The sequence below is a fragment of the Antechinus flavipes genome, chromosome 3 (genome assembly GCF_016432865.1).
Source record: "Antechinus flavipes isolate AdamAnt ecotype Samford, QLD, Australia chromosome 3, AdamAnt_v2, whole genome shotgun sequence".
In the NCBI taxonomy this organism is placed as follows: Eukaryota; Metazoa; Chordata; class Mammalia; order Dasyuromorphia; family Dasyuridae; genus Antechinus; species Antechinus flavipes.
In genome coordinates this window covers 323,510,057-323,798,414 of record NC_067400.1, presented here as the reverse complement: position 1 = coordinate 323,798,414, position 288,358 = coordinate 323,510,057, and the positions used below count along the sequence as shown (strand labels likewise).

At 36.3% G+C, this 288,358-nt stretch overlaps 3 protein-coding genes across 8 annotated transcripts; 1 reads left to right on the top strand and 2 right to left on the bottom strand.

Annotated features, from left to right (window-relative positions):
- Positions 1-94,550: 94,550 nt before the first annotated feature.
- On the bottom strand, positions 94,551-223,976 carry PAK2 (p21 (RAC1) activated kinase 2). Of its 4 annotated transcripts, none has more exons than XM_051985542.1 (17): positions 223,882-223,976; positions 162,451-162,661; positions 147,825-147,925; positions 147,262-147,409; positions 144,779-144,810; positions 143,234-143,341; positions 141,628-141,760; positions 139,167-139,230; positions 137,751-137,799; positions 133,450-133,562; positions 131,263-131,380; positions 127,628-127,727; positions 126,517-126,713; positions 125,427-125,564; positions 100,615-100,658; positions 97,466-97,582; positions 94,551-95,249 (listed from the first exon to the last, which is right to left on the bottom strand). In XM_051985542.1, the coding sequence occupies exons 2-17, from the start codon at positions 162,635-162,637 to the stop codon at positions 94,976-94,978; spliced, it is 1,923 nt and encodes a 640-aa protein (XP_051841502.1). In that variant the 5' UTR covers positions 162,638-162,661; positions 223,882-223,976; the 3' UTR covers positions 94,551-94,975. The 4 variants fall into 4 exon arrangements, with proteins under 4 accessions (XP_051841502.1, XP_051841501.1, XP_051841504.1 ...); XM_051985541.1 differs by lacking the exon at positions 223,882-223,976 and adding an exon at positions 214,437-214,717; XM_051985544.1 differs by lacking the exons at positions 94,551-95,249; positions 223,882-223,976 and adding an exon at positions 214,437-214,742 and having other exon boundaries at positions 97,490-99,876.
- PIGX (phosphatidylinositol glycan anchor biosynthesis class X) lies at positions 220,375-240,386 on the bottom strand. The gene is made up of 8 exons (XM_051990617.1): positions 240,158-240,386; positions 239,570-239,622; positions 239,221-239,428; positions 237,136-237,199; positions 235,340-235,481; positions 225,879-226,092; positions 223,882-223,982; positions 220,375-220,857 (listed from the first exon to the last, which is right to left on the bottom strand). Exons 1-8 carry the CDS (start codon positions 240,384-240,386, stop codon positions 220,714-220,716), a joined length of 1,155 nt encoding a protein of 384 aa, XP_051846577.1. The 3' UTR covers positions 220,375-220,713.
- Positions 239,275-245,699, top strand: CEP19 (centrosomal protein 19). 3 transcript variants are annotated; one of them, XM_051985548.1, is made up of 3 exons: positions 239,275-239,347; positions 241,048-241,249; positions 242,464-245,699. In XM_051985548.1, the coding sequence occupies exons 2-3, from the start codon at positions 241,120-241,122 to the stop codon at positions 242,823-242,825; spliced, it is 492 nt and encodes a 163-aa protein (XP_051841508.1). In that variant the 5' UTR covers positions 239,275-239,347; positions 241,048-241,119; the 3' UTR covers positions 242,826-245,699. The 3 variants fall into 3 exon arrangements, with proteins under 3 accessions (XP_051841508.1, XP_051841507.1, XP_051841506.1); XM_051985547.1 differs by lacking the exon at positions 239,275-239,347 and adding an exon at positions 239,792-240,172; XM_051985546.1 differs by lacking the exon at positions 239,275-239,347 and adding an exon at positions 239,792-240,418.
- Positions 245,700-288,358: the final 42,659 nt, after the last annotated feature.

The window sequence follows — 288,358 nt, the reverse complement described above, 5'->3', positions numbered from 1 at the left end:
TGGAAAATCCCAGAGAAAGCATTTTATTTTCCTTTTGCTGTTTTTCTGCTCAGATTCAGGCACTCAGAAGGCTTTTATTCATGTAAATCAGACCTATTTTTAAAAACTAACTCAATTAGCTCATAAATACAGTGCCAAGAAACTTAATGATTATGTTGAGGAGTGAGAAATGAGAGTTGAGAGATCCCCTGACAGTAATGGGGTCCCCTGGTCGATTCGCAGGCTTTGCAAAAGAATTCGCAAACCTGAATGAATACAGGCACAAAGTTTGTGGCCAAAATTGGATTTATTACCCCGAGAAGAGAAAATATCTTCATCAGAGGGCAAAATCCTGTTAGGATTATTTATTTAATTTATTATATTTATTTATTATTTAGGATTATTATTAAGGTCTGGGCACACAGCATTTGATTTTATTGGGTTTTTTGCTGCCCCAAGCTAGGGTCCTTTCAATAGAGGGTGGTGATTATGTCTCAGACCAAGATCTCTAATTGAATCATAGGAGGAGATACTTATCTAGGAGTTTCTCCTATAAAAAGGAGGATGGGGCCCCTTCTAAAGGTCAGGAGCCTTTTGATTCAGGGCCTTTCCAACCCTTCCCCCAAAAAATCAGGGGGATGGTTTACATCATTCCCCCCTCAAGCAGTCAATCCAAATTCATTTGGGGCAAAGAGAAGAAGGTCTCATCTTCTGTAGCTGCTTCAAGCTGACAAGGGTCGTAGAATTGTCCCTATGTTCAATGGGGGCTCAGGTCAGGAGGGAAAGTGAGATCTGAAGGTGGCAGCAACAGCTAGATGTGGAATGTCCAAGTCAGTTGTCCCATGATCTTCAGACTGAACAAATATTTGGAAGATCATAGCTTTGAGCCTGGAGAAAACAAATCTCACAAGCAGGTTAAAAGTGGTTTGACATCTAAGATGGAGATGGTGACATTTGGGAATAGGGCCTTTGCAAATAATGTATCAGGTCCCACCTGTGGGCTGCCTTGAGGATGCTGATGACCCACCCAACAATCCTGAATACCCTCGCTGCCCACAGAGCTCCCTAGCTGAAAGGCTAAGAAGGAGTTAACTACTGGCAGGGGCCATAAAATGCTAGCAAGAAAGCTGGAGAGAAAATGCTAGGAGTGAGAATTAGGAAGAAGATTAGAGTGAAAGAAAGAAGGACACAGACAATTTCACCCTTCTTTCTCCAGAGTGTTCACAGGGGTCCTGCGGAAGGATCTGAAATATCTGAGAAGTAAAAGCTAGACTATTGTCCCTCCACAAGGAGCTAACCAGGTTTAGGCTAGGTATGATCTCTTTTAGCAAGCCCCTTGATGCCTCCTGAGCCTTCTCAGTCCTATAGGGAGAAGCTTCTACCTAATTAGTAAAGGTCTATTTGGAGTCAGTATAGATGTTCACTCTCATTCCTTTTCCCAGTTCCAAAGCTCTGGTTAGGACAATGAGTTCAGCTTTCTGGGCAGTCCCAGGGGTCAGGGGCTTAGCATCAGATTGGGGGTGTTTAGTAGGAGAGCGTGATATAGTAAGCCTCCCACTAGTAAGCTTTGGCTTCTAAAATGCTCTGGTGCCTTTGGGTGAGTTTTGAGGCTTCTTCGATTAAAAGGGCTGTAGCAGCCATTGCTCTAAGGCAGGAAAGCCATTCTAGGGAAACTGAGTCCAGTTCCTTTGAAAGGCAGGCAATCGGTATGGCATCAGATCAAAAGCAAAGAGAAATTATGCGTCTTTATGCAAAGGTATACAAAAGAAAGCATCTTTAAGATGTAGGGTGGATAACCATTTTGTGTTTCCTGGGATCTGAGTAAGAATAATGTACGGATTAGGCAAGATGGGGGTAAATCAAAATAACTACTTCATTAATTGCCTTGAGGTACTGAACCATATGAAATTCCCCACATCTGGGTGTTGGGCTGTCATGGTGGAGTGAGGGGGAGTTTGACCAACCTCCAAAATCCTGCCAAAGGGCAGTGCATTGGGGGGGGGCAGCTTGTCCCCTATAGGCAGTTTCTTCTTCAATGCCCCTCCAGGTTACATTCAAGGAAAGAACTGGGGAGTTTCCTCAGCGGACAGTTTTGGGTTCGATGGCCCTGTCCATGACACCTATGTTTCCTGGAAATAGTAGCTAAAATATGGGACTGTTCTCCATTTCTCACTTAAAGTCCATAGAGTCTTTGATGCAATTTGCTCCCTATTATTAAAAACTCCAACAGTTGTTTCTAACAGCTAAGTGGCAGAAGCTTGAAAGCCCAAAGCTGGCTTCTGTATATCTGGGGCAGATTGTTTAATATTAATATCTCCCCAGGAAAGATCAACTTGGAGGACATTGGCTTTGGACCCCTCAAAAAGCTGTGTGGAGTCCTCAGAGTAATGGCCAGGTTTTTCTTCAGTATGGAAGAGATTTGAAAATGAAAGAGGCACTTTTGCTCTGAGTATCTCTCCTTCAGAGTGTTGCTTCTCCCAGGGGGTTAGAAGCCTGAGGAGGAGACAAAGGGGTCCCACTCCTTGTATCAGAGGGATTGAGGAGTGGGGAATGGAAGTCTCAGGATCTGGCGCAGGAAGTGAGGGGGATAGAGTTAAAGAAATATTGTCGATCATAAGGTCCTGTCTTTGATAAGAAGGTGGTTCTGAAAGGGATTCAAAGGAATCTATGTGGAAGAGTGGAAAGGGGGGAGTTATTTAAAAGGTTAATATCTAATTTCAATTTCCCTCCAGCAAATATAAGCAGCATCCTGCAGTGCTGTTTTAATTTAAGCTTTTTAGTTTTGAGATCTATTAAACTGAATTTGTCTCTGTTTAAGAAACAGCCTAAGGGAGAATCATTAGAAATACAGAGGTATATTGTCCCATTTTGCCACAAGTCTTAGATTTTTCTAGATTCTATAGCACCTCATCATCCCAGGCATCCCTGGGGAGGAAGAGAGAGGTGACAGTAGTTCCCTGATTAAGGGATCTTCTATAAAAGACAGGAATTCCCAGTCTGGGCATCCCCAGTCAGAGAATTCTGCTCTCCCCCCACCAGTTTCTTGCCCTATCTGGGTTGTGCACAACTAATCTGATTTCAAACTTTTCTTACCTGGTTTATCTTTTGAGCCAGATATCTTTGCTAGCCCACTTCTATTTTGTTTTCTATGAGTGTCTCTTTTGGGGAATTTATCCAATTGGGAGCAGGAGTAATCAAGCTGAGTCCAAGGACCACAACACTCCAGAGTGCCTGCCCAAGAATTCAGTATGGGAGAGATCCCTCATGAACAGGAATTATCCTGAACGAGTCCCCAAAACTGTGTGGTACAGCAACTCTTCTTCAAATTAAAACCAGAGTCAAGGTAAAAAACAAAAAAGGATTTATTACAATCTCATGAGAAAAGGCAACTCCCAACAGATGTCAGTAGAGTAGTGCAAAGTGTAAACTAGAAAACACAAAATTATATAGACCCTAACCAGAAACTCCCAATCCTCCCCTTCTGAGTTTTTCTCCCATTGGCTGAGGAGTTCTACTTTTCAGAGCCCAGGGAAAAAAAAAAACACTAGTCAACAACAACACACTCTTTATGTATTAGGCACTTGAATAATGAAAAGTGGGGAAGGAAATGTTTAAGATAATCAAGCACATGCAGTTTTTAGCTATAACTCAACTTGCTTCGACAAATTCTCAAGTCGCAATTAGGGCATAGATCAAGACCGCATTCTTATGAAAGATCTTTGCTCAATTTATTCCATTTACAAGTACAGCATAATTCTCTCCTTAGCTGGTCCACAGGTGGCCCACAGTCATCGGAATACAATAAGTGCTTGAGTCCTCAGTATACCTAGTACAGGTGGTTGAGGTGAAATTAAGACACTTGTGAACAGTAGCTCTACCAGTGTTTTGTGTTAAGATCATGGCTCCACGTCTGAGATGTAAACAAGGCCATCATAGTTCCCACTGACAGTTTCTGTAATAGAGTTGCTGAGATATGTGAGGGAGAGATCTTTTATGGCAAGGAACAAGGAGTTAGAATCTAGTTGTTGGCAAGAGGGTGGCTAATACAAATGGGGAGGCATCTAGGGTGGAGACCGTGACCCTTTGCAAAGGTGCATCAGATCACATGATGTAGTCTGAGGATGCCCACAGCACACATCAAAATCTTGGATACTCCTGCTGCCTATGGAGGTTCCTAACCTAACCAAGAAGTTACCCCCACACTGGAGGGAGCCTCCAAAGTGGGGCAAAAACACCTGGAGAAAGTGCACTAGTTGTGGGGCCCTTACTCTTTGGATGTGTTGTTCAAAGGCACTGAAAAATGGTCAAGTAGTTTGAAAGCAATTCACTTAGAAAAAATGGAAAGTAATGGGAGAAATTCAAAGAGATAAAAAAAGGACACAGACAAGTCCCCCTTTCTCCAAGGATAACCTTTCCAGTGCTCCAGAGGTTCTGGAGAATAGCAGTTTCAGGTCTCCTCTGAGTCAGGAAGCTCTGGAGAAGCAGAGGTAACAAGAGCAGCAGGTTGGAGTCTGGAAATGTGAGTCCCGCTGGAAAGCCTCTGAGGTTAACAGCAGGGGATGGCTAAAATGACCTCATATGGCCCTTTCCATTTGGTGCCCAGTGGGTAAGCCAAGATTCCAAGTATCCTTGATCCCCTGCATTTACTGGAGTGACAGTCTGGGGATGAACACCTGCTGGTTTGGGGAGATGTTCACATATTCAGAAAGGGCCTTCAGGGCTCTGCCAAGCTGTGGGACAAAGTGAGTGACCAGATGCTGTTCTGAATCTACAGAATGTCAGAGAGGAAGCATGGCCGCTCATGAGAAAGGTCAAAAGGGGCTGAGCTCAAGTGTTCTCCCCAGGGGCACTGCAGACAGTTTTATTTTACCCCCCTTTCCCATGTCTGCAGGCACAGCTTAGGGAGGACTCCCTGGAGAAGAGGATTCATTTTCTGACCCTTTCCCCCAAGACTGAGGATGCCAGATAATTACTCTAAGGTGGCTCAGTCAGAGTTTGGATTATCTGTGAAGGGAAGGCTGGACTAGTGTCACTGTGCAAAGAGTTAGATGGCCACAGTAAGGTAAAATCTCTTTTAGTGATATCTTTGTTACCTCCTGGACTTGTTCAGTCAATTGGAACAGGTTTCAACAAAATCCAAAAGTCGTTTTAACGCCCTGCAATGGGACCTATGAGTGAAGACTCCCTGCCAGGGAAGTAAGCTTCCCCTGAGCAGGTCCTCCCAGAAGGGACACATATAGGAAAGCTTGACAAGCCTCATTATTGCTAGTTTGTGTCCAGAGTAGAGGTCTAACATAAGAGAAGGGACCTGTCTTTCCCAAGTGAATAGCTTGGTGTAGCCAAAGACAATGGAACCCTCAGGATTGGAAACTGGCCAGAGGGGGTTGAAATCAGAGAAGAATATATGCCCTTTATCATGGGTCTGTTCCTGGGAACGATAAGGTGTTCAAGAGTGGGGGAACGGGGAAGCAGACTGTTAAAGAGCCATTGTGCAGCCGCTCAGGTAACCAATTCTGCAAGCTTGTTAGCTCTGGCATATAAGTGCCCGTTCTGATGTCCTTCCCAAACATTAAAGCTCTGGGTTCAGGAACAGTTTGCAGGCAATGGAGAATTTTCCATGCATACTTCGTGGAGGATGTTTTGTCAGAGTGTCATGAACATGTCAAACATGAAAGACATATTTGTCAGTATCGAAGTTCCCTCTTAATTCCTCCATTTAAAAGCTTTGATGAAGGCAGAGTTTGGCCAGATGAGCAGAGGTCCCAGAGAGAAGCAGTTTAGTCTCCAAAAAAAAATGTGTCATTTACCTTTCTGTCCCAAATTTTAAAAAACTGAACCCATCAGTAAACCACCATTCCCCATCTGGGTTTTGGAGAGGAGCATCTCTCAGGGCAGGTCAACTAGAGTGGACTGAATCTAGTTTCCTCACAACTATGAATAATGTCACTGGACTAAGTAGTGCCAGGAAACAAGATGGCAGAGTGGAAAGAACACACCCAGAGAGTTAAATTGGGAGGATCTAACAAGAGGGCCTGATATTTAGTTAGCCTTCTGCTAGCCAGCAACAGAGGGCCTTTAGCTTCTAGAATGCGCTGGATCCAGTGGGAAGCTGTTTAAACGGGTTTTTAATTATTGGTGAAAATGCTTTTAACTATTGTCCAAAATTCCCAAAGTTTTCTCCAACAGTTGAGTCTGGGGAATTTATGGCCCTATAGCTGACTTCCACAGGAACTTCTGAAAGTCTGGGAAAAGCCTAACTAATAAAATGCATGTTGAAGACAATGGCCCCTTCAGAAGAAGTGGGATCCAGATTAGTTTATAAACTTTACTTTCAAATTAAAAAAAAAAAATTAGAAAACTAAAAATGTTGTCCCATCCTATCAGATCAGAGAGATTAAAAATATGTAACAAATTTCCTTTTCAAGAAAGTATATCTAATAATAGAAGACCTTGTATTCATAACTGTCTTTTTGCTTTCTTTTAGGATTTCTTTTGTACTCTTCTTTGCATTTTTTACTTCCTTTTTTTCCCATTTCCTCCCCACTATATAGCCAATGCACATTTCAGTTTAGCACAGATGTATTGATGTATATATATATGCATATATATACATCTGGACACACATATGCTTACCCAAACATGGATATATACATAAAATGCATATATATATATTACACACACATAGAAACAAATGTTTTTTCATAGACAATTTTATATGGCTGAGATATTATGTAGATTTCTTTCGACTGAATCTTTTGTAAATTTGACATTGAGAAAAATTGAGTAATCAATAAATACTTCTGATCCTCATTGTGTATATATCTTCATTTCCTATTTGTGGGACAGCAACAATTCTTATCCAAATTGAAATCAGACTCGAGGTAAAAAAGCAAAAAGGATTTATTAGAATCTTACTAGAAAGGGCAACTCCCAACAAAGTGTCATCAGCAAAGCACAAGCTGCAAAACACAGGATTAAATAGACCCTAACACAGAAAGCCCTCTCCCCCCAACCCTTTCCTGGCCCTTCTTCCCAAAGACTGGGAGTCCAGGCTCCCATTCTAAACACGTAAATCTACCCTAGAAACAAAATATATTATCCAAGGACACACTTATTTACCATATAACAATGCTAATGTGACAAAATAAAATAGATGGTGGGGAACAAAAGGAGAATGTATGTTTCTGAGATAAGTGAACAGCTGCAGCCTTTGGGTATAGCACAACTTGTTGTTGCAAAGTTTCGAGATATAATTAAGAGTATAGGTCAGGGGTACATCCTTATGAGAGGTCTTCAACCTATCCCATTCAGTCCTTCCTTTTATTAACCTTTGAAGGCCTGTCACACCATTCTTGATACTTTTGCTCAACCACCTCGTACTCTGTCTCCAATCCCCCTGGTTCTAGTCTGCTAACCAATCCAGTGATTTATTCTGATCATCACCTGGACCTAATGAGTTTTTTCAGCATATAAATTGGAATACTGTATCCCCAACTCCCATCGGGGTGCACCTATCACCCAACCATTTGCATCCACAGTCACTGGAAGAGGTAATCCTTCACAAATCAACATGCCTATCACACAAGTCAACAATAGAAATGCTAAAAGAAACAGACAGATGTATTCATCTGACAACAGATGGATGACTAGGCCAAATACTCATTTACCTACTTATTGAGGATATAATGGCCACATATGAAAACTGCAACTTCTTACATCTAGTGATTATTTGCTCCCATTAAAGAAATTTGCACTGAGAGGAAAAAGCAAGGACATGATTACAATAGCATCAGCACTGACCCTACAGGCTGCAACTTGAGAGCTACATACACAACAGGAAAAACCATCCCTGCCTCAGTTTGACTTTAAGCAATTGTCAGTTTTTTACCTTATAGCCAGATTCAGGAGTAATCAGGTGGGTTCTTATTTAAAGAATCACCATTGGGAAACTGAGTCAGAAGGATCCCACCTTAAGCAGAGGCCAAGGTTGTCCTCCCAGCTCTTGCCCAGATATTAACCTCCACCTGTAACAATTCAGGACCACATTCCTCTGAGTAGCTTGTGGCATATTCCCTTTTAGATGGTGGGTTACTGATTTAAAGATCCATCAGACAATATATACCTGAATTCAGAACTCCAAATAATAACAGCTACAGCCCCAAGAGATTTTCTCTCAAATAGCAAGGCTCTTTTATCAAAGCTTCAAGTGAATTTAACTCTCAAGGATCACATATCCTAACTGTAATCCATTCAACATGTAAAGGACTGCTTGCCATCTGGGGGAAGGGGTGGAGGGAGGGAGGGGAAAAATCGCAACAGAAGTGAATGCAAGGGATAATGCTATAAAAAAATTACCCTGGCATGCGTTCTATCAATAAAAAGTTATTTAAAAAAAAAAAAAAAAAAAGGATCACATATCCTAAATAAGTGTTGTCTATAATCTTATATTGATAAAAGAGATTCATCCTAGAAATTTCACGGCTTATCTTCATATCTAAGTAGATGGGTTTTAAATTCAACATTACACAAATCATTTTACTTTAAAATGCTCAATAATCAATCTATATCAAAACATGCTCAGGTATTAACCATGTTCAAAAAGATAAAGATCACTGTTCAGAATCTTCCTAAACAATGGGAGCAGCTTTAAGATGACTCAGTACAAGCAATTAAAACTCACATAGGATATAAAATATACTGTCCTAATTTTACATTAAAGAACCCTATCAGAATTAACAATAATTTCTTCATCCAAAAATGTTAATTCAACTTCCTCCAATTGAGGAGTCCCCATAAACTGTTCTGAAAATATAACATCAATATTGTTAAAATTTCCCTCCTATCAAAACATTCCTAATTGCATTGGTGCAAAGTCAATTTTATAAGTTTATTTTTTATTTTTTTAGAGGTTATATATTGTCCTTAACAGTCCATTCTTGATATTTCTCCACAGGTTCTTTAACCCTAGTGTAATGAATTCATCGCTTCTCAGTCTTTAGATATCAGTCTTGATCCTGGAACTACAAACTCCACAGGTGTAGTCTGGGAGCCCTTGCTTCTTAAGGGCTGAAAAGGATAAGGGCATTGCCAGTATATAATTCCTTAAAAACTTATCCTTTATTTCAAAAGAGTATATCCCTTTTCCATCCCAAATAAAGTATAAACCAAGCAGCATCTCATATAGAGAAATCCCAGATCACTTCGGGGGGGGGGGGGGGGGGGTAATTCTTTAAGAAAGCAATAGGCCAACATGTAGTCCAAGGCAATTTAGTCTCTAATATAATAATTCATTTAAGAATATGATTCATTCTTTCCACTTTCCCTGTTGATGGTAGAAGCCCAATTGTATGGAGTTGCCACTCAAGTTTGCAACTCTTCCCCATTTTTTGAAAATACAATCTTAGAAGTAATGTTACATTATCATAATACAACAGTCTTTACCAATTCAAACTTAGATACAATTTATTCCAATGTTATTCCACTAATACTTCTTAAGGCAAATTGAGCTCAGGGAAAAGCTTCCATTCAATCTTATTAAATGGTCCACTATAACCAGTAAATATCTCAGCTTTCCTACTAGTTTTTTTTTTAATTACTCTTTTAAAGATTTTTTTAATTTTATAATTTTTTTTATTTTAATTTTATTTTAATAAAATCTAATGCGCATATTCTGGAGTCAGGTTGCCTGCCTTTAGAGGGACACCACAATATCCTCTTTAGACATATTACACACACAGCTTTCAGATATTTATTTTGCAATTACACATATCCCTATAGGTCAGGTTTTCTTGCTCTGATGACACTGGGCCAGGCCTGGGACCAAGCTCCACTGGCGGGAACTGCAGGTTGGATTCCCATCCCTGTATGAAAAACCTTTTCTGCTGACCTTCCAGTTGACTTCAGCTAGAAAATGTTCTATTCAGCTTTTTGAGTATTCTGATGCTCTAAAATCTGTTCAGAGTCATCACCCAAAGAAATTTGGAGTGGCCTAGGAGAGAGGTCGGGCCAGTTCCAGTTTTTACTCCCTCATCTTGGTTCAGCATTTCAAATTTTCTTTGCGTGAGCAACCCCAATTAGTTTCCTAATAAAAAAAGATACCATATGTCCTAGTCATGGTTTTATTTAACATTCTCTTCTCATCAGGTAATTACCAATATCCTTCAGAGTTTTTTTAATTTTTCAAATATTTCCTAATCCTTTTCTTTCTTTTCTGAACCAGGAAAGGATTTAAGTACCTGCAAAAGTAGGCTGTTTGCTGCTAGAGTTTTTAAAGTAATAGCATCCTTCTTACTATTTCCCTCAAAGGCCCAAAACTCTTACATGCTTCATTCACATTGTTCCCTTTTTATTTTTTTCTTATTATGATCTAATACTTTCCTGCTTTAGTCTACTTATTTTTTAAACCATTATGATAGATATATTTTCTTTTCTTCTCTATCCTATTCATACCTGCAACAAAAAGTGTGGGGCTTAGTTAAGAGATTCAAAATCTTCAATCTTTTAAAATTGCTTTCCCAACTAATCTTTCTTGCTTTCTTGTTTTTAAGCCATCTTTTAAGGGAGAAAGCAAGATAAAACTTAAGATTCAGAATATAGGTAATATCTAAATAACATTGGACCTAATTTCACAAAATTTATATCACATGTCCAATAAAATGTTAACACATGGATTATATACCATTTTTACAAATTGCCCAATATGCAATTTATTTTTGCTGAGGCAATTCAGGTTAAGTGACTTGCCCAAGATCCCATAGCTAGGAATTGTCAAATGTCTGAGACCAGATTTGAACTCAGGTCCTTCTGACTTCAGGACTGGTGCTCTTTCCACTGCACCACCTAGCTGCTCTGCAATGTGATTTCATTAAGTTACCAGAGAACTTTTGTTTTAATACCCAATTTTTTACTTAAAATAAACTCAAATGCAATTCAAATTTCTAGTAATACTTCAATATCAATGTACACATATTTCTAAAATCTTATTCCCAAATGCATCAATTGAAAGTAATTCTAATCATATAATATCTAAATTTAAAAACAAATTCAGGTCACATTTTTGGGAAAAAAACTTCCCCCTCAAAAGTTTCATCATCTTGAGATTCCCATTTTTTTAAATTTTGATGTCCAGGGAGAGTAATCAGAACCAAGGGGGAAAACTATGGGAGAGAACAAAAAAGACGTGAACATAACTTTGTTGATTTACTTCAATCTCCAAAATTCTTTTTCTGAATGCAGATGGCATTTGCTGTCCAAAGGTTATTGGGATTGCCTTGAATAACTGAGATGATATAGTTGATTATAGCACATTCTTGCTGTGATTGTGTATAGTAGATTCCTGGTTCAGTTTGTTTTGTTGAGCATCAGTTCATATAAATCTTTTCTGGTCTTTCTAAAATCCACTTATTTTTTATTACCTTCACATACCACAGCTTATTCAGCCATTGATGAACATCTATTTTCCAATTCTTTACCACAAAAAGAGCTGCTCCAAATATGTAGGTCCTTTTCCCTCTTTTATGATTTCCCTGAGATACAGAGCCAGTAGTAGTACTACAGGGTGAATGAATATGAGTTTGATAGTCCTTTGGGCATAGTTCCAGATTGCTCTCCAGAATGGTTGGATCATTTCACAATTCCAACAATACATTAGTATCCCAGTCTTTCCACATCCTCTCCAACATTTTTCTTTTCTTGTCATCTTAGCCAATGTGAGTGGTGTGAGGTGATATCTCAAGAGTTGTTTTAATGTAATCAAAGTTGTCCATTTTGCCTTTCATAATGTTCTCTAGTTCTTTAGTCATAAATTCCTGCCTTCTGCAAAGATTTGATAGGTAAATTAAACTTGCTCTCATTTATAGTATCCTTTATCCCCAAATCATATATTCATTTTGACCTTATTTTATTCAGTATGGGGTGTGATTTGTAAGTCTATGCTGAGTTTCTGACATATTTGCAGTTTTCCCAACAATTTTTGTCAAATACTGAGTTCTTATTTCAAAAGATGGAGTTTGGAGGTTAATCAAATATTAAATTAAGTAGGCCCTGGTTATTGTGTCATATGTATCTGATCTACTCCACTGATCCACCCCTTTTCTTCTTAGCCAATATCAAATGGTTTTGATAACTGCTGCCTTATATTAGATTTAGTACTGCTAAGCCACCATCCTTGGTATTTTTTTTCATTAATGTCCTTGATATTCTTGCCCTTTTGTTCTTCCAGATGAATTTTGTTATTTTTCTAGTTCTTTAAACAAATTTTTGACAGTTTGATTGGTATGGCACTGAACAAGAAGATTTGTCATTTTTATTGTATTAGATCAGCCTATCCATGAGCAGTTGATATTTTGTGTTTTGTAATTGTCTTCATATAATTCTTGTGTTTCTCTTGGCAGGGAGACACCCAAATATTATTTTTATATTATATTTTTATTCAATCTGCTATTTGCTTCTATTTTATAGGAGAGTTCATCCCATTTACATTGTTATTGTTGAGTCTGTATTTCCCTCCATCCTATTTTCTCCCCTGTATTTTTTTGTTCTCTTTTCTCACCCTGGCCTTAGTACTGGGGCTTTTTTTTTTTTTTACCCACCCTACTCCCTACCTTATCTCCTTATCATCCCTCACCCTTCTCTTAATAGCAGTTTTTTAACCTCCACTTCTCTCTTCTTCCAGTACAGACCTTTTTCCATTTCTTAATGTCTTTTTCTTTGATATTACATCAGAGTCCATTCACAACCACACACTCTGTGATGCCTCCCTGTGTCTGCCCATATTGGCATATTCCAGGCTCTTCTATCACTTCTTATAAAAGCTGCCAGATCCTGGGTCTGTTGTTCCTTGACATTTGCATTGTTTTCATGTTCCAGCTTACAGTATTTTTTCCTTGAGTAGTTTTGGAGTTTTGCAACAATGTACCTTGGGGATTTCCTTGTGGGATTTCTTTCTGAAGGGGATCAATGAATTCTTTCAATAAGTATTTCCCCCACTGTTTCTAGATTATTGGAGTAGTTTTCCTTAATGATCTCTTGAAAAATATTGTCCAGATTTTTTTTGATCATGACCTTGAGGTAGACCAATAATTTTTAAATCATCTCTTCTGGATCTATTTTCCATGTTGGCTATTTTTCAAATGAGGTATTTCACATTTTCTTCCATTTTCAACTGATTCTTCATGCCTTAAGTCATTAGCATCTATTTGCCCTATTTAGTTTTTGATGTATGATTTTTCTTCAGTTGTCTTTTGAATCTCATTTTTCAAGTGGTTAATTCTACTTTTGAAGGTATTTTTAAGGTTTTGAAGATTTTCAGTAGATTCTTGTTCTGCATTTGGTCAATTGTATTTTTAAGGAATTGCCTTCCTTTTGAGTCTTTCTTGCATATCTCTTATTTTTTCTTCTATTTGCCTTTTTAAAATTTTTATAAACACTTCCAAGAAGCCTTTTTGGACTTGAGAACAATTCTTATCTGTTGGAATCATTACTAACTGCTAGAGAACTTCTAAATTTAGTTCTCTATACCATTAATTTTTTAATCTTTGATAAAGATGCACTGGCTCCAGCAGACAGGTTTTATAACCCACCAGAAGAGCAGTGTCCAGTGTGAGCAGCTCCACTATCTTTAGATAATCGCCAGGTGATGTGGAGAGATCCAGAAAGTGGTGAATGGAAGGGACCAGATAGGCTAACTGCTTGGGGGAGAGGATTTGCTTGCATTTCTACATGTGGAGAAGGAATCAGATGGGTGCCGACAAGCCGCATTTGCCTTGTCCATCACAGAGAGATGGAGCAGACCCTTGAAACAAAGGAGAAGACTCAAGAAATATCGGGTGGTTCTGTTGCTGATTGTGCTCACCATTGAAAGAGCATAGCTGACAAGGAGACTGTTAAAAAGACTTTTAAAATCTTCAGGAATCATTGGATTTCCTAACACAAGATGAAACTGTTTTAGTTCTTGAAAAACCAGCGAGAATCATTGGATTCCTTAAGATGAAAAATTGTTGATGAGACTTTTGCAGTACTTCAGGGCTTACAGGAACTATTGGATTCCTGGCACATGAACTAATGGACAATGGATTCCTTATGGACTATTTCTAGGACTTATGGACATGTGTAAATTTTCAGGTTGATTCATGTTGTTACATTACTACTAGCCTGTGATATATTGCTATGTGCTTATGTAAATTATGTATAATGCCTCCCATATTGATGGATTTATGTATACCTCTTCAGAAACCCACTAATCTGATTAGATTTCCTATTTCCTTTGGTGGTTTCATCTAACAAAAGAAAGGGAGAGATGTTGGAATCCTTACTGCTAACTAATTAGAGTTGATCTAATCTTACAAGATGATTTTGGCCAGAACCTGAAACAAGGTACTAAGTAGAACTAATTAATACAAGGCTTGTGTTCACACCTTTACTCATTGGAGTTCACAAGTATGCCAGCTTCACAAAGTAAACTTTCTAACTTCAAGGGAGTTCACACCTCCCTTAAAGCTCTTTGGGCCAGAGAGCACTATGGGAGAAAACCCATAATCCCATTCTCTCAGAAGATTCACATATAAGGCGAGAGAGCCATTCCAGAATACATTTTTTCCTCTTGGCTGGCTGGTCGCAGAGGAGAGTTCAGCTGGACTCGAGAGGAGCGACTCTGGTACAGAGAGTACTTTGACGGATTTCAGCGGAATTATGCCAGAAGCCCTCTTTCCGAGGCAAAGCAGAATATATTCCACTTGGCTGGCTGGTGGCAGACGAAGAGTTTTCAGAGGATAAAGCTATGAGTGGAGAGTTCAGTGGACAACCAGATTCATCTTCATCTCACACCATTGTAGCTGGTGGCTGGGCTCCTGCACGCCCCCCACTGAGACCAAGCTGGTCTGAAAGACTCTCCAGAAAGCTAGCCGAGCCCCAAGTGAAGGAGACAAGAGATTCATTCCATCTCTGTGTTGGTTGGAGGCTGAAGAAAGCAGAAGCAGAGGCTGAAGGGCAAAACCTTTGGATTTGGAGATATCCGGAGGGCTCTAAGCTAAACCGGCTGTGTTTTGAGGAGAACAAGAACTCCAACATTTGAACTCATAACACTTATCACTCTTTGAGATTACCTCTGTGGATATTTTGTCCTCATTTGAGTTGGTGTTTGGGTCTTCCCTGTCACCATAGTAGTTTTCTATGGTCAAAGTTCTTTTCTGTCCCTTTAGTTTCTTTCCTTTTCTTTTTGTATTTCCTCTTTTTTTTTACTTTTATGTACAAATTCTGCTCTTGTTAAGGAGGCAAAGGGGACAGTGTCCCAAATTTCAAGTGCAGCTCTGAACCTTGACTTTGAGCACAGGGGCTCTTGTGTTTGCAGAGGTGGCTTTGCCTGCTCTTTTCAGGAAACACCTTGGTTTCTCAGAATTTGCCTTCTGAGCTGGGACTGGAAACTGCCCCACCGATCTGCTTCTCCACTGACCAAGGACTGATAATCTGCTGTGATTATGACCTTCTCACTGCTTTCCCAGAGTCTGTCTGAATGGGACTGAATATCCCTTTCACCCCAGTGAGACTAACTTTTCTTGAAGTTTTTCCCATTTATCTCAAGCTGGAAAGTGTCATTCTGTCAGACTCTGTTCAAAGGCTTGGTTTCATGTGGATTTTGAGGGAAACTGGGAGAGTCCAAGGAGCTTCCTGGTTTCACTCTGACATCTTGGTTGCACCCCCAGAAGTCAATTCCCAAAATCTTTACAATAGCTCTGATCGCCTGGCCAAAACGTGTACTCTTCCTTAAACCTTTGTGATAGGGAAGGAGGAAAGGTTTTATTTCCCTACACTTCCCAAGTCACATAGAGATAAGGCCACACTTTTTCAAGGCAAATACTTTTAAATCTTAAATAGCCAGATCTTTTGTAATTCAGCTGAGACATAGAAGGCAAATCAGAGGCTCTCTTTCTCTTTCGATCACACACACACACACACACACACACACATACACACAATGCTTTTAAATAGTTGTTGTTCAATTTTCCTCCAAAGAAGGTCATGAGGAGAGGAAATAGATGGCAGTTCTAAATCAATCAAGCTCCTGTTCTCAGCTCCAGCTTGGGGCGGAGTCAAGTAGGGGAGTTCTCCAAGGAAAAGTACTCTATGGACTCAAACTGCTTAGAGTTTCCTCCACCACCACCAGTTTTTCATTTGCCTGGATGGTGTGCACAATTGCACAATTTATCTCAAACTTTTCCCCACAGGCTTATCTCCTGAGCCAAATTAATCTTATATTTTTGCTGTCCCCTTTAAGAGTTTTGCTTACTTTCATTTTTACTTTTTCCAAGTGTGTGGAAAGGTGAAGAACTTACAGATTAAGCACATAATTATCAGAGACTGTTAACTAAAGTAGATCAGGCCTATAGGCCCTAGTCACATGATTTTTTAGATAAGCCCTGGACTGCATTTCATTGTCCAAAGAGGGGCTTATGTGGCGGAAGCTGTATATCACCTTGTCTACTGCATTCCACTGACCAAATAAGGGGATAAAGTTTTATGTGACCAATCACAACATATAGAGGGTGGGATTTTGGAAGTTCTTTGTCTGAAATGTAAAAAAGCTGTGAACATTTTCAAGGCTCTCGCTCTCTCCTGCTTGAATTTGACTCATAGACCAGGATTGGGTCTCGAGATTCTAAAAATTAATTCTGCTTTCTATGAGTGATCTCTGTAGTAGTCACTTTGGGTAGGTCTTTTTGTCCCAAACAAAAGTGTCTCTCAGTAACTGATCCAACTGGGAGTTCCCAAACTGCATCCAAAAACTACCATAGAACTCTCCAGAAAGTGCCTACTCAATGATTTGGTATGGGAGAGAATACTCACGAACAGGAAATATCCAGGAATGAGATCCCAAAGTTGTGTAAGATAGCACCGTTTACTCAAAGTAAAATCAGAGACTCTTAAAGTAAAAAGCAAAAAAGTATTTATTATTATCTCTCAAGAAAGGGCAGCTACCAATGACAGCAATGTTGCTATAAGAGTACAAAACACAATATGCAAACATAGGATTATAAAGACCATAATTTAGAAACCCTTATCCCCTTCTGATCTTTTCTCCCATTGACTGAGGGAGTCCAGACTTACATCCTTATAGGAAAATCTACCCAGACACTAACATCTACCCAAAGGCAAAGAATACTAGGCAATGAAACACACTTTACCATATTAGCTACTTAATGCTAATTGTGAGGAAAGGGATAGGGGTAATAAGAAGGAAATGTAAGCAAACACCTATGGCTTTTGGCTGTAGCACAAAATATATAATTAGGGTATAGAAGGAGGAAATATTCTTAGGAAAGGTCTTAATTTATACCATATGATCTTTCTTATTTATCAACCTACAAAGACTTCTCACACCATTCTTGATACATTTCCTCAACCATCTTGTCCTTAGTCACCAATCCCTCTGGGCCTAGGAGATGGAAACAATGCTTCTTCCTCTGTCTTCAATGGGGGAACAGCTAAAATACCATTTACATCTTGAGAGAAATAAACCTTCTCCTCTAGACACTGGGGAGATGACACAAACCACCTGAGACTTAGTACATACAAAACAGATTTCCATTCTTATTCCTAATAAGCTCCTATTCTCTTAAGTAAACAGCCTGTAAGGTCTTAAAGAGAACTGGGCCTGGGAGTCAGGATGACCAGAGTTTAAATTCAGTCTCAGACATAGCTTAGGGACCCTGAGGCAAAGTCATTTAACCTGTTTGCCTCAGTTTCCTGACAGGATTATTGTAAGGATTAAATGACATAGTATGTTATAAAGGGCATTTAGCACAGTGCAGAGAAACAGAAGAGGCATTTCCTCTTATTTTCTCCCTTCCTTGTTTGAATCGAGACTACCTCTAGATCCTAATTGCTTAGAGCTTCCAAGCAATCCCACTCCCATCCCCAGTTTGTGGATAAAGCTGAATCATGGGAGAATTGTGCATCTCCATGGCCTGAGAGGAAATGGAGCAGATTGGCATCAAAATTCTTTTCCTTTTTCTGACAATTGACCTTCTAGTGGAGCTTATCTGGCCTTTCTTCAAACCACATTTTAAATTGATAAAATTCTCTGCAATCTCACATATGTGTATATATATAGCTTTTTTTTTAATTGGAGATGGTGGGCACAGTTGTTCATTCTACCTGTAGATATGAAATGTAGGTATGGAAAATCTATTACAGCAATTGGGTAGCCAATATATCATTTTTTTTCTTAAGAGAGCTGGTTTGCTTCAAGGCACTGAAAGGATTAAGAAGTCTTACCCAGAGAAGAACTATAGATTAGGACTTTCAAGTCCCTCATGCTGGACCTTCCAGCCCACACTTTTAGTCACTTCTTTGATCTTGTCCCTTGTGGATTTGAGAATACAAATAGCAGAGAACTTTTAGCAGAAAGAAGTAGCAGGGATGGAAGCCAATGAACTAATGAGACTGACAGGTCCATAGGATGTTGTGAAATCAAAGAATACTGGAACTACACTAAAATTTTGTGATTTGGGCAGTCTGAAGAAGGTAGCTTCTTCATTAAGAAAAGGCCATTTGAAACCACAGCCAATGAATGAACTTTCCCTTTTGAGATTCATCCTTTTACTTACACTTTGCTATAATGTTTCTTCCCTCCATTTCTTCTGTTCTTATACAATAGAGTTTCTCAGTTGCTCTCTTCCATTACTTTTAATGATGAGGAGAGAGGCAAAATGGGATAGAGAAAGGAGGAAATAGGAAAAGTGACCTGAAATCGTTGATCAATTTAATCAATTATGTTGAGGCTGGCTGTACTGGAAAAACATACTATACATTGAAAAGCAATGACCAGACTATGCCAAATTAGCTATTAGGACCTTTGGGGGTCCTTTAGTTTGGAGGATGGGTTAGTTATAGTAATAAGAGTTCTTAGTAATTATTTGTTGAGATCCTTTACCTCCAGGAAATCTTCAACTTTCTACATGGTGAAAAGTAATAGGATATTTCCGAAGGGTGTGAATCAATCAACAAATATTTAGTATACTTGCTTTTGTATCAGTTACTGTACTAAATGATGAAGATACAAAAAATTCATTCTAACAGGGAGGACACAAATACAAAACTAGAACAAACCAGATAAATGCAGAGTTTATAAAAATAAGATCAGAAGGCTTAATCCTAATGGAACAATGTGGCTATCAGAATAGCTTAGGAGAGAGGTGTAAAGGGGCTCGAGGTTGTTAGCTATGGGAGTGAAGTGAAGACAACCTCTGGCAGAGCAGAGTTATAGAAGAATTAAAATATGCATATATCTAAAGGGATGAAATGTAGGCTAAGTAAGAGAGAAGAGTTGTGGACGACTGAGACTGCAAAGCTGAGCGAATGGAATAGGGAATTTCAGACAAGGAAAGAGTTTGGGGGACAAGGAACAAATTGTGTTTGGGATACAGAGCTTCAGTTGAAAATTGGGCATCTGGGTCAAAATGTCCAACAGACATTATGTGGGAATTAGGACATAGAGTTCAAGAGAGATTAAGGCAGAATCAATACACCTGAGAGTGGTTTGCATAGAGATGACAATAGGATGTCAGGGAAATTGATGAGATCACTAAGTAGGAACATATAGATTCTTGAGGGGGCCACCAACTGGATCCATGACATGAATAACCATCCAGCCAACGAAACTAAATGGCAATCAAGTCACATAAGTCATTAAAGAATCTAGGGAGAGAAAAATCATGAAAATTCTGAAAGAGAAGAAAAGGTAGTTAGTTACTTCCCAAAAATGCTTCCAGAGAGATCCTGAATAATTAGGATTTTTTAAAAATGATATATTCCAGTTTTATACTTTAGATGTTATTAATCATATTTCATTTCAATTAGTAAAACTCATCTAAATGATAAGGCAGAAACCAGATTGCAGAGAGTTTAGAAGAAAGAGTAAGTGGAGGTCAGCCAGTCAATAAACATTTATTCTCTACAGTGGATCAAGCTCTGGAATAAGCACTGGGGGACACAAACAAAGGCCCAAATCAGGACATGACCTAGAGGAGTTCTCAGGCTAAGGGGGTGACTCCAGGCAAACAACTCTGTACAAATAAATGGTTTACAAGAAAAATTGGAAGTAACAAAGTTGTCTGTTGGGCTTCCTATAAATTGAAATGAGGGATAACCATATGTAAAAGTAAGTTTAAAAGGGTCCCAAGGGTCCAAGGTCTACTGCAAAGGCGACTCTGAGCAGATCTCTGCTCTCTGTTCTGCTGCTGACTTTCTCACCCACATCTTATTCCTGATTCCTTCCCCTTGGCTCATATGTTCCCTTCTTCATCCACAGACTTGGTCCCATTGACTCAAAAAAAGGCCAAGTAAGTACTGTTCCCAAGTCCCTCTCACCGGATTTCACCATGGTGGGAAAAAGACCCCCTGAATATTACTGAGCAGGAAAAAGACCCCCTCAATACTCAACTGTCAGGCTTTATTTATTTCCTGGTCACTGCCTCAAAGGAAGGAACTTGTGCCCTCCTTATGGCGCAAACACCTGGCCTTGCCTGTGCAGCCCCTAACGCTGGATGTGGCCAGAATCTTGGCTGAGCCATTACCTCCCCTTCAACCCAACGACTATCAGGAAACTACGCCAGCCTTCTCAACCGAATACTTTCTGGCAAAGAAAGGGCCTGGGCACCTTCCTGAGATTGTTCCGGCACTCCACTCAAAGGCATCAGACAGAAACTGGTGACCACCAGGCTCCATTTAGAGATTTCTTTAAGTGGTGAGAAAATTTAGAAGATGCATATGCTCTACCAGGCTGAGAAAGAACTCCATTTACAAATAGAAAGCCAGGTTCCACCAAGCTTTGGTCCCTGGGTCCCTGGTTCATTTAATCCACAATGCAAAAGACATTGGGCATCCTTTTTGGATACCATTTTGAAAATTAAAAATTGATCATGATTTTCAAAGATTTGTGCTTGTAACTTCAAAATCATGTGTCTCATTTCAAATGCTATTTTTTAAATTTTATGTAGAGAAAGAGGAATATAGAAAAGTCTGGATTTATTTTTCCTTTGTAAATATATTTTAATTGGGATTTACTTTTTTCAATCAACTAGATTGATTCCAGTGCTACTAGGAGCAATCACTGTTTTGAAGGTGAGCCTGGAATATTAGATTTTTAACAGAGTTGGCAAGCTGCCCATCCTTGGGTCCCTGATATTTCCACATCAACGGATAGATAACTGACTGAACATTTAGCCTAGGCCCCCATCGGTCTGGAGATTTAGCCTCAAACCCAGACCTCTCCAACTGTCACAGAGCAACTATGGGGGCAACAAAGCCTAGAAGCTGGCCTAAATACCAGAATATGTAAGACCTACAAAATCATTTATTAAGGCAACCACAGGCTTAGCTGAAAGTTAAGTATGTGTGGGATAGCCACCTTTACCTAAATTAAAATCACAGACTCTCAAGGTAAAAAGCATAAAGGATTTACTATGATCTCGGAGAAAGGGCAGCTTCCAACATCAGCAGTGGCAGTACAGGAGTACAAAGAACAAGCTGCAAAACCAGGATTATAAACCCCTACCCCTTTGGACCTTTTTTTCCCATTGGCTAGAAGTCCATGCTTATATAAAATATACTCAAATACTAGCCAATGACAAATCTCTTACTATAATGCTAATTGTGGTGAAAAAAGGAGCAGAGCTTAATGGGAGGGAAATGTCTGTGAACACCTGCAGTGTGTGACCATAGCATTATTAACAAATTATCATTAGGGTATAGGTCAGGCTACATTCTTAGGAGAGGTCCTCCCTCAGTTTATCCCATTCATGTCTCCTCTTATTAACTTTTGAAGACTTCTCCCACCATTCTTGAAATATTTCCTCAACCATCTCATCCTCAGTCCCCAATCTCTCTGGGCCTGGTTTGTCCTTTTTCTCTACTGGGGTCCATCCTCCAAGTCACATGGGGGGGGAGGGGGGCAAACAGGGAGTAGTATGACTCTACTTAAAAGTTATCAGCAGGACCCAAGGAACCTGTTTCCACAGCTGCCTCCAGACCAAGAGCACACCTGCACTGGCTACATTCTTTGCCTTTCCTTTTCATGACTTCTTGATAAAATAATTCAACTTTAAACAATCCCTTTCTGTCAGGTCCCTTTTCCCTTAATATTACCACCTTTTTCAAGTCTTATTCTGGGATAATTCCGACTATCTGCTGCCTTCATTCCATTCATGCTGCTGAAAAGCTGGAGAAAAATCATGAAACCGTGCTCACTGGTCTACTACAAGCTGATCTCATATAATTTCACCCTGGCAAGGCAGACTTTTGATCCCTCCTACATGAACTCATTACCCTATTCCCCATGGCAGTTTTTCTAAGCTTTTGCTTCTTTCTTCAAACTTGCCTCCTATTTTTCTGAGCAGCAGGAGGCCAGTCATTAAGAGCTTTCCTTTCTCTACCTCTCCTCACATCACAAGGATGCTTTCTGCCACTCTCATGTCTTTCATATCCCTCACATAAAGAACTTCACATGGTTCCCTTCTCCTGCCAAACAAACCTTTCTCTGTACACAAAGATCCCATCCTAACCCATCTCCTCCAGAATGTTACTTTCTCTACATTCATACTCTCTCTCTTTACTGACAAACATAGCCATGTCTCCCCATCCTTAATTGGAAGCCCTTGTTCCATCCTTCCCTGATAGCTATCATCTCTCCAGATCTTTCTCCTAAAGAAAGCCAACTAGAATCAATGCTTCCATTTCCTTGTCAGACCCAAAGGCCATTTCTCAGTCATTAAACTTCTTGAACTCTCTGCAAGTTCTAACACAGTCAAATACCCTCTTCTACATACTCTCTTCTAGGTACCTCTCTATGGCACTATAGAATACCATAAGTAGAATATCCATTCTAGTCTCCCTCTTTATTGGATCTGTGCCCAAGACATGCTCACTAAACATTTGTGTGTTCCCTGGGACTTTATTCTGGGGCCTCTTCTCTTCTGCCTTGGTATATCTTTTCACTTGGTGATCTCATCAACTCCAGTCAATTGAATGATCATCTCTAAACTGATGATTCTCAGATCTACTCATCCATCTCAACCCTCTCTCCTAACTCTCAGATCTCTGTTCCCAACTACCACCTCCCATCTCAAATGGGACTTACAATATATCATTGTAACATTTCTATCATATACACCCTTCTGGCATCTGGTATTATTACTAACCTGGAGAAAATACTCATCATGCCATGTAGCATTAATCTAGTGATCCAAGTTTCTTCTCTCTCCAGTCCTCTTTCCAGTGAGCTATCCAGTTAATCTTTCCAAAGCATATATATGTCACTTCCCCAACCCCCAACTCAATAAACTTCAGTGACTCCCTATCCCCTCTATTATCAAATATAAAATTTTGTGTAGCATTTAAAGCTCTTCACAAACTGCCCCCTCTCCTTTTCAACCTCCTTAACGCTTATTCCTTCCACTAATTATAGTATCTAGTAAAAGAGAACTTCCTGCTTTACAGTACTTCCCAAGGGCATAGGTCTAGGAAGTGACAGATATAGGACTATAGAATCTGTCAGATCACATTGCCCTTACAACCCTCAAGCCCACCAACCCAAGCCCCTCCTCACCAGATTCCTCTTTCTAGTTTTCTTTCCCCTTCCATTGGAAATCAACATACTTCTATGATTTAAAGACACTAGCCTTTTTGCTGCTTTTCAGATGAGATTCCTTCTCCTGTCTCTTGTGTATAAGGCACTGGCTGTGCCTCATGTTTGTAATTCTCTCCTTCCTTATTTCTGCCTCCTAACTTCCTTGACTTCCTTCAAATTCCAGCTGAAGTCTTTTATCAGAAGCCTTGACCTGTTACCACTTCATTTGAGTGCCCTTTTGCATGGATTATCTGCAATTGATCCTATAAACTAGAGGAAGAAAGGACCCAGGGAAATCATGGATGACAGACTTGAGTGGAAGGTCAAAGGGAATCTATTGTCACAATGAATATGACTATCCCTTTAAGAGGCTCATAAAGATGAAAAAGACAAGTATAGGAGTACCCCTGCCAAAAAGCTTGCTTTTCTCCTTCCACATTCAACATGAGATTTGTGAATGAACTCTCCTTCTATTGGGAGGGTTTCAGTATATAGTAAACTGCTGATTGGGTACTGAAAGAAGGTAAGAGAGGAAAAGAATAAACCTTTAATAATCACTTCCTCTGTACCATGCATGGCTCTAATTGCTTTACAAAGATTCCTCATTTGTTTCTCCCAACTGTAGTTCATTTTGAATTTGAGGAAGTGGAAGCAAATTGAGATTATATGAATTTATCAAGGCTCACACAGCTAGTCAAATCTGAGCATGGACTTGATCTGAGGTAATCCTGATTCCAAGCCCTGTACTCTATGCATTGTATGACTTCACCATTTTGAATAATACTCAGGTTCAAAGGTGTGAACGAAGAAAAAGGAAAGAGTGTTAGGGAAGACAGAGAAGAGGAGGAGGATGACGGTGGTGATTTTGTTGCCCTATCAAAAAAGAAAGCCACATATCTGTTTTGGACACATAGCAGAGAGAAATTAAAAAAAAAGCTGAATCAAAAAGTTTTAGAGCAAAGCCTTTCAAATTTCCCTTATCGGTTGATACTGGACACAAATTTTTTTTTTCCTTACTAATGGACAGTGACCAGAATTACTGTTAATCTTCACTAAAAAAATAAATTGTGGGTAAAAGAATGATAAAACTATTTAGTGAGAATCAGTGGGAAATATAGTTTTGTACCCCATTAAGGCAGAGTGGCTTGTATTCAGGATACTAAGTATCTTACAAGCTTCCTGTCTCTGAACAAATAACACTATCCTGCAATGACAGAAGTGAAATGAGGGAGATTAGTAGTATAAAGGAAAATTAGTGCCTTGTTATGTCAGGTCTACCTCCAATACCCTAAATAGGATAAAAGGGATTTGGTATCTACAGAGAACACGACTAAAGCTAGAACTTGACCCAGCTAGTTTGCTTCAAGGCACTAAAAGAGTTAAGAAAGTCCAGGATAGAACTAACTATAAGTTATTACTTTCAAGTCTCTCATGCTGGCCCTTCTGGTCAATACTAGAGTCACTTTTTTAACCTTTTCTCTTGTGGATTTGAGAATATAAATAACAGAGAACTCTTGGTGTAAAGAAGCAGAGATGGGAACCAATGGACCAATGGTCCTGACAGGTCCATAGGATGTTATAAAATCAAAGAATACTGGAACTACTATCAAATTTTGTGATTTGGGCAGTCTGGGGAAAGCTGACCATTGTGCATTAAGAAAAGACTTGAAACCACAAGCAGTAAATGAACTTTCCCTTTAGAGATTCATTCTTTTTGCTTACAGACTTATGTTTCACCCCCCATTTCTTTTGTTATGCAAGAGAGTTTCTCAGTTGCTTCCTTCCATTACTTTTAATGATGAGGAGAGAGGCAAAATGGGATGGAGTAATATAGAAATAGGGAAAGGGACCTGAAGCAATTGATCACTTTAATCAATTGTGTTGAAACAAGCTCTATTGCAAAAACATACAACACATTGAAAAGCAATGGCTTGACTGTGCCAAATTAGCTATTAGTGCATTCTTGGGCTGCTACTCCTTTAGTTGGGATGATAGGTTAGTTATTGTAGTAAGAGTTCTTGGTCCTTATTGACATGCTTTTTCTCTAAGAAAATCCTTCAAATTCAGAATGGGGAAAAGAAATAGTTTATTTCCCAAGGCTGAGAATGAATTAAATAATAAACTAGTTCTTCTATCAGTCACTGTACAAAATGATGAAGATACCAAAATATTTCATTCTAACAGTAAGGAAAACAAATACATAAACTAGATTACACCATATACATACAGAGTATATGCAAAGTAATACTAGAAGGCATAATCCTAATAGAAAACTAGGCTATTAGAATAGTTTAGGAGAGAGGTATATAGGGTCCTGAGGTTGATAGCTATGTGAGTGAAGAAATGCAAACTACTGGTGGAGGAGTGTTGTAAAGAAAAAAAATTAAAATATGCCTAACTAAATGGATGTTTAGAGGAATTATGGATGACTGAGCCTGCAAAGCTGGGTGACTGAATAGGGAATTTCAGAAGAGGGGAGAATTTGGGGGACAAAAAAAATTGTGTTTTGGACATGTTGAGATTCAGTTGCAAATTGGGCATCTGGTTCAAAATGACCAACATATATTATATGAGAATTGTGGAGGACAACTCAGAGGAGGGATTAGGGCAGGATCAATATATCTAGGAGTGGTTTGCATAGAGATGACAATTGGATGTCAGGGAAATTGATGAGGTCCCCAAGTAGTAGCATGCAGAGAAAAAAAAATGACCAGTGACAAAGGCATAAAAAATGTCACTCCCTGGATCCATGACATGAATATAAAGATCTAGTCAAAGAGACTAAATGGCAAGCAGATCACACCCGTCAGTAAAGAACTTAGAGAAAACAGAATCATGAAAACTCTGAAAAGAGAGTATCCCGAAGAAGAAGAAAAGGCAGTCATTACCAAAAATGCTGCCAAAGAGATCCTGAAGGATCAGAATTTTTAAAAAAGATGTCTTCCAGTTTTATACTTTAGAAGTTATTAGTCACTTTTCATTTCAATTAGTAAAACTCATCTGAATGATAAGGGAGAAGCCAGAATGCAGAGAGTTTAGAAAAAGAGGAAGTGGAGGTATCAGCCAGTCAATAAGCATTTATTGTCTACTCTGGGTCAAGCTCCAGACTAAGCACTGGGGGGATACAAAGAAAGGCACAAGCCAGAACCCAGCCTGTAGGAGCTCCCAGGTTAAGGGGGTGACTCCACGCAAATAACTCTGTACACATCAGTGGTTTACAAGAAAAATGGGAAGTAATGAAGTTGTCCCTTGGGCTCCTGTAAGTGTGAAATGAGTGATAACACATGTAAGTGAAAAGGGTCCAGCTTTACTCCAAAGGCCACTTTGAGCAGATCTCTGCTCCCTGATCTGCTGCCGACTTTCTCACCCACACATTGTGTTTCCTGATTCCTTCCGCTTTGCTCATATGTTCCCTTCTTCATCCTCAGACTTAGTTCCATAGCCCCGAAAAAGCCTCTGCCAGCAGGCCAAGTTCATCCTGTTCCCAGGTCCCCCTCACTGGATTTCACCATGGTGGGGAATAAGCTCCATGAACACCACTGAGCAGGTGCCACATCTCAACTGCCAGGCTGAATTTGTGCCCCCTCAGGGCTCCAACACCTGGCTTTGCCTTGCAACCCCTAATGAGAGATGTGGCCAGTCTTGGCTAAGCCATTACCTCCCATTCAATGCCTGTACAATCAGGAAGTCACCCCAGCCTCCTCAACCACCTGTTTTCTAGGTCCTGAGCACCTCCTTGAGATTGTTCCCAAGCATGTCACTCAAAGGCCGCAGGCAGGCTCACTAGGCTCCATTTAGGGATTTAAGGTGGTGAGGAGAAAATTTAGAAGGCTCATCCACTCTGCCTATCAGGCTGAGAAAGAACTCCAAATAGAAAGCCAAGTTCCACCCAGATTTGATCCCTGGGTCCCTGGTTCATTTGATCCAAAAAAGTGGGGAAAACATTGGGTATCCTTTTGGATACTCTATTAAAAATCAAAAATTTGATTTTCAAAGGAATTTGTGTTTGAGACTTCAAAATTATGTCTCATTTCACATGCTATTTTTAATTATATAAAGAGAAAGAATATAGGTAAAAAGTATGGATTTATTCTTCCTTTTTAAATAGATTTTAATTGGGATTTTCTTTTTGAAATTGATTTATTCCAATAGTCCTAGGAGTAGTCACTACCCTGAGGATGAGCCTAGAATATTAGACTGCTAACAAAGTTGGCAAGCTACCCACTCTTATATCCCTGAAATCTCCACACCATGTGTCAGGCAACTTGACCAAATATTTAGCCTGGGCCCTTCATCACTCTGGAGATTTTAGGCTCAACTCCACACCTTTCCAAAGGCCACTGGGCTATTGTTGGACCAACACAGCCTTAGGGCTGATCTAATCCCCAGCAAGTAAAAGGCCTACAAAATCATTTGCTAAAGCAACCAACCACAGGCTAAACTGAAAGTTAGGCATGTGTAGGGCACCAAACATTCCCAAAATAAAATCAGAGACTCTCAAGGTAAAAAGCAAAAAGTATTTACTATGCTATCAGGAGAAAGGATAGCTCCCAACATCAGCAGTGGCAGTATAGGAATGCAAAACACAAGCTGCAAAACACAGAATTATATAGACCCTAACAGGGAAACCCCCACTCTTTCTGACCCTTTCACCCAGTGGCTGGAAGTCCAGGCTTATATAAAATATACTCAGAGACAAAGAATACTAGCCAATGACAAAGTCCTTACCATGATGTTAATTGTGGTGGAAAAGGGCAGAACTTAACAGGAGGAAAATGTAAGTTTATCTAAGATAAGCTTTTAGCTATAGTATGACTTGCTATTGCAAAACTTCTAGTTATTATTAGGGTATAGGTTAAGCCACATTCTTATGAGAAGTCTTCAGTCAATTCATCCCATTAACCATAGCTGCTACTTTATTTTGTCCTTTAACATGTCTTGCTATTATTTAATTTCTCCCATCCATGGACTTCTCCCTTACCTTCTCCCCCCACATTTTCCTTGCCTCTTTATCTCATTCCCATTAGTCTCCACTCCTCATCCCACTCTGATTAATAAACACCCTTCTGAATCCCCACCTTGTTCTAGGCCATCCTTTCAACTCCTCTTTACATTTTTCCCATTAATCTAAACACTTTGTCCCATACCCTTAATTCTATACACCCTTTCGTATCGGGGGGAGTGATGCAGAAGTGTTGTGGGTGAGTGTGCTGAGATAATTTTGGAACAAGTACTGCACAATTCTCTCCTTAGCTGGTCCATACTCACAGGTACAGTGAGTGCTCAAGCCCTCAGTTTAGCAAGTACAGGTGGCTAAGGTGAAACTAAGGTAGATGTGAGATGGTTACATCCACTTTCTCCACCAGTGTTTGTGGGTTGAAATAATGCCACCACAGCTTCCACTGACAGTTTCTGTATATGCAAATGAGATTTTCTGGCAGGAAAACAAGAAGTAGTTAGGGTCAAGTTGGTGGCAAGGAGGCGGCTAGTACAAATGGGGAAACATCCAGAGTAGACACAGTGACTTACAGAAATGTGGCCTTTGCCACGAGTCCATCAGGATGTCAACTGCCTTGAGGATGCCCACAGCACACACCACAATCCTGAGGCTTCGGCTGCCTATGGAGTTTCCTAACCTAACCAAGGAGTTATCCCCCCCCCCCACCTCTCCCTCCTTGCCCTTCCCGGGAGAAATCCCCAAAGTGGGGCAAAGGGACCTGGAGAAAAGGCACTTGGAGTAGGGCCTGTGTTCTTGGAATGAATGGTTCAAAGGGCACTGAAAAGCTTCAAATAGTTTGAGAGGAAACAGTTAACTTGGAGAAGAGAGTGGAAAGTTAACAAAGAGAAGTGCAAAGGGGTAAAATAAGGGAAGAAACCAAGTTCTCCTTCTCCATACAATACCTTTCCAGTGCTTCAGGGGTTCTGGGGAACAGCCGTTTCAGATCTTCTCTGGGTTCTCTTGAGGAGTCAGGAAGGTCTGGAGAAGCAGAGGTAACAGGAGCAGCAGGTTGGAGTCTGGAAATGTGAGTCTGACTGGGAAGGCCTCTGAGGTTAATAGCAGGGGGATGGTTAAAATGACCTCATGAGGTCCTTTCCAATTGCCCAGAGGGTCAGGACTTTGGGCCATCCAAGATTTCAAGTTTCCTAGGTCCCCCGCATTTACTAGGGTGACAGTCTGGGGATGAACACCCGCTGGTTTGGGGAGATGTTCACATATTCAGAAAGGGCCTTTGGGGCTCTGCCAAGCTGTGGGACAAACTGGGTGACCAGATGCTGTTCTGAATCTATAGAATGTCAGAGGGGAAGCATGGCCGCTCATGAGAAAGGTCAAAAGGGGCTGAGCTCAGTCTTCTCCCCAGGGGCACTGCAGACTCTCAGTAGTCTTATCAGGAGACTATTTACCCCCTCTTCCAACATCTGCAGGCACAGCTTAGGGAGGACTCCCTGAGGGGAGGATTCATTTTCTGCACCTTTCCCCAAGACTGAGGATGCCAGACAGAGAGGAGATAATTACTTTAAGGTGGCTCAGCCACAGTTTGGATTATCTGTGAAGTGGGTTACCTGTGACTGGACTACTATCACTGTGGAAAGAGTTGGGTGGCCACAGTAAGGTAAAATCTCTTTTAGTAAAATGTTATATATCTTCTGGCTTTTTCAGTCGTGCAAAGGAAGGCTTTCATTCAATTGGAACAGGTTTCAACAAAAACCAAAAGTAGTTTTGAAATGGACAAATGTTTGCTCAGCTAGATTAAAGGAGGTGTTTTGCACTTCAAAGTGCCTGCTCAACAATGCTCTGAGGAGTATCTATCTATTCCATAGGGTTGGTTGCCTACCAATGTTCGATAACCCTGGTCTATAATCTGTGTCAAACATCAGTCATTGTGCATTCTCCTTACATCCTGTAAACCCCCTAATTTTCCCCCCTGTAAGCGGAAAGTCCAGTCAGTGTTTAATGTCAAATGTAACCACAAGGCTGAACAAGAATGCTTATAAGGCTGTCTCTACTTCTGTTCAAGATGGAACCCTATGGAGAGATCCATCCTGGCCAGCCCAGTGGGTAAATAAACAGTCTCTAAATTACAAACACCTTGGCTGTCTTGAATTTTATTGCCTGGGCTATCTCACTAGGAGGTCCCAGCGAGATAAGCCTTTGGCTCAGTATGACCACCAGTCCCTCTCCCTGGAGGGGGAAGGAGGTTACAGATCCTAGGGGGTGATCACCAAGAGACCTTCCTTGGTCCCTAGAATCCAGTAATCTGTTTCTGCGGACCAGGAGAGTGCGTCCCAAATTTTGAATTCAGTCCAAAATTGGCACAGTGCATCCTAAAAGCCAGTTCTGGTTAACAAGATTTTGAGGAGCCCCTGCAGCTGCCTAATTATCCTGCAGCCGCCCGTCTGGTCTGGTGAATACTCCTGTATCTATAACAAGTGTCTAAGCCAGACGCAGCGCTGAATGCCCTTTGCTGACTTCCACAGGACACTGTTGTGACGGTCCTGGGTGTCTTAAGACACATCTGGTCCTGGGTGCCATTCAGCATAACTCTGGGTGTCCTAGATAATAAATCTGGACACATCTGGTATGTGTTCTGTGTTCTGTGTGATTTGTCTGTCTGTTTTGTTGGTTGAAGAGCTCTGTTAAAAAATTTAAGAACAGCGTTGCAACTGTGCTTAGTATAAAATTGTGATTTCTAACTTTTAATCTGTCGCACTAATTTGTAAGGAAAAGCAACGGGACTTTTAAAAAATGCAAAAGGTGAAAATAGAGCTCTGTGTGTGTCTGCATGTGTACGTTTGTTTGCTTTGTATTTGTTTTGCTTTGCATGTGTTAAAAATTAGCAAGCTTGTAAGAGATAAAAATTTAGCCTCTGTGTTGCAGACTTAGAATCAGGCTGAATTGTTTGAAATAGAATTCATTCAGAGTAGTAATTTTTTCAAGAGTGGCTCAGGTAAGGAAAGAAGTTTGAAAAATCTCTCTCTCTCTCTCTCTCTCTCTCTTTCTCTCTCTCTCGCTGATTGCAGCTATCTTGTGGGGAAAAGGGAGAAAAGGGAGAGAAGGAAAGAAATAAAAACATAGATTGAAAGGGATTTGAAAGTTTGAAAAGTTAAAAATATATAGAGAGAAGAGCAGTGTGCTAACATTTAAAGAAAAGAAGTTTGGATGGAATATCTAGGCATTTTCTGTGAAGGCAGAGAAATGCACTAAATGGGCTTGGAAGTTTAGAGATGCTCTGTTTGGATTCTGGAAGGAAAGAATAAGAATGTTCAAGGTGAAATAAACTTCTCTCAGGGAGTAGGGATCCTGGGGAAAAAAAGCCTCTAATCTGTTTTTGCTGATTTAAAAGCTTTGTTAAGTTTTAATCAGGATGATTAAGAAATTTGGGGATTGGTTATTTGAAAATTTGCTTGTGATTTTAAACTTTTTAACCTGTTGTACTAATTTGTAAGTAAATGGAACTTGGCTATTTTAAATTGACAGGAAAGTTTTCCCTTAAAGCAGTTTTCAAAGCCTGCTAGAGTAAAAGACAATAAAACCTTATCTTATCGAAATTCAGATAGGAAGAAATTTGGTTTGGAACTTTGGGATGATTCAGAAAATTATGGGAAATAATTTTGCTATTGCCTTTGCATGCTAGATTTGTTTATTCTGAATATAAGATGTTGGAATTTGTTTGAATATTGATACCTTTATTACTAAAGAGAAGGGGAAAGAACATAAAATTCAAACTTAGCCTGGGCTAGACCACAAAAGCTGCCTGGACAGATAAGAGAGAGATGCTAATTGCTGTCAGACAACACTCAGGCAGAAAAAAAAAATTGTAAAAAATTTGGTTTGATTCAGTTTATGTGCTAACATAAGTTATACAGAGCTCTGTTGGACATATGTGGGTTTTGTGGAGTTTTGAGCTATTCACTATATACTGTGAATCTTACAGGTTTTGAAGGAAAAAGGAAAGAGAAATGAAGATGATTTAGGAAGGATTGATTTGTAGGAGCAATTAAAGGTTTGCATAGTTTTAGGAAGTAAGAGAAAGGTTTTTGGCAGTAGAAAGAAGGGGTGAGGGAGGGAGAAATGGGAAAGATCCTTTGTCTTCAGAGGTAAAGATTCAACTCACCCACCCTCCACTGCCTTCTGCTACTTTGGAAATGGAGCATCTAGTTAGGAAAGTTGTTGGAGATTGTTGGGAAACTGGTGGACTTGGGAGGAAATTTGATATTGGGAGAAAGTAAATAACTGATGGGCTAAATCTTGAGAAGGATTTGTGTGTAAAAATTGGGTGGGGGAACCTGAGGGAAATTTTTGTCCAGGGATGCAGGAGTGGGGGAAGGGTGGTCACAATGGAATCCTCTCCTCCCCTTACCCTACTAAGTGTGTTCCAGCCTGTTTTCTTATCAAGTTACTGCCAGTGTAGCAAACTGTGATTTAAAGGGACAGGCTTAATTTTAGGTTAATTGACTGAATATTTATTTCTTGATACATAATGGTTTTCTTGTTTGAAGAATATGGTCATAAATGTGATCCATTCTTTGGTAGGATTATTCCTGAAAGTTTAATTGCTATTTTTAAGAATCTTTCGGACTCCCTTATGTGGTATGGGGACATTCTGTATAAGTTTTAACTGATTTTATTGGATCATCCTGAGGTTATTTAAAGGGTCCTTGAAAATAATAAGTTTTTTTTTTCTTTGTCCTTTTAAAAATCTTTCTGTAATGGACAATATGCAATTTGGGATATTTTTCTATGTATTGGGTATTTTAAAAGCAAAATGATTTGTATGTATAATGTTCACTTATATAACATCTACTTAGCTATAATAATTGTTCTAAGTTGTGAACTTATTGGGACTAATTTCTCACTGTCATTCCTATAAGGTTATGGTAAATCTGTTTAGGATTTATCAGAAATTTGATTAATGGAATCTGTTATTCCATTTCTTGGGCTTAATTATGGTTAATTAGTTAATGCTATTTGGGAGTTTTAAAGTAATTTAAACAGTTTAAATTAACTGTCCCTCTGACAATTAGTGGGACAATTGAAATGAAACAGGGTTAAAGCTATTTTGTCCTGTATGTGCTGACAGTTGAGTTTTAACTGCTTATGTTGTTATAGTTATGTCCCTGCAATTTTTTTTTCCTCCTGTACCTGATCTCTATGATCAGAGCAATAGTCAATGGAAATTGTTAATGCAATTCAATTATGTCATACCTTGGTATTTTCAGTCTGATTATATGTAATCATTGTATCCTAAATGCTTGGGCAAATAAGTATTTAGCTTGGTCATCTGTCTGTTACTAGGCATTTGTGGATTTTTTTTTTTTTTAGGTTTCTAAATGATAAGAGGACAATTAACAGAAGTCCGTAAGACCTAACTAATGTTGAGACTTGAGACTACAGTGTGTTCTGTAAAGCAAACTCATCTCTTCACATAGGAAGCTGCTGGCCAATCTATTTTGGCCTCCTCATATTTTGCAGCAGTCTGGTGAAGCAGTCTTTCTGTCTGAGACTGATCTTATCTTTATTTGTTAGATTTGTGTTTTTTTTGTTCTAGATTTTGGTCAAATTACAGATGTTGACCTGCTTCTGGGACCTAGATCAGCTTTGATTAACTCTGATTGTGAGTGTGGCACATTCACCCCCATTTCTCAGCCTGCAGCAGTTTTAAAATGAGACCATGGACTGGACCCTGCTTCTAGTGTACTTTGGACTGATATGAGGGACTTTGGGAATGGTTGATGACTGACAGTTAAACCTTGTCTGTGTCATCTATTACTGTGTGTTTAAGATTTGGGATGGGATTTATTAAACCTGTGTAACTATCACTGTTATGTTTGAGGAATTTTTAGGAAATCCTACTAGTCTGTTTTGTATAGGGATTTTAATTCACTTTGGGGATTTATATGTGGAATGATCATTTGATAATGCCTTCCCATGAGAAAAAAAAAAAAAAAACACGGGAGGAAGATATAGAACATTGGGGAAACTGGTATATTTTTCTCAAAAAACCTGAAAGAATAGGAACCTCTAAGCTCCTATACTTTGCCTTAGGCACTTCTGCCTCACCTCCTATCTCACTAGTTCAGATTGATTTTGGATTATACTTTATTCTGTTGGAATTGCACTGGCAGACTCAATTTTGGGGATTATTTTTTTAAGAAACAACCAGAAATCAGACACCTGTCCTGGGACTGGCAGTCTCTCTGATTTGTTTTCTCCTGTAACCCCAGTTCCTTAATTAGCATTCTCAAAGGACCTTGGCATCTAAAAATTTAGGGTTGCCTGCCTTGCTGGTCTACCTGTGCATAATCTGCTCTGCAATCTGATCCTTTCTGCAGTCCTCTGGGCGGGGACAGGTGAAGCTACTTCAAGCCTCACTCTTCTCCCCTGGAGCGGTTTGCCCCTCTCAATGGGCTGTGAGCCCTGCTGCTCTGTAAGCAGAGACTTGAGTTAAGTACACATATGACTGCAGACCTAACTCACAGTGAATTGTCCATCTCAAACTGGATTCTCTGGCTGAGATGGTGCCCCAATTGCAGAGGGCCTGACATGCTTGCAACAGGGAGCCTTTGTACTGCTGTTAACTCTGGGGTTATCAGAGAGAGACTTGTCCTTGCATTTTTCTAGTTTTATTTAATGTTGGGCCACAGTTCTCTTTAATTGTCCTGACTCAGTTTCCCTAATTGGTTCTGCTTCAGTTTCCCTAAATTGTTCTGCCTCAGTTTCCTTAACTGTTCTGCCTCAATCCCCTTAGTTGCAACCCCCCCCCACCTTGGTTCATTGAAGACTGAGGGCCACTTGCTCTAAGGTTATAAATTGTTAATGTGAGACTCAAGATAAGGGGAAGTCCAGACTTCCTGGCTCCTACCAGAATGTCCAGTGTCTCCCACCACGCTGTCAGAACCAGATCCATAGTCTGTTCCCATTCTCTATGTTCTGCCCCTGCCCCTGCCTTGGTTTACCCCTGTAGTTGTGCCATGTGTGTGTATATGTCATTGAGAACTCACATTCACCACTGGATACTTTGAGAATAGACTCCTGTCCAGTCAATCAAACTTTCCCATTGATAGAATGTTGGGAGCTCTCTGATTTCTGTCTTGCCTCAGTCTCTCCGGCCTTACATTTGCCTTGTTAGCGCTCAGGTCGATGCAGACATTAGGATCCGAGAGGGTCTCATTACTCATCTGGGAAAGTCAGTGGGCTCCCTAGCAGAACTGCCGTGGGTTAGATCCGCTGTTCATGCACTGGGAGATGAATATAAACTGCTTGCATTTTTGTTTTTCTTCCTGGATTATTTATACCTTCTGAATTCAATTCTCCCTGTGCAACAAGAAAACTGTTCGGTTCTGCACACGTATATTGTATCCAGGATATACTGTAACCTATTCAACATGTAAAGGACTGCTTGCCATCTGGGGGAGGGGGTGGAGGGAGGAAGGGGAAAAATCGGACAGAAGTGAGTGCAAGGGATAATGCTGTAAAAAATTACCCTGGCCTGGGTTCTGTCAATATGAAGTTATTTAAAAAAAAAAAAAAAGATCCGCTGTTCATGAAACAAGAGGGATTGTGTATGACACTGGGAGAATCTTGTTGCTTCTATGCAAATCCTTCAGGGGTCATTAGGGAATCACTCGCCTCCTTGCATAAGCATTTGAATGACCACTCTATGACTGGTCTCCTTGGCTAACCATCCTCCTCTCAAGAGTTACAGGCCCAGTCCTCTTGTCCCTTCTCCTCCTCCTCATAGCTCCCTGAATAAGAAAGTGCCTCATCTTTTATGATCAGGATCGCATACAGACCCTGGAACTTTTCACTCTCAAGATGACTCATTCCCCGTTGGCCTCAGATGAGTCACAACTATGAACATAAAAAGGGGGGAGTGAAATGGACAAAGGACTGGCCTCCCTTCCCCTCCTCCACAAGGGCCTCGGCTCCTGGAGAAATGTTTGCTCAGTTAGATTAAAGGAGGTGTTTTGCACTTCAAAGTGCCTGCTCAACAACGCTCCCGTGGAGTATCTATTACATAAGGTTGGTTGCCCAACAATGTTCAATAACCCTGATCTGTAATCTATGTCAAACATCTGTCATTATGCATTCTCTTTACATCCTGTAAATCCCCTATTTTTCCCCCTGTAAACGAAAAGTCGAGTCAGTGTTTAAAGTCAAATGTAATCACAAGGCTGAACAAGAATAAGCTTTTTGCTTATAAGACTGTTTCTACTTCTGTTCGATAAGGAACCCTATGGAGAGGTCCATCTCAGCCATCCCAGTGGGTAAATAAACAGTCTCTAAATACAAACACCTTGGCTGTCTCGAATTTTATTGCTTGGGCTATCTCAGTTTAACGCCCCACAACGGGACCTATGAGTGAAGTCTCCCTGCCAGGGGAGGTAAGCTTTCTCTGAACAGGTCTTCAAAGAGAGGGATGTGGGGGAGGGCTGGTTAACAGCCCTATCAGGATTTACTTGGGCACCTATTGACCAGGCTTGATCTGCTGGCTTGTGTCCAGAGAAAAGAGGCTTGACACAGGGAATGGAAGCTGTCTTTCCCAAGTGAGTGTGGGCCAAAGAGAATTTTCCACTGACTTGCCTCTGGGATTATCAGCTGGTCACAGGGAGTTGGAACCAGCCAGAGGGGGAAAGACTAAACCCCTTTCTTTAGCATGGGCCTGTTTCTGGGAACTACAATAAGATGATTAAGATTCAGGGATCCTGGGGAGCAGGGCTGTCCTGGTTAAGGGACATTGTGCAGCACCTGGAGTAGCTGATTCTGCAAGCTTGTTACCCTCTGACCTGAATGAATCCCCCTTCTGATGTCCTTTACCAAATATTACAGAAAACTCTCTGGGTTCAGGGACAGCCTGCAATCAAAATAGAAGTTCCTCTGTATACATCATGGGGAAACTTTTGGCTGTCAGTAAGCCCCTCTCTTTCTAGAGAGCCCCATGAGCCTGTCAATCGTGAAAGGCACATTTGGAGTCAATATAGAAGTTCCCTCTCAATCCTTTCCCAAATTTTAAAGCTTTGGTGAGGGCAATGAGTTTGACCTTCTGAGCAGAGGCCCAAGGGGAAGTAATTTAGCCTCCAAAGTATTCTTGAAAGTCACCATGGAGTCACCTACCTTTCTGTCCCCATCTTCAAAAAAAACTGGACCTATAAGTAAACCATTCACCATCAATGTTCTGGAGAGGAACATCTCTCAATCAGGTGCATTAGAGTAGATTGAATCTAAAGTATTCTCACAACTATGAATAACATCACTGGACTGTATAGCAAGTGTGACACACCCAGAATTAAATTGGAAGTGTCTAGTAGGAGGGCCTGATTTTGGTTAGCCTTCTGCTAACCAGCAATAGAGGGCCTTTAGCTTCTAGAATGCTCTGTACATAGTGGGAGCTGTTTAAAACGGTTTTTAACTGTTAGTAAAAACTGCTTTTAACTGTCGTTCAAAACTCCCAAAGCTTTCTCCAATAGCTAGGTCTGGGGAATTCATGACTCTATGGCTAACTTCTGCAACTCCTTCTGAATGTCCAGGGCAGCCTAACTAATAACATTCATGTTGAAGACAGTGACCCCTTCAGGAGAAGTGGGGTCCAGGTTGGGGTTTTTTCAGTTTTTTTTTTTTTTTTTTACTTCCAAATTGAAAAAAATAGGAACAGAAAAAAGGGAGAAATAAAAAATTTAAAATATTGCCCCATTCTAGCAGAAAATTAGAGAGGATTCAAAATATGAAACAATAAATTTACTTTTCAAGAAAGCATATACAATAACAGAAAGAATTATATTCATAATGACCCCTTTCTTCTTTGCTTCCTTTTAGGATTTTTATTTTCTTCAGTGCACTTTTGATTATCTTTTTTTTCCCTTTTCTCCCTACCACATCTTCCATGCAGACTTTAGTTATCCGGAAATGCACACATCAACAAACACAGCATGTATACATAAAATACTCATATATATGTAGCTCTATACATACATACATGCAAACATATATACATATATGTCTTTACATAGACATACATACCCATAACATCTAAAACAATTTTGATATGGCTGAGGAATAATAGAGATTTCTCTCTTGATTGAATCTTTTGTAAGCATGACATTATCTGAGATTGATGATTATTATGCCTAATTTTTTTCTCATAAATTCTACTCTTGATCTTGCTGTAGTGTTGATATATATGTTTTATTTACTCCTGTATGGGGCAATGATGGCTCCTACCCAAATTGAAATCAGAGACTCTCAAGGTAGAAAAGCAAAAATGAGTTATTATGATCTAACTAGAAAGGGCCCAACAGATAAGGTGTCATTAGTACAGAAATGCAAAGCACAAGCTGCAAAAAACAGGATTATATAGACCCTAACAAACAAAAACAACAGAACTGGGACTGGCATCAAAGACAGGCTATCTGGGGCCTACTTCCTGCTCCAAGACTTATTAGCTGACTTATGAGCTGAGGAGTCATTGAAACTTTCTGGGGGCAGTTTTCTTCTGGGTGCAATGAAGACATCAGAGCTTTACACTCAAGAGAGTCTTGTAAGCTATGATAATTAAATATGAATTCCAAAGATGGAACCAAAAGGGATCTCAGAGCTTATCTAGTCCATTCCCCCCGCTCCCTAATTTCTATTTGTTATATGACCCAAAGTCACACAAGTAACATCTGAACTTAAGTTCCCTGATTCCACAGCTAAGGTTCCTTACTCTATACTACGGCTAGTCAAAAGTACTATAAATAGTATTAAAAACCAGGATTTAAGTTATAAAATGTAAATTGTTAATCATTTCATCTGTTATGTCTTGCTTATCATAAAATAAACCTATTACGTAGAGTTCTCTGGTTTGGTTTTCTTGGGGGTTTCTGAGAGCAGCCTTCCTTTCAGTTCAGTAGCCAGGTGTTAAAGTCCAAATCCTTTATTATCTCTTTCAAAGTCTTGTCTCCTTGCCTGGGGCTTCAGCTAGCTTACTTGGAGGCCTTCTGGAGTCTTGGTTTCAGTGGAGAAGCAAAGGAGAAGAGCCTGCCACCACAGTGGTATGAGATGAAGTGAATGAATCTCATCCAGTCTTTGCTGGCTGTGACATACTCCATTATCATAAGTGTAAATCTTGTGGAACTATATTAAGTACTAAGTATATGTACTGAACTAGAGAATTATTAAGCACCATGCTAAACTAGATAACCACTGTATTTATCAATTCCACTGAGTTAGCACCTTGTAAGAATCCTTGTTTCAAGTTCAGAGTTCTCGCCCAAAACATCTCCCACTTTCTTTTGTTTTAGAACATAAGTGGTCATGTCCTCCCTGGCTTCTCAGGGAAGTGAGAACCCCAAAAAAGAGGTGATCACACCCTCCCTGAAGTCTCAGGAAGGGAGATGAAAACCAAAGAAAAATAGGGAATCAAACCAGATTAGTGGATTTCTGAAGGGTCTCACTTGAAACAGGTATACATAAATCCATCAACATGGGAGGTATTACAAACAAACAACATGAATCAACATGAGAAATTATACATGTCCATAAGTCCTAGAAATAGTCCAAAATCAATCTTATTCTAATACTTATATAATTTCTTAAAGCCGGTTATATTAAATTATATGTATAAAATGTTTCTTTGGAAATTGAGTCAAGTCCATTATCATTGTAGTGTTCACATAGTTGCTTTCCTACTAATTTCCACTCATCTGGATCTAATTCTTTTTCCTTAGAGAACCAAGGAGATGTGTACTGTACTGTTCCTAAAAGTTCAATGATCTGCTCCCAAGTTACAATCAAACCTTGGTTTCTTATGAGTTTAACCAAGCTTTCAACACATTTTCCTTGAATTGGAAAAGAAGGCTATTTTCTAAACATCTGTCCCATTTCAGCTGAAGCACTAGTTTAGCCCTTAACAAAGTTTCCTTGTCTATTTTTGTACTTACCCTAATTTCTAGGTCACAGAGACTTTTCCACTGAAATCAGGATTATGGTCAGCCCCACATTTGGACACCAAAATGTAGAGTTCTCTGGTTCAGTTTCCTGGGAGTCTCTGAGAGCAGCCTTTCTTTCAGTTCAGTTAATCACCACAAGAGTAGCCAGGGGTTAAAATCCAAATCCTTTATTATCTCTTTCAAAGTCTTGTCTCCTTGCCTGGGGCTTTGGCTAGCTTTCTTGGAGGCCTTCCAGAGTCTTGGTTAAGTTCTCTTATCCAATTTAATAGTCAACCAACAATCCTTTGACTTTGCTAGTTTTGACCAGTGCCTATTATGTACCAAGTTTTGAGCTAGGCTTTGAAGATACAAAGTCAAAAGTGAAACAGTCCCTGTCTGCAATGAACTCATGTATTAAGCTTTTATTGAGCACCAACTATATACAAAGCAAAGTCATATACATTAAATTATTTTGATAAACTTTTAAGTTCCTGTTTGTATGAAGTAAATGGAAAAGAAGGAAAGCTAGGAGCAGGGGACAGAATTGGAAACTATGACACATAAGCAATTATGAATATATTTAGGCAAGGTTAGCTGGTAAAAGGAAGACTTAGAAACTTACTTCTAATTAGTAAATTATTCATCTTGGACAAGCAATGGGGTAGTATTTATCCAGGGTACAACCTAGTGCAGAGAAAGCATAGCTTAGAATTCTATCCCACTGATAACATGACATTAACAGGGAAACCCAGGCAACAATAGATGAGATAGGTTTCATGGAAGGGAACAACAGCATGAAAAGTTTTTTCGTACTCTCTAAACTGTGTGCATATGACAAATTTCTGAGGGGGAAAAAAACCTGGAAAGACTTGCATGAACTGATGAAAAACAGAGAGAACATTGTACACAGAAGCAGCATTGTGTGAAGATAACTATGATAGACTTAGCTATTCTTAGCAATACATGAAGCAAGACAGTTCCAAAGGACTCATGATGGAAAATGCTATTCACATGCAGAAAAAGAACTATTTGAGTCTGAATGCAGATTGAAGCATGCCATTTTCACTTTAATTATTTAATGTGTTTTTTCCTTTTCTTCTATTCCTTCTTTCATGACATGATAATACAGAAATGTTTTACATGATTACACATATATAAGGTTATATCAAAATATTTACCATTTTAGGGATAGGTAATAGGGAGGAATAAGAAAATTTGATACTCAAAATTTTATAAAAGATGAATGTTTAAAAAATGTCTTCACATGTCATTGGAAAAAAAAAATACTATTTAAAAATTGTCTACATTAGGACAAACTGCCCTATCCTACTTATATTGTTGCCTATAAGGACAGGGCAAGTAACTCTCTTCAAGTATTTGAAGAATTTTAGAATAGAATCTTGGAGGAATTAGTTTTATTCTGTATGACTCCAAGAGCAGAAATAAAAGTCATCAGTAAAGGTGTCAGCGAGGCAGATTGTGACTCTATAAAAGATAAAATCTGGAGTTGTTAGATAGTGCCTTGTTAGATAGTGAGCTTCTCATCATAAGAAGACTTCAAGCAGAGGATAAATAACTATCCCCTTAAGATTGATGAAGGCAGAATTCCTGCAATGAGTGCAAGGTAGGACTTGTTGAGCCTTAAAGCAATGTGCAGTAGTGAATGTCTTTGAAGCCAGAATTCAAATCCTGCCTTGGATACTATGATCTTATGAATATGATCATGGCAAAGTTGGGTTCTTCTATAAAACTTAATTATATTTTTACTACCTATCTTACAAGATTGTTGCAAATAAAGTGTCTTGCAAATCCTAAAGAGCTATGCAATTCATATAAATGTAGGGTAGCTCAAAACTTTGAAAATCATGAGCCTCCAGGTTAAACTATATTTCCTTCCTCAAAAATTTCCTGAAAATTTTTCACTTACTGCTATCAAATTCCATTTTGTCATTCCTATTTATGTATATTTCAAGCACCTCCTTTTCATGGACAAATTCTTTAAAAGTTGGGACTATACGTTTTTTCATCTTTGGGAAAAGAACAGGAGTCTGCTGATGATAAAGGGGCATGATGAAGGCTGAAATAATAATAAACACATATGTAGCATTTATGAAGAGCTAAGCATTTTAGAATTATTCTAATTTGAAAATAATTTACTTCTTTCAACTAAGTATTATAGAGCTTAGAGGGCTTCCTGTTAGGGTTTAAATGGGGTATAGACAGAATTTTTCTGATAAATATTTAAGAACTGGTTCTCCCAAAAATGTACAAACTACATTATTAACATTTTCTCCATGTCTTAAAATCAACAAAGCAGTAAGTCAAGCCCTGATTTGTAGCATTTGTCCATTTTCCAAGGTGTGTACATGCTCACACTAAAAATTTTACAATTATAACCTAGTACAAGTTGGTTTTACAGTAAAGGGAGTTAGTGGGAATCATGGGAAGATCTTTTTGCATGCAAGCTGAATATGGCACAATTGACTTGTGGTGCCTATGAATGAAAATTCAGTATTTAGTCACAAGGATGATGATTGGACATTCTCATAAGAATATCATGAGACTTAAAAAAGAAAAATAAACCAGCAACTGGTGACAGTATTATCAGATGATAGCAACAGTTTGGTTAAAAAATAATAATAGCTGCAGAGGCAGAGCAGGACTACAGTGAGTATGGCCAATTGGTGGAACAGGTGCCAAATTGTAACCCTTTGGGTTGGAGAAGAATTTACTTGTTGCATTTACTTTTATATTCTTTCTACTTAAAAATTTTCCTATATGATTGGTATAGTGGTGGAGAATGTACAGAATGGAAACTTGAGCCACATTTGCTTAACTCTGATTATACAATACACCTCCCACCAACCTTGAGTCTAGAAAGAAACAAAGAACTAATTAATGAAACATCTGGTCTACAGAAGTAAAGAAATTAGGAAAGAATAAGATTTTATGTATTTGGAAACTCATAATTAACTGATAAAAAAACTGTAAAATCTTTCTAACTTACCTTTTAGATTCTTTACTATAATCATCATGGCAATTGTAATTCCAGTGACAAAATAAAAATCAGGAAAGCAATAGCATTCTTGGTTCCTGAGTTCTCAACCAACTAGATATGGACTCTTTGGGAAAATATATATAGAACAACAGATGGGGGGATTCCCAGGCCATGAGTAGAGCTGCAGGTTGGGGATGCTTGTAACTTCTAAGGGGAGCATCTGAGTCTTAAGTGCCTAAACTGTGTCTAAGAACATTTGAGTTTGGCATATGCCCCATGAACTGGTTGCACTGCCTAAAACTTCAAGAAGCCTTGGGGACACAACCACTTGGCATTTGATTAATATGGTGTTTTCTATTTTTCTGTGATAGCTAAGTACTACACTCATGAGCAAAAAACTTCTGGGGTTCATTACATTATACTAGGTTCATGTGCCATGAAAATCAAATATAAAGGGAGAAGATTAAAGGTTTCTTATGACTTTTAGGTTTAATTAGATACATCCACACAGACCCCACTCAGGGACCAAAGAGATGAAGACTGCTGTCCACAAAAGGACAGAGCCAAGGAATGAAGGTTACTCACTGTCTGAGAGGTTGCCATCCATCCTTTCCCCCTTTCCCTCAGGGTTTGGGTAGTAGGTGTAACTACACAGGTGAGACTGGAAATATCCATTACCTATTCTTTATCTGAAAATATGATCATGCTAATAGTTAACAGTACCCCCATAGTGGAGCTAAAATTAGTATTAAATAACCACAAAGAAATCACTTCATGATTCTTAAGGCTCTAAAAAATTAAAAATGTGGCTTGTTTGCCAGGGGCCCATATGGCTCAGAAATGAATACTCCTTTCCCCAAAGCAACAGTCAACTCCTGGCTCTTTCCCCATCTCACAAATTTCCTCATGCCTGGGCTTCCTTTCATACTAGCTAAACTTTGAGAGAAAAGTTTACCTACCATAGCTCTTCTATCCAAATTCCCTATTCTCTATTACAGCTCAGTTATTTGGTAGAGCATGTGACTAGAGAAGAAAAACATTCCAATCCACCAATTTCTTTCCTTTTTCTTCATTTTTTCTGTAGAGTATAATCCTATAATTTATAGTTTTAAATTATTGAAATGACAATAATATAGGATTCAGAGATGTATAGGAACATGCCTGAGTGTGATAGGAACAATATCCTAATTCCTCTCACTATGCAAATTGAGCCACTTTTTCTTTAAAACTACTAAGACCATTCTGTACAATTCCTTGACTAAGGTTCAAGCTGCTAACATCAATTTTCTGGTTAACTGAATTATAACAGAGGTATAAGGAAACTCAACCCTCCCTGATGCTTGGCTAGTGAAGAATGATGATTAATTCAGGAATAGAGCTTTGCTCAGCCAAATCAATTTAGTTTCCTCAAGCCCTCTCCTTGTTGAATATCTTGCTCCTTCAAGGTTCACTAAATCTCTTTTTGGTAATTATCTAAAGAACTATGAGGATCTCATTTTTTCCAATTCCAACCTACACTATCTGGGAACTTGGCCCTGGGTCAGACCAAGCCCAGAACACTGGGATAAAGGAAAACTAGCATCTTAAATTATGGATTTCTTTAATTGATTTTTAATCCTCTCTACCTATCAGGCAATGATGAGCTAAGCTGAAGAATGACAGAATGAGAGCTGGAAGAGATTTGGGTGATCAAAAGACAGTTCAACTGCCTTATTATTAATTTTTTTACAGATGAAGAAACTAAAGTTCTCTGTTTTACCTAATATCATATCATCATATTTGAGGTTCACAAAGTGTTTTACACTATGTTAAGTCATTTGATATTAATTTAATGATCTTATTAATATTAATGATTTTATTTATTATTAATAATTACTCATTACAATTAGCATTTATTTAGCACTTTAAGATTGAAAAGTGCTTTTTAATGTTATGTGATATTAATTCAATGATCATATTAACAATATTAATGTATTTATTAATATTAATTATTATTCATAACAACTAGCATTTATTTAGCACTTTAAGGTTCACAAAGTGCTTTATTCATGTTAAGTCATTTGATATTCATTTAATGATTATATTAACAATATTGATATTAATTTTGATTAATATTAATAATTATTCATAATAAGTAATACTTATTTAGCACTTTCAAGTTTCACAAACTACTTTACCTATGATAAGCCATTGATCAACAATGAGAGACAGATGCTATTTTATTATTAGGGAAACTGAGGCTGGAGGAGATTATGGGACTTACCAATGGTCACATAGCTAGTAAGTATCTGAGGCTGAATTCCAAGTCAGTCCAGCAGTTTCAACCATTATACCATCCAACCTGGCAGAAGTGATATTCACACTCAATAATCCAGAATCCAAATTCATAGCTCTGTCCATTATTCCTCTTTCCTTTGCTTTTTAAACTTCTGGGGAGTCTGGACATATTCCTTAACTAGTCCCTCTTTGGAAGTATCAGAGTACAACATAAAAAGTAAAGAGATTTGGGATCAGTAAGGTAGTGCAGTGGATAGAATATTGTCCCTGGAGCCAGAAGGAGTTCAAATCCAGCCTAAGACACTTCTAGCTTCCTGGTTGTATGAGCAACCCTGAGCAAGTCCCTTACTTCAATTCCCTTACTTTTATTTTTATTTTTTTTTAAGACTGGGATATGTAGTCAAGAGGATCTTAGTTCCAATCCAACTTTGCCACCTAAAATCTTGGACCAGTCAATCTCTCTGGGCCTGTGTTTACTCATCTGTAAAATGATGGGGTTGGGGTAAATGGCCTCCAATGATAAGTCTACCATCCTATGATGTTCTTGCTAGCCAGGGCCTGACCTTGGACCTGTTAGAACTTGAACCCTTTGGCCACTCACAGCCCCAAGCATCAGCCTTGCCTATCGAACTAACCCAGGACAATGCTGTTTGAACAGGCCCAGCGTACACATGCACAGGAGCAGCAGACCATAGCACCTTTGGGCACAAGTAGATGTCCTCATCACCACCTTCTTTATTGGGATCCCTACTTCCACCAACCAAGTGGAGTATGGTTCCCCTGAATGCAAATCTATTCCCAGAAACACTTGGAAGGTTACACAACTGAGGATGTTCTTGCTCTCTTCTCCTGCCCTTCTATAAGCCACCTGCCTGTTAGCTTTACCCCCCAGTAAATCATCAACCAGAGAAAAATCATTAAGGGAAACAGAGAAGGCACCAATGCAATGCAAACAGTAGATTGAATGATCAGGAGGCACAGGGTTTTCCAATTTGAAGCAACCATCTAATCCTACTGATTCCCACTGTGTGGTCTTCATCTCTGCTTGAAGATTTCCGCTGAGGAAGAAATCCACTGTCACTAAGGCAGAACATTCTACTTCTGAATGGTTAGGAAGGATATCCAGCCTGAAGGGGTCTTTTGGCAAATTTCACCCAATGCTGCTGCTTATGCCCTTGGGGCTCCAGAACGACAAATTTAATCTCTCTTTCACTTGGCAATGCTTCAAAAGCTTGAAAACTCTTATCCTTTCTCCCCTGAGTATTCTCTAAATCCCAGGGGACCAGATACTCCCAATAATAAATTTCCCTAGTGATGCTATGCCCTGAATTATTAAAATTATTATCGTCGCGCTCCTTTTTCCTTGCCATTAGGACTGGGAGAAATTGAGTCACAAAAAATCTCAAAGCTTTTGCCACTTTACAATCCATTGTGCCATAAAACTCCAGGTGCCTTATTTAAATCTTTGCTGGGATAATTCCCTCTCCATTTGAGTATTGCCTCTCACCTGGCTATCTCCTGCCCTGACATTCTTATCTTGACCCTTATCCTGTCAGGACTAAGTCATGATCCTTCCCTGGAATTATGGCTTTTTTGCTTATCCAGTGTTCCTGCACCCCTTATCTGTTTTTTTCCCCCTATAGCTAAAACCCTATAAAAGTTTTCTGACTTAGTTGCTCACTGATGAATGCTTTAGACAAGAATCCCATACAGCCAGCTAGTCTAAACTCTCCACAATTAAAATATTAAAAACTAATCTCTGTCGTGCCTCAATTTCTCTAGAAGTACAGTGAGACAAATACAAGCACTTCTATCCAGCTGTCTAAACTAAAACGTTCAGTCTCTTGTAAGAAAAGCAAATATTCCACATGTTCCATTTTGTTGGAAAAGAAGGCAGAAGGAGAAGAAAGCTTCCTTACCCTTATATTTAAATACTTTGAATTTTTAATCTTTCTGTATATTCACATTTGAACTTTTTGTCCCCTTTCATTAGAAAGCAACCCCCCCCCCCAAATATACACAAAAAGACAATAACAATGATCAAGAGTAGAATTCTTAAGAGAAAAAAAAAGTTAGGCTAATAATCATTAATTTCAAAGTCAAACTTTAAAAAGATTTAGTCAAGAATGAGTTCTACATTATATATCAGTCATATTAATATTGTTTTAGATACATGTGTTTATGTGTATATGTAGATGTATGTATGCATATATATGTACAAATATATATATATATGTATATATATTTGTGTATGTGAAAGTGTATATAAATATATCCTTAATTGTAGCTTGCTGGAGGGAGATAAGGACAAAAAAAAAGGAGTTAAAAAAAGAATAAAGTAAAAAGTACAGCAGAGAATAAAAGAAAACCTATAAGGAAGCAAAGAAAAATTAGAGTTTATGAATACAATATCTTCTATTATATATGCTTTTTTGAAGTGGAAATTAAGTGTTACATATTTGGAATCCTCCCTGGTGTGTTGGACATGTGACAATCTTTGTTTATCTTTTTCTTTATTTTTTTTTTAAGTTTTAAATAAACATTTTTTAAATGGGGGGGTAGGGGGGAAGGGAGAGTAAGATCCCAAAAGTAGAGATTGTTTTCATTTATTGTATTCCTACCTCAATAAGTAGCATAGTACCTTGACACATAAGAAGTGTTTAACAAAGAGTTGACATCAGCCTCTTAAATTACTCATATGTAGAACTTCCAGACTGCATCACTTCTATTCCTTATGCTTTAGGACTTAACTGTTTTCTAAGAGGTTTCTCTAGTATCCCTTCTGCTCCTTCGGATGCTCCTTCTGGAGGATGAGAGATGATAGACCCTGATAATCCAAGAGCTGTTTTTTGTTTTTTTTGTTTTGGTTTGGGTTTTTTTTTTTGTGGGGGGAGGGAGTGGCTTGTTTGCTCAGGTTTTTTAACCCAATGCAATCTTAAGGAGGGAAGGAAAAGGAAGAAAAAAGGCCAAGTTTAAATATCCTAGAATCCTGGCGCTAAAAGAACTTATCTAGAACAAAGCTGCTTAAACTGTGAATCTAGATCCCATATGGGGTCCTATAACTGAATGGGGGGTGGGGCTTGTGAACAATTTGGCAATGGTAAAAGGTGTCAAATATTCTGCCAAGATTTAATTTTTATGTAAAAATAAACAAATACAGGCATTTCATTAGTAGCCCCAACCTTTCAGGAAAACTAGATTTGAGAACTTAAAATGACCCAGAAATCTCAAAGCCCCTTTTGCACACCTTAAAAGATTCCTCTCCTTCTCTCCTGCATAACATTAACAGCAGAAATCTTATGCCTTTGTCTTTGATATATCCCCTTAATAAACAGTTGCAAATATATCACATAAGGAAGCAGGCTAATGTATTTGCTGGTTTCTTTCGACCCTATATAAGGCCCTCTGTCCTTTTGTTCAGGGCCACATGATTTGGATATTGATCCCACATGGCCAAAGTCGACTTTAATAAATTCTCCAATTAACTCATCTCTATATCTTGGCACAATAGTATATTAATTTCTTTTTTCATCATCAAAATTATATGTATATTAAAGAATTGTTTTAGAAAATATCTTTACAAATTATCAGTAAATGTTTGATTTGTATACCTATTTTATTTACATATCTATACCTAGGATCACGTAAAAATTTCTCCAGTGAAAAAGGGCCAAGAATGGGAAAAGTTGAAGAAGCCCTGCTCTAGAGCATACACAGTTCTGTATTCTTGTGCCATCTCAGCTGTTGGGCATACAAAATCATCCTGAACTTGGTAAGTTTTGTTGTCCCTTTTATTATCCTGCCTCAGTTTCCCTAAACTGTTCTGCCTCAGTTCCTTTTATTATTCTGCCTAAATCCTCCTGGTTGCAACACCTGCCCCTCCCGCTTATCAGGACTGAGATAATTAGGGCTGTGGCCACTCTGGCATTCCAAAAGATAAAACTCCAGATGTCCTAACTCAAATACTTAATTGGCATTGTCTACCTTTATCTCTTCAGACTTCCTGGTCTTAGTTTGACTATCTCCTTTATTCCCAATTTGTAAGAATTTATGGTCCTCTCCCCGGACTCTGTCAGAACCAGATTGATGGTCCATATCCCAATTGCTTAGAACCGTGTGTGTGTGTGTGTGTGTGTGTGTGTGTGTGTGTGTGCGTGTGTATTTATTTATTTATTTATTTGTTTATTTATTTATTTATTTATTTATTTATTTATTTGTTTCATGGGAACCTCCCATTCCCTGTTGGATGCTTTAAGACATAAGCCTGGGGGCAACATGCCCCCAGCACAATCCCTCCATCTCAAATAAAATATTACAAACTCTTTAATCTCTATCTTGCCTCAGTTTCTCCAGCATTACAGAGTCAAATCTACAACCTTTATTCACCCCTCCTCTCCTCACATATAGGAAGGTAGACAGTAAAACTTGTTCCCTCTGATTGCCCCTGCAGCCAATTTCTCCCAGGGTGGTTGGTCTTGGGGGGTGACAGCTTCTCCTCTTTATATGCTTTCTTCTTACCCAAGAAGCTCAACTGCTTCCCAGGTAGCGCATCTGATGCCAAGGACAAACAATAAGTCTAGAACTCCATCTGGTGGTTTAGTTGATTTAAAAATATATATATATTTTTATCTTTTATCAATTATTAAGTATTCCTTTCTTCTTTCTCCAACATCCCCTCATCCACTGGAAAAGAAAAGAATATGTAAACAAAGAAACATAAAACTCCTGTTTTATCCCAAGTACAATCAAGCAAGACAAATTTCCAGATTGGTCACATCCAAAAATGCTCCTATTTGTATTACTACATATTAATCTAACATTGTCATCTCATTTCTTCTTTATCAGGCCTCGTGAATCATGCATTAAGTTAATAAAGTTAATAAAAAAACTGTTGGGTTTTAAAATAATGATTTTAAAATATAAATTGTTTTTCTGTTTTTGCTCATCTCATAATGATTCAATTCAAACAAGACTTTCCATGTTTCTTTGAAACCTATTTCTAATTTCTTCCAGAAAAATAATAATCCATCATATTCATATGCCATATTTTGTTCAACCATTCCCCTAATTAATGGATACTCCTTTAGTCAACACTTTTTTGCCATCACAAAAACGTTATAAATATATTTGCATATGTGGCATCTTGCCTTTCAAAGATTTCTTTGGGCCATGCTGGACAGCTGGGTCAAAGGGTTTTCACCCAATTTTATTCTGCGTTGTTGTATTTTTAGAGAAAAAAAGAAAAGAAAAAAGTTCAAGTTCTGTCAAGGTCTAGTCCATCTGACCTGCAGTTTAAGCCTTGGTAGTCTGTCAAACCCCACTAGCTGCCAATGCTTCCTTCCCTTCTCCTCTTTTTTTCAGACACTGGCCTCTTCCCATTACTACTCCTAATAGAAAGAATCCAAAAGTTTTTCTCTCCCCTTGCCTTAGGCCCTCATTCCTTTCCTTCCCGATTGTAGTGGACAGCTCCATGGAGCAGAATTTCCATGCATTCTAAGAACTCCTAAACTTTGCCCAATGTCCTATAGCTATCAGGCCTTTCCAACTGTCCTACTGACGAACTCATCTACTTTGGTTATCTGCCTCCAAAGAGTATGGGCTCCTTGAGAAGAGAGACCCATCTTCTGTTGCTATTGGTAAGCATGGCATTCAGCACAGTGCTTTGCATATATAAGCATTTAACAAAAAGTTTTGTCATTCATTCATGAACTCAACTCCAAGACATAACCCCAAGGAATAATCTTTTTTATTTGATCTTCCCACTTGTTATTGAAAGGGAACATCTACATGAACAAAGATCAAAGGATTATAAACTGCTTGCTACAGGACACTTAAATTCTTTTATAAGTTCTATCAAAATGACTATGACTTTCAAGAAGAAATATGGAAGGGCAGCTCTCTAGGTCTTCTTTGCATCAGTATACAACACTGAACATAATGTCAGACTTTTTCGATATGTTAATTTTATTTGAACTTTTTGCCCCATTTTTTATTTATAAGGATTGGCTCTTTGACAGAGAATGGAGGAAAGACAGATTGGGAAATAGCAGTTCTACAAGAGCAAAATACAATCAATAAACATTTATTTTTTTAAAGACCTATTCTATTATAAATTGAACCACTTTGTTTCTTGGAACAAAAAAAAAAACTGATAAATGGGAATCAATGTAGTCCTGAAATAGGTCTAGAGACCCTGGGTTCAAACACTAAATCTCCTATGACCTTAGACAATTCTTTATGATCTTGATAAATCCTGTAGCTCCTTCTCTGCAACCCTGTTTTTTCTCTTGTAATATAGAGAGACTTGGAGTGTGTAATGGGCTGAGGCTTGAGTTGATGCACTGAGGTCCCAAGCACATGAGGCTAAATAGTAATTGGACCATCCTCTATTAATATATAAGCTTGGAGAAAGAATGGCCCCGCCCACTCTTTGTGCAAGTCCTGATGTGTTGTATAGGAAATGACGATTTTGGAGGGTGGAGGCAGGGGAGTGGAAAAGGAAGGGGAGGAGATGGCTCAGTGGATAGAGCACCAACCTTGAAGTCAAGAGGACCTGAGTTCAAATCCAGCCTCAGACACTTAACAAACAGAAAAAGTTGTCGAAAGCAGCAAAAGCAAAAAGAAGAAGAGAAACAAATCAGCTAACAGAGAGAGATGTGAGCCGAGCCAACCGTGGAGCCAACCGTGGAGCCAACCGTGGAGCCAACCGTGGAGCCAACCGTGGAGCCAACCGTGGAGCCAACCGTGGAGCCAACCGTGGAGCCAACCGTGGAGCCAACCGTGGAGCCAACCGTGGAGCCAACCGTGGAGCCAACCGTGGAGCCAACCGTGGAGCCAACCGTGGAGCCAACCGAGGCAATGGCAGTCCCAGAAGTCTCTCCTTCCCCTTCCTTTTCCACTCCCTTGGCTCCACCCACCAAAATCGTCATTTCCTATACAACACATCAGGACTTGCACAAAGAGTGGGCGGGGCCATTCTTTCTCCAAGCTTATCTATTAATAGAGTATGGTCCAGTTACTATTTAGCCTCATGTGCTTGGGACCTCAGTGCATCAACTCAAGCCTCAGCCCATTACAGGAGTGGATTAACTCTTAAGTGCCCTCCAGTTCTAAATGGATATTGTTTTGTTCCATCTAGTTTTCCCCATCAAATCCACTTCTTCTTCCCCATCAAATATTTTGTTCATGATTCTTTAGTTGTTAAATTAGTTCGCCTATTTGGGGTATTTCAGGAGCTCTACAATGATCCGATGAAACAAGTTAGCTAGGTGCTCATGTAGAGTAGTCCCTGATGGAGGCTTTCTAAGAGCGACACCTTGTGGCACCAGTATTCTGTTCACTCTTAGCCAGGAAGGGACAAGCTAACCCTTACCTTGTTGGTGATAGACCGTTGGTTTACAGCTGCACAGGACGTCAGAGTCCTCATTGTTCAACCCCTTTATTTTATAATTAAGGGAGGCAAAGCAATTGCCCACGTTTGCGCCCAAAGTAAGTTAAGCATCAGAGTCAAGAATTGAACCCAGAGTTTCGAATGTGATATGCCATCAGGCAACAGAATTAGTATAATAACCAAGCATCATCTCCCCAGCAAAATTCAATATAATCTTTAAGGTGGGGATGGATATTTAAGGAGAGGACATTCAAGTATTCCTAATTAAAAGAACGGAGCTGGATAAAAAATTTGATCTCCAAACACAAGACTCAAGGGAAATATAGTTTAAAAAAAAAAAAAAAAAAGAAACAGAAAATATAAGAAATTCCATAACATTAAACAGTTTATATTTCTATATGGCAAGATAATAGTTGTAACATTAATCATTTTATTGCTATATGAACAATTAGAAGGAATATGTGTAGACAGAGGACATGGATTGTAAGGGTCCGGAGAGGAAGTAAAAAGGCTTTGATGCCTGAGGCACCCGGATGTGATCTCTGCAGCTAGCAGGACCGCCTTGTGAATGGGAACTCTAGTTGCATCCAGAACACATCATCAATGGGAGCCGTCTCCTTCTCTTATTGATTATGCGTGTGACCTCATAGACCCTAAGTAGCCAGGACCAGGCAGTAGGAGGAGTACAGGATGTAAGGGCATGAAATAAAGACGAGCTCTCAAGCCGCTGTGTCCGGGTACTCTGCCGAGCAAGAACCAGAGACGTTTGAAGACCTGGGATTGAGTAGACCGGCAATTCATAACCTCTGAGGGGGAGGTTACAAGTGGCAGCCCAACGTGGGGGCAGCGCTTTCGGGATTGCCAGGCTCAACAGGCTGTGGAAGAGACGAGAAGGCAGGGACGCATAATGAGTCAGGGTGATGACACAGTCGTGCGGGCAGCTCAAGTAATATAAGTGAGAAAGTCAGACTGGTGAGTCTTTTTCAAAAAAACACTCTGATGAGGAGCAAGGAGTTCTCTCCAGAACGCCAAGGCGTTTATACCCTTCTTTATCATCTCTATCAGGTTATGCGTCCTTTTCTGACCAAGACAGCACAGGTGATAATGCATTAAGAATTAACAGGAAAATTGGCTTCCACCCCCACTGAATACAGCTCTGCAAGTAAAAACTCAGGAGGTGGGCGAGGCAATTAAGCAGTTAGAACAAGAAGTGTGAGAGCTCCCCCTACAGGCTGATTTAGAGAAGAAACATCACTTTACAACAGAACAAGAAGTGCGAGAGCTCCCCCTACAGCTTGAGTTAGAGAAGAAACAAATCACTTTACAGCAGTTAGAACAAGAAGTGCGAGAGCTCCCCCTACAGGCTGAGTTAGAGAAGAAATAAATCACTTTACAGCAGTTAGAACAAGAAGTGCGAGAGCTCCCCCTACAGGCTGAGTTAGAAAAGAAACAAATCACTTTACAGCAGTTAGAACAAGAAGTGCGAGAGCTCCCCCTACAGGCTGAGTTAGAGAAGAAACAAATCACTTTACAGCAGTTAGAACAAGAAGTGGGAGAGCCCCCTACAGGCTGAGTTAGAGAAGAAATAAATCACTTTACAGCAGTTAGAACAAGAAGTGCGAGAGCTCCCCCTACAGGCTGAGTTAGAGAAGAAACAAATCACTTTACAGCAGTTAGAACAAGAAGTGCGAGAGCTCCCCCTACAGGCTGAGTTAGAGAAGAAACAAATCACTTTACAGCAGTTAGAACAAGAAGTGCGAGAGCTCCCCCTACAGGCTGAGTTAGAGAAGAAACAAATCACTTTACAGCACTTAGAACAAGAAGTGCGAGAGCTCCCCCTACAGGCTGAGTTAGAGAAGAAACAAATCACTTTACAGCACTTAGAACAAGAAGTGCGAGAGCTCCCTCTACAGGCTGAGTTAGAGAAGAAACAAATCACTTTATAGCAGTTAGAACAAGAAGTGCGAGAGCTCCCCCTACAGGCTGAGTTAGAGAAGAAATAAATCACTTTACAGCAGTTAGAACAAGAAGTGCGAAAGCTCCCCCTACAACGTGCTGTTTCCAAGGAACACATTTGGAGCAGAGAAATAAGCATAGGCTAAAAGTAAGGGGCTGGAACAGAATCTATTATGCTTCAGCTGAAGCAAAGAAAATAGGGATAACAATAAGTCTCAAGTAAAGCAAAAGCCAAAATAGATCTAATTAAAAGAGATAAGGAAATTATACCTTGCTTAAAAGTGCCATAGACAATGAAGTCATATCAATATAAGCATATATGCACCAGATAGTATAGTATCTAAATCTTGGAAGAAGAAATTGATTGTGTTACGAGAGGAAATAGATAATAAAATGGAAACGTATGTCTCTGATTGCTTACATGAATAAAAACAAAACAAGCAAATCAATGAATTGGGCATATAACTAAAAAGTTGCTAGAAAAAGAAATCCCAAATTAAATACCAAATTGGAAGTCCTGAAAAACAAAGGAGAGATTAATAAAGATGAAACTAAGGAAACTATTGAATTAATAAATAAAACTAGAAGTTTGTTTTATAAGAAAAATATAGACTATTGGTTAATTTGGGTTTTTTAAAAGGAAAGAAAAAGTCAGATGGCTAATATCAAAAATGAAAGAGGTGAATTCACCACCAATGCAGAGGAAATTAATTGTTAAGAGGTATTATGCCCAATTATATGCCAATAAGTTTGACAATATAAATGAAATAGATTACTTATAAAAATATAAATTACTCAGATTAACAGAAGATATGATTAACCCAATCATAGAAAAAGAAATTGAATAAACCATAAATTAACTTTCTAAGAAAAAAAGCCCCAAAATTCAGATGGATTCACTACTGAATTTTACCAAATATTTAAAGAACAATTAATCCCAATGAAACTATTCGAGGAAAAAAAAATAGGTGAAGAAGGAGTGTGGTAAAATTATTTTTATAATATAAATATGGTGCCGACACCTAAACCTGGGAGATCCACAACAGAGAAAGAAATTATACACCAATTTCCCAAATGCATATTGTTGCAAAAATTTTAAATAAAATATGAGCAAAGAGATTACAGCAATATATCACAAGAATCATACTCTATGGCCAGATAGAATTTATACCAGGAGTACAGGGCTGGTTCAATATTAGAAAAACCTTCAGCAAAATAGACCATATTCATAACAAAACAAGCTGAAATCATATGGCTATCTCAATACATACAGAAAAAGCCTTTGACAAAATACAGCACTCATTCCTATTTAAAAAAAAAAAAACTATAGAGCATAGAAATAAATGGAGCTTACCATAAAATGATGAGTAATACTTACATAAAAGAATCACCAAGCATTATAAGGATAAGCTAGAAACCCTCCTAATACAATGTAGGAGTAAAGCAAGGCTGCCCATTATAACCTCTGTTATTTAATATTGTATTAGAACTGTAAGCTATAACAATAAGAGAAGAAAAAGAAATTAAAGGGAATGAAATATGTAATGAGAAAAGTAAACTATCACTTTTTGCAGATAATATTATTTAATACTTGGAGAATTCTGGAGAATCAAATAAACTAGCTAAAACAATTTAAAAGTTTAGGGAAATTGCAGGCTACAAAATATACCCACAAAAATCAGCAGTCTTTCCATATATTACCAACAAAGTCCAGCAGCAAGAGACAGAAAGACAAGTTGCATTTTAAAATAACTTTAGACAATATAAAATATTTGGGAGTTTGCCTGGCAAGACAAACCCAGTATCAATATGAACACAACTATAAAACACTTTTCACATAAAATCAGTTCTAAACAATTGGAAAAATGTATCAATTGGCCAAGCCAATATACTAAAAATGACAATTCTACTTAAATTAATCTAGTCAGTGCCATACCAACCAAACTATTCTGTTATACTGTTTTCCAGTTTTGTCAACAGTTTTTGTCAAATAATAAGACTTTGTTCCAAAAGCTTAGATATTTGGGTATACCATTTACTAGATTATTATGAACATTTATTATAACATTATTTGTACCTAATCTATTCCACTGATAAATCACTCTATTTCTTAGCTAGTAGTAGATTGTTTGATAATTACCACTTTCTAATATAGTTTGAAATCTGCAAGCTGACATGTGGAGGATCCAGTGCCTCAATCCAATTACATAAATAGAAAACTTAAAAAAAAAACAAATAAAACATTGTTATACCATGCAAATATTTAAATCTATGCATAAAATCAAGCCAGTAAACCAAAATGTTTTCTGTATCCTCCTCTGAATCTTTAGAAGCCAGGTTTCACTCTATTTATCTGTATGTACATACACATGTGTAGTCAATACAGATATTTTTCCCATGTAAGTGTGTGTGTGTGTTCATGCGCACATATGTGTGTTGTCCATGTGGATTGTGTGTACCCATTTGAGTTTCTCTAAATGTGGGTTATAGAGAGACATGAATCTATCTATCTGTCTATCTATTCATCTATCTAATCTCTTTCTCCAAGGGAGACTTTGGTTCTTTCCAGGAGGAAAGCAGGAGACTGGGGCCATGAAACTGAGTGTTCCACTCTCCTTAAAAAGATAATAACAGCCTAAAATTATATTGCTAGATATAGCAATCCACTCAATTGCTAATCTATGGAGAATAGTAATTTGGTTCAAGTTTTGGTTCAGGTCCAAATTCATTGACTAGAGGAAAAAGAACGTCAATTCATATATACAAAAGCTTGATTTTCTTCACCCTAAATTCAATTTCACAAAGACCATCAAATATAATGAATAGTAAATAAACCCATCTATCCAGGTTGATACTAAATAGAAATAAGAGAAGTTATACAGATGAAAATATACCAATAATACACAGAGTGAATGAACTTTCTCATTGGCAATGAGATATTTCAGCTCCATCAGAAGAGAGAGGGAGAGAGTTTGATCTTACTGAGTGGGAAATTCCTCATTAGTCCTAGTATGGTAAACTGGGATTATGCATAGATTAATATTTGCATGGTATAACAATGTTTTATTTGTTTTTTTTAAGTTTTCTATTTATGTAATTGGGATTCAAATTTGGAAGTTTATATTGAAGATGTAACCCATGTTTAGTCTGATTACTGTTTCACTGGCCTTTTTGTAAATATTGAGTTTATGATATTAATAATGAATTTAATTTTTTAATTTATTTTAAAATTTTATTAGATTTTAAAAAGAAATTTGGAATGGAAGTCAAGAAATCAGGGTTCTAATTTCGCCTCTATAGGTAGCTGGATTTGTAACTTGGAACAAGTTACATAACTTATTTAAGTTCCTATTTCTTCTTTAACTCCTTTCCACATAAAAAGTTTTTATATTTTGAAGAATTTTTCCAAGCCTAAAGGGAAAATCTACAACTCAGAAAAATGAAAAAAAAAATCCCCACTAGAGGGAAGTGTTGCTTCATTAATGATTGTTGTAAGCAATGGGAAAAAAATAACATTTTCAAGGGATAAAGGATAATATTCAAAGACAAGTTAATCATATTATTGTTGCCAATAGAACATATTCTTCCTTTCTATCGATAGATTTGGACTTTTATTCATCAAAGCCAAAGAGATTTAGAAAGAGAAGGGACTTTGAATATGATGGAGGATACAGCTCCCTGCTATGAAAGCTACTAGGAAACAGCAAAAAGAGGCAAAAGGTGTCCTTCCCTCAAGAAGCTCACAATTGAATAAGAGAAAAAACAAACAAACAAATATGAACAGATAAGCTTTATATAAGATAAATAGAAAAGAAGAGACAGAAAGCAATAGAATTAAGAAGCGTCCAAAGGAAAATAGGCTTTTAACTAGGACCTAAAGAAATCAAGGAAAGCAGTACACAGAGATGAGGAGGGAAAACATAGTATGAGGAACAGCCAGAAAAAATGCTTAGGTTCAAGAGACGGTCTGTTATTTGTGGAACAGCCAGAAGGCCAGTGACATTGGATAGAAGATTATCTGTCAGGAAATAAGGTTTGAGAAAATGGGAAAGATAGGAAGAAGCTAGGTCTTCTGAAGGGCAATAGATGCCAGAGTATTTTTATTTGATCTTAAAGGCAATTGGGAGCTAATGAAGTTTATTGAGAGGGTGCTAATGATTAGTCTTGCCTTTTAGGAAAATCACTTTGATTTCTAAAAAGAGCATGGAATGGAGATTATGTCAGGCTGCTCCATCAGCAGGTATGAGATGATGAGGGCCTGCACTAGAGTGTGACAGTGTCAGAACATTCAAAAGATGTCAAGAGGAAATAAGCAGAAATTGGCAAGAGATTGGTTGGGAGCAGGAGACTGGGAAGGGGAAGTGAAAGATGGTAAGGGGTCAAGCAGGACACCTAGGCTGCCTCCCTAAGGAGCTGAGAAGATAGTGATTCCCTAGATCCAGCATTGATGGAGCCAGGTTAACCAAAGACAAGGACCCGATCCTGGAAAGAGGAGCCAAACAGGCTGTGGTGTTCTCAACAAATCCTCCTTCACCACTGCTGAAGTCAGTGACGATGGCCTCAGTTAATCACTCTTTAGCCCCACTTCCCACTGAGGAGAGGGATTGAATGCCATCAGGCTCCTCTTGCTTGAGTGGCAAAGCACCTGATGCTGATTGTAATCCAGTTGAGATCTACAAGGCAGGGAAGTTGCAGTCATACAAAGCTGACTGAATCTTCCAGCTGTATGACAAGGGAGCATTTTCCTCCAGGAGATTAAGGATGCCTCCTTTGTCCATTTAGAAAGTTTTAAAGGAAAGTGTGGGAGAGGAAAAGTATTAGGCTACATCTCAAACTGAAGGTTTACAGAGCCATTCTGCTGACCTCACTATTGAATGCCTATGAAATGTGGACAGTCTATTGGTGCCGTCCCAAAAAATTGAACCATTTCCACTTGAATAACCTTAGGAAAATCCTGGAGATTACCTGGAAAGATACTGGACACTGAGACTCTCTCTTAAACTGAAGTGCTAAGCATTCAAACTCTTCTGCACAGAGTGCAAATCCAAAGAGCTGGCCATATAGCCTGAATGCCAAACACACGCTCACTTAACAGACTTTCACGGAGAACTTATACATGGCAAATATTGTGCTCAGAAGAAGCAGTGCAAGAACATTCTCAAGATTTCTCTGAAGTCTCTCTCATGAGTCATGGGAGATGCACCACCCCACAATAGCTTTCTTGTCTCACAGAAGCACTGTACTCCAAGAGCAAAGCAGAATCACAAAGGAAACATAAGCTGCACAAATCAAGAGACATCTCCATCCCAAATGACTTAGAAGTCTATATGTTCCAAGCCCATAGAAGTCCTTCCAAACTCATATTACACTGATTAGCCACAGCCAAACATACTGTATCCTGACCCCAACATCATGATGTTGGTCCTCTCTAAAAATGAAAGGACAACAATGATAGGAAAATTGATGGAGGTAGGAGAAGGTTAAGGGGAAAGATAATGAGTTCACTTTTGGATGTACTGTATTTAAGATACAGACTGAAATGTCTAAAAGATGATTGAAATTGCAAAACTAGAAGTCAGCAGAGAGATTGGATCAGCAAAGAAAGATTTGAGAATTGTCAGGATGGTAATTAAATATATGGAAGTTGATAAAATCATCAAGAGAAGTAGTTTAGAAGACCTTGGATAGAATCCTGAAGGACATCTATGGTTGGAGAACATGAAGTGAATGAGGATCCTACAAAGGAGGAGAACCAGAAGAGAGTAGTGTCCCCAAAATATGGAGACAACAAATTATCAGGGAGACAGTGATACAAATGAATTCTACACAACATTTAAAGAACAATTCCAATACTATATAAACTATTTGGGACAAAGAAGGAATTCTACCAGATTTCTTTAATGATATAAATATGGTACTGATAACTAAACCAGGAAAAGCAAGAGCAGAGAAAAAAAAACTATTGGCCAATTTCCCTAATGAATAATATTGCAAAAACTTTAAATAAAATACTAGCAAAAAGATTATAACAATATTTCACAAAGATCATATACTAAGACAAAAGAGGCTTTATATATGTAATGCAGAGCTGGTCCAATCTTAGGAAAACTATTGATTTAACTGATCATATAAATAATCATATGATTATATTAATAGATGCAAAATAGACTTCTGACAAAATACAGCACATTCATATTAAAATACTAGAAAGCATAAGGATATATGAAGTTTTCATTGAAACAAGTAATATCTATCTGAAACCATTATCTGTAATAGGGATAAAGATGGGGCTAAAGCAAGGGTGTCCATTATCACCACTATTATTTAATAATGCACCAGAAAAACTACTTATAGCTTTAAGACAAGAAAAAAGAAATTAGAGGAATTAAAATAGGGAAAGAGGAAAGAAAACTAGCACTTTTTTCAAATATGATGGCATACTTAGAAAATCGTAGAGGATCAACAACAAGGGAAAAAAAACTAATTGAAGCAATTAACAACTTTGGTAAAGTTGCAGGATAGAAAATAAACCTACATAAATGATCGGCATTTCTAATATGTAACCAACAAAGTTCAGGAGGAAGAAAGAGAAATGTCATTTAAAATAACTACAGAGAAATGAAATTCATAGGAGTGGACCAGTTAAGACAAACCCAGCACTATCTGAATACAAATACAAAACACAACACTTTTCACACAAACACATCTAAACATTAATGGCTTATGGGTAAGCCAACTCCATATAATAAAATGACAATTTTACCTAAATTAATTTACTTATTCAGTGCCATACCAATCAAACTACCAAAAAAAATTTATAGAGCTAAAAAAAAAATCATAACAAAATTCAGTTGGAAGAACAAAAGGTCAAGAATATCAAAGAAAACAATGGAAAAAATATGAAGACTAGCATTATCAGATTTCCAACTTAGAAAGCAGTAATCATCAAAACAATCTGATACTAGTTATGAAATAGAATGGTGGATCAGTGAAATAGATTAGTTATATAATACACAGTAGGAAATTACCATAATAATCTAGTTTTTGACAAATGGAAAGATCCAAGTTTTGGGGAAAAAACTCACAATTTAACAAGAATTGCTGGGTAAACTGGAAAGAAGTTTGGCAGAAACTAAGTATAGATGCAATGACTCACACCATATACTAAGAAAAGATCAAAATGGGTACCTGATTTAGACACAAAGGTGATATCATAAGTAAGTTAAGGACTGTGGAAAATTTTATATGTCAAACCTATGGGTAACAAAAGAAATTATGACCAAATAAAAGATGAGAAAGGATTGTGGGAAGTAAAACGGATAATTTTTGTTACATTAAATTTTAAAAGGTTTACACAAACATAACCAATATAGCCAAGATTAGAAGGAATGCTGGAAACCGCAGGAAAAATTTTACATCACCTTTCTCTGATCAAGGCTTCATCTCTCAACTATATGTATACATATATATAAAAGGGTCAAATTTATAAAATATGAGTCATACTAGTACATTGTTGGAGTTGTAAACTGATCCAACCATTCTGGAGAGCAATTTGGAACTATGCTCAAAAAGTTATCACACTGTGACAATCCTTTGTTCTAGCAGTGTTTCTACTGAGGCTGTATCCCAAAGAGGTCATCAAAAAGAGAAAAGGATCCACATGTGCCAAAATATTTATAGCAGCCCTTTTTTGTAGTGGCAAGAGTGTAATGGACTATTATTGTTCTATAGGAAATGATCAGCAGAATCATTTCAGAAAGGCCTGGAGAGACTTACATGAACTGATGCTAAGAGAAGTGAAGAACCAAGAGAACGTTGTACACAAAAACAATAAGATTATGCAATGATCAATTCTATGGACAAGTTTCTTTTCCAATGGTCTTGTGATGGAGAGAGCCATCTGCACCCAGAGAAAGGTCTGTGGGGACTGAATCTGGATCACATCATAGTATTTTTACTTTTTTGTTGTTCGCTTGTTTTTTGTTTTCTTTTTTTTTTCCTTTTTTGTAAAGGTCTGCAACTCTGAGTTGATGCACTGGGATCAGACAACTGAGCACTTAAGGCTAATTACCAATTGGACAATACTCTATTGGCATATGCTTGGAAAATGGCCCTTCCCACTATTCTGTGTTGGTTCAATCTTTTGGTGTATACAGAGAATTGTGGGAGGGATTAGGGGGTGGAGTAAGACAAGCCATAATCACTTTGGTGGTAGATGAGGAGAAGGAAGGTCGTGGAGATTCCCTTCATTTTTACCCCTAAAGACCAAGAATAAAGACCAAGGACTTTTGCTTATCCTGACTCTGGCTGATTCTAAGGTATCCAGAGTGCTAACTTGGTCTTCACACTTTTTGATCTTATTTTTCTTGTGCAGCATAATAATTTTAGAAATGTTTAACATATATTGGATTACTTGCTGTCTAAAGGAGAAAAAAATTTGGTTTTTCAAGGATGAATGTTGAAAACTACCTATTAATATATTTTGAAAATAAAAAGCTAAAAAATAATAATCTCTCGAAAAATAAAATAAAATATGATTCATTCTCCAGTTAATAAGTGGGAGCCAGGCTAGATCTGAAGAAGAATAAAAAGGTTTGGAAGAGCCAATATGGAGAATGGGATAATAAGTTGATAATTCAGGTAAAGTAGGATTAATTGCCTTGTAGTAGTGAGAGACCAGTTCAATTTGTACAACACATCTGTAATGGACTCAGAATGGTTGCATGATTTTTTTTTCCTTCTTCACTCAGCAGCACCTGTGTTCAAAAGTGAAGGTAGCAGGTGATGGGAGTCATCTAAGGCTAAGGCTTGGCAGGTATGATCAAAAAAATAATAAGGAAGGTAAGAGCTCAAAAGAAGATAATATAGAGATGAATTAGTTCACCAAGAGCTCAAGATAGAGAAAAGAAGAAAGAATGGCTGTGGCCTGGAAGAGAATTGAGGTGTCAAGGGACTGGAAGTCATGGTGTGAATGAAAAGTATATTTTAGTAAAGAAAGGCAAAGGGAGGGGTAAAAAGCTAACAGATTATGGTCAAATAAGACTACTTCAACATGGAGGGGTTATATTTGTGGGTGATGACAACATCAAGGGTATAACCACAGGATGGAAGGAAGGAAGGAGGGAAAGAGGGAAAAAAGGAGGAAGAGAAGGAAGGGAAAGAGGGAGGAAAAGAGGGAAGGAGGAAGATAAGGAGAATGAGGGAAGGGAGGGAAGTTCAGCAGTGTGATTCACCACTCTCAAAATTAACTATCATTTCTAACTCCATTTCACTCTTTGGATGGATCTCATTGATCCATGGATATTCTTTCCACTGATGCAGGTAGCAGCCCATCTATGCTTTCTCATCCTACCCATGACCTTCCAAAAATCCTCTGTAGAAGATCTACCTTCCACATTGGGAGTCATAGTCAAAATCTTTTAATATTTCATGGATTCTAATGCAATAAACAAGTTATCTGCCTATTATATCTTCTTGTTTTTTTTTTAACAAGACTAACCCACCTTCTTTTAAGTTCATACATGCCCTTGATAACTTCTTTTTATATCAGTTCTGCATAAATCTTCATTTGTTATGTGCCGCTGGCTCACATCCACCATACATCCAACTTATATATTTACATCCAACCTAAATTGCTTGGAGAGTTGTTCTTTTAAAAAAAATTGGGGAGTAAAAGAGATTAGGAAGACGATTCCCAATATTTGTATTTATTGAACCATTTCCAGGATGTCATGAACACCTGTTCTATTCATCACGGTATCTTTGCACCAAAATCAATCACTCTGACAAGTATGTAGCAAATTAAGGTAGACCAACACTCCTATATCAAGATGTCAAGTGCAAACTAACTATACCCAGTTTCTGATTTCTTGCCCAAATCAGGAATGTAAAAATTCTTGTCTTGGTCACCTTCATATCAAAGTATCTTTGTTACTGAAACCTTGTGTTTGCTGCCAGTTATTTACCTAGAACCTAATCCTTCTGCTGTCTGAATGTTTTTTTCCTACAATCCCTACCCTGTTCCCTATTTTTTGTTTCTATGAATTTCATGACCTCTGAAGAACTAACCAAATTTTCACAAACCGTTTTATTTTGTCAATAGATGCTTGAGAACTCTTACTCGGTATAATCATAGGCTTAAAACTAAAAACCAATGAGGCCATTTAAGCTAAGACCCAGGAACTTGGCTAAGTTTACATGGAAATTACTCAGCTGGGTGAAGTTTGAGCCCAGACTTCTAATTCCAGAATTCTTTCAACATGCCATTTTACATTCTTAGTTCTTGCCTATTTTGTTCTACCAACAGTGGGCTTCTAGAAACCCAATAACAACTTATATGGTTGGAACCCACTACCTTAATCTGCCACAAATTGTTTTGGGTCATTATTAGCTCTTATTTAGATGAGGTTTTTTAATGTTTTTAATGACACATATGACTACCCATGGCATATTGGAAAGCTATCAATATAATGGAAGTCACCTTAAAGTAAAACAAGAATCATATCTATGTAGAATTGTTTGGTTGAAGGCTCTAATGGTTCTCAGATCATCCTTACTTAAAATTCCTATGTGTCAGTTTCATTTTTGTCTTTGCATTTTTAATGTTTTGCTCTCTAGCAATGGTTACTGGAATGGTCCCTCCCTTTTAATCGAAACAGAAGAAATGATGAGATAAAATGAAGACTCTGTACAATGTGAAGTTAATTTTGTGTGAGCATAAAAAGCACCAATCAGATTCTATCTCATGAACATGGACTCTGTCTTGTGCTGCCAAATGTATTCTCCATTCTATTGTTTTTTTTCCTGTTATTCATCCATGAGAAACTAGATTATGTAATCTATCTATTGGTTCACATATGCAGGTAGATGTAATTAGTCAACATCTTTTCATTTTATTCATAGAAAGCCCAGAACCTCACTCCTTCCCTCTCCCAAGGAGGAGAAAGCCTCTACTTTCTTTCAGTTAGAAATTTAGGTACCTAATTTTATATTCTGGTTAGCTGCAGTTATTCACTTTAATTTAAATTACTGATTTGTTTTTATTGCATAAAAATCTGCTTAATTCTATACTCATGTCTTTGAACTAAGGAATCCAGCAATCCATTTATTCTAACTGCCTAATCGATTACTTTTGCTTGGATTGTTTCCTCAGTTATTACTAATTACTTACTACAATTCTGAATTCAGTTGAATAGCCACCCCATTCTCCAGTTCACTTGTCTCTGCAGACACAGTCAGTTTTGGCTTCCTCTTTATACTAAATGGCTTCAATAGGTCTTTGAGGAGCTAAGTTCTTGGAGTCCCTGGAAACATCAGTTGGATTTTTCAATATTGCATTCCACCCATTAATTGACCCAGTTCTTGCTACACTTATGACACATTCTTCATGAGGACAATGTGAATTGCTGGTAGTAGGCCCATTCCAATAATGCATGAATAGTATTCTTCTATTGTCCAAACCGAATCCTAGAAAATTACAACAAAAGTAATTGCAGAATTTATAAGCACTGAATAGATTTGTAACCCTATTTTGTTCCTTTACCTAGTATTGTTTTTATTTTCATTATTTGTCCATTATTTTTGAAGAGAGCCTGTAAAGGGCTGAAACTATTGGGATGCACTGAGGTCGGGACTGCTGAGCGCTTGAGGCTAACTACTGATTGGACAATACTCTATTAGCTTATGCTTGGAAATGGTCCTTTCCACTATCCGTGCTGGCTCAATGATTGGTGTATAGAGGATTGTAGGAGGGATTAGGGGGTGGGGTAAAGCTAGCCAGGGACACATTCTAGCGGTAGACCAGGGAGAAGGCGGACGCAGAGATTCTGCTTCCATCCTGTTCAATCCTGTGTAAGGGGACCGAGAATAAAGATTGAGGACTTTTGCTTATCCTGACTCCGGCTGATTCTGGGTGTCCTGGGTGTGAGCGAGGTTGTTACAAGAGCCAATTACATCTGGGTGATGTTATGAGTCATGGGTGAATTGGATTTAAGTGAGGCAGAGTTGCATAAAGTCCTCAGCCTCACTCTCTCTTCCACAACCATCAAGTCCAATGGCAAGACAAAAGTCAAAATGACTGTCAGTGGCCTGGGATGCAGTGGATGACCTTGGTGTCTTCAGTATCTGACCAAGCTCTAAGCACTCCCCAGCATCTTCTTTCATTGCCTTCATGGACACCGGAACAAATTATCCCCATCCTCCTGCTCCCCTGGGAGAAGTCCTCACATGCTTGGAGTCAGCATTCCCCTGACCCATTGATGGGTCTGAATTTCCCTAGTTATCCTTAACCTAGTTTAGCCTGTTCTGCTTAGAAGGCTTACCAGGGTGTGACTGCTGTGCACACTGCAGTCTCTTGTAGTCACAGATGGAAACTGAGTACCAGGCAAACCAAAAAAGTGGATTAACAGCCCCGAAGAGAGCTTGGCAAATCATCCCAACAGAGGTCTTGCTTGAACACCCCATAGACCCCACACATGCATGAAGTCTATTCACCTGGATCCAAATCCCTACTCTACCCCAAATGCCAGTTAGGTACTTCTCAGGCCACACTCCCATTGCCAAAACTGACTCTCCTAATCCAGGCCTGGCTCCCTGCCCTTTCTTTCCAAAACACCACGATCTCATGGCCCCAAAGATTATATATAGCAATGCATTAAGCTAAGGATTAAAATTGTCCCATTTGCCCTTTATGGCATGCATGTGAAGTAGGAGCAAGCTTTACCCTTCCCTACTAAACACAAAGCAAAATGCACATTTTAAAAGTCCAACTCCCTAACAAGTCCCCAGGCTACAATTGGTCATTTCTCTAAGCTTTGAAGAGATATAGTATTGATTTAGTCAAGCTTACTTGGTGTATGTGCGTGTGTGTTCCTTCCATGATATTTGTTTCTTTCCAAGTGAGATTAACTAGGAGGAGTTATTTGAACAATTAATCTCTCTAAGGAAAGGAATGGTCTTGTACTTTATTTAAATGTGTATAGATTCATGTTGGAACAGACTAACCTAGGAGTGTTGGAGAAAGGTACACCTTCTGAGAAGAAAACAACATGTATGTATTAAAGTAAGTAGATGAGGGTCTAAAATTTTATTTCCATCTGAAATCGATCCACTCACAGCACTGTTTCTAAGGTAAGGAATAAGAACAAGAGTTAAAGCATAATTGAGAAAAGAGGGTGAGGAGGAAAAGAGAAAAGCAGAGTGGATAAAACAGAAAGAGATGGTAGGATGAAGAAAAGAGAGAAAGAAATTGTTTCATGCCTTTCAGTCATATTGTACAAGACTTGTTTCTTAACCTTTTCTTTCTGAGGAATTATCAGTTTGGGTCCCATTTTGTATCACCTGGAAATATGATAGCAGAGAAAGAGTATTGAGATCCTGGCTCACCAAGGCAGTTTTGAATTAATTTATAAGGAAATCAGAAATAATTCCTATATATATATGTGTGTGTGTGTGTATATATATATATATATATACACACACATATACGTATATAAATATATATCTATCTGTCTCCACCTTTTACAGAGAGAAACTTGTTGGAGTCTTCACAGTTTTTTGTCCAAATTGTTTTATGGCAAAGATCTTGCATTAGACCTTCTCTGATTCAAAATTGTACTTACTTCTTAACTTTGCATTAAGAAATAAAAGGTTTTAAGGAAAATTATGTTTTTTAAAAGTTGAGGATGGATGGTTAACTTTAAGGGAAATTTCTTTTTGGCATTGATTTGTATACTTTTAATGATTCTATTTGTAAAAGCAGGTCTAAAATGGTCTCTGATTGATGAATGTTAGAATAAGCTGTCTATGTAAATTATAAATATATATAGTTTATTTATGTTAAAATGTTTGTTGAATGAATAATAAAACTGAATCATTCCTTTAGAAATATCCTATAGGTCAGATTTCACTATTTCAGATAAACCTTTCCTTTATTATGAAACTTCATTATATATAATCCTAAAAAAGCAGCAGATATTTAAGATCATAGGGATAAGCACTTATTATTTCCTTCTTATCAGAAATCCCAAGTTAAGAACTTGCCCTAGAAATGCAGTTCAGCATCTTCTCTGAAACTTATGGACTAAGTTGTCCAAAATACTCAGAAGTTGAATGACTTTTACAGAGATTCACAGAGCCAGTAAATATCAGAGCTGGGGATTTCAATCCAAATCTTCCTGGTTCCTACATTAGCTCTCTATCCACAAAGACATGCTGGCCCTACATTATAAAATCAAAGATTTGGAACTTTGAGGAGGGACTTCAGAGGACATTGAGTCCAACACCTTCATTTTAGAGGTATAATAAAAGCATCATTCCTTTCTCAGTTACCTACCATATGAAACCTGAAAAAAAAAACAATTCCTGGAGTCTAACTGAGGTTGTCTAAGAAGAAAGAAAATACTTCAATTTATTAAAATTTTTCTATATTAACTCATCATAAATAGTAGTGCCCAAAAGTTAGTTCAGGGGTCCATTAGACTTTCCATATTAAAGGTTCAGGTCCCATTTTGTATTTCCTGGAAATATGGTGGCAGATCCTGACTCATCTAGGAAGTCTTGAATTAATTTATAAGGAAACCAGGAATAATTCCAGGTTTATATCTGTTTTCATCATTTTAGAGAGAAACTTGCTGGAGTCATCTCAGTTTTTCCAAATTCTTTTATGATAAAGGTGTTGCATTAAACCTTATCTGATTGGGGGTGGGGGGTAAGGGAGTTGTGACTCAACTTCCTTACTCTTTCCACAAGATATCACCACTCCTCCAGTCCCTACTCTGCTTCTAATTCCAAGATCTTTTTACTTTCATATGAGAAAAGGAGAAACTCTGCCTTTTTCTCCATCATACTAATGTAAGAAAGCTCTGGAAAATCAGACAAAGTCCACATTCTGTCCCAAGGAAAAGAATGGTGTATATCTAAATTCTTTCACAAAATGTCAAGGTGTTTAATAGGATGCCCATGATTCTCTTTCCTGAGGACCCTGAGATAAGTTAATTTTGAGGCTAAGGGAAAAAAGTGTACATCCATAGATATTTATTCAGCACAAGGTTAACTTTTCTTGATGTCTTATTGACTTTTTCCTTATTGAAACTTGAATTAATGACAGCAAATTAGAAACATATGGTAGGAAATTTTTTAAATTGACATTCTTATCTGATAAAGACAATACACAGTAATAGAAACGTTCTAGAGTTAGAAGACCTGAATTTTTGAGTAAACTGGTATGTATGTGGTATGATTTTAGGGGGACCAGGCAGACCCCAAAAATGTCTTCTCTATTGATCTGCAATAGTTCCTGAACTCTTATATGAATATTAATTTCTATGATTAAAATGTATTTCCATGAACCTTATGTTTATAGAGGTTAAGTGGTATAGTGGATAAGAGGCTGGACTAGTGTCAGGAAAACTTGAGTTCAAATCTGGCCACACAGATGCTTACTATTTGTGTGAACCTGGGCAAGTCACTTCTCTCTAACTCAGTTTCCTCATCTGTAAAATGGGGATAATAACAGCACCTATCTCCTAAGGTTATTGGGAGGATCTAAGGAAATAATTTTTGTGTGTTTTTTAAAATTTTGGTTTTAGGTCCACATTCTTTCCCTCTCACCTTCCCAATTACCCATTGAAAAGGGAAGAAAACAAAACTCATTGCAAACACATGCAATCAAGCAAAACAAATCCCCACATATAAACACATAAACACACATATATGTTCATATGCACATATAAGCATGTGTATATATAGTGTGTATATATGCACAAATATTCTCTCTATATATAGAAATAAAGATATAGGTTTAGATATATCAATTTACCTATTTATATTTATAGGGATATAGTTATAGTTATATAGACATATGCCTAGATCTGTACTTTGAGTCCATTTTCTCTCTCTCTCTGGAGGTAAGCTAATCTTTTGGAATTGTGATTAGAAATTGTCTTAATCAGAGTGCCTAATTCTTCCAAAGTTGTTTGTCTTTCAACCTCAATTATCTTTAAATCGTTTTAAAATGTATAACTTGTTCTCCTGAAGCTGCTCATTTTCCCCAGCCTTCTTTGAAACTATTCCATCTATCATTTCTTACAGCACAATAGTATTCTATAACATTTATATACTATAACTTATTTAGCCATTCCCCATTTGATGGACATCCCCATAGTTTTCATTCTTTGTCATCACAAAAATAAGAGTTATACATTTTTGTACATATAGGACCTTTTTCTCTTTTTTTGACACCTTTGGGGCATGGAAATATTAGTATTATCACTGAGTCAAAGGGTATATACAATTTAATAGCTTTTTTGGCATAGTTCTAAATGGCTTTCCAGAATAGTTGGACAACATTATAGTTCCACCACAATGTATTAATGTAACTATTTTTCTACAGCCCTTCCAGAAATTGCTGTTTTCTTTTAATAGGTACAAAGTAAAAGCTCAAGTTGCCTTAGTTTGCATTTCTCTAATAACAATTTAGAATATTTTTCATATACTAGTAATACTTAGTGCTATACCAATCAGACTTCCAAGAAAATATTTTAATGATTTAGAAAAAATAACAACAAAATTCATATGGAACAATAAAAAGTCGAGAATCTCAAGGGAATTAATGAAAAAAAAATCAAATGAAGGTGGCCTAGCTGTACCTGATCTAAAATTATATTATAAAGCAGCAGTCACCAAAACCATTTGGTATTGGCTAAGAAATAGATTAGTGGATCAGTGGGAAAGGTTAGGTTCACAAGACAGAATAGTCAACTATAGCAATCTAGTGTTTGACAAACCGAAAGCCCCTAACTTCTGGGAAAAGAATTCATTATTTGATAAAAACTGCTGGGATAACTGGAAATTAGTATGGCAGAAATTAGGCATGGACCCACACTTAACACCATATACCAAGATAAGATCAAAATGGTCCATGACCTAGGCATAAAGAACGAGATTATAAATAAATTAGAGGAACATAGAATAGTTTATCTCTCAGACTTGTGGAGGAGAAAGAAATTTGTGACCAAAGATGAACTAGAGACCATTACTGATCACAAAATAGAAAATTTTGATTACATCAAATTAAAAAGCCTTTGTACAAATAAAACTAATGCAAACAAGATTAGAAGGGAAGCAACAAACTGGGAAAACATCTTCACAGTTAAAGGTTCTGATAAAGGCCTCATTTCTAAAATATATAGAGAACTGACTCAAATTTATAAGAAATCAAGCCATTCTCCAATTGATAAATGGTCAAAGGATATGAAGAGACAATTTTCAGAAGATGAAATTGAAACTATTATCACTCATATGAAAGAGTGCTCCAAATCATTATTGATCAGAGAAATGCAAATTAAGACAACTCTGAGATACCACTACACACCTGTCAGATTGGCTAAGATGACAGGAAAAAATAATGATGAATGTTGGAGGGGATGCGGGAAAACGGGGACACTGATGCATTGTTGGTGGAGTTGTGAACGAATCCAACCATTCTGGAGAGCAATCTGGAATTATGCCCAAAAAATTATCAAATCCAGCAGTGTTTCTATTGGGCTTATATCCCAAAGAAATACTAAAGAAGAGAAAGGGACCTGTATGTGCCAAAATGTTTGAAGCAGCCCTGTTTGTAGTGGCTAGAAACTGGAAAATGAATAGATGCCCATCAATTGGAGAATGGCTGGGTAAATTGTGGTATATGATTGTTATGGAATATTATTGTTCTGTAAGAAATGACCAGCAGGATGAATACAGAGAGGACTGGCAAGACTTACATGAACTGATGCTAAGTGAAATGAGCAGAACCAGGAGATCATTATACACTTTGACAACGATATTGTATGAGGATGTATTCTGATGGAAGTGGATTTCTTTGACAAAGAGACCTGAGTTTCAATTGATAAATGACGGACAAAAGCAGCTACACCCAAAGAAAGAACACTGGGAAACGAATGTGAACTATCTGCATTTTTGTTTTTCTTCCCGGGTTATTTATACCTTCTGAATCCAATTCTCCCTATGCATCAAGAGAACTGTTCGGTTCTGCAAACATATATTGTATCTAGGATATACTGCAACATATCCAACATATAAAGGACTGCTTGCCATCTAGGGGAGAGGGTGGAGGGAGGGAGGGGAAAAAAATCGGAAAAGAAACGAGTGCAAGGGATAATGTTGTCAATATAAAGTAATCATTAAATAAAAATTAAAAATATATATATACTAGTAATACTTTAGATTTCTTCCTCTGGAAACCACTGATTTATAACTTTTGAACATTTGTTAATGGGACAATGGCTCTCAATGGATATTCCATTGTTTGAGGGCCTTATAAAATGAGTCAAAATTTTAAAATGAGTTCTTATTCTAGAAGCCGGAGTTTAAGGGGCTTATCAAATACTAGATTATTATTGGCGTTGGTTATTGTGTCATGTGTATCTAATCTATTCCACTGATCCACTACTCTTATTTCTTAGCCAGTACCAAATGGTTTTGATGACTACTGCTTTATAATATAGTTTTAAGTTTGGTGCTGCTAAACCACCATCCTTGGTTTGTTTGTTTGTTTTCCATTAATTCCCTTGATATCAAGGGATAGAATCAAGGGAAGAATCTGTTCTTCCAGATGAATTTTGTTATTTTTTCTGTTCTACAAAATAATTTTTTGGCATTTTGATTGGTAGGCACTTAAACAAGTAGACCAATTTAGCAGAATTGTCATTTTTATTATATTGGTTCGGCGTACCCATGAGCAATTGATATTTTTCCAATTGCTTACATCTGATTTACAAGTGTTTTATAATTGTGTTCATATAGTTTTTGGGTTTGTCTGGACAGGTAGACACCCAATATCTTATTTTGTCTACAGTATTTAAATGAAATTTCTCTATTTTTTCCTTCTTAATTTAGTGGCATCCAAAAATGCGGATAACTCATGTTTTATTATATATTCTGCAATTTTATTGAAGGTGTAAATTTCTTCAATTAGTTTTTTTACTGGACATTCAGGTGGCATAATAGATAAGAGTGTTGGGCCTAGAGTCAGGAAGATTCATGTTGATGAGGATAAATCTGATCTCAGACACTTATTATCTGTGTGATAAAGGGCTTTTGAAGAAAACCATCATATCATTTGAAAAGAAAGTTACAATTTTGTTTCTCTTTGCCTTTGCATATTCTTTCAGGTTTTCTCATATCGTTTCTATAGTTATCACTTCTAGTACTATATTAAATAGTAATGGTGATATTGGACATCCTTGCATTATTCCTGATCTTATTTTAAAGGTCTCCATTTTATCTCAAATACAAATGCTAGCTCGGTTTTAGATAGCTATTACCCATCATGTTAATGAAATATCTGTTCATTCTTATGCTATCTAGAACTTTCAGTAGAAATGATGTATCTTGTCAAATGCTTTTTCTATATCCTTTGATATAATCATATAATTTTTTGTTAATAATTTTGTCAATTGTGTTTTTAATTTACCAAATGTCATGCCAGCTTTGCATTTGTGGTAAGTCCAGCCTGAGTATAATGTGAGTATCTTTTTTTGTTTTGTTTTGTTTTCCTTAAAGCTTTTTAATTTTCAAAACATATGCATGGATAATTTTTCAATATTAACCTTTGCAAAACCTTGTGTTCCAATTATTCCCCCTTTCCACCCACTCTCTCTCTAGATGGCAAGTAATCCAATATATGTCAAACATGGTAAAAAAAAAATATGTTAAATCTAATATACACATACATATTTATACAATTATCTTGCTGCACAAGAAAAATCAAATCAAAAAGGAAAAAAATGAGAAAGTAATTAAAATTCAAGTAAATAACAACATAAAGAATGAAAATGCTATGTTGTAATCAACACTCAGTTCCCACTATCCTCTCTCTAGGTATAGATAGGATCTTTATGTTAGTTGCTAAACAGTCTCCTTGCTAGTATTTTATTTAAATTTTTTGCATCAATATCTATTAGAAAAACTGGTATATAGTGTTCTTTCTTTCTTTCGATTCTTCCCAATTTAAATGCCACAAACAGATCTGTGTCAGAGAAGGAATTTGGTAGGACCATTTCTTTTCTTATTATTCTTCCAGTTTTTGTAGTGTAGGAATTAACTGTCCTTTAAATATTCAATAGCATTCACTTATAAATTTATCTAGTTGTAGTCTTTATCTTTCCTTTGAAAGTTCATGTATGTCCCGGGTTATTTATATTCCCGGGTTATTTATACCTTCTGAATTCAATTCTCCCTGTGCAACAAGAAAACTTTTCAGTTCTGCACACATATATTGTATCTAGGAAATACTGTAACCTATTCAAGATGTAAAGGACTGCTTGCCACCTGGGGGAGGGGGTGGAGGGAGGGAGGGGAAAAATAGGAACAGAAGTGAATGCAAGGGATAATGCTGTAAAAAATTACCCTGGCATGGGTTCTGTCAATAAAAAGTTATTTAAAAAAAAAAAGAAAGAAAGTTCATGTATGGCTTGTTCAATTTATTTTTCTTTCTCATTGTTTTATCCATTGTCTGGGGAAATGGCCTCACTGTGGTCCCTCCTTGGTTTTCCCTATCTCCTTCAACATTGAGTGCTCTTCCTTAGTCTGGGTTGGCATTGTTGTGAGAGATGGGCTGTACTACTCCTTCATATTCTGCCATCTTTGCTGATCCTTCATCCTTTCATGTTCTAGATAGGGAAACTCCCATCTAGAGTACTATTAGTATGAATTGATTTGGGATTTTTAGAAGAAAGATGCTAGATAAATCTGAAAGATTATGATTATTAATAAATCCATTGTTAAATGATGGAGAAGAATGAGCTCTATGAATGTACTCTAATTGTGTAACTTCCTCAGAAAGGGGGAAAAATCTGAAAAGCCTATAAATGGGATCATAGAATTTAGTACAAGAAAGGAAACTTCATTTCAAGGTACCACTTGCTCTTGATCATAAAGGATGTAAGTAGTCAAGGTAAGAAACAAACCAATTCTGCTGACTTCACTAGCACAATTTATGTTAGACACAAAGGAAAGAAAGTACATTTTCTTCATTTTACTCTGAGAACGTCTCTTGGGAGGCAACTAAATGGCACAGTAGATAGAGTGCCAGGCCTGTAGTCAGCAGTATTCATCTTCCTGAGTTCCAATCAGACTTCAGATACTTACTAGCTGTGTGATCCTGGGCAAATCACTTTACCCTGTTTGCTCAGTTTCCTCATCTGTAAAATGAGCTGGAGAAGGAAATGCAAACTATTTCTGTATCTTTGCCAAGTAAATCTCAAAAGGGTCACAAAGAGTTGGACATGACTAAAATGGCTGAATAATAATATCACTTCTTGGCAATAGCAGAAGGAAAATAGCAAAGATGCCCAAGTCTTGATAGACTCATGGCATGTTATTGTGTAGTTGACCTAGCTGCAAGACATACCTGAACAATTTTCCTGATCATAATATACAGGTTCTCCTATTACTTGGCCAGAGTCTGACCTTCTTGCTTCTAGAGCATCTTATTTCTAAACTGGCATTTTATAAAGATTTCCAAGTGGGACAACTTTGTGGTACTCCAAAGTCTCAAAATTAGCCTAGAATGAAGAGAGGACATATTGCTATAGAGATATCCCAACAATAGGTATGCTAGGCCTCAGGTAACTTGGTCTAATAATACACGTTATTTCCCTAGCATGGATCCAACAACAACAAACACACATACCCTCACACATGCACTCACCAGATACGTTTTAAAACCCTTTCAATCCATCCTCTGCCATATATGCTAATCATGTGAGGATCAAGTGAGATAATATTTGTAAAGTTCTTAGTACACTGTGTGGCACATAGCCTGCTATATAAATGCTAGTTATTATTATTGCTATTGTTATAGGTGACTTTATATAGAATAACAAAGTAAATACAAGACAGGGAGGGAAGGAGAATTTCATGTAAAAGATAGTTCGTAAGTTGCACCTTGAAAAAAGAGAGAGACTCAGTAAGGGTTGGACTTACTGGAATGGACAGCTCTTGAATTCAACCTCCAAAAGTCCATCACAGTAGGTCAATATTCCTCTCTAGTTTTCTGAACAAACAGTACATTGAATGAATGGGAAATATACCAGGAAGTGCTACATCTACTGACCAAGTCATTTCTAGAAACCTTGTGAGAGGGGCAGGAGTGAATATGAAAAGTAGATCTGGTTCGTGTTGTGTTAGAGGCAAACCTACAGATGAGTAGTCTTTGTCTCTATAAAGTGATGAGGACCACTCAAGATCAAGTGGGTGATGGGCCAGCTCGTGCCTGGAAAATGGGATGACACTAATACTGATACAGAATGGTCAAACTGCTTATGAAAGGCTAAGTTCACAGAGCAGGGCCCAGGAAATATATATATTGAGGCCCAGATATTGCTCAGTATATCAAATATAAACCCTGATAGGATATAGCCAAATGCATCAGTTACTCCCAGCCAATGGGATGGACCTCCAGGATTAATTATTGGACTTTGTTGAAATATTGACAGATCCTTACCAAGTGACATATGAAGAGGACTCTTACTGAGTCCTCAATAATAAACATAATTGGTTTATGGGAAAAATCTATCTTAAGGCCTCTACAACATGTAACAAGTCAAAATAAGACATTAAATGTAATTTCCCCTCATTTAGAATGGCAGAAACTTAAAAACCAAGAAATCTTGTTGACTATAGAAGAATAAAAAAACACTGAAAAATAAGGAAGATAGTTTTCCTGCCAAAGGGGAGTTTAGGGAGTTCCCACTTCACTGACCAGGATATCCCTAATATCCCTTCCTGGTCAGGACTCTTGACTTAGAACCTTCCCTCCCTCCCTTTGAAATAGAAGTGAGAGCCACATGGCCATCATAGGCACAGAACAACAACAATCATAATAGTAAAAGTAAAAATAATAGTCAAAGTCATTGTATTCTGTATTTCCACATAAAGATAAGGTGAGGTGGTTAAAAAAAAATGAGAGGAGTGTCCCAAAGAAACTAAGTGCTGCTATATCCTTATTATATATCCTGGCTGGGTAAAGATAAAGTCAACCTCCTTTAGTTAACTGTTTAATAATTTATTAGTGTTTCATCTCTCCAGGCCCAAGTTCTCCAAGTTTCAATGTGATCTAATAAGGTATCAGAGTCAGGCTTACCTCTATCAGATAGAAACTGATTCATGCAAACATCTTTTTCCAGGTACTATTGTGATTAAGGGGAAAAAATTAGCAGAATGCTGATCAGGATTAATGGAAACTAACTGGCTCACATATAGCAACCCCTAGGTCTATATCAGGTAGGCACTGATTCATATATACCTCCTTTTCCAAATATTGTTGTGAGTAAGGGAAAAAAATTGGCAGAATGCTGATCAGGATTAGGGGTGCATTCTGTTACTATGGAAACTAACTGGATTACATATAGGACCACATAAACCACATATCACAGATCCTCCACTTGTTAAATGTACCCCCAATGAATGTCTATTGAATTGAATCATGCTGATACACCAGATCCTGTTGACCAGAATTATAGCAAGGTATGTTAATGTAACAGGTTCAGAGCAGCCCCCAAAACAGATGATTCATTCAGTGGAGAAATGCAATGATCAGTCAGTCATCAGGCTTTAAGGGTTTATTTGGAACATAGGGGCTGTTTGAGAAGACTAGCACCTCTGGGGGGAAGAGCCCTTTTCAAGGCTGCTCAGCCACTTTAGGTGTCTACCTGGCACTCAATTCTCCCGGATGGTTCCAACAAGTTGTTGGGATGCTCAGCTTGGCAGACGGGCTAAATCAGGTGGAAGGTAGACAAGCCCATTGGTGAACTGGAGAGAGGTTGGGAGGTGAGAGAGGGGTGGTTCTGAACGTGTGAAGACCTCCTCCAGCAGAATGGGTAGCTGAGAACAGTCGGTCCAATGGCCCGAAGGTGGCTGAAGGGGCACTGTGGTCAGAGAGCAAAGACACTAAGGTCATCTGGCGCAGGTCATCATCAATTGTCTTGGCTCCAATGGCTGTGGAAGAGAAAATGAGGCTGAACTCTTTGTGCGACTCTGCCTCATTTAAATCTGCTTGGGTACAGGCTGAGATATCACGCCACAATATCATCGGAGGCTTCAGAAATGGACAAACAAGAGCTTGTGGGCCAGGCAGCGATGTCCAGAGTGCTGGACTGGAGTCATGAAGGCCCGAATCCGAATCCAGCCAGGGACACTCCACTCTGTGACCCTGGAGGAATTACTGAAGAGGGAAATGGTAAACCATGCCAGTGTCTGCCCAAGAAAATCCAAGGGCCCACGGAGCCACAAAGAGTCGGACCCAAACAACAAATATGCTCGGCATGGTGCTGAGGAATACAATATACAATACAAAGACGAGCAAAAAGGAAGATGAAGGATCACAAAGAAAAGGAATTACAAACCATAGACTGGGATGATGAGAGTTAGCAGCATGGTAGAAAAGCCTGAGGAGAAATGAAGACATAGATGGATGCCCTGGAGAATTTGGGAGGAGCCGGCCCATCAGAGGGAGAGGTTGCAGTCTCAAAGAATATTTCCAAGGGGTGAATACCAAGGCTTCCTAAGTCTTCCTGGACAAGGAGTTTCTGGAGGGTGGAGCAGAAAAGTTCAGGGTATGTAGCCTAATGACAAAAGAAGGAAGAGAATTCACTTCCTGAGACTACAACCCTTAACATTCTTATTCAATGATTAGCAAAAAGACTCCAGAAAATCATCCCCAGGATAATATACCATGATCAAGTAGGATTTATACCAGGAATGCAGGGCTGGTTCAATATTAGGAAAATTATCATTATAATTGGCCATATTAATAATCAAATTAACAAAAACCATATGATCATCTCAATAGATGCAGAAAAAGCATCTGATAAAATCCAACATCCATTCCTATTAAAAACTCTTGAAAGTATAGGAATAAATGGACTTTTCCTTAAAATAATCAGGAGCATCTATTTAAAACCAGCAGTAAGCATCATATGTAACGGGGACAAACTGCAACCATTCCCAATAAGATCAGGAGTGAAACAAGGTTGCCCACTATCACCGTTATTATTTAGTATTGTATTAGAAATGCTAGCTTTGGCAATAAGAGTTGAGAAAGAGATTAAAGGAATAAGAATAGGCAATGAGGAAACCAAATTATCTCTCTTTGCTGATGATATGATGGTATATTTAGAGAACCCCAGAGACTCTACTAAAAAGTTATTAGAAACAGTCCACACCTTTAGCAAAGTTGCAGGATACAAAATAAAAAAAAAATTTTAAAAAAAAAACATTCTTATTCAATGGCCACATACTCAGAGGTGTTCCTTTAGCACATGCTTTACCTTAAAGCTACAAAGTCACTTCACTGTGGGATGCAGACATCCAAAGTAAGTATAAGCTATGTTAAGTTACAGGTTTGTATTCTCATTTTTTGGTTCAATTTACCCTATCCTAACTCAAAAAGGGCAATTCAAAAAGAGCAAACAGAGTCATTGATTAAGGGCCAGAGATTTTCGAAATGATAGAGGACTTGTGTGAACTGAATTAAATAAGCAGACTCAGGAAAACAATTTTTACAATAATAACATAATAATGCAAACAAGTGTGAAAGCTGTAAGAACAAGGGTCAGTACTGTGACCACTCTGGAAGACCGAAGACGTCATGCAGAGCATGACAGAAAGGTAAGGGATCTGTGATGCAAAATGAGACTTGCATATTTTCATATACAGTTAATGAAGGAGTTTGTTTTAACTATGCATATTTGTTACAATGATTTTTTTTTCCAGTGGGATAGAAGGTAGGAAGGAAAGAAAATAGATTTATATTATTTTTTAAAAAACAGAAAAGGGTACAATAGGTGTAGAATATTACATGTACTTTGAGGTCACTGTATTATGTTTTATTCAATTGTTTTACTCTGTTACAAGAGCTCTCAAGAACTGGGAGTGTTTATGATGTATAAACAAAACACATCAATAAAACTTTAAAAACCATTAAGACTAGACTTTTCATTCTACAGATGAGGAGGACAGAAGCTGAGAGTGGTTAAATGACTTGCCCAGAGTCACACAACTGGTAAACGCCTAAAGCAAGATTTGAACACAAAAATTCCTGACTCCAAGCCCAGCACATCATCTCAAAAGCATGCCAAGTTTGCCAAGAATAACCCAAACCAGATTTAAATGTAGTTGGGAAATAATTAACAAAATAAATGAAAACACAATAAAACATAGATAATGTTAATATGCAGCTTTCTAAGTCAATGTGATCCTTATATACAATTTAGTAGCCCTGTTTCTATTTGACTTTGACACCATTGCCAGTCATCTCATGGTTGTTACTATCTAGGGCCTTCCAATTCATGTTGTATGAGAATCGAATGCAGGAATTTAGAGAAGAGAAGACTGGAGAAGACTGGGAGTGAGGGGACCAGCCAAAATAACTATCTTCAGTTTTTTTAAAACCTACTAGCTATGTAATCCTAGGCAAATCCATTAGCCAATTGCCTCAGTTTCTTCATCTATAAAATAAGCCATAGAAGGAAAACCATTCCAGGATTTTTGCCCAAAAAAATCCCAAATAGTGCCATGGAGAGTCACTAAAAAATTAAATTAAATTAAATTATTAAATTAAAGAAATTACTTTTATTCTGTCTGGCTTTGGTGGCCAGAATTAGGAGTGACAACAGGTCAAAGATATAGTAGGCTTGTTATCAGGAGCAATTACCTAATAGTTAGAACTAATCAAATCAATGCAGCCCAATTGAAGTCCCACATGCTCTATGAAGCTTCCCCTAACTAACAATTCTGTTCTACCTCCATATAAGGGGTAAGCAATACGGGAAGATTTAAAGCCATATCATCTCACCCCAAAGCCAGTGCTCAGTCCACTGTATCACCACTCAAAAGGATATGGCCACTGAGTTTTTAGAATCAAACATTTCCAAGAACAGAATATTCATTGTAAGGATTCCTTGGTGTCCTAGTAAGACACATCGCAGGTCCACATACCCTGAAAGCACATTTTAAAGAGGTAGACGAAACAGCAAAGACTCTCAAGAGATGGATGAACATAGAATCCCAAAGTTGGAAGGCATGGGACAAACCATTTGAGGCTCCAAGGGGCCTCAAAGCAGGGCCATTTATTTGTATGTGGCTCTTTGGAAAGGTTTCCATTTCAGTTACTTTTCCCCAGCTAACTCCAGGCCAAAACAAACCTTTTAGGCAATGAAAAGTTCTTTCTTGAGTTCCCCCTCCGCCCCTTCCCCCCAATGGCTTTATCTTCTTCAAATAGAGATTTGCCTTGGAAAGCACATTTCCTGGCATTTAGAAAAAGGCCATGGTGGCATTGAGGAAAGCAGGTGAGGAGGTGGAGTCACTGACATTAATAAATCATTGGCTGTGGATATTGGTGTGTAATCCAGGTGCATTTGATTATGTAAAACTCCATATAGATAAGAGCCTTGTGTTGAGCCTTCTCTTCTTATCTACTGTATTACTGACACTTAAACTGAGACCTTTTAGAAACTTCCATTATCTTGAAAAACAAATTAATAGACCAATATCTAAAAGTGAACAAGAAATTCCTAGTAAGTTATTTTTTAATTTGATTTATTTTAATAAACAAAAATTTATGGGAGAGAAAGCATATATATTTACAAGGATGAACAAAATAAATGTCAGATAACTTCAGGGGGAATGGAACCACTATTATATCTGGCAAACGAGAACATGTTAAAGAGGGAATCTACTAAGCTGTACTTGTGAATTATTGCTTTTTAAAAAAATTCAATCCTGAATTTTTGTTTGTTTGTTTGCTTGTTTTTCCACAGAAAGGCCCAGCTGGTGCCCAAAACCCAGCTTGGGAAATTCTGGATTCTCATCACTTTCATCAGCATTCTCTGTATTTCTCTCCAGATGCTGGGAAACCTCCAACAGATAAGGTAGTGTGAGAATGGGATTCCATGGATAGGGAGCAGGATAGAAATCCTTAGCTCAGTCTGAGTTAACAGTACAAAGGCCATACTGTTTTCTAGGTTAAAAGATGTCTCACACGCGCACACACACACACACACACACACACACACACACACACACACACACACAAAAACACACACCCTTTAGCACTGTAATCCCATTTTAAAGAGAAAACACCAAAGAAACTCAAGAGAAGAATAACCACAGAATCCCAAGATTGGAAGGCATGAGACAAACCATTTGGAGAAAAAAACACATGGCAAAATGACCTAATGGATAGAATTCTGGGCTTGGAATTAGGAAAGGATAGGTCACATTTCCCCTGTAACTTAACAGCTATGTGACCTTGGACAAGACACTGAGCCTCTCTGTGTCCATTTGTCCAATCTTAAAATGGAGACTCATATAGAAAAACACTTATATCTCAAAGATATTTTGAAGATCAAGTGATCAATGATACTGAGTCTCAAATGTTGAAAAAAGCTTTGCCCATAAAAATGAAAGTTGTTGTCATTATTAGGTTTATTCATAACATTGATCTTCTTACTTTCTAACTGCAGTTGCAAACAGGAAATCAAACATCTCATCCTTCAGCAAAATATCAACCTCCCACAGACTTCACAGGTTCAGAAGAACTGCAATTGCACATTGTCCCCTCACCCCTTGAACAGGGTTCCCATCAGTCACACTGAAACAATCCCAACTCAAGTCTCCCTCCAGAGAATGAAGCAGAACAAAGCACTCAATTCCACTTTGCAAATGCAGAATGACCTGGGTTACTCAGAGAATGCCTTAGTTGATTTATGGTGGCTTTCTTATTCCTCCAAGCATCCAAAACCTTCATTGTTGGGTTCTAAAAAAGTAGCCACAGATAAAGATTGGAGTCTTCCTCAGATCAAGACCTCTAAGCCCCCTCCCAAGGCTGCACAGATGATGAATAAAAAGAGAGACTTGGGGAAGAAAATGGAGATGGTTGTGAGTTCTGCAAGCAGATACTTTGACTCAGTAGGTGGGTCACAACAGAATCACCCTCAGAGGACAATCCCAAAATACGGTAGGGCCCAGTCTCAAGGAAAAATCATGAAAGATTCCCCATTCAGACAAAAAATATCACTTAAAGATCCGATTACAAGATCCAGGACTCCACTTTCACCTTTTCTGGCCCCTGGTTTGCCAGATGGCCTTTTCTCTTCCCATGAGGCAGCCTGCACAAGCAAGACCCACATCTTTTTCCTGAAGGTCCACAAGAGTGCCAGCAGCACCATCATGAACATCCTCTTCCGTTTTGGAGAGCAACGAAATCTCACCTTTGCTCTTCCAATCAACCAGAACAGTCAGCTCTTCTACCCTTCCTATTTTGTGGCTGAGGTGGTGGAGGGGTTCACAGGTGGCACAAGCCCTTCATTTGACATCATGTGCCACCACTTGAGGTTCTTGCAAACGGAGGTAAGTTCCAGCACTTCGGTGAGGGAAGGAGAGAAGAAAACAATACTGACTTTCCCTCTTGATTTCATATCCACAACTCAATGAGAAATCACAATGAAGAGAGCATTGGCTTTGGAGTCAGTGGGCTTTAGTTTAAAACTTCCTCCACTGACATTTACTACCTATGTGACCTTGCTCACAAGTTACTTAACTTCTCTGGTACTCAGGTTTCCTCATCTGGCAAAAAGAAGAGGATGAACTTAGAAAGTTATGGGGAGGGGCAACTAGGTGGTCCAGTAGATAGAGCACCAGCCCTGACATCAGGAGGACCTGAGTTCAAATCTGGCCTCAGACACATAATACATCCTAGCTGTGTGACCCTGGGCTAGTCACTTAACCCCAATTGCCTCAGCAGAAAAAAAAAAGTTACTGGGGTCCCTTCCAAGATTTTGATCCATGATCATATGATCCATATTGTTCACCAAAAAAAGATATCCAAATGACTTGTATTTGATAAAACAGCAAGGGAACAACTTTTTGTATTCAAACCACTGTATTTTTCGATATCAACAAGTCAATGATAGAAGCCAAAAAAAGTACATATGTATGTATGCTAACCAAATACTACTCTGAAAGGTTTGGATTCTTAGAATAAAAAATACATTTTAAATAATTTAGACAACTGTACTTGTCTCTAAGACTTGTTAATAGTTTAACCACTTGCATAAACTAATAATATCATCTTATATTTCAACAAACATTCAAGAAGCATTTACTAATAAACTAGTTTGGGAAGAAACAAACAGCAAGGTGATTAACAGGTAGAGCATTGACTTCAGAGTCAGTTGGGTTGACCTGGGTTCAATTCCCAACTCTCTAATACTCTAAAGTTGCAAGAGAGTTGTCCCTCTGCATTGATAGACATTATAGCACAGTGCCTGGCATATAGTAGGTGCTTAATAAATATTTACTATTGATTTCTTCATGGGAAATTCCCTATACCAATGAAATTAAACACACAAATATATATGCACATAGTGTATAGCTTTATACTGACTGGCATTAACCTACAGGGGAAAAATGAAAAGGTATGAAATAATAATTACTTTCAAGGAGCTTATAGTCTACCAAAAACCAAGTTTAAGAAATTGCTTATTGATCTCCAGGACATGTATACAAAGCTAATGGTTATATTCTATTTTAAGATGTTTTATAATGTAGCAATGTTTTCACATGGTATCTTCATATATGGTCTTTAGAGATAGAGATTCCCATTTCACAGATTGGAAAAAGGAGGATCTAAAAAGTTGCAATTTGTCAACCTGACAGCCAGTAAGTGATGTTATTCCAGGTATTTGGGCTTCCAAACAAAGCTAAGGCTGCTCTCACCATGTCATACATTACACAAATGATATCATCATGAATTTTACCACTATAGGGGGTCTCCAATGCTTAGGATTGTTTTCAAATAAATGAAGACAATTCTACTTTTAAAGTCCTTCTAGGAAATAGCTCATTGCATCAAACAGTGCTTAGCCAGGAAGTTTTTTCAGCTTTTTAAGCTAAATCTCAAGCCCATCCACACCCATTTCTGAGTCAATTTCTTCGCTTTGACTTTTTTTTCCAGGTCCAGAGGGTCATGCCAAATGACACCTTCTACTTCTCCATCATGCGAAATCCTATTCACCTCATGGAGTCATCTTTCTCGTACTTCAAAGGCAGCTCTTCCTTTTTCAACGCCAAAAGCCTGGATGACTTCTTAAACAACACGAGCAAATTCTATGATCCCCTGAAAACTGACAGCCATTACAGCAGAAATCTCATGGCCTTTGACTTTGGTTTCAACCACAACGGCAAGGCCTCGGCCCAGCACACTCGGCTGCTTGCGCGAGTCATTGAAAGCCAGTTTGATCTTATCTTGATTGCAGAGTATTTCGACGAATCCATGGTACTACTAAAAGACGCCCTGTGCTGGAGCCTAGATGATGTTGTGTCATTCCCCATCAATCAGCAAGACGCCTCTTACCGTTCTTCACTGTCCCCTAGCACTATTCAGAAGATCAAGAGCTGGAACAAGCTGGACTGGGAGCTCTACCTTCATTTCAATCAGACCTTCTGGGAAAGAATTAACCAAAGTATGAGCAGGGAGTACCTGCAGCAAGAGGTGGCTGCCCTGAGGAAGCGAAGGAAACAACTGGCAAAGATCTGCCTCCAGAGGGAACAAAGCGTCCATTCCCAGGACATCGAGGACAAATTGCTAAAACCATTCCAGTACGGGAAATCCAGAATTCTTGGCTACAACTTAAGGCATGGGTTGGACGAGGCAACAAAGCAGGCCTGCCGGAGCTTTGTCATGCCTGAACTCCAGTACAGTAAAAGACTATACGAGAGACAATTTCCCCAAAAAGCCTTCTGGCTCAGCCAACATTCCAAAGCCCACAGCAAAAAGAAAGAGAGACCTCCCAGAAGCCATTCCTAAACATCTGAAGCACCTTTTTTCTGACGCAGGATTTGACTGATTCAGAACCAGGAGGGGATACTGATGTGGGCTCCTGTGGCCCATCAGCATTCAGTGGTCATGCTCAAAAGGCCCACGTTCTGGACCTTCTGCTGAGTACTGAACAACATTAATTGAAAATTTTACAATCTGGGGGCTGGATACATGAAATAGTGAACTAAACACATATAGGATTCTTTAGAAGTTAAATAGCAGTATGAAAGCTCTCAGACAAATAGAAACTTGGATTTTCTCCATTTTCTCCCCTGAAGAGAGTCCTAAACAAATAGACGTCATACTCCTCAAAATACCTTGAATATTTGAGATCAAATACCAAATGTTTTATCCCTAGCATTAGACTAACGGACATATGCACCCTTCTCCCTGGCACAGGTTTATTCAAAGACTAGCACTGAGCTTTGGCTAAAATAAGAACATGATCTTCAAGTAATCCCATAACATAGTTGGTGACCTGGTATGGAAAATTGTCATGACAATTTAAACAATGAGCAGTTTATTAGGGGAGGTGATTGGGGGAAGCAGAGGAGTCTAAAAGTAGAAGGACCCAACATCTGATGTCTGAAAATTGGTTGGAAAAGTCCACTGTTGACCAGGAGACAAAAAAAAAAAAAAAATACTGGCTGCCTATTAAGGACTTTTATCTTAACATCTTCTTAGCATCATCTTTGGGAATTTTATAACAACTGATGAAGATGTAAATTGTCATAAAAAGAGTGGATGGACCTTTACAACAGTTCCCAAGCCAAGAAATAATTTCTCTTTTGCCTAATAGGATCAGTGTCTCTGCTATCCACACTCTATTAGACTGTTTGCTCAGCAAATCAGGAAAGAAATCAGACAAATATGATTCCCCCATTGTTTGTCCCAGCTTGCAAATCTGTTTTCAAATGTCTGCCAGCATTTATCATGGCCCTGTGAAATTGGCAACTCCCTTTCTTCAAAAAAAAAACTGAGGCTCAAAAAAATGAAATGCATGGCATGGTCATATGCCTAAATTGATCTTGCAAGAAAGAGTGTCCTGCCATCATTCAACTGGCACTGAGTACCTCTGGGCCAGTGCTAGACTAAGCTGTGTGTGTATATATATATATATATATATATATATATATATATATATATATATAATATATATATATATATATATGTACACACACACACACACACACATTTTAGACCAGACCTGTGATTTTTTTTTCTTTTTAAATAGCATTTTATTTACAAGTTATATGTAATTTTACAGCATTGACAATTGCCAAACCTTTTGTTTCAATTTTTCCCCTCCTTCTCCCCACCCCCTCCCCTAGATGGCAGGATGACCAATAGATGTTAAATATATTAAAGTATAAATTAGATACACAATAAGTATACATGACCAAACTGTTATTTTGCTGTACAAAAAGAATCAGACTCTGAAATATTGTACAATTAACCTATGAAGGAAATCCAAAATGCAGGCAGGCAAAAATATAGGGATTGGGAATTCAATGTAATGGTTCTTAGTCATCTCCCAGAGTTCTTTCACTGGGCGTAGCTGGTTCAGTTCATTACGGCTCTATTGAAACTGATTTGGTTCATCTCATTGCTGAGGATGGCCAGGTCCATCAGAATTGATCCTCATATAGTATTGTTGTTGCCATGTATAATGATCTCCTGGTCCTGCTCATTTCACTCAGTATCAGTTCATGTAAGTCTCTCCAGGCCTTTCTGAAATCCTCCTGCTGGTCATTCCTTACAGAACAATAATATTCCATAACATTCATATACCACAATTTACCCAGCCATTCTCCAATTGATGGGCATCCATTTATTTTCCAGCTTCTAGCCACTATAAACAGGGCTGCCACAAACATTTTGGCACATACAGGTCCCTTTCCCTTCTTTAGTATCTCTTTGGGGTATAAGCCCAGTAGAAACACTGCTGGATCAAAGGGTATGCACAGTTTGATAACTTTTTGAGCATAGTTCCAAATTGCTCTCCAGAATGGCTGGATGTGTTCACAATTCCACCAACAATGCATCAGTGTCCCTGTTTTCCCACATCCCCTCCAACATTCCGCATTATCTTTCCCTGTCACTCTAGCCAATCTGACAGGTGTGTAGTGGTATCTCAGAGTTGTCTTAATTTGCATTCCTCTGATTGATAATGACTTGGAGCATTTTTTCAAATGTCTAGAAGTAGTTTCAATTTCTTCGTCTAAGAATTTTCTGTTCATATCCTTTGACCATTTATCAACTGGAGAATGGCTTCATTTCTTATAAATTAGAGTTAATTCTCTATATATTTTGGAAATGAGGCCTTTATCAGAACCTTTGACTAAAAATATTTTCCCAGTTTATTGTTTCCCTTCTGATCTTCAGACCTGTGATTTTTCAATATGGGATATTCCCAGTATGGAAATTTCCCCAGTTACTGAGACTGGCAAATTGCCTATAACTTAAAATTGTTGTTTGGGGGTCAGAGACATTAATTGTATTGCCCATGTCACAGCTAGTATATTTTAGAGGCAGGACTTTTTAGAAGACTTGAGTCCAGGTTTTCCTGTTCCAAAGCCAGCCCTTTTATTTACTAAATCATGGTGACTCTACTAAATATTATAAGAGATACAAAAGAACACATATTTTTGAAGAGTCTAGTTAGGGAGACTTGGGCATTCATGAAATAAGATAATAAAATTACTAGCTATTACTGCCATCCACATAACCAATTCTGCCCCTATTGTCATTCTCACTTGCTAAATGCAATCTTAGAGTTCTAATTTTTCTCTCCCACCCAATTGTTTCCAAATCCAATCCTCCCATCCCAATCTTAATCTTCCCATAATGCAAACAATGCCCTTTTCCACAACTATTTAATGAGCTCCCTATATACAAAGATCTAAAACTTATAGCTTTCTTCTTTTGTTACTTCTTCAGTCCCTTTGCAGGATACTCCCACTTTAAAATTCCCTATTTCCATGATTGTAATCTAGTTGGTTCTATCATCTTTCTCAGTTCCTTCCATTTATTTCGCATTGTATTTTCAGGTATAACTTTCTCATTCCTACATTAACTAACTTTCCTCCTCTACCAATCCCATTCCATTGCCCTTGTTCATATTTCTTAGTTTTCCTCCTCCTTCCCCATCTGTTGACCCAGTTTCTTCTTATTTCCTCCAGCATCCACATTTCTAAAAAATATTGGAGATAAGGCCCCTTTCTACCTTCTCAGCTTCAGGCACTTCCTAATGAGATATTCTGAAGACCCACATCATTGGTAGCAAACTTTGCTTTAGTCAGGCTTCATACATAATGCTTTATAGCCTTCTAGTTGATAATGCTTCCCCCCCAACTTGGACATAATTTTATATTTACTGCGTATGTGTTTTATGTTTATTTACCTGTGCACATTTTTTCCTCTTAGTAGAAAGTAAATTCCTTGAGACCAGGGACTTATGAATTTTTTTGAGAAGTAAATTCAGTTTAGTAAAGGAAGATGACAAGTACAAACTTTAAGGTAAGATACCCAAATGAAAATACCCTAGTATGTAGGGCTAGAGATATATAGATTTAGGAATCTGGTAATGTTAGAAACTATAGGAAGGGATGATTTAATTTGGGAATGGGAAGGGGTCAATAGAAGCAAAAGTGAAAAGAGAACTGAGTCAAAAAGAATTTAGCAGTTTGAAGATGGTAAGAAGAGGAACAAGATCAAAAGACAGATGATTAGAGCAATAGGAGAAAAGAATAAGGAACCAAAAAAGGAGGAGATATATATACACACATGTCAAATGGTTAGGATGGCAAAGAAACAATCATTGTATCAGGTCAAAAAAAGTTCACAGATGAACTTAAGAGTACAATTTTGTATCATAATGGGATGGAAGTAGGGAATGTAGAGAAAAAATGGGTAGTAAGGAGCTTGAACAATTTGAGAAATTTAGCTATCAATGGGATAATATTAGACTATAGTTAGCAGGGGTTGTAAGGCCAGTAAAAGATTAAAACATTGGACAATAGAAGGTGAAATGTGTCTACTGAAGGGAACAAAAAAGAAATTAGCAAAGATACTGATGATATAGGGGTAGGTATAGGAGCTGGGTCTTTCTGGTGGCGAGGGGTAACTAAAAAAAGGAGTTTTAGAGAGAAGGAAAGAAAAGACATTTCCCCCTTTGAAAATAAAGGGAAAGCTGAGGAAATGCAAAGAAAAGACATAACTGGGTATTATTTGATGGAAAGCAAACTTTCCTCTCTGGAGCCTTTTACTCAAATGGAGAGTTATCTCTCTTTTGTGAGACAACTTATTCATAGAATTATTTCAGCTTTTTTGTTAGACATAAAACAGAACATAATCAGCACATAAAAGATCCCTTCAAGTCTTTCTTTTTTACTAGTTAAGGAAAATTAAATTCCCTCTATACTTGCTTGATAGTTAAATTAAAGAAGAGTAAATTTCTCTCAATTCCCATCATACTCTAATAGCTGGTGCTAGAGCCACACATTTTACCCTGGAGATTCACTTAGCAACACTAAAAGGATGGTATGGAATTGAAAACTTCTGGCCTTTTACATTTCTATATCTGTACCCATGTTACTATCCTTCTTAGAGGTAAGGAAAGAATTCCTTAGAAAGTGTGCAAGATATAGCCTCATTCTTATTAAGGATATAAGAAGTGAAATAATCAGCTGTAAATGAAATTAGGAGAAAAGATTGAAGACGTAAGGAGAATGGAGGTTGAAATACATTTTGTGAGGATTTTCAAGGTATTTATAAAAGATGGAGATCAGGATTGCCAGTGAGTAGACAAAGCCAACTTATAAAAGAAAAGCATAATTTGTAATTCTCTGAAGGCATTCTGCAACATGAGAAAGTAATGGATCAAGTAGATGGCAAGTATGAGTATTGAAAATTGACACAAACAAACAGAAATTGAAGGGGAAAAAAGAACACGGTATGCCAAAAACGGCCAACACCGAGTACTGATCATGGAGTCCACCATGGAAAATAAATCTGCACTATGATTGGAAAGGCATTAACAAATGAAACGAAAGAATGGGGTTGATTATTAAAGGTCCAAGAGAGGGTAGATATTGAGCCCAGCGTGAGAAGCAGCACTGCACAATGGATAAAATGCTAGGCTTGGAATAAGGACAAATCAAGTTCAAATCCTGTTACCTGATGCTTACTTGCTGTGTGAGTAGGCTAGTCCCCAAATGGAGCCTCTGTGTCCTCATCTGTAAAGCGAGGAAAATAACACCATTCACACCCATCATTCAACCCATAGGATTATTATGCATATCAAATGAATAATGTATATCAAGTGCCTTGTTAACCTTACGCTTATATAAAGATGAATGAATAAGCATGTAAATGTTTACTGTGTACCAAACTTGATAAACATCAGTTATTTTTTCTTCCATTCTTAATTTTTTAAATTCCAATTCAGGTAAAAGGAGATTTTAAATTTGTTGGTATAATCTATATTTCCAGGACATGCAAGTCAGTATTGTAGGTACAAACAGACATGGCTTGGTCCCACCCTTATGGAATAGTCCCCAGGATTTCCCATTCAAAGAATAACAGGATATCTAGTCAGAAAAAGACATCAAGAGACCATCCAAGAGACAATTTTGTACCACAGAAGAACATTCTTAACCCATTTCAAACAGAGAGAGACAGAGACAAAGAGACATGCACAGAGACATAGGCACACGTCAGAGACAGACAGACAGAGACAGAGAGAGACAGAGAGAGACAGAGAGAGAGAGAGAGAGAGAGATACACAGAGAGAGACTGACTCTTCCAGGAAATATGCCTTAAACAAAGGCGCAGGGGGTTTCCATAATGTAATAGAAAATATCAACAAGCCTTTTAATCAGGAAATGGCTGTAATTTCTAGTTTAAATTCTTTTGTTCCCCGATACAAAACTCTATATATGTTTTATCAATAAGTATATTCAACATCCACTAAGTCTATTGGGCCTAGCATCCTAATCCATTCAAGAAGTAAGTCAGGGTCCCAACAGGAAGCTAAGATTAACTACATTTATTCTTTCCATGGTGACTTTACTTATGTATTATGTATAAGACCCTGCAAGCTCTTGATAGGATTATAAATTTAGAGCTGAAAGATTCCTTTAAAAATAATTCAGTTCAATCCTCTTGTTTCATAATTGAGAAAACTGAAATAAAGATATGATCAAAGGTAAGTGCCTAAGGTCACCCAGATTTTAAGTGACAGAGTTAGAATTTAAATTAAAATCCCCTGGCTTCAAATCCAGGTTTCTGAAGTCCTACCAATTTTAAAAGTCTAACTCCATAAAGTTTTCCCATACCATCCTAGCTCACGACAACAAATTTAAGGAGAATATTAGGAATCAGAGGACCTGAGTCTGAATGAATGCTATGGTAAGAATCTCTTTGAGGAAGATTAGCACAAATTAGCTAACATATAGTAAGTGCATAGTGCTATGATTGTATTGGTTCTGACAGGAAAGGTCTAGATTGGCTCTTGCCTTTCCAAAAGCTATTTTCAGACTTTAAGACTTCCAAAAAAAAAACCACAAATTAACTTGAGGATGAGAAGATTAAGATATCAATAAGATTATAGCATAGAAGTTGGCAGTCATATATTAATCATCATAATCAAAGACAAATATGAGACATAGTAAGTGCCATTGATATAAAGAAATAAACACTGTGGTCCCTTCTTTAAGGAAGCATAAAAGTGAGAGAGACATGATACATATGTATAAAACTAAACACTCAATGAGAAATGCAGGAATTTAGAGAAAGAAGCATAGAACTCATTTCAAATTCAGAGCCAGAAGGTGATCTTGACTACTCCTTGTAAGTCTACAACATACCTACTATGTGCTAATCTTCCCCAAAGAGGTTTTTACCGTAGCATTCATGGACCCCAGGTCCCTCTCAGGTACCACATCCCATTCAGGACTCACTCATCCCAACTGAGTGAGTTCTTTTCTCCAGAACTTATCAATCACAACCTAGAATAAAGGGGACACTTGTTCTTTAAGGACAACTATCCCACATTCAAGGCCTATAAGCTAGTAAATGTTTAACAACTGGCTTTCCTCAACACCCAGGACATACTTTAAAATTTAATCTACATTGCTAACATTTTCTCTAACACAAATTTCTTAAGTCTAGACCAAAACAATAAATCGAGCCTTAATTCGTGGTGTGCCATTTTCCAAGGTATAACCTAACTGGCACTGGACCTACAGCCCAGGCCTCTCAGAGTTAATATCCCAACCATGTCTGATAAGCCTCTCCACATGCAGACTTGAAGAATTGATAGTAAACTGAAACAATAATTATAGGGGTTTACGGAAGACTGAGGAAACTCCCTTCTTTGATAAGCCCAACCATATTACCATTTTATTTTGGACTTCATACACCTTTACCAAACCTCTGGGTCCAGAGAAAACAAACAGGTCCAGTCAGTATTTTAATAATTTTTCCCCACCTGCAACTTCAGTAAGAGCAGCTCTTTTGTAAGAAAAGAAGAGATTCAACCTAAGTTTTATGTACTTATTTTATTTTACATGTTGATAACTGTTTTTCAACATAATCAGTATCCTTTGTAATCCTATTTTTGTGCATTTAAAAACATCATTTGGAGGAGGAGAGTCCATTGGTTCCACCTATTCTCAAAGGGAACCTTGACCCAGGAAAGGTAAAGACCCTTTGCTCTAGGATACTTGATTGTGTTCACGGTTGCTACCTGAGAGCATTCTCAACTAATTCAATTGCTTTGGAAATATAAAGCCATCCAGGGCTCCCTTGGTTCTTGTCTCTTTTGCAGATCCATTCACCCCCAAAACTGATAAGCCAAGGAAATGGACACACTTGTCACAATCTAGTAGGATCACAGAAGCACAGATCCAGAGCTGTAAGGGACTTCCCTCATTTCACAAATAAGGAAATTGAGATCCGGGGAATTTAAGTGATTTGTCCAAAGTCACCCAGGCAGTAGTAAGTGACAGAGCTAGGATTCATACTCAGGTCCTGTGACTCCAAAACTGCTGTCACTCCATTTTCTGACTGAGTTCTGTTTTCCCCTTCTTGGTACTTTTCTCCTGTTTCTGAGTCCCATTGGGCGTGGAGGCTGGCTTCCCCTTGGGCACACGATACTTGTTCTTTTGATAGTAAAACAGGTTCCTCTGGAAAAACCGGGGAATGTTGCCCTGATATAGTAGGACTGCCACAATCATCCCTGAAGAAAAAAAAAAAAAGATATTATGTGTAGTCTAAGAAAGTCTGTGAACTTAAAATCCAGCTTGACTTAAAAGGACTGCAGCCCTGCAGTACAAGTTTCCCCACTCCAGGGTTTCCTCCAGTCTCATGGGTGATTTGGGATTCTCAAAGGCTAACTGAGCTAAGAGACCACAAGCCCTGGGTTGTGTAACAGACTCAGCAGGTTCCAACAATAGGCTGGATTGCTCATTATTTGAGGATCAGCCTAGTTCACTTTGGAGAGGCTTTCCTCCAGAAGATGAATATTTTTGGTCAAACAGATCATGAAAGCCAAAGGCACAGAGTTTACCATTGCCATGTGCAGAGATAGGGAGGGTACCCACATAAGGTGTTTATCACAGGTCCTGTCTGAAAATATGGAGGTAAACACGTATAAAGAATAACCATTATAGAATTACTGATCAGGAGCTGAAAGGAACCTTAGAAGCTCTCTAACCCAATTGCCCCATTTTATAGATGAGGATCATGGGGCTTAAAGGTGATTAAGTGGCTTGCTCATAGTCAGGTAATTAGCATGACATCAGGCCTTCAGGAGTATCCCAAGGTTTCAGCATATCCTACAAGGCTTTGCTTTCCCATGAGTTAGGTGAGAAGTGGGGAACCACCAGCCAGTAGATGGTATAAGGCCCTCTGAAATCATTTGCTAAGGTAACTGCAGTTAAGGATGAGCTAAAAGCTAAGTACCACAGCCTTGCACTGTTTCAATTCTGCTGACAATTTTGTATGGCCCAATGAATGATATTATAAATATCCAAATGGCCCTTGGCGAAAAAAAGTTCTCCAGTCCCAAGTTCACTCTATATTTTAATACTTCAAACTACATATGGCAGTTTGTGGTCATTAAGGTCTATATTTCCCATTTTGTCTATATAGGTTTTGACTATTTCATTGCTTTTTGAGACCCACACCAAAGGGTGGTCAGAGGATATAAAAAATAATGTTTGAGCCATTCCATTTTGTTCCTTATTCATTTACCAAATAGTTAAATAAAGGTAGTAAAATTACTTTAAACAAGGTGCTAATCATCCATATGCCTTCAGCATCCAAAAATAAAATTTATTGAACTTAAAATATATACATATACATACATATATACACACATATTGTTTTTATATATACTTATGTCATATTCACCACATATATTGATGTGAACTTATATATTTATGTAGCTGTATAGAGTCATGTATATACTTATATGAATGCATATATTTACATATAATTTATAAATTTACATAGTCATTATGTATGAGTGTATATTTACATATTTATCTGTATATTCACATATATTTACAGTTATCATCTATATATAAACTTACATGTATATTTACATATATGCATGTGTTTGTTTACATGGGATATATATTGTTACACATTTATAATTTACTTTTATCATCATTGTATAAACATGCATATTAATTTGTACATATAGATTTACATAAAATCATCATATATACTTATGTATAAACCTATATATAACTTATATGTAGTTAGTCATAGTGACTATGACAATTAAATGAACTTGTATGTTTCATACTGCTATATGTTCTTTTATATATACATGTAAGAAGTTATATATGCATATATATAGTCATCTTAAATATCCTCTGCCCTAAAATTTCTCTTACTATAAGATCATAGAATCATTCTATTACTATGCTGGATTGGAACCAGAGGATTGGGGTTCAAATTTTGCTCCATCACTTACTACCTGAGTGACCTTGGGCAAATGACTTCATCTCTCTGTACCTCAGTTCCCTCATTTGTAATTAATAATATCAACAATAGTAATAACTAACATTTATATGGCTCTTTAAAGCTTATATAACTTACATAGTACTTTAATGAGATATATAAATATCATCTCATTGTAGTCACAGTGACTTCGGGAAATAGATGATTATTATTTCTATTGTATTGCTAGGGATACTGAAGCAGAGGAACTTGTCTAGGGCCACGTAGTCTGTAAATGTCTGAGGTTGGATTTGAACCCTGATATTCCTGACTCCAGGTCTAGCACTCTGTCCATTATACCACTTAGAAGCCTCCAATTAGGGGGCTAGACTAGCTGGCTTCTAAAGTTGCTGCTAGTTCTAAACTTGAAATCCTCACACTGTCAACTTTGTCCTAAACAAAATGTGTGAAATGAATCCTTGAAGCCCCTTACGGTTTTCTTACCTGTGAGAGGACCCAAGCAGTAGACCTGCATATAATCCAGTAAAGTATTTCCAGAGCAATGAAAAGTCACAGAGGATGCTAGGGCAGGGTTGAAGAAGGCTGAAGTAAATGGACCAGCTGTGGAAAAAATAATCCGGAGTGATGGGATTCTATTGGTTTTAAGTGACCTCTCCATGAATATCTCAAAGAATCCTCAGACTGAAAGGGACCTTGGAAAAGTGCCCCTCCTGGCTGCTTGAAAAATAGCCATTCTAACCAAGTTGCAAACATCATTTCAGAAAATGCACTCCATTTTGCTTTTGATTCTTCCAGGGATGCTGACATTTAAGTAACAAAAAGATGGTTCCTAATGAACTTTATCCACCTTCCATAGTCCTGGGCTGGTAAGTTACCATGATAAAGAGAAACATGGCACTTTGTAGAATACCATCCTGGGACACATCAATCAATAGAACAAATTTGGTTTTAAAGTACCTTGGTCTACTAAGCAGTTTGAGAAATCTTATTTCCTTTCTCATTTAATCTCTCTCCCTTTTTTCTCCAATACAAGAAACTAGAGAGGAAAATGTTTGATTGCACAATGTTAAAATCAGCAGCCTATCTCAGTACATATATCTAAACCTTCAGTCTAAAAGGAAATTAATTTCCCATTCTTCGAAGACTATTCTCTGACTTTTGCCTGAAAAGTTCTTAGAGAAATAGAGTTATGAACTCCAACCCTTCTTTCCCACATAAAACTGTCGTAAGCTTTGAGGGGCAGCCTGACAGCTATACATGAACTAAGAGCTAGTGCTAAATTTAAAATCTGGAAATCTGGGTTAAAATGTTATGGCAGACATTTGCTAGCTGTGGAAGCAAGTCACACTCTCAAAGATTCAATTTCATCATCTGTAAAATTGGGAGAGAGAAGAGCTTACATTTACATTAGCAATTACAAAAGAATTTTACAAATACTAACAGAACTATTTGCATTATCCTCTCTGGGATCACACATTAGCAAGAAATCAACCAAAAGATCTGGTCTAGGTTTGTTTTCACCAAGGTTGACATTTGTTCAGGATAGAGGTTCCCAGGAGCATGCATGTCCTTTGAATTTTTCAGTGAGGGCTGGTGGACTTGGCCTTATCCTTCTTTTTTCTGTCATATTTTATAGTATTATGGATGACCTTAAAGGAAAGAGGCTAATTAATCTAAGGCTCTAACTTTGAGGAAAGTTGCTTTCCTACTTCATAGAGATCAAATGGTCTTAAAAGAACACTGGATATAGAGTCAGAAGGGACCCAGACACCCTGCTTACTAGCATGTGTCCTTGGATAAAGCATTTTTTTATGAATTTCAATTTCCTTTCCTGTGAGACAGGGATAATTTTTATACATTACATACTATTTTACAAGGTTATTACAGGAAAGGCACTCTGTATACCATAAAATGTTATTAAAAAAAACAACTATTCATTTTATAAGGACTCTCCCCTCTAACAAAGTTAGCTGGTAGCACAATCAATAATGTGCTGGACCCGAAGTCACAAAGTCCTAAGTTAAAATGTGACCTATGGCCAGCTGGGAGACCCTGGGTAAATCATTTAACCTTTGCCTCAGTTGATTCATCTCTAAAATGGGGATAATAGCACCAACTTCCCTAAGTTGTTGCAAGGATCTGGTAAAGCAGTTTTCAAATCTGAAAGCACTTGTATAAATGTTAGCTATAATAATGATGATAATAATTGACTATATTATAATAATAGTGGTTAACATAATAGTGCTTAATATGTCAGGCATTGCTAAGTGCTTGGCAATTATTATCTTATTCAATCCTCACAACCACCCTTGGGGTTGGGAGCAGAGAGGAGGTAGTTGCTATTATTATCCTTATTCTACAGATGAGGAAACCGAAGCAAACATAAGTTTAGTGCCTAGCATCAGATGGGTAGTGTCTGAGGCTAGACTTGAACTCAATACTTCCTGATTCCAGGCCCAGTGTACTATCCACTGGACCACTTAAAAAGTTAAGAATTGTGAGCTGGCTCTCTTTTGTTCTCTACATCTACATTTCTATCTATAAATATAGATATGATACAGATATATGTGTGTATATCTATATGATATGTGTCTACATTAAATCTACCCCCAAGGTCCTTCAAATAGATTTCCTACTGAATTTTTTTTTTTTTAACAGATTTAGAAGAGAAATTTAAGGCTACATTAGGATCTACTATCTATAGAAAATCAATTAGAAGTGAGGTGAATTCACTTGCCATATCACAGCATAAGCCAACAGGTTCACAGATGATCATAGCTTTAGAGCTGGAAGAGATCTTTGGATACTGTCTAGTCTGACCTCCTCACTTTACACATGGGGAAACTGAGGCCCAGAGAAATAAAGGGACTTGTCCAAATTCATCCAGGTGTAAGCTGCAGAAATGAGATTCAAATCCAGGTTTTTTACCGTATTCCCTCTCTGCTTCTTACTATTAACAAAGTAGTAAATAATTTTGAAGACTTATTTTTTTATTCCCTAAACCAGCTAACTACTTTAGCTTCCACTGTTTCCCCCTATCCCTTAGTGATCCCCACATTCTTCCTATTTGTTCTGACACTGTAATCTTACTATCTGATTTCCTTTTCCCTTACTTCCTCATCACCACCAAACGCCCTTCCCCATGTATGGTCTGACTTTTCAATTAAATTGAATAAAAAATTTATTTGGTTTGTAGAATTTTATGACATCCCTTGAGGTAACTGAATCATTCTGAGATATTTTTAAACAGGACTGGGAATGACTTCACCAAAAGCTAAATGGATGTTAGAATTGATTCTTAGCCTCTTGTCCCAAATAGTAAAAGTCTGACACTTTCAAAGATTCCCTGACCTTTTTCAGATTCTCCCCATTCCACCCTACTATAAACACCTGCCATTTCTAATTCTCTTAGTCCCCAGCACTAAATCCAAGAAAACAACATAAAGCAAATGACAACCAAAAAACAACTGAAATTCTTATTAAGACACACTTTCATTGGATTAGTTGTCTGGTCTCAATTAAATACTGGCTATTCAAATGAGTGTTTCTTTTCAGCATGTAACCTTGCTTCAAGGGATAATCCTTCTCCCTCTGTCACCCACCCTGGAGTCTCAAGGTGAAAATTCTCTCACCTGTATAAGCCAAGATGGTAACAATGAGAGCCACAGCAGTCACCCTGTAGATAAAAAGACTGTGCTGAAATAGGAGGAGAGTTAAATGGAAGAAGAAGAACAGGTGGCTTCCACCAAAGTGCCTTGGCTCACTGATGTCCGGAGGGAAGAGCTGCAATCTCTGGCAATCAGATTCTGGATTAGATGGAAATCTGTCAACTCCCAGGACCAATAAAGATTGGTCAAAACGCAGCTGGCCTTCATTCCCACAAAATGAGCCAACAATTTGACAAGTGTGGTCAGCAAGGAGGACTCTACCATCAGGAACTCCTGGATGGACACGGCGGGGTTGGCAGATGCACCATCAAAAGACATCCCATGGACCACAAAGAGCAGGAAAAGAAGGGTCAGGATTACATCTGGGCCAAAGCCACCTCCCCAGGGCCCGATCTCCACTAACATTCTAAGTTCTAGGCAACATGCGCATAACTGGAAGGCACTTGCCAGCTCCCCAGCAAAGCTGCTATAGATTTTCTGAGGGAGAAACCTCTTGGAAATTCTTCTGGCCCCTTCACATAGGATAATAATAATAAAGAAGAACGAAAGGGAGACATTCAAACCAGCCATGCAGGAAGCTTCAGTAGTCAGGAGAAGCAAGGGAGTGTCTAGGCTGTATTACACAGGAAATCAGGTCAGAAAACCCCGCCTCTTTTTAACACAGGTGGACATTAAGCTAACGTGGCAAAAACATTCAGGTCCTTAGGGTCAAGGAAGCTGGAGAGAAAATTCACATAAGGCAGGAGATAGGCAGAATATTTTTCCCTTATCTAGAATCCCATCAGCCATTTGACCTTCAAAAACTTCTCTTGCCTTTAATTAAAAATGTTCCACCTGCACCTAAGAGGTATAGAAAGGCACAGGTTACCCAGAGAAGTGTTGAATCACACCATAGAAACTGTCTTTCTCTTGTATTGACCTGGGAAGATCAGAGGTAGCTTATTCAAAGTATCATACATTCATGACAAATACTCATGGTGATTTCATTCATTTTTGACTGCTAGACAGGGACTCACCTGATGCTTCCTGAAATGCTGAGTGTATGTTTTTGACACAAATAATGATATGAGTGAATATTAGCTTTATGGAAAGGAGTGTATAAACTCTCATAACTTGGTTTTGGGAGACAAAATAGGCTCCTGTTAATTCTATTCTAAAAAACCACAATAAAACTAATTTAAAAAAAAAAAAAGCTACTTATATTCAGACAGTGCTTTGTAGTCTATAATGCACTTTTTCTTATAACCTACTGAGGTCCATAGTTTAGGTCTTTTCACTCTCAATATATAGATAATAAAATTCAGGTTGAGCAACAAGCCCACAATTCTTGAAAATATATAAACTAGTTACATTTCTAGACTATTAATTACTAGATTTCTAACTACTCACAGTACATTCAATATAAAAATGATTGGTATCATAGCAAGCAAAAAAAAAAAAGTCTTTGGGAAAGCAAAAAAATCCTTAAATTGTTTTTAATCAATCTGCTTTTATTTCTCTTCTTAGAAATTTATTTTATGTATAACTTATTTCCAAAAAGTTGTAATACATAATTAGAATTTATGTAACATTTTAAGGATTTTAAAGTACTTTACTTATCTCGCTTAATCTTCATGACAGCCTTTTGAAGTACGTATCATTATTATCCCCATTTTATAATTGATAAAAGCAAGACTAAACAATATATCCATGGTCCTTTTTACATTTCTAGAGAAACTACCTGAAGAATATCCAAGTTAATCTAGCAATGGCACGAGTCCGCTGCTGTGGGCAGTGGATAGTGCAATGCTCTGATAAGAGTATCAAGCCTGAATTTTGGAAGTCTCATCTTTCTAAGTCCAAATTTGGCCTAAGACACTGACCCTGTGCAAGTCACTGTACCCTGTTTACCTCAGTTTCCTTAGCTATAAAATAAGCTAGAGAAGGAAGTAACATCTCCTCCAACATCTCCAAAACTCCAAATGGAAACATGGAGAATTGGACATGATAGGGACAACTGAATGACACGTGTGCTTAAGCAAAAAGTAGTCTTTGGGAGAGTAGGAAAATGCTTACATTATTTTTAATCAATCTGCTTTTATTTTTCTCCCTGAATGTTTTATTTCATGTATTTCAAAAAAAAAAAAAAAAAAAAAGTTGATCTGGAATAATAATAATGACAATTAACATTCATGTAACATCTTAAGATTTTCAATGTACTTCTCAAGTCATCTGATCTTCCTAACAATCCTGTAAGGTGGATACTGTTATTATCCTTATTTTACTGTTGAGGAAATGATTTGTTCAGGAACATTCAACTAATGCCTGAGTCTGGATTTGAACTCAGGTCTTTCTGACTCTTGGCCCAGTGCATCATTATTATTACCAATATTTACACAGTACTTACTATATATCAAGCACTCTGCTAAACTTTGCAATTACTCATTTGATTTTCACAATAATCTTAGAAGATTCCAATTATCCCCATTTTCAAGATGAAAAAACTGAAATAGAGGTGATATGACTTGCCCAGAACCACATAACCAGTATATATTTGAAACTGATTTTTCTGTAAGTCTGTTGACAAGCGTCCTTCCTCCAAGGGCATGGTTTGCCCCCTCACCCCTAAATCCTACATGGAGGGCCCAGCCAACATGCTGAAGAGGCCTTCCTCTGGATCTCTTGATAGTACACAGATATCAGTGGAGTACACAAGATGCTGCCCAAACTAGGTAAATTATCTCCATTCTCACCAAGATCTGGGCCAGTCTAGTTTTCTAATCACACACCTCTTTGATGATATCTTTTATGCTATCTCATCTTCCTTGACTCCATATCATGGCCTATTCACACATATCACAAGCATCTGTCTTAGGTAAAATGTGGCTGGCATCCTTTAGAAGTTATGGTATTCTGTAACTGGTAGAAATACATGGTTATCATCAAAGAAATACTGGGCTTTAAAGATAAGCTCTAATTTTAAATAGATGGGGAATATTGAAAATACTGCACTATTTTTCATGTTTAATCTGAAAATTAGGTAGCTATCCATTGATTAGAAAATGGCAAAAAAAATGGCAAAAAAAGTTTGTGGTGCATGAATATTATCGATATGAAATACAGGAAGACTAAAAGGAAGACTATAGGAAGCCTTTCCCAATCACTCAATCTAGGGCATTCTATCTGATGATTATTCTTTATCATATATGTTGCTTATTTATATGTCGGTATTTGCATGTTGTCTTATTACTATTAGCTCCATAAGGACAGGGACTATCTTTTGACTTTTTTTATACCCCAAATCTGGCACATAATAGGAGCTGAATAAAAGTTTACTGATGGATGGCAAATGAAGTAAATAGAATCATGAAAACAAGATGCAAATTATAACAATTGAAATGGAAAAAAGAAAACATCAAAAGTGAACTCTTTGCAATTATAATGACCAAGGCTGATCCTGGAGAAGAACTGAGAAAAGGCACCTTTTTCCTTTTCACACTGAAGGGATAAAGGGCCATGGATATGTAATATGGCAGATCCTATTCAGACATGTTAGCTTTGCTGATCTCATTCCCCTTTTCAAAAAAGTTTTGTTACAAGGAATGACAGAGTAGAGGGAAAGAATATATTCAGTAATTGATGCAATACAAAAATAAGACTGATCTAAAGAAGAAAATGAAATTCAACTTAAAAAATGTAAACCACTACACAAAGGCATTTTAAAAATTTTCCTTCTCCTAATAAATTCTGGCCCAGGTTGTTGTTAATTGGCATTATTTCTCTAAAATGTACATACTGATCAATCATGCTGTTTGAATTGTCATTCCTGCTACAAATCAGTTTATACAACAGAAATTTTTCACCCAATTTTTTTCCATGTGGAAACTGGAATTTGCTGAAGGCTGAACATGCAACTGACACAATGTCATCAAAAAACAGGAACATTTAGATGACTGGAGAATTTTGCTTTTCTGTTTGGATTCCACAGTTCTCCTTCAAAATAGTGAAGTACCTTTGGAGTACATTTGAAGTCTTGATTGATAGGAATAATTTATAATGTTGAACAATGTCTCCTCTGCTGTTAAATCTTTCAAGCTTTTGACATATGCAAAGGAGATAGAAAGCAAACTTTAAATATAACAGTTCCAGAATCAAATACATTTTTGATAGTAACAAATAAACAAAAAACCCCACAAAAAAAAGTGGGATCTTGTATTCTCTGGTCCTTTCAATCAAATTGAAGAATCACATTTATGAAAACTTCCCTCTTCCTTTACCATATGTGGACTGAGAATACCTCATATGTCTAGGGATTACTATTATAAAAGTGAGAGTAGAAGCATATGGGTTGATGATATTTCCTTGAGCTTTTTTTTTTTTTTTTCAGTAAAAAGGTTCATGATTTTTTCCCCCAAAAAAGTTTAGTGTCCTCTTCTCTTTCAAGTCTGTTGAAAACCAGGATTTAACACATTTGAAATTGTGTTGATTTCCTTGCCTTTATTTTCTTTAGTATAATTTCTACTTCTTCCTAAAGCATAACAGGATTATGGTATTAATGGCCAAATATGTATAGTAGAAAGAACATGGCAAGGTGAAATGATGAAGTTGGAATAAGGAAAACTTGAATTCAGATTACATACCCAGTGTCCACCTTAAAGGTTTTTAAAGGTTTAAATGAGATAGTTTGTGTAAACTTTTAGCCAGAATACAAATGCTAGTTATTTTTGTTATCCAGTATATAAATGAGTTATTTTTATCATCATTATTATGTTATAAAGATCTTTACAGATCATCTCATTTTTGCTTATCTGTTATCTTTCTTATCTTTCTCCCAGTTTTATCTTTAAATAGCTCCAGAACAATCTAGCCTAATTGTCTCTTTTGTTTATATTCTAAACTTTTTATTGCTTCTTGGACCAAATTTAAACTGGAATGATAGATTGGGACAAAGAAGGTATTGCTCTTAACTGCCCTATCTCTTTGCTTGTCAAGATCAGATATTGATGATATCTAGGTTTTCTTTATCTTCCCACTGTGACAACTCATTTATATTGGTTAAATATCACTATTAAACATTTTAAACTTGAATTCTCATGTTAAACTCAGTATATTCAAAACAGAATTAACTCATCTTAAGAATTTTGAATCTATTACTATCAAAAGTACTACTATCCATCCAGTCATCAAGGTTCACAACTTCTGTCATTTTCAACATCTCACTCTTACTAACCCCACACATTCAATAAATGGCAAAATCTTATCATTTCCATCTCCACAACATCTCTCCTTTATGTTTCCTTTTTGCCACTTACATGGCCATCATCCTAGTTCTGCCAATTATCTCCCAGTTATTCTTACTGGTTTATTTCTCTCTAGTCCAATCCATTTTCCATATACCTGTCAAAGTGATATTTCTTAAGCATGAATTTTACCATGTAACCCCACTAACCAATAAATTTCTGTCTTCCTCTTACCTATGAGATCAAATAGAAACATCTTTTTTGGCACTAAAAGATCAAAAAATTTGACCCTCATTTTTCTAGTCTTTGTACACATAATGAACTCATTTTGCATTCATTTGCACTGTCCATCTTGCTATATAGCAAATAGACTGAATCCTATCTCCATATTCCTTGCAATGCATGTCAATCAACAGGCATTTTATTTAGCAATTACTATGGCCAGACTATATTAAGGACAAATATAAAGAATTAAACAAACACTCCTATCAATGAGCTTATATTCTAATAGAGGTGACAAGTATATGCATGTGTATACACACACATACTCACTTTAGAAAAACTGTTTAGCTGGATTGCAGTATTGGAGTTACCATAATGTACTAGGATGCACTAGCATGATAGGTTGGGACAAGGATGTGAAGGGTTTAAAAAAGTTTAAATTTGGTCCAAGCAATAGGAAGCCACTGGGGTCAAATAGGGAAGTAACACAATCACACATATGCTTAAAGAACATCACTTTGGCAACCATGTGAAGGATGGACTGGAGTGGGGAGAGATAGATACAAGGCAGCAAGACCAATTAGGAGGCCATTGTGGACATCAGGTGAAAGGTAACAAGATCTTGATTTAAGGTAGTGGCTCTTAAGTTGAGAAAAGAGGTAGAATGTAGTATAAATAGCAAGATTTGGCAAGGCATTGGTTGTGTAGGATGAGAGAAGGTAAGGAGTTAAGGATAATAGGGAGGCTACAAACCTGGGAGATTGAAAGAATGGTGGTACCTTTGACCAAAATAGAGTACTGTTTTCTAGCCATGCTTTGTTCAGATTATTCTCATAAAATTAATTTTTAAAAACCAAATGTTGAATTTTCTGCATTTGATTTCATTAGATGTAGCCTAATGTTCCATTCTGCCAAAATCCTAACTCTATTATAATCATACATGTTTATCCAACTTTTCCAATTTTATCTTCAAATTTGATGGTAATGTCACCTACATCTTCATCCAAGTCTTTGATAAAAACGTTAAATGGTTCAAGGTCAAAGAGAGATCTCTGGAGCTTCCCATTAGAGACCACCCTCCAAAATACTAACTTTCATGGCTATAGCTTGGGGAGTTAATTATCCAAAGATTGTCCTTGGCTAAAGTCAGCCAGGAAGAACAACATATGAGGCACAAAATTAAAGCTACTTATGACAAAGGAATCCTTACTTGTAAAAGTCACTTAAATAAACCATTTCCCTTATTCTGAGATAAGGGTTTCAAACTAGTTATTAGACTATTTCAAGTTGCCCATGTTAGGCAAATTTCGAATAGCTAAAAAAAAAAAACTCTCTAAAAACTATTTCTTGTCATATCACAACATAGAACAGGTTATACAGGGGTGGTAGAAGACCTGGAGTTAAATGTCCCAAGTTCAAATATGGTCTCACACACTTATTGGCAAGTCACTTAACCTCTATTTGTCCCAGTTTCCTCATCTGTAAAATGGGGATAATAGCGTCTATCTCCTAGTCATGAGGATCAAAATGATGTAGTATTTGTAAAGTGCTTAAGCATAGTACTTGGCATATAGTAAGCACCAGATATGTTATTTTTCCTATTATATTTATCAGTTCGGCTTTTCTCTGTGTTTCCTTTTTCACCCACCCCATAGCAAAAAGATTGCATCTAAATAATCTACTCTAATATATCGTTTTTACTATCCTGGAACGGCCAACTACCTTGTTTTTTGTTAACTTTCAATAATCCATGCTATGATATTGAGCAAATACATAGAAAGGATCCTAAACAGGTACACCAAGATTTTTCAACACATTCCCCCAGCAATAAGAGTTAAGGCAACCTTATGTAAACAATCACAATGTTTACATTTCAAATTATATGGGAGAAAAAAGTTAGATGCCCTGATTTAAACAATTTATTTCTACCTTTTTTTCCCCCATTGACTTACTGGAGTTGCAAACAAGAAGCAAAACAATTAGCTTTTGAGGGTTTCTGTGCACTTCTTTGACTCTATACTTCCATTTGGTCACAATGAAATGGACCTACGGTAAAGGGAAAGACAACTAAATATTTTTCCCACATGAGTACAAGCCCCTCTTGTACTACAAAGTAATCGCAGTATTATGTGTGATTCATTAAAACTTTTAGAAGTATCAACACATTGACTAAGAAAAAGGATTGCCAATGATGCATTATAAAAATCCAAATTGAGACACTCCCAAAGCACCATAAAACTTAGATTCAACTTGTAGAGGTGCTTAAATGTTTTATATGTAAGGTGGAGTAAAGTCAAAGAAAATCCAATGAAATGATCTTTTCATCCTAAAGCAGAATTTCATTTAACACAAAAGAAGGGACACTATTTTCTAGTGCTAGATTTAGAATCATTAACCCAGAATCAAAACTCTTGATGTGACCTTGGTTCTCTTCACCTCTGTAGACTTCAGTTTACTCACCTACATTTATGAAGTGAGGTCTATTTTACTTTAAGTTAAATCTACAATTTTTCCTTACAGGTCAAATCTAATCTATTTTATTTTAGAAAAAATATTGAAGCCCAGAGTTGCAGTAAGTGTCAAAACTTGGATTCAAACCTAAGATCCAGTGTTCTTTCCATTATACCCATGTTTCTTCTCCACAGAATAAGAGTAGGAAAGAATTGCTGGCAAGACAGTCCAGGCCCTAAACCAAAAGCCTTTGAAATAGCATTCTTCTTACCCAGTGCCAATAGCTGTCATCTTGAGAAGCAACTCTTTATGAAGATGCAGCCTAGCAACTGATCCAGGTGCTGTAGCTACAGCTACTGAAGCCTCAGAAAAGAAAATTACTGCCAACAAAGTCCTTGGCACTGTGTCAAGTAATTCAACATCAGTAACAGGTATTAGCTTAACAGAAGAAATTCTATTAAATGAGGCATTTGTATATTCTTTGCTGCTGCCTTCTAAGATCCACAGGACTTCTCTCTGATTTGCTACTAAAATCTTCACTATGTACTATCACCCCTATTAGAATGTGAATTTCTTGGGAGGTAACACACAATGCTTTGCACAAAATAACTGCTTAAAAATGGTTCCCCCCTTCAAACATGCTTTCTCTCACTTTCCTTCAAACCAAGTTCCTTCTAAATAATTTTACTTTTATTTTTAGTTATCACTGCACTCACTACATGAAACTGACTCAATAGCAGGATGTAAGAGTTGTTCCATTTCTGATACTTTAATCAAAAGGAGCCTATGCTCAAGAGAAATATCCCGTAAGGAAAACTTAATTATAAGTAAGATTCTACAATATGCCTCACCTAAGTATAAGATGTTCTCAGTTCCTGAATATTATAGTTAGTATTTTCTATAATTTTTCCCCCTTTGGGTCATCTCAACTCCAAATCTTTTATCAATCCCTTATCAATTCTCTTCCTTATTTTCCCTCCCATAATGCAGTTTCCCTTAAGCCATTAAAACTATAAAACATACTACTCATAAAAGTGTGTAGTTTATCTGTATGGCACAATTAAGTATAAAGCAAGTTCAAAATTCTCTATACAATTATTGGATTAATATTGTTGAGTGGTTTTAGTTATGTAAATCAATATGTGTATACATTGTGTGTGTGTATATATATTCTATAGTATATGGAGTGACTGTCTTTAAACTAGCCATCATTTTGATATAAAATGAGCAGTCACGTTCATTCTTCCTGTTTTGCTCTTAATATATCTGTTCTACTAGCCACAGAACAAAATATCTTTTTCTAGTTATCTCCAAGACCAACAGACAAGCCTCTACCCACTTTAAGACTCAAATGTCTTAAACTTTTTGCTTCCTTATACACATATACATGTATGTTTCTCATTTTTCAAATTCATATCTCATGGAGACTGAATTTAAAATGCAAATACAACATTGGGAGAACTCCAATTGGTACTATCAACTATAAGCAACAATTGAAAACTAGCTTGATGTGAAACTTTCCTCAGTGCGTCTACTTGTGACCCATGAAGAAGTTTGAAAATTGAATTGAAAAAAATTGGGGTAAAGCAAGCAAGTCTCCTTAAAGACGCATAAAAATGTGTTTATTCCATGGTCCATGAGGAGCCGCAAAGAATTGATTTCATGTGTGCTTTTTATAAATGGAGTCAAGGAAATGTATTCATTTCCAATCTGTGAAAACTTATGACTTCTTTCTCATGCAATTTATCTTAAGTATTACTTGTAAATCCTATGAATATGTTTATAAAAATAATCCTATAACCTTGAGAAGCAGATTGTTACTGTCACTACTTATAAGAAAAAAAGGACTATCCTGAGAAACACTGAACAACCTTAATATTTTTTTGCAGTAAGTGAATTGAGACTGAGTTTCTGTGCTGTCACATGAATTTTTTGGTTTCCCAGTGGATATGTTATATTTACACTATACTGTAAATCTATTAAGTGTACAATAGTATTATGTCTTTAAAAAAGTGTACATACCTTAATTAAAAACTTTATTGCAAAAAAATAAAAAATGATGCTGACCATCATCCGAGTCTTCAGCAAGATGTAATCTTTTTGCTGGTAGAAGGTCCTGCCCCAATGATGGTGTCTGCCGACTGAGCAGGGTGGTGGTCTGAGGATTTGGGGTGGCTGGGACAACTTTTTAAAATCATTTGACAAAGTAAGTCCCATCAGTTGACTCTTCCTTTTACTTGAATGCTTAGAAGTCATTGTGGGGTTGTTAGTTTCTAATTTTAATATTGCTGTGTCTCAAGGAATAGGGAAGTGACCCAGGGAAAGGGCAAGAGGTCAGTGCTTGATGGAACACTCAAGAGTACACATATTTACCAATTAAGTTTGCCATCTTATATGGACAAAGTTCATGGCACCCAAAACATAAAGCTCTTTGGAAAAAAGTCTAGAAAAAGCACACATATAAGGGAAAACTATCTCCAACTGCTCCCTCTTCCAAGTCCCTCTTTTTCAGCTTTCTTCCTAGAAAGCAAAGAATTTCCTCTTGGGTGAAACAAGGGACTATTTCTCTTTTAAGCTAAAATATTTTACTCCAAATGAAGATGCTCATTTACTCTGAATGGTCTGATATATTCCAATTTGTTTAACTTCTCCAATTTCTCTGCTGTTTCCTAAGATAAATAGATCTATTTGGTATTGTTTGTGACAGTTTTTTGTATAAATAGCATTTGGTATAAAGAGATCCAAGTCTTCTGATGTAAGCATTCTTTTCTCTTTTAGTTACACTGAAGAGAACAGAATAAAAATATTTCCTCTACAATAGCAATATTTGGGGAGGCAGATACATTTTAGTCTGAGATTCCTCTTTCTGAGAAAAGAAATTCAGACAGGAATCAAAGAAAGGAGCAAGAGTCTAAAGATCTATTTATGTGTACCACACTTAGATCTTGTGAACATATACCTAACCTACATGCACAATACATACATCTTTTGTATGTGTATAGCATCAGAACCTCACTCAACTGAAACAAGAGAATTGAACACAGAATATACTGGAGATGTGGGAAAAATTGGAACACTAATGCATTGCTGGTGTTGTTTAACTGATCCAATCATTCTGTAGAGCAATTTGGAACCATGCCCAAGGGATATAAAGCTGGGCATTCCCTTTGATCCACTAATACCACTATACTAAGTCTGTATCCTAAAATGATTTTTTAAAAGGGGGAAATGTATAAAATGTGATCAACTTTGATACTTAGCTCTTCTCAGCATTACAATGACCTATGACAATTTCAAAAGACTCATGATGGAAAATGGTATTCACATCCGGAGAAAGAACTATGGAGTCTGAATGCAAGTTGAAGTATACTGTTTTCACTTTTAGCATACTATTTTCACTTTTGTTTGTCCTTTCTCACAATTTCTTCCGTTTGTACTGATTCTTCTTTCACAACATGACATGTTAATGTTTAATATGATTGTACATGTATACCTGTATCAGATTGTTTGCTGTCTAGAGGATGAGAAAAAGAAGGGAGAAAAAAATTGAAGTTCTGAATCTTATAAAAGTAAATGTTGAAAACTATATATGTAACTGGAAAAAATAAAATGCTATTAAGTGGGGGAAAGGAATAAAAACAAGCAAGAACACAAACAAGCATAGGGAGGAGAGAGGAGTTCAGAGGAAGCATAACTGAGGAGTAGGTTGGCGTAATCAACATAAACATCCTGACCTGCATGAAGGAACTTGGAAGATTAAAACTGGCTGGGGGGGGGTTAGGTAGGGGGGGAGGGAGAGAAGAAGATAAATTTAATAGTGTTCCCCCCAAGTAATGGGGGGGACATTGCAACATTGCTGAAATATTACAACAGTATAGAAAAGGAAGCACCAAAAAAGCAGAGCAGTTTTGAAGCACGAAGAATTATGACATAAAAAAGTATGATTTTAAATCAGTTGGCATGACATGGAAATTTATGGTTTCATATGCAATCCTCTGGCTGCATACATGGGAACACTTTTTAGGAGGATTTTATTATAAATCATATATCATTTAAAAAATGAGAATATATGCTTCAAGAATTTCAAAGTGCAACATAAACATTAGCTATCTAGTTCTACACCTTTATTATATAGACATAGGTGGTATACTCAGGTGGAGTGGAGTTTAACTGGAAATTACCAAACCTACACCACAAAATGTAAAGGCTTTGATTAGGGCACCAAGAAAGTGTGAATCAGTTATCTGAGAACTAGACTGGCTAACGTTTGGAGACATTAGCAGCCAGATCACTCTCTTACATATACACCTGAAAAGCACACTACCCCTATCATTCACACACATGTGCATGTGCATGCGCTCAAACGCACACTCTATTTGCCCAAAACAAATTGACTCTATTTAAAGTTTGACATCTGGGCCCATAAAGAGCATATTAATCTTTTCAAGAACTGAAATATTTTATCATCATTCATATATTTTCAGAAGTTAGATAAAAATCATAATTAAACCCCTTAATAGCAAAATAGCAAAATCATTTTTCAACCTCAATAATCAAGTGAGGTCTCACAAGGATATAAAAGTTTAGTAGTAACCAAGCCAAATTTTTTTTTCTTTTCAGAAAAAAAGGTACAATCTCTAGGCCATAGAAACATCTCCATACTTAAATCATCGTGAGGGAAGGAAACTACCATAATCTAAATGGTATGAAATATGCTTTTCTAAATGCTATTTAGTAGAATGTTCAGACATATTAATATATGAACAATACCCTACAGATTTTTTTTTTTTTTTGCTGGATTCCAATGAGCACCACCAGAATGAGGAAAGCACAAATGGTTTTCCTATTCCTGCTTTTCTAACATCAAAACTAATACAAAAGGAGTCTTATTCAATATCCATAAAAAAACCCCAAACTTTCTGAATGGCTTTGATGAATATGCCTTGAAAATTTGGATAAAAGCCATGAATGACATTGTAGGTATACTATCAAGTCTTGTGGCATGAATTCATACTATGATTAAATTTTTTTAAAGCATGTTCAACATACTATTAGTCCTGTACAATTTTTAAAAAGAGTAATGAGTAATGCTCTCCATGCCAGGAAGAATCATTTAAGCAACATTACAGCATCTAAGAATCACATTATTGGTATGTCCCTACTTTTGTCTCTCATCTACCTAATCTCTCTCCCTACTATTCTCTCCCTAGGTACCACGCTATTACTACTAATACAAAAATCTTAAGGTACTTCCCTATTAAAAATTCATTAATTCCATTACCGGAAAAAAAAAATACAAAATGCCTGGCTTAGGTCTTATGCCTGCCACTATTTGGCTCTTACCTACTTTTTCAGTTCTATTTATATTCTACCCCTTCCAGCACTTTTTGTGATCACACTGATCATGTGCAGTTTCTGTGCCTTTAAAGGGATGGTCTCCCTGTGTTGACTTTGGAATGAACCAACTTGTAATCCTAGCTCTCACCTGCCAGTGTGTGAACTAAGGTAAATCATTCCCTCTTTCAGCTTCAGTTTCTCACCTGTAACATGACTCAATTGACTTTCAACCTCTCTTCCAGCTTTAAATAGAGGCTGCTGACTTTTAATTCTCCATTAACACTCTACATGCCTTGCAGGCAAAGATGGGCACACTTTTATCTTTGCAGCATTGGGGCCTAGGCAGTTGGTATCTATGCTAAAGGGGAAACTGCTTTTGGGGGGAAGGGGCGGCAGAAACTGGCTATTTAAAAAACCAACACTCCAACAAGAAACAAGCCCAGCATAGAATACACATCAATCCTAAAATATGGTAAGCTCTGCAGGGCACAGGCCGGTCATTTAAGATGCTCTCAAAAAGTAGCCCAAAAATATAGATTGTATCTACCTACATCTTACTAGAACGTGCATTCCTAATGCTTGATTCTTCATGATGATTATACTCAACATTTTCATCCATCAATAGTTAACTATAAGATAAATGAAATAAAAATGCTATGGAGCCTACAATAAACTCTGAATAAAATGGCAATGGTCTTTGAAAATTTAGTTCAAAACATTTTTTCAAGTAATTTAAAGTGCCCCAAAGGTGATGAATTTTATGCATTCTACATTCAAGTCAACTTGCTCAGCAATTTTGCTGTCCAATTACTCAGGATCTCATTTCAGGTTTTCTTGACAAAGATACCAGAGTGGTTTGCCATGGTTTGCCATTTTCTACTCCAGCTTATTTTACACAGGAATCTGGGACAGACAGAGTTAAATTCAGGTTCACATACCTACTGTCTGATGCCAGGTTTGAACTGTTTGAAGATAAATCTTCCTTAATTCTATCCACTGCACTACCCTGTTCAGCAATTTACTTCATCTAAATTAGGGAACTGTCAGTCATTCCTTAATGAAAAGAGCAAATAAAACTCTTGATGGATTAAGAATCAAAAAAGAATATTTTTGACATTGTAGGTATGCTATCTAGTCTTGTGGCATGAATTCATATTCTGATTAAATTTTTTTAAAGCATGTTCTTTATGCTTTAAAAAGGATTCTTTTTTAAATTTTAAAAATTTTATTTTAAAATTAATTTAAATTTTATTTTATTATTTATTATTTTATTAATTTAAATTTAAAAATTATTTTTAAAAGAATTTCTTTTTTTTTTATTAGGACAAACCTTAAACTTTATTTTGTCTAACCCCTTCATTTCACAGATTTAAGAAACTGAGACCCAGGTAGGTAACTGGAACGTTCAAAATACCTAAATAAATCATAATTAATTTATCATTTTTAAATCAGCTATTGCTGGGGGTGGGGAGGGGGAGAAGGAATAAATTCCATTTTAAATTTCCTTTGTATTCTAAACCTGACTGCCAAGTACAAAAAAAATCAATTTAAGGGATCACAATCACCTCAGTAAATGAGTGATTGGTCTGTAATGGGTACACATTTTCCTATACTAGGATGATGTCTATATATATAGACTATTTCCACAAAATCATAGATGAAATAAATATTAGCAGAAGTTATTGTACTTTCAAACATTTTACAATTCCTACTCCAATTAAATCCTTAATGTTTTAAAATATTTTAATTTAAAAGATTCATTTTCTACAAAGCATGAGAGGCATGAGAGAAGCAGTGTTGTAGCAGACGGAGAGCTAGCTAGCATCAATGACAAAAAGCTCTACGTTCAAGACTTGCCTCTAACAAGAGGCTATATGAACCTGGGAAAAATCACTTAACTTTGCAGTGTCCCAAGCAACTCTCAAAGATGACAAATTGCAGAAAAGGTGCAAATTAACAATGGTAGAGCTCCTCTCCAGGAACTCTTCCTACACAAATGACATTGCAGATCTGATTAAAAAGAAAAGGGGGAAAAGCGGTATATAACATCACAGTTAAGTTCCTTGTCCTCCAGTTTTTTTTAAACTTCCAAGATTCAGTCAAGTCTGTTGACGTTACGTGAGTTGAGAAAATGGATAGATCCCATGGTTGTTTTCCTGGACTTCACAGTCAGAAAAAAAGTTAATACTTTCTCTTGAACTTAGTTCTGAATAGGGGAATATGATTCTTATTCATGTTTCCAGAAACCTAAGAGGACATTATAGACAAAATTCATACCAATTCCGTGTAAAAAAAGAATTCATGCTTTAAAATACACTGAGCTTTAAGATACATTTCCTATGACCTATTAGAAATCTAAACATTTATTCTTTAAAGCTACTCTGGTTCAAAAAGATAAAAATTCGGGAAGGGGATAAACATTTAAAAAAAAATTTTATTTCTAGCCCTGAAAAGAACAAAGTTATTGAACATCAAATACAGTAGTTAATGTTGCAGTAACAATTAAATAACATAAGGGATTAAATTAAACAAAAGGCAATATAAAATTTGAAGACAATAAAAAATAAGATAGCTACTTGCAACTAAGTTCCATTTCCATCTGCCAAAATAAGGAAGGAGAGAGAAAAAAATTAATTTTTACCCAAGATTTATGTTTGATTCCACCCTCTTACTACAGAACTAAAATTTAAGAATAGTTAGCTGTTTTAATTACATTTCTTACTGCCTCTCTACTCTGAGAAGGCTAGTATGGTGAACCAACTAGATGGCAAGGATCCTTTAAGACAGGGAACCTTGCACATCTAGCATAGCACTTTGCTTCTGACAGGTGCTCAATAAATACTTGTTGCTTGAGTGAATATAAACACTCTGAAAAACTGTTAAAAGTTGGAGGAGGGGGATAGGGCAGAGACAGGAAGACAATGGATTTTAAAACTTTCGCTTGGACATCTGGTTTTTATATTGTTATACACTTCAAATTAAAGCTATGAAATTGCACTGCAAAACACCCAAAGCAAATGAGAATCTGGATGTTTGTAACTATAACTTAAAATAACTGGGCATTGAAATGAGATGCTCAATGGATATTTGGGGATTTCAAGAGATTTTTAAAGTGTTATCAATTCCTTAAGCACCCAATTTTCCTCCTATTCCTACCTCTCCACTACTGTCTTGAGATGCACTAAGATTCCGTCTAGCTAGGACACAGCGTACACAGTTAACCTCAAAAGTTCACTTAAAGGGTCCCCCAAAAGAAACACTCAAAAATACTTTTAAAATTGTATTTAAAAGGCACAGATTAATTTTGGATTGGTGGTTGGCTTGATTAAGTTTAAGCAGCTGAACAGACATATTTGCAAGACAAGAAAAGTTTATATAATCCCAGTGACTCTACTTGCTCACTAATTACAATAGGGAAAAACAATCTCAGTATTTCTACAGTTTCCTGGGATTATCTATCCCTAAAGTTTGTGACACCAGAGAAAGGGGACAGGTAACCCAATGGTTACTAGAAGTCACAGCTTTCATTGTAGTGCTAAGTATAGTACTACAAGATAACACCCTATAAACAGAGCTCAACTATTAAGGTAATTCCTGGATTTGAATGAGACATTTCAACCCAAAGTGAAAGCAAAAATAATTTTAAAAGACAATTGCTTAAAAAAAAAAAATAAAAGAATCTTGATTCAGTTAAATTTGTTCTTTCAACAACAAGGCCATTTTAAATTGTTAAAAATGAATAAATCACAACTCCTTATTGCTCTTAAAACTATTTTGTTTAAAATTTACAAATTTAAGAAATAATCAAAGTATATTCATATGATAGATTAGTTTATCTTACTAAGTAAAGAACAGACTGGGGTTTAGGTCCCATATCCCAGGAGTCAGATTTTCATGATACCCGGTCCATTGCCAGCAATGGACATACAGGGCATCACCAATTTAAAAAAAAAAAAAAAAGATTAAATATAATTCCAAACTCTTCCTATAAATCAAAAAGCCCTTTACTGAGTCACGTGCTTAAAAATGGGGGCACTGACACTGTATCCAGTGAACATGTTTTCTATGGCTCATGTATAGAAATAGAAGCTATTTATAAAGTCAATACTTAAAAGTTACTGCCTTCTTGAGGAAATGATCATTGCATTCTGATCATTAGATTTTTCTACTCCATTGGTAGTATCTTTTCTATACAAATCTACCTAGTGACTGCTTACAAAGCAGAAAGTTTAAAAGTTGAAACTCAAGAGGCACTGGAGTTTTTCAAAGGGAGTAAGGCATTTTGTTGCTGTAAAGTGATGAAATAATAAACAATTGCAGAAGGGCCAGTAATAGCAAGAAAAATAAAAATCAGATTGAAATCAGAGACCATTCTACTAAATGCTCTAATTATAGGTTTTGTTTCATGATTTTGGCAAAAACCTTTCTGGTAGGCATTTTCTATTTATTATAGTCATATCTTAATATGGACATTAAGAAATTAAGCATGAGCTAGCTTACTTTGTTGACAAGCAATACATTTTTTACAAAATGTTTTGTTTTCCAGAAAATATCCCTAAAACTTAATTTTTCTTACTTTTGATTTGGCACTGCTGGTGTATTAAGTAAATGTAGAATTGAACAGAAGCAAATAACTGCAAGAATCTAATGATTTTTTTTCCTGCTCCTGACATTTCTGATGAGGCAGTACAGCTTCTAAGAAAAGGCTCCTATTAATAATGAATATTATAGGGTGAGAGATGATTCAGAATATCAAAATGCTTTTAAAAATTTCAATCAAGGAACCAAAACTTTTTTACTAGAAAGGATGCCTTATAGACATCAAAATACATTTCATTCTGATTTACTTCCCCTTTTCCAATTTTTTGGTACATGAAATTTATAACTTCACATGAATTCAAAGTGACCCAACATGATTACCTCCTAATTTAAACCTATAGCAACTCAGTAAATGAAATGATTCACAAGTCCCTTAGCAGCAGAATTTGTGGAATTACTTTTATCATTCTAGCTAATAAGATTTTGGTGAAGTTTTGGGACCTTTTCATAATTCAAGGTAAATCTCCCCAGCTTGTAACAAGTTTCATCCCTGTGAGATGTCTTTTAAGTGTCTCTATTCTTTTCATTGATATAATCACATCTACCTGGGAATACCAAGTTTCAGTTCATGTATTTTCAAGTCTCTATATATCAAATATCTCAAATTACTTATGTATTTTAACTGGATATATTTAAAAAGGTATTTAATAGTCAAATCCTGAAAATTCAATGACTCGCATTATTTGCTGTGGGGATTTAAAAAAAAAGTTACAATATATACACAAACTTATTTGATAAAGAAAATAAAAGAGACACCAGCCAAAGCAAAAGAGTCCAAGCTGGGGTTAAGAACAAACTGACAGATTTCTGAAACCAAGTACGTAGTAGGAAATAACTTTGAATTGCAGCCAACACAAATCCAACAGAAAGGAAGACAAAAATTGCAGGGACTCAAATGTCAATGGGGTCCGCTTCCTTTGCCTCAATGATTTAGTTAAAAATGATCTTCCTTCTCCTCTTCTCTATTTGTAACTTTCACTCCAAACATCACTACCATGATATTTCTTTAAAAAAAAAAAAAAAAAAAAAAAGGCTCTTTTAATCTTCCCCAAGGCCAAAAACAAAAACAAAAACAAACCCACTTCCCTTCCCTTCCTCAAAATAGTTTGTAACTAAAATGTTATTGAACAGTGCTTTAAGTAGCTGGTCCTGGCTTCTACACAAAATTAAATCATAGGAAGCCTCTTTTCTAATATAAGGAGGTACATAATATCCATCACACTTGCTTTAATTTAGGCATGAGAAACATTTTCTCAAAGCAATCCAAAAGGAGCAGGTAAAGGAAAGGAGGAAGAACAGGGAAAAATAGGAGACTAGCAGATCAAACAAATGCCTTTCTTTGAAAGCTTGAATCTGCCATTCAAGTATTGAAAATACCCTAAAGGGTACAATGAATGGGATCTGTTACAGCAAAGTCAGCAAAAATAAAATAAAATACAAATTCCAAGCTTCATAAATGGCACTGCTGGGCTGTTGGCAGAAAGGTGAAAGGCCAGTGATTCAGTCCACAATTTCTCTTGGACCCTAAAAAGGGGCTATTTTAAGAGTCATAACAATTCTTTTCCTTAATTTTGTCTTAGATGTCTCCAGGGAGTAGGGGGTTGGTTTCCCCCAACCACCCCAGTGTGCTGACAATTTTTTTCCAAACCCCTAAAAAGAGTAACAATTTTATATATTATAAAGACTTCTTTTTTTAAAAATTGACAAAAAAAGATGAGGCCACAAATGGCAATGCTATTAACGGTTACTCTTCATTGCTTCTTTAGCTGCCATGATCAGCGGTGTCAAGCTAGACAAAGGTTTAGCCAGTTTCAGGAAGGGATGCTGCCAGAAGAAAAAAAAAATAGAATGATAAATTTACAACTCGTTCTTCTCACTCAACCCTGAAACCTAAAGATTCCTTTTATAGAACACAAACCAAAAATCTGAATACATTATTTATACATTAGAGTTAATATAACCAAATAAAAATAGGTTAATCAGCATTTTCATTGTATTTTCATTGAATAAGCTTTAACCTCACCAATATCTCAGTCTTTGAGGGAACTGTGCTTTCATCAATGTTGGTAACCTCCTCTCCTGACACAGACCACCTCACAAATCTCCTCATCTAAGTTTGATTCTCAGATAGCTGTTTTTCTATAAATCTTTCACATGGGTTTCACCTACCCAAGTATATATGATCTGATGATCCTCTTGGTGTTTCAAAAGTGACTAAACGAAAATACTTGTTACACATTCAATTATGTCTGACTTTTTGTGACCCCATTAAGGTTTTTCTTAGCAAAGATGCTGGAATACTTTGCACTTCCCTTTCCAGCTCATTTTACAGATGAAGAAACTAAGGCAAACAGGATTAAGTGACTACCCAGGGTTACATAGGTAACAAGTGTGTCTGGGATTGTATTTGAATTCATAAATTCCTAAATCCAATCCTGTCCACTCTACCACTAAGCAGCCCAAAACATAAATATTCTCTATCTGTTCTCTTATTAATAGGATTTTAGGATTATGAGCTTTTAAGGACAACTTGTAGCATAAGTGATTTCATTACTTGTTCTGATCATTCAATTCGTAAACATATATACATGCATATATATATATATATATATATATATATATATATATATATATATATATATATATATATATATATATATATGTAATGAATATATATATCTCTTTGTTCTTACATAAAAGCCATTGTTGGCAGCATATTTTAGCCCACTTACACTTATCATGTGGTGGCCTTTGGGAAGAGGAAGGGAAAGGTGAGGGAGCTGGTGGAGCAGGAATCCTTTGGGTTACTTGTAATTTTGATTCTTCCAAGATGGTGCTATTTCATGATTTGAAGTTATGTAACATTTACCATAGCACTGATTTTTAAAAAGAAACTTTTTCAAAATAGTATTTCCCAAATGTGTTCTAGTCTTTCTCAATTCAAGGCCCATCTTTTTATTCTTATCCAAGACACATACTCATACACATATGTATATAAATACATATATTTATATTTGTAAATACCATGGGCTTTGTGTCTAGCTGAAGGTCACTGTATGGACACTGTTATGATTCCCATCCAATTTTTCTAATTTGGATGGTTAGGCCAATTCTTTTTCTTCTACCATAAAATGATCTGATTTTAGTAGATAATCCATAAATAGAACACCTATTAGCATCAATAAGGAATCCTTCTGGACTTTAGCTTCTATGAAAATGTTGATGACCTTAAACAAAACTTTGTTTATTTTATACTCATTTGATGCCAAAATTCCAGCTTACTGAAAAGTATAATTATCAATAACTTCAACGTGTGAGAGTCCTCATTCATAAAGAAAGCCTTCATGTTTTGTTCAACCCAGTCAAGTTAGCTTTTTTTTTAATGGCAAAAAACACAGAATCTTGTTTTTTATACCTCTCACTCAGCTGTATAAAATAAAGAGGTAGGCCACAGAAAATCAGCTATAAAAACCCTACCTATTCCCTTTTTTAAAACTATAGAAAAAAAAAAAAAAGAAGGCACATTCATTGATTACTGCTGATGTAGTTCAGGGAGATATTAAAATGTCCTTTTTCCAATTTGTTTATTTCATTTTTGAATTTCTTCTTTGAGACATTATGAAATCAATTCCTAAGAAACTTTGTAATTGTCTCACCTACAGTCTTCATCATATATCTGGCAAGATCACAGTATCTTTTAAAGCATCACTCCCACTTCCCAACAATAAATCTAATGCAGAGATAATAGTCTGAATATGATAGATTCACTATTGTCACTGATGAAAATTCATCATTCTAAAAACAGTAGAATATCTACCTATTCCATTTCATGATTGCTGTCCTTTTGGTTTAATCTAAAAAACATTCTTTGAACACTCGAGGCTTTTGTTGGTGGTTAATCATTTCAGTTGTGTTCAACTCTTCATGATTCCATTTGGGGTTTTTCTGGCAAAGATAATGGAATAATTTACCTTTTCCTTCTTTACTCCATTTTTAGATGAGGAACTGAGGCAGATTGGGTTAAATGACTTGCCCAAGGTCATACAGCCTCTTGTCTGAGGCCGGATTTGAACTCTAGGCCTACTAGATCAATCGGTCATTAGTAGTTCTTCTCTTCTACTACTACTACTACTACTACTGCTGCTGCCACCACCACCACCATCACTCCTATTACTACTACTACTACTACTACTACTACTACTACTACTACTACTACTACTACTGCCACCGCCACCACCATCACTCCTATTACTACTACTACTACTACTACTACTACTACTACTACTACTACTACTACCACCACTACTACTGAGTCTTCAATCATTTCCTCTGTATTATTTTGAAGAACAACTTGTTATAAATCAACACTGCCCTTGGCTACCATATACTGTTGTCTTAACCTATTATCTGCTAGCTAAGGTGGCTTCTGAGTTCTTTTGAGTCTATTTAGTGACTGTTTTGAACTGACGAAACTTCTCTAAGAAATTGTAACAATGTTTTTGCTCTAGCCTGTTTCCTCTTTTATAGGAATTTATTTTGTAGCAGTATATAGAGTACTGCTATCTTTGTAATTTTCTGCCATACATGATATTTACTCTTTTGTTCCAATCAAACTAATTAACTATATTTAAATGCCATTCAAATATAAGTTAATTTTAAGTATTTTATTTAATATTAAATAATGATTTGAATATTTAACTGAATAGTGCTCAATGCTTAATTATGCAATTAATCTTTAGCTATTTAATTAATTTTGGGGGTGATATTTAAATGAATATCACTTCAATAACCAGTCATCATGACAAAATATAGCCAATTTCACTTTTAAAGATGCAGGGCTCACTACCTTTATCTTCTTTTGACTCTATGCTTAAGGAAAATTCTTTATGCACAAAATTAAAGATAGTAAATAATTTATATAACATTTGGCCTCTTCTATTTTTTGATCCTAAACTATCTTTTCTACCAGCTTTTTAAATCTTCTTCATGCCCATTTTTGTACTGAAGTCAAGAACCATCAAGGTAAGATATGTGCTAATTTCGTTTTGTAGATCTTGACCAATTCTTCCAAAAAAGTTTCAGTGTGGTTTCATAGGTATCAAAACTTATAGAGATTATTAAAGTCAGTAAAGCTATAAGTTTTTGTAAGTACTAAGATTTTTGGGAAACCTTGTACAAAGTAAATAATAAGATAATTTTTGTGTGTATGGTGAATAAAAGGCACTAATAGTTAGTGATTGTAATTAGCACTAATTAAGGAAGATCACTTGGGTCAAATTTTGAAAGTAGCTAGGGAATCTAAGCAGTGGAAGTTGAGGAAGAAGTTCAATTGAGGTCAATCTGTGCAAAGATAAGACTGAGAGAAGATAAAATGTGCTGTATGAGGAAAATCAAGTAGGCCAGTATGGCTGAATATAGAGTTAATAAAGAAGAGTAATGTTCACCAAGTATGGAAAGGCAGGTTGTAGCCAAAGTGTATTTGATTTTAGAAGAAACAGGGAATTACTGGAACTTTCTGAGTATGACAAGGACAGAACTTTATTTTAGGGATCTCCCTCAATGGCCTGAATAAGAAAGAGATTTGAGGCATCAGAGAGACAAGTTAGAGGCTTTTTGTAATAGAGATCTAGAAATCATTTACACAGTAATAATATTTGAATCTAGGGCAGTTAATGAGATCATCCTCTGGAAGTGAGAGTCAGTATAAGCATGATCCCTATAAAGTATTAATGTCCCTTGTTCCCTTTTACAAGCAAAATAAAGCGAACTTGGGTCAATTTCTTTATTCTCCCTTCTGAAAAGGTTCTATAAGCTATCATTCCAGTTAGTTATTTTGTTGTGTCCTCTGGTTTCTTGTTACATCCAGGATATCAATAAGAATGTAGATAAAAAACAAAGATCTCATATTTACAGTATCAACAGTTAAATTAATGATTATAGAAACAATAAGAATAGTAAAATTCTTAGCAACCTTTCCTCTCTTCACTATTAAGTCCACCACAGAAGCAGGAGAAGAATAGATTGTTAGGATTCTACAAGGTGCTAAGTCAGTGGAATTGATGAGATAATGATTCTCTAATGTACTTAGTACTTACTATAATTCCACAAGATTCACACCTTTAAGAGAACATATATAAGGAGGAGCTCTCAGGGCCAAAGGTCTCGGAGGAGGAGACAGATTCATTCCATCTTCCACCTTTGTGCTGGCTGGAGACATTCAGAGGGAGCTAGAGGCAGAAGCTGGCAGAGGCAAAGGCTAGTGGCAGGAGCTCTTGGAACAAAGACTACAGAAGGCCTCCAGAAAAAGTAACTGAGCCCCAAGGGAGGGAGATAAGATTTTAAAGGAGAAAATAAAGGATTTGGACTTTAACTCCTGGCTGCATTTGGGGTGATTACACTGAACCGAAACTAAGGCTGCCCCCAGAAGCCCTGCAAGAAATCTGCTCTCAGAGAAGATCACATTTTAGAGAATAACACTAACAGATTCCTAGGAAACATTGATTGTTCTGGCCTCAAAATATTGGTACTTAGCTACATGCTGTCTATGGTACTTTACACAAAGATTTTTCAGCTTGTTAGAACCTGTGTTCTGGCTTAATCTTCAAGAACTCAAAGGTGATTTGCAAACTATAATGAGGCAAAGAAATATTGGTTCCTGGGGAAATCCCATTAAAATAGCATCAATAATTAGAAAAATGATTATTTTCTGTTTTTCCAACATCTACAATGCCTTCTTTTCAAAAAAATCTCAGATATATTAGTGCAAGCAGTGTTCAGGCCAAAGTGCAAAACTCAATTTTTTTTTTAGATGAAGTCTTAATATTGAACCAATAGCTTTTTATTTGTTCCATAAATAATAAATTCAAACTTCTTAAATGGTTATAATTTTACTTATGATTCCAAAAGTCAAGGCTCTCTTGTACATTCTCTCCCTATTAACAAACTTACCTGTAACAATTCTTTGGCTGAGCCCCTTTTTTCTACATCCATCTCCAAACATCGATTTAAGAAATCTCGAAATATTGGAGACAGTTTCTCTGGATTTTGCAGTTCAGGAGTCCCATTTGTTGCTATTAGATACAAGGCCTGAAAACAAAACAATACAGTCACCCTTGTTAGTTTTGAAACTCAGTTTTTTCTTCAGAAACTTGATATAGCGCCTCTACCTTCATAGATCCCTAAATTCATCCTAAACATCTTAAGAAAAATGTTATAGCAGTTCCACCCATTTGATAACATTATTGTTATATTTATATTTATGTTCATCTATCATCTCTGTTTTAAACTACATACTAGAAAAATTATCTTAGGATAGGTCAAGTCTTTTGAGGGTCTTACTTTCCTCCTGGGAAAAATAATCTGAACTAGATGGTAAACAGTCCTAAGAAACCTAAAATGATAAGCTTAGAACTTTTTGGTTAACATCATCTAAATAATATATGATGTTGACATATTGGTCAAATTACTATAAAGACCCAATGCTAAAAAAATTATAAAGCATGAATGAAATTCATAAACAAAAGAGCTCCAACTCTGACAAGCAAATGGTAATTTATTTTTTAATTACTAGATAACAAATGCACAATCTCTATACTTTTGAAAATCATTTTCTAAGAGCACCATTCCCAAAAATAATTACTGTCAAATATGAGAAGAGCATTTAAAGATTAAAGCAACTTAAAAACCAAAAATGTAACACACTCTCAGATAAATATTCTAATATCTTTCTAAGACTGGATGCAAACTGGAGAGGCAGTAGTGTGTACTACTTGGAGTAATGAAGTTTTGAGTCTGAATCCAACCTCAAACACTATTGTACGTACCCTAGCCAAGTCACTTGGGCTCTTTTACATTCAATTTCCTCACCTATAAAATGGAGGTATTAATAGCACCTACCAAAGTTGTTGTAAGGGTTAAATGAAATAATATGTGCAAAGTGCTTTGCATACTTCTTTTAAGTCACAGTCTCACTACCTCCTGGTTTTCTGGATAAAATAGATCATTGCTGTGTTAAGAAATAAAATCCAATCCTGCTTACCCTCAGGGGATTCTCATTAAGATATGGGGGTTCTCCTTCCACCATTTCAATAGCCATAATTCCTAGAGACCAAATATCCACTTTAGGACCATAAGCTTTACGTGTGACCACTTCTGGTGCCATCCAGTAAGGGGTCCCCACCATAGTACTTCTTTTGCTCTGCTCTGGTGTGATCTGGGCACAGAAACCAAAGTCGGCTATATAACAAAACAACAGATGAGAATTAATAACCAAGACACAAAGGGCATTCCAGTACAGTTTAGAAAATAAAACAATCTGTATATTAAATTTCTATTTCCTTATTCATATATTACTTTCTATGCTGTATTAGATATATTGCATTTTAAAAGATTTAAAAATATCCAGTTTAATTGGAGAAGTAAAGCAAAAGTTTAATTGGAGAAGTTAACAAGATAAGCTTTGTGTTGTAAATGTAAAGCTTCTTACATTATCTAGTTAACCTAGTTTAGTTTTTTTCTTTTGTGTAATTAAAGGATTATACTAGACCTCCTCTAATATTACTTTTAAGTCTAATCCATAATCCTATGATTTTAATATGATAAAATATTTATCTACAATCCTATGTTTTTGAGGCAGAGGATTTATATCACATACTCCCAGACGGAGCTGTGATGGTCAGTGTCTAACAACTGGCTCTCTGAAAACACAAGACATATTTTTAAGTTTAAACTGTGCTAAGATTTTCTCCATCACTTTCTTAGATTTTAACAATTATAAAAAAAAAAATCAGGCCCACATTTGTGCATTTGCCCATTGCCAAGGTATAAATGCTCACACTGAACATTTAACAATAAGCTCTTGTGAGCCAGTATGAGCTTGACTCCCAAGAGCAAAAAAAAGTTCAGAAAATTATAAACCATGAAATACACATAATACCTACTATATTAGCTGGAACTGACATCCCTTTTTGGAGAATATAGGAAAGATTCTTCTCCATAAAATATACCAAACTCTTGTGTATTTGTGTATACACAATACACAAATCAGAAAAAAAAAAATCTGTAACAGTAACAATGGTGGGATGATAGTAATAGTAACAATGACTTTTTATAGCAGAAATTAGAACAGAAAAATGTCATTTTTCACTCACTGAGTTTAACTGATCCTTCCATTCCCAAAAGCACATTGTCACTTTTGATGTCTCTGTGAATCACCTGATTGGCATGTAGAAACTCCAGAGCTTGTAAACACTATGTAAGAGAAAAAACATCCACATAGAAAACAGATGCTAGGAGCAATCAATTGCTGCTCAAATACATTGAGCTGTAGTAGTATCCTTCAGAAGGAACAGTGCTGGTGACATTAATACAAAAAACCAAATTTACTAGTATACATATCACACTTAGAAAGATCACTATGATAATATCATCATTTAACTTATTTGATTTTTTTAAACTTAAAAAGGCAGACTACATGACAAATTTAAAAGAAAAACAAAAGCCAAGCACTGATCCTTCTGAAATACATTGAGAAACAAAGTGAAGCACTGCCAATTTAGTATCCTAAATTCAGATTTGGAGTTAGAAGGGGCTTCAAAGATCACCTAGTCCATCTCACTCCTATTTTGTAGGTAAAGAAACTAAGACCAAGAGAAAAAAAGGATGTGCTCAGGGTCACAAAGGTAGTAAGTTTAAAAGTAAATTTGGAAACCTCTGCATCACAAATGCTATGGGCCATATTCCAACTTATTGCAAATCATGGCTGATTTTAAATGTCAAGTTATACAATAAATAAAACCCTTAAAATCTTTAACATCTTCTGTGATGCTTAGACCTATAAAAGACTAAAAATCCAGCCTGTATAAGATCTACAGCCTAGGACATAGGTTTGATTTCTGGTTCTTTACTGCTCATCTTACCTGTCAGGACTCATGTAAATCCCTTGACCCCTCCTCTCCTTTAGTAGAGAGGGGAAATCATACTAAAACAAAGGGGTCATATTTCATACAGTTTAAAATATAAGTAGGAAATAAATATGTGGCAAAATAAAGATACAATAAAACATAAATATATTACATTAAAAAACTAAGTCAATATATGTGGACTGTTAATCTGTTCACATTTGTGCACAGCTTTCAAATATATAAAATGAAGTGGAACTAAATATTTCTAAAATTCTATCATTGTCTCATTAGTAATAATAATAATACTAACAACTCTGTAGCAATAAAGGGAGAACCAATTAGAGACCCCTTGACTAAGGAATGGACAATTTTCATTGTTTTTGTTTGACATCTGATCAGATAACATCTTCTTGCTTAAAAAGAAAAAATTTCTGAAATTTTAGAATTTGCCAAGTGAACACCTTCTAATGCAAACAGAGGCCTCAAATTCTAAACCATTCACCAAGGAAACTATTTTCTTACTTTATCTTAATGACAAGGTATTATTTATGATTACAGAAGTTATTTGTCACCCAAATGGAAAACTAAGTTCAGCTACTCAAACATGTTCCTTTCCTGCTGGCTTATCCCATTTTGCAAAAGAGCAAGAACAATTGATATCCAGACCTTTTTTTTTCTTTCTTACATCCTCTAATCCATTCACAGAATGCATGAGTACATACTAAAATTTCTAAGTTTTCAGAATAGAACAAATTTGAAGGGTTAATTGTTCTAACAAAAGAAGTTAAACAAATACATTCTACTCTGATTTAAAGAAAAAATGATGTATGTGGAGAGGCAATGCAATGTAATGTAAAAAAAAAACTTGTAGTCAAGAATACCTGGGTTCTCTGCCTTATCAAATATTTGACTGTGTTTCCTTAACTTCTCTGAGTTGCAAACTCATTAGAAAAAGAGGGTGCTGGACTAGATAAACTCTAAGATCTTTTCAGTTCTAAGTTTATGACCCCTATGAATTTCCAAAATTATTTCTTTTTCTTCTCTCACTCTAAGAGAAAAACTTAAGATTAAGTAAAACCAAAATTTCTAAGTAGAAAGGGGCAAAGAATTTTCCTAAAGATTCTGTCAACTTCCAAAAATTAAAAAGCCCTTGCTTTTGGAGCTGGAAAAACTATTCATACTTGTTCAGTATTAATAATTTTCCCTTTAAGGGCCCTATATGTGCCAAAATATTTGTGGCAGCCCTATTTGTAGTGGCCAGAAACTGGAAACTGAATGGATGCCCATCAATTGGAGAATGGCTGAATAAATTGTGGTATATGAATATTATGGAATATTATTGTTCTGTAAGAAATGACCAGCAGAATGGATACAGAGAGGCTTGGAGAGACTTATATGAATTGATGCTAAGTGAAATGAGCAAACCAGGAGATCATTATATACTTCAACAATGATACTGTATGAGGATGTATTCTGATGAAAGTGGATTTCTTTGACAAAGAGAAGATCTAACTCAGTTTCAATTGATCAACGAGGGACAGAAGCAGCTACACCCAAAGAAAGAACACTGGGAAATGAATGTAAACTGTTTGCATGTTTGTTTTTCTTCCTGGGTTATTTTTACCTTCTGAATCCAATTCTTCCTGAGCAACAAGAGAACTGTTCGGTTCTACACACATATATTGTATCTAGGATATATTGTGACATAGTTAACATGTATAGGATGCTTGCCATCTGGGGGAGGGGGTGGAGGGAGGGAAGGGAAAAGTTGAAACAGAAATGAGTGCAAGAAATAATGTTGTAAAAAATTACCCAGACATGGGCTCTGTCAATAAAAAGTTAAAAAACACACACACACACATACACACAAGAGTGAACAATTAAAAAAAAAGTTTTCCCTTCCATTTCTTAGTCTGCCCTACAAATGTAACTCAATCAACAATCCAAGATCCAAATAACGATTATTTTTTACATTCAAAACAAACAAAAACTGAGGCAATGTAAGATCATGTGCTCATTCTTATAATCAAAATAGTCTCTAATCCACTTAGTCACTTCGATATAACGGAAATTTTCTGTTCACAATTTTAGATGCAAAGCAGCTAACAGAGACAACACAAATTAAACTTCAATAACATGGCCTTTCATGTAAATGCTTCATGGGGCATCAGGCTAAGGTTGACTATTATGGGTGTCACTGATAATCAGCCAGATGTTAGTTTTGGTCTGTACCCTTGGTTGTCAAAATGCAATCTAGGGACCCTGGGAGTTCCCAAGGCCCTTTTAGAGGATCTTCAATATTAAAACTACTTTCAAAATAATACTAGAGATGTTTAAATTTCTAATATGGCAAAGACTAAGAGAGAAGCAACAGAAAAGGGTGCCACAGGAAATCAAAAAATTTTCGAAGTATAAAGAGGTCCTATTATCAAAAAGATTAAGAACTACTGATTTACACCAAGCATGTATAAAAAGATTAAATCAAAGAAAAGATTTTACCACATCTTAAGATAAGGAAAAGGACAGGGGGGATTTGGAGTTAGAAAGCTAATACCAAGGGATCTGTTTAAAATTCATTTTATGCCTTTAATATAGCTAAAAAGCAGAGACCTGTAGCTATATAGTGGGTTTTACTAGCTTGTGACCCAAGTTCTCTAGTGGTCTAGACTTTACCCCAAGATAATGGAATGTGTAAGCTCTCTGCTTATTCCAAAGGTACATAGAAATTAAATTCAAATGGAGATAACTTTTAAAGAATTTTCATTAAGAAAAACTTTTAAAATGCAATTTCCTAGGAATATAATAATGTTATTCAAATACACAGATTTTCCTTCCTGTATCCCCACCTACCCATTTTACCAAAAAGAAAACACAAGACCCACCTCTCTACACACAGCAGCAATCTGTGCTTCATCCATGCAGGTTTCTGTTACAACATCAGTAAGAGACCCTCCAGCAAGGTACTCCATTACCACAAATAATTCATCCCCTACAAGATAACTAAAAATAGAAGAAATGATAAACATTCTTTTGTATTAGATTCATAGCAATATTGAACTGACAAATTTTTCAGCTTATTTTAATTCTGTAGATTCTGTAAGAATCATTTAAATGGAAATTTCTATAAAAGAGGAATTCTTACTTCCACAGAAATTACATTTAACTTAGCATTATTTTCTTATTAAAATAAATAATATAAGAAATAAAAGTCATTGTAATCTTCCATTTACCAGTCAAGAATCAGTAAATTAGACAGCATCAATTTAATAGCTGTGACAAAGCACTCAAAAAAGCACAGTAGAAATGATACAAATATATATGAGAACAAGAAACATTTCCCAAGAAATAAACAAATCAAAGGATCTAAACAGGTAGGTTATAAACTAGAAAGGCAAGCTATTAATAGCCCCACAAAAAATTCCAAATCACTAATAATAAAGGCAATATAAATTACAATAGCTCTGAAGCTCTACATTATACTTTTCAGACTGACCAAAGAGAAAGGAAAATGACTATTATTAAAGGAGCTGTTGTAGAAAGCTAGGAACATTAATGAACTGCTGATGGTGTTATGAACTAGTCTTGTCATTCTGAAAAGAAATTTAGAACTATAACAAAAATTTACTAATACTTTTAGTGAATACTTTTAGAACTAATGCAAGGCACAGACCACGAAGAAGTCAATGAAATTTTGAGGGACAACCACCCATTTATCAAAAATATTTACAGTAACCATTTTTTTGACTGTAGACCTAACAAAGAAGTTGCAAGTCCATAAATTGGTATATGGCCGAATAAATTATGGTACATTAATATAGTACATTACTGCAATGTAAGAAATACTGAAAAGGAAGATTAAGAGAAATATGAGAAAATTTGAATGATACCAAAAGATATAAATAGTACCAGAAGAATAATTTCTAAAATGACTACAATAATGTAAAGAAAACCAAATAATTCTCAACCAATCATAAATACCATAGTACTAATGATGAAGCATGCTTTTCATCTTTTGGCAGGAATGTAGGGAGCAAATGAGACATATGCTGTCAGAGAAAGCCAATGTGTGGATTTGTTTTGGCTGATTATACTTGTTATATGGGAAGACTGGAGTTTCTTTGAGAGGTGGGGATGGGGGATAGAGTAATGGGTAAATATGAGGATGTAAAACAAAAGGATCATCAATAGAACATTTTAAAATACATAAAAAGAAATAGAATGAAGTTCAGTAGACAACAAACAAGATGATTTTGCTATTGAATTTTATATGTGCTTTTTAAAAAATTGTATATTCTAGAACTTCAAATTTCCTACATATTTTTTCTCTTTGTTCTTCTTTGTATACTGAAATATTCATAATGATTATTTATTAAGTTCATAACAAAAAGAAAACAATTAAATATTTTAAAGTCATATTAGATAATGGTCTTTCACTTTATTTTATGAGGCCATCAACTACCATCCAAAACTTAAAGCGTTCAACAACCATGTAGTTCTAAAAAATCTTGGTTAAATATCCAAATAACAAATTAGATATAGTAAATCACACAGAGGAAAGCTATTAAGCTCTAGGACATCTTGAAAAAATAAGTGACATCTGTAAGCTTGATAGCAAGGTAAGAGAAGAAAATTACTATAATACAAAAGTTCAGAAAATACCGATGGTCATAATGGTATCCCTGATTTATCAAAATATAATACATCTCAGAAATACTTTTATTAAAAATAAAACCTTTCTGAGATAACTCACTCTCTACAGGGCCAGATAAATAAATCTTTAGAATACAAAAGTATGCTATTTCCAAGAAACTGATCACAGAAAATTTGAAACATGAATTAATCATTTAAATCTAAAGTTGGGAGAATCATCTGTTACAGACCAAAAAGGGCAGAGCACAGAAGGTGAAAAGAATACATCATTTTTCATAAAGAATATTTTTTTGTAGTGTTGTGTCTAATTATCTGCAAGATATTATTCTATAATCATTTGAAGAAGCACTACCAGGGTTTAAAGATCACATTCTCAACTCCAAACTTTCTTAGGAAAAAAAAAAAAAATCCATACTTACCTATCTAAGAAGTTGACTATGTTGGGGTTCTTTAATTCTTTCATTACAAGAATTTCATTAATGATTAATTCCTTCTTAGGCTGTTTCTGCAAATTTATCTGTTTGATGGCAACCTGCATCAATGGAACAAAATAGAAGAGTGGTAATTTTCTAACTTTTTCTAAGTTAGGATATTAACACATTATAGAGAGCCAACATCTGCCCCTTTTAATGTATGCATAGCACTGGACAAGAAACTACCCCATATATCGATGGGAATTTAAAGTACAAAGCACTGACATAGATTTCATGTGGTCGAAGGCTTAAAGCTACTCTCCAATTGCAAAGAATTTCCAATCCAAAGAGTAAACTCACTCACTACATGAATTTATGATGAGTGCCGATAGCATTTTTCTTCTAAAATACAGATTATTAAATTTGCAGGGATTAACAGTGGACTGAGAGAAAGGGTGGTGTAATTATTTAAGTTCTAGGCTTGGGATCAGGAAGACTTTAATTCTAATTTAAAATATTTACCTCACATGTGACATTGATATATTATATCCTGAGTTTTAGTTTCTTTCTTTGTCAAATAAGAGTTATCTGCAGCATTTACCTCCAAAGGTTGTGGAGACCAAATGAGAAAAGTGTATGTAAAGCATTCTGCCTATTTTAAAACAGTGTGTATATATATATTTTTTAAATTTTCTTTTTATATGCATTTATAAAACTGTCCCTCCAGTTGCCCAATTAAACAAAAAGAAAAAGAAAACCCTCATCATAAATACACATAGTATAGCAAACTATATAAATTTAATATGATTATGACAATAATGATAGCTAATATTTTATACAAAACTTCTGATTTGGAAAGCACTTTACAGGGATTATCACATTTTAATCTTGCAATATCTCTACAAGGCAGATGCCATTTTTATCCATTTTGTAGGAGAAGAAACTAAGAGAGAGAGGTTAAACAATTTGTTCAAGGTCATACACTAGTAATTATTTGAAACAGAACTCCAACTCAAATCTTTTGGTATTCTCAACACTGCATCTATCCTCCTATTTCAGCAATAATATACTTGTTATTACTGTAAATCCTAATTACAACCATTTATAAACTTGTTCCTAAAGCTTTAAAATTAGTCATTTATTCTGTATTAAACAAAAGGAGGTAAGAGGATATTCTTTCAGTCACATTTAGCTTTTGAAGATAAATTTAATACCAATTCTAAAAGTTATAAGAGCATGCACTTATTACTGCTGACTACAAATCCTGACAGCTGTTTAAATATGTCTATCACTCTCATGGAGTGAAAATATGTCTGAGCTGCCAGAGAACCTAAATACCTCCTTCAGGACTTTCTTTGAGACAGAAACTATCAAATTTGCCATGTATGACAATAGTTTGACATATCACAATTACAGCCAACCCTCTTTTCTCTCTTTGTCAAAGAAAGTTAGCATTCTTTACCTACATAATATTATTTCCAGTATTCCTTAACATTATTCTCCTGTTCGAAGCAGTTAACTGTCAAATACTCATTCTAACTTCCATAGTTCTGTTTATGCTATTTTCACCTGAAATGTTCTTTCCTATCCTTTCTGCTTCTACAAAACCTAACTATATCCTATCTCTTCCTTGACTCTCTCTTCCCCCATATTCCTTTCTCTAGATTCCTATCACATTTGTAGTCCTTACCACATAAGGTAGCACTTAATATTGTCTTATGGCAGAATCACAAATTTACTAAACTAAGAACTTATTACATGCAAAAGTCCATTTTGGCAATGGGGATTCACAGATATAATACACATTTGCTCTCAAGTACCTTGCAATTTGATTTCAAGGAATGGGAAAGCAGAGTGAATCCCATACAAATAAATTATGGTACAAAGGAAAATAAGATGGCAAAGTTTAAGATAAGTTCCACAAAGAGAAAGAGGGAAACTTTTATGGAGGACAGCAAACAAAATAAGTCCTGAGGACTTCAAAAGGGGAAAGTGGAGGGGAAAGGAGACATCTTTTCCAGATAAGGGATTCAATATGAATAAAAGTACTGGAGACTGGGTAAAAGATAGACTAAGAATAGTTTAGTTAGTATAGAAGATAGAATACATGAAAGTATGTAATATGAAATAAGTCTATAAAGTAGAATGGAATTAGACTTTAGAGAACCATGAATGTCAGAAGTTTAATTTATTCAAAAGCTAAAGTGGGGGGGGAGGGGAGAGAGAAATTCCAAGATCATGTGAAAGCTGCTTCTGATAATGAGACTTCTAAATAATAGATAAAGGAATTTCCACCATTTCTATGGAATAGAACTCCAAAAACCCAAACAAGGTAAATCCAAACTGCTGCACAAAAAGCAAATAAGGCTAACCTTAAATGCTCCCTTAACCTCCTCTCTCTCCCACTACTATCCCCAAAGCAAAGCTGTACAAGCTGAACCATATCCTAACCATAACCAACCCTCTTTCCAGTGCCTCAGAAACCAAAATGGCAGAAATTTGCTTGGACTACAATAGCAACATAGCAGTGTTCTGTGCTGCAACAGAGCTCAGAGAACAAGGGAACAGAGGGAAAGGGGCCAGAATGGAAGGTTGTGTGGCACTCACTAAGCCTGAGGAAAAGAGCTCAGCATCCAGCTGAGACCAGTACTGTCTTCTCAGAATCACTCAAAGTGGAGTCACATTAGTAAATCACTTCCCAACATGGAAGGAGGCAAAGAGGCTTTCAAATTTAGTCCATAATGAAACCATCATCAGAGGGAAGAGAGTAAGAAAGTAAGCAAAAGGGGAAAATAAGAGTGAAACTACAAAAAAGCTTGGTAATAAAAAATAATATAACAAACGTTAATGAATTACCTACCTTAGGCATCTAGGTGCTTCTATGCACAGAACTTTGGGATTCTAATGAGGAAGATCTGAATTCAAATCTGACTCAAGACACTTACTAGTTGTGTGACTCTGACTGACCAAGCAAGTCACTCAACTTCTGTCTGCCTTAATCCACTGGAGAAGGCAATGCAAACCACTCTGGCATCTTTACCAAGAAAGCCCATGGACAATATGGTTCATGGGTCACATAGAAAGGCTAATAAGAAAATTCCATGCTAAGCAACAACATTAAGCACCTGCTATGTGCTAGGTCCAGTGTTAAATATGGGGATGTATAAATGAGAAAAAGAGATATTGTCCTCCCTTAAGGAGTTTATAATCTAATAAGGGCAGATGATACACAAAAGGAAAGCAAGTTGAAAAGGGAAGTAGGAATCTAAAAATTATTAGGTTGGGAGCAATGGGAGACGACGACAATGATGTTGGTAGCAAATGAAGAGATGTCTAGAATGTTGACCTCTCTAAAAATGGAAGGCTATGGTTGAAGGAGCAAAAACAGCTATGCGTACTGATAAGGTCTGAGTATCAATGCTAAAGCAAATCTCCATGCTGAGTGGGAGTGTTTGGTGTGGTATTTTTGTAGAAATCTGTCAATCAAGAGAAAAATGAAGAGAATATCACATTTAAGGGGTTAGCAGCATCAAGGAGAAAGTTTTTTGGTTTAGTTTTTACTTGGGATAAGGGAGACATGAGTTGAGAGGAAGGATTGAACAGAGAAGGAAAGTTCACATAAACAACAAGAAGAAATAAAAAGGATCAAAGACACAGATGAGGACTTAGCTTTTTCAAGGAACAGGGCTCCTTCATCCTAAGATGAGGAAGAAAGTATCCCTTTTAAACTTTTAGTGTGAACACTTCATTTTATCTAAACTCTAGTCCCGACTATTTTCTTGCAAGGTGTTTTGCTGCCCAAGACCATAAGCCTTGCTCTAATGACACACCTTTCTTCTCAGACCTGTCTTCTGCACCCACCCATCCCCACTCCTAGGTCTCCCCAGGGCATCTTGCATGTAATTGTTTTCTCCATTAGAATGCAAACTCCTTGTGAGTAAGGACTGCCTCAATTTTTACTAAAAATTCCAGGACTTAGCATAGTGCTTGGCCTTTAGTAATCATTTAATAATTTTTTCAGTAATTTACTGTGAAAAGAACATATGCTTTTAATTTTTTGTATATGCCTACACTGCTTAGCACAATGCTAAACTGAAGTAGAAATTTAATTAGCTTTAAACTGATTTACTCACTATTAGGTCCAACTAATAACAAATCTCTCTTCTTTATTTCCTGGGTATGGATATAAAATTTTTTTGTAAACATGTTTTCTAACCAACTGATATTACTCAAAGAAAAACAGTTTTCTTATTGACAGCTTCCCCTATATACATAGTCCAACATATAGAAGGATTAAAAATACTTACCTCCTGCCCCAATGCCACATCTGTAGCAGTGAAAACTGTACCTGAAGCTCTGCAATAATAAAAACATAATCATTTTTTTAAACATTTTTAAAACATTACATTATGACTTTTCTTACCCTGTGATTTCACTAGTGGAGGAAAAACTCCTACTACATATTAGTAGTGAATTTTAGAGAGATCTGGGCCCTGAAAAGGTTAAGTGTTTTACCCATCATATCACAAAACTAATTTATGTCAGAGACAAGATTTGAAACCAGTATTTCTATCTTCAAAGCTGACCTTGAGATTACTACAGTCTTTCACATGCCTTTCATACTTAGAATGAAAGACAAAAAATAGCCAATACAACATAACGATAAAAAGATGAAATGATAGGAGGGATTTTTTTAACACAAGTTTTCCACAAAAGCTTAAAATTTTTCTCCCTGAAACATTTTTTCAGACATAAAGAACAATGGATAGATTACCTTTCCAATATAATTATTCTTTAAAATTCCAAATCTTCACTAATTTACAAACAAAACAAAATATAGTTATCTTTTGCTTTAAAAATGGGGTGAAAAAGTAGTTTGCTAAAATTCCATATTATTATCATTACATAGACAATGGCAGGAAGAGAGTGGCATGCCATAATGAACTTTCAATGGATAGCTAATGAATGAATGGATAGATGAATATAAAAATAATATCAACAAGAGAAGCTGAAAACTAAAATTACTTCTTTTCCAAGCTAGTAAAATTCTAACAATTCATTTAAAAAGCAGAACCAAAGTTTTAAGCATTTACTCAATAAAGGTTTCTAAAAGTTATTTTCTTATTCTAATAAAAAATTAACAAAAATTCGACAGTATTTCTTTTTAAATTTTTGTTGCATAAAAAACATGTTTACTGCCCATATTTCTTTACTCAGACCAGCTGAAGTCCCAAGCCATCCTGCTTCATTCCTAGGTTTTTTCACAATCATTACACTGAGGTTGTATTCACTGAGTAATTCTAGGTAGTCTTGACAATTGCCTTTATATTTTCACATCTATTTTCACTTATACCTGCAAACCTGCCTACATACTGCTTAGCAAAATTCTCTCAACACAACATAATTTGCCATTTCTTTTCCTGTCTTATGTTCCTGTTGTTGACAAAGTAGCTTATTTTCCTTTTTATAACCTGTACTTACCACTACTCCACAACCACCCACCCACACCTAAGAAACAAAGAGAAAATATTTGGGTAGAAATGATGCAAAACTGCTCACAAAACAACTGGTACAAAAATCAATACCATTTTAAATTTCCTTAATCTAATTACTATTCCTTACGCTAATCCAAAAAAGGCATTATTTTTAGCATGATGACAAATAAGAAAGCAAGCTAAATTATATAATACATCGTGGTTAAAAAAAAATTCATGAATACTCACCCTTGCCCAATTTTTTCATATCGGGTATATTTTTTCTTGGGATCACCTATGCTGACGATAGTTCCTATTTAAAAAAATGTGAAAGCCCATTCAAATTTTTTTTAAAGTTAAAGTTTTAACAGTTCTATTCCTTTGCAAACATCATTTACATTTTTTAAAAATTAGTATTCTTAAATATGCTACCAGGTTTATTACAAAAACTAGAACTCATTGAGGAAAAAGCAACAATAAAATCTATTACATATATAAGCTATAGCTATAAAAATAAGTATAATTTATCCACTAACTCTTAATTCCAAGTTGTTTTTAATAATACTGAACAAATTAAATTTTCATTAAGTATAGAAAAGTTAATTTTATACCAATCACATTAAGAAAAACATACATTTCACACACCCACTGGTGTCTATTAAATTGATGGACGCTACTTCATATTAATAGTCTAAAGAAGGAAATAACAAAAATGTCTATGTGATTATTTGTATTTCACCTTGTGGCATATGTTGGCAATTACTATTACTATGAAGATTATACAAACATGTAAGTTTTTTAAGCAGCAATTTTGTGCAGAAAAGATTCAGTTATATAGGTGATAAACATTTGATATATATACTTTCACACATGGCTAATGTGCACTTTTTTTTTTTTGGCCTGAACACATTTGTTCCAAAGAAGGCCTTTCAATTGGAAAGAATAAAGAAATGTGGAGGGACAGTAACAGTAATGCCATCAAGCAGAAAAAAAGAGACAAAAAAGAATTTCAGGAATGAATATAGACAAAGAAGGAAGTGTTGTCACTACCATTAAATTTAAGGTATGGTTTTTTTTTCTAATGTATTTAATACAGATGGACAATTCCATAAAGAAACTTCTTTTCTGTTCTACAAAAAGTTTAAAAAAAAAAAAAAAGTCAACAAAGATTAAATGAATGGCCTCAAAATTATGAAACTTTAGAAATCCTAATATCCAGAACTAGAATTTTTATGAGCAGATCAACAAAACTAGAAATTATAATAAATTAACAATTATCTAATTTGAAAATCAGGATTATATAAAAAGTGAATTCCAGATATTACTCAACTTCAATGAGGCCAATTGGAACCAGAGGTAAAAGCACTAGAGTAAGAAAAGATAATAAAGGGTATATAATAAAAGGGCAAGGAAAAATCCTATAATTCCTACATCACATATATATTTTTTAAAATAGCATTGACACTCCTCCAAAAGAAAAAGTAATAAGCATATTATGAAATATCCATTTCCTCCCCTGCCAAAAAAAAGAAAAAAGGGTAGGGGAAGAGCGGAAAGGTTATCTTGTGCTTGAAAAGTCAGAAATCAATGGGTAAAAGATAGAAGAAAAAATGTTTTAAAATAAATCATATCCAAAATTATTTTTCTCATCTATCTAAATCAATGTTTTTCAAAGTCATTAGTAGGTATGCCAAATTTTCCTAGAAATTCCAGAAATTCTCCATCTGACACCTCATGTATTACATATTTGCCCTCAACTCCATTTATGTCATATCAAAGCTGGAAAAGGATAGAAAAATGAAGTCTAAGAGAAAAATAATCTTTTTGCTTGAAAATTATACAAATGAAGATTCTGTGTATAATTTGTTGCTATTCAGTCATTTGTAGTTATATGAGGTCTTGTCTTTCTTTCTTTCTTTTTTTGTCTCTTTCTTTCTTTTTGCTGAGGCAATTGAGGTTAAGTGACCTCCCCAGGGTCACACTGCCAGGAAGTGTTAAGTATCTGAGACCACATTTGAACTCAGCTCATACTGACTTCAGGGCTGGTGCTCTATCCATTGCACCACCTAGCTGCTCCTGGTCTTTGCTTTCTTGGCAAAGATCCTGGACTAATTTGTTATTTCCTTCTCCAGGTCATTTTACAGATGAAAAAACTGAGGCAAATACATTTAAGTGACTTTACCAAAGTCATATAGCTAATCAGTGAGGCCGTATTTGAATTTAGGTCTTCCTGACTCCAAGCCCAGCCCTCTATCCATTGCACTACCCAGTTGTCCCTAGGGTGTGATGACTCTAATCATGCAAATGAAAAGAATGGAGTACATCCCCACTTCAATTCACTTTCTGTGTGCTAGACACTATGTTAAGCACTTTACAAATATTATTCCATTGGGATCCTCAAAATCTTAAGGAGGTAGATATTTTTATTATTTCCATCTTATAGCTGAGGAAAGAGACTCAGACAGTGGGTAAGTGACTTGACCAGAGTCACATAGCTAATTTAAGTGTCTAAGGATGGATTTGAACTCAGAAAAATGAATCTTCCTGACTTCAGGTCCAGTGCTCTATGCACTGAGCCACCAGCTGCTATAAAACTATACGTTAATCTATCCTAAGACATGGGTTATGAATAATCTAAATTCAGCTTGAATAGAATATAACATAAAAAACTAAAATTGCAACTTTTTAATTTTAAAGTTATTAAACTTACTTAGTTTCTCCATAATTTCTTCATCTGTCATCTTAGTTTTCTTTTTCTGTTTGTCTGAAGATTTGGCAGCACTATCAACATTAGACTCACCAGCTGGTGCAGGAATAGGGTCAATTACAGACCGTGTGTAAATCTATAGGGAGATAAAAATTTATTATTCAGGTCAAATATTTTCAGGCCTTAATTGTTGGGCATGATTCAAGTCTGATTTCAATAAATACTAAAATCATCTATGGTTACTTTTTAGCATTCTAGAGATTGAAAAGTTAATATTTTAAGCATTCATTTATCTTTATCACTTAACAAGAAATAATGGAAATCTGAAGTTATTTGCTGTACAATGCAGTGTATATATGTGGTGTGTGTGTGTATACATATATATATATATATATATATATATATATATATACACATATATATATATATTCATGTAATCATACAGCAGATCCACATTTATACAATGTTAACCTTTCATTTTAGAACTAAACTTATGCCTATCCAAAAGAAATAATTAAAATACACATACGCAAAAGTCTAGCAACCTTATTTTTTGAAAAAAGATACATTGCAAATAATTATAAAAAATGTAATCTTCACAAAATGTTATTCTTTCCCATAAGAAACAAGCTTCTATTAAAAAAAATGTAATTTGTATCATATTCATTTCAAACAGTCATCACTAGGGGTTTAACCAGCTAGCTTAGGGTTTAACTAACTGGTAAATAAAACCCACGCTTCCAGCTGCCTCAATTTAGGATTCCCAATAAAAGTGTATACAGCCTACAGCAACAAAACCCATCTCTCCTCATTCTATTTTGGGACTTTGCAGTATTTACTCCTCCATACCTGATCGAGAAACTCATTGTCATTAAAGATATTACTTCCTGTTAGTGAACCTAGGGCTTTGGGAAAACTAAAAAGTAGAATCTTCTATTGAAAGGCTAGAGAATCAAACTTGCTTTTTAACTTAGAAATTATGGTAAATTTTAAAGATATATAAGACATGATCTCTAACACCTCATGGTTTTTATGCCCCTAAACAATTTCACAGATAAGAAACAAAGATTTACTTTTTAAAAACCATAAACAAATTAATTTTGCATGCCTCCTACAGAATATAAGAATAAAGGAAGTTCAGAGAGGAAATAAGCAGGGTGCTTCAATTTATTAGAAAAATTTCAATTAAGAAATCAAACTTGAGGTAGGAAAATGGTTAGGCAAAAGTACTGGTAGAAGATCCAAGAGGAAATATCTAGGGAGAATATGGAGATGCAAAGCTTGGTGATAATTAAAAGATAAAAATTTGGAAATTATCAAAAAGGGTACATGGATATGGCTGAAACTTCCAAATCAGAAACTATGCATAAGTTTTAGAAGGGCCTGCTCACTTCTTAATAAAAGTCATCTTTTTACAGGTAACCTTCAAATACAAGTCATTTTCTAAATGGATTTCAATGTAATGGAATTCATTATTTTGTTAGTCTAATGGCTTTTAGAATTTAAGACCAGGTGTTAGAAGGTTTCTACAACCAATTTCTTCCTCATATAAAACTACATAAACCTGCAAACCAACAGAATATTATTAGCTCATAAACAACACACTCACTGATTTTGTATGATCTGGTCTAGGAGCAATGACAGGTGGTGCAGTCTCCTCATCATCATCATCTTCTTCTGTTACTGCTGCTGAAGTTTCTGTGCTTTTTGCATTTAGCTAGGTTTTATCAAGTGGGAAGGAGAGGGAAAAGGAGTACACAAAAAATGAAAAAAATGAAGCCTGAGAAACTTGCTTTTTTAAAGCAGCAATTTCAATGTAGTAAAAATCTCATTAAGAGCCATAAAACCATTTAGAATCACAAAACTGTACAGTGAGTTTAGTGTGCTTCCATAATTTTATAGATGAGGACAGACATCTGGAAAGCTTAAATGTCTTGTTTCAGATTATAGAAATAGGTGACAGAAGAACCTGGATTAAAATGTAGACATATCTTTTCTAGGTGCTTTCCATTACAATCTTGTTCCCCAACCTCAACTAGATCTGAACCCTCTAATGTATTCTACACCCAATAACTTGAAATTCATAATTGTAATTAAACTAATGTGCCACCTTAAGAGAACAAATATGTTAGCAAGCATTCATTTGTACAAAAACCTTTAATATACCAAATTATCCCTATTTGTAAAGATCTAAAAGGAAAAGATTTGTAGGTTCTAACTTAACCAAGAACTATTTGAAAAATGTAAGAGTCAGACACATTTTTAAAAGAAGACTACTAATAAACTACCTCTGATTTATACCAAGTATATGAATAAAAATAATAATAGAATCTATTTGTGAAATATACAAAACAATTTAATTAAGTTTTCCCCAAACATGATTTCAGTTAAAAAAAAAAAAAGCCAATATGACTTTTACTTGGCATTTTTTAATCATTTAATCATTAATGCAGTGGGATATAAAAAGCTAAACCAAAAAAGATCTGAATTTAAGTCTTGACTCACACAAAATTGTATGTAATACTGGTTTAAGTCTCTTTACCATTCCACACTCTTGTTTTCTCATCTGTAAAATGAGGAAATTAAATGTGATAATCTCTAAGATTTCTTCCAGTTCTTAATCTATGGCTCTATGATCCTAAATTCTACTGATTTAAAATGGTTTCTTGTGCTCATCAAGAAGCCAAAATCATATATACTGCCCATTAGATTGTGACAGCCCCTGAGGGCAAAGGAGCTATTTTTTCCCTTTCTTCCTATCCCTAGTCCTAAATTCAGTATCTGACAGACAATATGCACTTGACTTCTGAGCCATTTATTTTACTTATGTGGCCCCATAAAGCTCATGTTCTATAGCTAGAATGAGGAATCTTTTTTCTGTAAAGGGCCATTTGGATATTTATAACATCCTTTGTGGGCCATTCAAAATCATCAATTTAAAAAACTCAAGCAGTGGAAGATTGTCACCACCTGTGGTTATCTTGACAAGACTAGAACAAATGATTTCAAGGTCCTTACATGGCCCACAGACCAGACATTCCCCAACTTCGTTTTAAAGTTTTAGAATGCAAATCAGAAAATGACAATTCCTTTATTAAGTACCAAAAATATAATGGCAATTTGAAGAACTGCAATAAAAATAACATCAACTTACTGCTGGTGTTCCTGAGGGAAAGCCATCTTTCTCTAAAGAGGAAAACAAAATATTAAATTTTCTTATTTAAATAAATGATAAAAACTGAATTAATTAAAAAGAGAAAAATGAAATTAAGCAAATTTAAAATTAAGCAATATTCTTTAGATTTTCAGCTCAGGATGAATTATTTTTTAAGAAAGAATTATGTAAATAACCTCAGATAGCTAAAAATTGGTTTTATACAACATTGTATTGGGTCCCTGATCCTAAAAGTAACTGTGACATAAGGTACCATATCTAGAAAGAATATGTAATGATGAACTAACTGGAGTAAACTACAAATGTACTATAAAGTTCTCACTGACCAGGATCTTTTAAATAACTCTAAATCATTTTCAAGTTCTAGGAAAAATACAATGAAACAAATTCCATTTTCAAACCTCTAAACTGGCAAACTTGCACCTTACTGGAACTAAGATTGAACTCTTAAACTCAGCATGATAAATACTTATACAGGTTGCCTGCTAAATAGTTAATCTTCAAATTCCAAATGCCAAGTTTGTTATCAAAATCTGTATAAAAATCACTGCTGATGAGACCTATAATTTTTAGAAATTCCACAAAGCCCAGAATCTTCTGGAGAATATGCACACTGAAAGGAAAACATCTTGAAATTTTTATCTAGCCCAAAGGTAACTTTTACTGACTGATTAAAATCAGAAATGACAAAGGTGGATGGCTAAGCCAAGACTCCTTACTAATGATGTATTAAGATCAAGAGAGATCAGGATTGATGTGGGAAGAGACTCCATCTTTCTAGTACAATCACTTTTAGTATAAAGCCCCTTACACTGAAACACCATTTAAGATGGAATTGCTGACAAAAGGAACTCAAATTTAGCCACTATGTGACTTCAAGGACTTAGTTTTCCCTTCCCTTAGTAGAAGGAGGAAGTTTTCCATCTTCTTCTAAATGACTTAAAATTGAAGTTGCCTGTAAGAACTGGCTTAATTAAGGGAATGCCTCATCAATTTGAAGCTTTACTTGATATTTTGATGCTCAGGTTCCCATGCCTGTGGTTTTTAGATGTTTAATGTGTTTCAATTTCTTTTGATTTCACAATTCTAAATAACAAACTCTCCTTGTGGAGCTAAATATCTTTACTAAATTTGTCAATAAAGAACTGAAGTGAATGTGCTATAATTAGGCACAATCATCCTATCTTTCAACATTACGAATACTTTTTTGCACTCAGAAACACTGAGTCTACTTTGGAAAATTCTCTGGTGATCATATTTTTGGGAGTGGATATATTTAAAGGGAAAATAAAAGATATTGCTAAAAATCCTAGGTGGTGCAAGTGCAAGCATAAGGAGTCAGGAGGACCTGAGTTCAAATTTGACTTCAAGACTCTTGACACTAGTTGTGTGACTCTAAACTTGGCCCGAGCTACCTCCCTCACTCCACTCCCCCCCAAATTCTAACTTTCAGTTTCCAGATTTTAACCCAAAATTGTTTACTAAGTTTTAAAGGGCTAATAAAATGCTAAATAATAAATTTAAAATTATAAAATTCAAAACTGCTAAGGCTCAGAACTCTAAGAGCCTATTCTAACAATCTCTTTATCCATTTCATTACCATCAGAATCAAAACTGAAGCACACCCTTCATGTATGAAATTTTGCCTATGGTCAGTGATATAAAAAAGCTATACAAAATAGGATAATCTCCTATTTCACAATCCACAATCAAGTGGATTCACTGGATGAAACCATAAACTTATTGCCTCCCCCAGCCATTTAACATAATAGCATTCAAACTCTCTACAGACACAATCAATTTTCCTTTTATTTAAACGATTATTTTAAGCTTTAAAATCATCAATAAAAACTACCAGTCTTATCAAGGGATAGGAATAAGGACAGAGCCTAGGATCAGTAAAAGAAATGCCTAGTGAGGGATTCTACCAAAAAAGCTTCTCATTAATTTTAAAAGAGTCTCAGTGACCTGCTCCGGACCACACATCCACACAGACTACAGGAGTCACCCAGGCTCCAGGGTGAACTATCTACTACACTATTATATAAGACATATAGGAAAATCTTGCCCAACCCCTGAGCATATAAGCAGAACAACAGCAATAAAAAAGATTCCCAATTGAAACTAGTAAACTGATTCCATACTAAAATCAATTTTTCAGACATGTTTTAATCTCTCTCAGTCTCTCTCTCTTTTTCCCCAAGTAACACAGCAAACTAAGACAAGCCTGTCTACCATTACAAACTGTTTGTTCCACTGAAATCCTTGAACTATTTTGAGGAATCCCAGGCAGAAAAATCTGAATAAAAAAAAAATCTCTCATTTATGGATATGGAGCATGTCCTAGAATTATTTTTTTTCTTCATGAACTGAGCATTTCTTTTTTCCCCTTCATCTTACATGCTACAACTTTGTAAGAAAGCCTCACTGCCTTATTACTACAACTGAGTTGAATGTCTTACCAGGAGGGGTAAAGCTCAAGTATTTCTGTTTCACTGTATTGGAGTCATAGAACTTCAGAACATCCAGTACAGCCTGAGGGTTCTTCTTTTGCTCTAGTTTGGTGATATTGGAAGTCTGTAGCAATCGAGCCCACTGCTCTGGCATTCCCTTAAAAAAAAAAAAAAAAAAAAAAAGACAGTATTTGAATAGCCCTGCCTACTAACATGTCAAAACTGTCATACATCAAATCAATTGGCTCCAACGTAAGTCACACTTTTACATAATGACAAATGTAATTATCCCTCAACTCTTGATTGATCTGATTAGACTGAGATGTTACAATTTAATTTCCTATGGATCACGCCTGTCCATCTTCATTAAACATTTCTCTATCTGGACAATTAACAACAATTGACCATAGATTTTTAGAATTGTTAACACTTCCCAAGAAGAAGGAAAAAAAAAAAAAAGCGTAATAATTAAGAAGTGATGTCCTTGAAGAAAAAACTCAATTCTGAAAAATAAAACTGAAGCACTAAATTTCAGAAATGAACAATGAACAACAATAGCCAACTATACTTACAGTGAATTCTCCAGTAACAGCATCAAAGCCAACATGGATGGTATGTTCAAAATCAGAAGGAGGAGAAATTTCTGGCCGCTCCTTTTCTTTTTTCTTACTTCCTACGTGGGGGGAAAAAAAAATCTCTACTACACAAAGTTTTGAATTTGACAAAATACTCACTCTGTTGATCGATTAAAACAATTTTTCAAGATTAGATAAAATTACTGGGACAATTGATTTCATGAAAATAAAACGAACAAAAAAGAACATAATAAAATAGTCCTGGATCTTCTAGACAAAATGGAACTGAAAGATGGGAATAAACATAGGCTTAACACAAAAAAAGGGAAAGAATGATAAGATTTATGAGGTAAAGGAAGGCGATTCATAGTCAGCTCAATAAAACTATCTGCTAGATGAATCTCCTCTCTAGTAACAACAAGTATCTGGCACTGCTTGGGCACCTCCAGTGACAGATACATAACATTCAGGCAGGGCCAGCATCTGAGAGCTACTCTTAAAGTAATCAATATATATTTCAAATCTTTTCGCATTTCAGGATGAAAGGGACTTCCCTGTTTTGTAATTGGGAGTCTGTCACTGAAATTGTCCAAGCAGGGGGAATAAATATCTTTTTATTCATGTGACTGCCTATCTTATCTCATAGTGACTGCTCCAAACCTTCCCTCCTACACCTCAAACTCCAACTCATCCCATTCAAATCATACCACTGAAAAAATCTGAAGTAAAAAACTTGTGTTTTTCATCAAAATCATTTTAAATATGTACCCCTATTTCCCCATGCTTCAGCTCTATAGAATAAGACAGCCCTTCTTACATACCCATAACTCTATCATCACTTTCCTACTCCTCCAGGAAATTTCCCCACTAATAATTCAGTCTGTTCTTCCCAATATGAGCCTGTGCTCACTTCTTGTTGCCTAGAAAGAATTACAAATTTAGAGTTGCAAAGAATCTAAGAGAACACCTAGCCCAACCTCCCACTTTACAGATGAGGAAACTATAGCCAAGAAAGTTTAAATGACCTGCCCAGTGATATGTTACTGTTACTATTTGAATTCACATTATGGTACCTCCAAGTCTATGGTTCAGGTCTTTCCAACGCTTCAAAAAGATCTTCCCTTGCTCTTACTATCCATTTAAGCTATCATATTTTCTCTCTATCTCTCTGTCTTTGCCTGTCTCTCTTTCTCTGTCTGTCTCTGTCACCTCTCTCTGTCTCCTCTATCTCTATGTCTCTTCTGTCTCTCTCCCCCGTCCCACCAACTTTCTTTATTAAATCACTACAAAAACTCCTTGTCTCCATTTTCTCATTGGCCTTTAATATCACTTTACAGAAATGGCTCTTTCAAAAGTTACCAATGATTTCTTGCTTCTTCAATACAACCAATCTTTTCTCAGCTCTTATCCTCCACTTTCTTGTAATCTTTAGGACCATTTATTATCTGTCCCATAATACATACAATAAGTTTATATTAATTAAGGAATACGTATGCCAAAGAATGAGGTGAGAAGGCACAAAAGTTTATACAAAGGAGATCTGAAATATGTTATAAGATGAGCCACAAAGAGAGGAAAAGAAGGAAGAAAAATACCAGATGTTTATTTATATAAATTACTTAATTTTTCTTGAAAGAATTGGCCTCAGAATCTAATTCCATTAGCTCTCATTTTGTTTTTTCCTTAAAATGATCTATATCTACTTGATGTAGTGATTAGGAAAGGGTACTAGATGTATTAAGGTCAAAGTAAATTAAAGAAAAAAAAATGGCAAGGTTCTACATCATGCCTCACACAGAACAATATACTGGAAACAGAAAAGTCACTGTTGAACAAACAGGATGTATTAAATATTGCTGCACAGTTCTTGAAGCCAAGAACAAAAAGAATTATTTAAAAAAGAAAAAAAAGTGTTAGTAAGAAAAGATCCCTTGGCTGTGACAGGGAGGAAAACCTGTTTTTTCCCCTACAAATGGACATCTTGCTAGTCTACTGGGAAAAGAATTTAAGAATCATTTTTCCATCTCATCAAAAAAATGTGAGGCTGCAATGTTCAGCCAAGAGGTGGGGTCTGAGTCATGCACTGGCAGCAGATATTTAAAATGCTTTAAAGTAGGCAACTCTAATATAGTTTGGGCCTTACATTTTTATTCATTTTAGGAATTTAAAGATGTATGGTATTTTTGTGTCATAATCCTAAACTTAAAATGACCTCCCTTTTAACTGGAACTGCTTTTTTCCCTGCCTAAAAAAAAAAATCGGTGAGTAGTTTTTGTTTTTGATCCAGAAATAGCTGAAATTAAGCTCATTATACCAAGAAGACCCTGTTTGTTAGAAAAGAGGCACCTAAGTATGTTATTATGATTTATCTTTGTGACATCAACAGAGAAATAAGGATGGAGTTAAATGGACGGACTACTGTTGGCTCCTTCCTCCATTCCTGCTTCAGACACAAACTAATAAAATTGTTTTCCAATCAAGATATTTTGCTGTGATGAAATTATTAAAATGACTATAATATCAAAGATCCTATTCCCATTCTAGAGAAGATGAAATTGATAAGGTAGCCTCTTTGTAGACAACTAGCATCTGAACAAATGACTATTTTAAGAAATTTTGTTTTAGTCGATATATTTTTAAGGTATAAATATATGCTAATTAGGCAATAAAGCACTACATTTATAGGGCCCAGAACAGAAACCGTTTTCTTTTATAAAATCATTCATTAGGAAAATATTCAATTTAATGGTATTTTATCTGCCTACTGCTATTCAACAATAACAGTAACAAATATTTTAAGTTAAAATTAGTCGAAGAAATAATTCATCAACATTCTACTGGGGAAAAAAATGAACTTAAGAAAACATGAACAAAAAAGTTTGTATCCTTTTACCTGTAGTGAAAGACTCTTAATTTAATTTGGTTGAATATAAACACTTGACTTCATCAAAATGGCTACTATAAAAAAGACACAAGATAATTTTACCTTTAATTTCTTTTTAATAATTAATGCATATATGAAAGTCTCTTGCCTTCTAACATGAAATAATTGTCTTTCAAAAGTAATTTCATCAAAAATATTCAATATATGAAAAGATATCCTTTTGAAAATAAAAATGAGATAAATGAATAGTAAAGTTAACATTAAAATAGCACTTTCAAGTATTTTACAAAAATAGCTAGGTGGCGCTATGGAACAGTATTGAAGCTAAAAAGTAGAAAGACTTGAGTTCAAATCCAGTTTCAGATACTTATTAATGTAACTCAATCCTAGGCAAGCTACTGATTCAGTTTCTTCAACTGTAAAAGGAGGTTAATTAAATAGCACCTACCTCCCAGGGCTATTGTGAGGAAAAGGTATTGAGCACATAGCCTGGCACATAGTAGTTACTTAACAAATAAATTGTTCCTTCCTTTTTCACTTAGGAAGAAAGTTCTATTATTTGACCTATTTTACAGTGAAGGAAACTGAGCAGCTAAGAGGTTAAGTGACTTCCCTAGAGTCACACAGTTATGAATTGAAAAGTTTTCCTGATTAATATGCTTTATCTAATGTATCATCTAGCTAGTTGCCTCTAGAGGAAATATAGTACAGAGATATTCATTTACCTATTCACTCAACTTTTAATGAGAACTCAAATGGCATACTGGAGTACTGGAAAATCCAAAATGTCACCAAGCTTTTAAAGGAAAATTAAATCAAGTGTTCTAATATTTCAAGCAAGTTTCATAGTCTTCCTATATAATAACAACTTAAATTAACTTGCACCTCAGCAAGCCAAACTGAAACAATAAATATCTGGGGAAATATAAGAACATTCAAAATCCACTTGCTGACATCAAATTACAAAAACTTCAAAAGCCATGCTGAAAATAATTTATTGTAATCACTTCCAACATAGAATTCAACAAGTAGTAGAAATTTAGAGGCTATCAAGTACAGTCAGCTGATGAGACAGCATACAGAGTTCTGTATAGGAGATCCCTATATAGCAGACAGATGGACAATTAGGTAGACAAAAATGAGGTCCTTCTATACCTCTAAGTAAAAGATTATCCATCCTGCTCCACTTAAGCTTGGCCTCCTTTTTTAGTGGAAGCACTTGTAGTATACAAAATAGAAAGTTAAAAGATGACAAAGGACCAAGTGACTGTTGGTTTTTTGTTTTGGGTTTTTTCCAGAACGGGAAAGGTATGGCCATGTTTGTAGGCAGGAGGAAATGCGTAGAGAGTGAAAATAAATTAAAGAGGGGGAGCTAGATGGCACAGTGGATAGAGACCACCCTGGAGTCAGGAGGACCTGAGTTCCAATGCAGTCTCAGATACTGGCCACTTACTAGCCATGTAACCCTGGGCAACTCACTTAATCTGAACTGCCTCAAAAAAAAAAAAAAAAAAAAAAAAGAGGAAAATGAAGATAAGTAAAAGATTGGAGATGACACAGGGAGCAATCTATTGAAGGAGACAAGATGGAATGAACTACTTAACAAATACAGGGGGATAACTCTGGTAAGGAGTGAGTCACTTCATGAGAGATGGAAGTAAAAGAGAAGGCAAAGATACCTGGATGAAGGGAGATGAAGAAGGGAGAAAAGAAACTTCATGGGGAATGGTCTCCACTTTTTTATGTAAAACATAAGGCAGAGTTCTCAGCTGAACAATGGAAATAAAGAACGTTTGGGATGTTTACAAAGGATGAAAAGTGGAACAGCACCCAGTCATAATGATCCCATGATTTTCTCCCACTTTCATTCAACAGCCCAGCTGTGGGTATGCAGGAGACAAATGGTGAGAGGGATCCAAGACTGAGGCCTGACTGAGCATAACTTTAGATACAAGGGGACTAGGGATTCATGACAGGAAGACACCGTAGAGCTGAACTGATGAATCAAAGAGTGAAGAGAGAGATGAAGAGGAGAGAATAGTAGATGCAGGGAAGAGCTCTGTGTGAGCTTTTGAGGGGGGAGGGGATGGGAAGGTAAGAATGAAGAATAAATTATAAAAGGGAAGACAGAGAATGATGAACAGTCTATAGATTATGGTCAGATAAGGGAATTTTGCAATTTCTGAAAATGTGGAGAAGAAAAAATTATAAAGCCAGATATCCAATTCACTGAGGAAGGAAGGGGAATGACCTAAGGGTCTGTAGACAATAGTTACCAAGATTTTGACTGGGTGATAGATAACATGATCCTCCAAGGAAAAGAAGTGAAGAGGAAGGGGGAGAACCTGGAAGTACCAATGTGGGGCAAAGAGAATTCCAACCCCCCTGCCTTGATTGGTGAAAGAAGAATAAATGAAAGTACACAGTAATAGAAAGGATATAGGCAAACTGTGTCATGAGGGGAAAGTCAAGTTACAGTTAGAGATAATGTAATGAACAGGAGATAAATAGATATAAAATGAAAGGCAGTTTGTTGCCCAAGGCATTCTAGAGGGTTCAGTACAGAAGGGTTAGTTACAGCCAAGATGAAACTTTGAAGATGGAAGGGTTGAAGGGAACAGGAATAAGAAATCAGGTATTGAGTGAGGTTTGGATGATGATCTACAGAAGTTCAGAGTCACTGAATAAACACAAATTCAAGCATTATCCCACATTTCATAAGAATAAATTGTCAAAAGCAGATTTCAAGATGCAGTACAAAATAATAAGTCCTACACAAAGCTAAGTTTATTCATCAGATGGACAAACACCATAACCACCACAGTAGGGGGTCAAGGCCCATTCCCCCTCTCTCATCCAATCCCAACAGACACCTATGAGAACAAAAAACTCATAACATTTTCTGTCCCCAATACTAATCCCTATTACCTAGCTGCCACACAAATCATAAATCTAAAGCTAAAATGATCTCAAAAGCTATCTAGTTCAGGAATCCATTCTTGGCTAGATGCTGACTATTTTTCAATCATTACTTCTATTGGAAATGAGTCTTATTACTGTGAGCCTTCAGCTTATTACCCCCCTTTCCATAACTTGTCTGAATCTATCAGCCCTGCTGTTTTGCAAGCTATATCCTAAGAACCACCTTTAAATGTTATTTGTCCTAATTAGTATCTGAGATCCTAGACAGCAGGGCCTTTCTTACTCTTAAATTTGTATCCCTACCATTCAGCATAGTAGTAGTTAGCACATAGTTAAAAAGTTAATTTGCTTCTCCATTACAACAATGAACATTCAATGAGAGAAATGGAAGTCACTCCTCCAAAAACAAAAAACAAAAAAAAAAAAACAAACCTAGCAGTGAGCAGAATTTTCAATTTGGAATTATCTCTCAAATAAAAGAAACACAAGATCGATAAATTAAATGTAATGACCAAGAAGACTAAAGAAAATCTTTTTTTCATGTTTATAAAAATAAACATTCAAGGACAAAAAGGCCCTAACAAGCTAAAAGTTAAAGGAAATAAACAATCTAGATAAGAGGAGCAAGAAATAAATTAATGGTTGTTTTCCTTTGTTCTTGAAGAGAACTAAAATGACATCACTAAATTAAGAGTCAAAATTATAGTGTTTCCAACTATGGCTGATCAGACCAATACAAACTTAGAATGCTCAACCACAGGTCAGACACAAATAACCCATCTGAACATTTAAGATGGGTTCTCTAAATTTGCACATCTCAAGTTTCTTCTGAGATACTTCAATTCTGCTTTACTCATAGAGCACAGCACCTTCCCTAATGAAGGCCCTACTGGGCAGTCCTGTGCCAGTGCCTCCCACACATGAAATCAATTCCAAAGCTCTTCAGAGGGACTTCTTGACAGTGTTCTTATATCACTTTTCCACACCATGGCATGAATACTTGCCTTGTGTGAGTTCTCTATAAAATAGTCTTTTAGATAAGTGTACATTTGGCATTTGAATAAAATGGCCAGCCCACAGGACTTGTGCTCTCTGCAATAGAATATGAAAGTTTGGTAGTTCAGTTTTAATTCAAATGGAAGACAATCAGTGTCTTCCTTATAAACTTATAAACTTCCTTATAAACTGTTTGGGTTTCACAGGTATACAACAATGAGGTCAAACCTTCAGTTTGATAGGCAATTCTAATACCTCTTCTCTCCAACACTTTTCATATAAAGCCTCCCACACACTGAGGTAGCTCTAGCTATGTACACATCTCTGAAAAGTATACTGCCAAGGTAAATGAACTTATCCACAATATTTAAAATTTCTCCCTTTGCTGTAACCAATGGTCCTACATATAGATGCTGTGGTGCTGTCTGATGAAATACCTATGTCATCATGGTGTTAATTGTCAGGTCAAAATTAGAACAAGCAGCAGAGAATCAAGTCATACTTTGTTGCATCACGATTTCAGAGGCTGCACTGAATGCACAATCATTTAAACAAAAAATTGTGCACCAATACTCCTTTCACTTTAGTTTTGGCTTGTAGCCTTTTCAAGCTGAATAATTTACCATTAACCATCAATAATTACCTGACCCTGGTAATCATCCTCACTGAAGGTGTTTGACAACATGGCTGAAGACATCATGCTAAAAAAAAAAAAAAAAAAAGCATGGGAGCAAGCACCCAGCTATGTTTCATTCCGCTGGTGATTGGGAAAGCAGCTTCCATTTTACAAAACCCAGGCAAGCATGTGTTATGGGCCAGAATTCTGAACTTGAAACAAAGGATTCGTACAAGGTACTAAGTCAGTGGAATTAATAAAGACAATAGTTATCTAATTTAGCACATGGTTTAGTATGATTGATTTAATCCTACGAGGAGATGTTATGGGCCAGAACTTGAAACAAGATACTAAGTGGAATTGAGGACACAATTATTAAATCTAGTTTAACATTGATTTAATCCTACAACAAATAATGGTTTCCTAGTGATAAAATGATTGGTATATATTCAGAGTGGAGCATATATAGGAGAAGCTCTTAGGGCCAAAAGGACAAGCGTACTAGAAGCTCTCAAGAAGCACAAGACTTTCAAGACATACTCATTCCATCCTCCACCTTTGTGGTGGCTGGAGGCTGAAGCACAAACCTTTGGATTCAGGAAGATTCAGAAGCCAGAGAAGGCAGGCGGGAGGCTCAAGCTCTCGGAACCAAGAAGAGAGCTAGGCCTCCAGAAAAACTAACCGACTCCAAGTGAAGGAGAAGATAAAGGATTTGGACTTTAACCCCTGGCTACTCGTGTGGTGATTACTTGAACTGAAATGAAGGTTGCTCCCAGAGACCCCAAAAAAACCTCAACAGAGAACATTACATTTTAGAGAGAACATTACAAGCATGCCAGCCTAAAAATGACATACAATACTGATAAACTTCTCCATGCAAACACATTTTGACAAAATTTTCTTCAAGCTCTTAAGACTGATAATATCAAAAGTCTTGGTCAGAATATTGTCTGCAGACCTCTGTTCTACTACTGACTTTTCTCCTGGAGTTGGTTGGATAGCAAATACCATATCAAGCATTCCTTGTCCCTTTCTGAATACACATTGGCTCTCAGATAGAAGACCATTTTCCAGGTGAAGAAATAAGCTAGCAAAAACTACAAGACCTTCCTATGACTACCATAGAAAAATCTATTTCCTTTACTTATATAGAGATGGACAGTGGAGGCATCCTTGAACTCCTAGGGTAATAATCTCCTCTTACCATATAATCCAGAAAGTTTTAATCAGCTTTTGTATGAGCAATGGACCTCCCACTTCATAAATCCCAACTGGAACAGAAACCACTTCTTCAAATGGAAATCTGACTAGAGAGGGATTTACATATGCCTCTGGTAAATGGTCAGTGACTTCAGTAATGATTGATGATGGTGTGTTGAGAACCCTTTGGAAAAGTTCAGCATATCTCTCCAGAACCATATCCTTATTACCACTCAGTGTGGTTCCATCAGTACTCAGCTGAGATACATTGAGCCAAGAATCCTGCATCTCTCTACACTCCCCTTGTACTTTATTTTTGATGGAGCTAAATGTTACCTTAGAGGCGGATGAATTATCCTTTTTTTAATCCTTTTAAAATTTTTTCAATAGTATTTTATTTTTCCAAATGTATGTAAAAATAGTTTTCAACATTAATTTTTGTAAGACTTTGGACTTCAAATTTTTCTCCTTCCCTTCCTTATCTTCTTCCCTTCCTCCTCAAGACAGCAAGTAATCTGATATTGGTAAAAAAATATACGTAATTCTTTTAACCATATTTCCATTTTTGTCATTTGTGCAAGAAAAATCTGACCAAAGGGGGAAAAAAACTATAAGAAAGAAAAAATACCCCCCCCCCGAAAAAAAAAAAGGTTAAAATACTATGATTTGATCTGTAGTTCTCTCTCTGGATAAGGGCTGCATTTTCCAGATGGATGAATTATCCCGCTGATAAACCCTGTGGAATTCTCATTTTTCATTTAGCATCTTCTAAATTTCCTCATCAGTTTCATCAAACCAGCCTTGACCTTTGCAAGTATTCTCATTCAGTTGAGCAAATAATTAATGTACTGTACACCTAATCTCTGAAAGCTGCCCACCCACTCCTTTTCAGCTCCATTGTTGCCTACCATGTGTTGACTCAATTTTCCCTCCAAGTTAGCAACAAATCATTCCTCCTCTGAGAAATTCGTTGACATTAACTCTTCTGATAGTCATTTTGCCTAGAGGCCATTGCTTTTATTGAATACAAATGTTTAACTTTGGAAAGAATAAGTTTGTGATGAGTCCAGCACTCTGCACCACACACTGCCTCTCACTCTCACATCCTGTCTGTCTCTTCTCCTTAAATTTGTACACAACTCATTAAATGCCAATGGTTGCTACAAAGATGCAATCACAAAGTTGTTGGGGTTTTTTGGATTCTTTTTGGATGATGGCTGGATCAAGAGTACAACCCATTTCTATGCACAGTTGAGGTATAGTCAAAGGAATTGAGTCCAAAAGAGAGTTGGTGATATGGGATTGAAGCTTAACAGAGACACTCGGACTAGATATCTAGATCTCAGAATCATTTATACAGAGATGATAACTGAACTTCCAGGGGCTGATGACCCATAAGTGAGGTAGTATAGAAGAGGAAGAAAAATGAACAGAGTCCAGGACAAGTGAATGATTAATGGCAATGACATGGATGAAGAACCAATAAAGGAGTCTAAGAAGGATCAGACATATAGGAGAAGCAGGAAAGGACTGTGTAACAAATACCCAGAGAGAAGAAAGTACCCAGGAGAAGAAGAACAAATGTCAAATGTTGCAGAAAGGTCAAGAAACATGAGGACTAAGAAAAGGCCATTTGATTTGGCAATTAAAGAGATCATTGGTAGTTAAGAAAGGGGTTTCAGTACTTTCAACCTAGACCCCAGGCTCAGATGTGGATAGATTTTCTCACCTTCCTAAATTCAACCAGTCACCAGAATCTTCTCAATTTTACCTCTATAGAATCTATTACATTCATTTCTTCTCTTTACTCATGCCCCCAAAGCCATAGTGGAAAAAAATCAAATGAGTATCTAAGCAGGAACTTAAGGTGGAACTACCACAGCTTATTGAGAAGAGTATAATATGATAAGAGAATTCTCTGGATTTCTTTGAATCCCTGCGATCAGAGTCAAAGGCTGTCTACATGAAAACACCCTCACCTCGGCCTTATCACTGTTCTTTCCTATTAAGCTTCCTCTTACATTATACCTTTCAGAAACGTATTTATATTTAATATCTTCCTCTCATTTTTTTCCTGTCTTATTTTAATTCATGGAAACTTGGCTCCCCACTGACTTACCCCCTCTCTAGAACAATATAGATTTTCTCTCCTGCCTCCCAACACACTGTGCCAGGAAGGTATGGAATAGCCATACTCTCTCTTGACCGAAACTGCATACTCAGTATCTATTCATCTGTACTACCTTATCTAGTTCCTAGCTTCAGCAATCAACAATACCACAGTAGATCTCAGGTCATTCTCTTCTTTTTTTCAAAGGATTAAGCACCTAAGTCAGTCTTCTTCTTTATTTCAAACCCTGCTCTATTATTTGGAGACTTCATGTTTATATCTGTACCTTCCAGTATGTTAACCTTCTTGACTTATACAATCTATATTTTCACTCTGCCTCAGCCATGTGCAGGGATGGTCATAAATATTTATCTCACCAAACACTTACAACTGTTTTATCTCATATTCTTTTCTTAGACTGTTAATTGTCTTTCTTCTTTTCCTCTGCCTCACTCATCTTACTCTCATATTTTACTCTTCCTCAGTCTTACCTCCAGTTCCTCCACCACTCTACCTTCTTAGTCCATCATTTCCTGCTCTGGTCTCCTTCTGCCATCTTGACCCTACAGTTAAACAGTCCAGTTCTAATGCTCTCTCCTGGAATCTCTTATTCCATCACCCTGCCAATCCCAACCCTGGTTTATCACCTGAATCCACCTTCTCCCACTTACTATTATGTTGAACTCAGAAAGTCACAGCAGCTATGATGTATAATTTCAAATGGGCACTCACTGCTGCACATCAATTCTTTTTATCTTCATAGCATATGTTCCAAAACTCTACTCTCCTCAAGCCACCTACACAACCCTCTCCTCTTTTATCTCTCTCCCTCTCAGGAGAGGAAAACTTGCTTCATACTTTACTTGTTATAAGCTCATTATTTCCAACTCTCCACCTTCTATTGGTACTATTAATCCCTATTCCCTTCCAAATCCTTTGTGAATTTTCCTTTTAAAGTGATTTCCCCCATCCCCCTTCTATAATTTTCACTCTCTTACTTCCCAGAAGCTATTTTTTGATGCATATAAATCTGTTTAAATTCCTCTCATTGTTTATTTTCTCCCAGGTAAGAAGTATTTTTTATCAATCTATTTTTCCTATTTATTTCTGTTCCCTCATTAAGCAAATTTAAAAAGTGAATAAACCCCAAAACTAAATCTTTTAATACATATCTATATAAATAGCAAAATAAATTCCCACATTAGCCATTTATGAAAATGTCTCCTCCTGCACTTTAAATTTTTTGTCAGAAGTATGTTTCATCTTCATTTTTTCAGATTTATGTTTAAATATTATGTTAATTAGTTAAGTCTTTCAGTTGTTTTCCCTCATAATGTTATCGCTGTTCCAAATTACCTTTCCAGACTGAGAAGGGCATTTCCCTTCATCATACTGTACATTATTTGCTCTTATCACACTGTATGTTCCAACCAAACTGGCCTACTTATCACTTATAACATTTGATCTTCCAATTCTGTTCCTTTGTATAAGCTGCTAACCATGTCTGGAATGCTTATTTACCTCTACATCTTTATTATGCTTAGCCATTTTGAAGAGTTAGTTAAGGAAGCATCAAGTAAATCAGCAAGTCTTTCCAGAAGATCCATCCTTTCCTTTTTCCCTCTCCCTTCATTTTTCCTCTTCCACTCTAGTGCTCTTCACCACCTCATCCAAGTTATTTTGTATTTACTGTTATGAATATTTACAAAATTCTCCAATAATTCTGTAGGGTCAATATTCTCCAATAATAATCACCTTGAAGGCAGGAACTTTTTTATTTTTTCTTTATCTCCAAAGTACTTAGCATTCTCAAATATTATCAGTGACTAATAAACACTTGTTGAATTGAAGGGACTATAGAAGACATATAATTTCTCCTTTCTCCAATAACTCAAATCCCTTGGTTTGGTCCTCTACAACGAGATATAAACTGTACTACATCTATATGTACATAGCTTCCCCTTCCCTGATAATATTTCTTGAGGATAGATTCTAGGTCTTGCTTCATCTTTGTATTTCCAATCTCTAACAGAATTCACTATACATGGTCAGTTCTAAACAAATGGATGGTTAACTAAACTAAATTAAGCTGAAATGGAATTATAGTGAAGTAATCAAGGCTGAATATAAGGTGAATTATCAAAAGGAAATATGCAATGCAAGTGTAACCTAAGAAGGTAAAAGGGAAGCCAATAAAATACAGCAGCAATGATTTAGAGAGTATAACAAGTGGATGTCAAATACTTAAAATGATGAGAAAAGCAAAGATGAGAGATCAGTAGTCTGGAAAAGGCACTGCAGAACACTGAATCTAAGCCTTTCTTGTGTCCTACTAATTGAGGATATCAAAGAAAATGACATTACTGTGAGATATGATAAGCTGGGATGTATTTATTTCAGTTTAGGCCAAAAAAAAAGTGGAAAAAAGAATTTGTAATTAAAGAGTATTTTACCCAAAAAGTCTGATCCAAATATTGGGCAACCCACTGAACTCTTTTTGCTCTTAATGTTTTTCATTAAATTTCACATTTAATCACAATATTGTCTTATACTGTTAATCAAATATTTCATTATGTATATCAACACCTAAAAAAAAATAAAGCAAACATTTTATATTGAACAGCTGTCTGCAAGCAGTAGACATACATTATTCATTGATTTTATTCTTTTTTTTTATCTTTCTTTCATATGCCATGAAAAATAAGGTCCTCAATAAATATTTGTTGAAGTTCCATTCTTTTTCTTGCTCTACAATTCAAGACCAAATAGATAAGAAAAAGAGAAGTGGAAAGAAAATATTGAATGTCAGTCACAATGGGCAAATAGATAATTTCTACTTGCCATCTCGTCATACACATCACTAAACCATGCAGTCATGCTTTACTGAATGGCTATCAAAGTATACCAGCTTAGAACCATTATCAAGGATGATTAAGATCCTTGAAAGCAGGTGGCGACTGAGCTTTGAATCCCCTCAAGTCTCAAAGTGTACAGAGTAGGAACTTACCAAATGTTCAATAAATAAATGAACATTACTCCAGAATTGTTAATAATTTAAATAAAAGAAGCATACAACTCCAGTAAGACCTTCTAGCAACCTAACCTCTCTGTGTCCCTCCCATTTCCTATTCTACTTTTTTCCCACCTCATCCCTTCATGTCTATCCAGGCTCATGGCCTGGCTTCTAGAAAACCTTTGTTCTTGTTAATCTGGTCTAAGTTCAATTTTGTACTCTGGTGGTGATGCCAAATTTATATCCTTTCTTCTTTCAAATGCACTTTAAAATATATACTTCTTCAATGAAGATGTAAAATGATAAATATTTCTATAAAGTCAAGAAGTGAACAAGTTACTAAATGAGAAAGAATGAAAAAGAAAGAACATTGTACATGCTTCAGTTTGTTCTGTTTCTGCTTGGTCTGAAATACTTTCTCTATAATTTCTAATTTTTCAAGTAAAATTAACAAACAGTAAGCACTTAACATGCTTTACTGCTTAAACTAAACTTTATAATCTCCTGAATATTCAAAAGAATCATTAGCAGTCAGAGTTTTAATAGTTCTCCTTAACATGTCTAGTGGCATGCCCATTAATTATTGCCCCAGTTCCAAGTTGACAATTCAGAGACAGACCATCATACTTTATTAGTATGATATTAGTAAGTAGAGTAACAAGAACCGCTTAAGCTTAAGGTTGTGTTTCTATTTTTGTATAGGACAAACAAACAATTGGAAATAAACTCATACAGTGGGGCCTCATGTACAAGAACAACTTAATTCCATATCTTTCCAATTCTTACCATAAAATAAAGCAAAATGAATGTCAATGTAACCTCATAAATACTACAAAATAAGTCATTATTATTTATATTCACCTCTTTACCACAGAATCTTACCTTTCTCTGTGCCGGAAAATATGGAGATGATTTTATTCCTAGGCTTTCTTTCCTCTGGAACAGATGGCAAAGGTTTCAAACTATGGTTAGCTGACAAAGGGTCTTTGCCTCCAGTGCTAAAAATAGTACTGCTCATACGGACAGGAGGCGCTGGTGGCTTGTCTTCCAGTTCTCCGTTATCAGACATGATTCAGAATGATTATACAAAAACCTGAAATAGAACAAAAATATCCAAATACTGTTAGAAAAAAAAAAAACTTTAAAAAATAAACAGTTTTTTTTTGGAAGAAATTTAATTTCTTTTTTTGTTTGTTTCATTTTTGTTTTTGCAAGGCAATCAAGATTAAGTGAAGTGCCCAGGTCTACCTGTCAAGTGTCATGGATTTGAACTTAGATACTCTTGACTCCAGGGCCAATGCTCTACCTACTGCCATTTAGCTGAACTCAGAATCAAATGTTTATAAAAAGATTAATATGCCCCTCTTAGGAAAGGCTACCAATTTGTTAGAAATATACATTCCACAGAAAACCTCAGTTGAAAAGTGCATCAGAAATCATTTAGTCCAATTCATATTTAGGAAAAAAAAAAAATCTGTTCCTCAACTCATCTGACTAATGACCAACCTATGATCTCTACTAAAAAAAAAAAAAAAAAAAAAATCAAGCCAATGCTTTTGGATAGCTCAAATTACTGGGAATTTTTTTTTTAAAATATATTAGGCTTAAATATGTAATCCCCATCCATTGCTTCTCATTCTGACCTCTGGGAGCTAAGTAGGACAAGTCTAATAATCTTTCTAAGTCACACCCCTTTAAATGGTTGAAAGCTATTTGATCCTTCAAACTCCTCCCTCTAAGCCCCTTTCCCCCATTTTTTTTCTCTTTTCCAGGGTGAACATCCTTAAGTGCTTTATAATGAGCTAGCTAGATGGGATAATGGATAGAATGCTGAACTTTGAATCAGGAAATCTGAGTTCAAATCTAGCTTACATACTTATTAGCTGGTTCTGTGTCCCTGGTCAAATCATTTACCTCTCTGCCTCAGTTCTCTACTTAAGCATTTTATAGGTTTATTGTGAAGATTAGAAAAGATAGTATTTATAAGGCACCTTGTAAAACTTTAAGCATTATATGTTAGTTATTACTACTAATAATCAAATAATCTTTATATAGCACAAGCTCAAGATCTTTTAGCATGACTGCCCACTTCAGTAAATACTTTTTTTTTTTTTTAATAAGCATCAGCATGGAGGAAAAAAATCTAAACAAAAACTTTCAAGTTCTTAGGATATTAATGGGTTTTTTTTGTTTTGGTTTTTTTTTTTTTGCTGAGGCAATTGGGGTTAATTGACCTGCCCAGAGTCACACAGCTAGGAAGTGTTAAATGTCCGAGACCATATTTGAACTCAGATCCTCTTGACATCAGGCTGGTGCTCCATACACTGTGCCACCTACCTACCCTGGGAGATTAATGTTAATGGAAACTGGTTCTTTGGCATTCTTTTTCTTTGTCACATCAGCACATGAAAAATCAATTATAAAGCAAGTCCCAAACTTAGCAGTGAATTGTTCTCAAAGATGCAACATACTTTTGCAGCATGTCCCCAAAGTTGCAATCAATGAACCAATAAGCCTTTAATTAGCATGTAGGTACCAAATATGTGCTAGTCACTCTAACTAGGGCTAGAAGATTTTTTAAAATGTAACAATCCCTGACCTCGAGGAGTTTATTTTCTATTCAGAAAGATATATACACAGAAGTATATGGGGGAAGGGGAAAGAGAGGAGAGATTTTACTGAGAAAGGCCCTCATGAAGGCTGAAATGAGCTCTGAAGATACAAGTGGAGAGAGTTCATTTCCCAACGTGGTAGGGAACAGTGGGTAGTACAACATTAAAAGTGCCTATAAATCCACCCTGTGCCTCAAATAACACATACTGCACAGAAGCTCAGGATAAAATACCTATCAATAGTAGAAAAATAACACAATTATAAAACTGAGTAAGGAAATATTTTTCACAGTCTAAGCTTAAAGGAACAAAGAACTGAATAAAAACTGTACAAATCCCGAAAAGATTTCTGAGAACATTTAGGGATATCAGAGACAGTTAGGTAACTTAGGTGATATACTTGCATTCAGGAAAACCTGAGTATGAACCCCACCTCAAACACTTACTAGCTGTATGACTCTGGGCAAGTCACTTATTAACCTCTGTCTGCCTTACTTTCCTCCCTGAGTTGCTATGAGAATAAAATGAGATGTTACTTTAATAAAATGAGATAAAAATCTTAAAATACTACATAAATGCTATTATAATTATTATATGACATTAGCACAGTGTGAATCAGTAATTTCACTGGCATATGGAATTCCCTATAAAGAACACTTTCAAGCAATGCAATCAATTTACAATTTAAGTCTTAGAAAACTGCTTAGTATGCTGAGAAGTTGAATGATTCACTTAAAGTCACACAACCATTAAGTATTTGTCTTACCCAGCTCTTCTGGTTCTCTATGCCACACTATCCTTTCTGGCTATATTACTTTCTAATCTCATTCTAAAACTTGTAACTTGATGCTTTTTTCCATAATTTTAATTGTTATTATAAATTAAATAAAAATGATTTTTTTCACTTAATACTCTAATTCTCCATCAATCGATTAAAAAAATTAAAATACCTACTAGGTATGTTCAAGGCTGATACAGACAAGAAAGTACATATTTTTGGCTCAATGGAGTTTAAATTCTACCATTCAAATAACATGTGCATTGCTAAATAATACAAAATACAAGTTAATTTGGAGTGGGAGAACAGTAGAAGATAGTGAAGAAAGCAAAAGAGATAAGGGATCATAAATCAATCAATAAACATTTATGAAGTACCTCTGTGCCTGACACTGTGCTAGGTGCTGAGAATACACGTACAAAAAATGAAATCATACAAGGATTTTACATTCTAATGAGACTTGAGCACATTTTAAAGTACATATAGAATATATGGCAGCTAGATGGCCCAGTAGATAGGAGTGCCAGTTCTGGAGTGAGAAAAGACCCAAGTTCAAACTTTGCTTCAGACAGCTATTATGTATGTGACTCTGGGCAAGGCACTTACCACCCTATTTACCTAACATAGGTAAATTTTAAAAGTAAAAAGAGCTAAGGAAAGAAATGTAAAACCATTCTAATATCTCTGCCAAGAAAACCCCATATGGCATTACCAAGAGTCACATATGAATAAAGTAACTGAACAACAACACGGTAGGAAGGAAGGGAAGGAGAGAGGGGACGGGAGAGGAAGAGCAAAAGGGAGAGAGAGGGAAAGGGAGATGGGAGAGTGAGGGAGAACCAGGTGGAGAGAAAACAAATTTAAAGTCATTATATGCATGGTAGGAAGGGCCACCAGTAGTTGAAGAATTCAGGAAATGCTTTGTGGAGAAGGTGGCATATGAACTGCAAGAAATGGAGGTATTCTATTAGGTACAAGTTAGGAAGAAGTGAATTCTATGCGTAAGGAACAGTGGGAACAAAGATATGGAAATGGAGTACCTAGTTTGAGGAACAGAAAGCCAGTTTGAATGAGTCACAGACTACACAAGAGGAGTAATGTGAAATGAAGGTGGAAATCATTTAAAACTTAAACAAAGGATTTGATATTTGATTCTAGAGGAATTATGAGGCCAGTGAAAAATAATATGTCCAGATCTGCACTTAAGGAAAGGCAGCAATGTATAAGACGAACTGAATGGGGAGAGACTTGAAACAACTGGGAAGTTGTTGAAAAAATTTAAACAAGGGTACCGTGAGTATATATGAGTGAATCAAATAAGTCAACCCATGTTAAAGGGCTTTGCAAACCTTAAAGTCCTAGTGTTATTAATATTTGTGAAGAGAAAAGGTGATGAAAGAAATGTTAAAGAAGAAACGGCCAGACTGATGTGGCATATGAATGGATAAGGATAAAAACCTGCTACCTTGGAATAAGGGTGATACTGACAGAAATAGGGTATTCTGGAAGAGTGGATCAGAGAAGAGAGATAATGATCTCTAGTTCTATTTGGGGAAACAATGAGTTTGAGATGTCTCCAAGAAATCTAGGAAAAAATACACAAATGACATCTGGTTACACAGTATTGCAACTCAGATAAGTGGGGCTGGATACATAGATCTGGAAGCCATCTGCTTAGAAATAATAAGCACACAGGAGCTTATGTGGTCACCAGAAGAACATGTCAAGAGAGAGATAGGAGCCCTAAGATAGGACCTCTATCTGGATGATAAATCAACAAAGGTGACTAAGAAACAACAGTTAAGTTGGAAAACCAGAAGATAGTAGTGCTTAAAAATAAATAAATAAATGGAGAGCTCAGGGAGGAGGAATTATTCAGGAAAATGGTCAATGGTATCAATATAATAGATAGCTCAAGAAGAATTAAGGACTGGGGAAAAAAATACAAATAGATGTGACATTTAAGAGAAAAAAAGGTTTCACTAGAAAGGTAAAGCCTGAATTGAGTCTTGAATTAAACAAGGATTCTAAGAGGTGGCTTGAGAAGGAATGTATTTCATACATAACAAGTGCAAAGGCATGGAAACTGAGATGGGATGCCATGTATAAGGAACAAAAAAGCTGTTGGACTGAATTGTAAGTGGGAATGGGAGTGACATATAATAGGCTAGAAAAAATTAGGATGGAATCAGATTGTGCATGGCTCTAAATACTACGTGTAAGTGTTCATATTTGTTCCTAGAAATAAGCAGAAACCCTTGGAGCGTACATCCATTCGCTTCAGGTCTCCACACAAGCACTTGGACCTATCCCAACTATCTCCAACTATACTAGTCCCAATCCCTTAAATTCTGGGGGACTATTTGCACACCTCAATGGTTCCTCATATATTCACTAGTGTTAGCAATTATCCTATCATCAACTATTTGAAATTATTACTACTGTCCACTCCACACACATGCCAAAGCCCAACAAAGTTGTGAAGAAGCTAATATATATAGGCAGAAAAGGCAGAGTGTTTCAAGCCCTCTTTTCTGTTGATTACATTTTTTAATTAAGTTTAACTGGCTTCTCAATGGCATCTCAAACTCAATAAATGAAATGGTACATAAGTTCCTATGTATCTTTAGGCTTTGAAGCTATTTAAGTGATTAAATACTCTTGGATGGAAAATTTGCTCTAAGACAAAACTACTATTTTTGTCTTTTTTGTGTGATTTTACTGTATCATTCTTTTAATTATGTGTATTTTTTCAATTAACAAGTATTTTTCCCTGTCCTATGTCCTCCCTACTCCAAACACACACGCAAAAAAAAAAAAAAAAAAAAAAAGGAAAACCCTTGAAATAAGGACAATCAGACAAAACAAATTCTCATACCATTTTAGCAATATTAAACCAATACTTTTCTTTAGGAGATAGATAGCAGACGTCATCATAGGCTCTCTGGAACCATGATAGATCACTGCACTGGATCAAGGTGCTCAAGGTTTTTAAAACTGTTTATTTTTATAAAACTGATATACTATAAATTGTTTTATTTGTTTCATTTTGCATCAAGGATTCAAGCTACATCGACACCACTAACATTAAGCCCAGTACAAGTTCTTATTTCCTTATATTTATAACTCCTACTTTCTCCTACATGTGTGTTCCTTCCTCCAATCCACTCTACCCACCATCATCAGATAACTCCACTAAATTCACTAAATAACTAAATAAAATCACATTCCTGGTTCCCCACTCACTGCCTACTGCTTTTCATACTTTCATATTCAAGATCCTTTATATATTCTGGATCAAATCTGTCTCTACAATCTTCTCTCACACTTCCATACTACAAAAAGTTGTTGCTACAACCAAATCGGTATACTTATTGTTTGTTGCCTATAATCTGAGTTATAACTTTGGACAAATCTTTATTCCTCTACAAGGCTCCATATCCTTAGCTGCAAAATGAGTGCTGCAGAAGTTGATTTTTAAGGTTGCCTTCAGGTCTAAATCTATAATCTGTCTCTGAAATAATATAAATGATTTCCACTGCATATTTTTATTCACTTTCTTAACAAATAAGCCCTGCCTCGCCTTTCCATGTATCCAAAGTATATCAATCCATTAGGGTTCAGCTCAATTCTCACCTCATTTGTCTACTTTGAAGACAAATCTTTTAGGGATCTTTTTCTTTCTTTGAACTTTGCACTCATCTGAGAGCTTAGCGCTGTGCTAGACACAGAGTAGATGCAATAGAAATGCTTATTTCTTCCCTTCCTTCCCACTTCTTTTAAATTATTACTTACATTTTCATGCTTGTAATTTTTTTATCCTTATCTTGATTTATAAGCAAATTGATGGTAGAGACTTTTTTTATATTTCTTTACCTTCCAGTTTTTTTGCACATACAGTCTTTCACTAATTAATTATAAATGTTCAAGTTGTTTTGCATCAGAGACTATGCCTTAGTCTTCCTAAGTGTCTTATAAGTAATTTATGCATTATACAAGGTATATCACTGGTAAATTATTTTTTAAAAAGTTTTCAATCTTGAATTTGGAAGAAACTTTAATACATTTTTTTCCCTGCAGCACAAATTGTTTATGTGACCTTAGTTCTTTGGCTTATTATTCTATAGCATTGTAGTCTATAACCTTTTCATTTTTTAAATAATATTTCATTTTTCCCAATTACAAGTCAAGACAATTTTTAGCATTCATTTTTACAAGATTTTGAGTTTCAAATTATTCTACCTTCTTCCTCTCCCCTCTTACTAAAATAATAAGCAATTTGATAGAAGTTACATGTGTGCTATCATATAAAATATATTTCCTTATTAGTCAGTAGTGAAAAACAAATAAAAAACTCAAAAAAAGAATAAAAATCAATCTGCATTGATAGTCCATAAGTTATCTGGCTGTGGAGAGTATTTTCCATCATAAGTCCTTTAATTTGTTTTGAATCACTGTGTTGCTAAGAGTTGAGTTTATCATGATAAAATGTAGTAAAATGATATATTTTATTGCTTCTGCTCACTTTATTTTGCCATCAGTTTGTAAAAATCATTCCAGGTTTTTCTGAAGTCTATTTGTTCATCATTCATTTCACAACAGTATTCCATACAATGGTGTGCCACAGTTTCTTCAGCCACTCCCCAATTGACAGTCATCCCCTCAATTTCCAGTATCTTGACACCACAAAAAAGAATGCTGTAAATAGTTTTGTAGATCCTTTCCCTTTTATAATGATCTTTTTGGAATACAGTCTGAGTAGTGGTTTGCTGGGTCAAAGAGTATATGCAGTTTCATTTTGGGCATAGTTCTAAACTGCTCTCCAGAATGGTTGAATCAGTTAGTAACCCTATCAACAATGCATTAGTATCCCAATTTGCCCACATCCTCTCCAACATTTTTCATTTTCTTTTTTTTTTTTTTTGTCATATTAGCAAATCTGATAGATGTGAGCGGGTACTTAAGGGAAGTTTTAATTTGCATTACTCTAAATCAAAAGTAATTTAGAGCACTTCTTCATATGCTTATCGAGAGTTTAGATTTCCTCATCTGAAAACTGTCTGTTCATATCTTTTGACCATTTATCAATTAGGATATGACTTATGATTCTTAGAAACTTCACTCGGTTCTATATACATTTAAGAAATGAGATCTTTACCTGCTGTAAAGATTGTTTCCCGGTTTTCTGCTTTCCTTCTAATGTTGGTTGCACTGGTTTTTGTTTGTATAAAAGCTTTTTAACATAATAAATTACATTTTGTAATGCTATCTCTTCTTTGGTCATGAATTGTTTCCTTCTCCACAGATCTAAAAGGTAGACTGTTCCTTGTTCTTCTAATTTGTTTACAATATCACCATTTATGTCTATATCCTGTACCCACTTTGACATAAGTTACTGATCTACCATCTAGGGAAGAGGATAGAGGGAAGGAAAAGAAAAAATTTGGAAGATAAGGTTGCAAAGGTGAATGTTGCAAATTACCCATGCATTATGCTTTGAAAATAAAAAGCTTTAATTAAAAAAAAATAAGTTATTGGTCTATATCTAGTTTGTATCCTATCTTTTTCTAGTTTTCCTAGAAATTTTTATGAAATAGTGAATTCTTATCCCAAAGGCTGAGGTCATTGGGCTTATCAAATCCTAAGTGACTGTGGTTATTTACTATTGTGTCTTGTGTACCTAATTTTTTCCACTGATCCATCACTCTAATTTTTAGCCAGTAAGCTGTATCCTTTTACATGACTTCTATTAGTGGTATTAAACACTATTATGAGGTTGATAAATGACAAGCAAGATTTGTATGCACTTACCTTGCATCTCAACCAGATACAAACCATTCTGTGTGTATCTTACATTTTCCTTTACCTAATTTTCACAAGATCTTTTGTAATAAGTTTTTTTTTTAATTTAAAATGACAACGCAGTAGTGCTTCCATTTCAATTCCTTTCACTTTCAGCCACTTTTCAGTGAAAAACAAGTGGGTAAAACAAAAAAGGCTGTCCAAAACACACTGTACTCTTCTAATAAGCCCATTGTTCAACAGTGACAAGACTCAAACCCAAACAATTGCTTTATTGTTTAGTGGAGGAGGCTGGGATAAATATCCAATAGCAATGAAAAAAAAAAAAAGTGGTTGTTATCAAGATCCAGTAAGTTCAAACTAATGGAAATTATACTCTTGTGCTGAATTTACTATAAATCACCAGTGTCAAATAAAGCATTAACAAATACAATTTGAATATTATGGATATATGCTGATTAAAAAGCAAATCATTTAAAGTTTTACAAACCTTAAGTCCAACCCTTCTTTTTTAAAAAATATTTTAACAATCTGTTAACAAATGGTATGATGAAAAATAAGTTTAGAGTTGGTCAAAGTATAATCTGGGCCAAGATACTGTCAGTCATGTGACTTTGGACAGGTCACAGAACTCTCTGGACCTGAGTGGCCTCCTCTGTAAAATAAGGAGGTTGAACTAAAAGACCGTTAATATTCCTTCCAGCTCTAAATCTAATACCTTTTACTGTCTAATAAAAATGACCCTGCTTTTTTACCAAATCTTAATACCTCACACATACTTTAAAATAGAAATGATCAACCTGAAGGAAAGACTAGTCTCACTGAAAATCTTTCCTTCAAAGTTGAACCTTTAAGGAGGAGGCACCTCCTTCCTGAAGCCAAGATTGACTCCTTTCCATTTCCCTTTTTTTACCCCTCTGCTAAAACTGATCTCTCTTCCTATCCAAATTTATTAAGTGCTTACTATGTGCTCCAGGGACTGAGAATACAAATACAAAAAATACCACACAGTACGCTACCTTTGTACTTATCACTCTCTCCTCTCACTGAATCTCAATTATTTGTGTACCTGTTGTTTCCTTTTCCCAACTTATGACATCAAGACATCCTACAAATGAATGTAACAAAGACATCTTATCTTAGCAACAGAAGCAAGACAAGCTACAATCTAGTATATGTTAGCCCACATAAAAGTGCACAAGCAGCAGAGCTAGCTAAGTTGTAAAAAGACACCCTTCTTTATATCTCCCCCCTCTCTCCCTCCTTCTCTTCTTCCCTCCCTCCCTCCTTTCCTTTTTCCCTCCCTCCCTTCTTTTCTCCCTCCCTCCTTCCCTTCCTCCCTTCCCCTTTTCCTTCCCTCCCTCCCTCCCTTCCTCCTTCCTTCCTTCCTGCTGGCAATTGGGGTTAAGTGACTTGCCCAGTATCATACAGCCAGGAAGTGTTAAGTGTCTGAAACCAGATTTAAACTCGGGTGCTCCTGACTTCAGGGCTGGTGTTCTATCCACTGTGCCATCTAACTGCCCCAAAATTTTCTTTAAAAACAGTCAAGAAACAAATCAAACAGAAAAATGTTGATGTACATAGCACTAGTCTATTCATGCTATAAGACACCAAAGCAACACCATTACACTATGCATACAACTAAAACAAAGGATCTAGAATATATGAGGGGAAAAAATCATTTGTTTTCAAATTTTTAATTCAAAATTAACTGAAAAACAAAATACTTTTTAATAGACAAATACACTTGGATAAGACACTTGTACTTTCTAATCAGTGATTTTGGTATTTTAAAGTTAAGACATAACCCTTAAAAAAGCTAGATACATCAAGTCAGAATTTAACTTGAAACTGATGCATTTTCTGCAAAAGGCCCTATTCCCAAACATTACCATCTCAACCCTGGAGAACACCCCACTTTTAATCTGCTCCTGAGATTTGTTTCCTCTAGGCTTCAAGCTGTGAATTTTCAATTGCCCTTCAGACTGCAAATCATAGGACAACTGACTGGGACACACAGCACCCCTTAGATGCCCTGCTGCTATTCCCCCTCCTGGCACGAACCCCCAGTGATCTCAGGGACAGCTCTATGATCCTTGTCAGCTTGGAGCAGTTACAGAAGTCTGAGATCTTTGCCCTTTTGAATTTGGGGGTAACTACTTAAGCGGGGAAAAATGGTGGGTGAACTCTGGAAAAATTGTGTAAAATAACCACTGAAACTATGTCGTCTTTGATCTGCAAAAGAAGAGAGATTAGGGTCTCTCAGGCTCCAAAGAGTCTAGGAGAAAACATACTTTCCAGGCTGGGCTTTTTTCTAAGGCAAATCACCCCACCCCATTGATCTTTTTGCGAAACCAGATTCCCCTTTCAGGCTAAAAAAGCCTTCAAAGTGATTTATTTTCATTCAATTTGACATTGATAAGTATCAAAGCCTGGGAGCATTGGCTTTCTTTTCAACTGGGAACTTCAGTCTCAGATTTCCTATTAAAAGGCAATTTTAAACTCATTTTTTTGCAGAATGTCCAAAGCAGGATTATGCCTTGTCAAGGCACTTCTTAGCATAGCTGCCTGCCAGGACCCCTGCCCTCTGTGAAGACATTCTCTTCTCGGGGAAAAAAAAAAACCTTCTGTAATTTCTCTGCCACTGGGGAAGTCAGTCTCCTAGCAAAGCTGACTTCTGCAGTGCCAATAAAACTTCCTTTTTGCCATTTATATTTCAGGTTCATGAATTCTTTCACGTTGAACCTGCGCCGAGCAGAAGGGGATTCTCATACCTCAACTATCTGCACTGCCACTAACTGCATCAAAATTACACCATTTCATTTTATGCCCAGTACCTGGGGAGCATAGTAAGCACTTAATAAATGCTTGTTGATTAGTTTAAGTCAGTAAACCATGAATGCTACAGAGAATTTAACATTGTTCTTTTGATAATTTCTAAATATAGTCTTTCTGCTGATCAAACTATTCATATCTCCAGATAATCAGAATCAATAGGGATGTCTTTTGTAAACATAAAAACACTAAAAGAGGTTCATCCAATCTCTTACTTCATGACTTCTAGTAATAGGAACCTATTTTAGATAGCAAATTAATTTAATTAATTTCTAAGGCCTCCTTTAGGTACCAAAATCCACCATAATCACATAATCACAGTTTGCAGGGGTTGGGGTTCCCATCTGAAGAAACATTCAGAGGAGAAAATAAAATAAAATTTTTCAATTGTAAAAGGTCAGTGCTCAAAGTAATCTCTGATCTGAACTCCTGGAAATTCCTTTCAACAGTATAAAACACAACACATCCAATCCAAGTCTTTCAATGAGTTCACCCCAATGGATCCACTCAGTGTGCTAGGAGGATCCTTCTTCAACTTCTTTGGACACTGGGAAAGTGCCATGGAACAATTTCACTGCCAACCTGTGATCTCTCCATATTGCCACATAATCAACTGATCTTCTCTCTTTCTATCACATATTTACTTTCTTAACATATTTTACTCTTATTCTATGGAAATCCCTCAACTGTTGATAAGTTACAGCCTGCTCACATCCACCATATATCTTTTCTCCATTTTCTTTTGATCTTGCTGCACAAATTTTTGACAAGTTATATTTCAGTATAAAATTACAGTAATGGCTATCATTTCTATTGTCCATTTCCCTTTTTCTTCTGTCAACTATTTCAACTATTTCAATAATTCAGGTTTGAGTTGTTTTCATTGTACACTATACATTTTTCTCATTTCTTGTTTTTTGCTAATTCTCATCTTTGCTCTGGTAAATTGGTCCAACTAAGCATACACAGATAATGAATGATAATCTCCATATCAATAATTCTTTACCTATCTGTCAAAATATAATCCATTTTTTTTTGTAAAAGTTCTCAAAAACAAATACTACTGCATCATCTCCAAAATCTGCTTCTTACTGACATACAAACATTGAAAGCACCACAAAAACCATAAAAGTAGTAAAAAATCTACTATAATTAAAGCTGTTGTTTTGAAGAAATTACGAAACAAGAAGAATAAAACAGTGACACTAACTCTTTAGAAAAAAAATCAATTAAAGCTAAAAAACTGGATCTGTGATCTCATTGGTATAAGGAATCCTCAGCTGTTAGAGCAATTTCCCTCTACCAAATTAAATTGGCCTCTTCCAGGCAATTTATAGGTATAGGAGAATCGCCTGAGGCCCTGAGAGGTTAACTGACTTGCCTAGAGAGGCACATAGCTAGTTTAAGTCAAAGGTAAACCAGACACCAAGTCTTCCAGGCTCTATTTTCGGTCTTACTGCTAAAATATGGCAAAGTTCTCCTTAATGAAACACAATATCGGTTTTTATTGGAGAGCTGAATAAATATATTTAAAAGGGCTTCCTGAAAACTATTCTCTTCTCCCACCCCCCAAAAAATCTTTCTCATTAAATAAAGAGATTTTTCAAGTCCAATATATTATGTCCAAGCTATAGGATATGATAATCTGATTTTGTTAAGGGACATTTTAATAAGTGAATGTACTTGCTAACAGAATTTAATTATAGGTTAAAATCACTTTACAAAGACAACTTCATCCAAAACCCATAAATATTTTCATACAATAATTTACTATTTACTAAGGCAAAACAAAGTAGGAAAGAGTGTGTACTTTTCATATTAAAGCAAAAAAAAAAAAAAAATACAAAGGAGTAGTTACTCATACACTAGCCTGATCAATTCTATAAAGCAGAAGTTCTTAACTTGTAGTCCAGGGGCCCCCAAAGGATCCATACAAAAATTTCCAAGAGATTCTGTTAAATTGAATAGAAACAAATTACATTTTCATTTTCATTAATCTCTGAAATTTAGCATGACCCTCAATTACAAATGAAGGCAACAAATCACACTAGTAGTATCAATACCTGTGACTTTGTCATCAATTAAAAATGTATTTATCATATTATAGATATCTTGAAATATCCTACTTTCTTTAAATATCACTATTTTCAAATTGCTACAGTCACAACTAGATATTTATTATAGTCACAAATTCATTTTTAAAAATAATCAGATAATTACATTTCAATGTAATTGGTTTCTTTATAATTCTACTTATCTTAATCATTTAAAAACATTATGATGTGAAAAGAGTCCATAGGTTTGATGAGATTGCCAAAGAGGTCCAAGACATCAAAGGTTTAAGAACACCCCTATGGTACACAGATATATAAAAGTAGAGCAATGAAAAAGGAAAAGAAGAAAACTAGTTCTCTCTCAAGAACACAATATAAACACATACTCTTTCCCCACCATTTCCCTCTAAATAATCTTTCATGACATCACTAGGCTTTGTATCACAGGTTTGCTGATCTCTACATCTGAGTAAGAGATTTTGTACCTAAAATATATAGACCTGTCAATATCAGCAGAAAAATAAAGTTCAATAATAGCATTTGGCAATTACTGATTCAACTCCAATGAAATATGAAACCAGAATATCACAGAACCTTAAAGCCTGTGCTACTTTGCTTAAAAAATCAGTATGTATCAAGTACAATCTATGCAGTTCATAGTATTGTGCCATATGTCACAATGATAATTCTCAGCCTTCTCCCAATTCACCTTGCAAAAAAAAAAATTATAAACTCTAATAACTATTACAAGCAACAGGTATTACTTATTCTTGTTTCACCTGGCTGCACTATTGTGGGTGTTCTGCAGTGTGCTTGAAGAAGCTCATCATTGAGATAATCATAAAAAATCTCATCAATCTTAATCCATCACCATCATCATTACCTTTAATTGGAAAGTCATGAATTATAAACTTCCATTTTAGAGCTGTGCCCCACAACAAGATCCCCATCTCAATTTTTTCAGTTTCATTTTATTTTATATTCCCCATTAGATTGTAAGCTCCTTGAAGGCAGATTGAAATGTCTTTTTTCTCCTCTTTATAAACTCAGAACAGTGCCTGGTACACAGTAAGCACTTACTTAATAAGTATTTGTCAACTACTGAGTTAACATTGTGATAAGCAGTCCAAAATGGTACAGTATAATTAAACACCAAGTGCCCTAGAGAGTTGGAATCAAGACAGCCTTGACTCCACTACTTCCCATCAATGGGATTTCAGGAAATTCACTTAACTTTTCCAAGTCTAAATTCAATTCAAAAAATAAATTAGAACATGTCACAAGGTTCAGAGCTTAACATAAGGTGATAAGAATATCAAAAAAAAAAAAAAAAAAAAAAGCCCTTTTCCTAACAAATAGCTGGGGGATGAGAATGCATGGCCCAAATAAAAAAATATATACACAATAAATGTGTGTGTGTGTGTGTGTGTGTGTGTGTGTGTAATAGTACAGACAAATTAATTGCTAAAGGTGAGAAAGTGCTAATTACTAGAAAACTCTGAAAAGGTCTCCTGTGGGAAGGGGTATTAGGATACCTAAAATATGTTTTAAAAGAAGCTAGAGATTATTATAAAAGATGGTGGAAGATAAAGAGGAATGTGAAGGTATACTCCAAACCTAGATGTGAAAAATGCTGAAAAGTTGGGTTTCCAGTTGGGTTGCAAGCTTTGAGGTAGCGTGGGATAGTGGGTATCACGGATCAAGAGGTTTTCAGAATGTCAAGGGTTATGGAAGATTAGGATTCAATAGAATCCTATAGATTAGGATCAATAGAAGCCTTGAGTAAATAAGAAATTGGGGGTCTAGGAAGGCACAGGTGGATTTATCCAATCAGAAAGAGTCTTATGATTTTGAAAAAACCACGAACTTAAAATAACAGCCCATCTAGCACAAACTAGTTGGAGTCAATAACCTGATTTGATTGAATATTAAACAACACACTCCAGGAGGAGTTTTCCACTATTTTTGAATATGGGATGTATGATGGGAGAGGGTCATGTTTTATACATATAAAGGGAAAACATGTAGTGGTCATATCAGAAAGACTGTAACCTGGATAAAACGAACCAATCCCTTCATTGAAGGGAGGAGCTGCATCATCCAAGCAAGTATAAAGGTTCCCCCACTTCTGTACTCAGGGCTCCCTCTTCCCCAAGAGGAATGGGGCCCACTTTTGGCCAGAAACGCTAAAACAATTCCTTAAGATTCTTCTTTAATCAGTTTTCCTCGATATTTGATTTTCAGTGTCAAGAGTATTATTTTTAACAGAGGATCTCTTATTTAACCTAACAGAAAGAAAAAGGAGAGATGGAATGTTACATGGAATTCCAATACTAAATTTATGATCCTAACAAAATTTCTAAAAGAAAAGTTGCCTTAAAAGAAATCTAGATGGTCCAGAAATTCAGTTTAATGAGCTTTTACAGAATTTTAAATATACAGGGTACAAAAGGAACATGCTAAATCATTAAAGGGCAAAAATGTAAGTGTTCTTTAGGACTTTATGGGCCTATTCTGCTACATAAGCATGAATCATAGCAACCCCAGATCCTCCGCTATCTGGATCTTTCCTAAAGACCTTAAGGTTGCCTAATTTCAAATCTGTCCAAAAGTTCTAGGGTACTTCCTCCAAAGTGGGGCAGGCTCTGACCATGCTAAGGATTAAGGAAAACCTACCCTTCAAATCCTGTTCTAGCCTTTTTAGTTGCCATTTTCAAACTGCTTCCAATCTCCATCTGAAGGCAGCATGTCCTTTCCCTTGCCAGAGATGTTTCTGATCATGAGCATGTTTTGAAAAAACCTGTTTGTTTGACCTGCTTCCGGACCCAACAGTGTTAGCTGCTTCCTAAGTGCTTCAGGGAATTCCCCTTAACACATTGGCATAGTGTCAAGTGGCCTTCCCCTTCACCCCCAACTATCACAAAAGCAGAGCCAGTGGGGACAAAGAATATCAATCCCATACAAAACAGATGTGTAAAATGAAGCCCAAAGAGGCTAATATGTTGCTAAAGAGAGGAGTCATACAAATTCGTAAAAATAAAAATTCTAAAAGGATTTTAGAGTTCTCCAAAAAAAATTTTTTACTAAACCATGTAGAAACTACATTCTGAGCATAATTGAGAAGAAACAAAATTTTGTCTATGAGGAACAGAAAATGTTAATAGCTACATGTGTTCAAAATATTCTTAATATTAACTTTAACATTAACTTTGCAGTTGATTATATTTTGACTTAAAAACTTTTTAAGAGTGTAAATTCCTTGAGGGTAAGGAAATTGTCTTCTGTTTCTTTTATATTTTCTATACATCTATATATACTCATCTATATTCTAGAAGCCTCCCTCTTTCCTTGTTTGGATTTGGAAGGGGGGGTTAGACATCTATCAGTGCATTGTATAGTTTGGGTACTTAAAGTTTATTAAATTAAATTAGATCAAGTCCAATTAAATGAAATCAATATCAAGTAAAATCTTGCTATTTCTAAATTTTTTTTAATGAATATATTTCCAGCAACAAGGTCCTCAGTGACATTCATGAAATTAACTTTTTTCTTTTTGGTAGACAAACCAAACATAGCTGTGAAAATTATTTTTAGAGTTAAAAGCCATGACAACAGAGGATTATAGACTTTCTTTTACCTGATTATGAAAATCAACAAACATTTACTATGCATATTCTGCACATGGGGCATTGTGCAAGATGCTGACTAAAATTCTATTGATGTCTTATTCCTATTAGTAGTACATTAAAACAAAAACAAGTTATGAGACAGTGCTACAAAAATCCTATTGGAAAGACATGAAAACTACCAGTTTTAAAATTTGGTCAAATGGAGACATATTACTAAAGATTCTTGGAGAGAGTATCTACAAGTCCATACGCTCATTTGATAGGAGAAACAAACAAAACAGCTATCAAATTTTAATCTTAGGAGAGAGATCAATCATTCAATAAGCACATATTAAAGCACTAAAAAGCTAGGCATAGAAAGACAAAAGTGATATAGCCCTTGCAACTTCAGAAGCTTAGAGAGTTGGTGAGACAACAATAATAATTACATATAATAGGCACATACCTGTAAGATATGCAATGAATACAAGGCATTTCAGCAGCTGAGGGAAAGAACTGACAACTAAGAAAAGTCTTCAGTGAAAAGCAAACATTTGAATTCAGTCCAGAAAGAGATCAAGCATTCCAAGAAATAGATAAGGAGGGAATGCATATAGGGAAAGAAATCAGCCCCAGCAGAAGCAGGGTGATCAGGTAATTATGGAGAAAATAAGAATAGGTAAATCAGAGTTTCTTGAAAGATATATATAAGGTAAGAAAGGTTGGTAGTGGACAGGGTTGTGAAGAGGCAGAAAGAAGCCACTGGAATTTACTGAGGGGTAGGGGGTGTGTAGAATGATTAGATCTGAACAAAATCATTTTGGTGGCTGTATGGAGAATGAACTGCATGGGAGAAGACTAGAAGAGCAGGAAATAGATCAAATGTAAGGTTACTGAAACAGTTCTGAAGGAGAGGTGATGCAGGCAATTGAATATTAAGAACTAGTCCAGGTGCTTTTAAACAAATTTGAATGAAGGAAAAATATTTTCACTAACCTCTGATACTCAATTTTCCTTCAATTATTGATAAGTGTTAGTCTAAGAGGTCAACAAGCTTCAACAAGGCTCATGATATCCAAAAAAAAAAAAGATTAAGAAGCCCTAATCTAGTTTGAAGACACTCATTTTACAGATAAGGCAAAAGTAAAATAACATATTCAAGGCCTCAATGGAAATAAGCAGCAAAATCAGGATTCAAAGTGGTATAATTTCAAATCCAGTATTCTTTCCCTATGACACTGCCTCCAGCTGCCTTACCTCTTTATTTTAGAATATGTTGTAGCTGAGATTCAGCAACAAATTAAACCAGATTGAAGAGAGCACCCTGGAACTCTGAAAATTCTTGAAGGAGAAAATCTTCTTCAATTCTGCCTCAATAAGAGACCCTGCCCCAAGTTCTTTTCTCTTAAATGAATTTAAGTTTTAACTGCTTGAGGGGGGAATGAAGCAGGTAGTGGTCCTTTTAAGAAAATGCATTTGTGATTCCTTTCAGATTACTCCCAACCCCTCCTGGCTGATGCATTATCAGTTCAGGAAGCCAGGACCTTTGATTCACAAATCCTGGTCAAAAGCATCCCTTTGAATTCCAATAGAAGATCCAGGCTTGTCCCATCCCCCATAGGATCTAAGCTAACTTGGGACTCCAACCCCGGACCCCCTTTAGCTAAATCTCTCATTATAAAAAGAGCCAAACTAAAACCCTCTCTTTGCAGAGGTTCCAAACATGCTAGCTCTACCATGCTTGGCATCCCAAGGAGCCTCTGCCCAGTGGAATACTCTTTTCCAGTGTCATCTTCTCTTTATCCTCACCTATTTCCTTAACCAGACTTTAATCTTACTTCCAATCCCAAACCTTTTTTTATCAATCTAGGTTTTCACGTCTGTAAATTCCTTTACAAGGAATTTCTTGCACCACCAGAAGGGAGTCCTCAAAACTCCCTACCCTTGCACCAAATCCCAAGGGGATGCAGGGGAGCCAAACCTACCCTGAAGCCAGAACCTGCCACTAGACCTCATTTAACTCCCTGACCACCAGAAACCCTAATTTCATTTGGGTTCCCCAAATCTAAACCTCATCAAGATGATCTGAAAGATCCTTTCCAACTTAATCTCTGTGATATTTAACCCCAATGCCATCTATATTTATACTTGTAAATAAAAAGATATATAACAAATGGGATGGTTTGCTATTACTTTAAATATATACAAAACCAAATAATCTTACCTTCATAACTGGCTCCTCTTTCCAAATTTCTCACTTCTGCCATAGCCACTATTCTTCTACTTCAAAATCTGTATCAATTAACAAATGCTGATAATTTCTCTTTCTGAAAATCTTTTATATCTATCCCTTTTCCTCTCCTTTCCTCTTCCATTACTCCTGTCCAAGCTTTTATTTATTATATTACTAATGGGTTATTTCTAAATAGCTTACCTGTGTTTCTCTTACTGTAATCCAACCAGTACATCAATCAAAAGATAAATTCATCTTCATCTTTTAACAGGTTACTCTCCTATTTCACAATCTTTACTTGAATCTCCAAAGTCCACAGGATAAAGTCTAAAATCCTTACATTGGTCTTCTACATTCTGATGCAACATTTAGCTATGCAGTCTTATCTTCCATAATTCCTTTAAGGCAATCTTCCATATTTCAGTCTGACTGTCCAGTCTCTACTATTTTATTTATGCAAATACTCAATACCCATTAATATTCTTTCCTTTTGACATATCTGGGCCTTATCCATCTCTTATCACCCTGATCACTCAGAAGAAAAAAAACATAGCACTTGTCTTAAGTTCATACTGATTGTGTTAAATGACATACCTTTCCTTTGTCACTAATAATATGTTCCTTAGAATTGTTTTTTAGGTTTGCATTTCTTCCGTAGTCCCAAGTCTACTTTACATTCTTAGAAGATCTTATTTAAGAGAATCTAACATTTTACATATATATCTTAGAATCTAACATTTTAGATATATTATATTCTTGATACAAAACAGTCTCAAGTGACATCGGTTTCTATATTGACAGTAGAAAAAAAGGCACAGAAAAATCTAAAAAGTATAATTCTTGGAGCATATGAAAATATCAATCACTAAATATTAAGCTTCTTGCCTAATGACCAGAAAAAATATACTATTGGATCAAAAGAACCGTCTCAACAATGTTATTCTTGCTATAAACAAAACCACAAAGCATTAGAAAGCTGCAGCTAAACAGTAGAAAAAGGCATCCCAACAGTGGCTTAAGTTATACTTGGTGATCTGGTTTTCCCATATTGATGAGTATAAACTAAAAGATCACCACAGTTTAAAAACCAGCATCTATTTCAGAATACAATGAAACACTGTTCCATACACTTAAAAGTTAAGATACTCTAAAATGATTCAATATATATTTTTTAAAAATCACTTCAATGCAATAATACAATAAGAAAAGATAATACACATCAAAAAATTTGATTTAAGCTTAAGAGTAAAGAGGCTAAAAGCAAGGATCCTCAAACTACGGCTCACAGGCTAGATGCAACAGATGAGGATAATAATCCCTCTCACCCAGGGTTATGAAGTTTCTTTATTTAAAGGCCCACAAAACAAAGTTTTTGTTTTACTATAGTCCAGCCCTCCAACAGTCTGAGGGACAGTGAATTGGCCCCCTATTTAAAAAGTTTGAGGATCCCTGGACTAAAAACTTGTAAAACTACACAGAAATCTTTTGCCTACAGAACATAAATTACTTTTCCCAGAAGAAAAAGATTTGCTAAACGGCAAATCAAATCAAAAAGTTTTTATCAGAATCAAATTAGAAAGACCTATTTAATAAAAGTTACTTATAGAAAAAGCAAAGTGAAATGGATAAAGAAAACAAAAAGAAACCAGAATGGATTAAGACTATTTAACTATTAACTATTATTATAGTGATCTATGATATAAATGACCTATTATATAATAAGTTAATATAATAAGAGGACATCAATGGGTACTGAATATTTGCATAAATGAATATTAACTAATAAAAGCAATCATTAAAAGAAGGCTTAAGAGTGTCAGGAAGCATCTCAGACAATAAATGTGATTAATCTAAGAAGTGTCGAAGATAGTTTAATCAATTAACAAATACTTATTCAAAGCCAGCTATGTACATGAAACAAGCCCTACTCTCCTTAGATTTATTTATAAAATACTATGGAGGAGGACAGAAAAGGAAAAAAGGTAATGAGCAATATTGCTTCAAATGAGCAATGGAGAGGGAAATGAATTATGTAGAAAACTTGGGATGACACAATTAAGCCAGATAGATCACCCCAAGAACATTTAAAGATCAGACCAGAAGAAAGGCAACAAATATGCTGCAAAGAAACATATACATTTCTAAAAGTAAACTAATTTAATCACCAATGAGAACAGAATCACCAAATTTGGATTCTAATGCTATACAAAAAATGGAAATGACACATAAGACAAAAGAAGAGCAGTTGAAACAGACTAAATACACATGAAAGCAATTTGGGGGGAGAGGGAAAGAGAGATTGTGTGGACCAGGGGAATTCCGGAATGGAGTGGCCATTTAAAAAGCACAAAGGGACTTATTCTTAAGACACTGCCTATGAAAGAATGAAGATACAATGATTAGGTGGTGACAAAAAACTATTATGGGCAAAAAAAGTCAATTTAAGGACAAAGCTGCCAATCTGTACTATGTTCCCATCTCTACAAAATATTTTAAAGACTAATCAAGGGGCAGCTAGGTGGTGCAGTGGGTAGAGCACCAGCCCTGAAGTCAGGAGGACCTGAATTCAAATATGACCTCAGACACTTAACACTTCCTAGCTGTCTGACCCTCCGCAAATACTTAACCCCAATTACCTCAGAAAAAAAATTTTTTCTATACATATATCAAAGAGCATCCTTGAAAAATATTAGGAGGAAACAGGAAGGTTTTCACATATGCTTCTTTAACAGACTGAATTTTAGTCCTATTACTGATTAAAATTTTGGAGAATACAAGATTAGTTTGTTGACTTGAAAAGAATTTTTCACTGGGGCAGCCTTTTTATTAAAAGGCTTTAAAGAAGATACCAAAATTACTTGTTGCCTACATTAGAAACAAAAATTTGGGTCATGTGACCAAAATAGAGGACTAGCTATTTTCTTGGCTACTCGGTTTCAATCCTCTATACAATATGAATTATGTTACAGAGATAAAGCAATTTCAACTAACCCTAGGATACCTAGGAATCTAAGACAAAAAACCCACACAGGGTTAAAAACTTCATGAACCAACAGCAGAGAAGGCCAGTTATCCTCAACCTAAACTCAGCATATCCTCCCCCACTGCCCAGCACCTTCCTCAACATCCCTGAACAACTGACTTACTATCCCCTTATAACAGACATCCTGACCCCTTCCCACCTCCTCCAGGTGCCTAGGGAGATCCAAAAGAAATTTGCTCAGTCTGCAATAGCATACTGTGTAGAGCTCAGCCCTAGAGCCATGGAACAGAAAGCATGTGGCAGGACACATGTATCTAGGTATAGAAACATATCTTATCAAGTAAAACGACAGAAGGAAAATGGGATAAAGATATGGGGGTGTTAGGGCAGAAGGGACTGGAGAAAGAAAGTTGTGCTAGGAAGCAAGACAAACTTTTAAGAAGGGACAGGAAGAAGGGAGGAAAGGAGAGAGAGTGGTAAAGGGAGAAGGATAAACAATAGAAAATGGCAGGGAAAGAAAATGCACAATTAAGAGATTGTAACAATGTAAATAGGATGAGCTAACTCATAGAACAGAAGCAAATAGTAAAATGGATTGTAAACAGACTCCAACAATATGTGGTATACAAGAGATACACAGGACAGAAGCATACACAGAAAGATGAAATGAAGACTGCAGCAGTCTATGATGCTTCAGCCGAAGAATTACAATCGTAATAATTTTTTTTAATAACTTTTTATTGATAGAACTCATGCCAGGGTAATTTTTTACAACATTATCCCTTGCATTCACTTCTGTTCCGATTTTTCCCCTCCCTCCCTCCACCCCCTCCCCCAGATGGCAAGCAGTCCTTTACATGTCGAATAGGTTACAGTATATCCTGGATACAATATACGTGTGCAGAACCGAACAGTTTTTTTGTTGCACAGGGAGAATTGAATTCAGAAGGTATAAATAACCCAGGAAGAAAAACAAAAATGCAAGCAGTTTATATTCATCTCCCAGTGTTCTTTCTTTGGGTGTAGCTGCTTCTGCTCATCTTTGATCAACTGAAACTGAATTAGCTCTCTTTATCGAAGAGATCCACTTCCATCAGAATACATCCTCAAACAGTATCATTGTTGATGTATATAATGATCTCCTGGTTCTGCTCATTTCACTTAGCATCAGTTCATGTAAGTCTCGTCAGTCCTCTCTGTATTCATCCTGCTGGTCATTCCTTATAGAACAATAATATTCCATAACGTTCATATACCACAATTTACTCAACCATTCTCCAGTTGATGGGCATCCATTCATTTCCAGTTTCTAGCCACTACAAACAGGGCTGCCACAAACACTTTGGCCCATACCGGTCCCTTTCCTTTCTTTAGTATCTCTTTGGGGTATAAGCCCAGTAGAAACACTGCTGGATCAAAGGGTATGCACAGTTTTATAACTTTTTGAGCATAGTTCCAAATTGCTCTCCAGAATAGCTGGATGTGTTCACAATTCCACCAACAATGTATCAGTGTCCCTGTTTTCCCACATCCCCTCCAACATTCCACATTATCTTTCCCTGTCACTCTAGCCAATCTGACAGGTGTGTAGTGGTATCGCAGAGTTGTCTTAATTTGCATTTCTCTGATTAATAATGATTTGGAGCATATTTTCATATGTCTATAAATAGCTTCAATTTCTTCGTCTGAGAATTGTCTGTTCATATCCTTTGACCATTTATCAATTGGAGAATGGTTTGAATTCTTATAAATTAAGAGTCAATTCTCTATATATTTTGGAAATGAGGCCTTTATCAGAACCTTTGATTGTAAAAATGTTTTCCCAGTTTATTACAACAATCATAATTTCAGATAAAGCAAAAGCAAAGCTAGACCTAACTGAAAGATAAACCAAGGAAAGAACATTTTGTTAAAAGATACTACAGACAATAAAGTAATACCTCCCAAAATAAATTTACAGCAAGTTTCTCTGATAAAGGGCCTCTAATATATATAGGGAATATATATGTGTGTGTGTATATATCAGATATAGATATACATACATGCATACATATATATGGAACTGAGTCAAATTTATAAAATTAAAGAGCCATCACCCAACTGATAAACAGTTTAAGGATATGAACAGTTTTTAGAAGAAATCAAAACTATCTGTGGTCTACTAAAAAAGTTCTAAATCATTATTGATTAAAGAAAAACAAATTAAAACAACTCTTAGTACCATCTCACACCTATCAGAAATAGATGATAGAAGGGATGAAGGAAAATAAGTATATTAATGAACTGTTGAAGTTGTAAACTGATCCCATCATTCTGGAGAACAATCTAGAACTATGTATAAAGGTCATAAAACTGTGCATACTCTTATTCAGTAATACCACTACCATATGCCAAAGAGATCAAAGAAAAAGGACATACACACATACACACACACACACACACACACAAATTTATAGCAGCTCTTTTGGTGGTGGCAAAGAATTGGAAATTGAGAGAACATTCATCAATTGGAAAACAGCTAAATAAGCTATGGCATATAACTGTGATGGAATACTATTGTGTAATGAGAAATAACAAAGGAGAGTGACTTCAGGAAAAAATATGACAAAAAAATGAACAGACACAAAGTGAAGTGAGAACTGAGAAATCAGTGTGCACAGTAACAGCAATGTTGTAATACTGATCAATTGTGAAAGACTTGGCTGCACTGTTTAATATAGTGATCTAAGACAATTCCAAGTGACTCATGATAAAAAATGCAATCCATCTTCAGAGAAAAATCATGAACTCTGAGCAAAGAAGTATAATTTTCTCGGGGTTTGGTTTTTTGGGGGTTTTTTTGGTGATATGGCTAACATGGAAATGTTTTGAATGATTTCACATGTATATTTGAAATCATATTGTTTATTTTCTCAGTGGGCAGGAGAGGGATGGGAGAGGGAGGGAATTTGGAACTCAGAATTTTTTAAATAATTTTTTAAATGATATGTAAAAAGACTAAACTCACATACCATTCTCTACGTTACTTTCTTGACTTCTTAGTATCCTCTTTCCCTAAGTACATAATTTTAATTATCTTGTATTTATTCTCTTTATATTTTGTGTACATGCATATATTTTTCCCTTGTTAAAATGGAAGCTCCTTAAAAGTAGTAACTGTTGGTTGAGCACCAGCCCTGAAATCAGAAGAACTTGAGTTCAAATCTGCCCTCAGACACTTAAAACTTCCTAGCGATGTGACCCTGGGAAGTCACTTAACCCCAAATGCCTCAGGGAAAAAACAAAACAAACAACCAAAAAAAAAAAAAAAAAAAAAACCTTACCTTTTTCCAAGAAGCTGTTCCCAGTTCTGCTATGCCCAACTAATGCCTTCCCTCTAACATTACTTCCAATTGAGTTGGCATATACATAGCTATCCATTTGCATGTTGTCTTTCTCATCTGAATGTGTGCTCCTTGAGGGTAGAGACTGCCTTTGCCTTTCTTTGCATCTCATACTGTATAAACTCTTAGTACAAAGCAAGTGTTTAAGGTGACAGGTAATAGCTAACATCAATATTTTGTCAGCATCACAAACAAGTATTTGTCCATCATTTAAATGAAATCCACTGTTTCTTCTTCTTACACCAACACTCTAAAGCCAACCTTTTTCTGCTTACACACACACACACACACACACACACACACACACACACACACACACTTCTTCTTTGTATTCCTAGCACCTGAAGATCTGTGGTTTCCTTCCAGTGTGATTATTCCCTCCACCAAGAAATCTAAGACTCAATCAAGAAAAAGTATTGGGGAGTTACCTGAGAGGTTTAAGTGACTTGCTAAAGGGTCCTATAAAATAAGCTTCAAAGGTACAAGTAGAATTTGAGCCCATCTTTTTGATAGAAGGACAAAACTATCCACAACCATATCCTGCTTCTACATGTAACAGGTCTTTAATAAATGTTTGTTAAACTAAACTGAATGAAGTTCTCATGTGTCACCAGAAGAGCCAGCCTTCACAGTATTAGTAACATTAAGATGAGCTACTACCAACAGGGATATTTTAGTCCATAATTTTACATGTTTATTTCCCCAAAATGAAATCACTTTTCTCTTTTATAAAAATGTTAAACTTTCTATTAAATGTTGGTTTGAAATAACATACTGCAGAAGAGATACTTCCTATTTCCTTTTAAAAACTATTTCTAGTAGTTAGGAAATTTTAACTACAAACTCTGGGGCAAGCTGTAAAGCAAGCATGCTGTCAGCTGAAGAATCTGTTATATTCAGATTGAAATTTAAACCAAATCCAATTTGTAAAATGAAAGGGCATAAGAGAAGTATTAGGAGGGACAAACTTAAGGACTTGTTCCAAAAGGATAAACCAAAAGTGAAACTTCTAATTGGGAAAATGTTTCATAGGTATTCATGCTTCTGACAAAGATTTCTTCCTTGTATAATTTCTTTCTTCCTGTTTCTGCTTTTCAGAGGAATGCTACGGGTGATAATGAGAGTGGCACAGGAGAAGAAAGGTTGTTTTTTCCGCTGAAATCCTCCAAGTCTTCCCTTACCACCTGAAAATAGCCACAGCTGTAAAGGAAGTTTCAAAGAAAAGTTTTTTTTTGTTTTAAGTGAAGCTATGAGAGTAGATGGAAGAAGGATCTAAAGGGTTTCTTTCAAAAATAGGCTTTAAAAAGTATTAATATTTTCTTACTACCCAGGCTAGGACAAATTGGAACACTTGTTCCAAAACCCTTTCCAGAATCCCACAAGAAAACTGGTTTGGTTGTAGAATATGGGAAGGTGAGTAATATATAATAACTTGCAATTAGGTTAGAACCAGTATGTGAAGAACTTTAACTGCCAAGAATTTATATTGGATTCTAGAAATAAGAGAATTTGAGTGATGAAGGTGAGAGAAAATGAGCATATATTAAGAGCAGTTTACTTGTGTTATCTCATTTGAGCCTCACAACAATCCTATGAGGTGGTGCTATTACTATTCCTATGTTACAGTGGAGGAAACTTGCTTAGGGTCACACAGCTAGGAAATATCTGAGTCTGGATCTGAACTGAGATTGTCCTGACTTCCAAGCTTACATACTATCCCACTGTGCTCCATAAATTGGGGGAGCTAGAAAGAGGAAGAGTGAGGTCAGATTTGTACTTTAGGAAAATGACTGACTAGTATATAACAGACTAGAGTGAAAAGGGATTTAAACTCAGGAAATCAATAAAGATGCCCTAGATAAGAGGTAATGAACAGCTAAACTGGAATAGTGCCATGAGAGAAGCTATGTGACAGACTGGCAACTGCTTACATAGGAATTTCTTGTGAGTGTGTCAAGGACGACCCTAACATTGCTAACCTGTTGATTTATAGGATGGTGATGCCCTCAGCAGAAACAGGAATGTATTAAAGAGGGTGAGTTTGGGAAAAAAATAACATACACATACTTACCTATTCAAATTGTTCACCTAAAATGGAGGTACTTACTCAGTAGTCACTACCTCAGACTGTACTCTCTCTAAATATATCTGCAGCAGCCACAAAGGATGACTGTACTGGGGAGAAGTAAGGGAATTTTTCCAGCAGTACTTAGGCAATGGGTATCTGGGTCAGATTAAATTATAACTGCAAACTATCAGGGAACTGACTGCTTTGGATCAGGCTTAACATGCACTATTACATAAATTTTTTAAAAAGATTCTCATCCTTTAAAATTTCTGTTTTTGTCAAAGTTTCATAATTTACAACATATATTAATGCAAAGATATATGAATATCTCATTTGGAAAAAAATCAGATGGATGCTCAAACATTTTTGATCTTTAATCCACTTTGTCCTGTGAGAGGCCTTTCTATAATTTAAAAAAAAAAGTATGCAACTCAATGAGTGCTATAATATTATGGATTTTGAAGCAATCAGCATAAAAGCATCCCCAATTTGAACATCTATAGGACTTCAGTCTGTATTATATTAAATCCCACTTCCAAATTTACACTGTATCTTACTGTCTTTGGATTCACAATGAAACCAAATCTAAAAATTCCTGTGTTTGCCTCTTCAAAGAGGAACAATATTTCACTGCAACTTCTTTTTATCTTTTAATTGTATGTCAATTCACTAATTACTGGGAAAAGATCTCACACTGATAGAACCTAAAGGCTAAATTAACAATGACAAAAGATCATAAAAGCTAACTCCTTTTCTACCACCATCACTAACAGAAGTGAAAGGGGACTTTTTTTTTTTTTGTATTCATGTATAGCTATGTCCAAGAAAACAAAAACAAAAAAACCCTAGTGTCTAATCTACAGGTGAATTACACTTCATAATTACATTGTTGTTCAGAAAGTAGGTAACTATCACTACCTACACTATATAAAATCATTTCCAGAACAATAAAACAGGACAGAAATTATAATTAATTGGCATAGCCTTCAAAGAAATTCATTCAAAGGAAATATTAAAGTCAGTAACTTGAATTATGGATGTTTAAAATAACCATCTAATACTTTATTTTCATTTCATTATATCTAATTTATTAACATATTACATATTCACAAAAATATGTAAGCATATATTGTATCTATAAATAAGTGGCTTGCACGAAACCATTTATATGAAGTAGAAGCATGAAAACAATAAAACAAATAGTACAAACAGATTACAAGACAAGACCAAATAACTGGGAGAGACAGAAACAGAATATTATATCATATTGTCTTATGTTTCAAAGTCTTTGTTTTGAAAAAGTATTAATACTTTGGTACAGTTGAATGAAAGAAAAAATACAGTAAAACTAAAGAAAACATCACATATTAGTTAAATTATACCAGAGACCAAGTAAATTAAACAAAGTAAAAAAAAATATTAAAACAGGTGAAGGGTGGAGGAAGAAGAGGAACATACACATGGGAAATTAAGAAAACAAAAGAATACTTTTCCCCAAACCATTCAGGTTTAAGATTCTTTTCTCCCAAACTAAAATCAAAAAAATGTCTGACGGATTAGGAGAGACTTTAATAATCCCATTCTTTAACAATGGGGGTTATCTGGGATAGCAATGTCAAGTACATTTTTTTTTAAAGCTAATAAATATTTGAGAGTCACAATTAACCATTTTATAATGAGTGGAAATTTTTTCTAATCTACATTTCCCCCAGAATTGTTACTATGTTCTAATTTTTACACTCAAATAGTTTTAATTCTACAACCAAACAGTAATTAAAATAAAAAATACAACTGCAGCTACTTATACAGGATAAAGATGTGGTAGATGATTTTAAAAAAAGCAACCACCAGAAGAATAAAGAGAAGTAGAGAAAGGGAAAAATAAGGCAGAATCAACAAGAAAAAAACAAGGAATGCCTTCAAGTCACTTGAGCCTGATTCAAAAGAGCTTCATGAAATATATTGTATCAGGCAACCCCCCTTCCTTTCTCAACCCTAACTGTATCTTTTAAAGAATAGTAGTAGACTTACCTGTTATCTTCCTAGCACCTGAAAAGTATGAAGAAAGAAGGAAAGCTCAAGTGTCAGTGCAGCAAAAGAATTTTTAAAATGGAATTTTTTTAAAAATACAAATAGATGATCACTGATATTCTTCAAAACTGCAATTCTAGTGACATGTGGAAGGAAAACTGAGGAGAAGATAAGACACCACACTACAATACTGCATAAGACAGGACAGAACAATCTCATGCAAAAATTAAAAGAATATAAGTTAATATGAAATGAATATTTGAGATAGGTGCCACTAGAAATCAGAAAGAGACAGAGGCAAAGCAAAGAGAGAGAAAGAGAAAGCAGGGGGAGAGAAGGAGGGGACAGAGAGAGAGAAAAAAAATATTCCATTGAAACTGAGAATAGTCAAGAGTTTTTAAAAAGGCCAACAAAGCTTGAGATGAGTACTGAAAGACATAAATAGACAAAGACAGACAAAGGAGACCAAGCAATAAAGGCAGAAGCAATGGAGTGTAGAAAGAAAACTCAGCAAGACGACAACAGTATATTTTGGAGAGTCAGTAGTTCATTCTGGCTACAGCGAAAGATTGATTTAAGTGTGAAATAGAAAAAAGGTTGAGATTAGACTCTGGAAAACACAAACACTGGGTTAACAAAGCTGGACTTTACACTACGACAAAGCGTAGCCAGTAAAGGTATCTGAACAGGAGATGATATGAATAGTATGTTTTCTTAATCTAGAAATAGAATGGATTAGAGAATATAGAGAATAGACCAGAAGTAAAGAAACTTAGAAAGACCATTAAAATTAAATGAATATGAAGTGAATTCCATCTGACTTTTGTTTTAATTAATTAAATAAAAAAAGTGGAGGCATTAGAAAAGACACCATGGACTTTAGGCTTTTAAAAATATAAACAAAGCTTATGTGGGTTGCAGCAATTTGTTGTGGAAATTCCAGAAGCTATTGTAAAAAAGAAAGTATCAAATAAATCTGGTTATAGAAGGCACCGTTTCTTTAAAAAGTTGACCAGATAGTACAGGAAGGTATGGATGATGTTTACAATGTTTGGAAAAGAAAAGAACTGGGAGAACTAGAGAGAATTAATGAATTACAGTACCAGAATGAGCTTTATTTAGTCCACAAGGTACTTAAACAGGAAGCTTTTTAGTAATATCCCAACAAAATTGTGCCTGAAGATGCCAATGAAAGAAAACTTATTACTACCTCTGAAGATAATCCAACATCCCATTACACTTTTGGACAAAGAAGCATCCTTCAAATTCAAAACAGTAAAGCTAGGATTAAAAGCTCCACACTAATGTAATTTCCAATAAAAAGCCAAAGTAGTAAGGTAGTTCAACTGGAGAACAAGCAAAAAAAATTTTTTTACAAAGGGGATAGCCCTCAAATCCAACAGCAGCTAGATGACTTGAAACTTCATGATCAGATAACTTAAACTACAATTCACATGATTCTGACATTCTTTAAATATATTCCATATCCCCAAATCCCATCACTTTTTAGTAAAAGTTACTTGTACACAAACCATACTGTGAATATGTTGGACTTCAGTGGACCTAGGCTTAGAATGGGATCCGCCTCAGGAAAAGGAGGAAGTGGGAGAGGCCAGAATTCAGGGCTTGACCCAGAAAAGAGAAAGTCCTAACACCCCCTTTTAATTCCTACATAGTAACCATAATTTATAAACAACTAAGATAATAAGGGACAAAGAAATAGCAAATTGCTAAGTCTCATTACAACAAAGTTCTTCTTGTGAGAAAAATGATTTACAGTTAAGAATAAGTATTTGCGCTAGTTAGTATAAAAAATGTTCAGGTACTTACTTTAAAAAGTTAAGTCAAAGAACATCCAAAGTGGTGATTATTTAATGCTTCAAAAGATACTTAAATTAAAAGAGAAAAAAATACAGTAATGTCAGGGAAGGTTTGGCAGGCATTTCAAACCCCATAGTTTGAAGATCCATCATGGAAAGAAAGAGTCACCCTCTCTTACAAACTTTAAAATTATTTCCAATTACATGTGAAAACAAATTTTAACATGTACTTTTTGAAATTCTGATTTCCAAATTCTCTTTCCCCTTCCTCCTTGAAAAAGCAAGCAATTTAATATAGATTATACATGTGTAGTCATGCAAAACATATTTCCGTATTAGTCAGGTTGTGAAAGAAGAGAGACCCCCCCTAAAAATAATAATAATAATAACGTTAAAAAAACTAGTATGCTTCCATCAGCATTCAGACTCTTTTCCCTGGAACTGGATAGCATTTGTCTTTTTATCATTCAGAAATGTCACAGACATTCTTGTATATCATAAGAACACTCCTAACTCTACAATAAAAGACTTCAATAACTGAAATTCATTTTTTTAAAAAAAGAGTTTGTTTTGCTTTTTCTGCCTTAAATCTTTGCTCCATTTAGAAAATCCCATTAAGGGTCAAAAAGATACTATACCAAAAGAGGTGTTTTTTTTTTGGTTGGGAGAGAGAGGAGAGTTAATGGAGAAGGAAAGGTGAGATATTGGTTCGCCCCTCCTCCAAAAGGAGTAAATGAAATATTTTTAAAACCCATAGAAAACAGAAGTCCAGAAGGAGACAAAATTAAGCACATTGTTATATACTTTTAAAAAGAAAAGCCAAACTGTATGTAATTGATTCAATAAAATGCATACTTTCACATGCAATCCTTTTCTATCTTTGTAACTGGAAATGTTGTTTGTTGCTATCTGTCAAATTTCAGAGTAACAAAAAAAAGTTAAGAAAAATTAGCCAACTAGTCTTTTATTATTGTGACTTTCCATTTTTTATTGGCACTGCTCAAAAAACTATCAAATGATTTTACTGTCTTATTTTGATAGTCATCAAATATTAAGACTTAACACATTTAAAAGCAGATACTCCACAGGGATTCCATGCCAAAAATGTGAAAGAGGGGATGAATTCCAATGAGCAGAGATCATGTCTCTGCTAAAAATCCCAGTAGTCCAATTTCACCTCACTTTGTCAGAACTCTTTTTAGACAATTGCCTTTCATACTCAACCGTTGTATGTTTATATTGTTTTTCAAAGAACCTGAAATTGCAAAGGCCCTCATTTCTTCTTGCCTACACTATTATATTAGTCTCCTCAGTGGTATCTCCATGATCTTATTAAACTCTCTTCTTACTTTTGGACCTAGTCCCTCCCCTTCCATACAGTGGTCAAAACTAAGATAACCAATATTTTCCTTCTAAAAATACATTACTCTTTTGTCTTATTTTACAAACATCTGACTACAATTTTCCCATACCTCCAAAGCTTCAGAGGCTCACTACTGCCTCTCAGATAAAAAATATTAACTCCTCAGGCTAGCATTTGTACTATTCCAGAATCTGGTTCCAAAATTACTGCATATTACTCTCCTTCATAAATTCCATACATCGTAAATAAGCTTGAACTACTACTAAATTGTTCCCTGAATTTAGTACTCCCTCCCCTCCTTTTCTTGCATCTTCAAATTAGCCATCTTCTATGCCTAGAATGTACACCTTTCTCATTGCCACATCTTAGAATCCAATTCTTCCTGTACAACTTCTTAGCTCATCTTCTACACAAAGCCCTTTTTTACTCTCCTGTTGTTAGTGCTATGTATTTACTAGTTACTATGTATTTGCTTGCAGATTCTTCAACATAGCCTCATATAAATAGCATGGTTTCAAGTCCCCAGAGCTACCTAAATTGCTTATCTTATAACCTATTCCTTGCTATTGAAAGACATAGACACCAAAAAGCTATTTCCAGAACAATATTTATAAATTTTGCACCTGAACAAAATACAAAGAATTGTGACTATAAGGGAGGGCAAGGATCTAAATGAAGATCACTTGCTTTCTGAGCCAAACTACTTATCTTTTTATTAAACTATATGTGATCTTGGGGAAGATTTTAAGGAAGATTAAAGATATATGACCTGAACAATTTAATCTTCATCTTATCCCACTGCACAGTTCTTATCTCCAAAAAAACTCTTGATAATAATCCCTTTTAATCTCCTTCAGGATTTATCTAACTCCCTGACATGCTCTCATATTCCAACTTCACTCTGCATAAGAATGGTCACCCTTTTTATTCTGTTATCACCCACAAGGACTGCATGATAAACTCAGAAGTTCTTATCTGATCATAACTTATCATTTCATCCTCATCCTCCTTGTGACCTACAACATACACCCCCAACAGTGCCTCTGCTTCCCTAGCCTGCCTTCCTAATTTCAACCTGTTAATCAGTTCAACTTTACGGTAACTTCTATTCTTGAATCCCTTGCTCTTGTGCTATTATTCATGCCCTACCAAACCCCAACCTCGGATTACTCTCTTCCCTGCTGCTTTTCTTCCTTCTTATCTGCTGCTGAACAGAACTGGAAAAATTCAAACAACTGTGCTGAATGGATCCTCAATCTCAATTGGGCCCTCAGAACAATAAGGCAACCCTTTTACTTACTACTCCTTTATAGATTCCCTATCCCACACACCACTCACCAGAAGTCAGTCAAAACCTCTTTTTCTCTAGTCTCCTCTCACATCATATTGTCACTCCTATGTTATGAGCTCCCTCTTCTGCCCTTCTTTACATTGAAAAACTCTGACATATTTGCCAGGCTGTCTCCTTTGCTCCAATCTGTGACAAAAGGGTGACTTTCCTCTTCAACAAGACCAAACACTTTGCAAAATCCCTTGATTCCTTCTCTTCCTCCTGTTATTTAGCAGAATGCCTCTATAATCATCCTTTCTAGCTTTCAACTCTCTCCTGATCTACCCCTTTCCCTCTTAACTATAAATATTCCCAGGTCGCAGCTATCCTTTGAAAAAAAATCCACAACTTTCTGGAGGTTTCCTTCAAACTATCATATTTATGTCTTCTCCCTTTCATAGAAACTTGCTAGATGTCAGGTCCCACTACTGATTCACGTGTACCGAGGATTAAAGTAAATGAACATTTAATACTTGTGCTTAAGTCTCTTAAAGTTTTAGAATATTGACTTTAAATAAAGCAGATAATCATTGATCCTCATTTCAGCATCATATGTCCTTGCCTTCAAACATACACAGACTTCTTTTCATCCCAAAAGAAAAATCTTCAATTGGTCCTTTGTCATAACTAGTTAAAAGTCCTAATTAAGAACATACCTTTTCTAGGAAAAAAAATTTTATCACCATAGCCTCCGCTTCTTTCTTCTTTCTCATTCACTTTACAGCCCTTAGAAACAAATTAATCCATTTTTCCCCAAAGTTACTAATGAAGGGGAGAGCCAAGATGGTGTAGACACTTCTCTATCTGACTTCCTCCCAAACCAATAGCAGATTAAGCCTCTGAACTGGTTATGGAATTACAGAACCCACAAATATTTGGAGTATAACAAACTTCCAGAAGATACTGTGGAAGAACTTCAAAAAAGGTCTGTTTCAATCGGTCAGGGGGAGAGGCTGCCAAGCACAGCACAGGAAGCCTGGGACAGGGAGCCAGGAGCAAGGAACAGGGTGAAGAGTCAGGGTGTTGCAGCAAAGGAGCACCAGGGAATCTACTGCGAGACTTTTAGGCTACTCTATCCTGGTTACAAAGCCAGTGGACCAACAGGTTAGACACCCAAAGCAAATACAAAATGAAAACAGTGAGCCTCTGAACCCTGGACAACATGGCCACCTACTCAGCACCATTAGTCAGTCAACAGTACTGGGCCCAGGGAAAATTAAAGCTGCTCTCAGCCTGTTGCCTTAAGAGCAGACTTCCACCTTTAAAAAAAATGAGCAAAAAAGCAAAAAGAATTCTGACCATAGACAACTTTTATGGAGGAAGAGAAGAACAGACCTCACACCCTAAGGATCCTAAAAGCAAATCAGCTCCAGATAAAGTCCCAAAGGGTGATATGAGCTGGTCCCCATTTCTTGGAAGAATTCAAAAAGGAAATATATTGTAAGAAAGTTATAAAAAAAATTGGGAAAAGGCCTTTAGAACTTTGCAAAAGGGTATGGGAAAGGAAAAACAAATTGTCTTCAGAAAACTCCTTAAAAATATATTTGATTAAATGGAAAAGGCAAATAACTCCTTATAAAATAGATATGAAAAAGAAACCAATTCGTTGAAAAACAGAATTTGTGAAATGGAAAAAAAAAATGCAGTGAACAAAATATCTCAATTGGCCAAATGCAAAAGGAGATGATAAAAAAAAAAAAAAAAACTAACTGAAGAAAATAATCCATTTAAAATTAGAATTGAACAAATGGAAGTGACTCAATGAGACTTCAAGAATCAAACAAAACCAAAAAAGAAAAAAAGAAAAAAAAATGCAAAATATCTAAAATATCTCACTGTAAAGTTACTAATGATTTCTTAATTTAGAAACTAAATTTTCCTTAATTCTCATGCTTGATCTCTCTATACCATCTGACACTGCTGACTACTCACTTCTGCCAGACACTCTCTTTTCTGGGTTTTCAGGACACCCTGTTTTCTTGGTTTTCCTTTCTTCAGAGTCTCCTTTGTTGGACCAATAGCCACCTCAAGCATTTTGTGACTTTGGTATATTTCAGAGTCTCCATTCTGGACTCTTCCCTCTACTCTCTTTTTAGGGATGTCATCAGGTCCCATGGTTTTAAGTATCATCTCTATGCAGGGAGATATCACCTTCCAAATATAAATACCCAGTCTTGTTTCTCCCCTGTATCACAATCTTTAATGTTTAGAAACAGATATTCTACAGACACCTCAAACTCAACAGATAACTTGTCATCTTTCCCCACAAATCCACTCCTCTTCCAAAATTCCTATTTCTGTTAAAAACACAAACAAGCTGTTACTCAAACAGATTGGCAACCAGTTTCATCCTTAACATTTTACTTTCACTCACTTTACATATCCAATCAATGTTTAATCTTGATCTTTCTACCTTCAAAATTTATCTCATATCCAATCCCTTGTCTCCATTCACAGAGCCACCACCTTCTGACTTTTACCACTGAATTAGACTTTTGCAGTAGCACTACCTAAAAAGCTCAACTCTCTCATCATTCGAGTCCACCCATCACATATTGCCAAAGTGATTTTTCTCAAGCATATCTATGTCACTTGCATACACAAACTATAGGGGTTCCCTAACTTCTCAAGAAAAAAAATGCAAACTGTTAGTGTTTAGCACTTAAAAGTCCTTCACAACCCGACCCCACCCTACCTTTTCCAGATTAATTACAAATAACTCCACCTTCATACACATACACTATAGTGCAACCAAAAAAAGGCCTTTTTCTTGTTTATCAACAACATCCCTGTACCTTAGCACTGGTTACTATTCAGCCTTGGAACACTCTCCTCACCTCTGCCTCTTAAGAATCCCTAGTTTCCTTCAAGACTTAGCTCAAATTACCTTCTACAGAAAGCCTTTCCTAATCTCCCTAAAGCTAGTACTTTCTTTGGAGTTAAGAACACCTGAGTTCGAATTAAGCCTCAGCCACCACTAGCTGTGTTAACCTGGGCATGTCACTTAACTTCTATCTGCCTGTTTCCTTAACTCTAAAATGGTGGTAATATTTATAAGACCACAGCACTAGATAGTACTCTATAATTTCACTATTAGCAATTTTTATATCTAGTTCTTAATCTGATTTGCTATGTAATTTTCCATCATTAAATTTTTAAAAAATCATTAAACTTTTTATTCAACCAATTACTAAGTGTGCTACAGGCTTCTAGAGATGTGCATTTTAATCTTCATTTGATTAGTTTCCATTTCTCCAAATGGGATCCATAAACCATTAATCTGCTAGCAGGAAAGACTTATAAAACAAAAGTTACCAATTTCGGTGGTATTCTATTGTCTTCAGGATCACAACACACACACAAATAGATGTATATTGTGTATGAATGTGTATATGGAAGCATGCTCCCACCTCCAAGTGATGACTCTATTTTCCCCAAACCCCCAAGGGTAGAGGACTCTTTCCAAAGTAAGAAAAAATTGAAGGGTGAGTAATGAACAGCAACATTGTGGATTCCACATATTTAGTCTTTGGTAGACTAGAACCTGGGGGGAGGGGGGACAATATGTGGTAGCTGAAGAGCAGTCACATTCCTACCACATGTATAATTAATATAATTAGTCATGCAAATATAAAATTATCCTTAAGCATACAGCTAAACTGCCAATCCATGACAGAATAGAAAGGAAAGATTTACATAGCAAAGATAAATCTAGCTAAAATCAGTACTCATGAAAGATGAGTATTAAAATGAAGAACAGAAATTTTTACCAGGAAAGGAATTCAGAATTAGGAAGCTGACAGAGACAAACTGTGCCTATTTCACAATTACACCAATCACAAGTCACTAATCAGTACCATCAACATCTAAGTGAAGATAACAGAATTAGTTTCAAAGATTAAAAATTTCAACTTCTCTGATCAGTGGAAAAGGTTAGGTTCACAAGACAGAATAGTCAACTATAGCAATCTAGTGTTTGACAAACCCAAAGATTCTAAATTTTGGGATAAGATTTCATTATTTGATAAAAACTGCTGGGATAACTGGAAATTAGCATGGCAGAAATTAGGCAAGGACCCACACTTAACACCACATACCAAGATAAGATCAAAATGGGTCCATGACCTAGGCATAAAGAACGAGATTATAAATAAATTAGAGGAACATAGGATAGTTTATCTCTCAGACTTGTGGAGGAGAAAGAAATTTGTGACCAAAGATGAACTAGAGACCATTACCAATCACAAAATAGAAAATTTTGATTATATCAAATTAAAAAGCCTTTGTACAAACAGAACGAATGCAAACAAGATTAGTAGGGAAGTAACAAACTGGGAAAACATCTTTACAATTAAAGGTTCTGATAAAGGCCTCATTTCCAAAATATATAGAGAACTGACTCAAATTTATAAAAAAATCAAGCCATTCTCCAATTGATAAATGGTCAAAGGATATGAACAGACAATTTTCAGATGAAGAAATTGAAACTATTACCACTCACATGAAAGAGTGTTCCAAATCACTTTTGATCAGAGAAATGCAAATTAAGACAACTCTGAGATATCACTACACACCTGTCAGATTGGCTAAAATGACAGGAAAAAATAATGATGAATGTTGGAGGGGATGCGGGAAAACGGGGACACTGATGCATTGTTGGTGGAGTTGTGAACGAATCCAACCATTTTGGAGAGCAATCTGGAATTATGCCCAAAAAGTTATCAAACTGTGCATACCCTTTGATCCAGCAGTGTTTCTATTGGGCTTATACCCCAAAGAGATACTAAAAAAGGGAAGGGGACCTGTATGTGCCACAATGTTTGTAGCAGCCCTGTTTGTAGTGGCTAGAAACTGGAAAATGAATGGATGCCCATCAATTGGAGAATGGCTGGATAAATTGTGGTATATGAATGTTATGGAATATTATTGCTCTGTAAGGAATGACCAGCAGGATGAATACAGAGAGGCTTGGAGAGACCTACATGGACTGATGCTAAGTGAGATGAGCAGAACCAGGAGATCATTATACACTTCGACAACGATATTGTATGAGGATGTATTCTGATGGAAGTGGATTTCTCTGACAAAGAGACTTAACTGAGTTTCATTGGAGAAATGATGGACAGAAACAGCTACACCCAAAGAAGGAATACTGGGAAATGAATGTGAACTATTTGCATTTTTGATTTTCTTCCCGAGTTATTTTTACCTTCTGAATCCAATTCTCCCTGTGCAGCGGGAGAACTGTTCGGTTCTGCAAATATGTATTGTATCTAGGATATACTGCAACATATTTAACATATATAGGACTGCTTGCCATCTTGGGGGGGGGGGGGGGAGGAGGGAAGGAGGGGAAAAAACGAAACATAAGTGATTGCAAGGGATAATGTCGTGTAAAAATTATCCTGGCATGGATTCTGTCAATACAAAGTTATTATTAAATAAAATAAAATTTAAAAAAAAATTTCAACTTCTCAATTCAAGTTGGTCAGCTTGATCCTAGCCCAATTTTTTTCCATCCAGTATTTATTCCTATCCAACTGGGAAGAAGAGAAGGAAAACAATTTTCTTTTTCCCACTTCATTAAAAGAAAAAAACATATTTACAAAATTTCCCAGTTTCCAAAATCTTTAAGAATCTCCCACCCAATGCTAAAAAATTTGTCATTATTGCACTTGAATTATCAATAGACATAATAAAGTAAAAATACCTCAAATGAAAACTATAACCTAATTAGCTGAATTGATAAGAGTTAAATAACCTGTAAATAAACACATGCATATCTTTCTAAACCACCATAGGGCTTGGTTGTCTGTAGCCTAGCTCCACACTTCCATGCCTAAATAGGACTTAAAAGCTCATCATTTTAAGGTGTCCAAATGCATTAAGGGGGGAAAAAATTGTCTCTTCCCAATAATACCATACACATCCCCCATAGAACCAACCCTTCAAATAGAACAAAGTTCAAACAAATCAACAATACTTGATTTTATCTGGCAACGTGTGCTTCATTTGGCACCTCCATCAAGAGGAAGAATATTACAGGTTCAGCAATTCAGAGCTGGAAGAGACTTTAAAAGTCATTTAGTCCAAGGCTTTTTAAACTTTTTCCACTTGTGACTCCTTTTCATCCAAGAAATTTCCACACAATATATAAAATATAGGCATATAAAATAGGTATAAAAATCAAACATTTGGTGATATTAAATCATAATTTCATGATCCCCAAATTCAGTCATGACCCAGAATTTAAGAAACTAGAGATCTAGTCTGAAATGTACATAGTCTTTAACTCAAAGGGACTCCATTACTAGGCTTTCATACTCTCAAGGGACTTTATTTTATAACCCCAAAGAAGTCATTCATTGATAAGAAAACAGTTCTCACATATACCAAAATATTTATAGCAGCTCTTTTTGTGAGAACAAAACTGATGCCCACTGAATGACAAAAGGCTAAACAAATTGTGGCACAAGAATTAATTCTGTTAGAAGTGACAAATATGATGGATACAGGGAAGCATGGAAATATCTACACAAACTGATGCAGAGCAGAAACAGAGCCAAAAAAAAATCCACAATTAATTAAAACAACATAAATTTTAAAAGTCACAAAAAATATTGTAAAATTATAAAGTATAATGCAGAGTTTGAAAGAAGAGTTATAAGAAGATACTTCCATCCCACCCCTTTGCAGAGGTAGGTCTACAATTGCTCTAAATTTTCAGAATTTTTCAACATATTGTTCGATAATGTTCATTTTTTCTTTTCTTTCTTTTTTTCTAACTCTAAAAACTACTATTTATGAGATATGTGATAGCTCTCCAGGAAAGAAAGAGTAAAAACTTTAAATTTTTCAAAGTCATCTAGTCCAAAGTCCCCTTTTACAGACGGGGAAACTGAAACCTACAAAGATAATATGACTCGTCCAAGTTTCACAGTTAGTAAATGAAAGAATCAAGATTTGAACTCAAAGATGCTCATCAGTTGGGGAATGGCTGAATAAATTATGGTATATGAATGTTACAGAATATTATTATTCTGTAAGAAACAATCAGCAGGATGATTTCAAAGAGTCCTGGAGAGATTTATTGATGCTAAGTGAAATAAACAGAATCAGGAGATCATTGTACACACAGCAACAACAAGATTATACTAAGATCAATTCTGATGGTCATGGCTCTTTTCAACAATGAGATGATTCAGGCCAATTCCAACAGACTTATGATAGAGAGAGCCATCTGCACCCAGCGAGAAGATTGTGGGGTTTGAATGTGGATCACAACACAGTATTTTCACCTTTTTTGTTCTTTGCTTGCTTTTTTTCCCCCATTTTTTTCCTTTCTGATCTGATTTTTCTTGTGCAGTGATAAAGGTGGAAATACATACAGAAGAATTGCATATGTTTAACATGTATTAGATTACTTGGGGACTGGGAGAAAGGAGGGAGAAAATTTGGAACAAGGTTTTATTTTATAAGGGTGAATGTTGAAAACTATCTTTGCATATAATTTGAAAATAAAAAGCTATTATTTATAATTTAAAAAAAAATTTGAACTCAAGGCCTCCTATTCCAAATCCAGTGTCCTATCTACTGAGCCATATTACCTATAAAGTATTTCATTATCAGTCCACAAAAGTCAACACTGGTCATCATTACATTGACCTGAATTCTGATGTCCTTAAGTGTTTTTCTCTTTTACAGTTATTGTAGTAATTATACATACTGTCCTCTTGTTTCTGCTGACCTCACTCTGTATCTGTTCAAAAATGACTTTCCAAATTTCTTCGAAGTCTTTGTAAGCAGATATGTCTCAAGTTGTCCTACTCCCTACTGTCCTACTGTCTTCACTCCGGCAATAGAAAAGAGGCAACAGTACAATCAATCAATTCCCCAAGAGAATTTTTGCTCCAAAACTTGGAAGAAAACTGAACTCATCCCCTCTCTTTACCTGGTCCTCTCATCTCCAAAACACAGTAAAAATGAAAAAGCAGGGGACAGCAAGTTGGTATAGAGGATAGAGCACCAATCCTGAAGTCAGGAGGACCTGAGTTAAATTTGACCTCGGACACTTAACACTTCCTAGCTGTGTGACCCTGGGCAAGTCACAACCCCAATTGCCTCAGCCAAAAAAAGAAAAGAAAAAACAAAAAAAAAAAAAAAAAAAAAAAAGGAAATTAAGAAAGAAAAAGAAAAGGCAAGTTTTATAATACAACTGTATACTTTAAAGGACTTCCAAAAGGTCACTGAAAAAAAGTACTGTAACCTAATCAAACTTTTCATCTTTTTCCCCACATAGAAGCACTCTAGGATTTTCTGCAAATGTTATCCTATCATTAGATTGAATAGTGGTTAAACTCCCAAGAAGAGTGGTCAAGGACAGTCTTGGATAATTGTCCACACTTGGATCAATATAAAGAAAAATACAAGAAAACATATAAACAAGAAAAGTCACAGAAATGATAAAGATGCAGAAGTGACCCTTAACAAAAACATTTTAGAAAAATCTAAGAATAGAATTTTTTCCAATAATTTGATTAAAAGCATTTATTTGAAACAGCTAATAAAACTTGCAATCTGGAGTGCATTAAATATAGTTCCATTAAAAGTGGACAGAAAATAATATTGTTCACTTTTACCAGTTCTACTTAAATTTTAGAATCATTATTTAGTAATGAAGAGGCTCAATCTTAATCTCAAAATAGTTCAATCTAAAGATAATGATTCTCTATAAAAAAAAATCTAAGATGAAAAATTTGATAATAATCATCAAAAGAGGTAGATAGATAAAAAAATCATCTACATTTTTTTTTATGCCACTTAAAAAAACCAAGAATACCTGACAAAGAGAAAAGGCATTTATGCTAACAAAAACTGTCAAGTATTTGGATAAAAACTTAGCTGCAGAAAGATAACTGTGATTTTGATTAAAATAAAAGAAGAACAAAATAATTGGAGAGATATCATCTGTTCATGTTTAAAACAAGCTAACATAAATGAATATGTCAATATACTTCAAATTCATATATGGATAAGACACAATGCCAATGGAATTTTTTGTATAAAAATCAGATAAAAACAATGCTTTTAAAAAAACAGTCAAGACTGTCAAGAACTTTTCAAAGATGAAGTGGGAGAGAGGGAACTGAAGGAAAAAAAAAAAATTATTTACATAATGCCTACTATGTGCCAGGCTGGGAAATCATTTTTTTTTCCTTTTTTTACAAATACTATTTCATCTGATCCTCAAAACAACCCTGTAAAAAAGATGCTATTATTATCCCACTTTTACAATTAAGTGACTGGCCCAGTAACAAAGCTACTAAGTGCCTATAGTAGTAATTAGCTTTTAGATAATAAGCAGAAAAGTAAATCAATTAAATAGAATAATATGAAAAGAGAAATGACTATAAGAGAAAGACTAGACTTTTTACAATCCTAATATCACTCAACATTATCAAAAAGAACCATTCAATACAAGCTGTTTGGAAAATCAGGGACTATTAAAATGACAGAAGGAGAAAATGACAATACAAAGGGGATGTTGAAAAATCACAACAATAATACACTGTTGGTCTAACTATGAATTAACTTAAACATTTTGGAGAGCAATTGAGAATTATTCCCAAAGAGTGATAAAATTGTGTTATATTGCTATGTGCTTATGTAAATTATGTATAATGCCTCCCATATTGATGGATTTATGTATACCATGTATATCTGTTACAAAGTTCTGGCCCATATTGATGGATTTATGTGTACCCCTTCAGAAATCCACTAATCTGATTTGATTTCCTATTTCCTTTGGTGTTTTCATCTCCCTTCCTGAGATGTCAGGGAAGACGTGATCACCTTTTAGGTGGGGTTCTTTGGCCCAGCAATACAACCATTAGGTCTATTTCGCAAGGTGATCAGGGAAAAAGAAAAATAGTCTATATGTTCTAAAATAATTACAACAGTTCAACTTGTGACAAAGAAGTGGAAATTGAAGGGATGCTCATCAACTGGAGAATGGCTAAACAAAATGTGATGATTGTAATGGAATACTATCATGCTGTTAGAAATGATGAGCTTAAATTTGGACCACGCCCAAAGGGCTCTCAAACTGTGCATACCCTTTGACCCAGCAGTGGGTTTATATCTACTGGGCTTATATCCCAAAAAGATCTTAAAGGAGAGAAAGGGACCCACATGTGCAAAAATGTTTGTGGCAGCCCTCCTTGTAGTGGCAAGAAACTGGAAAGTGAGGAGATGTCCATCAGTTGGAGAATGAATGACTGAATAAATTGTGGTCTATGAATGTTATGGAATATTATTGTTCTATAAGAAATGATCAGTAGCATGATTTCAGAAAGATCTGGAGACACTTATATGAACTGATGCTGAGTGAAATGAGCAGAACCAGGAGATCAATGTTCACAATAACAAAATAATGTGATGTATGTGACTCTCTTCAACAATGAGGTGATTCAGGGCAATTCCAATCAACTTGGGATAGAGAGAGCCATCTGAATCCAGACAGAGGACTATAAGGACTGAGTATAGATCATCACAGTATTTTCACTTTTTTTGTTTTTGTTCTTTGCTTGGTTTTTTTCTCTTTCACCTTTTGATCTGATTTTTCTTGTGCAGCATGATGAAGAGGGAAATGTTTAGAATTATACATTTAACCTATATTAGATTGTTTGCTGGCTATGGAAGAAGAGTAAAAGGGAAGGGAGAAAAATTTGGAACACAAGGTTTTGCAGAGGTGAATTTTGAAAACTATATTTGCATGCATTTAGAAAAATAAAAAGCTATTTAAAAAAAGAAATGAACTTAGTTGATACAGAAAAATATGGAAAGACTTGCAAGAAATAATGAAAAATGAGCAGATCCATGATAATATTCTCTATAGTAATAGCAATACTGTTTGAACAATATGAATGGCTAAATTATTCTGAGTAGCATAAATACTCAAAATAACTACAAGGGACTTATGAAGGAAGAATATATCTCACCTCCAGAAAAAGAACTGATCAACGGAGATATACTTCATATTGTTTTATATACACACACACACATACACCCCCACCATTCGTGACAAATGGTGAGCTGCTCTAGTTCAGAGAGGGGAGAGGGGAAGGAGAGACTAAGTTCAGAACTAAAAATGTAACCCCAAAAATGAATTTAAAAAAAAAAACATAAAAATTTTAAAGAAAGATGATTCCCAGTTATAGTGGGAAGTTAGTATAAATGCCAGAAAAAGGACATCAATTGGGTAATAATGCAATGACAAAGAAACCAAAACAGAGCAGAATTTGAAGATGTAGTAGATGAGCAAAAGCATAAAACAGTTACAGAGAAGATGATTCGTTAAAAAAGACACTGGGTTTTTTTGAGAGTAATATGAAGTATCAGTTGAAAGAGCAGTTTTAATGAAGTAAAAGGAATAGGCATGGGGAAAAGAGGAAATAGAGGTATTAATGGAAGGGAACATTCTCTAGGTATGTGAAGAAATTCAATTCAAGAAGCATTTATATATAATAATACCCATTAGAATGTAAGCCCCTGGAGGACAGGAAATCTTTGCTTTTTCTTTATATCTCCAGTATTTGGAAACTGTTATGTATTTAATCAATTCTCACTGAATGATTACAAGGTACCAGGCTGTATGATGGAAACATGGACAAGATTTTACATCCTAATTTGATATTTTTAGGTAGGCAAAGAGAGTAGACTGAGCACTAAACCTGGAATCAGAAAGACTCAAATCAGCCTCAAAACTTAATAGTTGTGTGACCCTGACAAAGTCATGTAACCTGTCTGCCTCAGTTTTCTCATCAATAAAAGGACCCACATCACAGGGTAGTTGTGAGGATAAAAGAAGAAGACAGTTGTAAAAGATTTTACAAACCTTAAATCACTATGTATGTGTTAGATTTCTAAGTGCTAGCAAAAAGATCAAATAAAGGTTTTCTTTAGAATAAGGGAGAGTTCTATTCCTTCTGGAAAGCAAGTATTAAGACACCAAATGGAATAATAAAGCTGTCTATTAACTGCTTTATTTGGAGTCAATTCCAAAACTTTATAAGATTAAATTCAAGTAATAAACATTCACTTACATCAATCCTTAACCAAAATGAACCAATAGTGAACCCTGAAACCTACTTCAAAAATATTCAGAAAATTAAAAACCAAAGCCAAAAATTGACATTTTCATTACCATAATCCCTAATACATTCACCACTATAAAAAGAGCTAAAGCACATGGAACTGCCACCTTAGGTAAAATGGAAGGAAAAACTGCCATTCTTCCTTAACAATATTATCAGGGACCTGAATATTTTAAACATCTTATTCCTTGTCCCCACTAGCAATAAACCCACCAATACTTACTGACACAGATATACTACAGGAGAGGCTGTGGATTATAGGCTCTAGAGATGGAATAGGACTAAACAATCATTCATAGTCTGATACCACTACCCCCACGTGACAGAAAAGCAAAACGAGGCCCAAGCAAGGTAAAGTGTTTGCCCAAGGTCAAACAATAAGAGCACCGATTTTAAATACTGAGCTATTTATACCATAATTAACAGAATTTTAGAGTTAAAAAGGGGGCACCTTAATCAAATTCTCCATTTTTCATATGATGCTAAATGACCTGCAGGGGTAGAGATGAGATCTGCACCTAAGACACTTCACTATGCCAGTCTTCCATCTAGTCCAGAGTTGTACAGTCTGAGTTTTCTTACAGCCACCCCATGAAACTGGTAGTACAAGTATCATTATCTTCGTTTTAAAAAGAACTAAGATGTGAGGTTATCTGCCGAAGGTCACACAATATCCCAGGACTCTAAGACCACCACACCACTTCTTCTCAAAGCTGGAATGGCATTGCAGTAAGGAGACCATACGTTCAGTGAGGGACAATAAGGAAATAGGATAATTAGAAAGGATTGAGTAGCACTGAAAGGTAAGACTGAAGAGGTAAAGCAAGGCAAGTAGCCGCACAGGAATTCAGATTTGATGGGATAAATAAACAAACAACAGAGGGATCACCTGAGAGCAGGAGAAAAAAGACAAACAAGAAGAAAGGAGAACACTAATAACACAGAATGAATTTACAAAGATGAAGTCTAACCTACAGCCATTCTGCCCATAGTGCAAATCAAAAGTCCTCCAAAAATGCTGAATTTTCAGCACGCCATTAGAATGGAATTTTTCTTCTCCTAATAATAGTTTCAAAAGTTAGTGAAATTAAAAAAAAAAAAAAAACACCCAACTTCTTGGTTAACAGGGCATATAATGATTTAGTGAATGATTAAAAAAGCATTAAATACTTACAAAGGGAAGAGAAGAAAATAAACATTCATTAAGCACCTACTGACCAACCTGGCCCTGTGCTAAGTGCTTAATTATTGCATTTGATCCTCAAGAAAGTCAATGCTATTACTAGCCTCCATCTAAAGTTGAGAAAACTGTGTCAGAGATTAAGTGAATTGTCCAGGTTCACACTTTTAAGAAGTACTGGAGGTTAAATCTGAACTTTGTTTCAGGCCCAGGTTCTAGCCATTCTCTGTTGCACAGCTGCAAAGCATTGAGCTTAGAGGTAAAGATATAAACCAAAAAGTAAAACAATCTCTATCCTTAAGAAGCTCAATATTCCAAGGGAAGGGATAACACATATAGCATGCTTCAGCTGCAAGTCAGGTGGAAAGATTCAATGGTCCTACAATGCACCAGCAAAGCTAAAGGTAAAGCATCTTTATTTAATGCCATTTCCACTGATAAAATCATATTTACTTCTAATGCCAAATCACTTGACAATGCCAAAATCTTTGATGGCAATAATTTTATTTTTCTGGTCTTCAGTAGCTGTGTTTGCTGAGGAGGTAAGACTGCAGCAGCCATAGAGGTAGTTTTTTGGTCCCATCTCCATTGGAGTTGCTTCCCCTGAATGAAGACTTCAGAAGCTGGCTGAAAGCAAGTCCCATTATCTAGAGAGTACAACTTCCCTTAAATGGAAACCGATCATCAGGTGATATTAAACGTAATCAAGAAATTGGGCCCCTTATTCACAGTGAAAGCTCCATTAAATGAAGGATCTGGGGCCCAGGCCATCTCCATCATGATCCGAGCAGAAGTGGTGGAGTGGAAATGTTGTGGAAGCTGTGACTTGCCTGGCCCATCTGCCTCCTGACTATCCCTCGAGGTGCCTTGCTGCCTCAACTACATTAGGTTGTATAACCATTGGTAGGCAGTTAGTGGAATGGTTAGCCTTTTCTTCACAAGGGTAGCTGCAGGTCTAATGGTTCCGGGTCCTGGGCTGGTCCTGACCTGGGCCTCTTATCTTTCTTGGCCTTCCTTGCTGCTTCAGCTAGTACAAATCTATGCTTAAAGCAGAATCTTCCAATGAGAGATCCAGGGACCAAAGAAAAACCAAAACAACTTTCTAACTCAGATAAGACTACTTGAAACCCAATACAAAGCTTTCTGTTTTCATTTTTTGTTTTGCATTTCAATATTTAACATGATATTTAGGAACAATTTCCCACCACAAACTATGTCAAATGTTTTTAAAATATTTCAATAATTAAAGAACTATAAAATGCTTTCAAAAATAATGAAAATAACTGTAATACATTCTTGTACTGAGGTTATCTGCCTAGGTGTTGTTCCCCACAATACAACAAGACGACTTTTTATTTGTAAATCTGCAGATCCTGTATAAACTCATAATAAAAAACAAAACTATACAAATTAGAAAGTTATCATAAAAATACATTTTGATGTGCTCTACTGAAATAAAACATGCAATTTCAACAAAATCTTTCCTTCTCATGAAAACATGAAAAACTGATGTGTTGATGTAAAAGCACTAAATCGAGGGAAGAGGAGTCAGGAAGGAAGGAGAGGAGGAAAAAAGAATACTTGTTAACTGAAAAAAGTTAAATTTAGTTAAATTAAAATTTTAAAAGAGCACTGAAGCTTTACCAAATAAGAAAGTTTAAAAATTTAACATAGTGCTGTTTACTTCTGGATGATTCGATATATCTTTATTTCAGAGATTATATTTATATCTCTCTTAAACTTTCTGAGGAGCAGAGAAGGAGGGGAAGAGATATAACCTCCCAAGCCTACCCAGAAATGCTGCTTCACTGGCTCAATCCTCCTACTAATGAACCAGAGATCTTTCTGACTTGCTCTATTTCCAATCCAGAAATGTTTACATCATCTTAGGCAGTGTGGTAGTGCCCACTCCTGGGTGGCTCACCATATTGGTGCCACACTTAGGATATTCTAGCAGTTTTAGCCAAGCTAAAACAGGAATTCTAAGTTCAAGTGATCCACTAACCTCAGCCTCCCCAATAACAAGGATTACAAGAATGCAAGCACCATCAGCAGCATAAAATTTACATTTTAAACATTACAGGAATATTCTATTTTCACTCTAACTCCTAAAATTACCTCCCAAAAATGTCCATGTTTTTGCATCTGTTGTAAAAGCTTATTATTAGAGACATATTCAAGGAAAATTAATTTTGTTAACTCCAATGCTGTCAGAAAGCATTTTGAACTTAATCAAGGGTATGTGATGGTTGCTATGGAAACAATCAAACATTAAATGAGGGGTTTACACTAAATTATATCTGAAGTCCCTTCCAAGCTCTAAAACAGCTTTGGTTTTTGGTCTTTTGAGTTATGGATGAAAGAGAAAGGGAAAGGGGAAGGGGTAGCATGAAGCACAGAAACAAACATATGCTACTCTTATCAACCCTGTCAATGAAGTAACTTGGCTCCTCTAGTCATGGAACATCACCATTCACCTGATGTGATGGCAGCTTCTCCTAACAGCAGGCAAAGTACTTACAAGGAAATGACCTCCTGACCATGCAAACATTACAAATATCATTATGATCGAGAAAAAATAATTTCCAAACCACAGAAATAGCATGAAGTAGTTAGTTGTCTGGCCACAGGATTCTAGGTCATAACCAGAAAAAATATCTAGAAGCAAGAAGACAGCATTCCACAGTACAAAAATCACCACCAGTCATCTAAGTCAGAAAACCTAGGACAAGTAAGTTACCATACATACATTTCTTTGGGCCTCTACTTGCTCATCTGTACAACAGACTATAGCCACTGACCTATATGACCTTTGAGGTCCCTCCCAGCTGGCTATAATACTGGGTGTGCAATTTCCTGAATAAAAAACAGGGATTGTCCATTCCACTATTATAACTCTAATAGATCCAGCATCTAACACTCTGGGGTTATTAGAACCACTATGATCAAACATTTAACTCCTATCTCTGTAAAAGTAGTGGTGTTAAGTCTCTAATATCACAAAAAGAAGTTATGGTCTTGGCTATTTATTGATGCTCACCAGTCAATCATGATCTGCACATAGCCTATGAATAATTCAATACTTTTGTTATGCTTAGAAAAGAACTACCATTTGTAGGTCTTGAGCAGTAAGTGTGAGAAGACCACACAAATACAAATTAATCTGGATCATCTCCTAGAGTTCAATGTATAGGTTCACATTGAATGAACCAAAACTAATTTCGTGGGGGGCTAAAAATTTGTCCTAAGACCTTAGTTTTCTTTTGTAAGCAGGGCAACTTAAACACTGCCCTAACTGAATGTTCTCCTTAGTAGATGTTTCTCCTAACGATTAAAAAAAAATGTTACTTGCTAAATCTACATTCTTAAACGAGATTTTCTCGGGCTTCCTTTTTTCTAAAAAGTTAAGTCTTTGACAAAAGCTACAGAAACCTCCGGCAAGGCTGGACAAGTTTTTACTTGCCTCCAAAATTACTGTGCACTGAGTTCATCGAACAAAAGAGATCTTCATCTGGCTTCATTTTAAATTATTCTTATTTTACTGGACAAGCCTACAAAAACAAATTCTCAAGGGTAAATTCTTGTAGATTTCAATATCCTGCCTACTTACAAGAGCGGAAGAGTCAAACCCAGCAGGGGAAAAAATGTGACGCGTATAGCCTTGATCCAAAACCCAGCTTGTGGGTCTAATTTTAGGCCTAATCATTCTGATTGTATGCTTGTGCAAATCAGGCAAAACATGTATAGATTACTGGATAGAAATCGATGAGTCACCAAGTAATAGGAAATAAATCTCGTACTGTCCAAAAAGCATATTTTCCTCCCCTACTCCACCACCGTCCCTCTCCCCCCCCCCCCTTAAAAGGACAACCACAAACTATATCCTAACCAGGAAACTTTAAGAACTTTTCAGACATCAACACTCGAGTCACCCTGTACTTGAAGGTTTTGGCAAAAGGATGAATCCACTTACAAAATAAAGTTTCAATTTTGAAAAGAGTACCCCCACCCCAAAGGAAAAAAAAAAAATTAAGTTGCAGAAAGTTCGTAATCATTAGATAATTTAAGATTATCTAAAGAAGTCAATAACTTGTCTCCTGGCACAGGATTAAAATGGGAATGATCAGAAATGAGACCCAAAGGGTTGCTCTAGGGCAGTGACGGGGGTGGGGGTGGGGGGGTTCCCTAGGATTTGTGAACCAGGAGTTTCAGCTGCTGCGGTTTGTGGGCAGGGAGATAGGAGATTGGGGTTAAGGGCTGGGCAGGGATTCAAGAGACTCGTGTCCCAAGCCCTAAAAGGGAGGACAGAAAGGATCGCTAAGCACTGTCTGGAAGGAGAAAAACTGGACGGACCCCAAAGGGGGCCACGAGGAAAGAAAAGGGCGTGTGCGTGGAAAGGGGGAGACAGACAGAGCCTTGGAGCAGTGCATGGGCAGGGGTAAGGCTCTTTCTTCCCGCCCCCCCCCCAGTCTCTCAGCCCTCCCTCCCCCATAGGGTACCAAAGGGGAAGAAGCCAGCCCTAGGGAAGCAAACAATAAGCAGCCACCGCCCCGGGACACAGGTGGCGGCGGCCGAGTCCGGATCTCCTGTCGGACGAGAGAGGGAGCGCCCAGGACGGTCCGGCCTCACTTACCGCGGCCAGAGAGCGATGCGTCCCCGCCCCTGCGAGGCGCCTGGGTCAGCGTCTACCTCCTGCGACTGCCGGGACGCAAGCCCCGCGCTCCGCGCCTGGCTGACTGGCTGTCTGGCTGTCTCCGGAGCCGCCCAGGGCGGGCGCGGCAAGAGAGGACAGGGCAGCGGGACCGGGAGCCGACCTCGGCTTCTCGAGGCCCCCTCCCCCGGGGCGCTGCTGCGGCCGCCCTCACTACTAGGCCGTGCGGCTGCCCCGAGCGCCCCAGTGCAGGGAGGGCAGGGGAGGCAGCCCTGGGCAATGGCGACCGCTGGGGCCTGAGGGGAAGCGGAACAACCGCCGCCGCCGCTGCTGCGCGTGGCCGCAACCCTAGAGAAGAAGGGGGGGAAGAGCGCAGAGGAGGCGGCGTCAACAGCAAGCAGCGGCCCGCGGCCTGCACCGAGCGGGAGCCGCCGCCTCTCCCGGGCCAAACCGAGCCCCTCAAACCCGATTGGCCACCGTCTGCCAAGGAAAAAAGAGGCTACTGGGAGTTGTTGTTCCTGAGTAACTGCTGGTGGAGTCCAGAAAGGCTATGCAGTCTTTCACCTAGTTTAGTGTCCAGTCTCCTAAGGGACCCACGACAATTCTGCTCGATTCGGGGCAGTTCATCAGACAATTAGGATGTACATATATCCATCCCGTGCATACTTCAATATTAATTTTTTTTTAAATTATGTTTGGATTCTGATTTCTCTGAATGCTCCTGAATCTATATTTTACCTACCAAATCTTAAATTCTCAAACACAGTGCTTTCATATAGTAAGCGCTTAATGAAGGCTTTATTCATTTATTCAAAAAGTCACCTTATTTACATGAACTGATGCAACGTAAAGTGAGCAGGACCAGGAGAACACTACACACTAAAAGCAATAGTATAACAATGATCAACTGTGACTTAGACTAAGATACTCTGATCTAGACAATGATCTAAGACAATTCTAAAGGACCTATGAGCAAACTGATGAACTCTTAGTGCTTTTGAAAGTATATTTTTTAAACTTTATTTTGGTATATGTTTTCTTTTGCAACATGGCTAATACAGAAATGTTTTGCATGACTACATATGTATAATCAGTATATTGATTGCCTTCTCAATTGGGTAGAAGAGGAATGGAGGAAGTGAGAAAATTTGGAATTCAAAAAAATTTTTAAATGAATGTTAAATTTTTTACATGAAGGAAATATTTAACAAAATGCAAAATTTCAGTTTCCCCAGGATCTATATAATCAAAACTCCATTGTATGACAGTACAAAAAAAAGTTTTTGTGGTGGCTTAGTGGTGTCCAATTCTTTGTGACTCCATTTGGTATTTTCTTGGCAAAGTTACTAGAGCTGGTGTCAGATCAGATTTGAACTCAGGAAGAAGAGTCTTTCCAACTTCAGACCTGGTATTCTATCCACTTTAAATCAGAGAGCTGTCCCACAAAAAGGAAGTAGGAAACCTTCCAAAACAAATTTCACCTACTTCAAAATCTGGATCCACCTTTCATCTGTTTTTTTACCCACAAGTCAAACATAATGATCACTTAGCTTTTTTCACTATCAGTCCTTATCCCATTTCTTATTTTGCCTAGAGCACAAAATGAAAGTGGCAGAAGAAGAATATATCAGGATGCAGTGAACTAGGCCTATGATATTCTTGAATGCTTTTCAGAGACAGATCCAGGATGTATGGACAAAAGATGTGTAGAAGTAGCATGGTATGGTGGAAAGAATGAACAGAAAGGGAAGACTCAATGCTGAGCTGAAATTATGTTCTAGTCTTGCTTTTAATACTATTTATGTATGTCACCTGACACTAGTCACTTATTGTCTCCACTTCAGTTTGCTCATGTGTCCAATAAGAAAATAGAAACAGGTTTATCAAAAAGGTACCATCCAACTGGTAACATTCTTTAATTATATAATTAACTCAGAAGTGAGATCTCAAGCAAATCTCTTCTCATCTTGGTATACTTTCTACATCTGGAAAATGAGGTAATATAGCTAGACTAGGTAATCTTTGAAAGTCCCTTGAAGTTTAGTGACTTCCTTGATTCTACCTGTAAAATTATCCTAGGAGAGACATCATACTTCCAGAAAACCACAAAATTTGCAGCTTTGTGGTTTGATAACTTTTAAACAGCTAAACCTCTTAAGCTAAATTCTTTTAAACAATCAAAGGTACCCATAAGAACACAAACAGATCAAAAAATTTAATTTGCCCATAAAAAGATTGCCTTTTCAATTGTCAAGACAAAGGCAGAAACTCCATTCTTATCTTTGCACTGGACTGAAAAGAAAAAATATTGATTAAGCACTTATATGCCAGGTACGTGCTTAAGCACTGGAGAGACAAATACAAACAAGCAAGCCAGTCCTTGCCCTCAAGAAATTTACATTCTAATGAAATGAAAATTAGATAGACAGACAGATAGATAAATAATGTACGTGTGTGTGTTTATGTCCATCTACATCTATCTAAATATCTATGAGCTAGAATTGGGATGGGAGGGAGAATGTATCTGAAATAGTTAGGAAATGGTGTTGTGGTGACCTGATTCTGGGCAAAATAGGGTTCTGGGCCCAACTATAAAGTCTATGATCATGAAAAAGGAAAGCATAAAACAGAAAGATAAATCTTTGAAGATTTAGAAAACTGTAGAAAGCCATATTTTAGGTTTAGGTTTCTACAATACAACTTAGCTGCTTCATATTGGGAATAAACACTCTATATAACCTTCAAAACTATACTAGATTCTTCAAACAATAAAATATTTTCTGAGCACAGACAATGTGCAAAGCACTCAAGTATTATGAGCAAAACAAAGGTGAATAATGATGTTTAAAAGTATTTAAAAGTCTCAAACACACTTTATATACATTATTTCACCTAGACTTCACAACAACCCTGTGAGATTGTTTTTGCTGTTTACCCTTCATTCTAGGACAAATGACATTGGGAGGTTGATGTCTTGACTTGCACATTAAGTAAACTGAAGCAAGAGAGTTGTGCAAAGTCATCTGCCTCCTCTAGTCAATGAAGTTCAGTAGCAAAACATAAGTCAATATGACTGGCAATGGCCCAGGATACAGTGGGTGATCTTGACTTCTCCATTTTAAGATCTTTCCCAGGCCTCAGTTTATCTGAGGCAAAGTCCTTTCAATGACTAAATCATCCCTCAACTCTAGGTAGGTCTCATAAAATGAGGATGTCACAATTTAATTTCCTATGTTTCAAGCTTTTTTATCTTCATTAAATATTTCATAATTATTCTGGACAGTTATCAATAATAAAGGAATATTTAAGTCATAGTTTCTTTAAAATAATTTTTAGAATTGTTAACACTTTCCAAGAAGCAAAAAATAATAATAATAATAATAATTAAGAAATTTTGTCCTGGAAAAGAAAACTTAAATTTTGAAAAGTAAAACTAAAGCATTCAGTTTCATCAGTATACATTAAAAATAGCAACCACTCTATGAGGTAACTATTCACCATAGCTATTACGGGCCCCATTTTATAAATGAGGAAACAGAGTCAGAGAGGCAGCATCTGAACCCAGGTCTAAGTTCCAGCCCAGTATCCTGTCCACTGTGTCATGTTGTCTTCACCATAATGAGGTAAAAAAGTACACTGCTAAACTGTACTGATTGATATATCCTCACAGTGATACTTCCTACACAAAACAATAAGACACTAAGACACTATTCAAATGAGGTAAGATGTGGAATACATTTTCACTAAAGACTCCTTGGGCTATAGTTCTATCAAATTGCCCTATGTTGATATGCCCTTAGCTTTACTGAATTTCTTAATATATTCATTACTGAAATCTATAAACTACTGGAGGCAGCTTCTACTCCAGGTAGAAGAAACAAAATGTGATTAAGGAAAAGACACTGAGAAAGGAGAAGATAACAGGACAAGTACATTCAATTGATATAAAATATGTTAACCCATATAAAATTTTTCTTACCAAAAATTTGGGAAATTACTAGTGAAAAATACACACGTGTATACAGAGAATAATGCAATGTTTCTATATGTACAGTTTATACATATATGGTATGGTATATACATATATGGTATAAACCACTTCCATATAATATATCCTGATTGAAAAATCTGGGAAGACTTACATGATCTGATACAAAGTAAAGTGAGAGGGACCAGAACACTGCAAACTGTAGGAGTAATATTGTATGATGATCAAGACAATGATCCAAAACAATTCCAAAGAACTCATAATGAAAAATGCTATCCACCCTCAGAAAACTGTTGAACTCTGAATGCAGATTGAAGCATATGGTTTTTTTAATGTATTTTTCTTAGAGCTTTTACAACATAGCTAATATGGAAACATATTTTGTTTGACTTCACATATTTCTCATCTTCTAAAGGAGTAGATGAAGGGCAAAAGGAAGGGAGAGAATTTGCAACTCAAAATTTTGAAAAATGAATGTTAAAGAAAATTTACAAGTAACTGGAAACTAACATAATAAATAAAAATGCATTTTTAAAAATTAATAATCCTGATTTAATGGCTAGCAGCACATTTACTTCACAATTTTATTAAGATTCCACCTACTGTGGAATATTATTGTTCTGTAAGAAATGACCAACAGGATGAATACAGAGAGGCTTGGAGAGACCTACATGGACTGATGCTAAGTGAGATGAGCAGAACCAGGAGATAATTATACACTTCGACAACGATATTGTATGAGGATGTATTCTGATGGAAGTGGATTTCTATGACAAAGAGACCTAACTGAGTTCCAATGGGTAAATGTTGGACAGAAACAGCTACACCCAAAGAAGGAACACTGGGAAACGAATGTGAACTATTTGCATTTTTGATTTTCTTCCCGAGTTATTTTTACCTTCTGAATCCAATTCTCCCTGTGCAACAGGAGAACTGTTTGGTTCTGCAAATATGTATTATATCTAGGATATACTGCAACATATTTAACATATATAGGACTGCTTGCCATCTTGGGGGGGGGGGGGGTGGAGGGAGGGAGGGGAAAAAACGAAACATAAGCGAGTGCAAGGGATAATGTTGTAAAAAATTACCCTGGCATGGATTCTGTCAATACAAAGTTATTATTAAATAAAATAAAATAAAAAAAAAAAAGATTCCACCTACTGGCATTTGCTTGCTCTTTTTAAAATGTAATACATCAGTAACTAGGGTTCAAATTTTTTAAAATCAATCTGTAAATCTTGAGATACACAAGACTTCGTAGAAAGCGATGATTCTGTAAAAAGAGCTTCTTTAATTAAGAATCATATTTGCATTAAAGCTTATTAAGTAGCTTCACTATTTTTCTTTCCCCACCAGTAACAGATATATATATTATATATATGTATACACACACACACACACACACACACACACACACACACACACACACATAAATCTAGAAGCAGTATAATAAAAGGTAGAAACAGAAAGTTTTAAGTTTTGCTATTAGTAGTAATAATTTCTTGTGTTAATTTTGCTTCTCCCTAAACTTCTAGATGTTTTTAATGTTTTTTTAAAAAAATTAATCCTCAATCCAATGTCTGATTATAAATATTATAGTTATTCAGTTATTATGCTTTCTCTGACTTTTAAAATATTTATTAGTTATTAATGACAAAAATATAAGAAATTCATCTCTGCACACAGAACTTATTTTTCCATTCCAATTCAATTAACATATTGACATAACAATTAACATATATTACACTAAGAGCAAAGAACAGTGATTGGCCATGAGGAAGATACAAAAATAAATAAGACATGATTCTTTACCTTCCAAGGATTTACTATCTTGTAGTTGACCTTATTCTTGGAAAAATAATTCAATTTTTTAACAGAATTAAATTGTTTATATTGGCACTTGCTATTTGAAGAATTACCAAGCACAAATTCAGTGTCAAAATTCTGTATTAAGTAAAAATTAGATGAAATTATTTACAAAACACCATTCCATATTTTATTACATTGGTTTCACCAGGGACAACTAGATGGTATAGTGGATAGAGCATTAGTCCTGGGCTCATGTGGACCTGAGTTCAAATAAGACCTCAGATACTTTACACTTATCTAGTTGTATAACCCTGGGCAGTCACTTAACTCAAATATTTTTGCCAAAAAAAAAAAAAAATTGAAGAAAATAAAATTGATTTCACCAAAACTAAAATACATTACTGTCAATTAAAAGGGATGTCATAATTCCAAAACACCACAAATCATTACATTACATTTTCACAGGGAGAAATTACCATGTTTGAATACTGCTCTAAGGATAAAAACAGAACATAAGACTGTAACAAGCAGCGTCATGGCACCTACGAGGAGACAATGTTCTCTTAGCCCCACTGGAACCTGTAATGTCACATTCTGATTTACCTATGAAGAAAGAGGATTGACAAGTTAAACTTAAGATTAGAAGGCTACTCTAAATGCACATTCAAAGGAGAGTTTACAATTACTTTAATTACTCAGTTTGGGGGAGGAAGGTTATCAGTTTGTTTTCTGCTGAGTCTCTTTCAGCCAATAATTATCACACTATATTTTTAAAGCACTCTTTGATGAAGGCTCTTGCAAGGAGCTTATTCTGTAATGCAGTGTTTTATTTCCTGTTCTCAACACCATTGCTGAAGTCACATTTATGGAAGCTTTCTTTGAACCTTAAACCTAAGTTTGACTATAACAAATGCCAACAAAATCCCAATACAGTTACCATATTTACCTTAAGTAATATTAATATATTTATAAAATTCAATTTGTCACAGTGGTTTTATATGGTATATATAAAATATAATACTCTAATACTTTATATGGTATATATAAAATATAAATACTCTAAAAAGATGTTTATTCTTAACAAGAATCACATTAGGAAATCAATTAAATGGCTAATATGGAAATGTTTTGCATGACTGCATATGTATAATCTATATCAAACTGTCTTCTCAAGATAATATTTAATTTTTAAATTAATATTTACTCATTTTTATTTCTCAAAAAGAGATAGAGAAGGTAGAAAGAATATAGAGCCCCAAAAATTTTTTAATGGCAAAAAGGTTCATTTATATGCAACTGAGAAAAATAAAAGTAAAAAGAATAAAAATAGCAAGTAAACACCCAAACTACAAAATCTCTCATCACTTTTCTATCCTACTGCTTTCTTCTCCAAACATCTTGAAAAATCTATTACTCAAGAACTGTTACAACTGAATTATTACAGCAAGAGCAAAAGAGCCATGGTGTTGTCTTTTGCAACTAAACTGATTTTCTAAGTTCAACAGAAGCAAACTGTAGCTATCTTCCCATTGTCAATTTAGTTACAAAAGTCTTAGGGAAATGAACAACCTTAAAAATCTGACAGGTAAATTAGAGTTTGCTTTTTTTTTTAAATTAACCAAATACTTGGTTTCTAAATTTATGCCACCATAAAAGCCCACACAAATTTGCTATTCACATAATCCATAACAATTAGCTTTATCACCTATATGACCTTGGAAGAGTGACTTAAATGCTCTAGATCAAATTCCTCATTTATGTAAAATGTATTGGACTAAATTATATCTAAGGCCTCTTCTATTCTAAATCTATTGATTTATGCTTTCTCAATATTTAATATTTTTTAAAAGTTCATAGGTCATCACTACCTTAGTCAAGCCATTTATCTTCATTATGACTTTAAAAAGAAGACATCATCCAAAGTAAAGCAATATGCAATAAGAGACCAATTTCAAATTCCATCTAGGACATTAAGGAAGGAGGCAGAGCCAAGATGACAGAAAAAAAGGCAGAAATTTGTCTCAGCTCTCTCCATACCCCCTCAAAATAACTTTAAATCACACTTCAATTAATTCTAGAGCAAAAGAACCCACATAGGGCCTGGATGAAACAATTTTCTAGCCTAAGATAACTTAGAATGAAAGGTTTGCCTCACTTGGGTAAAAGAAAAATGCAGCCCAGCACAGCCCGTGTCTGGGCAAGCTAGTGAGAGGCTCAGCATAAATCAGCAACCAAGTCCCCTCTATCCTAACTCAACAAAACAGCAAGGTAGCAGGTCAGCAGTGAGGCCTTTAGTCCTGCAACACCAAATTAGTTGTCAAGCCTAGCAGATCCAGAGGACCCAGTACAGCTGGTAAGACTATGCCTGGTGACCAACCCATCAGGGGAACTGCCAGACCAGGGACCACAGTGAGTCAAGTCAGTTACTAGTCTCTTATCCCCTGGTACAAGAAGCATGGAACAATGCCAACTGAGTCCCAGGAGCAGAGCTCAACTTTAAAAGTCACAAAATAGACTGAAAATGAGTTTAAAAAAATACCTTGTCAATAGAAAGCTACTATGGCAACAAGGAAAATCAAAACAAACTCAAAAGAGCACAACGATGTCAAAACACCTACATGTGAATAAACCTCAAAGAGAAATATGAATCAGTCTCAAAAAGTTCTTCAGGAAGAGTTCAAAAATGATTATAAAAATCAAATGAGAGAGGCAGAAGAAAAATTGGGAAAAGAAATGAGTTATGCAAAAGAATCATGAAAAAAGAATCAACAGCTTGGAAAAAGAAAACAACTTTGAAAAAGCATAAAAATTCACTTAAGAGAACAAGTTCTTAAAAAGAATAAGCTATTACGCACCAATTTTACCTTGTTTTAAAATGGTGAAATTACTTTCCAGAATTTTCTGCTATCAAACTTACTCTATCACTAAATTATTATTAATCTCTTACTTCCTAATGAACTTACAATTCAAATGTAACTTTCCAGCAATACTGTAGCATTAGAAAAATTTAGTTAATACTATAGGTCAAATATGAGTTCTGAGAAATATTAACATGCTAACCAGATACCCAAATGAAAATAACTTTCTAGCTCTGAGAAAGTACTCCACTACAAAACAGTATCATGTATATTGAGTCAAGAAGGCACATCTATCGGAGTTCAAATCCGGTCTCAGATCCTCACTGGCTGTATGAACCTGGGGCAAAGTCACTTTACCCTGGCTGCCTCAATTTCCTCTTCTCTCAAATGAGCTGGAAAAGGAAAGGGTAAACCGCTCCATTGTCTTGGCCAAGAAAACCCCAAAAAGGGTCATGAAGAGTCAGATATGACTGAACAACAGCAACAAAGAGTTAGTCAAAGACATCAAATTTTAAAACTTTGAAGAAGAAACTAAGGAGAAATAAAATGGCAGAAAAATCAATAGTGAGGAGCTGTACAGAAGTTATCCAGGAGAAAGAAAAGAAGAATTTGGAGAAAACTGAAAAGAGTTAATTGAAACAATGACAAACCTAAAGGTGGGCTTCTGTATTGGAGACAAAACAAATCACCTCCCATGGACCATGCCCTAAAGCTTTAATTTATAACTGTGACAGAAACATTATAGCATTTTTTTTTAAATCAAGCTTACTGATTTATACTTCACTTTGTTCCACTGACAGATGTGCTTATTCCTCACAGAACAAGGAGCTTCCATATCAGACTGTTTCCAGCAGTTCAGAGAAGGAAAATCTAAGGAAAGAAGGAATAACAAGACATGAAAGAGTCTTTACTTATGTTAAGAGAAAGAAAATCTTTTGTCTGAGGATACCAATATTCAAGCTTCTTTTAAACACTAGCAAAGGTCTTTTTGACCAGCTGCTTCATTTCATTGATGTTTCATCTTTAGATTTCTATCTCTTAATGCTTGGTAGTAGCAGGCACTTAATCCATGCTTCTTGATGGCATTATATTTAACTCTCCTGATTTCCACACACCTCAACCTTCAACATCTACCTTTCACCACAGTTTTCACAAAGCAATTCATCTTACTATTCTCAAATGCACTTCTCATGTAACAGAGCAGTTATTTCTGTTGGCATCTTACCCCTTTCATATAACCTAAGTCCTCCTCCTGAGACAGGGTGTTAGCTAAATTTTGATTCATCCTCTTGCATTACCAATAACTAGCATGATATGCTGCAAACATTAGGTGCTTAATCAGTGTTTTTTATGATGATTTAGCATAGCAGCTTATTCTATATTTTCATAATCTAATTTATGAAATATGTGGAGAAAGGGAAGCAAACTTATTTATCAAGTACATCCTACATGCCAGGAACTGCATAAACACTTCATAAATATTATCTCATTTAATCCTTAAAACCCCAGTTTCTTAAAAGTGTGGTTTGTGACCCCCCAAGATGGAGGAAACTGAGGCAACAGAGTGAAATGACTTGCCCAGTCTCGTAAGTGAATAGGGGGGGTCATGAAATTATGATTTATAATCAGTAAATGTTTGATTTGTATATCAATTTATGCTGATATATGTAAATATATTTGCATATATATCCTAGGTCACATAAAAATTTCTTGGACAAAAAGAGTCACAAATAGAAAAAAATTTAAGAAGCCCTGCTCAAAATAACCCTGGGAGATATTACTGCCCCCATTCTACAACTGAGGAAACTGAAATAAACAGAGATGTCTAGCCCAGGATCACACAGCTATTAAAGTAAGTATCTGAGATGGTTTTGAACTCAGGTCTTCACAATTCCAAGCCTAGCACTTGATTCATTTCACAACTTAGCTCCCCTTAATATAGACTTGTTTACTAAGTTCCACTATACTAGAACTAGGGGATGTCATTCAAAGTATAAAAGAGATCAATTTAGAATAAGACAGTACCATTTATCCAAAGAGTTCGTTAGGCATGGAATTCCAAGTGATGTCAGAGGTTGAAAAATTAATAATTTCCCCTAAAATATTTCAATTCATATATGATAATGGATAAATAATGGATTTTTAATTCAAATTAGGATGTTCAAGTGACATACCTCTAACATTTTGAAGTCATCTAAGAGGAAAGTATATCACTTGATTTCACTATCAAAGCCATAATATGATCTGAATGGACAGCTATAGTGACTCAGTCTGACAACTTTTATATTTTTATATAGTGAAATAAAATAGGTAGTGATCATAAAGTTGTTACCAAATTTTCCAACATAATTAGCACTTAGCAGTGTTGTTGGTAGTTGGCTTATTCTATATTCAATTAACTCACATTCTAGAGAGGCAGCTTCAGAGTGAAAAGGGACTCTCAAACTCAATTAAAAAAAAAAAAGAAAAAGAAAAAATCTATGGTATTATTCACCTTTATGAGAACTCTCTATGAGAGGAGGTAGCATAAAGCCAACCTTGAAGTTATGAGAAAATGAATTCAAATTCTGCCTCAGAACTTCTGTGTTACCTTGGGTAGCTCTCTGAGGCTATAAGATGCAAAAAAGGTATGATTACACGGGTCGAGTGTATTTCCTCACCAGGGAGAGGTGGTTCCCTATACAAAACAAATCAAAAGTCCATCCTCTATCCCTATGAGATACTTGTTCATCTTACTTGAGGGGCATTTTAAAAAACAACATTTACCATTGTAGCAACTGACAAGTAATTCTGGGTTCTTCACCACCACAAAAGTTTTTTCTTCTTTCTCCTCAGGCTGGTGATACCGGCAGTGAACAGGCAAAATAGTTCTAAAGCACTCAGAGCACTGGGAATCTGACTTGGCATAAACAAAGACATCAAGTTCTTCAGACAAATAGTCAGGAGCTTCTAAGTCAACAGTATCTTGAATTATCATTGCCTGTGAAGAGAGAAAACAATTATCTAGAAGGAAGAAAAAAAAATTCTAAAAGACCTGCTACTTACAGAAGCAGAAAAATCAAATTGACTGGCATATTTTCCCTATTCAACCTAACTTTCCTCCCCTTCCCTATACATCAGACTTGGAAAAAGAAATAACAAGTTTTTCCTCACAAATACATTCTCTCCAGTTTAGCCAACTAATCCCTTAATGTAGGGGCCCTTAACTCTGTCTGTGTGTGTCTGTGTGTGTCTATGTGTGTATGTGTGTGATGGCCCTCTCTGTATTTCAGAAATTCTTATTTCAGTAATAAGTTGGTGAAAATAAAGATGTAATCCTCCCGCCCCCAAATCAAGTTCACTGAGCCCTGGAAATCTACAGTAGAAAAGGTATGAATTATAATGAATTATATTTAATTAAGGCCAGCTAGTGAAAAGAAAAGGGCTCTTATGTTCAAGGCTTTGTGGAGACTGCTACAAGAAAAATCACTGCAACCCAAGGAAGTTCTTAGAAAAAAGGGCTGCCAGAGTTCATCTTTATAGGAGCACAACCTTTGACATAATCTCTCCTTGCTTCCTAGTTTTGATAATAAAATATTTTCCCAAAAGTGTGAAATTTTTCAGTTATTACCAAATATATATGCTATCTACTACTATTAAAAAAAAAACAAAACCAAAAAACAAAAGGATATGTGGAGGCTAAAGTGATTAAGTCATTCGAATAGCTTCCTGTTCTTCACAGAGGCAAATAAGGGACTCACAAAGAAGCCAAAGTGCTGGTCAGGAAATCAACCCCAAGTTTATAGGTTAGTTCTGTTTCTCACATAATAGATAGACATAAAGTCTGGATACTTTAAAAATTAATATGAAATAAGAGACAAGGTAAATGGTAATTCTTAAAGATAGTAGATTTTAGCCATGAATATTGGATTTAGATAAGATTCGATCCTTTCTCACAGGTAGAGGAAAAATAACTGATAAAAAATTACATATAAGAAAAAACAAAAAATAGAAGATTTCATTAGAGATGTGTCAATTTTTTACTACCTAAAGGAAAAGAGATTAGCAAAGACTTTCTGGGGATGGTATCTAAATTAGATTTTAAAGAATGATTAACCCATCCCACCATTTTTAAGAGGTGAGAGATCCTTGAGTATAGAATACTAAATATATTTTCAAGTTTTTTTTGATGTATTAATTGGTTTTACTGATTTTTTTTCTTCTAGATCTGTTTCCTTAGTTCTTTTTCTGGATGCACATGGCATTTTCTATCCTAAATCTATTGAGATTGCTTTGGATCAATGAACTACTAAGAAAAATCAAGTCTTTTATAATTGATCATCATATAATCTTGTTGTTATTGTGTACAATGTATTCCTGGTTCTTCCTGTTTCACTCATCATCAATTCATGTAAATCTTCCAGGGCTTTCTAAAATCAGTTCATCATTTTTTATAGAATAATAATATTCCATTATCTTCATATACTTGTTCAGCCATTCCCTTATTGACAGGCATCTACTCATTTTCCAATTGTTTGCTGCCACAAAAAGAGCTTCTACAAACATTTTTGCACATGTGGGTCTTTTTCTCTCCTTTAAGATTTCCTTGGGATACAGAATCAGTAATGGCACTGCTATGTGAAAGGGTATGCACAGCTTTATAGCCCTCTGGGCATAATTCCAGATTGCTTTCCAGAATGGTTGGATCATTTCACAATTCTACCAAAAATGCATTAGTGTCCTGGTTTTCCCACATTCCCTCCAACATTTATCATTATCTTTTTCTGTCATCTTAGCCAATCTGAAAGGCATAAGGTGATATCTCAGAACTGTTTTAATTTGCATTTCTCTAATCAATAGTGACTTGGAGTATGTTCTCATGGTAGGTGGCTTTAATTTTATCATCTGAAAATTATCTATTCATATTTTTGACTTGTATCTTATAAATTTGACAGTTTTTATGTAGTTTATATAGTTTAGAAATGAGACCTTTAATCAGAAACACTGGCTGTAAAGATTTTTTTTCCTCTTCTTTGTACTTAATTTTGTTTCTGTTGGTTTTGTTTGTGCAAAAACTTTTAGTGTATTAAAATTAATGCTAAGCAATGGTGAGGGCCCAGAGGAGATGAACATAAGGGAGCAATTGCTTCATAGAACCAAGGTAATATAGGATTTAGATCTGCATTATATACCTGAACAACGATACTGTATGAGGATGTATTCTGAAGGAAGTGGATCTCTTCAATAAAGAGAGCTAATTCAGTTTCAATTGATCAATGATGGACAGAAACAGCTACACCCAAAGAAAGAACACTGGGAAAATGAATATAAACTGCTTGCATTTTTGTTTTTCTTCCCGGGTTATTTATACCTTCTGAATCCAATTCTCCCTGTGCAACAAGAGAACTGTTCAGTTCTGCATACACATATTGTATCTAGGATATACTATAACCAATTTAACATGTAAAGGACTGCTTGCCATCTGGGGGAGGGGGTAGAGGGAGGGAGGGGAAAAGTCGGAACAGAAGTGAGTGCAAGGGATAATGTTGTAAAAAAAAATTACCCAGGCATGGGTTCCGTCAATAAAAAGTTATTTAAAAAAAAAAAAAAAGGATGTAGATCTGGAAAAAGAAATCATCATCGAACTCTGTCATTTTTAAGATGAAGAAACTGGGACCTAAGACTTTGAGCTTAGGTACTACATCTTTTGTAAAGTCTTCCAAGATCTCCAGCTGAAAGTATCAGAAGACAGAAAGAAGTCCCATCTAAATGAGTTCATAATTCACAAGACTCAACAACAAAGTTGGCGGGCAGATTCCATAGACAATAAGGACCATCATTTCATAGAGGTACTTAGTCATCTTATTTTTCAGTGCTTGAATAAAAGGGAAAAATGACCATAAAGATAATAGGTGCTGATAAACCAACATCTGTTGGAGAGTTAAGTAAATACAGAAATCTTACAATGCATCTGACAAAAGCCTCTAAATGGCACTGAAATACCCAAAATTATGTTGTCAAATATGATTTTGAGTCAAGACATGAAAGAGGTCAAAGACTTAGAGAATACTGAGAAACCCATCTACCGATCATAAATTATTTAGAGAATCAGAAGAGGCATTACATGGTCAAATATTATAACCAAAAGAACTTAACTGACTTTATTTTAAAAGCCAACTGATTGGTTTCTGACATAGAAATCATTTCAGAATGGGTTATCAGTGTGCTGACCATCAAGTAGTTACAACAAAGGTCAAAATCAGCACCAAATTGGAAGAAAGGATAAAGTTCAGATGAAAACATTCTCAACAAAGAATATACTACTGACCTACTGGTGAAAAAAATGGGAAAGAGATAAAGATAAAGGCATTAGTTATTATAATTTATTGTCTATATTTAACCAGCATTAAACAGAGAGACCCAAAGAGCACAGAAATTACCTTTGCCTGCAGATAACTGCAAATTGTTTTTAAATTGCAAATGACATTGAATTGTATCAAACCTGGAAATATTAGGAACCTCTTAAATGAAGACTAGTCCACAACCATTTAAAAGAGACTAAAGTAAAAATTTCCAAAGGAGAATGTAAATAGGTGAAAAATGTCTATTCACACTTTGAAAGGAAATTGGATAGTCAATCAAGCAGTTCATATACTTTGGTTGACTCTGCTGAGGAACAATGATCTGAATTTAGAATTAATTACAGACCTCTGTCTTTGGGGAATTACATCTGCTTTCATTGATATCAAGCTGTTTCCTGATACAAACACCTATTTTTTAATAACAACATTCTCCAGATAATATGCTACATTTATAAATCATAGAATATCACAATCTCTGAAGAATTAAATTTGTAAATGACCCAAGGCATAATACTGAGACACAAGGTGGTCGTATTGAAGTGTGACAGAACAGTTAGGTCCACCCCTACTCTCAACTTGTGCAAAGCAACCCAGAACCTAATTGGCCCAGTCTTCCTACACATAGTTTCCTGGTATCACACAGAATCTGGGCCCCTCCAACTTGGTGGATCTCTAAAGACCATTTAAATCACCAAATCCTTCACCCTTCACTATATCCCTTCTCTGATGACCACTATATTACTATATGCATATTCTTATTGTATTAGGATAAACCAGATCTTCTTTTGTTTATTATTTAATGACTTTCAAGCACCTCATTATATTCCAACATCAAACCTGAAATAGAGTAATAGTGTTAGAGCTACTTCTAATAGTAGGCCATAGCATATTACCAAGGATGGCTTATGTACGATAGATATTTCATGAAGACAGTCACCCAGAAAATGAGGTAGGCATATAACCTACCATGAGTAAGCAATCAAATTGAAGAAAAGAAGGGATTTCAATGTGCAGAAGTGGGAAGAGGGGCAGAGAACTGGGTTGATTATTCCAGGTAAGGTGAACAACATGACTAATGACAATGAGATGGAAGAGGATAGAAAAGGTTAAGAGAGGTGAACCCTGAAACTATCCCCCTTGACTTTTAGGGGGAAGCAATGGGAATGAAGTCTGAAACTATTTCCCCTTTAATCTGTAAAAGAAAGAAGATTCAGAGTCTCAGACTCCAAAAAGTCTGGGAAAGCATATGTTCCCAAACAAGTTAAATGACTTCATTTAATTGGAGATCTTGGTCAAATCACCCTCCATTGATCTTTTGGGGGTAGCCCAATCCTCTTCAGGAAATTCCAGGCTCTGGGAAAAAGGCTTCAGAATGATTTTATTCAGTTGGAGATCTGGGGCTGTTGAGTGGCTTAAAACTCCAAGATAAATATCTAGGCCTGGAGGCATTGACTCTTTTCAACTGGAACCAAGCCTCAGACTGCCAATAAAAAGACAATTTTGAACTCCAAGTCTCTGCAAAAGTCCAAAGTAAGATTATGCTTTGCCAAGAGGTTCCCTCTCTTCTTGACACAACTGCCTACCAGGACTCTTGCCTAATATGAAGACATTCTCTTCTCAGTGATAACCTTTACTATTTCTTGGAAAGGACCTCTTGCCACTGAGGAGTCTGTCTTCCTAGCAAAGCTGCTTCTCAGTGCCAATAAAAATCCCTTTTGCCATTCAGATTTTTCGGGTTCATGAATTCTTTCACATTGGACCTGTGTTTCCGATTAGAGGGGATTCTCACATCAATTATCTACCACTAGACCTGCATCAAAAGGAAATGGAGATTAATCCAATTTGGCTAGAATATGGAAAATGAATAGAGAATATTATGAGATAGGGTTGGATATATAGGCTGAAATCAGGTTATAGAGCAAGATCAAGAGCAAATATTTCATTCAACAGGCAAAGTAGAGTAATTAAAAATTTTAGATTAGAGAGGCAACATTATGGCATTTAAAAAGTTAATCAAAATTAGTTTTGAGGATAGATTGGAGAAGGTTAGACAATCAGTGAAGAGACTATTAAAGATATAAATACCTAAATAAATATGGTTGTAATGAGAGTAAAGAGGGGAGACCAAATGCAAGAGATATTGTGAAGGGAAAAACCATAGCATTTATCAATTGATGTGTGAGAGGGAAGAGTGAAATATGACTCTAAGGTTATGAACCAAGGAAACTGGAAAACCATTGGTTCCACTAACATATATATATATATATATATATATACACACATACACATACACACACACACACATGCACATTAAGGGGAAGGGAATAGCAATGAACTGAAAACTAAGGGGGCACCCCCACTAACTGAAGAATGAAGAAATTATGGTAAAGGACTGGAACATCATTGCCCCATAAGAAATGACAAAAGAGACAATTTCAGAAAAAACTGGGAAGACTTGTATGAACTGATACAATGAAATAGGAAAAACATAGGGGGCAGCTAGGTGGCGCAGTGGATAGAGTACAAGCCCTGAAGTCAGAAGGACCTGAGTTCAAATGTGATCTCAGACATTTCACACTTCCTAGCTGTGTGACCTGGGTAAGTTACTTAACCCCAATTGTCTCAGCAAAAGAAAAAGAAAAGAAAAAAAAATTGCGAGAATTACATAAGAACAACATGGTTTTTCAACTGAGGACAGCGATTAAAAGTTATGTAGAAAAAAAATAGCTACCAGACATTTGGAAATGTGAATTTGGAGCCATGGGAGAGAAGTCTGGAATAGAGACCTAAATTTGGAACCCACATACACAGAGGTAATCATTAAAACCATGTAAATAGACAAGAACACTTTCTTAACAACCTTTTCAGAAAGGTAATATAAGCATTAATTCCTGGCCATTGAGAAAATCAACATTTAGAGAGTCCATGACTTGTCCACAATAGCCCCCGCTGTAGCCAGGACTTGAAATCAGATTTTCTGACTCCAATCCTAGAATTATTTCCAAAATAAAGTATAGATAGTTAGATAGACATGGATACACACACACACACACACACACACACACACATCATATACATATATGAGTGCATATATATTTACATATGTATACATATGTGTATGTTATGTCCCAACTTCTTAAACTGTGATTCACAACCCTTTATGGAATCTCATAACTAAATGTGGGATCATGAAATTATGATTTATTATAATAATGTTTGATTTGTATATCTTTTTTGTATACCTATATACACAGGGTTATGTAAAAATTCTGACAAAAAGAGTCATGAGTGGAAAAACTTTAAGAAGCCCTGTTTATATACACAAATGAGTATGTATGGGTATATACATATATATAGACATATAGATGTGTGTGTGTGTGTGTGTGTGTGTGTGTGTGTGTGTGTGTGTGTGTAAAATAAGAGATCTAGACTAAGAGCAATTCAGGAAACCCAGAGCTTTTGGTTGATTACAAGTTTAGCAGTAAAGTAGCTGCTAAAAACAAAAACAAAAACAAAAACCCTGAAATCCTGATTTACAAAACAAAGTGTTAAAATCACAAAGTGTTATTTTTATATTTGTATAATGAGAAAAAGAGTAGATTACATCACATTTGGAAAATCCCAGATTTTTCAAAGATCACAGTCTGTTTCCAGAAACTACCTTTAACAACATCTTTTTAACAACAATATTCTTCTAGTGGAGCAAAGATAGAATATCACAATCTCTAAAGAATCAAATTCGTATTTGAATCAAAAAGTAAGGAATAAATCCAAAACTCGCTCACCAGATTATTCTCAATCCATAAGCTTTCTGTCCAGTTGTTCTACTAGCTAAGAATTCACATTAAGTGAATAACGTCCAACGTATATTTTTTCGTTTTGCCCACAAAGATCTCATCAGAGATTCCATCAAATGCCTTGCTGAAATCCTAAACGCCAAAAATCTAGAAGAGAAAGCCAGAAAGCCTTACGAAGCCAGCCAGTTTGGAAAAATTTAAATTCCAAAAAAGCACCTCAGTTGGAATTATATTCAGGAATTCATATTTGAGAGCTTTCCACTGGACCTGAAACAATGTTTATAGGCTTTAGCTTGTTTTCTTTTTGTTATTAGTTGGAAACATAGTATAATGAATAGTGATAGGGCCTAAGATTGAATCTTAGCTCCACTACTTTCTGAATTTGTGACTTATTTTGACTCTAGTAAATAAATTTCCTCACCTGCAAAATGATCTCAAAGGTCCCTTCCAGTTCTCAACCTGAGATACTCTAATCCCATGTTTATATTAGGATTATTCCTTAATAAGCTCATAACTATCAAAAACAGGAAAAGAGCTTAGTTTGGCATGACTTGTTCCTAATGAACCTATCTTAGCTTCTTTCTTTTATCAAAGTGCTCAAAAACTAAAGAGAGCTCCTCTATACTCCATATCTACTCCTAATTCTTTTAGACAGGGATTTACTCCATGAGGATAATAGGCTCCACTCAGCAAAAAAAATGCATACCTCTCCACACAACTGAACTCCCTTCCATCTCACCAATTGGGGACCCAACCCTACTTTTTTGTGCCACAGAAGGGGATCACAGCCAGCTAAGTAGAAGAAAAGAGTTCCCAATAAACACAAATAATTACATATTAATAATTTGAAGTTTTCCAACTTCATTTGCATCATTTGCAGATTCATTCTATAAAGAAGTAAATTAATTTATGAAGCAAGTATATAAAGTTGTGAATCATGATTATGAGACTAGAGAAATTCTGAGATATCTGTCAATTAACAGTGAGCTTCTGTATATGGAGTGATATAAGAAATTCTATAAACTCAAAAAAATTTGCAGCTTTTATTTCAGGAAACTTATAAATATAAATTGTTAAAAAGTAGGATCAAGCACAATCAACATATGGATTTGTTTTAATTGACTATGCTCACTTGTGAGGATTTGGGGGGAAACACGAGCAAAAATCCAGGCCTGGATGGGGATATATTCTATCATACCATCAACTCTCATAAGGGAAATAGGTCTACTCTCAAAGGAAATATGCTATTAATGGCTTTTTAAAGTAATAGGAAGAGATACTTTGTAAGGAAAGAGGATAAGGAAGTAGTAATGATCAAAGTCATATAAGTCTCTTTTCCTCCCAGCCTGTTCCTGTTTCTCTAGATTTCAAATCTCTCCATTATAGCTGCTTATCTGAAGCTTCCCTCAGTTACCAGGCCCCCTCACTCTAGGATAGCTACCTCCCTGGCTTTTTCCTCCAGGCATGAGCCATGTACAAGGGCCACCATTGGTGAATTGCTCCAAGAGACTGTATTTCATATTCATATTTCATATTAGGTCAGGTCAGCTGTTATTATCCTCCAAGCCCTGTCCCAGCTTTCTACATACTCTAAAATAGACCCTCACCTTTTTTTTCCCCTACCTCCTTCTTTCCAAGTCTCTTTTGCGTGTCTGCTTCAACTATTGGAATATAAGCTCACAAAGACAGGAATTTTTTTTCTTTTTGCTTGTGTTTGTATCATTACCTGGCATATAATAAGCACTTAATCAATGCCTCTTCTTTAACTACTCTAAGCCTTGGTTTCTTCATTTTTATTTCAGTTATATTTAAACTCCTGTACAATGTTATTCTGGGTTGTTATGAGGAAAATACTTTGTAAATCTTAAAAGTACTAGGTAACAGTTATTATTATTCCTGAACAAATGCCACACATTTTGACACATGTATCATTCTGATCTTAATCTTGAAATATTTCCAAAATAAATAATTAAAACATTTCCTGGTTGACAATGTTACTTTTCTCTAAAAGTCACAGCTTCTCCTATTTAAAATATTCAAAGAATAAATGACCTAATAATCACAACCAAAATTTACTTATTAACTATACCTCTGTCACATTGTGTTCTTGTAATGAAGCCAATTCATATGGGTCCACATATAATCCCGAAGGGAGGTGATATTTAATCAAAACATTGCAGGTCTGTGAATTTTCAACATTTGTGCCAAGTTTCACTCTTGTTAGTAAGTCTCTAAAAGAAAAAAATTTTTAAAAAATAATCTTCATTCAGTTTCCATTATGCCACATGTTAAAAAGATTAAGTTTTCTAATTTTAGAAAATAATTCTATTGATGAATTCTTTTGATAAATGCTTTTCACTTAATGGTCAAATTATCACAATCATGCTGTAGCTCTTTCAAAAGCTCACTTTGTTCCCCATTCATCTGAGTTCCCCCCAACTCAACTCCAATACTTTTTAGTTATAATACATCTTATTCCCTTCCTCCTAACCTCAAATGTCTAACTTCCCATTCTCACATGGCCTATCCAAGATAATTTCTCCTTTTCCCACAAAACTTGTTTTTTATATGCTACATAAACTGCTTCAGCTAGCATTTATATAGCATTTTAAGGTTTACAAAATGCTTTACAATATTATCTCATTTGATGCTTACCACTCCAGGAGGCAGGTACTAGAATTATCCCCATTTTACATATGAGAAAACAGAGGTGGGTAGAAGTGACTTGCCCAGGGTCACAAAGCTAGTAAATATCTAAGGCTAAATTTGAACTCAGTTCTTCCTAACTCCAGGCCCAGTGCTCTATACACATATAATGAATTCTGACAACCTCATACACCATCTTCTCCCCTGTAGGAAACTGAGATGAAATCATAGAATCAGAAATGGAGGGGGGGGGGGGGGGGGAGAAAGGGGGGGGGGGGAAGGGAGGTTTTGTTTGTCTTTTGATTTTAATGTTTTATTAATTTTTTTTTTTGCCTCCAAGATGGTTGTTTCCTAATAGAAAACTTCTTTGTGACACTGGTTTACAGTCAGGCAAAATAAATTAGCACAATTACTCTGTCCAACAAAGTATGACACATTTTCCTACATTATGCATCAAGGGGATTTCTTTGAAAATTCTGACTGTACTGCCCTGTAAATTCTGAAAATCCTACTGTTAAAAAAAAATCAATCAATAGTAATCATTATGTTGCCTATATGTTTGATGCTGTTCTAAGTTCCAGGGACACACAAAGAGACAAAAGACAAATCCTGCCCTCAAAGAGTCCTCAACAAATATGTTCAAATAAGTCATACAGCATAAATTGTTATTAATCAGTTGTTTTTAATTCATGCCCAACTCTTCATGAACCCATTGATGTTTTCTTGGCAAAGAGACTGGAATGTTTTGCCATTTCCTTCTCCAAGTCATTTTAGATGAGGACACTGAGGAAAAAGGGAAAATGGCTTGCCCAGGGTTGGAGGGTAAATTTGAACTCAGAAAGACAAGTCTTCCTTTTTCCTCGACTAGAACTCTATCTACTGTGCCACTTAGTTACCCTTATATAAGATAAATAGAACATAATATTAACAGAGGGACAGCACCAGAATTAAGAGGCATAAAAAAAGATATTATACAGTCACACATAAAGTCTGGTTATGGCCTAAGTCAAACTATCACACAAATTACTGAAAGAATGATATTGGCTGAAATATTATTTTTTTCCTCAATTAAGTATTTCCATATCGATTCTCAAACATGTTACAAGGAAATCAGTGAATAATAAACACCAATAGACCAAGTGAATTCCAGACATCTGATCACCTAAATATCATAGCAATTTATTTTATGCCCAAGTTATACAAAACAACACTCTGAAACAATTTATTAAGAAAACTTACCTGTGAAAGCCATCTTTCCCAATTTCTTGAATCAGAATAATCTCTGAACAACTGGTATTTTTGCCTAAAGACAATAGAAAGAAATAATTTGTGAAACTGACAGAGTAGATTCCCTATATATATTTAAGTAATAATGTCTGAAAAAGAATTATTTTTAAGGAAGTTGCAACAAATTCTCTATTGACTTTCCTGGAAAATCTGACGTACTTGAATTTCTTTTAAAAATATAGTTTTTTTAATTGGGACAATTTCATATTTAAAGAGAAATGTATGAGAACCTATTTAATTCCAGGAACTAAGACAATCAAATGAAGGGATGATGAAAGATCCAGGTGCTCTTCATTCTAATTCTAGGGTACAGCAACCTCCTGTGAGAACACACATTGTCTCTATTTGTCTCCATAATCTAGAAAATGGAAGTTGTCTATATGTTCTCCTGAAAAGATAGGAGGGAATTAAAAAAGAATTTAAATTTTTTAAATATGAACTGCAAATATGTAAACCAGAGAGTATAAGCTCCTCAGCACAATATTCTGCGTATTGCTATTCAATCATACAGGATCTCATTTGGGATTTTCTTGGCAGAGAAACTAGAATGATTGCCCATTTCCTTTTCCAGTTCATTTTACAGATGAGGAACTAAGATAAACAAGGTTAAGTAAGTTGACCAGGGTCACACAGCTAGTAAGTATTTGAGATCATATTTGAACTCAGATCTTTCTGATTCCAGGCTCTTCATCTATCCACTATGACACCCCAATATTATGCATATAAGTAAGTTTACAAAATAAAGGACAAAAATTCTTTAAAGCTGTAGAAATGACAATCAAATTTTGTAAATATTAGCATTTTAAGTGCTTTAGCAAAGCTATCTATAGCTTGCTATTGTAAACTCTCTTAAATATCTAACTACCTCTAATTTCTTTTATTATAAATCTAGATTTTTACTATGTTATATTTGCTTAAAGCAAAAGTAGTTTTAAAATTAAAATTAAAACAGTGCTTTGTTTAAGGCAATTACATTTTACAAAAGTGCACACTAGAATATTGCAATAAACTTGATAGCACCAAGACTAAACTTCCAGTACCATACAGAAAGATTTCCACAGGAATAATGATTCCAAGACTCTAGGAGAAAATCAGATGTCACTGCCAAGGAAAATATTGAAATCCAATTACTTAACACTGGAATCTAAATTGCCAAATTTCCTCACTAACAGGTTCGAATTAGAAGTTAGTTTCTGCTTCCTGCAAATATTTCAAATCCCTGTTTTTCTGGCCATGCACACATTAAAAATATTTTTCATAGCATTAAAAAAAAAACTCTCAAGCCATTAATTTTCCTGTAGCAGTTATGTTGCCTGCACGAAATGAAGGGGAAGGAGTTATTACTTTCTTGAGAATGCGGGGCCTCCCTCCAAACTGATGGACCAAATTGTTCTTAAAGGTCAGTCTGGAGATGCTCCACACACCATTCTACTACCTTTGTCCTTGGACGAGATGCTTTATGACAGTGCTGTGTCCTAGATTTGAAAAATTAACTCCAATTTTGAGAATAAAAAAGTGTAAATTATGTATCCTAAGAAGAAAAAAAGAATTGATACTAAATGGAGATTCACGGTTTCTTTTGTGTTCTGCTATTTGCATGGAAATGATTTTGCTTTGGTGTTGGGTTTTGTTGGGTTTTTTTGTTTTGTTTTGTTTTGTTTTTTTGGTTGTTTAAGTTCAAATGTTTAAAAGGGAAGAGAAAGCATTAGTTCCTCCCCGGCTGAAGGAATTGCATTCTTCCTTCCCAGCAAAGAGGACATTAGGGTTGAATACAGCTCAGGGTAGGGCCTCCTAAACCGCCACTGCCCGAAGCTGCGTCGCTAATGGTTAGTTTCTGCCCTTTCCCGACTCTCCCAGCAGAGCCGGACTCCGCCCATGGTCACTCATTCCTGCTCAGCGTGCGGGGGGCTCCCGACTTTTAAATCTCCCTCTTCATCCAACCTTTCGGCTCTACTCTAACTCCTCAGCGTATCTCTGATTCTAGGCCTACAAACCTCGCCTGGCGCTCCCCGTGGCCTCCCTCTGCCTCCCCTTTACCCAAGCGATTGGCTGTGGAGCGGCTGAGAAGCACGGTCGCCCCCCATATCAGGAGCCAGATCCGTGCCCGAGGAGCCAGGGCGCCGGTACAGGGGATACCCGCGCGAGCCGACTGGAAAAGGGAAAGGTGGGAGCATGCGCAGAGCGACACCCTCGCTGTTCCCCTCCCCCACCTCTGCTCCCTAGCTCTTTTCCTTGCGCGAGCTTCCTAGGAGAGACGCGAGCCAGGAAAGCGCCTGCGCATTTCCCACGAACACTTCCCATCTCCCTTACCTCCCCTGTCCCCTGCCCCAAGCCACGGCGGGGCGGGACACATTTGGACTAGTGTAGCAAACTTCTTTCCCTGTACCCTTTCCATAACCCATTCCTCTTTCGTAACGCTCTCTGGGCCTTGTTTCCTCCCTGTAAAATGAGGTTAGGCCAGATGACCCTCAAGTCCAAGTTCTTGCTGCTCCGCCCCCCCATCCCGAGAAGAGTTGAATGAGGTGTGGCGGAACCAGTGCAAGACTTGTGGGCAGGAGGGAGAGGGTAGTGGCTGTTTCCTGTAAAATGGTAGATAATGATGCTTACATTATTTCACAGCACTGCCGTGAGGAAATAAGCCTGCATAACTTCCAGATTATTATAAACAAATGAAGTGTTCTGGATCAAACATTACTCCAGTTTCTCCACGCCTCCTTTCCCGGTCTCTTCCATGCCCCGCCCCTTCTCCATCCTCTAAGGTCCGCCTCTCCTATTCCCGGCCCCTCCCCTCTGAGCTCCGCCTCTCCCTTTCCCCTTTAAGCCCCGCCCCACCCCTCCCTCCTTGGACTCGCCTCCTCAGTGAGCCGGGGCGGGGCCGTAGGTGACGTATCCCGGCGGCTGTTCCCGTGGTGATGGCTCTGCGGCCTGAAGCTGTGGCCAGTTTGGCCCAGTTGTTGTAACCTCTTTCACCTACCCCTCGAAGACCCAGGTAGCTCCCGGCCAGCACCCCACTCCCAACCCCCCTCAATACCGGTGCCGGGGGAGGCTGAGCCCGGCTTGGTCTCTCTCGGTGCCCGCTCTACCCCTCCTTCTCCAGGCACGGGCCTTCCTCGTGGGGTTGGGCGGGCTGGGGCTCCTGGAAAGTGCTGGACTCGCAGCCCGGACGGACACGCGGGAATGGTCTTCCTGACACTCCTGGACATGCGGCCCAGTGCCACAGGACGCAGCTGGACAGGTGGGGCCGGCCATCTAGAGCCAATCCTTGCTGGACGTTTAGCACAGCCAGCCGTCTACTGGACAGCTGGGACTGGCCATCTTGGCTTTCCTGGACAGTGCGAGACAGTTGGGAATGACCATTCTAGCATACCTAAGCAGGGCCAGACATTTATCTCAGTCCTGTGCAGCTGGACACTGCTGAACAGGTCGGAGCCTCCATCCTAGCGCTCCTGGACAGTTAATATTTTATTTAAGTTTAACAAAAATTCCTGTGAGACTATTTTAGCTTCATTTTACAGATCAGCGTTTATGACTTGCCTGTAATCACACTTAAGACTTGAATTCTCCTTTAAAGCATACTGCCTCTCTAGATATTTGCTGAATGAATCAATGTTACACCTCTGTGAGATTAGAGTAGCCCTAGAGTTCATCTAGGAATTCAAATCAAATGCTCCAAGAATTCTCTGAACAAGCCTGTACCTGTAAATGAATTAACATGTGCCCCCACAAAATTTTCTGGACTATACCAGGAAGAAATAGTCATTTTCTTCAATATCATATAACTCTAGAACTGACCTATGATAATGAGAGGTATAGAAAGACTTGACTAGAAAATGCTATTGAAATTATCTTCTTTTCCTTTGTCAGGGAGTCATTATGCAACTAGATAGAATGCTTCCATCAGATTTCTTCTGATTTGCCCAGCAGCTGTGAATTAGAATGATGTACACTGCCAAGAAATGTGGAATTAGATTCCAACCTCCAGCCATTATCTTGATCTATCAAGGGGAGGCCCAGGACAAAATTCGCCAGCGTATCATGCCAATCCGAAACTTTTCCAAGTTTTCAGGTATCAGATGTTCTATTTTACCTATCTTAATTCACTTCTGCTAGAATAGTCTCTTGTAAGCTGAAAGGGATCACAGGGTCCTGTAGTTCAAAAGGCACCTAAGTCATGAATCTCTTTTGCAAGGTTCCCTGCTAGTGATCATCCAGCTTCCTCACAGGAAGATTAGTTATGATGAAACTGAGTCATAGGGAAAAATTACCCCCTAAAAATTTATATTATGACTATATTTTTCTTCCCAAGTACTTAGCATAATGTTTAGACACAGTAAGTACTTAGTAAATATTTGCTGTTCATTGGCTGCCTCTCTCTGAATAAGCAGAAAAAATTGGAAGTGAAATAAGGATTGCTATCCTGTAGATCCCAGCTTAAGCTGTGGTTCACAACCCCATATAGGATCTCATAAGTAAATGTGGGGGTTTCAAAATTATGGTTATTATCAGTAAATGTTTGATCTGTACACCTATTTGTATATCTGTGTACCTGGGGTCACATAAAAATTTCTCAGGCAAAAAGGGGGTGTGAGTAGAAAAAGCTTTTAAAACCCTATTGTAGACTACAGCTACCTACCATACTTGTGAGTAGGAACAGTCCTGCAGATATATTTAGTGATTTCTATATGCAAAGAATGAGCAGATCATTCATGGTCTTTTCCTTAGAGATGATTGGTATCTGAAATGTGCCAGCCCCCAGCACTACTACCTTTGTGGGTCATGTTTAAAGGATATGAGAAGAAGGAGGTGTGGCATCCTTAGAGCCAATTCTATGTTAAATGAATAGGGAAGAGATTCCAGGTCCAGGCAGAGCCCAATGTCCCTTTTTAGGTAGTTCATGTTAGATAGGTTATGGATCTTGCATCCTTCCATTTTGGGAGATATAATGAATATATTCCTGGATATGTAGACATTTTACTGGCAGAGTTGTGTTCTTCAAGTAAAATACATTGAGTTTCCCAAAGGAGTCAATAGACCCTAAATCTGGATATGGATGAAATACTCATGAGTGTGTGTGTATTGTTATCGTTCATGCTTTGTTTTCGAAGAGGACCAATGATATCATGGGTAATGTTTTGATTTGCTCATTAATTGGTTTGAAGTGAGACAGAGAATATATGTGAATGCATCATGAATACCTCTTAGCTGGGGCCATCATAAGTTAAGAATTTTTTTTTCTTTTCTCCATAACTGACAATGTACATAACCTTTTCATTTTTCCAGATTGTAGTAGAGCTGCTGAACAGCTAAAGTATAATCCAAGACACAAACTCTACCTTGAAGGAGTGTCTCTGCAGCAGCTGGAGAAGTTATTCACTTTTTTAAAAGGTTTTCTAAGGGGGCAAACCTTGGACCAAACTATGGAACAAATTCAACAGGAAACAACCATTGATCCTGAGGAAGATCTGAACAAACTAGATGATAAGGAACTTGCAAAAAGGAAGAGCATCATGGATGAACTCTTTAAAAAGAATCAGAAAAAGAAGGATGACCCAGATTTTGTCTATGACATTGAAATAGAATTCCCACAAGATGAGCAACTACAATCTTGTAGTTGGGATGCAGAATCAGATGATGAATTCTAATACTAAACAAAGTTAAAATTTATCGGTAGACTTAAGAAATCGGTATTAACACAGACAACATTGTTTAGATGTTGCAGAGTTTTAAAAGGACACTAAATGTACATATTGGGCCAAAATAGAATCGACTATGTTACTTTTCAATCAACAAATATTTATTGAGCACCTACTATGTGCATTGGTATTTCTTAATCATTTAACCTGGTATGGAGTTTGCCATTGGTATATCCATGGAGCACTCTACAGGTACAAATAAATGTTCTCTGATGATGAATAGGAGGCCTTGGCCTGCCAGGAAAAGGCTAATATAGGTAGATATTACCCTATCCTGAATTCTTAATGCAATACAAAATAGGCAGAATCTATCTGTGATAAATGAATAAACAGAACAGCTCAATTCATAAGTTTGAAAGATGTAGAAAAGACATATATAATAGTTGATCTTTATGTAGGAAATTACTCTCCTTTTTCCAAAATAGTACTTAGAGAAGAAATTTTTTTACATATCAGCTCCAAGTACCTCACTAAAGAAAATGATAGTAGCAGTAATTCATTAAATAGAAAAATAATTGTCACAATCTCTACTTGTTCATTCCTATAGGAGTTTTATCAATGACTTCATGGACAAGAATTTTTCTTTTATGAGGCTGAAACTTAATCCTTATACTTATACTGGATTCTCAAATAGTTGGCAGATTTAGGTAGGGAAATCTAAAAACTGTGAAATAAAAAATCATTTGATTACTAACTGATAAACTGATTCCCCAGCAGTATTGGGGGTATAGGTCTTTGAGAACATAACCAATCCAGATCTCTTAACATATCTAAATAGCTAGAGGAGAAAACTCACAAGTTTACTCTCTCTGTTATTCCTCTTTAAAAAGCTCTGTGCCCCGAGACTGACCCACACTTTAGGTTGTTTCTCACCAGGCTAAACACCATTCTTTCTATCTTTCTATAATGGGAAGAACATAGGGTCCAAAGTCAGAGGAGCTGCAAAGAGGGGGGAACTCACAGCTCCAGTGCTCCAGGAAGGAGAGAAATAAGCACTTAGTAAGTTTTAATAAAATGTTTCCTAAAATTCATAGAAGAAAAAAGGAGGTACGTACATGAATAGAACACTTTTGTTAATTACTATTTTGTTAAATATCTATCTTTTAGATATTGTATGAAACAAGTTTCTTATACCAAAAAACAAACTTGTACAGAGAAAAGTAAAAAACATAAAATTTGAGAATGGTAAATGGCAGGTAAATAAACTGATTAAGAATATTTTATGCAAAAAAACATTAAATGTGTATTGTATATAGAATGTTCACTACAATGTACTATGCCAGGTGCTGGAGAAGATACAGAGATCAGATAATATGTTATCCCTGTCCATTTGAAAACTTTTTGGAATAGTTGGAGATGCCACAAGCTAATAGTTTAACAGATCATATTTAACCCCAAGGGATCATCAGATAAATAATAATGAAATACTACTTTACAAATGGTTGATCTGTTCTTATTTTCCACCATGTCAAAAGTCTCCCTCAGAATCACTCTAAAGTTGTACAGCCAACTCTTCACACCCATTCCAAAGCTAATCTTTATCCCTGACTCTCTTACACCTGTATCTTGATTATGCTCAAATGAATCTGAGCTCTCAGTGACGAATGCCTTCCAACAATACAAATCTCCACCTGTCCCTCTCTGCCCATTGTGTATGTTGTCCCTGTTTTCCCAAAAGTTCATTAGAAGTGGTCCAACCAGTGTGCTAGAAGCAATCCTTATTTCTCATTATCAAAAAAGTAACAGTGAATTACCTTAGCTATCATCCCTCTTGCCTTATATACATTTCTTCAATGCTGTTCTTTAGACTTCCTTGCATATAATATATTGCAGCCTGCTCCTACCTGCCATGTGCTTCTCCATTGCTCTCTATACAATACTAATTCTTCAAAGGCAGTGTAAATTACACATCTCATTGCCACATATCAGTCCTAGTAATATGGTAGTGAAAATATAGGCCTTTGCTTTAATGAGAAGCTTGGAGTCATTTAAAAAAAAAAAAAAACCTTGTAATTTACAGAAGCAAATCATCTACTTTCCTCCTTTTAAATATAATATTTAAATACCACTCTATGGTTTGTTAAGCACTTTGCATATATTATTTGATCCTGTGTAGTAGGTGCTATTATTTCCATTTTACATATGAGAAAGTTGAGGCTAAGAAAGTTTAACTGACTCAGAATCACACAGCTAATAAGATTGGAACTCTGTTCTAAACAAGTCCAAATTCAGTGCTCTATACCTACCTGTTGCAAGTCTGGACCCTGCTCATTTTCCAGTTATGTTGTTTTTTTCCCAGATTATATATATTCCGTAAGATGTTCATCTAGAAGTAGACTGGAGTCAGCTAGTCCCAGATTTCAAGAGCATTTTTAGATTTTCAGTGTGAGCATTTACACCTTAGAAATTAGCCAATGCTAGAAGCTTGGCCTTGATTTTTTTTTTTATCAAAAATGAAGTATAAAATATTAATAGCATAGATTAATTTAAAAGTGTATCATGCATATTTTTTCTTCATAAAACCAGTTAACTATTTACTAGCAAAATACTTTATCCATCCAAATGCATCCAAATGAAATCTGAGAACAATAATTACCAGCCTATATGTCTACTCACATCTATACAAATGTTTAAAGTCATCAATACATTAATTGAAGGCATCCTGGATCAGCATCAGTAGGGAATAAGCAGACTTTCTCAAGCAATATTCAACAGCAGTTCACATCTCCCACCTTATAATTAAATAAAAAATGTAGACTATTGAGATTCTATTGTGCCTATTATTTGTTGATCACACAAGAATAAAAGATTGCCTTTCATATCTTCTGTAGTAATTTATGTATCATTCATATATCAAGATTATTCTGGATTCCTTGGAAGATATAACAGCAGAAGTAACCCTATTCCATAACTCTGATGATGCACATCAGATAAAATACAGATGATAGAAGAAATTCAGTTCGAGTCCAAGTTAAGTAAAGATTCTTTGTGGAAGATGAAATCTTTCAGATGCACTTGTTTTCAAAAGACATATCAATGACACCAAAAACAAAAAAAATCAAGTTTTCCTGGGAGAGATTTTGACTCGTTCGTCCACATAGGAAAATCCAAGTGGATGAAGTACATCTATTACTTTGATTAGGCTAAATGAAATATTTCAAGTCTATTCTTTTAATTCAATTCTAGCCAGTCTTGCCTAGAGTCATCTTTTCCTTCCATTTTTCACACTCCACTAAGGGTTGATACTTATTCGTTGGTGGGCAAATCTGGGAATAACCACAACTTGAGCATCAGAAAAATCCACTGAAGCAAATAATTTGATGAACTTGAGACAGATGAGCAGGAAGCATCAGAAATGCAGAAGAAAGCACTGGCCCAGCCACAGAGGCTAGGACTCAGGACCACTTGTTAACAAGAGAGCTGGGTAAGAGTAACCCAGACACAAGCTCAAAGCCTCCTAAATTTAGAGTTGCAAGGGATCTAAGAGGGGATCTTAATAGATGAGAAAATTGCGGCCCAGGAAGGTATGGGATATTCCCAAGAAGGGCTTTGAACCTAGATTCCTTCACATCAGAGGTAGTGGTCTTTCCAGAGTACCAATGTTGGTTGATGGTTCTTCATACCCTTCTTACCTATAAATAATATTTGTCCTAAAGTTAGAAATGGGACCAAGCCTTTTGGAGAGGGAGAGAAAAGAGGAAAGAGTCAAGTGGGAATGTTTCATAAACCTTAGATGAAAGCTGTGGTGGTGGAGTTGTGAACGGATCCAGCCATTCTGGAGAGCAATTTGGAACTATGCTCAAAAAGTTATCAAACTGTGCATACCCTTTGATCCATCAGTGTTTCTATTGGGCTTATCTCCCAAAGAAATACTAAAGAAGGGAAAGGGACCTGCATGTGCCAAAATGTTTGTGGCAGCCCTGTTTGTAGTAGCTAGAAACTGGAAACTGAATGGATGTCCATCAATTGGAGAATGGCTGCATAAGTTATAGTGTATGAATGCTATGGAATATTGTTCTGTAAGAAATGACCAGCAGGAGGATTTCAGGAAGGCCTGGAGAGACTTACATGAACTGATGCTGAGTGAAATGAGCAGGACCAGGAGATCATTATACACGGCAACAACAATATAATACAACGATCAATTCTGATGCAAATGGCTCTTTTCAACAATGAGGCCGGTTCCAATGATCTTGTGATGAAGAGAGCCATCTACACCAGGAGAGAGGACTGTGGGAACTGAGTGTGGACCACAACATACCATTTTCACTCTTTTTGTTGTTTGCTTTCATTTTGTTTTCTTTCTCATTTTTTTTCCTTTTTGATCTGATTTTTCTTGTGCAGCATAATAATTGTGTGTATATATATATATGTATATATATTATATATAGGATTTAATTATATTGTTAACATGTTTAACATATATTGAATTATTTGGCATCTAGAGGAGGGGGTGGGGGAAGAGTGGGAAAATTTTGGAATACAAGGTTTTGCAAGGATCAAAGTTGAAAAATTATCCATGCGTATGTTTTGAAAATAAAAAGCTGTAATAAAAAAATAAAGGGAAAAAAATAAAAGTTCACTCTAAGAACCTGAATTTCTTGTTCAGCACATTTGGTCTTATCAGCCACAGTTGGATACACTGTAACTTGACTCTAACATAATGATGTCATTCTGGTCCTCTTGAGAAAGCAAAGACAACAACTAACCAACTTTAGATTTATTCTTTTGGGGGATGGATTAGAGAGGGAAAAGGGAAGGCACAATGACTAGGTTGGGTGGGGCTATGTGAATGGGCAGGACAGGACCAGGGATATTGTGGAAGTTTGGAAATCAACCAGAGGAAAGGAAAAAGAAATTGATCTCAAGGTAACAAGAACAGAAAATTCATTTTCACAAGCATATGTTGCAGAATAAGACATTTCAGCTTTATCAGAGAGTTTTGAGTACTCACAACAGTCATAGATTCAGTCAGTCCATAAATATTAAGAGCCTACAATGTGCCAGTTCTGCATCAAGCACTGGGAATGTAAAGAAAAACAAGAATAGTCCCTGCACTCAAGGAGCTTATAGTCAAATGGGGAAGATAACATGCAAACAGCTAAATGCATCTAGGTAATGCAATGGATAGAGCCTAGGACTTGGATTCAAGCCTCAGACACTTACCAACTGTGTGACCTTATACAACTCACTTACCTCTCTGTTTGTTTTCCTAGCTATAAAATGGTACTATTAATAGTACAACTCTCCCAGAGTTGTGAGAATCAGATAAAATACTGATTATAAACTGCTTAACCCAGTGCTTGGCACATAATAAGTGCTATATAAATGTTAGCTACTACTAAAAATAACAATAATTATTAGGTAGGCTATAGTCAAGATAAATTGGAAATAATTAACTCACCTTAAATTAAGAGCTTTTATAGAATGTAAAAGTTTATCTTGGACTTATAAGAAGCCAGGAAGTAAGCTGTAGTTTGAAGATGGACTATCTTGTTCTAGGAACAGGCCAGTGTCACTAGTTTGCAGAGTTTGTAAAGAGTAGTAATATGTAAAAAGACTGAGAAGGTAAAAAGGAGCCAGGTTATGAAAGGCTTTGAAAGCCACACAGAGGATTTTATATTTGATGCAGGAGGTGATAGGGAGCTATCCTAGGGAGGGTATATGGCTAAACCTGGGCTAACAGCTTGGAAGTGGATGGATTGGAGTGGTGTGGAGAGGGCTGAAGTCAGCCTAGAAATTTGCATTAACATAAGTGTTAGGAAAACTTTCTTTTTCCTCCTAAAAATTCTTAATTTCATCATGCCATTAGAAGAGGCACATGTTAGAAACCCATGAGGAATGAGATGAAAATGTTTGCCCTGGATTGCCACTAGATGTCACTCTCACTTAATTTTGATGGCATGAATTTAGGGTCCATTATATCACATATATATCTTTTGAGATTCTACAAGCATTTACCTAATATAATATCCAGCTTATTCTTGTTTTTATACTAACTTGCTCTTTAAAAAAAAAAAAACAAGTTGCAAATATATTCGTCACAATTAAAATTAAAAGAGCACTTCAATTCTTCAAGAATCCATATTTTATAGTGGGGGGAGGGAGGGAGTCCCTCCCCTAGGTAAGTCTTAATCCTTCTACCTCATGGGTAACTATGAGTTATTTTCTTCAACGAGAAAGCACTCCTTACTTGGTGGCCACTCTTCTCATAATAAGCTTCTCCAATCTTAGGCCAGATCTCTGACCACAGACATATCAAGAATAACACATATGTAGGACAGTTTGATTGAATTCAGAGACTCAAGGTAAAAAGCAAAAGAAGATTTCTTAGAATATGGTGAGAAAGGGCAACTCCCAATACAGAGGAGTGCAAAGGCACAAACTGCAAAACATAAGATTATATAGACCCTAACACAGAAGCCCCCACCCCCTTCTGATCTTTTCTCCTATTGGCTAGGGGAGTCCAGGCTTACATCCTAAGGAGGAAATCTACCCTAGGGACAAAGAATACTAGTCAATAACACACCTTTTAAAAAATTATATTAGGCCCTTAAATGCTAATTAAAAGGTCAGGGTGGGGAACCGGGGAATGGAAGTTTATCTAAGATAATTGAACACTTTTAGCAGCTTTTACTATAGCTTAACTTGTTATGGCAAAGTCTCAACTCACAATTAGGGCATGGGTGAGATCACATTCTTATGAGAGGTTTTCACTCAGTTTATCCCATTCACATATTTGAAGTCTTTCCAATTCAATAGTATCTACCAGAGTTTATGTTTCCCCAACATAACCTCTGTGCTCTTATGAAGCAGAATAATGGGACCTTAGTGGAAGTACAATTTACACAGCAATAAGAAATCACTTTGGGAGACTGAAATCATAAAACCAGATGGATATAAAACCCTATCGATGGGGTCCTGAATGATGTTTTAGACCAAGAGAAACTAAAGAATTGATCCCTGAGGCAAGCAGTCAGAAGACTCTGATAGAGATCAGTTCAACTCTGTGGTCCCACCCTTTGGGGTGGTGGTCCAGTCTGACATCCAGGTTAAGTCAAAGTCCTGAGATCCACACTCTGTAGAAATCCCAATCGTGTCCTTGAGGTTAAATTTTCCATATAAAATATACATATGGTCCCTATCACGGTTGCTGCCTTCCTTTGGGTCAGTCCACCAGGGCACTCTGCCACATGGTGTCTTCCCCTCCCCCTATCCCACGTAGTATCTCCCCTAACTCTGCTATGCTTCCTAACCCCACTTCTCCTTATAGCTAACACTTTTAAAGTGCTAAAATCCTTTCAGAATTAAGTCTGCCAGCTAACGACAGGCCCCCTTCTCCCTTTTTACTGGATTAATTGTGAGTTTCATTGAATAACTTGTCTTTCATATGCTCTCCCACATCTTATTTTATATTTATCATTCCTAGTTAGTGTCTATTGTTTCTCTTCATTTTGTCTATAATCTCTTCCCTAAATAAATCTACTTTTTGCCAAAGAAAATAGCCATTGTGAATTCTTCACCCAATTTTGGTTACCAAATATCACATCCTAGATCACATCACTATCAGAGAGACCAGTGAAAATGTTAGCCATTTGGTCAATAAATATTTATTAAGTGTCTGCTATATGCCAAGCACTAACCAAACAATAAGATAGAGAAGATAGCCCCTGACTTAGAGGAGATCTTCCTTTTATTGGGAAGACAATAAGCAAACAGATATGTACAAACAAGCAATATACAGGGTCAAGAGGCAATAATTAAGGAGTGAGAACTCTAGAGGTAGGGTTGTAGAAGACTTTCCGTAGAAAATAGGATTTTAGCTGAGATTTCAAGGAAGCCAGAAAGCAGAATGATGAAGTGTTCCAAGAATACAGTACAGCCAGAGAAAATGTCCAGAGCTGAAAGAGAGGAAATTTTATTTATGGGACAGAAGATCATTGTCACTGGGATGAAGAACATGTGGTAGGGTGTAAGAAACCTGGAAAGACAGGAGAGTGATCTGAACGCATAAGGATCTTGTGTTTGATCTTGAAAGCAAGAGCCACTGGAGAGTTAGGGAAGAGGGGCTTCCTGGAGTTTATTGAATAAGGGGTGAAATGATCAGATTTGCTCTTTAGGAAAATCGCCTGGGTCTAAATGGAGGATGGAGAGACTTAAGCCAGGCAGATGACTAACAGACAATTGCAATAGTCCAAGCACGAAGAGATGAGGGCTTGAACCAAAACAGGGGCATTTTCAGAGGAGAGAAGGGCGTTTTTAATATGTGTTACAAAGCTGAAAAGTACAGACTGAACATGGAGTTTGAGAGGTAGTAAAGGTCCAGAATGGCACCCTTTGTGAACCTGAGGACCTGGAAGAACAATGTTGCTCCACAGTAATCCATAAGGAAAGGGAAAGGATTTAGGGGGAAAGATGATGAGTTTGTTTTCAAATAGGCTGATGTGGAAGTTTGGTCCCAGCCAACTTTAACAATTAGGGGGACTTTGAGAAATGTAAGAAAATTCTGCTCTTAGGGACAAAGTTAAAACCAAAGACCTCAACCTTCAGGGTGGTACAGAATAGCAGATATTAGAGCCAGGACAATGTTCCAGCAGAGACACTTGTACTGAGGTACTTTTCTATTGTATGTTTTGAGTTAACTGGCTTACCACTCCTTAATGACAAGAGTGCTGAAAAATGAGGGAGCCAGAGATGACCATTCTAGTGACCCTCAAACAAGGTCTGCTGGTGAAACTAGAATGACTTAAGAGACTTATTGGGAGTAGATATTTATCTGCTTCATCGATTTGCCTTCACACACTAATTTCTTCCCTCAGCTGAAGGGTGGTACACAAGGGAAACCAACAATATTGTTTACTCTGCTCCATTCCCCCTCCTCCTCAAAGGAACAGCTGGCTCCTTTAGAACTGTTATTTTTTTCATTTTCAATGGGGGAAAGAGAGGTGGAAGAGTGAGAAAATAAATGACTGTTAATTGAAAATATGTTAAAAAAAAAAAAAACTAAGTAGCAGGTGTTAGTATGGATACAAAAAGAACCATTATCTTTTTTAAAGCAGTATTGTTTTAAGTTTTCTCAATGTACATGTGACACCATATTAAAAGCCCAGATGGCCATTTGAATCTGTCCAAATTTTGCTTGAATTTGAGTGCTGAGATGGAGCTAAAAGGGAGAACAAAACCTGGAAGGGAAACAGATTTAAATGATTCAAGTTTAATAAAGCAAATTTGGATTTAATCATTGGATACTAGCCATGGATTTGGGCTGCTTATTCAACTAAGATTATAGTACATTAGAGGGGAAAAAGAGAATAATAATATCATGGTTCACATTCTTCCTAAAACACAACAATAAGCTGTGGATTGTGAATGTGGACAAAACAAGGCAATTTTTCTTTTGCTTTTTAAACCGCTGGCAGTTGTACTTTGTGGTTGGAAAAGAAAACCACCCTCCCCTGAAGGTGGGAGGAGGGAAGGAGATCCTCCCTAACACATTGACTATTCTGCAGCACACCTGGTGGGTTCTATATCCAGACAAATGCCAGGTAACGGAGCTAAGGAAGCAACATACTACATATGAATGTAGTCCTGGAAGATCCTAGATCTAGAGGTGACCATGAGGGTAATGTCACAAAAGTATTAAATGACAGAGCCAAAATTCACACTTAGGTCCTGTGACACCAAATTCATGACATTTCTCTCTCTACTACTTTGTCATTAACTATTTTTATGACTTTAGGGAAGTCACTTTACTACTTTGCTCCTGCTTTCTCATCTGGAGAAGAGGCGTGGGCGAGGTGATACTTAACTCCCTCTACTTCCCATTGAGGTTCCTTTTTCCTTTTAAAATAGCTTGTGAGGCAAAACAGGAGTTTTTACTCCTTTTATAGTTGAAAAATCCCCATCAATCTGTGGGGAAGAGATGTTTTACAACAATTAGGGTTAAAAATGAGTACTTTGCTTTTTTAGGCAGGGCTGCTGTTGAAGGCCTGCCAACACTTTCACCTGTTCCTATCCAATGGAAAACTGATACACCAGTGTGGATAAAACAGTGGTCCTTAGGTAGCAATAAAATTCAGGCCTTATTAGATATAATACAGGAGCAACTTGACCAAGGACACTTACAATCTTTTCTAAGTCCTTGGAATTCCCCAGTATTTGTTGTAAGAAAAAATCTGGAAAATGGAGGATGTTGACTGATTTAAGAAAGGTAAATGAACAGATAGAAACTATGGGAACTCTTCAGCCTGGGCTTCCATCTCCTACTCAATTGCCTAGAGAATGGCCTCTTTGGGTTATAAACATTAAGGATTGTTTCTATTCTATCCCTCTAGATAAGGAGGATATGAAAAGATCTGCCTTTTCAGTGCCCAGCATTAACTTAACTGAGCCTTATAAAAGATATGAATGGACAGTTTTGCCACAGGGAATGAAAAACAGCCCCACTATGTGTCAAATGTATGTTGCTGCTATTCATACTCCAGTAAAAAAAGCATTTGCAAAAGTTATGCTATTGCATTACATGGATGATATATTGGAATGTGCACCTGAGGAGCAAATGTTTTCAGGATTCACTGTTGCAATACCAGTAGCAAAAGAGACAGCCCAAATGGTCACTGAGTTCCTTACTCAACCATTTGCAATTATGGGTGTGCCACAAGCAATAAAAAAAGATAATGGACCTGCATATACATCTAAACATTTTGCACACTTTTGTGCACAGTGTAAGATTTTACACACCACTGGCATACCCTTTAATCCTCAAGAACAGGCAATAGTAGAGAGGAGAAATAAAGACATTAAGACACTCCTCCAAAAACAAAAGAAAGGGGGAGCCACAGGTAACCCTAGAGAACTTTTAAATCTAACTCTTTATACTATTAACTTCTTGATTTTTGACAAAGATGCACTGGCTTCGGCAGACAGGTTTTATAACCCACTGGAAGTGCAGTGTCCAGTGTGAGCATCTCCAAATCGCCAGATGATGTGGAGAGATCCAAAAAGTGGAGAATGGAAGGGACCAGATAGGTTAACTGCTTGGGGTAGAGGGTTTGCTTGTATCTCCACAGATGGAGAAAGAATCAGATGGGTGCCAATGAGCCGTATTCATCTTGTCCATAAGAGAGAGACAGAGCAGACCCTTGAAATGAAGGAGAAGATCCAAGAAATATCAGGTCATTGTGTTGCTGACTGTGCCCACCACTGAAAGAGCACAGCAGTTATGACAATTGACTCACGGACATCAAAAATTGTTGGACCTGAAAACCCTCAGGAATCATTGGATTCTCTGAGACATGAAAAGATTGTTGTAGGACTTGTAAACCCTCAGGAATCACTGGATTCTCTGAGACATGATAAGACTGTTGCAGGACTTCAAAAACTTGCAGGGATCATTGGATTCCCTGACACATGAAGCAATGGACAATAGATTGGTGTTAGACTATCTCTTGGCTGCTGAAGGAGGTGTATGTGTGATTGTTGTTTACAAACCCTCCTTCTAGGACTTCAGGAAATCTTTTACAACACCATGTTGATTTATATTGTTTGTTATATCACTACTTGCATGTACAATTCAGGAACAACTTAGCTTCCAAAGCTATAGGCAAATGTCACAAACCATCCTTATGAAAATAGAGTTATCAGAATCCAAGGGATGTTATAGCAATCATTGATTCCTCAAGACAGAATTGAGATGTCAGATTTATATTACTAGTGAAAGATATTTTACTGGCCACTAGGAATTTTCATCAGATCAGAAAAGAACAGGGCTATGCAAGAATTTAGACAAGGAAGTTAGCCAAGACAATATAATAATTGCAAATGACAGACAGATAGTCAGACAAGTCTCTTGTTTATTTGCTTGAGAGAATTAAGGTAAAAAGGCACCAGATTCAGAAAAATTCTAGTCCCAGCTTAGATTTTTTACCTAGAAAAAAGAGGAAGCCATCCCATTAAAACAATCAAGCCTTTCTTTGGATTTCTGAATCATAGTACCATGTTCCTCAGAATATCAGTGTGGCTCGCCTTCAGCAGCTAATATCCAACAGGTTTTTCAGATGCTAGAGATAAAACACAGTACTAATATGGAAATATGAAGTAAATTTATGAGATAGATTTGTGAGAGCATAATGATTCACAATATAAAGCATTCATGACATAGGCATTTATAATACTTTACAGAGATTTGGCATTTATTATAAGAAATATAGGCTCATAGGCTTAACCAAATATAACTAGACAAGGCATAATCATAGGTTATTAAGCAATTTGTTTAACCTTTAAAGTCTCAGGGGAGAGGAGGAACAAGGGAGGGTTCTGAGGAATAGGGGGAGAGTTGGGGAGAGCCCATAGAGGGATTAAGAAGGAGACAGGTGCGACTGACCAAGCCCCCATCTAAAAATACACTAATCAAGACAGTCTCAGAAATTGGACTGGATGGATGGATTAAAATTACTAACAATGAAGTTGGGGGGGGGGGGTTTACAGGATCCAAGATGTCAGAGAGCAGACATGACTTTCTGTGACCTCCTCTGACCTTCTCTCAGACCAACAGTAGATTAAGCCTCTAAACTGGGTTCTGGAGTGACAGAATCCACAAATATTTGGAGTACGACACATTCTCCAAAGAAGATACCTGGGAAGAACTTCAAAACACATCTGTTTTAATCAGGCAGGGGGGCAGTCTGCAGAGCCCACACCACAGCACAGGGAGACTGGGGCAAGAAGCTGGGGCAGCGAGTCAGAGCGTTGAAGGTTTCAGGCACATGGGAATCTTTTGTGAGCTTTTTAGGCTACTCTGTTCTAGTTGCAAGCTGGTGGTTTGGCAGATTTGCTATAAAAGGCAAATTGGAAACCACTGAGCCCCGGAACAATGCTGGACCTAATCCCAATTACCCAGCACCAGAAGTCAATCAATAGAACTGCCTCAGGGAAAACTAAAGCAGCTGTCCTCCTTTGCATTAAGAGCAAACCTTAAGCCTTAAAAAATATGAGCAAAAAAACCCAAAAAGAACTCTCACCATAGACAGCATTTATGGAGAGAGAGAACAGACTTCAAATCCTGAGGTTCCTAAAGAAAAATAATTCAAGATGAAACCCCAAAGGGAGTTTTACAAGGCTTTCTTGAAAGATTTCTTAAAGGATCTTAAAAGAGAGTTAGAAGAAAAATGGGGAAAGGAAATGAGATCTTTGCAAGAAGGGATAAGAAAAGCATATAACTCCCTACAAAACAGATTTGATGAAATGGAAAAAACACATAACTCCTTACAAAATAGATATGAAAAAGATATCAATCCGTTGAAAGAAAGACAGAATTTGTGAAATGGAGAAAAAATGCAATTAACAAAACAATTCAATTGACCAAATACAAAAGGAGATAAAAAAGATAACGGAAGAAAATACAATAAAAATTAGAATTGAACAAATGTAAGTGAATGATTCAATGAGACTTCAAGAATCAGTCAAAAAAATGAAAAAATAGAAGAAAATATTTTTTTAATTTTTTTGGTTTTTTTTGAAATACCTCCAAGGAAAAACAACTGACCAGGAAAAATGGATCTAGGAGAGACAATCTAAGGACTATTGAACTTCCTGAAAGTCATGATGAAAAAAAGAACCTAGTCATTATCTTACAGGAAATCATAAAAGAAAACTGCCCTGATGTCTTAGAATCTGAAAGTAAAATAGTCATTGAAAGAATTCACTGATCATCTCCTAAAAGAAACCCAAAAATTAAAACTCCAAAGAATACCACGGCTAAATTTCAGAATTATAACACCAAGGAAAAGATACTGCAAGCATCCAGAAAGAAACAATTTAGATACTGAGGAGCCACAATCAGGATTATCGAAGACTTAGCAGCTTCCACCTTAAAAGATCAAAGAGCCTGGAATCTGATATTCTGAAAGATAAAGGAACTTGAACTACAGCCAAGAATAAGCTAGCCAGCTAAAATGAGCATTATCTTTCAGGGAAGAAGATGGGCATTCAATGATAAAGATAAATTTCATCTATTATTAATGAAAAGACCAGAACTGAACACAAAATTTGATCTCCTAACACAGAACTCAAGAAAAGTATAAAAAAGTAAAAAGGAAAGAACTCTTGAGAACTATATTTCTGTTATGAGTATACTTAAAGAGTGCTGGTATAATTTGAATTTATTATGATAATATGACAAAGAAATTAGAAATGGAAAGGGGATTGTACTAGAAAAAGAAGAAAAAGAAAGTAAAATAAAGGAAATTACACCTCACAAAAAGAAAAGAAGACCTATTATAATTGAGGGGAAAATGGGAGGGGGATGAGCATTTTATGAATCTTACTCTCATCAGATTTGGCTCAAAGAAAGAATATCAGACATATTTGGTTTCACAGAGAAACTTGTCTCATCTTATAGGAAAGAGGGAGGGGGGAAAGGGGAAAACAAAGAGGAAGACTAATAGAAGGGAAAACAGAAGTAGTATGGAAAAGGAATAAGAAAGGGGGAGGGACTCTAAAGGGGGAGGGCTGTTTGAGAGAGGTGGTGATCAGAAACAAAATATTGGGGAGAAGAGGTAAAGGAAAAAGAAAAGAATAACTTAGGGCAAATAAGATGGCAAGAAATACAGAATTAATTATTTTAATTATGAATGTGAATAGGATGAACTCTCCCATAAAATGGAAGTGGTTAGCATACTGGATTAAAAATCAGAATCCTACAATATGTTGCTTACAAGAAACACATTTAAAGCAGAGTGATATACATACAAAGTGAAAATAAAGGACTGGAGCAGAATCTATTCTGCTTCAGGTGAAGTAAAAAAAAATTTTTTTTAAAGCAGGGATAGCAATCCTGATCTCAGATCAAGTAAAAGCAAATGTAGATCTAATTAAAAGAGATGAAGAAGGAAACTATGTTTTAGTAAAGGGTACCATAGATAATAAAGCAATATCAATATTAAACATCCAAATTCCTAGAGGAGAAATTGAGAGAGATGTAAGAAGAAATAGACAGCAAAATTATATTAATGGGGGATCTCAACCTTGCTCTTTCAGAACTAGATGAATCAAATCACAAAATAAATAAGAAAGAAGTTAAGGAGGTAAGCAGAATGTTACAAAAGTTAGGTATGATAGATCTTTGAAGAAAATTGAATGGAGACAGAAAGGAGTTTACTTTTTCTCAGCAGTTCATGGAATCTATACAAAAATAGACCATGTATTAGGGCATAAAAACTTTAAAATCAAATGCAGAAAAGCAGAAATAACAAATGCTTTTTTTTCCAAATCATGATGCAATAAAAAGCACAGGCAATAAAAGGCCAGGAGAAAATAGACCAAAAATTAATTGGAAATTAAATAATCTAATCCTAAAGATTAAAAGGGTGAAACAACAAACATAGATACAATCAATAACTTCCAAGAGAATGACAATAATGAGAAAACATACCAAAATTTGTGGAATGCAACTAAAGTGGTTATTAGGGAAAATTTTATATCACTAGATGCTTACTTGCATAAAATAGAAAAAGAGAAGATCAATGAATTGGGCTTACAACTAAAAAAGCTAGAAAAAGAACAAATTAAAAACGCTTAATTAAATACCAAATTTGAAATTCTGAAAATAAAAAGGGAGATTAATAAAATTGAAAATAAGAAAACTTTTGAATTAATAAATAAAACTAAGAGTTGGTTTTATGAAAAAAACAAAAAAAAAATAGGTAAAATCTTTAACTAATTTGATTAGAAAAAGCAAAGAAGAAAATCAAATTGTTGGTCTCAAAAATGAAAAGGGAGAACTTTCCACCAATGAAGAGGAAATTAGAGCAATAATTAGGAGTTATTTTGCCCAACTCCATGCCAATAGATTTGATAATCTAAGCGAAATGGAGGAATATCTACAAAAATATAGATTGCCCAGGTTAACAGAAGAGGAAATAAATTATTTAAATAATCCCATATTAGAAAAAGAAATAGAACAAGCTATTAATCAACTCTCTAAGAAAAAAATCCCCAGGGCCAGATGGATTTACATGTGAATTCTACCAAACATTTAAAGAATAATCAATTCCAATACTATTTAAACTATTTGAAAAAATAGGGAAAGAAGGAGTCCTGCCAAATTCCTTTTATGACATAGATATGGTGCTGACAGCTAAACCGGTAGGGTGAAAACAGAGAAAGAAGATTATAGATCAATAGACCAAAAGAATATTGATGCAAAACTCTTAAATTAAATATTAGCAACAACATTACAGAAGGTCATCCCCAGGATAACCCACTATAACCAAGTAGGATTTATACCAGGAATGCAAGGCTAGTTCAATATTAGAAAAACTATTAACATAATTGACTATATCAATAACCAAAGTAGCAAAAACCATATGATTATCTCAGTAGATGCAGAAAAAGCATTTGATAAGATCCAACAATGCTTCCTATTAAAAACACTATAGAGTATAGGAATAAATGGACTTTCCTTTAAAATGATTAGTAGCATCCATTTAAAACCATCAGCAACCATCATATGTAATGGGAACAAATTAGAGCCATTCCCAATAAGATCAGGAGTGGAACAAGGTTGCTGACTATCACCATTACTATTCAATATTGTATTAGAAATGTAAGCTTTGGCAATGAAAAGAAAAATTCATTAAAGAAATTAGAGTAGGTAATGAGGAAACCAAATTATCACTTTGCAGATGATATGATGATATACTTGAAGAACCCTAGAGAATCAACTAAAAACTAGTAGAAATAATTCACAACTTTAATAAAGTTACAGGAATACAAAATAAATCCATATAAATCATCAGCATTTTGATATATCACCAACAAAGTCCAACAGCAAGAGATACAAAGAGAAATTCCATTCAAAATAACTCAATAGTATAAAATATTTGGGAATCTATCTGCCAAGAGAAAGTCAAAAATTATATAAGCAAAACTACAAAATACTTTCCACATAAATAAAGTCAGATCTAATCAGTTGGGAAAATATCTAGTGCTCATGGATAGCCCAAGCAAATATAATAAAAATGACAATACTACTAACTATGAAGGTCTGCTGAGCTGATTAAGAGTCTGAGGTTCTTACCATTATATCCTAATAAGAAAGTCTGGGAAAATTGACCTCTAGCATTTCCCAACAAGGGGAACAGAATAGGCTGGTTCAGGGTTCATATCATGACTGTTTTAACTATGTTTATAAAACAATCTGGAAAGACTGACCTTTTTGTGGGTAATTATTATTGACAATAGAATAAGATGAGCAAGGTTGAGCATCTCCTGACAAAGGGACAGAATAAGTTAGTTTAGGATTCATATCAGTACAAAAAAATACATAAAATATCTATCTGTCTCTGCCAGTTCCTGGTCAATCAATTTTTCTTCACTATATATTTATATAATATAATAAAATAATAAATTTATTATAAATCTCCCATAAAAATCTACCTTGATTTGTGTGCTTTGGAGGATTACTGAGCTAGAAACTCAATCTGACCTAGTATATCCCATTGGATTCACCAATAATTGAGACAAAAAGTATCTGAAGATCCATTGATTAAGTGATGCAGTAATAGGGACAGTTTTATTATGCTCAAAGTTCAGGTTTTAATGTTAGAAAAATCAGTGAGTCCTAAGTATTAGAATGAAGCTACATTATATAGAGTTGCATAAGCAGGATGAGTACAGTGGATTTCAAAGAACAAATAAGGGAAGATAATGATTTACACATCAAAGAACAGATAGCAGGAGGGAAAGATATATATTAAGTAAAATAAGAAATTGATTGATTAATACCAAATTTGTTGACATGGAGTTGATATGAAAAATAGTAATATTTTTCACTCTAACTGTTGAAGTTAGGAAAAGGACCACATTCCACTTTATTTTTCATTGTAATTGTTGAAGTTGGGAAAAGGACCACATTCCACTTTATGAAAACTTCATGCTGATAAGGGGCATAGAGTTGTCCTTGCCTAGTGGAGTCCAGACCAGGGAGAGGAGAAAAGATGGTAGCAGCAGCATTCAGTGGAGTGATGGGTGTCAAAATTGGTTACAGGGTTGGAACAAATAGTTGGAAGCTCATAGTTTAAAGTCTGGAGGAAACAAATCTCACAAATAGGTTAAAAATGCAGTGGCCAAAAATGAGCAAAAAAAGAATAATTAAAAATGGAGTTAGTATGGGGGTTACTAGGGACAATATCCAGGAACCCCATCCAGAGGAAGGCTGGGGGGCTGAAATGAGTTTATTCATAAATGCTTCCCATCCAAACAGTTTTTTTTATAACATAAATATCAAAGATTGTTTTCCCCAAATCTCTGCTTTTGTCTCTGTGAAGGGATGGGGGCAGTATCTGAAGCAGGGGCATTATACACAGTGAAAGGAGCACTCAGATGACCTGGAGTGCAAGAATCATAATGTTTAAAAAGTGTTAGAGAGGATTCACAGATTGAGGAGGGTTCCAGTCAGAGGTTCCTCAGAAATATCGAAGTAAAATGGAAAATCCATTTTACAAAGAAAAGCATATCCCTTCGGGGCACAGATGGTCCTTGGGGTCAAGTTTTGTGGTAATATCCTAATTAGTTGTCCCCAAGGATGATTATAATCACATGACATTATATCAATCAGAATGTTAGTTCTCAGGAGGTTATGAAGAAGCTTCAAGGAAGAGGGTGTAGAAGTATATTAGTGAGTTTGCCAGAATAATTTTGGAATGGATAACCTACAATTATTATGTGGATAAGAAACTTTCTGACAAGAAGACAGGGGATAGTCAGGTTATAGTTATTCCCCTGGGAGGGGAGGTAGTACAAATGGGGCGGCATCCAGGGTAGGGATGGTGACATTTGGGAATGGGGCCTTTGCAAATAATGCATCAGGTCCCACCTGTGGGGTGTCCTGAGGATGCTAAAGGCCCACCCAACTATCCTGAACGCCCCCACTGCCCACGGAGCTCCCTAGCCTGACTAAGGACTAAGGAGTTATCTCCTCACTGATGGGACTCACAGAGTGATACAAGGAGAGCTGGAGAGAAAATATTAGGAGCAAAGCTCTCATCCTTGGAGTTGTGGAAAATAACAAGAAAGAAAGAAAGCTAATCTCAAGTGCCTCAGGCACTTTTGGAGTTATTTGAGAAGTGAAGGCTGGGCCATTGTGGCTCTTCTAAGAGCTGGGCAGGCCAAAAAGAAGTTCCCACTGGCTGGCCTCTGGGATTAGAAGCTGGCCAGAGGGTGTAAGACATAATAGAGAAATTTTTGCTGTCAAAAGTCACCTTTCTTTCCATATAGCCCCAAGAGCGTGTAAAATATGAAAAGCATATTTGGAGTCTGGGTAGCTTTTCACTCTCATTCCTTTTCCCAGTTCCAAAGCCCTAGGAAGAGCATTGGGTTCATCTTTCTGGGCAGAAGTCCTCCAAGGGGCCACTGAGGCTCACCACAGAATAACCTGCCTTCCTTTCCCCATTCAAGAAAACTGGACCTGTCTGTAAACCATTCACCATCTGGGTTGTAATGTCACCCAACTGAATGTTGTCAAGGAGCAGATGGCAGGGTTAAGGGTGTGTCAAGTGGGGGTGTCTGGCAGGAGAGCCTGATATCTGGAGAGCCTCCCCCTGCCAAGCCACTGATGCCCTTTGGCTTCCAAAATGCTCTGAACCCAAGGGTGATCTGAGAGGCTTCCTTAATTAGAAGGGCTGTGGCAGCTATCTCTAAGGCAAGAGACCCCCCAGGACTGGCCCCACCTTCCATCAATGTACAGTGTAAAAGCCTTTAGGTGAATTAGTTTAGCTTTCAGGATCTTAACAAAGTAGTAAGACTGTAAGAGCCTTTAGATAAAGAAACTTCATAGCCCTGTGTGGGGGAAAGGGGCTGGAAGTTAGGGGTTTGTCCAAATGTGTGAGGGGGGCTGTCACAGAATCCCTGAATTACCTCCATGTTATGGTGTTCATTGGTGGGGGGTACATTCCCCTGGGTTTGCCTTTGGGCAAAAAGAAATTGTGAATCTTTATGCAATGGTTTGAAAAGAAAGCATCTTTAAGATCTAAGATAGAAAACCATTTTGGGATGGTCTGGGATTCTTGTACTGGGCTTATGGCTTCTACTGACCATTTGCTCTGATTATAATAATAATATTATTATAGCATCAAAACAGATCCTTCAAGCCTCAGCCCAAGAGCACAAACATGACAGGATAAAGCATCCTTAAATCTATTTGACAGCCGATTTTACGGTAATAATTAGCCAGACTCAGGAATAATCAGGTGGGAAACAAAGAAACAGAACTGGGAATCTGAGTCAGAAGGATCCTACCTTAAGCAGAGGCTAAGGTTATATTCGCTTGGGCTATCCATGAGCACTAGATATTTTCCCAACTGATTAGATCTGACTTTATTTATGTGGAAAGTATTTTGTAGTTTTGCTTATATAGTTTTTTACTTTCTCTTGGCAGATAGATTCCCAAATGTTTAAGTTTATCCTGGTGCAAAGGATCAATCATTAAACAAGATTATGGATTCTTTATAATGTATTCCTTGCTTAGAAACTATAAATCCTAAACAGGATTAGTTCTCAGGACTAATGACCTTATTTTTCCTGATGGTTTTAAGAAAACTAGCAAACTTACAAATTAAGGGGAGTTGACAGAGACCCCAGGGAAGAGGCTGAGCCTCTTCAATAGTTGCCCACTCCAACTATTCTTAGTGTTTTCATGTGTTATGCTGTTTGATACTTCCCCCCCCCCATTCTGTGAATGGGGAAAAGATGTTGCACCCCTCATACTTGGAGGTGAATTGATAGGTTTAACATGATGACAATAACTACAAGAACTTAGTTAACAATTTTAGAATTGTCCTAAGTAATAACCAAATAGTCTTAGCTATAGTTTCTATTGCCTTAAATAAATTTCCCTCTTATTTTAGGGAGAAAACAAGATAATTCTTAAAATTGATAGAGAACAAATTTTAAAATTAACTTTAGTTAATGAGATTCCTTAGATTCTGATTAAATATCCTAAAGTGAATTGCAATTTGATTACTTTCCAATTCATGCAAATCAGTTCTCTTTTGTGAGCCAGGAAAAGGGTTAGGGTGCCAGTTAAAGTCTGACTGTAGATAACTAGAGTTTTTAAAGTAGTGGCAAAATTCTCCCTGTGCAACAAGAAAACTGTTTGGTTCTGCACACATATATTGTATCTAGGATATACTGCAACCCATTCAACATGTAAAGGACTCTTGCCATCTCAGGGAAGGGGTGGAGGGAGGGAGGGGTAAAATTGGAACAGAAATGAAAGCAAGGGATAATACTGTAAAAATTACCCTGGCATGCATTCTATCAATAAAAAATTATTAAAAAAAATAAAAAATAAAAAAATAAAGTAGTGGCAAGCTTCTTTTCTATTTTTATAATTTACATATCCCTTTAATGGGCTTTAATTAGAGCTCCTTTAAAATTGTTTTTACTATCATATCCTAAACAAATTTCCAAATTACTTTACACACATATAGAAATCATTTATCTGTTGATCACATCTTAAAAAAAAAACCATAAAATTATCAAATGTGAAGTAATTATATACAAATAAAGCAGTTAACATTCATATAGCATGTTTTATGCTAAGTGCTTTTGCAATATGTCATCTTCACAACAACAGTGATTATTTCTTTTTACAAATAATTTGCCATAAATTACAGAGCTAATACATACACACTATTGAAATAGAGAATGGTGTTCTTACCCAATGCAGAGCTGACTAACTTTCTCACCTCACACTGCCATGCTGGTATGAGGTACCCAAATTCTTCCCAGACAGAATTCCTGGACAGAACCTGGTGCTAGGATGTCCCTTTGGTGCCAGAGCTCAGGGAACGCTGACCATTGGGACTTACTCCCACTCCATCCCCACCTCCCCCATCTCGGTTGGGGAGGTGTTTGGGCAAGGTTGTGTGGGGCTTCCCCTATTTCTACAGGTACAGCAGGATTTGAATTTCCCTACAGCTTTGAGATGAAAAGGATTAGCAAATAGAGGGACTTGGGCTATATTAATCTTGTTAGCAATCCCCATAACTGAGATACACTCAGAACCACTCTGGGGAACAGAGTGGAGAGGATCCCTTAATACCTTCTGGAGTGCTTTCCCAAAGGAGCAGAAAGATACTCCAGACAAGATAGGAATTAAAGATTAGCAAAAAGTTGCTATTTACCTGGTTTGTTTTTTCCTTTTTCTTTTGTTCCAGAATGGGGTAAATTTCTAAAATTATCACCAATGTTTCAGGAATTTTTCTTGAAATCTTAAAATAACTAATTGCCAAACTTCTTAATCATTGCTTTCAAAATTTTGAGAATATACTTAGATATTATTTTAATTAGCTAACTTTTTGTGTAACCCCCAGCTTGGCCAAAGCTGAAGTCCACAGAAAAAAAAGCTAGGCTTTTTAAGAAATATTCCCAGCCTTCTAACTACAGAGTAGAAGGGTTTTTTCCTAGTTGCTATTTTAAATCTTTCCAGGTAACAAAATCTAGCTCACAGAAAAAACCCTCCTTGAAATCTTAAAATAACTAATTGCTATATTAGTTGGGATCTTTCCATCTTGAAACTTTCCATATATTTTTTGTTCCTCTTTGGAATATGAGCTTCCTAAAAGTTGGGACTGTTTTCCTTTTCTATTTGGATCCCCAGCACTTAGCATAATGATTTGCACATAGGTGCTTAATGTAATTTTTGTTAATTCATTCATTCGTTTCTGTTTTGCCAGGGCCTTCCCCTCCCACATTATTTTTTTCTCCTTCTGAGTAGGTAAAAGAAGTCATTCTTTGCCTCGTTCCTTACCTCGCCTTAATCATTGATTTAAGTGTTGCCTCAGTCAAACTGAGAGCTATTAAAGACCTTAAAAAGGTCAAGTTCTTCCATTGTATCCTGAGTTATCTCTAATCATTCTAATGTATAACTTACCTCTGGACTCAGATGGCTCTTCACTTCCATATTTATCAGGTTGTACAAGAAAAATTAGACCAAAAGGGAAAAAAAAAAAAAAAAAAAAAAAAACATGAAAAAGAAAAAGCAGACAAGCAAAAAAAAAAAAAAAAAAAGTGATATTACTATACCTCAATCCACATTCACTCTCCACAATCCACAGTCTCTAGGTGCAAGTGGAGTTTTCCATCACAGGTCTATTAGAATTGTTTTGAATCATCTCGTTGTTGAAGAGAGCTATGTCCATCAGAATTGTCATTGTATAGTCTTCTTGTTGTCATGTACAATGATCTCCGGTTCTGCTCATTTCACTTAGCATCATTTCATGTAAGTCTCTCCAGGCCTCTCTGAAATCATCCTGTTGATTGTTTCTTACACAACAATAGTATTACATAACAATCATATACCACAATTTATTCAGCCATTCTCCAATTGATGGGCATCCACTCAGTTTCCAGTTTCTTGCCACTACAAACAGGGCTGCCACAAACATTTTTTTGCACATGTGGGTCCCTTTCCCTCCTTTAGTATCTCTTTGGGATATAAGCCCAATAGTAACACTGCTGGATCAAAGGGTATGCAGTTTGATAGCCCTTTGGGCATAGCTCCAAATTGCTCTCCAGAATGGTTGGATTATTCACAATTCCACCAACAATGTATCAGCGTCCCAGTTTTCCCACATCCTCTCCAACATTGATCATTATCTTTTCCTGTCATCTTAGCCAATCTGAGAGGTGTGTAGTAGTATCTCAGAGTTGTCTTGATTTGTATTTCTCTAATCAATAATGATTTAAAGTATTTTTTCACATGATTGTAAATGGCTTTAATTTCTTCATCGGAATATTCTTTGACCATTTATCAATTGGAAAATGACTTGTATTCTTATAAATTTGAGTCAGTTTTCTATAAATCTTAGAAATGAGGCCTTTATCAAAAACATTAGCTGTTAAAATTGTTTCTAAGCTTCCTTCTTCCCTTCTAATCTTGTCTTCCTTGGTCTCATTTGTGCAAAAATATTTAATGTAACCAAAATTATTCATTTCACCTTTCATAATATTCTCTAGTTCTTCTTTGACTGTGAATTCTTCTCTTTTCCACATATCTGACAGGTAGACTATCATTTGTTTTATTAATTTTCTCATAATATCACCTTTTATGTCTCAATCATAAACTCATTTCAACATTATCTTGGCATGAGATGTTGGTCAGTGTCTAGTTTCTGCCATAACTATTTTCCAATTTTCCCAGGTATATTTGAGAGTTCTTATCCTAAAAGCTGGAATCAAACACTAGATTACTACAATCATTGTACACTATTTTGTCTTGTACATGTAATTTATTCCACTGATCCACCACTCTTATTTCTTATCCAGTATCAACTAGTTTTGATAACTGCCACTTTAGATTATAGTTTTAGGTCCAGTACCATAAGACCATCTTCCATTGCATTTTTTTTCATTAATTCCCTTGATATTATTGACATTTTGTTCTTCCAGGTGAATTTTATTATTTTTTTTTCTAGCTCTATAAAATATTTTTGACAGTTTGATTGGCATGACACTGAAAATAAGTACATTAATTTAAGCAGAATTGTCAGCCTACCAATGAGTAATTAATATTCTTCCAAATATTTAGATCTAACTTTATTTGTATGCAAAGGGTTTTATAATTGTGTTCATATAATTCCTGACTTTGTCTTAGCAGATAGACTCCCAGATATTTTATATTGTCTATAGTGACTTTAAATGAGGTTTCTCTTTTTATCTCTTGCTACTGGGCTTTGTTGGTAATATACAGAAATGTTGATGATTTATGTGGGTTTATTTTCTGTCCCGCAACTCTGCTAAATTTAAGGTTATCTCTAGGATTCTCTAAATATACCATTGTATCATCTGCAAAAAGTAATTGTTTTCTCATTACCTACTCTAATTTCTTCAATTTCTTTTTCTTCTTTTATTGCTAAAGCTAACATTTCTAGTGCACTATTGAATAATAGTGGTAATAATGGGCATCCTTGTTCCATCCTGATCTTACTGGGAATGCTTCTAACTTTTCCCCTTTTACATATAATTCTTGCTGATTGTTTTAGATAGATGATATTTATCATTTTAAGGAAAATTCCATTTATTCCTTACTCTCTAGTGTTTTTATTAAAACCAGGTGTTGTATTCTGTCAAATGCTTTTTCTGCATCTATTGAGATAATCATATGATTTCTGTTTTGTTTTTGATACTAATTATACCAAGAGTTTTCCTTATATTGAACTAATCCTGCATTCATGATATAAATCCCATTTGATCATAGTGTATTATTCTGATGATAGGTTGCTATAATCTCTTTGCTACTATTTTATTTAAGATTTGGCAAAACTTCTTAAACTGCGAATCACATTTTCATATGGGGTCATATAACTAAATGTGGTGGTTGCAGAAAATTTGGCAACAACGAAAAGTATCAAATAGTTAGTCAAGATCTCATTTCTAATGTAAAAATAAAGAGGCATATCTCAGTATGTAAATTAGCTTTCATCTTTAATAAATGGTAAAATGATACGTCTACCAAATAATTGTTTTAAAATAAACTTCTCTATAATTTATTATCACTAAATGTTTGATTTGTGTTATTTATTTTGTATGCCTATATGCCTGGGGTTATGTAAAAATTTCTTTGGCCAAAAGGGGTTAAGAGTTGAAAAAGCTTAAAAAGTTTAGCTTAAGGAAGTCCCAGAGTTATACAATGCAGCTGAAGAACTTGCTGAATTGGCTTCTCCTGTCTCAGTGGCTAAGGTAACCTGAGCTTTGATACACGCTCCTCTCCATGACCCTTCAGTCATGGGTACAAGATCAATCCAACAAAAAGTGCCATCTCAAAGCAACAGCCCTAGATAGCACTGAGCCACATGTTTCTCTAAAAAGTGTCAGAGGAATTCTGGCATTTTCTATAAAGGATAGCCCTTACTGACTGCTCTCCTACATGCTCTATGCAAAGCAACCTGCATTGCATATAGTATTTATTGGGATGTGTACTGCATGAGAACTGGGTGTGAACTTGGGGAGAATTTTCACATTTACCTCATACTTTAAGATGTACAAAGTACTTGTTTTACCAGAAAACTGGCAGTATAAATATTATATCTTTTTTTACAGATGGTTAAAAGTGTCTCAGCAAAGTTAAGCTAGTTTTTTGGAATCACAGAATTTCATCAGTCTTGCCTTCCTTCAGTTCTCATCCATATTTAGCTTACAACAAAAAAGACTGATTCTAAAGGTGTCGCTCATCCCTGTTGTTTCAGTGCTGATAGATATAGGTAATAAATGAATGAATGGATGGATGCGTGGACAAATCTCAAAATTTTTATTAATATATAATAGAATATAAAAATGCTGTGTTAAGTTATGCTAGGGGCATAAACACAAAAACAAGATAGACCCTGTGCTCAAGAGTTTAAATTTTAGTAGTTTAGGATGACATATATAAAGGAATAGTGGCTTAATAGTGGTTTGATTTGGTAACTCACAGGGATAATGTGTGAAGCCATTGGGAAATCATTTGACAAGACCCTTCCATTCCATTGTTGCTTCAACTCTCATTTTTTGAGATAGTTGGGATGTAGAAAAGTTGAAATTTGGCAAGTTAGAGGGTTCACAGACTCAAGGAGTCCATTTGGGAAAGTGAGTAACAGGGAATAACTTTCAATTTTATGTCAATTCAACAAGAACCTGACAAGTGAAAGTCACTGTGATAAAGACTGCATGGGGAGAAATCTTCCCCCTTGGATTTCCTCCAACAGTTCTGTACAAACCTAACTGACATGGTACACCTACCTCCACTGAGAGATCTCAAGTTGGTTCCCATAGCCAAATACTATCAGAGTTCAAATCCCTTAGAGTATTGATCTAAGACAGAGAGAAGTTATTTGCTCAAGATCATGCAAAAAGAGAGCCTCAGAGATGAGATCTGAATGCAAGTCGTCAGATCCTAGACATGATCCTTTTGCCACACAAATTCATATGGAAATTTCATGTAAGCTTCACAGCTAAGAACTCTGCAAAAGGAAAAGAGAATTACATCTCAGTTAGGATAGGATTCTGGGGAAGGAGAAAGAGTAGAAGGAAAATGAAAGAATAGATGGACCAAGACAACAAAGAAACCTGAGATTGGTTAGTGACACAAGCCCATTTTAGTTAATTTTTTTTTTCTAATTTCTTTGAGACCAAGACTGTATAGAAACCTGTACTAAAGACTAATTTGCATTTGGGGGTTTCTGTATTTATGCTAGCATTATTCTACTTTACAGCATTACCCAATTTTGAAACAAAAAAGGAAAGAAACTGTTGAGGAAATTTGCATCACAAAGTGAATTGACTCAAGAAGAGAGATTCTGATAGATATCTTTTTAGCTCTGGTATGTTCAGATCAAATCCAGGCAAGGCATGAACAATCCTCCAGCACAACTAATTTTGTTTAATAGCAAGTCATTTTATATCTCTGGGTCTTGGTTTCTGTATCTATAGAACTAAGTGGTTGGGCTAGATAACCATTAAGGTTATCTTGAGCTTGAAGACCTATGAGCCCATGAACATCATCATTACATTGGAATTATTGTGATTTTTTAAAAAAATCTTCTTTGGACTGATCCTGCAGACTTCATTTAAACTCAAACAGCAAGAAATTCTAGGGGGACAATCTCATCACTCCACCTGTTACCACATTGTATCATCTGTGAGCCTTGTGTCATTCATTTATGCAATAAGTAAGCAAGCATCTATTAAGAACCTACTATGTGCCAGGCACTGCTCTAAGTACTAAAGTAATAAAGTGGGAAAAAAATAGACTCTGCCCTCAGAGAGTTTACATTCACCTGGGTGAAGGAAAACAAGACATACACAGATATCTCAATACAAATTATATACAATAAAATTTCAGAGTGGGAGTGGGATATAAACAACTTGGAGGATCAGGAAAGGCTTCATAAGGGTTGAAAGGAGTCAGGGATTCTAACATGTGGAGGAAACCATTCTAGGCAGGGGAAACAGCCAATACAGAATCTTGGTGATGGGAGGTGATGGGTGAACAAGAAGTAAGTCACCTTAATATGAATATAGTGGATGATAAAGAATAATGTATAATCTTGGAAAGAATATTAGGATAAAAAGGACTTTGAACATCAAAAGGAGAGATTTGTATTTTATCCTAGATGAAACAGGGAGCCACTTAAACTTTTTGAGCTAGGACTTGACATGCTAGGAATTAGACTTTATGAATATCAGTTTGGGCACTGTGTCAGAGTCTCTGATGTGACAAAAAGGATCAGAATGTCTTTTGGGAGATCTTTTGCTTCTCTGCCCATTCACAAAAATCTGAGAAACCTGCCTGGTGCTCTGATGGTGATTCCCTTTGCAAGTAGAGTTCACAAAAATCTAAGGAGAAAAGTTTTATGCTACAAAAAGAAAAGAAAAGAATGTTATCTACTAATGAACAAATTACTCCCCAGAAATCTATATATAGATTGTTTCATTTGCTGACTAGCACATCCTAAGTCTGCCTATGAGCAGACATTGTCTTTCAGGTTCTTTACCAGGTAGCATCTCCTCCAGGTCTGGCAGCTCAATAGATGGTATTAACATGATTCCCACTATGATTTCTTTTGCATTATTCTCCATCATGGTCATAGAATTATGGAATCATAGATTTAAAATCAGAAAATTTGGCTTGTGGAATCACAGAGCTAAAGCTAGAAGAGCCTCCAGAAATCATCTAATCCTACAGATTAAATAGGATTTTTACAGATAAGGAAACTGAGTCCCAATCAAGCGAAGTAGCTTATTGCAGAAGCAATTGTAAAGACCATCTAAGTCGTCTAAAGTAATATCCTTTATATTTTTATGACTTTTATTTACCAATATATCTCTTCCCATCTCTTTTTTCTTTCCAGAGCTATCTCTTTTAACAAAGAATATAAAAGATGAAAAAAAAAAAAACAGTAGCACAAAACTAATCACAAATCAAAAAAAGTTTACTTATTAGCTGCAGTGTTCCACACTCATAATTCCATACCTTTACAAAGAAGAAAAGAAGATACCTTTTCATATCTCTTCATTGAAACCAAGCAGCAAACATTGAGTCCTTATTATTATTGTCTCAACCTGGCACTGGAAATTAACAGAACAACTTGAATTTGCAAATTCACTTTCTCAGTGCCCCCAGGCTACTAAATTTATATAGCAGTTTAGCAATTTAGGGGAGGCTTTAGTTGACTTAGTAATTTTTTCTAGAAATGGAACTCAGGATGTTTGAGATCTGATAGCTGTTACATTACAGTACCAAAAATGTGAAACATTGAAGTCTTAGACATGTGGTTTCTCAGGATGGGATAAAAGAGGGAAAATAATACCATCAGGAATTTCTGTCAGTGCAGCTATGGCGCACCCTCCTAGTTTTACATCCATTTTATCTGTTCCCTCCTTTTAGTACTCCATTCAACTCTTTTTGCCCATCTATCTTAGGAAAGTTTTTACTTAGGAAAGTTCTCCCTCAAGTAAATACACTAAAAACACTTACCCTCTAACCAGAGACCATGTGAAAATAGAATCAATACCTACAGTGTTTCACATGGAAAGGAAAAACAGCCTCTGCATTAAAGTAATCCACATTCTAATGTGGAAAAGTTGGTGTTATTTATTTGTTTCAGTCCTGCATCCTTGACACAAACATCCTTGATTCAGAAATCCTAGAAGGCAGTTGTTGTGAGATCATGAAATGAGTTCTTCCTCCATGTTCTTCATGCTTTCCCCCTAATAAACCCTAATAAGATCTGTTGGGCTGGGTGTGTGAAGTAATTGATTTTCTTATGGTGTAACCCATATAAGTGTTCCACCCATATCCTTGGTTGTGGTGCATTATTGCTGCTTTCCTCTTCTGTTGTTTTTTCATTCAATACGCCAGGGTAATAGGTACAGAGAGATACTTTTGGTGGATAGTTCATAGGATCACAGGATTTAGAGCTTGAAGGCACATTAATCTAATCTTTTATTTTTTTACTGATGAAGAAATTGAATCTCTCAGAGAGAAAGTAATCTAGCTAAAGTCAAACAGACAGTAAATGCCAGAGGCTAGGATTTGAACTTAAATTCTCTGATTCTAAATCCTGAGCTCCACTATAACATAACAGGAAACCAGAAAAGTGAGGGGAATCACTCAAGATGGAAAGTTCTAACAATGGTGAATATTGCCTTGAAAAGTGAACATAGGTGAAAACTGCATCATTGAGTTGGATGTCACAATCCTGGTATCTCAACTGGGAACTCAGGACAATGCATTTGGTTCCTAGAAGTAAAGATTTAATCTTTTCCAAGATTCCACTTGGAATCACCTAAATCCTTCAGTTAGGATAATTTCAATCCAAAGGATCTTGTTTATGCATCTTGGTTTCTGGTCAACTTACTTTTAATTCAAGTTTTTGCCTTTATGTCAAGGTAGGGTGGTGGTCCAAAAGATGCAATTGAGCATAATGAATAGAGCACTGGATCCCAAGTCAGGAAGACCTCAATTTGAATCTTCCCCTCGACACTTTCAAGCTACGTGAGGAATACTGGATAAGCCAATCAATCAACAAGAATTTATTAAGCTTCTTCTATGGCACAGTGCTAAGTTCTTTACAAATATTATCTCATTTGACCACTAAAGCATGGGGGTATATGCTTTGAATCACAAAGAATGGCTCTCTAGAGAAGATGTCCAAGCAAAAACAGCCAATGGTAGATGGTGAAAAAGCTGACATTTACATAGGACAGTAATGTGTGCAAAGCACTTTATATCTATCATCTCATTTGTTAGGTCCTGCAAGTATTTATATCTCTTTTACAGATAAGGAAGCTGAGGCTCAGACTTGCCCATGGGGTTCCACCATCAGTAAATGTTGGAGGAGGAATTTATCTCCAAGTCTCTCCTGACAACAACATCTGGGATCTTTTCACTGTCACCTTTATTGTCAATTTCACTGCAGGTCAATTACAGAAAGAGCATCCATGCTCTTCTCCTAGGTACTTATAGGGAGGTCAGATCACACACCTTTTGCCAGGATACGGGAGGAAGTATCGTGGCAGGGAAGGATGCTCACAAAGAGAAAGAACAATTCAACTATAGGAGCAGAAAGGCAACAATCACTGCTGATGGCCTTAAACAAGGGCACCAGTCTCCTTGCAACTCCAAGACTGCTTAAAGATATAAAGAGTTCAATTCCCTAGGCTCATTTCCATAAACTGGCCCTTATACTATGACTATGCATTTAAATTTCTCAGCAGGATGGAGGGAAAGAGAGTCAGATGGGACCTCTTCGGCAGCTAGGTGGTACAGTGAATGGAGTGCTGGGAATGGGAATTCAGAAAACCTGAGTTCAAATGTGACCTTGACGAGCAAGTCGCTAAAGTAAGTCTGACTCAATTTCCTCCACAGTCACAGGATCTCTCTCATAAGGCTATTATGGGGATCAAATAAGATCAAACTTGTTAAGTGTCTAATACAGTGCCTGTTACATATTAGATACTAAATATATGTTTAATCCCTTCCCCTTATTCTTTGTGGCAAAGCAGTACAGCTTTGGGATATGTAGTTAACTAAATGGCTTTCCCCATTTGTCTATATTTACGTGCCTGTGTTGTATGTGTCTCTGGAAAGAACCTTGTGCATTTAATTATTCTGAAAGTCTTCGTTGCAGAATATTCCAAAGGGCAAGTCAGTAACTCTGTTACAAGAGAGATAACAGCCACAGCACTGCTAAAAGCTTCTGAAATTTTCCCTTTTCTCTCAAGTACATTTACATTAAGGATTGTGGGATTCCAATGATACAAAAGGGAAAAGGGGGGAAAAAATAATGACAAAATGAAAATTAAATAGAGACTGGGGAGAATTCTTGGTAAGCTTTTAAAGAGAAGAGGATGCAAAACAGAATTAGGAACCAGAAATAGAGGAAGGCAGGGAAAATAGGTAATTTTCAAAGTAAAGAGAGAGAAGAGTCAGTTAGAGAAGATCAGAAATACTGTATAAGGATGTATTCTGATGGAAGTGGATTTCTTCGACAAAGAGAAGATCTAACTCAATTTCAATTGATCAATGATGGACAGAAGCAGCTATACCCAAAGAAAGAACACTGGGAAATTAATGGAAACTGTTTGCATTTTTGTTTTTCTTCCCGGATTATTTTTACTTTCTGAATCTAATTCTTCCTGTGCAACAAAAGAACTGTTCGGTTCTGCACACATATATTGTACTTAGGATATACTGTGACATATTTAACATGTATAGGACTGCTTGCCATCTGGGGGAGGGGATGGAGGGAAGGAGGGGGAAAATCGGAACAGAAGTGAGTGCAAGGGATAATGTTGTAAAAAATACCCAGGCATGGGTTCTGTCAATAAAAAGTTATAATTACTTAAAAAAAAAAAAAAAAGCGTATGGCTTTCCCAGATATATTCCTATTTTTTAAAAAATAGGACACCTGGAGAGGATGATACCAAGCCAAAAAATGATAGTAGCTGTTCAGGTACTAGAGTATCTAGATGGGAGAGATTAGTTGTATACAAAGGAGTACCCCTCAAATTATACTGCCCGGATAATTTCCTATCCTTCCTATATAGATGATATATTCCTTAGGAAAAATGTCTTAGGAGATTTCCTTGCTGTTGATATATTCCTTAGGGAAAATGTCTTAGAAGATTCTAGCAAATCATTTCCCCCCTCCAGCCTATTAATATTTTTCCCTATCTTTGCTCTTCACCTCATCTTTACAAAGAAAAAGATGGTGGGAAAGGAATATGCTCAGTACCACCATGGTCTATGTCTTTTGCAATTATCTTCTGCTTCCCTAACTCTTTTCTCTTCTCTTCACCCAGTCCCAATTACATGCATTTACCTTTTCTTTGTTTTTAAACTTCTATTTACAAGCATACTTTTGAGTTTGTTTTGCTTATAACTAATCTCTCCCTCAAAATTGCCTTCTTGTTATTTTCTTCATCCCCTGTTGCGTTTGTAATGTTTTTGTACAACAAAGTCTTAGTGTGTATGTGGCGTGCACGTGTGTACATGTGCATGTGTATACTGTCCTCCTGAGTGTTTCAAAGTAAGATTCAAATGTTAACAACTTCCCCCACCCCATCTTTGTTTAAATAAACTGCTTGCACAAACATATTAAGTGAGATAATAAATTCTCCCCTTATTTCTCCCCTTTTCTACTCTAGAGTATTCTCTTTTCTTTCTTTCTTTCTTTTTTTTTTCCTTCTTTAAAGCTTGTCAAAACATGATAAAAAAACATTCTCAGAGGATCTGTCTTATTTAACTCCTCTGGGAAGTTATTTTTTTAAATAAACCAATGGTTAATTGCTGGGACTTTGAGTTATACCTTCAAGACTGAAAGTCATTAGACCGAATTATATAGAGTTTAGAAGTGTGTGGTGAAAAATTTATTTCATTTCTGAATTAATTGGCTGAAGGTGGGTATTCTAAAATTTGGTTGAAGTCTATTATGTTCTATCATTAGCAGGTCAATTGGCACAAGAGAACTTGGCCCACAGATTGATATCTGAGTCCAAGTCCAGTGAGATTCTATTAAAGGAAAGGAGAAAGCTAGAAAAGGAGGTTAGCTTGCATTTTCTGACAAGTCCAGTGAGATTCTATTAAAGGACAGGAAAAAGCTAGAAAAGGAGATTAGCTTGCATTTTCTGACAATACAAATATGGAAGAATAATCCTAAATAAGTTTATTGGTAAACCTGGCTTGTGGTCAGGGAAATCCCCTAGGCATTCCTGGGGGAAATCCCCATTTACACTTATCTCGGAGCAAAACCCCTTGGGCCTCTTTGTCCTATGAGCTATAACTTAAAAAGTACCATTTGAAAGATGGAAAAGGGAGAGGTAACCTATCAGGATGTTACGTAGTTAAAACAGGGGCCATTCTAGGCATATGAAAAGGCATACTCCTATCTGAAACAATGAAAACAAAAAATAAATCAGCAGGTAGTATGGTATTTTGGAATGAATTTCAGATTTTTAAGAAAAAAACCTGAGTTCAAATTCTGACCATGCTATTTATTACATGTGATTTTGTGTGATCTTAATTTCTCAGAACCTCAGTTTCTTCATGTATAAAGCTAGGGAATTGAACCGAATGATTTTAAAAGACAACTTTAAAGACAATCCCTGTCACATGAAGAATATTCTAAGATGAAGGTTCTACATGTAAACTATTACAAAAGCTAGTATGATTAACAAACCTGAGTTTGCAAAATTGAGGAAGAAGGAATATTAGGAAGGAATATTAGGCAGGGGGATGAGAGGTAGCTAATTATTTATTTATAATCCTCAGATTGGAAAAATAAGAACAATCGATGGACATGCTAACAAAATATTGGAGCCATTCTCTAAGCACTGAATAAATATGAAAATGGTAACTCATCCAACATAGACAGAAAAGAGATATTTTATTAGGGACCCATTGTGACTCTTGCCCCAGAATATTTGAAAACTGACATTCTTATGACTAAGTGAAAGGGATTTATCCTGCCTAAAACTTCGTGGAGCCTTTTGCAGTATGTACAAAAATATTAAAATTAATGGAGAATGAAATTATCTGTAACCTATTGGGGGATATACCAGATTCTCACTTTTAATATCATTCTGGAGTTGTATGTAATTAGAAAATTTGATTAACAGATTGAGTTAGACTAGATTCTTAATCTCTGGAAGCTTGCCAATAAAGCATTATATTTGCTGCCCTGTTGGGCAAGTGTACCATTAGTTAGAATCAGAATTAGGACCTTGATGAGGAGAATAAGGTGAGACCTATATGAAGCAAGATCTAGGTGCTATTAATTTTATCATATTCTGATTGCTGCATGTAACAGCACAAAGTACTCATAACTACAAGGCAGGATGTCATTTGGGTTCCATAATCTTTATATGAAAGTGAAGAAGGGACCCGGAACTCTAAAACTCCTTGAAGGAGAAAATCTTCTTCAACTCTGCCTCAGTGAGAGATTGCCCCAGGAATCAGATAAAGTGGTTTATCTAGGTGGGGCTGGTTCAGTCCTGAGCTAAAAGAATTCTAACCCTATTGAATTAAAGAGACTCATTCAATTCTATTCAAATTCTAGCCCAAGCTGAAACCCAGATTGTAGATAAAAAGAGACAACTTGGAACTTGGAACAACTCCTTGCAGAGGTCCTGACATGCCAGGCTATGCCATGTTATGGCAAGGAAACCTCTTCCCACTGGAATAATATTCTCTTACAGTGCTACCCTTGTTGTATTCTCTTTACAAGAAACTTTTCTTCTCTGTCAGTCTTTTTCTCTAAGGAATTCAGCCTTTCTATTCTTGCACAATAAAGGCTGATTTCCCAATGTCAATAATAAATCTCATTTATCGGTCTAGCTTTTTCGAGTCTATAAATTCCTTTACAGAGAATCTCTGTGCCTCCAGAGAAGGGTTCCCAAAACTCCCTATTATTGAGCCAAATCCCAACGGGGTAGAGGGGAACTAAATCTCTCCATTTAGTTTCCTGAACCTCAAACCTGTCACTAGACCCTATCATTTAACTCCCTGACCACCAGGAACCCTAATCTCATTTTGTTCCCTAAATCTAGACCTCATCATTTGGTTCCCTGACAAAAGGGAACCCCAAAACCTAAACCTCATCAAAAGTATTTTGCAACAGCAATTCAGTCTCAAGACTACCCACCCAGATGATTTCGGTACACTGAGGCAGCCAGAAATGAGAAATGAGGCAACCACACCTGCAGATATGTAAATAGGTAGATACCATTCTCCTGCTCCTCAATGGTCAGCAGGACATAAATAGGACAGCCTTCCCATTAAATGCAGGTCTCATGGTAGAGCTAGGGTATATAGCATCAGTAGCTATTTCTAGTTAGATTCATAATCACTTGTAGTAGTTGTCTTATTGAGAGTGTGTGGCCATTGGTGGCCAATGACTGCTTTAATTCACTTTAATATTTTAGGTGATATCCATGTATTATTTTTTGGACCAAGACTAAATAATAGCTCTGCACGTAAGTAGAATTATTTATTATTAATTATATGCTGAAACTTCCAGTTCGGGGCAGCTAAGTAGTACAGTGAATAGAGTATTAGGCCTGAAGTCAGAAAAACTCATTTTTCTGAGTTCAAATTGCTCAGATACCTGCGCAAGTCATTCAACTCTGTTCCTCTCAGTTTGCTCATCTGTAAAATGACCCTGAGAAAGAAGTGGCACTTAATTCAAGTGTATTAAGTAGAGGGTATTGTGACCTTTTAGCTTTCATGACGAGTTAGTATTTTAAAGTATAATTTTTAAAAGTTCTGAGGTTCTACCTTAACTCTCATCAAATTGGCAAAGCTAACAGAAAAGGAAAATAATACTTGTTAAACTAAAGGCTATGTATGCTGAGCCGGAGAGGCACACTAATGTACTGTAGTAACAGTACTAATTAGTACTGTTTTACTAATGTATTGTCATTAAAGTGTGCACAACTCTTTGACCTGGAAATACAACTACTGGACCAGCACAGAAGCCAAGGACTAAGGTCCTTCCACAGACCCACATGGACTCAGAGGGGAGAGAGAGCAACAGCTTAGTCTCTTAGATGCTGTGAGTGAAGAAGTCCTATCATGAGAGCCGTGAGCATGGGGTGAAGGGGCTAGACTACATTGACTCAGCTTTTATAAAAATACATCCAATTTCAGTTACATAGCCAGTGGGAAAGGGTTCCTACATGGTTAACAGATGGGGACCAGTTACAGAATGGTTAGGCATTCTGTAACTCCAAAGTCCAGCTAAGACCCCTCCTTTATGTGTCATTATGATTTAGCTGGAAGCAGGTCCTTAGCTTGTCCATGTGGGGAAGTTTCGCCGACCCAGAGGATGAAGCATCAGTAATGGGATCCTTTTCAGTGACATTAGACATCCAACAGCATGAACCCATTTTTGGCCTTTATTGTTGTTTGGAGAAGTGAGATCTCCTTGTTCCAAAAGCATTTCTGCAAAGTTTTGACTCATTTGTGATGTGCTCTGATGAGATGTATTAGTTCTCTTCCTCTTTATTTGAGTAATGTGAAGGAAGAAATGATAAGATTATGTACACTGACAGATTCATTATCTGTATCTGATGTTTTTGCTTAATTGCTTTTCTTTGTCACAGGATAAATGATTTTTGAAAAGACAAATTTTAAATTAAAAGGCAAATTAAATTTTTTTTAATTAAAAAAATCCTCTTTCTCCTTTTTGTCAAGGAACTATTCTTCTCTGTTTTGGGGGCTTATGAGTATGTGGGGGAGGGAGGGGGGATATAAATATGTGTGTGTGTGTTTTGAGGTAATCAGGGTTAAGTGACTTGCCCAAGGTCACAAAGCTAATAAGTGTCTGAGACCACCTTTAAAAAAACAGTTCCTCTTGAAGTCAAGGTCTGTGCTCTATCCACTACTCTACTCAGCTGCCACAGAATGTTCATTTTTCTACAGATATTTAAGGTGTAGGCCTTGTGTTTAGATACTATTTTATGAATTTTTGTCAGGATATATTTCAAATCTATTATATTCTATTTTTGCCTTTCCACTTGTGGAAACTGATATCGCAGAGATGTCAATAGCTTTAAATATAGTCTTCCCATTGAAGTTTGCTCTCAGAATGCTAACATCTTTTAACGTATTTAGTGATAAGTTTTTCTTAGCTTTATCCTCAGTGTATCTTCCCTGGAGGAAGTCAAAGAAGTTATAAGTTCTTTGGTTCAGTTTGACCATTGGCTTTAAGCTTGAAATCTCCAGTCTTTTTTTTTTTTTTTTTTGCCTCTTCCTCCCTTCTTCTTTTCCTTACCATTCCTTATTATCACCACTTCCTAACAGGAGAGAAACAAATATCAGAGGCTGTCCTCTCTATAGAATCCAGAAAATGATTGTAGTACAGGCAAAAAAAAAAAAAAAAAGGGAAGATTTTGATTCAAAAAATAGAATTTGCATAGGTAAAAATGAGAGCAAAGGGTATTCCAAGCTATTCAGACAGAATGACCATAGGCAGAGAGGTGAGGATCAACATGTGATGGGGAACAGTGAAGAAACTAGAGAGAAAGATTTATTTTGGGAAGTAGTGAGAAATAATTTGGGGCAACTAAGTATCACAGTAGATAGAGTATTGGGTCTGGAGTTAGGAAAACCTGAAATTAAATCCAGCCTTAGATTCTTACTAGTTATGTGATCCTGGACAAGCCATTTAACCCTAACTGCTCAGTTTCCTCATATGTCAAATAACTACTCCAGTATCTTTGCCAAGAAAACCCAAAATGGGGTCAAGAAATGACTAAAAAACAACAAAAGTGAGAAATAAAACTTAACAAGTAGGGTGAGCCCAAGATATCTACAGAGAAGATCTTGAAAGTTAAGTTGGTTAGACTTGATTTAATAGATAATGGGGAATCACTGGAAAATTTTGAACTACTAAAAATGATGTCTTAGCAAGAGTAATACAGTGCTTGGTGAACTATAAAACACTACATATGTTTAAATCAGAATTATTTTAAATAACTTGAGTATTTCTGGATTCCTGTCCTAAATTTGATTAAATTTCCCATTTCCCATTTTGTTCAGGAACACAGCCCTTTTCCCAATAGTCTCCCTTCTCTTTAACCTCCAAGAATAAGGCAGTTTTGACAGATCCCGGGGGTGGAGGTTGGCTTCCCCCAAAACAGAGGAGTTTCCCTTTTTTATTCTCTTCTTCCCTTTTTTCAGAATTATACTTTGCAAAATAAGTAAGACAACAGGAAGTTCCAGGGCTTCCTCTCTTGGGTATTCAACCACCATAAAGTGCTTACCACAATGATAACAGTAGCGGAAGAGAAAAACACACCCACCACACCCAAAAAATATGACCCTTTTCTTGACTCTTCCTCTCTCCCTCCCGACCAGTTTCATATCCCCTCTTATGCCTGAGGCCTTGATGCGGGGCTGTTTAAGCCAATTAAAACAACCTCAACCCTTGGATCAGATCGCTAAGAGTGTGCAGGAGGCAGTTTGAACCAGAGAGTCAATTATTAAACTTTCAGTATAAGCATTTACACTTCAGAAATGAACAAACACTACAAATAAGAGCTTGATATATTGTGATGATTGTTCAGACTCAAGATTAATAATGAAAATTAATCCTAAAAGTGTTATCTGAACACACTATTTTTTCAGAGAGCCTTTTGTTAAGTATTTACCAAAACACCACTGAGATATGCTGCATATGGCACCCTCATGAAATTAGGATTTATCTGATTACCCTCTTAATAAGGCAATGCACTCAGGATATCCCTCCAAATAGGAAAATCTGCAAATAGTGTGATATATTTTGTGTCCATTCTCAAGGAACCATATTTATCTATTTATTGAGCTCCACCTAGTCAATAGAGGGGATTTGTACTGGATTTGTACTTTCCTTTTTTTTTTAGCCAGGCTTTCTGGAAACAAAAAGTTGTGGTGGGGGTGGAAAAGGATATAGAATTCCTAAACTGGAAATCATATATCCAATGCAATCAGCTGGCCTTCAGACACTCTCACAGATGGATGATTTTAAAACTAAATTGAACTTCATTTAATACCCAAAGGACCACTGTCTAAATTACCTTTTTTTTTTTTTTTCCTGAGGCGATTGGGGTTAAGTGACTTCCTAGGGTCACACAGGAAGTATTAAGTGTCTGAGGCTAGATTTGAACTCAGGTCCTCCTGACTTCAGGGTTGTGTTTTATCCACTGCACCACCTTACTGCCCCCAATACTGTCTAAATTACTAAACTGCCAAAATGTATATGTTTCTCATGTAAGTCACATATAAACCCAGTATAGCATAGTGCTAAGATCAATAGACTTGAAGTTGGTTTAATTGGTATAATTACCACCACTACCAATAACACTATGAGAGTAATTGCTGCATAAATAACTGAGCCTTCTCCTTCCTATCTGTAAAATGAGGATAACAACTACATAAAGCTGGTGTGGATCTAACAGAGCTTTACCCAAGTCATAGGAGATTTACCATATGACAAAAGGCAAGGCTCTACTGGGAGAGTACATCCTGCTCCCCTACTGCATGGAGGGGACAGCCTCTTTCCATTGGCTTCTAAGTCTGTACAGACTGTATTTTTGGAAAGAATAGCTCTCTGTTTCTGGAATAGAAAGGAAAATCCTGTTCAAACACAGTATGGACTATGCCAGAATGGAGAGTAAGACTACTATCCTTGCTCTTTGGCCCTGAAATCCCAAGAAAGAGGTTTGGGATTTTGATCTGTTAAATTTGGCCCTTTCAGTTTGGGGATCAAGAGATATAATTCCCAAATTCAGACCCTCTGAAAGCTCTCTGGCTTCCCAAAGTTACCTTGAGAGTGCATAAGTTTTAACTAGCCTAGACTCTTGCTTCCAGGGCCATCATTGTTCCAGCTCCTAGTCAGAGACTCCCTTGCCTGTGCCCAGAATTTTAAAAGGACAAACAAAACAGACCAAACCCCCATGCACATTTCTTTAGATTATAGGGCCTGAGGACAGTGGAGAAGTAGCTTTCCCCACTTACCTAGCTTAATTTCTAGTGCCCATGTTGTGAACAAACAGGACCTAAAACCCTGGGTACTGCCAGAAAGAGGAAGCCTATTTGAGCTACATGGCCAATGGAAAGAAGCAAATCTACCCTTTCCATTGGAGGTGATTTGGGTGGGCATATCAAAGTGCTGTAACATGAGCCAAGTATTTTAGAGACTTTAAAGTTCTAAAATATTCAAGCCAGTAACGTCACACATGGGGCCAAGTATTTTATACACTTTAAAGTTCATAGATATGGAAAGTAGTAACGTCACACATAGGGCCAAGTATTTTAGAGACTTTAAAGTTCTATAGATATACAGGCTGGTAATGTCACACAGGGCCAAATATTTTAGAGACTTTAAGGTTCTATAGATAGTCAAGCCAATAACAGCACACATAGGGCCAAGTATTTTATACACTTTTGTTGGAATCCTTACTAACTGCTAACTAATTAGAGTTGATCTAATCTTACAAGAAGAAGTTTTGGCCAGAACCTGAAACAAGGTACTAAGTAGAATTAATTAAAACAAGGCTTGTGTTCCCACCTTTACTCATTGGAGTCCACAAGTATGCCAGCTTCACAAAGTACACTTTCTAACTTCAAGGGAGTCCACACCTCCCTTAAAGCTCATTGGGCCAGAGAGCACTATGGGAGAAAACCCATAATCCCATTGTCTCAGAAGAGGCAGATAAAAGGCCAGCGATGAGGGATCTATGGCAGAATACATTTTTTCCTCTTGGCTGGCTGGTCGCCCTGGACTCGAGAGGAGCGACTTTGGTGCAGAGAACACTTTGACGGATTTCAGTGGAGCTACGCCAGAAGCCCTCTCTCTGCGGCAGGTTGGTGGCTGGGCTCCCCAGAAGGAGATAAGAGAGACCTTCCATCTCTGTGTTGGTTGGAGGCCGAAGAAAGCAGAGGCAGAGGCTAAAGGACAGAACCTTTGGATTTGGAGACATCCAAAGGGCTCTAAGCCTCTAAACCGGCTGTGCTTTGAAAAGAACAAGAACGCCAACATTTGAACTCTAACACACTTTAAAGTCCTATATATATATTCAAGGTAGTAACATCATCCATAGGGCCAAGTTTTTTAGAGATTTTAAAGTTCTATAGATATTCAAGCCAATAACATCACACATAGGGCCAAGTATTTTAGAGATTTTAATGTTCTATAGATATACAGGCTGGTAATGTCACACAGGGCCAAATATTTTAGAGACTTTAAAATTCTATAGATATTCAAGCCAGTAACATCACACATAGGGCCAAGTATTTTAGAGACTTTAAGGTTCTATAGATATTCAAGCCAGTAACATCATACATAGAGCCACATATTTTAGAGACTTTAAGGTTCTATAGATATTCAAGCCAGTAATGTCACACATAGGGCCACATATTTTCAGAGACTTAAAAGTTCTAAGGATATTTAAGCCAGTAACATCACACATAGGGCCAAGTATTTTAGAGACTTTAAAGTTCCGTAGATATATAAGCTAGTGAAATCACACATAGGGTCAAGTATTTTATACACTTTAAAGTTCTATAGATATACAAGCTAATTAGAAATAATCCACACCTTTAGGAAAGTTGCAGGATACAAAATTGCTAGAGACCAGGTATAAAAGACTCTCCTATACCTTAGTGCCTACGGACACCCCAGGAAATAAAGAAGCCAAGAAGAACGTGACTACCTGTGCGTAGACTCTGATACGGTTAGCTAACAAACAACACATCCTAAATTCCTGAGATAAGATAATGTGTGTCCCAGGAAATTGGCCTTATCAGCCCAGGAACTAGATAACGATTATGCCCCAGGATGTCTGCCACACATGTGGTGTGACATTCTTCTCTTTACATTGCAACCCCCACCTAGAAATCATATATAACTAAGACCCTCTTCATTCAATAAACTGAGACCTTGCTCCACCTCAACTCGCCTCCCTCCTCATTTCTAACCCCATTCCTTTACAGGCATTAGCCTTACAGGCAATGTCCACCTCGAGACCCACATGTAGATGACCTGCTGGACGGGTCACAAAATAAACCCACAGAAGTCATCAACATTCTTATATATCACTAACAAAATCCAACAGCTAGAATTACAAAGAGAAATTCCATTTAAAGTATAAATGTATAAATATTGGGTATAGTATAAAATATTTGGGAATCTATCTGCCAAGGGAAAATCAGGAATTGTTATGGGTCAGAACTTGAAACAAGGTGCTAAGTAAGTGGAATTGAGGATACAGTGGTTAAATATAGTTCAGCATTGATTTAATCTTACAACAAATAATGGTTTCCTAGTGATATAATGATTGGTGTATACTCATTGTGGGATATATAAGGAGGAGCTGTCAGGGCCAGAGAGGACAAGAGCACTAGAAGTTTTCTGAGGCTGAGACAGTCATTCCATCATCTAACTTTGTTGTGGCTGGAGGCTCAAGCACAGACCTTTGGATTTAGAGACAGTTGAAGGAAGCTAGAGGAAGAAGCAGGCAGAGGCAAAGGACTAGAAGCAGGAGCTCTCAGAACCAAGGAGAGAGATAGGCTTCCAAGAAAGCTAATTGGGCCTCAAGTGAAGGAGACAAGACTTTGAAGGAGACAATAAAGGATTTGTACTTTAACTCCTGGCTATATTCAGGGTGATTACATTGAACTTAAAGGAAGGCTGCTCCTAGAAGCCCCCCAAGAAACCTGCTCCCAGAGAACATTATATTTTAGAAAAGAATATTATATTTTGGCGCCCAACGTGGGGCAGACGCGATCCTGATTTCAGTGGAAAAGTCTCCTCAATCCAGAAAATAGGATGAGTACAAAAACAGACAAGGAAACTTTGTTAAAGGCCTAAACTAGTGTTTCAGCTAAAATGGGACAAATGTTTAGAAAATAGCCTTCTTTTCCTCTTCGAGGAAAATGTGTCAAAAGCTTGGTCAGACTGATAAAAAATCAAGGTTTAATTGTAACTTGGGAGCAGATCATTGATCTTTTAAAAACTGTACAGTACCCATCTCCTTGGTTCTCTATGGAAAAAAAATTGGATCTAGAGGAATGGAAATTAGTAGGAGAGTAATTATGCCACTTAATACATATCATTTAATACAACTGGCTTTAGGAAATTATATAAGTTACAGAATAAGGAAAAAGAAGAAAGAGTAGGAGGGGGAGGATCTAAATAAACTAGGTGAAAAAGATAAAGAATCAGATTAGAATGGAGTTAAGTACAATTTTAAGTGTGGTGCTTCACAGCAGGAGAAATTAGTCATTCCCCATCCCCTGATCTACTTCCCTCAATTAACCCTTCGTGGGTGGAGGGAGAAGGAGGAGGGGTAGAGGCAGAAACACAATCAGCACCACCTATGAAGCAGCCTATGACAAGATTACAAAAGGCATTGGTTAAGGCTAAGAGAGAAGGAGAGGATATATCTGATTTAAAAATAAATGCATACTCTGTGATTGAAGTGCTTCACTCTTCAGGTCAAAAAAAGAAAAGATACACTCCTTTTGATTTGGAAAAAATTAAGGATTTGAAAAAAGGTTGCACTTTTTATGGGTCTATATCATCTTATGTTAGGATGTTACTAGATAATTTGGCTTATGAAATTTTAACCCCTAGTGATTGGAAATCTATAGCAAGGACATGTTTAGAATCTGGACAAAACTTATTATGACTTTTGGAATATAGTGAACTTTTCAGGGTATAATCCCAATGAAATAGGCAAACAGGAGTTAATACACAAGTCACTTTTGACCAACTAGCAGGTAAAGGTCAGAATGCAGAGAATTCAGCACAGATTAATTACTCCATAGGAGTGCATGAACAAATTACTACTGCTGTTATAAAAGCTTGGGATTCCCTCCCAGAAAAAGATTGAGGAGAAGCCTTCACAAAAATAGAGCAAGGAACCAATGAACCCTTTGTGGATTTTGTGGGACATCTGCAAACAGCTGTCACAAGAACCATTGGAGAAAATGCAGCTACAGAAATAATGATCAGACAACTAGCTAAGGAAAATGCCAATGAGGTTTGCAGAAGATGTATGGGGGCTACACAAAGATGCTCCTTTAGAGGAGATCATAAGATGCTGTGCCACAAATGCTTATTATACCCAGACTATAATGAACATGGGAAGACATGGTCCCTTTTGGCAAGGGACTTCTGGAAGAGTCATCGAGAGTCATTGATGTTTTCAGTGTGGAAAAGTTGGACATCTGAGAGCTCAGTGTAGGCAAAGACATAGAGTGAGAAAACAGGGTGAGAGAAGACCTAAAACCCTATGTCCAAAATGCCACAAGGGATTCCACTGGGCCTCAGAATGTAGATTGACCCAGGAAAATGAGAAGCAGGACCCAGCTCCAAGATATCATACAAAAGACAGGTGGGGCATGATGGCAGCTGAGGTTACACCCAGAGAGTCTTTAGAAGGTCAGGACTCTGATGTGATCTATCAGCCAAAAAGCAATCAGATGGCAAAAAGGGATTACATGATCAATCGGCCAAAAATCAATCAGATGGATGAAAGGGATTACAATTGGGGAAAACAGGGGCTTTTTTAATGCAACAGAAGAGCAGTGTCCAGTGCGAACAGCTCCAATATAATGAGCAGCTCCAATGTAATTGCCAGCTGATGAGAAGAGATTTAGAAAGTGGTAAATAAAAGGGAATTAGATAGGTTACTGCTTGGGAGAAAGGGTTTGCTTGTATTTCTACAGATGGAGAAGGAATCAGATCGGTGACAACGAGCCATGTTCGCCTTGTCCATCAGAGAGAGACAGAAAAAGAGAAAAACCTCAAAACAAAGGAGAAGACCTATGAATAAAATCTTCAGGAATCATTGGATTCCCTAACACAAGATGAAACTATTGCTGGACTTCAAAACTTGTAGGAATTATTAGATATTTCCTGGAACATGAACTAATGGACAATAGATTCTTTTTGGAC

Coding starts and splice junctions, on each gene's coding strand:
- PAK2 (XM_051985542.1), bottom strand. CDS start 162,637: ATGTCTGATAACGGAGAACTGGAAGACAAGCCACCAGCGCCTCCTGTC. Junction 147,926..162,450: donor ATTTTCCGGCACAGAGAAAG/GTAAGATTCTGT, acceptor CCCCCCACGTAG/GAAGTAAGAAAAAAGAAAAG. Junction 95,250..97,465: donor CTGCTTGGGTCCTCTCACAG/GTAAGAAAACCG, acceptor TTTTTTCTTCAG/GGATGATTGTGGCAGTCCTA.
- PIGX (XM_051990617.1), bottom strand. CDS start 240,386: ATGTCCAGGAGTGTCAGGAAGACCATTCCCGCGTGTCCGTCCGGGCTG. Junction 239,429..239,569: donor AGGAATGGGTTATGGAAAGG/GTACAGGGAAAG, acceptor CGTCTCTCCTAG/GAAGCTCGCGCAAGGAAAAG. Junction 237,200..239,220: donor CTCCACAGCCAATCGCTTGG/GTAAAGGGGAGG, acceptor TATTGTCTTTAG/GCAAAAATACCAGTTGTTCA.
- CEP19 (XM_051985548.1), top strand. CDS start 241,120: ATGATGTACACTGCCAAGAAATGTGGAATTAGATTCCAACCTCCAGCC. Junction 241,250..242,463: donor AAACTTTTCCAAGTTTTCAG/GTATCAGATGTT, acceptor TCATTTTTCCAG/ATTGTAGTAGAGCTGCTGAA.